The sequence below is a fragment of the Dipodomys spectabilis genome, unplaced genomic scaffold (genome assembly GCF_019054845.1).
Source record: "Dipodomys spectabilis isolate Male_0828 unplaced genomic scaffold, ASM1905484v1 ptg000136l, whole genome shotgun sequence".
NCBI lineage: Eukaryota > Metazoa > Chordata > Mammalia > Rodentia > Heteromyidae > Dipodomys > Dipodomys spectabilis.
In genome coordinates, this window is record NW_024870813.1 from 208,353 (window position 1) to 462,500 (window position 254,148).

General features: G+C 41.7%; 2 protein-coding genes across 2 annotated transcripts; both read left to right on the forward strand.

Moving 5' to 3' along the window:
- The first annotated feature begins 17,995 nt into the window (after positions 1–17,995).
- Frmpd2 (FERM and PDZ domain containing 2) lies at positions 17,996–120,246 on the forward strand. Its single transcript, XM_042690166.1, has 29 exons — positions 17,996–18,098; positions 25,453–25,578; positions 27,305–27,462; positions 29,193–29,258; positions 30,365–30,556; positions 33,619–33,751; positions 35,461–35,548; positions 38,222–38,357; positions 40,391–40,462; positions 51,924–52,098; positions 53,187–53,334; positions 53,976–54,114; positions 63,142–63,297; positions 69,016–69,201; positions 76,575–76,731; positions 85,215–85,425; positions 89,628–89,728; positions 91,948–92,040; positions 92,690–92,797; positions 92,888–93,004; positions 97,864–98,066; positions 99,809–99,913; positions 104,410–104,503; positions 105,462–105,547; positions 107,535–107,682; positions 109,795–110,009; positions 112,895–112,993; positions 114,748–115,091; positions 120,198–120,246. Exons 1-29 carry the CDS (start codon positions 17,996–17,998, stop codon positions 120,244–120,246), a joined length of 4,008 nt encoding a protein of 1,335 aa, XP_042546100.1.
- A 36,632-nt stretch (positions 120,247–156,878) lies between these two features.
- Positions 156,879–217,159, forward strand: Ptpn20 (protein tyrosine phosphatase non-receptor type 20). Its single transcript, XM_042690167.1, has 10 exons — positions 156,879–156,912; positions 158,116–158,210; positions 159,914–160,011; positions 161,959–162,068; positions 180,858–181,009; positions 186,322–186,412; positions 208,702–209,036; positions 210,279–210,494; positions 216,210–216,272; positions 217,094–217,159. The coding sequence occupies exons 1-10, from the start codon at positions 156,879–156,881 to the stop codon at positions 217,157–217,159; spliced, it is 1,260 nt and encodes a 419-aa protein (XP_042546101.1).
- The last annotated feature ends 36,989 nt before the right edge of the window (positions 217,160–254,148 follow it).

The window sequence follows — 254,148 nt, forward strand, 5'->3', positions numbered from 1 at the left end:
TGTCTGGGCACTAGTGGCTCATACTTGTAATCCTAGCTTCTTAAGAGGTTGAGATCAAAGGATTGAGGTGTAAAGCCAGCCTGTGCAGGAAAGTCTGTGTGTTTCTTGTGTCCAGTGAACCAGCAAAGAGCTGGAAGTGGAGATATGGCTTAAGTGGTAGAGCAGCAACCTTGAATGAAAAGCTGAAGGATGGTGCCTTGGCCCTGAATTCAAGCCCCAGTACTGGCACGCACACATGTGCACACCACTGTCTCTCTCTCTCTCTCTTTCTCTCTGTCTGTCTGTCTCTACACACACACACACACACACACACACACACACACACACACACACACACACACGCGAACACTATTTCTACCTCCAATAACATCATACGTAGTGCAAGTCATGGAGCCAACTTTTGGCGATTATCTCTGTTTTGTTCTCATCACCTTCATCCCTCACTTGTTTTCCTGGTCTTCCTAATTCTCTGGCCCTCCGGTCCCTTGAGTGCACCTGTTCCTCACCATCCCTGGGAGTTCTCTCAGCTTGCTTAACACCACAGTTCCCCCTCCAAATTATGTCCATTCTTTGGTCTAGGTTTCATCATATGTGTCAGCAAATGACTTGTACATCTTTAGAAAGACTAAAACCATCTAATAGGTGATTTTCCCTTTGGCACCAGTGTTTATAGTCCCTTTCATCCACCCTTTTACTCTCTCTCTGATCTCAAAAAAAGCAGGATTTATTCACTTCTCCAAGGCTTTCACTAGTTCTTCTAGAAATAAGAATTCAGCTAGCCAACTCAGTGTGTCAGTGTATTTTTTGCTTTTGTTTTTTTTTCTTCTGGTCCTGGGGCTTAAACTCAGGGCCTGGGCACTGACTCTGAGATACTTTGCTCAGGGCTTATGCTCTACTGCTTAAGCCACAGCTCTACTTTCTGCTTTTTGGTAATTAATTGAAGATAAGGGTTTCAGAAACTTTCCTGCCTGGCTTGGCTTCCAGCCTTGATCCTCAGATATCAGCTTCCTGAGTGGCTAGGATTACAGGCGTGAGACTGGCTTCTGGCTTTGGTTAGTTCTTATGGAAGTAGACACTTAATCTGGATACTCAATTTACTTCTGGTACCCAGACTGCCATCCATAGACCTATTGAATGCCTTATCTAACCTCATGGTATTCTATATAGATTGCTTCTGACCAAGAAACTCTCTGCATAGCAAAATCAGTGTGGCAATGGGCCAATAGTTTTGGGATTCAACTCCCAACTCCACCCTATTTTATAACCATTAGATTAATTGACTTCCTGAAGAAGCCTGTTTCCCTAGTCTGCAGAGTGGGGGGTCCTGCTCTTCACATCCCAGTGCATATATGTATGGAATCAGATATTATATGCAAGAGACCAGGCCCTAGTAGGTCACGGTCACAGTAGGTGAATCCTGCTGCTGCTCTGTCATCACTAGCTCTTTCTTTATTCTTGAGTCTGCAGCGTGGGAAATTCTCTGTGGTCAGTTCCCAGCTGGGATTGGCCTTGCCAGTTCAGTGAATTTGGTTGACCTTGGTGAATTCAGTTAAAGTGTCCAAATTAACTTAGATACCTTGATTAATACATTTTAATTCCACAAGATCTAGTCTCTTGGAAAAATAGGAGGAGGAAGACATTGACCTCAGAAGGCTGCACTGAGAGCCAGGCTGGGGCTAGGATGAAGAAATTGCGTCACCACAGCATTTCAGCAATGCATGAGAAGTCCTAGATCCTATTTAGAATTATGTAACATTCAATGTTAAATTTAACATATAATAATTTAATGTTGGACATATTCTTGATATAAAGCATGAAGCAAAGACCTGTGATAGTTAGTTTCATGTGTTAGTTTGGCTGAGCTACTGGATTCCCAGCTGTTCGGCTAGCTTTTACAGAAGCAGATACTAAGTCTGGGTAACTGCCATCCATTGACCTATAGAATGTGATCATGGCCATCATGGTATTTCCACATAGATTATGTCTGACCAAGAAACTCTCTGCATTTTTCAACATAACGTCCTGTACATCTCATTGTTGCAATGGGTCCACCTCCCTATTTAAACAATTTGTTTTTTCCCCTCCCCTCTACAAAGTATATCAACATCAAATACAGTGAAAACAGGGGGGAGGGACATACAAAGCAACAAAGAAATCATAAGAAACAAAGAAATCAATAAAAGTGTTAGAAACAATCACAAGAAAGAAAAAACATTTTGAATCCTTATCTTGGGGTTCATTTCGCCTAACATCAACTTATCTGACCATTTCTGCTTGTCTCAGACATATACTAGTAATTGCAAATAAGGGAAACCACGGGACCTATGTTTCTTTGGGCCTGGCTTACTTTACTTAATATAATTTTTCCAAGTCTCAATGTTGTTTTCCAAGTCTTTCCATTTCCTAACAAATGGGGCAATGTCATTCTTTCTGATGGAGGCATAGAATTCCATTGTGTATATATACCACATTGTCTTGATCCATTCATCTACTGAGGGGCATCTGAGTTGGTTCCATATCTTAGCTATGGTAAATAATGCTGCAATAAACATAGTTGTGCTGGTAGCTTTAGTATGGTCTTGTTTGTGATCATTTGGATAAATGCCCAAAAGTGTGATTGCTGAGTCATAGGGGAGCTCTATGTGGAGTCTTTTGAGGAACCTCCATACTACTTTCCAAAGTGGTTGAACAAGTTTACACTCCCACCAACAATGCAGTAAGGTTCCCTTCTGTCCACATCCCCTCCAGCATCTGTTGTTATTAGAGTTCTTGATTATAGCCATTCTAACTGGAGTGAGGTGGTATCTCAATGTTGTTTTGATTGGCATTTCTTTTATGGCTAGGGAGGTTGAGCATTTCTTCATGTGTCTATTGGCCATCCTTCTTTCCTCTTCAGAGAAGTTTCTCTTTAAGTCTTTAGCCCACCTAGTTATTGAGCAGTTGTTTCTTTGAGAATTTGTTGTTGGGGGATTTAATTTTTTGAGTTCCAGGTATATTTTAGATATGAGACCCTTGTCCATTGTATGGTTAGTGAAGATCTACTCCCAATCTGTGGGCTCTATTGATCTTTCTAGCTATGTCCTTTGTCATGCAGAAGCTCTGCAATTTCATGCAATCTCATTTGTCCAACCTTTCTTTGATGTGTTGTGTTTCTGGATTTCTATTAAGAAAATTTCGGCCTGTGCTGAGGAAACCTAGGGTTTCTCCTATTCCATTCTGTAAAGTTTTCAGAGTGTCTGTCTTAACTGTGAGGTCTTTGATCCATTTGGAGTTGATTCTGGTGCAGGGTGATATATAAGGATCTAGCTTTAGTTTTCTACAAGTGATTAAACAATTTTGCCAGCACCATTTACTGAAGAGGTTGTCATTCTTCTGTTCTATTTTTTTTTAGCTCCCTTATCGAAGATTAGATAGCTATAGGTCTGTAGGTTCATTTCTGGGTTTTCAATCCTATTCCATTAGTTCTGAGGTCTGTTCTTGTGCCAGTACCAAGCTGTTTTGATTACTATAGCTTTGTAGTAGAGTTTGAAATATGGTATTGATATTCTTCCAGCACTGTTCTTTCTGTTAAGGATCGTTTTTGCTTTTTGGGGTCTTTTATTGTTCCATATGAATTTTTGGATTGCCTCTTCTATTTCCTTGAAGAATAAGGTTGGAATATTGATAGGTATTGCATTGAATTTGTAGATAGCTTTGGGAAGTAGTGCCATTTTCACAATGTTGGTCCTTACAATCCAGGAGCATGGGAGGTTTTTCCACTTTCTAAGTTCTGTTTTGATTTCCTTTTTCAGGATTTTAAAGTTTTCATCATAGAGGTCCTTCACTTCTTTGGTTAAGTTAATTCCTAGGTTTTTTATTTTTTTGTGGGGCTATTATGGAGTTGCTTTGCTAATTTCAGCCACACTTTTCTCATTGTTGGCATTCAGAAAAGCCATTGATTTTTGAGGGTTAATTTTATACCCTGCTACTTTGAATCAGCTTGCATAATTTGGGAGTGGAGTCTGTGGGATTCTTTAAATACAAGATCATGTCATCTGCAAAGAGGGAAAGTTTTACTTCATCTTTTCCTATTTGGATCCCTTTTATGTTTGCATCTTATCTTATTGCTGTAGCTAGGCATTCTAATACTAAATTGAAGAGAAGTGGAGAGAGTGGACATCCTTGTCTCATTCCTGAGTTAAGAGGAAATGGCTTTAGTTTTTTCACCATTAAGTATAATGCTGGCTGTAGGTTTGTCATATACAGCCTTTTTTTTTTATTACATTTTCAACCACCTATTTTGTTTCACCACTGCTGTGGGTCACTTAAGAACCTGTATAGCTGGGTAGAGATGGAATTATTTTTATCAAGTTTCAGGTTGAATGTGGTATATAGAGAAATTTGGAAGAGTGGGTGTGGGTAGCTCCTGCCTGTAATGCTAGTTACTCACAGGCTGAGATCCAAGAGTCACAGTTTAAGGCCAGCTTTGGCAGACAAGTCCATGAGACTTTTATCTCCAATTACCAGCAAAAAGCCAGATGGAGGTGTAACTCAAGTGGCAGAGCACCAGTTGTGAGTGAAAAAGCCAAGGCAGAGCTTGAGGCCCTGAGTTCAAGTCCCAGTACTAGTGCACATACACAAATTTGGAAGAAAGAAAATGGTTGGTTCCAAAGATAATAAAGTATTTTGTTAGATAGCAGGAAAGAAACGCACATTTTACTAAAATATACCTTGTATTTTTAAAGCAACACTAAGGTATAAGGGAGTAAAAAAATACCCCCAAAAGGGGATAGTTTCTTATTCTCCAAAGCATTCTAAAAGGCTATTTTTTTTGTGATTCCTTTCAGATAAATATGTGCATATACTTGATTTCTATGATCTATTTAGAATAAAAGAAATCATATCGGGCTATGCTATACATTTTGTTTTTTAAAACACTTTCTTAGCAACTGCCTCCTTTCTTTATTATTATTATTGTTATTATTATGATGATTATTGGTGTTGGGGGCACTAGTGCTGGAGCTTGAACTCAGGAGCAGGTTCTTCTCATTTGGCTTTTTTACTCAAGGATGGCATAATACTACCACTTGAAATACATTTCCAGTGTTGGATTTTGGCTGGTTAATTAGAGATAAAAGTTTCACTAACTTTCTTGCCCCAGCTGCCTTTGAACTGTGATCCTCAGATCTCAGCCTCCTGTGTAGCTAGGATTTCAGGTGTGAGCCCCTAGAGAGAGGCTCTCTTCTTTGCACAGCTGTGTAGCTGGTTTTCCACTGTGTGTGAACCTCAATCTATTTATATGACCACTTGACACTTGGGTGGCTTTTTATTTTTATTTTTGCTATTACAAGAATATACTGCAGTAGTTTCTAGAAATTGGTTAATTTTTGTTTTTTTGATAAGAAGGCTGGGCCCAGTGACTCATACCTTTAATCCCAAATACTTGGGAGGGAGAGATGAGGAAGATCATGGTTTGAAGCCAGCATAAGCAAGACTTGAGTCTTCCTTCTCAACAAAAACAACAACAGCAACTGGATACAGTGGTACATACCTGTCATTCCAGCCATGCAGGAAGTATAAGTAGGAGGGCTGAAATCCAGCCCAGCCCAGACGAAAACTGCAAGTCCCTGCGTGAAAATTAACTAAGCCCCATATCCATGAGGTTATTTCCTAGAAATTGAGTTTGCAAAAGTTGTATGTACTTACAAGTATTGGATGAATATCACCAAATTCCTTGAAGGGAGGTTATACTGTTCTGTATTTTCATTACTGGCTACGAGGACTCATATGTAGGTCATACCCTCACCAGCTCTGGGTTTTGTTAATTTTTTTTTAATTTAGTTTTTTGGTCAAACAAAACCATACTTTTCCTTTTAAAAAGACACATTTTCAGCTGATGGCTGGTGTTTTATGCCTGTCATTCTAGCTACTCAGGGGGCTGAGATCTGAGGATCACAGTTCAAAGCCAGTTGGGTAGATGAATCTAAGAGTCTCTTATTTCTAATTAACCACCAAAAAGCCAGAAGTGGAGCTGTGGCTCAAGTGCTAGAGCACCAGTCTTGAATGAAAAAAGTTAAGAGAAAGTGGCCTGGGTCCTGAGTTCAAGCTCTAGGACTAGTACAAAACGTAAATGATAGAGAGGATGGGGAGCTAATGAAGCAAACCTTGCCTGTCCCTCCATCTCCTGCTACTTGCAGAGGTTTTTCTTTTATTGGGCCAGGAGATAAAGTGACATCAGAGTAAATGCCCTGCTGAGCCGCCCTCCCAGGGACCTCAGGGCCACCTAATCCCTCTGAGCTCTTCTCCCAGGTCACCCACTGGCTTTGAGACCACAGGCTGCTATGTGCCTCTGTTATTAACAGGCCTCAGGACAGAGCCCAGAGTATACGGGCAGCAGGAAAGGGAAAGGGCCTTGTTGACTCACTTGCTGGGCAGCCAGTGCTTAGTGACAGACCGTAAACAAAAGCCACAGCAGCCAGGGTACAGGCTGCTCAGCAGACAGGCTCACAGGAGATCCTCGACTGCCATTGTGAAGTTGTTTCATGCTGACGACCTAGTCCAGGTCACAGAGACTTTGGGATGCAGCCGGTGACAAAGGATACAGGTACCCCTTGGCGTGGCTCTCTTTTCTCCTATAAAGCTCAGTCGAGGAAAGGGCAAATCCCTTACTTGGGCTGGATGTGGACATTAGAATAAAATTGTGTTTTTGTGTGTGTGTCTGTGAAGGGAACAGGCTGGATCCAGGAGAGAAAATATGCACCAAAAAATTAAACTAAAATTTGCATGAATTACTGCTTTGCTATTTAGTATCTGTGCAAGTTCAAACAATGTTTAAGCTTCTCAGACTTGATTTCCTCATTTGTAAAATGGGGACAAAGATGTCCACATTATTGTGTTGAAAGGCACAAGAGTAACTCAGTAAATGATACAGTGAATATTTCTCAGAAATGAGCAATTTTGATTGTTGCTTTAACAATATCAGTGGTTAGCAGTGAGCCAGTATCTTGTGCCTGTAATCCTAGCTGCTCTGGAGGCTAAGATCTGAGGACTAAAGTTTGAGTCTGGCCCAGATGGGAACATCTGTGAGATTATTATCTCCAACTAACCACCAAAAAGCCAGCAGTGGAGATGTGGCTCAGTGGTAGAATGCCAGCACTGATAAAAATAAAAAAAATTAAAAAAAAGCTTAAGGGACAGTGCCCAGGTCCTAAATTCAAGTCCTAGTACCTGGACAAATAAAGAAAAAGAAAAGAAAAGAATACCAATGGTTAAAAGATTTCAGACCATGTCTATCTGACTCCCACAAAATAATTTAAAAGGAAGTCAAAGGATTTGCCTTGTTTTATATGTACACTTAAAGGAAATAATAATAATAAACTTAACTGACATTTTTTACTTTATTATTATTTATTTATTTATTTAAATTTATTCTGACTCAAAGTCTCAGGACACAGACAAAATGTAGTCAGTTGACATTTTCAATAATGGTTTAATGACCCAGGAATCCCACTTTTGAGTATTTATCCAAACAATCACAAACAAGGCTATACTAAAGCTACCAGCACAACTATGTTTATCGCAGCATTATTTACCATAGCTAAGATATGGAGCCAACCCAGATGCCCCTCAGTAGATGAATCAAGAAAATGTAGCACACGCGCGCGCGCGTACACACACACACATACACACATATAATGGAATTGTGTACCTCCATCAGAAAGAATGACACTGTCCCATTTGTTAGGAAATGGAAAGACTTGAAAATTATATTAAGTGAAGTAAGTCAGGTCCAAAGAAACATAGATCCCATGGATTCCCTTATTTGCAATAACCAGTATATGTCTAAGACAAGCAGAAAATGTCAAAAGCTATGTATATATGACCATATACGATGATGTTAAGTGAAATGAACCCCAAGATAGGGACACAAGTGATTTTTTTCTTTCTTTCTATTATTTTAAATGTACTTTTAGTGTACTATGTGATTCTTTTGTTTCTTTTGTATGTTCTTCCCCCAGGGTATAATCCCTGTTTTCACTGTATTTGATTCTGGTGTTCTACATCTTTTTTTTTTTTTTTTTGTAGATTTTTTTTTTTTTTTAAATTTTATTTTATTTTATTTGAGAACATACTGTACAGAGGGGTTACAATTACATGGGCAGGATAATGCATACATTTCTTACCAAGCATTGCAGCCTCCTCCTTTGTTTACCCTTCACCTCCCTTCCCGGCCTCCCCCCTCCCTCCTAACCAATCGTACCCCCCCCTCCCCCCCCCCCACCGACATTGTAAAGCTGGTTTTGACATGACATTTTGTACTTCTCATTGTTGCAACAGGTCCACCTGAATCCTTAAACGACTTGTTTGTCCCCATCTCCTCCACATGTTATACTGACATCAAATATAGTGAAAGCGGGGGTTACACTGTGGGGGAGGGACATACAAAGCAACAAGGAAATAATCTTATAAATGCGTTAGAAACACATGCATGAAAGAAACAAAAACATTAAAATACATATTTGAGGTTTTGTTTTCCTAACATCACATTATCTGACTTTTTCCGCTTGACTCATACCTATACTAGATATTGCAAATAAGGGAAACCATGGGACCTATGTTTCTTTGGGCCTGGCTTACTTCACTTAATATAATTTTTTCCAAGCCTTTCCATTTCCTAACAAATGGGGAAATGTCATTCTTTCTGATGGAGGCATAGAATTCCATTGTGTATATATACCACATCTTCTTGATCCATTCATCTACTGAGGGGCATCTGGGTTGGTTCCATGTCTTAGCTATGGTAAATAATGCTGCAATAAACATAGTTGTGCTGGTAGCTTTAGTGTGGCCTTGTTTGTGATCATTTGGGTAAATGCCCAAAAGTGGGATTGCTGGGTCGTTGGGGAGCTCTATGTGGAGTCTTTTGAGGAATCTCCATACTGCTTTCCAAAGTGGTTGGTGTTCTACATCTTGTATATACATTTTTATAATTTGTGGAGGGGAAGGGATATAACAAAATGCTTAAATAAGGATACAGGTTGACCCATTGTAACAATGAGATGTATAAGACACTATGAGCTTTACAATTTCGGGGGGGGGGTTGGTAGGAGTTGGGGAGGTAGGAGGGAAGGGATGGTAGGGGAAATACAAAGGAGAATGTAACAATGCTCGATAGGAAATTATCCTACTCATGTAACTGTAACCCCTCTGTACAGCATTTTTTACAATAAAAATAGAAATTAAAAACCAATAGTTAAGCCAGGAAGCATAGTGCATACCTATAATTTCAGTACTTATGACACTAAGGTAGGAGAATCACAAGTTTTATGGCCAGACTGGGTTATGCAGTGAAACCCTATCTCAACACACACACACACACACACACACACACACACACACACACACACACACAAAACAACTGGGCATGGTAGTGCACACCTGTAATTCTAGCACTTAGGAGGCTAGAATCACAATTTCAAGGCCAGTCTTGATTACATACGTGAAATCCTGTCTCAAAAAAGAGAGGGAGGGTTGAGTATTGTAATGTATGTACACCTGTAATCCTATCTACTTGGAGGCAGAGACAGGAGGATGAGAAACCAGCTCATGCAAAGTTAGCACTAGGCCTTATCTAAAAAACAAACTAAAAGCAAAAGGAAATTAGGGTCTTGGCTCATGTGGTAGAGTGAGGCAAACTTGAGGCCCTGAGTTCAATCTCCAGGATCCAACTTAGGATGAAACAATTGGTGAGATGAGATATGTATATTTTCCTGACTAAAAACAAAAACAAAAACAAAAAACCATACAATCCCTATGATTAGCTATAGCTGAGACCAATTAATGAATTACTCATTAATTCCACATACACATAGCACTCATGTCCTGGGTACCAAGACAGGTGCTAGGTGCTGGGACTCCCTTATCTGTCAGGTGGATCTTCCAGATGGTGAGAAAGCCAGAAAGAGGGCCTGCATGACAACTTGTGGTAACAGTGAGTCCCAGTGTAGAAGGGAGACGGGCTGCTGGGAGAGCTGATGCTTAAGTGCAATTTGAAGGCTAAATGGGACCCAGCAAGTTGGAGGGCAGGAGAGGGGTGCCTGGGGAAAGGCACTCCATAGAGGCAGAGGAAAGCATGTCCAGATCCTTGGAAATGTAATCATTGGCTCTCACTTGCCGTAGGAGGCTTGTCAATACCTCCTAGGACCCAAGGGTGTTTTAAAGACTTAAGTGCACATAGTGATCAGGAGAGAAGGGACATCAGGGAAGGAACTTGGGATACTTGCTCTCCCCAGGGAATACGATGTCCCTAATGACAATGTTGAACTCTTAAAGGAACACTGTGCAAGATGACTATGGAATTCAGAACCGAGGAGGCTGACGGATTTACAAAGTGTCTGGCCTTCCTCAGACGGCTGTAAACACCACATCCACTCCCATCAGCAAATCTCTAAGGGGTAGAGATGAGGTTCAAGCCCCTTTGAACTCTCCAGGCCTGGTACATCAGTGCTCAAGGAACTTTACTTGAATGAGTTTAGGCCTCTGGTCCAATGAGATTTTTTTCTGGCCTGTTCTGCATAATACTTTCTTCTTTATTACTTGCTCTCCTTTCTTTTTCAAATTCATTTTTAAAGTTAATTATCTTTAAGGAACAGTTGTACAAAGGAGTTTCAATTCAACATGTCAGTTTCTGAGTGCAATGCATCTCCATCAATGTCATCCCTTCCATTGATCTTCCCCATCGCTCCCAACCCCACTCATCCTCTAAATTTACCTGGTTCCATTTTCACATATGTACACTGGATATTATGACTGCATTTTCCCACCGTTCCTCTCTCTTTTCATGGAAGGTACTGGAACTTTCTGTTACAAACCAGTTGCCTATCCAGATTCTTTATTCAGATAGAAATCCTGCAAGGTTGAGAGTTCTTCCAGTTCTTCCAGGCTCTTGTGGATATTTGCAGGGGACGGAAGAGATGACAATAGGCAGACAGTCAGCCTTAGAGTATGGGCCCCAGGTCCCTCTTAGGGCAGTGGCTCAGGGTTCAGTGCAAGCACTTAAGTAATACTCCTCTTTGTACCCTAGATAACCCACCGAAGGAAACATGTACAGTTCATTGCTTTATGATTATGCATTATTACATTGTCTGTACTTCTGGATGCTTCTTTTCCTCTTGTTAACAGCTCAGCAAAAGTGGGCAAGCCCACTGGAGAGAAAGTCTTCATCTGGACTTGATGGTATAACATCAGAGGGACATCAAGGAGGACATCTTTCAGCTGCAAACTGAGCAGCCTGTCTATACAGCCAATATTCGTTAAAATCAGTCAATTGTATTTTATATTAATTTCATGGCCTGCGTTATTTACAGTATATAATTTGCTTTTTAGGTTTTTTGTTTGTTTTGAATTGTGTGTTTCTGTGCTAGTAATGGGGCTTGAACTCACAGCCATTTGCCCTCACTTGGCTTTTTTTCTCAAGGCTGGTACTATGCCACTTAAGCCACACTTTCACTTCCAGCTTTTTGCTGGTTAGTTAGAGATAAGAGTCTCTGCGACATTTGTGTCTGGGTTGTTTTGAACTGTGATTCTTCTATCTCAGCCTCCTACGTAATAACTGGATGCCTGTTAGTTCCAAGGGGCTATTTGTTGATTCTTTCAGATTTTCTGTACGCATATTGATGTCATCTCTGAATGGAGACAATTTTACTTCTTTCCCAATCTATGTACCTTTTATTCTATTACCTAGGACTTCTTTAGAATGATCAATGTGAATGGTTAGAGGGGACACCTTTGTCTTCTTCTGAATCTTGCAAGGATGAATCTTGTTTCTCACCACTAGGTAAGAAACTGGCTGATGGTCTTTTTAGAAAAGTTATATACAGAAATTTCTGTATCCTTGATTGTTCAAAGTTTGTATTTTAATTGTGGAAGGGTATTGGATTTTGCCAAATAGTTTTTTCTGTAGCATTTTTTTGTGCCAGTTCTGGGGCTTGAATTGAGAGGCTGGGCACTGTCCCTGAGCTTCTTTTTGCTCAAGATTAGCACTCTACCACTTGAACCACAGTACCACTTCCGGCTTTTTCTGTTTACACGATACTAAGGAATTGAATCCAGAGCTTCATGCATGCTAGGCAAGTACTCTGCCACTAAGTCACATTCTCAACCATGTACCAATGGTTACAATGGTATGATTTTTTTTTAGTCTGGAAGTGGTGGGCTGAATTAATAGTTTTTTTGAATGTTGAGCCAGCTCTGTATATTTGGATTACATTTCATTTCATCGTGGTATATGATTACATTTTTCATCATTGAATTCAATTTGCTAATATTATATAGGATATTTTTCCTCCTCATTCATGAAAACATTGATCTGTGGTTTTACTTTTGTGGTAGTATCTTCTGGTTGTGGTATTAGGCAATTCTGACTTCAAAGAATAAGTCTGGACGTATTTCCTTTGCTTCTATTTTCGGGAAGAGCGTATGAGGACTGATGTCATCTCTTCCTTAAATGTTTTATATAGGTCATCAGGATGTGGAGCTCTGTCTTTCAGAAGGCCTCTTAATTACAGATTCAATTCATTTTGCTATCTCTCCTAATGGTGCTGATTTCTTTCTTTCTTTTTTTAAACATTTCTGCTTCTTTTTAGTTTTTGGAATTTTCACCTTTCTGCTTATATTACCCATGTATTCATGAACATTTTCTTTCTTTCGTTTTTTTTTTTGGGGGGGTCCAGTAGTGGGGCCTGAACTCTGGGCCTGGGCGCTGTCCCTCAGCTCTTCAGCTCAAGGCTAGCACTCTACCACTTGAGCTACAGCACCACTTCTGGCTTTTTTCTTTTTTGCTTATGTGGTGCTGAGGAATCGAACCCAGGGCCTCAGGCATGCAAGGCAAGCGCTCTACCACTGAGCCACCTTCCCAGCCCCTTCATGAACATTTTCCACTTTCTGCTTAGCCTTAATCATAGCTATTTCAAATATGACTTGAACCATATTTGACTTCGATTATATTAGAATCTGATTCTATGACTTGCTTTCTCTCTTCAGATTATTTTATTTCTCTCTCTCTCTCTCTCTCGGTTTTATATGTGACTTAGAAACTTTCATTGATAGCTGAATGTAATGTACTTGGTAATAGGAACTGAGGTAAGTAACCTTTAATACAGGGCATTTATATTTGTCTAGCTAGAAGTTGTGCTGTTTTTTTTTTCATCTCCTGTTTTCTGTACCTTTCAACTACATAGAGCCATGGAGTACCAAGCTTAAATATCATTTGGGGGTATAAGGTGTTTGCAAGTGAAAACAGCATAGGAATCATATAACAAGGTAAAGCACATGTCCCTCCCCAACAGTGGATGGACATTAGCCAATCCTTAGAGGGTCTGATGTGAAGAAGAAGCAGAGGAAGAGGTACTTGTCCCTCTTTTTTTCTGCCTAACTACATATCATCTCACCTTCTTCTATCCTCTTGGATGTACATGATCTGTTTTTCTGGTTCTTAGACCTTTGAACTTGAACTGAGTTGTACCATTAGGCTTCCTGGACCTACTGTAGGGAGCAGAGTATGAATCCCTCAGCATTCATAATTATGCAATTCCCTATGGTATTATCTTGTACTTTTCCTCTCTCTCCTGATCAACTAATACAATGGACATCTGAGGCTTCAGATTCTTCTATTGTCCTTGTCTTTCTCTTTTCTGTTTGACTTGGGTTTCTTTAAGAACTCTCCTAGAGCTGGGAGCTGGTGGCTCATGCCTGTAATCCTAGCTACTCAGGAGGCTGAGATCTAAGGATTGTGGTTCAAAGCCAGCCTAGAAAGGAAAGTCCAAGAGACTCTTATCTCCAATTAGCCACCAGAAAACTGGAAGTGGCTCTGTGGCTCATGTGGAAGAGTGCTCACCTTGAGCTAAAGAGCACAGGACAGCACCTAGACCAAGAGTTCAAGCCCCATGACTGACAAAAACAAAACCAAAACCAAACATAACTCTCCTAAATAGAATATGAGTTTTACCATTCTACAGAGAACTTTTTTCCATTCATTCCTTCATTCATTTTATTTATTTATTTTTTTAATTTTTATTTTTTTATTGTGAAAATACTGTACAGAGGGGTTACAATTACATGGGCAAGATAGTGAGTACATTTCTTATCAAGCATTGTAGCCTCCTCCTTTGTTTACCCTTCCCATCCCTTCCCAGCCTCCCTCCCCCCCAATCCTCCCCGCCCCAAGTTGTAAAGTTTGTTTTCGACATGACAACTTGTACTTCTCATTGTTGCAACAGGTCCACCTGTATCCTTATTTAAACGACTTGTTTTTCCCCTTCTCCTCCACAAATTATACCGACATCAAATACAGTGAAAGCAGGGGTTATACTGTGGGGGAGGGACATACAAAGCAACAAAGAAATAATCTTATAATTGCGTTAGAAACAAATGCATGAAAGAAAAAAAAACATTTAAAGTACATATCTTAGGGTTCATTTTCCTAACATCACCTTATCTGACCTTTTCTGCTTGACTCATACATATACTAGATATTGCAAATAAGGGAAATCATGGGACCTATCTACAGAGAACTTTAGATAGATACATTATAAATTAGTTGAACAAATACCATGTAAAATGGTTCTTTTACTATATAAATCATTACATGAATGGAGCATGAATCTTAAAACTGAATTGAAAAGCTTAAGACAAAGCCACTTCTAAACATCACATCTTTAATAAATTGAACACTAATGTGAACACTTGGAATGTCAGTTTGATTAGCTCACAGATTAATCTTTTGCTTCTTTTAGAATCCAACCATGCGTCTTGTTACAATCTGAAATTAGTTAAAGTCTAAATTTCTGCTAGGTGGGTGCCAATTGCTCATACTTGTAATCTTAGCTTCTGAGGAGGCTGAGATATGAGGATTCTGGTTTAAAGCCAGCCTGGGCAGGAAAGTCTATGAGACTCAAATCTCCAGTTAATCTCCAAAAAGCTGTAAGTAGAGGTGTGGCTCAAGTGACAGAGTGCCAGCTTTGAGCAAAAAGTAAAAAATAAATAAAACCTAAGGGTGTCTAGTCCCTGAGTTCAAGCCTTAGTACTGGTACAAACAAAACAGAAAAATGAAATTTCCTCATCTGAAAGGAGGGACCTTTTTTATTTTTGCCTTTTGGGTGTCATAGATGTATATGAAGATTCTGTAATCTGTAAAAGACTACTTTCCCTGAACTCATTGCCATAAAGCCGAACTGGTAAGGAATCAGCCAGTCCATGTTGAGAACCAGTTGCATTGAAATGAGTCCCAAAATCTCAGAAAAAAAAAACTGACATGATGATTCCCAAAAGCCAGACAGTCCCACAGAAGGCAAATGTAATCCACAGTACATTCCTAACACTGAATTATGTTTTTTGGCATTTTACTTCCATTTTTTTCACAAGTCACCAAAAAAAGGCTGTTCCGACCATGGATATTTCCTATCTCTAAACGAATCCAGAGGCTCAGAGCCTCTGGGAGGTAATATTATTTGGCAAGAATTCAATAATTTAAAAAATGGTTGTAATTATCTTTTATTTATGTTTAATGCTACTATTTTCTCATTGACTATAATGATATATGGTTCCTTGAAAATAAACCCATTTAAAGAAATAAAAAAGTGCCTTAATAGTAAAGTAAGATAGGAATATAGCCAATATTAGGGCAGTGGTATATAAGAGATTGTAGGTAGCAGAAATGTTGCCCTAAAATGCTCCAAAATGTTTCTTTATACTGCTCTCTGCTCTCTCATCTACAAATGAGGGGATGGATCCACCTTGCAGTGCTGGGGGGAAGGGGCAGCACTGATAGTCTCTTCTTCCTCCTCCTCCTCCTCCTCCTCCTCCTTCCCCTCATCCTCCTCCCCTCCCTACCTCCTCCTTCCTTTACTTCTAGCTTTTTGGTGGTTAATTGGAGATAAGACTCTTGTGGACTTTCTGGCTCAAGCTGGATTCCAACTGTGATCCTTATATCTCAGCCTTTTTTTTTTTTTTTTTGTCGGTCATGGGGCTTGAACTATGGGCCTGGGCGCTGTCTCTCAGCTCTTCAGCTCAAGGCAAGTGCTCTACCACTTGAGCTACAGTGCCACTTCCAGTTTTCTGGTGGTTTATTGGAGATAGGAGTCTCACAGTCTCTCCTGCCCGGGCTGGCTTTGAACCGCGATCCTCAGATCTCAGCCTCCTGAGTAGCTAGGATTACAGGTGTGAGCCACCAGCGCCCGGCCTATCTCAGCCTCTTGAGTGAGCCACAGCACCCAGCTTGGTTGTCTTTCTTGCCTTATCTTGTTTTCACATCCACTGCAAGAGATAGGAAGCCTGGAAGCAATCTCTTCAGGATTTAATTGGCTCTGTGTGTGTGTGTGTGTGTGTGTGTGTGTGTGTGTGTGTGCCATGTGCTAAAGTGGCAGGAAGGATTTAATTGGCTGTGTGTGTGTGTGTATGTGTGCTGAAGTGGCAGAAGGATTTAATTGGCTGTGTGTGTGTGTGTGTGTGTGTGTGTGTGTGTGTGTGTGTGCCATGTGCTGAAGTGGCAGGGAGGATTTAATTGGCTCTGTGTGTGTGTGTGTGTGTGAGTGTGTGTGAGTGTGTGTGTGTGTTGGTGTGGTGTGCTGAAGTGGCAGAGAGAAGCCCAGGTAGAGAAGGCAGGAAGTAATGTGATTTTACACATGTACCTGCTGGAAGTTAGCTTCTAAGGCAGCACTGAGGACAGTTCTGGAATTGGGGACTCTTGATTCCTTTAGACCTTCACACAATGCACACGTCAGGTGGATGAAGTATCTTTTTATTTTTGGGAAAAGATGCAACTTGTCCTGTGGCAAGTTATATTCAGATCTCGATTGGATTGTGGGCAGATGGTTTTCAACGAATGTCCAAAGGGACAAAGAATGGATAGGGACTGAAGAAACAAAGGAAGGAGAGAGGACAGAACCATTTTGAGAGCTTTGATTCTGAGGAAGCCCCACACCACTCTTCCTTGGTTCCTCCCTGGGATGTCTATGTTAGGGACACTGAGATACTTGAGCTATTTTGCTAAGCTTGATGTTTATAGCACCTCTATTCTGGCAGACAGATGGAAACAATTAACACTACTTCTTTTAAAATCATGCGGTTGGAAGCCACTCAGGACTTTCTATGTTTAAAATCCTTCTCTTGGTACTTGCAGTAATGATAGCAAGAGAACGGAAATAAGACATGCTTGGCACTTTTTATACATCCGGTACTTTAACATAATCTCAACAGTTCTATGACATAGCTGCTACTGTTATTTCTATATTGCTCAGGTAATGAAACCGAGGTTCAGAGAAGTTAAGTATGTGCCCAGTGTAAGAGATCACAGAGCTAGTAAATAAAAATAAAAAGATACCCAAATTTTGCTCTATGGAACCCATAAATCTCATCTATAAATGTGGAACCTGTACATGTTACCTATAAATGTGGCAAAAAGACTACAGATTTGATTATATGAAAGGAGCTTGAGATTTTTCCTGGATGATCTAAGTGAACCTTAAGTGTTGCGTGCTCTCTCTCTCTCTCTCTCTCCCTCTCTCTCTGTTTCTCTTTTTCTCTATGCCAGTACTGGGGCTTGAACTCAGGGCCTCATTTGCTCTCTCTGGGGTGTGTGTGTGTGTGTGTGTGTGTGTGTGTGTGTGTGTGTGCCAGTCCTGGGGCTTGAACACTGTCTCTGCCTTGAATGCTGAATTTTTGTGCTTAAGGCTAGCACTTTTCCACTTAAGCCACACCTCTACTTCCATCTTTTTGGTGGTTAATTAGATTCTTACAGTAGCTAGGATTACAGGCTTGAGCCACCAGCACCTAGCTCTTGTTGTTGTGTTTTGCTCAAAACTGGTGCTTTGCCACTTGAGCCATAGCTCCACTTCCTAGTGACAGGTGTTCTCAAAAGAAGGAAGAAGACAAGGCACCAAGATTTCAGAGGCAGAGATGGGAGGGAGGTAGCCCCAGCCAAGGAATGCAGACAGTTCTCAGAAACTTGGAGAGATAAAGAATGAAGTCTCCCAGTGAGTTTATGGAGGCAATATGTTCCTGTCCACACCCCGATTTCAGCTCCATGAAACTGATGTCAGATCTCCAGTCTCTGAAACTGGACAGTAAGTTTGTGGTGATTTGTTACAGGAGCTGCAAGAAATGACTACAGGGCCTGAGATCAAATCCTAAAAGCAACATTTCCAGAAGAGGGGCAGGATGGGAGAAAGGCGAGGGAGAAAGGGGTAGAGTTTGAAATAAAGAATTGTATTGACAGGAGGGATTAATATCTCTTCCATGAGGCTAGGAGTTAAGTATATTGTCCCCACTCTGTTTCCCCTGGCTTCAAATTTATCCCTTTACTTCTTAGGTAATAAGTACCTTGAATCTCAGAGCTAAGAAAGGTCTTAGAGGCCCCAGAGACCCTGTCTCAAGTTTGTTGGTGGAGGCTGGGGGAGAGTAGACACATGAAGGCAGAATCATGGAAGGAGACCAAAGTCCCACAGTTCAAAGCCTCTCTTTCTACAGTTACTCAGCGATTGCTTAGGATCAGTAAAGGTCATTTTGTCTTCAAAGTTAGTACTTAACAAATGCTGTAAAGTACTGTGACAATAGCCAGGAGGCAGGGGCCACATGCCTGTAATCCTAGCTACTCAAGAGGTTGATATCTGAGGATCACAGTTTGAAACCAGCCAGGGCAAGAAAGTCTGTGAGACTCTTATTTCCAATTAACCATCAAAAACCCAGAAGTGAAAGTATGGTTCAAGAGTACCAGCCTTGAGCAACAATGCTAAGGGACAGTGTCCAGGTTCTGAGTTCAAGCCACACTACTATATTTATTATGACAATAAATGCATATGCCTTGCTTTTGGGTAGCTGGCTCAATCCAACAGAGGGAACTCAGTGGTCATCACTCAGCATCTGCCAGGGGACTTAGACACAGGGTTCTTACTAGAGGTGATAAAAACAAATTCAGATTTACAGATAAAATCAGAGTTTCCCTTGTCAGTCAGTATTCAGCCCTAGCATTGAGTCAAAAAGGCTTCTGGCTGGCTTTGCACTGTGTGAATGCCATTTGCTGCACAAGCAAGCACCCTGGCCAAATGTCCTATGTCTCTTAGGCAAGAATGCAATTTTTTTCTCTTGACTAGAGATGACTCATCAGACTGCCATTGCTTAGCTCTGACTCTACCTCCAACCTGCACCCTCTTGCTTACACAGATTTCCTTCTCAATCTCCACATCACAGCTCACGTGTCCCCTCTCCAGGCACCTTGCCTGATGCTCTAGCTGCAGTGTCCCCCCTCCAATGACAAGGTAGTGTGTATCACCAGGTATTGCTTTTCCTTCAGAGCCTACCATTCTATGCAATTATTTGCGTTGCCTACCCTTTCATTGCTCACCTGTTCCCTCTCCATGTGCCCAGGCCTTGTGAAGGAAGGATGTTGTACTGGTTACCATTCCAGTCTCTGCACAGAGCTTGAATTATACTAGATCCTTGATAAGTATTTGTTTAATAAGTAAATGGATGCAGGAGGGCCCGGATAGCTTTGCAGATGAATCTCAGGCCTCTAGCATCATGGCCCAAGTAGATTACTAAAAATTCATGCCCAGAAGATGAGCTGTTGTAAATCAGACCAGACAGAGATCTGTCAGATGCCAAAAACTGGTTTCCTGGCAGTTAAGATACGCTAGAGCCTGGTAACACATCAGAGAGGACTATGAGGAGGCTCCTGGAGGAGCCAGGGACTCCCAGGTAGGCTGTCTCCTCTAGTGGACCACAGAGACCTTCACATCATGGGGTCTTTATAGAGACGTTTGTCCTTGGAGATCAGATCAAAGAAGGTGCATGAGTGATGAGAGATGATGGAGAGGGAGATGTGAGCCTTGTCTAAACAAGTGCTCACTAGTTGGAAACTTTCCCAGAGCATTCTCACTGGCTGGTGGCCTTGGTTTATCTGATGTGGGATCCCTGTATCCTTTTAATAGTTAATGATCCTTTTTTTAGGCCATAGCACAGCAGTACCTCACCCACCAGACCATTTAGAGAAACTTGGAGAGGAGCCCAGAGGCATCGTGGTGTGATGAAAGGCTGATCAGCCTGTTTCCAGCTTTAGACTGCCGGCTCCATAAATTGTGTTGGATCACTACTATAACTAGCAGAATATGGTGGTGAAGGCATTCCTTTGAAAATCCAGAGCCTAAACCTATGGTCCAAGCAATGAGGCATTATACAAATCATATAAGCTCTCTGTCCCTCCGTTTCTACAGAAGTATTAGCCCTGTTTCAAAGCTTGTCATGAGATTGAAATGATTTAACCATGGCAAACATCCAGGACACAAACTTGGCATATGGTTAAGGGCAAAGGAAGTGTTCATTTTCTCTTATAGGAAGATCAATGGACCTTTACAATGTTAGTTGTGACTCCAGGTTGGTTCTTAAGTAGTAGTGTGCTGGAGCGAGGTCCCCAGAGTGTACCCAAATTGGCTACTCTCCATTGAGATTTCTCCAAAGGACAGCTGGTGTAGAAGGCTGTGCCTAGAGCTGCCAGGGAAATAGAGAGCTCCAGATGGTTTCCAGGAATCTGCGCTGTCCCCTGGCAGCTACTCACTCTGGGGTTAGGTCATAATGTTCCACTGCACATCTCTGGGGCCAGTCAGATAGGGAGTGTGTGCAAAAAATAATAATAATTGGATTATTGATTGCTTTCTGCAGAGCAATCATGTTCATTGGAATATGTGTGGCAATGTTTTTATTTTGTTTTGTTGTTTTTAAATGAGAAAGGATGGTGAATTGTTTCTTTCTTACCTCTTGCATTAAGGATGGCATTGGATATGGAAGTTATGATCTGAACAATTCCAGTAAGAAGAGCTATAATTTCAAGCCAGGTACAGGTAGCTCATGCCTATAATCTTAACTATTTAAGAGGCTGAGATCTGAAGATCATACTTTAGTGCTAGCCTGGGAGGACAAATCTGAGAGATTCTTAACTCCAACTAATTAGCAAAAACCTGGAAGTGGTGGTGAAGCTCCCGAGGCAGTGTGTCAGCTGTGAGCAGAAAAGCTGAGTGAGAGTGTGAAGCCTTGAGTTCAAGCTCTAGTATCAGTTCATGCATGCATGTGCGCACAGACACAGAGACATACACACAGACACAGACACACACATACACAGATACACATAGACACACATACATACACACACACATACACACACACATACGCCAAGGACATCTTAGCTTTAGCAACCAGAAGAGATGCTTATTTGGACAACCTGAGAAGTTAACTGTTTTTCTAGATATTGAATGCTCCCTGTTCTTTTAAATCACACAAGAGAAAAAGAGTCCAATCAAAACACATTTGTAGGGGCTGGGAAGTGGCTCACTGGTAGAATGTTTGCCTTGCATGCATGAGGTCCTGGGTTCGATTCCTCAGCACCACATAAGCAAAAAGAAAAAAGCCGGAAGTGGTGCTGTGGCTCAAGTGGTAGAGCGCTAGCCTTGAGCTGAAGAGCTGAGGGACAGTGCCCAGGCCCAGAGTTCAGACCCCACGACTTCACCTCCCTCCCCCCAAAAAACATTTGTATTGTACAAATACCTGAGGTATTTCTTCTTGTGGATCTCACTTATTGTCTAGTGTGTGTTCTTTTAGTCTGACACATTCTCTGTGTTATTTCTTGGAGCATAGCCCTACTAGCAACATGTGGTTAGGTACTCATTTCTCTCTCAATTTCCATTTTGAAGGATGGCTTTATTAGATACAATTCTTGGCAGTTCCCCACTCTCATCTTCTCATATCATTTGGATATGTCATCCAGCTATCTTTTGAGTCCCTTGGTTTTTAATGATGAATCAATTGTCTATATCTTATTGAGATTTCCTTGTTTGTGATGAATTGTGATGAATTCTTGCTACTCGGAATATTTTCTCTCTTTCTTTTCTTTTCTTTTTTCCCACCCGTGGGTCCTGGGGCTTGAACTCAGGGCCTGGGCACTGCCCCTATGCTCTTTTGCTCAAGACTACTGCTCTACCACTTGAGCCACAGTTACACTTTTGGCTTTTGATGGTTAATTGAGATAACAGTCTCATGGACTTTTCTTCCCTAGGTTGATTTGGAACTGTGATCCTCAGATTTCAGCTTCCCAAGTAGTTAGGATTAGAGGAATGAGCCACCAATGCCCAGCTTTCTCTTTTCTTGGACAATTTTGCTTTTAAATTGCTTCATTGTTATTATTTCTTAAAAATATTTATTTATTGAAGAACCAGGTTGTTTAACCTGTAAGGTTTTCCAAGCTGGGATTTTGCAATTGCATTTCTAATGCAGTTCAATAGGTTCCTTTTGTAACTTGGGTTTTTAGACTCCAGGCCCAAAGTCCAGGAGTCTGAAGTTAGGTCCAGTCCCTCATCCCCATATGCCAAATAGACATGTTGAGGAGCAAAGAAAGATTACTTACATGGCAGCCATGGGAAGACAGCACTTCAGTATCTCTTCAGCCATCCTCAGGGGCACAGATATTAACTTGAGGTTAAATAGGGAGAATTAGGAGTAGGGGTAAGAAAGGTATGCAGAGTTAAAACAGTCCTAAGTTGAAGGTATGACCTGGTTAACTATGAGCTCAGTCTTTGTCCTTGGAGAAGTTCCATGGAAATTATCACTTTATTACTGGAACAGAATAGGAACAAGGTGGTCTCTTGAGCTTTGGGCTCTTTGTTTTTAAGATGATAAGAAGTCATATCTGGTATGATGGGCAGTCTGCCTTCCTTGCAAGATGATTATCTGAATCTTCTCCTTCCTCTTGCAGACAAGGTGATAGCAAAGGGACTACAGCAGAGAATAGCTCAGATCAAAGGGTGCAGATAGATAGAAAATTGGAGGATTCTTATTTAATTCACAGGATCCACCAAAATCATCTTTCACATTGCCTCATGTTTTAGCAGCAGTGTGTCTCTTTTGCTGGAGGCACAATGTTCAAATTTTGAAGCTATCTGGAATACCTGAAACCAGATAATCTGAAGGTAAAAATGTTTTGGCTTTAGTTCACTGTTCTGGAGACCCAAGAACATTGTATAGCATCTATTTGGCATCTGGTGAAATCTTTATGGTAAGATACAGAAAGGTATGTAGGTACATGTGGACAGAGAAGCTGACTTGCTTTACAACAATATGTTCTCACAAAACTAACCCATTCCTAGTAGAACTAATCTCAGCTCAAGACTCCACCCCCTAGCACTCAGGCCTTAGCAATCAAATGTCAACATGAATATCGATGAGGTCAAACCTTACCTAAAATCCCTATTTAACCTAAAGTTAATATCTGTGCCCCTAAGGATGGCTGAAGAGATACTGAAATGCTGTCTTCCCATGACTGCCATGTAAGTAATCTTTCTTTACCCCTCAACATGTCTATTTGGCATATGGGGATGAGGGACTGGACCTAACTTCAGTTCTCTAATGCATTCTTAGCGCAGGATGTGTAGGGTTCTTTGCATATTTATGTTTTGAAATTAAAAAAAAATATGGAAATCTCATTCAGCCAATCCTGGGTCTGCTTAGCTGGCAATCAGACAAGAAAAATCTAATATGTGGATTGTTGAAACTGAAGGTCTTAGAATCTTATCTGTAGCTATAATAACCTTAGTAATATTCCAGTATAGTATGTTAATTACTTTGAATGCTGGATTAGTACCCATCATAATTGTAAAAGCCACCACTTAAGTAGTGCTTGTTTTTTGCTAAGGATTATTGTAACCTATTTGGCAAATTACTATATTAAAATACAGATCTTAACTACATCAGCCTAGAAGATTTCAAGATTTTTTGTTTCTAGTCTTAAAGTGACTAGAAAAGCCCCTCACAGTCCATATTTTAGATTGGGATTTAGAGATTTTTCTGTCTGAGAAGCAAAATTCTATCATCTCTCTTTTTTAATCCTTAAAAAGTAGCTATTCACTGAGGTTAAGAGAGTTAGAAAGCATGTCACTGAAATGGAGATGCTTGGCCTATAAATCTAAGTTTGCAAAATAGGAGGAGAAAAGAAGAAGAAAGAAAAGAAAATAAAAGAAGGAAGGGAAGGAAAAAAAGGGAAGGGAAGGGAAGAAGAAAAGAAGGGAGTCAAAGAGAAGAGAAGAGGAAGAAAAGGAAGGGAAGAGGAATAAAAGAAAAGGAGGGGAAGAAAAAGGAAGAGAAGAAAGGAAGAGTCTAGTCTGGAGCTTCTAATTCATCACTTAAAATTCTTAGCTGATACATAGTAATTATATATATGGAGAGCTGTGTGATTTCAATGAATGCAAACAGTGCATTGATCAGATGAGGGTAACTAGTATCTGCCTCCCATTAAATCTTTACCTGTTTGTTTGGACCACTTCCCTGCCTGTAAATGTCAATAGGAGCTGCCTACCACACACTCCTCGTGCTCAATCACAGCTCACAGACCAAGCATCTTAAAGAGGTCTGGCAGTAGCTCTCTCTCCCTGCCCCCTGGTAGAGATGGAAGAGCCAGGTTTTTTCTCTGAATCTGCCTTTCTGAGAGCACTGCACAGCTGGTGATCAGAAAGCTAGGCTTAGCAGCCATGGAGAGGGGGTGGGTGGGGAATGCAGGTTCTATAATACAATACTATATGAATTCCCCACCCCACCCCCAGCACACACACACACACACACACACACACACACACACACACACACACACACACACACACACACACACACCACACACACACACATCCATCCTCCCTGAGCTCTAGCTGCAGAAAAAAAATCTTGGTATATAACCAGATTAGGAAAAGCCTGCCACCTGGCCTCTTCTGCTGCCACTAGCTTCTGGGGCTCTAGAGATTAGTGGGAGGTGGCTTTGTTGGGGACAGACATTGAACTGTCAGCTTTGGTTAAAGGCATGTTCCTTGTTTAGCTTCTGGGAAGGAGGAAGATTACACCCTCCTGGCTGCCTCTTTTTGCTTTTCAACATGTCTACCCTTCTGTGGACCATGAGGTTGGTGCTTCTTTTGGGAGAACCTTACTCACTGTGTGAATGGGTGCTGGCAAAAGATCTATGTTGATCTCTCACACTTGGCATGTAGCAGCCAGAGAAAAAAGACATAAATCATGGGTTGGAGGTACAATTGGTTATTAATCCACTTTCCCAGGTAAAGGAAGAGACGCATCCATGCCTAATTGTTGTCACGGGAACTCTCCCAGAGGAGGTAGTCTGGCCAAGGTTCTACCGTTCATTCATTAATTTATCTAACCTTTCATTGGAGGAGCTGACTTATGAATTTATTTGCTCATGCACTAAGTCTCAACCAGCCGGCACGGGCAACACCTGGGAGCCCCCTTTCTCATCTCCCACAAGCCTAGCACTAGGATGGCGTGGCCCTGGGATGCAGGCAATGGAAGCATAATGGCCCTATTCTGTTCAGTGACCAGGGCAAGACCCAGTGTGGTTCTGGATACTGAATAGGATCTCTCACACATGTTTCTTTGCAGGCATGAGCCTGGCCTCAGTGACGCTGGCCAGTGCACTGCAGGTCAGGGGTGAAGCTCTGTCTGAGGAAGAAATCTGGTCCCTCTTGTCCCTGGCTGCTGAGCAGCTCCTGGAAGACCTTCGCAATGGTAAGAGAGGATTGGGCAATTGAGTTGCAGGAGAGTCGAATGAATGGGAAGCTTTTCAAACATATTTTTGGCTTCTTCTCAACTGGCTGTGAGTCCAAGGTACCTGAATGCGAAGGCAAATGGCACCTACTTAGCAGCTGCATTTGGAGGCTGGACTGTTTTTTAGTCCCATGTTATATGGCAGAATGGAAAGACTTTGCTTGAAAGGCATTGGTCTTGTATGATGCTTAAGGAGAGACAGGCTACCTATGCTTGGTCAGATATGGAAGGCAAGGACAACAATCATACAGGACACTCAAACATTCTACCTGTTAGATGCTGAGCTTCTCTGTATCGTATCAGAAGACGGAACCCAAGTTGGGTATGGTGGGGCATGCCTGTGGTAACAGCTACTTGGGAGGTATAACAGGATGATTGTGGTCCAAGGATGACCCAGGCAAAAGCACAAGACTCTATTTGAAAAATAAACTAAAAGCAAGAGGACTGGGTATGTAATTTAAAAGCACAGGCTTAGCAAGTATGAGGGCCTGAGTTCAAATCCCCAGGGTAGCCAAAGGGAAGAGGAGGAGGAAGAGGAGATCATCATCTTCAACAACAAGACTGAATCCATTCAGTACTCTCAAGGGGAGGTTAGTATAACGAATAATTAACCTGTAATACAGGACTGATGGAAAGATATAAGAATGCTTATATCTAGGGCTGAGGGCAGGTATCCAGTGAGGGACAAACTCACTGGAGGTCAGGGCTTAGACCTGTTAGAGATTTGCTTACAGCTTATGATGATAACATGGCTTTCCCAGCAAAGCTGGCCTGCAATCATAACCCAGTCATGACCTAGGCAATGGCCACCAGTAGTCAGGTGGCCAAGGGGTCTGGACAGGCTCAGATAAGCAGGAAGATGCCCACCTACAATACTTATAACATTGGTGTGGAGAGGGTCTAGAGCAGGTGATCACATGACCAGGCCAGGCCTGGAGGTGGCAGTGGACTCTCTCATCCAGGGCCTATGTGTCCACCTAGATCTCTCACATCCACACTGCCTGGACACAGCAGATCCCTTGCCTCCTGAAATGTCTCTCTAGTACCCCTTCTGGGCAGGCCGGGCATCACACTATCTGTGCACAGAGATGCTGGAAGGAGCAGGGCTGGAAGGAGCAGGTATCGAAGGATAGATCTGAGGTGTCCAGTCAGTAACTGAAGCAAACACAGAACTCATACTCAAATGTTGGCTCAGAAACCTCAAATGGTTGACCAAAGAGGTGTATACAGCAGAGGCTCACATGTGAGGTCATACATGCTCCAGGAAGTGACAGGGCCCATCATGGGCAAGGTGCACCTGTACCGCTTCCTTCTCCCGCTCCCTGAGTGCTCATACCCTCTCCTCTGCTCTTTATGTTCCAATGAGCAGATACAGAGCTCCAGAAGACCAACTGCCTTGGATCCTGGTCTGGCTATCGACAGCTTCAACCTTGCCCTAATTTCCAGCGCTGGCCTCTTGTAACCTTTTAAGACTTTCAGGCCACTGATACACTTGGGTGCTAAATTTTTGGCCAGCCTTAGCAATGCACATCCTTGTATGCCAGGATTGAATTTATTCAGGTCTGTGTCTCCCCTGGGTCTGGCTCACAGCCAGTCCCAAAGGCAGACACCTGCCAGGCGCAATCCCCTGGGTGGCCCTCCAGATGGCAGCCCTTACTTAATTACCCTATCACTGCCTTGGTTTCAGGTTCCTCAGATTATGTGGTCTGTCCCTGGTCAGTCTTGCTGTCTGCAGCTGGAAGTCTTTCTTTCCAAGACCACGTTTCTCATGTAGAGGCTGCACCATTCAAGGCCCCTGAACTCCTACAAGGATCGAGCAGGGATGAGAAGCTGGATGTGTCACAGGTAAGATGTGGGATCTCTTTGCAGCACCTGCCTCCTGCCCCCCAGGAAAGACCTGTCCTCAGAGTGGCACTTCCAGCTCCCAGCCCAGCCCTGAAGAACCTGGCTCTCAACTTGGAGGTGAAGTGGGCTAACGAACACTGATCTCAGCCAGGTACTGGAGGCGCATGCTTGGAATCCTAGCTACTCAGAAGGCTGAGATCAGAAGATCACGGTTCAAAGCCCAGGTAGAACAGTCAGTGAGCCTCTTATCTCCAATTAACCACCAAAAAGATGGAAGTAGAGCTATGGCTCAAGTGGTAGAGCACTAGCTTTGAACACAAAAACTCAGGAACAGCAGGCCCTTACTTCAAAATCCAGTACTAGTGAATGTGTGTGTGTGTGTGTGTGTGTGTGTGTGTGTGTGTGTGTGAGTGTGCATGTGCGCACACACACACAGAAGCATTGCTTTCATGGTTCCTTGCCAGTTACGCATTAGCTCTTTAACAATGACAAGTCAATTTTTTTCTTGTACTGGTCCTGGGGCTTGAACTAAAGGCCTGGGCACTCACTATTCCTGAACTTTTTTTGACTCCAGGCTAGAGCTCTACCATTTGAGTCATGGCACCACTTCTGCCTTTTCTGAGTAGTTTATTGGAGATGAGAGCCTTTCATGGCCTTGCCTGCCTGGGCTTGCTTTGAATCGTGATCCTCAGATCTCAGTCTCTTGAGTAGCTAGGATTACCGGTGTGAGTCACCAGTGCCTGGCTCTGCAAGTCAACTTTGATGAGCCCATTTCTACATTTGTAAACTGGGTTTGACATGACTTAATCTGAAGATCATGAGCATTCAAGAAGTGTGGGACAGGCTGTGGGTAAATGATTTATATTAAACCATATTATATTAAACCATAATATGTCATTTACAGATGGCTTTGGCTCCAAACTCCCAAAAGCCTAAAGTACAATGGCCAGGGTCACAGACAGAGTTATTAGTTACTTAAGTAGGGGGAGATCAGCAGCTCATTGATGTCACTGAAGAGCTATACAGTCTATTTCCATTCTATTCTTTGTATCAGTTGGCATTTTGATCTTATGTTTCCTCATGGTTGAAGATAGCTGTTGTGACCCTATATATGAAATCAGTATTCAAGGCAGAAACAAGAAGAAAAGGATGGAATCAATCTCACACACTACATTCATCAGTAGAGCAAAAGATTGATTTTTTTGTGTGCTGATACTGGAGCTTGAACTCAGGGCCCTTCCCTTAGCTTTTTTGCTCAAGACTGGCGCTCTACCACTTGAGCCACACCTGTGCTCCTAGCTGATGGCTAGTTATTTGTAGATTAGAGTCTAATGGACTTATCTACCCAGGCTGGCTTCAAACCCTGATCCTTAGATCTCAGCCTCCTGAGAAGGATTATAGGCATGAGCCAACAGCTTGCAGATACTTTAGTTTTTCAGAAGTTCCTAAGAGATTTCCTCTCTGTGTGTGTATATATGTATGTATATGCATTTGTGTGTGTATGTATATATGTGTGTGTATAGGTAGGTATGTATCTTAATCTGGGTGTCATAGTTTCTGCTAGAAAGCAGATTTCTGGCTTTCTCACCTGTAGTGTAGGAGGCAGCACAGAGTGAGGGGTGCAGGTCGTGTGGGGTTAGTCAGATGACTCTATGGAATTGACTTTGCTCCCAGGATGACAGAATGCTGGAGATGGCCGACATCTAATTGCATGCTTTTCCCTTGGACAGGTGCATGTCTATTCTTTGGGAATGACTCTCTACTGGTCAGCGGGCTTCCATGTCCCACCAAACCAGGTCTGTAAATGAATGCTCCAAGTTCTGCTTGGCCTGGCTTTGCTTCAAACTGGGATTTGAGCTCGGGGTCTTGTATTTGTTAGGCAGGTGTCCTACAGCTTAAGCCATACTTCCAGCTTTTCAGGCACAGCCTTGGATTAGTTTTGTGGTTTTCCCATAGCAGGGCCACATTTATTGAACATGAGCATCACCATGCAGGCAGGCACAGTTGGGACTTCTCAGGGAAGCAGCAAGCTAGAGGAATTTCCAGATACAGAGGTACTGTTATCTCTCTCTCTCTCTCTCTCTCTCTCTCTCTCTCTCTTTCCCTCTTTCTCTGTGCACTCAAGTGTGTGCATGCCGGTACTGAGGCTTGAACTCAGGGCTTCACACCCTCACTTTACTTTTCATTCAAGGCTGGAGCTCTGTCACTTGAGCCACACCTCCTTTAAGCTTTTTGCTGGTTAATTGTAGAAAAGAATCTCTTGGACTTTTCTGTCTGGGCTGGCTTTGAATTGAGACCCTCAGATCTTAGCCGCATGAGTAGCTAGGATTACAGGTATGAGCCACCAATGCCCAACTTTGTTATGTTTTTCTTTATTGACTAAAAACTCTTTTAAAGCAGCCCTTTCTGAAGTGAGATGCCTCTCATGCAAAGGGATCTGATGTTCTACAAAGGCAGGCAAATGCTTCCTGCTGTGTCCGCCCTCCCTCTGAAGGTTTTTGGGAATAGTACATTACATAGTACAAGAAGGCTTAGTGCATACAAACTTCAGTGTTCTACAGCACAGCATTTTACAGTTTGGGACTGTTGAGTATGTGTGTGCATGTCTTTGTGTAAAATTTCACGTGATACCATTAGAATTTCTTAGAAACTAGTTCTACAAGAGTACAGTCTACCTGCTGGAGATGCCATAGTGAAAGACTGAGGTTGTGTGTGTGTGTGTGTGTGTAGGTTAGTGCTCTGCACCATATAGCCTTGATGATGGATTATATGTGCAGAACATTCCAGAAGGAGCAGGCTCATATTCTGGAAGTGACATCTGCAGGGTGCTCCACCCACAATGCTGACCTCATAGCTCATTCTTGAATGATGCTTGCCCTTCTCACCAACCTGTGTCCTACAGCCCCTGACGCTCAGCGAGCCAGTGCACGCTCTCCTGCTGGCCATGTGTGAAGATCAGCCGCACAGGCGGCGTCCACTGATGTCAGTTCTGGAAGTCTGTCGGGTCCACCAGGAAGAAGTGGCTGTGTACCCCGCCCCTGCCAGCCTCCACATCAGAAGGCTGGTGGGCTTGGTGCTTGGCTCTATCTCTGAGGTAGGTACAGATCTAGACTGAGCAACCTGGTAGCCACCTGCCATGTGTGGTTATTGAAACTGAAATTGGTTAAATGATAACGAATACTAAAATAGAATGGCAATCCAGGCACCAGTAGCACATGCCTGTAATCCTAGCTACTCAAGAGGCTGAGATCTGAGGATCAAGGTTCAAAGCTAGCCTACATAGAAAAAAAACATGAGACTCTTATGTCCAGTTAACCATCAAAAAGCTCGGAGTAGAGTTTTCCTCAAGGGGTAGAGTTCCAGTCTCGATAGAGAAAGCCAAGTAATACTCTTAGGGGAGAAGCACAAAGGCACAATGCCTATGCTCCTCTGATCATATAAAATAGTATTTTTTTGAAATGAACTCTAGGAAATGAAAACAAGAGGGTTTTTCTTTGTTGTTTTGTTTTCTGTCTTATTTGCTCATTTATCTGGAGGGTAGGGTGAGCACAGATAATGGAGGGACAAAGGGTGAACAAAGGCAGCCGTGGTCCTCACTAGACACTATGTTGAAAGTGATCTGTTCAAATTGTGGGTGAGTACAGAAGGGAAAAACTTGGAGCGAATGAGGAAGGGTGACACTGTCCAAAAAGAAATGTATTCATTACTTGACCTCTGAAACTCTAACCCATCTGTACATCACCTCTGTAATAACAATAAAAAAAGAAAAAGAAAAAGACAAGCAAGAGAGTGAGGCTATGAGTTCAAGCTCCAGCATGGTACAAAAAATAGAATAAAATAAAAAATTCAGGGGGCTGCTATGTAGCTCAGTGCTAGAGTGCTTGCCTAACGTGCAAGGCTTTGAGTTCCGTCCCTAGCAGCACAACACACACTTCCAATACCACAGTTACACTTGTCACATTTCAAGTGCACAGTTCCTACAGAGAAAGCTGGTGCCTACCATGCTGGACAGGGCAGATCTAAAATATTCTCATCATTCAAGTTCTGTTGGGTAGTACTGTTGAATTCCCAGGTAGAGCTTGATTTCTAGCATGGGTCAGACTATTAGATCTTTGCAAGTGTTTATATAGAACTGTCACATTTATGACCTGGAATTTAGTTCTATCTTACCTTCTAGGCCTTGCTTGATATTTTATCCTCAGGTCTCTGGCCACCCCCTGCCTTCTGCCTTTGTCTTACCAGTCTGCTTTCTGTCCTTTACATGCCCAGTTCATTGCAGGGGCCTGACAAAGGTTGGGTTTTCTCCATCCCTGTGGCTGGGATTCCTGGGCAAGAGTTATGTATTGGGAAAGCAGTCTGGGAGAGAGTAGTGAGGGAAGGAAATCAGACTGGGGACAAGGTGAAAAGTGGCCTTGGGTGGAGATAGCCTCTTCCTAGCCCATAGGAAGCTCTAGAAGTTGATTCTTGGTATCTCCCCCACCCCATACCAAGGCAGGCTGGAGAAGGATGGGCAAGCAAGGGGCCTATGGCATTCAATGCAAGGAGATTTTTATTTGAGATGATGAGCAGGGAGGCAGAGACAGAGACCAGCCAGGCAGCTATATCTGTTTAGGGATATGTTGATGAGCCCAGGCCAAGATTAACCCAGGCACTATGTGGATGGAGATGAAGGGACAGATGAGTCAACATTGCAAACAGTCCACCAGAAGATGTCCCTCCTAGCTAGGCACTGGTTATTCATGCCTGTAATCCTAGCTATTCAGGAAGCTGAGATCTGAGGATTGTGGTTCAAAGCCAGCCAGGGCAGTAAAGTCCATGAGACTTTTATCTCCAATTAACCACCAGAAAACTGGAAGTGGAGCTGTGGCTTAAAGTGGTAGAGTGCTAGCCTTGAGCAAAAAGCGCTCAGGGACAGCATCTAGGCCCCAAGTTCAAGCCCCAGGACAGAAAGAAAGAAAGAGGAAGAAAAGAAGAAAGAAAGAGGAAGAAAAAAAAGAAAGAAAGAAAGAAAGAAAGAAAGAAAGAAAGAAAGAAAGAAAGAAAGGAAAGAATGTCCTTTCCAGAGCCAGGCATCAGTGGTTCACGCCTGTAATCCTAGCTGCTAGGGAGGCTGAGATCTGAGGATCATAGTTCAAAGCCAGCATTGGGAGGGAAGTCTATGAGATTGTTACTTCCAATTAACCACCAAAAAGCTGGAAGTAGAGCTGTGATACACATGGTAGAGAATTAGCCTTGAGCAAAAAAAAATAAAATCCCAGGGACATCCCAAGGTCTTGAGTTCAAGCCCCAGGATCAGCACCAAAAAAAGAAAATAAGAAAAAGGAAAGAAAAGACAGTGTCCCTCCTACCTAATATTCACTGTAGACCTCAGCTGTCTTAGCAGGTGAAATACAGCTCTTACCACTTTACCACTTTGAGTTATAGCTCCGCTTACAGTTTTCTGGTAGTTAACTGGAGATAAGAGTCTCATGGACTTTCCTGCTCAGGCTGGCTTTGAGCCACGATCCTCAGATCTCAGCTTCCTGTATAGCTAGGATTACAGGCATGAACAACCAGTACCTAACTAGGAGGGACATCTTCTGGTGGACTGTTTGCAATGTTGACTCATCTGTCCCTTCATCTCCATCCATATGGTGCCTGTGTGGGACAAGAGTATATTTATTTGAAAGACGTCATAGCCTACCATCCAGTGGCACGTCACTGTTCTGGTCAGTGTCTATGGGTTCTGTGTTGACACTTAACATTTCCATTTGTGGTGGAAACAAGACAGGGGGCACAGACAGGCAAGGAAGTTTAAGGTAATATATTAAACAGGGACAGATGTGCATGAAGTGGCAGGAAAGGTGACCCCAGGTTTGTGGTGGGAAGGACACAGTGCTGGGTCTTGCTGCACAGAGTGCTGAGAGGCTCCAGCCAGGACAGAAATGCACTAGAATGGCCCTGATGTACCCGACACAGGACTGGAGGAGCGACTTGCTGCTAGAGGGTATGTGGATAAATCCAGAGCATCTTCTAGTCATTGGACAAGGTGACACTGGGCTCTCCCTGGATAGGGTAAACACATTGGTTTAGCTGGACAAGTAGTTTGCTGGTGTCTGCGTAAATACCCGCCTCTGCTAACCTGGGGCAGCAGCTTGTGATACCCTTGATCTTCAGGTGGAGAGGAGAGCTGTGGAAGAAAGCACTTGTGAGCCACAGAGCAGAAGCTATCTGCTCAGGAAGAGGCTGCACCAGGCAAGCAGCAAGAGCCCTGCTACCCAGGCCCTGGATGACCTGCATCCTTGCAGAGGTGGGTGAGGTCCTGAGCTCCCGGTGTAGGCCACTGGTGCCCAGCATGTGCCAGCCATTTTTGCTCCCATGGCAGAGAAAGGCCATGTAAGCTGCACTCTTCCAGAAAGCCCTGGAGTGAAGGGGCTGAGTATAATTCCCCTTCCTGTTCCCAGAGAAGTTTTAACCATTGAGCAGAGACAATGGTAGCAAATGTTAACTACATTTCCAATGAAAATCTAACTGGACAAGATGATGAGAACAATTCAGAAGAAGCGACAGGGCTTCAATGTTGGGGTAGCTCAGTGGCAAAGAGCTTGCTAGCAAGTGCAATGTCCTAGGTTCAATCCTCAGTACCAAAAAAGAAACGACCAAAAATAAAACACCCACAGTTTATCTGTTTATCATCTATCTATCTATCTATGTATCTATCTATGTATCTATCTATGTATCTATCTATGTATCTATCTATGTATCTATCTATGTATCTATGTATCTATGTATCTATGTATCTATCTATCTATCTATCTATCTATCTATCTATCTATCTATCTATCTGTGCTAGTATTGAGGCTTGAACATAGGACCTCCTGCTCTTGCTTGTTTTTTTTCAACCTTACATCTGGTGCTCTTCCACATGAGCCACTTCTCCACTTCTGGCCTTTTGCTGGTTAACTGGAGATAAGAGTTTGTGGGACTTGATTGCCCAGTCTAGCTCTGAATCTCAATCCTTAGGTCTCAGCTACCCAGGTTAGCTAGGATTACAGGTATAGCTACCAGCATCCAGGAAAAAGTTACTTTCTATATGGATTTACAGAAAAAGTATAACTTCTAAAAAATTTGTTTTTCAACTAAAACTGAGCTTGCTGATTTTTTCCTTATTTTATTTGCTCATTTATTTATAGATGGGGTCTCTTTATGTAACCCAAGCTGGCCCCAAACTTTTAATCCTCCTGTCTCCAACTCCTGAGTACTAGGATTACAGGCACACACCATTTCACTTGGTTTTTATGATTTATATATTTATTTCTAATTAAAGTTACTGTTTTTGGTCCTAAAACAAGATATTATTCTATCCTTTGCCATTATGCCTCTCTCTCTCTCTCTCTCTCTCTTTCTTTCTTTCCTTTTTCTCTCCTTTCCTTCCTTCCTTCCTTCCTTCCTTTCTTCCTTCCTTTCTCTCTCTCTCTCTCTTTCTTTCTTTCTTTCCTTCTTTCTTTCTTCCTTCTTTTTTTTATTGTGAAAAATACCATACAGAGGGGTTACAATTACATGGGCAAGAAAATGAGTACATTTCTTATCAAGCATTGTTTCCACCTCCTTTTTTCTTTTTTCTTGCCAATCCTGGGACTTGAATTCAGGGTCTAGGCACTGTCCCTGAGATCTTTTTGCTCAAGGCTACCATTCTGCCACTTGAGCCACAATGCCACATCTGCCTTTTTCTGCTTATGTGGTACTGAGGAATCAAACCCAGGGCTTTGCAGATGCTAGGCAAGCGCTCTACCACTAAGCCACATTCCTAGCCCCTCTTATTCCCCTCTTACAGTGCTCCTACCTCCCACCTGTGACATTTTTCATATGAGAATGAGTCTCTGAATCTCAGAGAAGTTCCATCATTTCACCACGGGCATGCAGCTAATGAGTTGTGATGTTATCTACACTCTGGGCTGCGTGATTCCAGAATGCCAGGCCTCCATTTCCATCCATACCGTCCAGTGTGTGTATGATTAGTTTCAGAGAGAAGCATGGAAACTCAGAGCTCCCTGGATCCCCGCTGGAGCAACACAACACAGAGTCGCTGCAGCCTCTTTGTTAACAGGTGAGTCCGGAGGTTAGCAGGTGCTGGGAACTTGGTGGGAGATGGCTCATTTTCTGCTTTAAAAAGTGATTATTGATGAGAAAGAAACCTCTTGCTTCTCAGAAAATCTTCCACTGGGAAATGGAGAAGCCTGGTGTTGAGGGGCGACTGTCATCAGGCACTGTCTCTTTTGGGAACCACATTCCGGCTCAGGGACAGAACAACGATGTGCTTCAAGCGTTTGTAATCGCTCACTGCCACACAGCACAAAGCCCAGCGGTCAAAGCAAACCTCATTTAGCTGGCACCTTTGCAGGGCACGGAGGTTGTGTTCAGCCTACACTTTCGGAACCTGCTGGGCTCTTAGGAGTTTTTGGCTGCTTTTTTTTCTGAGAGGTTGGACTGTGATTGCTCACCTGACAGAGAGAACAAGAGGAAAGGAAAGAGAGAGAGACAGAGACAGAGAGTCAGAGAGACAGTGACAGTGATAAAGAGACAGAGAGCGGAGGGAAAAGAGAGAACAATGGAGGAAGGGGGAGAGAGAGAAGAAGGGAAAGAGGGAGGGAGAGAAAAGGAAGAGGGAAAGAGAGAAGGGAAGGAAGAAGAGAAGAGGGCGGGAGAGGGAGACAGAGACAGAGAGAATATAAATTCCAGCACTGCCTTTCCCTGACTTCTGCCTCATTTTATTGGCCAAATCAAGCCTTAAGTCCAGCCCAGATTCAAAGGCTTGGGAAATGGCTCCATCTTTCTGTGGGAGGAGGTTGTAAAGTCATGTTTTCATTAGTTTAACATTGGTACTTCAATTGTATCCCTGGATCCATCTCTTCCAGGAGCTGGAACTGTGGGGATTGAGGTTGGAGTATGTATTTCTTTGGTGCTTTGGTGAGGATTGTGATGAAGCTTATTTTTGCATGGCTAAGCCAATGGCTTTGGCCACACTTGTCATATCCATAGGTGCAATTTGACTAGTGGCCACAATATTTACCTTGTGATTTTTCTTGACATTTGAAACTATTTTTTTGCCAATGAAAACAGCTTAGAGATGCCATAAATCATAGAGAGTCATCCATCTCTTAGTAGCAGGGCAGATTCTGAGAAATGTGTTGTTAGGCAATATCATTGTGTGAACATCATAACACATTATTACACAAAACTGTACAGCATAGCCTCCTATATACCTAGGGTCTGTGTGTGTGTGTGTGCAGGTATGTGTGCTTAGGTGCACAATGTCTGTGCACCTGCATGTATATTCGTGTATATGTGCTCATTTGTGTGTGTGTGCACGCATGTGCACGCATGCTCATGTGTACTATAGTAGCTCAGTACTCAGAGCTATGATGGTAAAATAACACAAAATTGGCACCAGAGAAAGCACCACAATCAAGAGACAAAGGAAAGAGATCCACAAGGATGCTGGGGGAATAACATGACCAACTGTTTGCAAGAGAGAGAGGGGGGGAGATAGATAGATAGATAGATAGAGAGAGAGAGAGAGAGAGAGAGAGAGAGAGAGAGAGAGAGAGAGAGAGAGAGAGAGAGAGAGTTTGCTGGTCCTAGGGCTTGAATTCAGGGCTTGGAGCTCTCTTAACTTTTTTTTACTTATGACTAGAACTCTATGCCATGTACTACTGGCTCACACCTGTAATCCTAGCCACTCAAGAGGCTGAGATCTGAGGATTACAGGTGGAAGTCAGCCCAGGTAGGAAAGACCAAGAGATAATTATCTCCAAGTAATCATCAAAAGCCAGAAGTGGAGCTGTGGCTGAAGCAATAGAACGCTAACCTTGAGAAAACAAAACAAAACAAAAAACCCTCCCAAAACCCAACTTAGTGCCCAAGACTTGAGTTCAAGACCCAGGACAGGCACAAAAAAGAAAATTTAAAACAAAAAAGACTAATACTATACCACATGAGATTGGAGAGATGAATCTCACAGACTTTCCTGCCCAAGCTGGCTTTGAACCATCATCCTCCGATCTCAGCCTCTTGAGTGGCTAGGATTTCAGGTCTGAGCCATTGGTTCCCAGACTAAAATACTTTTTTAAACAAAAAAAATTCTCAAGGTTTTTGCTCAAGGAATATTCTTTGGAGTAATGATAAAAGTACACAGTAGCGAATGCTTAGGTGAGTGAGAGTCATTTGTTACCATTATCCAATATGCTGATGGTATTGCTGAGCTGAATAGGACAGCGAGGTAGGTTCCTTATACCAGTTCCTTATTCCAGCCACTGTAACCACATGATGTGTTGTGTTAGCATGTAACAGTGGAATCCACTCAGTCGTGACATCATGGTACTGCTGGTGCATCTGCTATGTGCTGCCATTATGTGGTGCGTGACTGATCTTTATGGTCAAAACATTTTAAACATATAAACATGAAGGAAGGAAGTCAGATCATGGGATCTCATGGCTACCTCAGGGATTACTGGGGACCTGGGATCACATACCCCCAGCACAGAGGGAGAAGTCTTGGGGTGAAGAAATACAGCAAACCATGGTCTTGCACCTCAAACCTCACCCAGCTCCATGGCTCTGCAAACTTGACTTGTGCAAGTGTCAGTTTCCCCATCTGAACATTGGCTATGGGAAGTCCTCATGGGATGGGGACTGGAGACGTGAGGCACGGGTGCACCTGCCCAGATGTCCGGTGTCAGAGCATCATCAACAGCTTCATGACATCTCCCTCCCTGGCCAGCAGTGTTGAAGGTGCTGTTCCCCATGACGTTCAGGAAGACAGGAGGCTCAGTTCCGGGTCTGTGCCCTTGGCAGGAGCAGAAAGATCACGGCCAACAACTCCTTCTCCAAGAAGTTTCCTGCAAAGAAAAGGAAAGGTGAGCAAAAAGTTGGCTGAGAGATAGTCTCCATAGGGGTGGTGACACAAAGCCTCAGTGGGCCAGGTCTGCAATAGACTCTGTGTTATGAATAGGTTGAAGAGACCAAGGCCCACCTCTCAGGAAGTTCACAGCCAATGTTGTGAAGGACAGAAGCAAGAGGGGGCATGTGCTTAGGGAGCTGTCCAGGGCCCATGCACTTGCCAGGGGACTTCTGGGAGCCAGGACTCCTCATAGAGAGGCTACAAGGAGGGTCAGCTGGTCAAGTTTGTGCTGGCTGATTGGATGATGGTTGGGCCCAGGACAATCCTCTGGCCAGAAGGTCTTCTGCCAACAGCCGTGAAGCCAGTCATAGCAATTTTGGTGGGGTTTTTGTTTGTTTCATTCATTCATTTTTGTACCAGCTTGAATTCAGGACTTTGAACTCTCACTTGCCTTTTTTTTTTTTTTTGGCTCCAGGCTGGTTCTCTATCACTTGAGCCACACCTCCACTGCTGGCTTTTGGCTGGTTATTTGGAGATGAAATTCTCACAGATTTTTTCTGTCCAGGTTGGCTTCAAACCACAATCCTTGGATCTTAGCCTCTCTAAGTAGCTAGGCATGAGCCACCAGCTCCCAGCTCACTTTGGTGTTTAGAATAAAGCAGTCCTACTTCAAGACACAAGACACAAGATGCTGCCACAGTGGTCCCGAGGGGACCAGTGCCTGGGGAGCTGCCATAAGCTGCAGGTAGGGTGACAGGCTGTTCATGGAGAAGCTGTGGCCCTGACCTTGTGTCTTATCATTGGGTCCCTTTGGGACCATCAAACCCAGATGGACTCAGAAAGTCTTTGTCACAGGGAAATTTAAGACTAGCAACAAATTAGAGCTGAGCTCTAAATGGCCTCTGGGCATCCCTCCTTTTGTGTGGTCTTGCTTCCTTCCACATGCTACACCTCTACCCACCCCCCATGCTATCCTCCAAGGCCTTCAAGAAGGGGATCCTGAGAGCCTTAATGGGGCAGCCCTACCCCCAGCAAGCTCACAGCCTCTGGTGTTCAGCACATGCTGCCTTATGAGCTTTATTTCCTGATCACCACTAAGGATGAATCTCCTGGACTCTCTCAGGACACAGCCCACCTCCAGTTGTGATCTCCTGAGACCAAGGTCCTGCTGGGTGTCCTTGGGGGCACATTATACATAACCCCTAAGTCTGCAATTTGCTGGCTGTGTGAATAGTAAGCTTTTAGCCTCTTGGAGCCTCCACTTTCTTATCTGAAAAATGAGTTGAGGACAGGCAGCCAGGACATGCTGGCTGGCTCTAAGTAACACAAGGACTAAAACATTCCTTGGATGGTCAGTGATACAAATGAGGAGTTTTGTAAAAACCAAGAATGAGAGTTGATGGTGAACATTCTTGATTCTACTGCCAGAGCTGGAAAACCTTTTCCCTAAGCTAAAACCTGAAATGTTTTATTTTTACAAGTTCTTTTTGTTGAACATAGTGTGTGTGTGTGTGTGTGTCTGTGTGTGTGTGTGTGTGTCTGTGTGTGTCTGTGTGTCTGTGTGTCTGTGTCTGTGTGTGTGTGAACTCAGGGCCTGGGTGCTGTTCCTGAGCTTCTTAACTCAAGACTGGCACTCTACCACTTGAGTCATTGCTCCACTTCTGGCTTTTATCAGATCTCAGCCTCCTAAGTAGCTCAGATTATGGAATGAGCCACCTGCTCCTGGCTAGAATGTGTTTTATAGTTTTGAGACATCCAAAGGATTATGAAATGCTGTGTGAATTGTGAACCCTTAATAATGATGTCCCCATGCTTACTTAAGGGCCAAGACGTGTCAATCTCCTTCATCCACTCATAGTAGCTTTGAGGCCAGCAGAGCTGGTTGGGGGTGGGGGTAGGAACTTCCCCCCACATTAGCTGCATCTTGCTGAAACCTGTTTCCTTTGGAGTCTGGTGAATAAAGAGCTGGGGGAAACTGGGAGAGATGAGCTCCTAGAGGAAGCCCAGACCCTGTTTCTCCCCTATAAGTAGTCTGAATATTTTCTCCAGTTTTCTAGGCCGGAGTTTGTCCTGATGGCTGGAGAGGCCCCAGTGACCCTACATCTGCCTGGAACTGTTGTGGTAACCATGGGGTGGGGCTGGGTGGTAAGGGAGGGAGTCACCTAGACAGGCAAGTCTGGTCTAATGATGTTCTATGTGGAGATGTTCCCATGGACCCTAGCCCCCTCTAGGCTCTGAGCAGAGCAGTGACCACTTCTATTCCTGCCCCACTCCTTCACTATCTCCTTTGCCCCTTTGAAAGAAACTCTCTATAGCTTCTGGCTCCATCTTGCTGGTCTGTCCACCATCAGTCACTTCAGCCTTCCTCTCATTAGTCTGGATGCTTGTGAAGTATCTCCCTCATGATGGGCTTGATTTTAGACTCCAATCTATGCTGTGAATGTCAGGAGTCTAGGGCCACCTACTGCCTCCCAGCATGGCTGCCAGGCTCAGTCCAACACTTTCATTTATTTTATTTTATTTTTTTGTGCCAGACCTAGAGCTTGAACTCTTGGCCTGGACACTGCCCCCTAAGCTTTTTTTTGCTAAGGCTAATACTCTACCATTTGAGCTATATAGCTCTACTTCTGGCATTTTGGTAGTTAATGGGAGATGAGAGTCTCAGAGACTTTTCTGCCTGGGCTGGCTTCCAACTTTGATCCTCAGATCTCAGCCTCCTGAAAAGCTAGGATTATAGATATGAGTCACTAGTACCCGGCTAGTCCAATGGTTTAGGCAAAAAGACTCAGCTAGCAGAAGGCAATTGTAGAGAAGGCATTTATTGTAGGAATTAGCTAAATAGAGCTAGTCTCTGTTGGGGTGCATGTGGTTCTATGTGTTCATGTGTGTACCTCCTTTGCCTGGCTGTCCATCTGTCTATGTGTGTATCTTTTCTCTTTCTCAGGGGTCCAATTAGTGCCAAGTACTGTGGTATGTCAGCTGGCATTTGCATAACCTTTTGGCTATAATCTTTGGAATGTATATGCTTGAACTTTTATGTGCTCCCCTACCATGGAAAGCAGAGTCCTTTCCCTGTGGAAGAGGCACAGATAGATGAATATATGCATGTAAAAGAATACCAGGTGTGATTTGTGCTAAAGAAAATCATACCCAGACAACCAGAAACCAAGAAGACCCCAAGCAAAACCCCCAAAAACAAAGAAGAAAAAAAAACTTATATGGATGGAAGAGGATGGAAGCTGGCAGAGTGAGGAGGAGGGAGAGGACTACTCTTACACAGGAAGTAGCTCTGAGGAAGCAGCAGTGAGCGGAGACAGAGAGAGAGGGCGGAAAGGAGAGAAGGAGGGAAGGAAGTAGGCTTTAGGGCAGAGCAGATCTGGCCAGGAAGCAGGGAGGTTAAAGAATGTCCTTCCCAGGCTAGCAGTCCCTGCCTGAGGCATGCCCCTGCAGAGATCTATCTCATTGGCTTTTGTGCTAGTGTCCTCCGGAGCTTCTTTTTTTTTTTTTTTTTTTTTTATTGTAAAGCTACTATACAGAGGGTCACAGTTACATGAGTGAGGTTATGAGTACACTTCCTCTTGAACATTGTTACCCCCTCCATTGTTTTCCCCCTACCATCCCCTCCCTCCCTCCCTTCCCCGAGGTTCTTTTTTTTTTTTTTTTTTTGATTGTGATTAAATGATTACATAATTTCAAAGTCACAAGTTCATTCTAACTTCCCTGGAGCAAATTGTCTACCACAGTCTGTAATATATAACAGTGTTCACATGTTATATACCATATTTGTGATCAGCAGCATGAGGATATTTAGTAGTGGTTCAACCAGATGAGCGGGAGTTCTTTGTTTCTTAAGTCCTGTTAGTTTTGTCGTATCACCTAACCTTTTGGATTTAGCATCCACTTATGAGGGAGACCATGTACCGTTTGTCTCTTCGTTCTTGGCTTACCTCGCTCAACATGATTCCTTCTAGCTCCATCCATTTCCCTGCAAATGCCATTATTTTGTCATTTCTAATGGCTGCATAATATTCCATTGTGTATAGATACCACAATTTTTGGATCCATTCATCTGTGGTGGGGCACCTAGGTTGTTTCCATATCCTAGCTATTGCGAACAGTGCTGCAATAAACATGGAGGTGCACGTGTCCTTGTATATTGGTTCCTGTTGTTCAGGGTAGATGCCTAGAAGTGGTATGACTGGGTCGTAAGGGAGGTCAATCTTTAGCTTTCTAAGGACCCTCCAGACTGCTTTCCAAAGTGGTTGTATAAGTGTACATTCCCACCAGCAGTGTAATAGGGTTCCTCTTTCTCCACATCCCCTCCAGCATTTGTCGTTGGCTGATTTGTGGATGTGGGACATTCTGACTGGGGTAAGGTGGTATCTCAGGGTTGTCTTTATTTGCATTTCCTTCACCACCAGGGATGATGAACATTTCCTCATGTGTTTCTTTGCCATTTTTATTTCTTCATTTGAGAAGTCCCTCTTTAGTTCCCTTGCCCATTTAGTAATTGGTTTGTTAGGTTTGGGAGGGATTAGTTTCTTGAGTTCCCTGTATATACAGGATGTTAACCCCTTGTCTGATATATTGCTGGTAAATATTTTTTCCCAATTAGTTGGTTGTCTTTCTAGCTTAGTTGCGATAGATTTAGCTGTGCAGAAGCTTTTTATTTTAAGGTAGTCCCATTTGTCGAGTCTCTCTCCAACTTGTTGTGACCCTGGGACTCTGTTCAGGAAGTTCCTTCCTGTGCCTATTAGTTCAAGTGTCTCTCCTACTCCGTCCTGCAGTAGTTTCAGAGATTCAGGTTTAATGTTAAGGTCTTTAATCCATTTTGAGTTGATGTTGGTGCATGGTGATAGGCTGGGGTCCACTTTTAGTTTTCTGCATGTGGCTGCCCAGTTTTCCCAGCACCAGCGGTTGAAGAGGCTGTGTTTCTTCCATTGTATGTCTTTGGCTCCTTTGTCGAATATCAGCTGGCTGTAGGCCTGTGGATTTATATCTGGATCTTCTATTCTGTTCCATTGGTCTTCGGGTCTGTTTTTGTGCCAGTACCATGCTGTCTTTGTGATTATAGCTCTGTAGTAGAGTTTGAAGTTCGGCATGGATAGCCCTCCCATATTGTCTTTATCCCCTAGAATTGTTTTGGCTATTCTAGGTCTTTTGTTGTTCCATATAAATTTTTGGACTGTTTTCTGTATTTCAGTGATGTACGTCATTGGGATTTTAATAGGAATTGCATTGAATTTGTATATTAATTTTGGAAGTATCACCATCTTTACTATATTAAGTCGGCCTATCCAGGAGCATGGGAGGTCTTTCCATTTCCTAGTGTCTTCTGCAATTTCTTTCTTTAACTTTTTATAGTTCTCATTAAATAGTTCTTTTACATCTTTGGTTAGGTTAATTCCTAAATATTTTATTTTTTGGGAGGTTATTGTGAATGGGGTTGCTCCCTTTATTTCCCTCTCTTCCTGTGCGTTATCAGTGTATAGGAAGGCAACTGATTTTTGTGGGTTTATTTTGTATCCTGCTATTTTGCCGAAGTGACTTATGATTTCTAAAAGTTTGGGGATGGAGTTTTTGGGATCGTGGAGGTATAGTATCATGTCGTCTGCAAAAAGGGATAGTTTCACTTCTTCTTTCCCTATGCGGATCCCTTTAATGTCTTTTTCTTGCCTTATTGCCCTGGCTAAGGGTTCTAGGACTATGTTGAAGAGGAGTGGAGACAGTGGACATCCTTGCCTTATTCCTGTTTTTAGGAGGATTGGTTGTAGCTTTTCCCCATTAAGTATAATATTGGCTATTGGTCTGTCATAAATGGCTTTTATTGTTTTTAGAAATGTTCCTTCTATTCCTATTTTCTCCAGAGCTTTTAGCATGAATGAATGTTGAATTTTATCAAAGGCCTTTTCTGCATCTGTGGCGATAATCATGTGATTCTTGACCTTGGCTCTGTTGATATGCTGGATTACATTTATTGACTTACGTATGTTAAACCATCCCTGTGTCTCTGGGATGAAGCCTACCTGATCATAGTGTATTATTTTTTTTATGTGTTTCTGGATTCTGTTAGCTAGAATCTTGTTAAGGATCTTTGCATCTGTGTTCATCAAGGAGATTGGCCTGTAATTCTCCTTTTTGGTTGGGTCTTTGCCTGGTTTGGGGATGAGTGTGATATTGGCTTCGTAGAATGAGTTTGGGATAGCTCCCTCCTTCTCTGTTTCTCTGAAGAGCTTGAGGAGTATGGGTATTAGTTCTTCTTTAAAGGTCTTATAGAATTCTGCTGTGAATCCATCTGGTCCTGGGCTTTTTTTTGTTGGAAGACTTTTGATAGCTTCCTGTATCTCATTATAGGATATTGGCTTATTTAATTGGTTAACTTCTTCTTTGCTCAGTTTGGGTAACTTGTATTTCTCTAAAAATGCATCCATTTCCGCCAGATTTTCTTCCTTTAGAGAGTATAGCTTTTGAAAGTAGTCTGTTAGAATTGTTTGGATATCTTGGGTACGTGTTGTGATGTTTCCCGTGGCATCCCTAATCCTATTAATATGGGTTTCCTCTCTTCTTTTTTTAATTAATCTTGCCAACGGGCCATCAATTTTGTTTATTTTTTCAAAGAACCAGCTTTTTGTTTGGTTTATTTTGGTTATGGTTTTCTGATTTTCTAATTGGTTAATCTCTGCTCTCAATTTGGTTATCTGGCTTCGTCTAGTAGCTTTAGGTCCCATTTTTTCTTGTTTTTCTAGCTGTTTTAGTTGCAACATGAGATTATTTACTTGGTCTGTCTCCATTCTCTTGATGTGGGCACTGAGGGCAATAAATTTGCCCCTCAGGACTGCTTTTGCTGTGTCCCACAAGTTTCTTTGTGAGGTGTTTTCATTTTCATTGAGTTCTAGGAAATGCTTTATTTCTTCTCTGATCTCTTCTGTTACCCAGGCCTTGTTAAGGAGTGTGCTGTTCAATTTCCATGTATTAGAGAAATTTCTGCGGTATGCTTTGTTATTGAGAGCTAGCTTGATTCCACTGTGGTCAGATAGGATACAGGGGATTATGTCGATCCCTTTGTATTTGCTTAAGTTCCTTGAATGAACTATGATATGGTCTATTTTGGAGAAAGTTCCATGAGCTGCTGAGAAGAATGTGTACTGTGTTGTTTTAGGGTGAAATACTCGGTAGATGTCAGTTAATTCCGCTTGAAGTATGGCCTCACTTAATTCGGTAGCTTCTTTGCCAATCCTCTGGTTGGTAGACCTGTCCTTTGGTGAGAGTGGCGTGTTAAAGTCTCCTAGTATTATCGTATTGGGATCTATTTTATTCTGTAAGTTTGAGAGCATTTGTTTAACATATCTGGGTGCACCGATATTTGGGGCATATAAGTTGATGATGGTTATATCCTCCTCTTGGATTGTTCCCTTTATTAATATGTAATGTCCGTCCTTGTCTTTCTGTACTGATTTTAATGAAAAGTTTATTTTGTCAGATATCAGGATAGCTACACCTGCTTTCTTATTGGGGGAATTTGATTGGTAGATCCTTTTCCACCCCTTCACTCTGAGTTTGTTTGTATGTTTGGCTGAGAGGTGGGTCTCCTGAAGGCAACAGATGGATGGGTCTTGTTTTCTGATCCAGTCCTCAGTTCGTTTTCTTTTAATTGGCGAATTCAGCCCATTTATATTAAGAGAAAGTATAGAGAGATGCATTGTTGTCCCTGCCATTCCGTTTTCCTAAGTTTTTCTTCTTTCCTTTCCTCCTGTGCTTGCTCAGTTAGACTTTGAGTAATGCCTGTTTGGGGCAGGTCCCAGTTCCTGGTTGCTTTCTTCAGGTTGTGTCCCCACTCTTAGAATTCTTTGTAATGCTGGCTTAATGTTTATGTATTCATTTAGTTTTTCTTTGCTATTAAAAGTTTTCAGTTCTCCATCGAATGTGAATGCTAGCTTTGCCGGGTATATCAGTCTGGGTTGGCAGTTATTGGCTCTCAGGGCTCGTATGGTGCTTTCCCAGGCTTTTCTTGCATTCATTGTTTGTGTGGAGAGATCTGCAGTGATTCTAATTTTTTTCCCGTTGTAGTATAGCTCCTTCTTCATTTTTGCTGCATGCAGGATTGTTTCCTTATTATTCAGATCCATCATTGTTACTATTATGTGCCTAGAAGTGTTTCTCCTGGGATCTTGCTTGTTGGGTGTTCGATAAGCTTTTGTGATGTAGTTAAGATGGTCGTTTTTGAGGTGGGGAAAATTTTCATTGACTATCTTGTTAAATAGGTGTTGCATTCCCTTGCTCTGGAATTCCTCACCTTCGTCCACTCCGATTATGCGAAGGTTAAATTTTTTAGCATTATCTGCTTGCTCTTGAATTTCCCTTTGGTTTAATTTGAGTGATTTTTCCATATCTGTCACTTTTTGGTCCAGTTGGTGTATTCTGTCTTCTGTATCTGACACTCTACCTTCCATTTCATTCACTCTGTTGACCGTGGCTTCTATTGTGGTTTGCATGATGGAAATGGATCCCTTTATGGATTCAATGTTGGTTCTCAGAGTACTGATCTCACCTCTCAATGAGGTGATATCAGTATGCATTACCTCTAATTTGGCGTTTATCTCACTTCTTACTGAGGTTTGTGCAGCTTCTATTTTTGCATCCAATTTTTGTTTGATATCCTGTATATCTTTTGATAGTTCATCCTTGTGCTCTTTCAATTTCTGATCCATTTCTCGCTTTATTTCTTGAGTCATTGCCTCCAGCAACCCTTGGATGTAGTTTTTGTCTTCCATTCCTGCTTTGCTCCCACTGGGGCTCTCCCCTGCGTGGCTGCTGGCTTTTGAGGTGAGCTTGCTGTCCTGGGTAGTGGTAAACCTTGTGATTTTTCTCTGTGATTTTCGCATGGGGGTTCAGGAGACTGCTCTTCAATCTTGTTTTGGTGTGTCTGTCTTTGCTTGGTTGCTGATTCTCTATTGGTAGAGAGAGTCTGTGTCTGATCTGGATTCTGTTGGGAGCCTATTTCCAGCTGCTATTCACTTAGGATTCTCAGCTCTCTGCTGTAGCAATTCCGCCTTTGGAAGGGTTGAGCAGCCTAGACTGCTTGTGTTTGCTCCTGCGGGTGCTCTTGGGAAGATCAGATGCTCTGGATGCACTCTCCCAAATACTGGAGTCTGCTATGGGCTCCTGATGTGTTTTTGTTTGTTTTGGGCTGGTTGTGGGCTTGAACTCTAGGTTTGGGTGCTGTCCCTCAGCTCTTCAGCTCAGGGCTGGCACCCTACCATTTGAGCCACAGCCCCACTTCTGACCCTTTTTGCTTTGTTCAGGCGCCGGTCCCCTGGCCTGGTTCCGGCCCCAGCCTGGAGCGCGCTCGTTAGGCCTGTGCTAATGTGTATACCACCTTGGTTATGCAGCCTGGAGGACACAGTTCAAATTTCTTCTACTGTTGGTAGTCTTGACCCAGGGGCACTGTTCCTGGCTTGAGCATTTAAGCTCCCTTCCCGGGGCGCTCTTGCTCTGGCCTGGCCAGCAGAGTGTGCTCCACCGGCTGGTGGGGCTCTCGAACAGTTCCCAGTTTTAGTGGGTCCTGTGGTCCGGGTGTTGGGGTAGGGAGTCTAGGTCAGGGTCTGGGGATTCCCTCCAGCTCTGGTCTCCCTTGATGGATTCCCTGTCCCCTGATGGGTACTCACCCTGTAGGTCGTCAGTTGTTGTTGCAGTCCGTCAGTTGTTGTTGCAGTCCGAGTTCAGTTGGGGTGGTTGCGGGCTGGGTTGGGCGGCCCCCCGCCGGGTCGTTGCGATCGCGACAGGTCCCTTTGTGGCGCTGCTGGTGCCGGGCGGCTTTGGCGGGATGGAGCCTCTCCGCTCCGGTGGAGAGTGATGGGTGGGGTGGGATCCTCCTGGAGACTCCCGGCTGGTAGGTTTCTCTGTTCCTGGCGATCCGCTGTTCTGCAATCCGGTACCTGGTGATCTGCAAGCAGCCCCCTGTGTCTCTGGGGCTCCGGCAGCCCCCGCGGGGCCGGCTGGCCGGCGGCTTGGCACACTGCCGCGCGGCCAGTAAAGGTTGGGGGAGGGGTCTTCGCTCTTCTCTGTTCTGAAATTCTTCTTTTCCTCTCTTTCTTTTTTTATTATTTTCCACCTCTGGTTTTTCTCTGAGTGTTCGTCTTTTTGTTGTTGTCGGTCTCTTGGGGAGATTAAAGGTTGGAACTCGAACTCTCTTTTTGGTTGGAGAGAGCTGTGGCGTTTCCCTACTGCCCCGTCGCCATCTTGAGAACTCTCCCGGAGCTTCTTTTAAGGCCCATATTCCCTGCTATTCAGTGCTCAGCCTGGGGACAGGTGATTACCAGCCAATATTGAGATCTGGGTGGCAGGGAGCGGGGATATCTTTCCTATCTCACTCACTCTAAGAGCTGAAGTGCCTATCTAGTCAAGTTCACATGTCTATGCTGCTACACGGCTCTCTGGCCATGTTCAGGCCTGTGGAAGCAGCACTGGCTTGGTGTTCCTCTTCTTTGGGCTTCCCGCACTGTCTCCATGCTGGTCTTTCAATAGCTCAGAGCAATTCAGAAAAGCATCAGGGAGCCTTGCCTCTCTGCACCAGTCTGGGTTAGTCGAATGCTGCTAATAAAAAAATCTCCTTGAATCCTAGCTTGATCCTTGCCCTGTCAAGGAAACATACACTGTGGTTCCCTGACATTGTGCCCCCAGCATCTGAGCTTAGTTCAGACAAACCGGACCTGTGGGCTAGATTCCCCAGCTCTGAGTCTCTCCTAATGGAGTCTGGCCATAAGTGGGACACAAGCATGAAATATACATTGTACACATAAATATGTATACATACATATACGCATATACATACATATATTTGATGAATGTATTCTCCTTATTTGTATTCATATATATGTATATATATAAATATGTAGAGAGAGAGAGAAAGAGAGAGAATTAGGACAGGTAGCAATTTAATGAAAAGCAGGGACTTGAACAGATCTGAGAGATCAGTCAGCAGAGCCACAGATGTGTGCTGAGTCTGCCTTCTTCCCCATGAGCTGCCTTGGACCATTACTGGGGCCTCCTTCCACCACAGCCCTGCCCCAACCACTTCAACCTTAGTGCAGCCTCCCATCCCCAAACTTCAGCTCTTCATAGGACGTGAGATAAATACATGCACATATATGTTCTATATAATACGTAATATTTGTAGCAATTTTATTATAAAATATAATTTTTAATATATAAATATAGAATACAATGTGTAATCTATACCATGTGTAATGTATATATTATATAGAATATATCAAATCTACATTCTCTATTTAGAGTATATGTAGAATATATAGAGAATATAGAGAATATGTAGAGAACATAGATTTTAAAATATTCTATATATCCTATTCTTACATTCTATATAGTCTAGTCTGTAATATATATTAGATATTATAACATATCTGATATATGTGTGTGATGTGTATATGTGTATGTATATATGTGTGTATGCATGTATAATAATATATCATGTATATGAATGCATTTATTATATATTATATACATGTATATATTATGTATATGTATTATATATTATATATGTGTGTGTGTATAATCTAGAAATTTTAACCTCTGGTCACATATATGCTAAGCCCCATGCTTAGCCACAGCCCCAAGTATGGTGGCTTTTATTTGTTATTTTATGTTCCATTCCTATGGGCACCTGGGTTCTCATTCAGTGACTCAAGTTCCCCTCCCACCAGCTGCTAGATCCTTTGAAAGGGCTCACAATCTATGTATGGACATGCACTAAGTGCCTGGATTGGGTTGGTCAGGAAGAAACTCAGAAAGAACTTCTGGTGCTACTAGCCCAGGTGGAGAAGATGCTGCTAGACCCAGTGTGAAGTATTTTGGGGCACATGTGCTTGCCTGAGTCCCTTTCTGTGCAATCCCCAGCAGAGGGGCATATAGGACCAATATGAGCAATTGCAGTCCTGGGCAGCTGAGATGGTATATGGGATCAAGAGGGGGAAGGGAGGCTGAGACAGGTGTGAAGGCCCAGGTAACCCAGTGGTTAGTGGGGAGATAGAACCAGGGGGTGCTGCAGTACCATGTGCAAACCCTAGTGCAATCACAATGTGTGGTGCTTAAGAATGTCAGAGCCTTGTCTGGTGCTGGTGGCTCATACCTGTAACCCATGGTACTTGAGAAGCTGAGACCTGAGGATCACAGTTCAAAGCCAGCCTGGGCAGGAAAATCCAGGAGATTCTTATTTCCAGTTAGCCATCAAAAAAGCTGGAAGTGGAGCTGTGACTTAAGTGGTAGAGTGATAGATTTGAACAAAAAAAACACACACACAAAAAAACCAAACCAAACCAAACCAAAACAAAAACCCCAGAGACAGCACCCTTAGTTCAAGCCCAAGACAGGCACCAAAAAACAACAAAAAAGAATTCAGAGCCTCAGAGCCTGGTACTAGTGGCTTACACCTGTGATCCTACCTACTCAAGAGGCTGACATCTGAAGGTCACAGTTTAAAGCCAACACTGGGCAGGAAAGCCCATGAGATTTCTCCTCAAAAAGAAAGAAAAAGAAAGAAAAGCTACAAGTAGAGGTGTGGCTCATGGCAGAACACCAATATTGAGCCAAAAGGCTAAGCGACCACCATCCTGTAGCAGTTAGCAAGCCACTTGATCCACAGCTCTACTTCCAGCTTTTGGGTGGTGATTGGACTTTCCTGCCCAGGCTGGCTTTGAACCATGATCCTCAGATCCCAGCTTCCTGAGTTGTTAGGATTACAGATGTGAGCCATTGGTGCCTGGCTAGATATCAATGTCAACCCATCTCTGTCCTCTAAGGAAGGACTCCCAAGAGAGGAGCGGCCAGATCCTGTGCTGAGCTTTGGGATGGATGCTGGGGTGGGTATTCAGCAAATGTCCTTAGGGGAGGAGTCTGTGTTAGACACTGAAGACTCATGGAAATCTGCAGTCTGAGGATGAAGAGGAGGCTTACTGGGGTCAAGATGGTGGTGGGTACAAGGCTGCTGCAGGGTATGGACCTGGTATTAATCTGAGGATGTTGTGACAGAAAGCAGACATCATACATCTGTGGTTCTGATGACTGATTTCCCAGATCCCCTTATTCTAGTCCCTTCTTTTCTTTGGATGGATTCCTGCCTCAATGCTCTCAGTTTAGAATTCAAGGAACCTACACTCTGTATGGTTTTGTGAGCTGAGGACTAGCGTCAGGTTGGCTGAAGACCACAGGAGCATCTGATTCATTGATGAATCTGGAAGGCAGGCAGAGCACAAGCAACATTCAGGATGTCTTCAAGGGAAAAGGTGCAGGTCAGACCTGTGCCCTTCTCCAGCCTCCCTGTCCCCCAAGAGCTTGGCAGCACTCAGATTTGAATCCAGGTTCTGCCTCTTAGTAGCTGTGCAACCCTGGACAAGCCTTTAACTCTGTGAACCTCAGTTTTTCATCTGCTAACTAGAAATCGAACACATTCATCTCTTAGGGTTGTTTGATGGTTAAGGGAGATAATATGGTCTAAAGTGCTTAGCACAGTCACTAGCCCAAGTCTCATAGTTACTGTAACAACTTATGCCATCACTGTTGTTTTTAGACCAAAAAAGGGAAATCCTATTTGGCTCTCAGTGACCTCTGTGTGGTCCTGCTGAGTGGGCAGTGTCTGGAAGTGAAGTGTGACGTCAGGTCCACGGTGGGAGCTGTCTTCAATGCTGTCATGTCCTTCACTAATCTCAAAGAGACCACCTACTTTTGTCTGGCTTATGTGAAAGGTGAGTATCTGCTAGGAACACTGCTGGCCTTCTTGAAGCCTCTAGGAACCAGATATGTGGTTAGCTGAGCTCCATTTTCCCTAGGAAAGTTAAGACAAGGATATTGCTCTCTCCATACTTTACCATCAGTTAACATAGTGGTGAGGACTTCAGATGCTTGTGTAAAAAGTGTCAAGTGGCCTGGCACTGGTGGCTCATGCCTGGAATCCCAGCTACTCAGAGGCTGTGATCTGAGGATTGTGCTTCAAAGCCAGCCTGGGCAGGAAAGTCCATGAGACTCTTAATCACAGGAAAAAAACAAAACAAAACAGAAGTGGCACTGTGGCACTGTGGCATAAGAGCGCTAGTCTTGAGTAAAAGTTGCTCAGGGATAGCACCCAGGCCCAGGGTTCAAGACCCAGGACCAGAAAAAAAAAGTTTCAAGTGTTCACAGATTGTCAGAAAACTAGTGAGTGCTGGATGTTGAGGAGGGAGGGGCTGTGATCTGCCAGATTGCTTTGATCAATAGTTAGACTGAAGAGGTTAAAGATGAGTTGATACAGAAGGTCTGGTACATGGTGGAGACTTCATAGGCCTTTGTCATTTATTACCTTTTATTTTTATTTTTTATATCATTTCTGTCTGTCTGGAGTCTGTCTGGAGTCTGTCTGTCTATCTACTTTGCTGGTATTAGGGCTTCAGTTTAGGGTCTGGGTGCTGACCTTTATCTTTTTCTCTCAAGACTGGTGCTCTACCACTTGAACCACAGCTCTCTTTCTGGCTTTTTGGTGATTAATTGGAGATAGGAATCTCACAAACTTTCCCGCCTGGTCTGGCTTTGAACCAGGATCCCCAGAACTCAGCCTCCTGAGTAGCTAGGATTACAGGTGTGAACCATCAGCACCTAGAAATCATTTTGTTACTTTATCTCCATAAGATGACAGCTGAGAAGCCGATGTTAAATGACAGGTACTGAGGGGACTCTCCTGTTTTCTTTGGCACCAACATGGCCCATCTGAGCGTTGGGGTTAGGACTCGGGGCTGTGAGCCTGAGGGGTGGAATGCTGCCTTTTACTTCCCTCTCCATGCTCTCTCTACTTCCATCTCAGGCAAAGAGTTCTTTTTCCTGGACAATGAAACCAAACTGTGCAAAATTGCCCCCGAAGGCTGGAGTGAGCAGCCACTGAAGACCTCGCTGGACACCTTCACACTCTTCCTGCGGATAAAGTTCTTTGTCAGCCATTGTGGGCTGCTCCAGTGAGTGCTGCCACCTGTCCCCAGGCTCCCTGGGGAATTTAGGCCTGTCCTGGGTGACATTACACAGAGTGGTTAGGCAAGTGCTTTGGGAATGGTAAATTCCACATAAATGGCAGTGGTTTCTGTCCATGGGTTTTTGATATAAAGGAACTCTGAGAGAAAAAAAATCAGTTTTCTTTTTCTTTTTCCTTGAGACAAGCTCAGGTTGGAATAAGAACTTGCCCTTGTATTTCAAACAGAGGTCACTCCAGGTCAAAGTTCACTCATTCTTAACCTCAATCTGTACCCCCTTCTCCCTCTACCCACAGTCTAGCAGCCCAGGGATGAAGGTTGGAAGAGGAAGCAATGGATTTGGAGTTGATGCACTATCTCTTTGCTCCTTTGCTTACCAGACTACTACCTAACTGACTATAGATTTCTCACTTGATCTGTGCAATAAACATCTCTGTGGGAGTTTGGGAAGTTCCTAAAGGCAGGGGCATGGGGAGGAGGAGGGAGTACACAGGTCTACCTGGCCTGGTGCTCTGGTTCTTGGGTGATAGTCTGGCTCCTCTCCTTCCCCCATTTCCTGCCCAGGCTGAGAAGCCCCTGGTTTAGGTTCTCCTGGCCTCTCAGCTCTCTTGTTTGTGTTCATTTACCAGGCACAGCCTGACAAGGCATCAGTTTTATCTGCAGCTTCGGAAAGACATCCTGGAAGAGAGGCTGCATTGCAACGATGAGATGCTACTGCAGCTGGGAGCTCTCGCCTTGCAAGCTGAGTTTGGCAACTATCCTAAGGAGGTAGGGGTGGATACCTGGGGCCTTTGGGTGGAGACAAAAGAGAAATTATTATGGGATTGGAAAGATAGTAATATGGAGACTCTACCTTGGAGAAGTGTTGTCATCATGTACTACTGAGATTGAGGTAAAGTCTATCAATTTACCCATCCATCTATCTTTATGACAGTGTTTCCATCTATTCATTCATCCATCCATCCACTCTTCCATCCAACTATGCATCCATCCACCCAATAAGCATTCATTGACTGTTCTTTCTTAGGTTCTGGGGAGGGGTGGTACACAGATGAACAAATCAAATTTATACATGGCAGTATAGTTCTAGTCTAATAGATCCTTCTTGTATTTTTCAGATTTGATACTATGATGGAATACGGGAGACAGTGAACTTATGGAGAGAAAAGACTAATTTAGCTCACTGTTTTGGAAATTCAAAGTCCAAGATTGGGCTTCCTGGTTGATTTGGTCTTGGTGAGGGTGATGGATAGTGACACATCATGGTAGGACTGTGTATGGAAGAGCTTACAATGCCCATCGGGAAGTCAGAGAGAGACTGAGATTCCAGGATGCTTTCCAAGGCCACGCCCCAATGACCTAAGACCCTCCCAATGGGTCCTTCCTCCCAAAGGTCCCATCACCTTTCCATAGCCCTACTCTGAAGACCAGACCTTTAATCACAATGGGCCGTGCAGGACATGCAGACCACACCCAACCAAAGCACTCAAAAAGCAATAATTTACTTATTCATTGAGTTCCCATCATCATCAATAACTAACCTTTATTAAGAAATAATTCTGGCCTGGTACTGGTGGTTCATGCCTATAATTCTAGCTACTCAGGTAGCTAAGATCTGAGGATCATGGTTCAAAGTCAGCCTAGGCAGGGAAGTCCATGAGACTCTTATCTCCAAAGAACCACCAGAAAACCAGAAGTGGAGCTGTGGCTCAGAGTGGTAGAGTGCTAGTCTTGTGCAAAAATTGCTCAGGGACAGAGCCCAGGCCCTGAGTTCAAGCCCCACAACTGACAAAAAAGAAGAAAGAAAAAAAGAAAAGAAAAGAAATAATTCTGTTCCTGCCATTGACACACATTTTCTACTATGTTAACCCTCCCTAACTCATAACATTACAAAACTGATACATTCTCTAGAAAAATAATCTGTTGTTGCTCAAAGTGGCTCAAAGCAATTCCTCTCAAACATGGCTGAAATCTTGTTGGCCATGCCCTTGTCGCAGCAACACAACCATATGTAAGTCTCTTTAATTGAACTTGCCTCCAATGACAGAGTCCTCGGTGAGTTGACAGAGGGCTATTTAAGTTGCAGATGACTCAAACTAGGAAGGAACAATGCTGAGACATTTGTTTATCTAAGTTGGAATTAAAAATGGAGATGCCCTCTCTCTCTGCTTGCAGGCTGCCTATCACAAGGCAGGCAGTCACATATAGCCCATGTTTGTCATGGTATTTTGCCTCCCCTCAGGCCCCAAGCAATGGATCCAGCTGACCATGAATGAAACCCCTGAAACTGTTAGCCCAAACCAATTCCTTTTTTTGCCTCTTGAAGTTGATTTTCTCACGTATTGTGTCATGGCAGTGGAAAGCTGACTGACCCATGGTCTGGTACTTGGTGCCAGTGACGTCAGAAAGACTTGGGCTTCCTGTGTCTGAGCTTTCTCCTCCCCAGTTCTGTCCTCTAAACGGATAATGAATGGACACCTGGCTTCTGCCTTGGGTGATCCTATGATAAGCCACTGGGAGGCAAGCCAGAAACTTGCTTGACAGGAACCAGAAATACCACTGTCATTCCCATCCCTACTCCTCTCGGCCTATGGTGGTCCATGGGGTCTGACTTTGCTTTCTGCCTCTTGTACCACTTTGCCTCAGAGGGAACTCTTCCAGATCTGGCCTGGTTCCTTTCATCTCTAACCTGTTCCCTCAAGCTTTTTTCTTATGATAAGGTCTAGCAATGTAGCTCAGACTGTCCTTGAACTTATGATCTTCCTGCCTCTTTCTCCTATGTACTGAGATTATAGGTGTGCACCATCTTGCCTGGCCTTTTTTTCTGCTCCTTTGACAAACTTTTGGCCTTGTTGCTACCTATCCCGGAGTTTCTTCCCGTCCTTCACCTTAGGACTGGACTACTGCCTTGTGGTATCACCTCCCTTGTGTCTTTCCATTGCTATATTTTGGGGCCTTAGAAAGAGGGTGCTCTTAGCAAGGGGTGCCCGTATAAATCTTTCAGTGTTTTTTTTTTCTGTAGCCTCTAGATCATTCATGTGTGATTAACATGGGTAAGGAAGGTGTCTGCCTGCCTGTCGTCATCACTTTCATCATCTATCATGTCTACCTGTCTACCTACCTACCGACCGACCTACCGACCTACCTACCTACCTACATACATACATACATACTTACATATATATACAATATACACATACATAAACACCACTCATCATCTAGAGATTTAGTATAAGTAACTGACTCCTGTTTATGGAAGCTAAGAAATCTCCCAATCTGCAGTTAACAAGATGGAGACCCAGGAGAGCAGATGGTATGTTTTTAATCTGAGTCCAAGGTCAGAAGACCTGTGTTCTAGTTTAAAGATGGCCAGGCAGAGAGAGATTCCTTCCTATTTACTAGATGTTTGAACATTTGCTTTATTTACTCCTTTAATAAATTTCTTGGAGCCCCACTCTGGTTTGCTTATATTTCCTCCCAAGTTCAGGTGGAAACTAAGTTCCATTGTGGTCCTATTATGAGGTGGAGCTTGTAAATGTGTAATTAAGTCATGAGGACTTTTCCCATTTGAATGGGTTAGAACCTTATACATTGTGGCTGGATTGAGTGAGAAACTTCCCTCTGTGAGGACTGAGCTGGAAGGCACCCTGTTGAGAGCATGGTGCTCAACAGCCCTCTCTGGACACCAGGGCTGCTGCCTGAATCTTTGATTTCTCAGCTTCCAGAACTGTGACAAATACACTTCTGATTTTTAATTACACAATTTGGGGTATTTTGTTATGACAGCCCCAATCAACTAAGTTATTAGATAGGGCAATAAGGCAATCTACTTTATTCATCCTACTAATAAACACGTTAATCTTTTCCAAAACATATTTTTTTCCCTAACAAACATACCCAGAATGTTTGGCCATTTGAACACCCTGTGGCCAAGTTACATTGACATAAAATTAACATTCACAGTGCCCTGTCCTAGGGACTTGTCTGTTTGATTTTTGAATTTCTGACTGATCTCACCTGTTTCTGATTTTCTCTGATTTTGTTTTTTTGCTGGTCCTGAGGCTTGAACTCAGGGCCTGGGTACTATCCCTGAGTTTTTCTGCTCAAGGCTAGAACTTTATCACATGAGTCAAAGCATCACTTCTGGCATTTTGGCAGGTAAGAGATTTATGGTCTTTTCTGCCTGGGCTGACTCTGAATCACAATCCTCTGATCTCAGCCTCCTGAATAGCTAGAATTACAGGTGTAAGCCACCTATGCCTGGCTTGTTTTCCTCTGCGCTTATCCTCCCCTTGTCTCCCCTCTCCCTAATCTTGCCAATACTAACTCTGCTCATACCCTTGGTGTCCAGAGCATTTTTGAGGTGCTTTCTACTGTACCCCAAAGTCAGACCTTTTCTCTTATGTATGAAGGCCATAGGTTACACAAATCCATCCATTATGCGTCCACCAATGGACCTGTTTCATCTTGGCACTATTGAACCCTATCTTAACTGAGAAGTTGTTATGAATCTATTGGTAGTTGAGAAAATTGTGACTCCGATTGCTTGAATATATTCTAGCAATGAAATGCTGGTCAAAGACTCTAAAAGGTATTTAACAAATGTTTTTAATAAGCTCTGTGTGTGTGTGTTTGTGTGTGTGTGTGTGTGTGTGTGTGTGTGTGTGTGTGTGTATGTGTGTGTATGCTATTACTGGGCTTGAACTCAGGGTCTGGCCACTGTCCCTGAGCTTTTTTGCTCTACCAATTGGGCTACACCTCCACTTTCAGCTTTTTGCTGGTTTATTGGTGATAAGAGTCACAAAATTTCTTGCCTGAGCTGGCTTCAAACTGAGATCCTCAGATCTCAGCCTCCTGAGTAGCTAGGATTACAGAATGAGTTACAGGTACCTGGCCATAAGTTCCATTTAAAAGAGCAGCTTTAGAGCAAGAATAGGTAGAAGATGCAGAGGTTTCCTGTACTACTCCCTCCCACCCCCCTCCCACAGTCATAGCCTCTTCCTGGAACTTCTAGGGACATCCTGATCCATCTGTGACAACAGATGAAGTCTACACTGACACAGGAGTGTCAGCCAAAACCCAAAGTGTACTTGCCTGCTTCTCTATGTGTCAGCCACTGTAGTGGGTACCTCAAGTGGCAGTAGGGATATATATGTTAGCTTTCCATTCTTGTGGCAAAATACCTATGAAAATCTACTTCAAGGAGGAAGGATTTATTTTATTCATGTTTTCAGAGGTGTCACTCTATAGATGCTTGGCCCTGTCACTTTGGGTCTGTGGTAGAACAACAACATGGCAGTAGTGCACACTGGAGGAGGTGGTTACCGTGTAACACCTGGAAAACAGAGAGAAAGAGAAAGAGAGAGCGAGGAGAGAGAAAGAGAGGAGAAGAAGAAAGAGGATGAAGAGAAAGGGGGAGGAAGAGGAAGAAGAGAAAGGAGGAGGAGAAGAGGGAGAGGAGGAGGTGAGTCCCAATTATCTTTACGAGAATGTCCCAATGACCTAACTTACTCCCACATGGCTCTACTCTTAACCAGTTCCACCACTTCCTAATAGAGCTATGGGCTGTTGCCAAGCCTTGAACACATGGTCACTGGGAGACATTTAAGATCCCATCCATATATCAGGAAGGTCTCAAAGGGGAGAGGACTTCTGTGGGCTGAGAGACTGGTACACCCAGGGAGGTGAGGTATTTCACTGTGCCCTCAGTCCAGGTGGTCATCATATCTGAGAGGACGTATTGTGCTCCGGTCAGGGCTTTTATTTTGTGTGATAAGTGGTTCTGGTGCTGGAGGCAGGGGAAGATGTGAAAATCACTGTGGTGAAAGATTGGGAGCCCCTATGGAATTTTAAGCAGGGATGTAACATGATTGCATTTGCATTTTAAAAAGGGAGACAAAGACAATTTAGTACCAAAATAAATCTCTGTAATCACATCATCGTAGCAGAACCACATTCCTCAGGGCACATTCTCTTCAAGCCTGATCACATTCAGGGTTTTTTTTTCTCCTATAGTTGTAGACATTGCCACGCTCCATTTGTGTCCTGCTTTTTCATTTCATGGTCTGTGTCCTCCTACTGCCTTCCTGATAGTTGTGTGGAGCAGCAGATGTGACTCCACAGGGCTGGGTCTTCCTTCATTTTTCAGTTCTTTAGGCATTCACCTGACTGTGCCATGCAAGTTGATAATTAACTATAATTATCCCCCGAGCTGCTTTTGATCTTTTTTTTTTTTTGTAAATGGCATAGAAATAAAGGACTTGTGCCTGGAGCATTCTAGGTCTATATTGGCTGCTTCCTTTAAATATCTTCCTAGCAAGAGATTCTGGGTTAAAGATCATAAATGTGTTTTTCTTTTGTTTCTCATGATGTTTTTTTTTTAATGGTTTTTTTTCTTTTGGTCATGGGGTTTGAACTGTAGGCCCAGGCGCTGCCCCTGAGCTCTTCAACACAAGGCTAGTGCTCTACCACTTGAGCCACAGTGCCACTTCTGGCCTTATCTGTTTATGTGGTACTGAGGAACCCAGGGTCTCATGCATGCGAGGCAAGTACTCTACTGCTGAGCCACCTTCCCAGCCCCTCTCCAATGTAGTTTTAATAGACATTAGTTTTTAGAATATGTATTAGTCAGCTTTCCACCACGGTGACAAAATATCTGTGGTAGCCAAAGGAGGACAGATTTTAGTTCATGAATTTAGAGATTTCAGAACAGGGTTTCTTGACCTCATTGCTTTAGGCCTGTGAGAAGATAGGTTATCATGGTGGAAGCATGTGGTGATATAAAGCTATTCACTTCACAAAGACTGGAAAGCCAACAAGAGAAATATAGGAAGGATTGTGGTTCCAATATCCTCTTGGGCCACACCCCCAATGGCCTAACTTCCTTCCTCTAGGTTTTACCTTCTGAACAGAGCCAAGGGCTGATGAGCAAGTCTTTAACATATGGGCCTTGACAAAGCAAGTTTAAGTTCACAGAAAAATTGAGTAGAACTTGAGTAGATCTCCCATTATAACCCCAGCCCCTACACATACACAGCCTCTACCCTAAACAATATAAACACCTTCAGTGTACATCTACATATCCATCATCCAGAGTCCATAGTTGGTGCTGGTATGCAATCTTGGTGTTGTACATATGCTATGATTTTTGACAAAGGTATAAAGTCATATATCTACTATTGTAGTATAATGCAGTATAATTTCATTGTCCTAAAAACCCTCTGTATACCACTTACCCACCACTCTTCCCCATAACCACTGGCAGTCACTGACCTCTTCACTGTCTCCCTAGCAGAATGTCACATCATTGGAGCCATACATTATGGAGCATTTCTACACAATCTTCTTTATTTAGTGCTATACTTATAAAGTTTGTTGGTTTTTTTTCCCCTGTGCCAGTTCTGGGGCTTGAACTCAGAGTCTGGGTATTGTCCTTCAGGTTTTTTTCCTCAAAGGCTAGTGATCTCTCAAAGCTCTACTTTGGGCTTTTGGGTGGTTAATTGGAGATAAGAGCCTCAGATTTTCCTGCCCGGGCTGTCTTTGAACCTCAATCCTCAGATCTCAGCTTTCTGAGTATCTAGGATTACAGGTGTGAGAGACAGTGCCTGGAAGACTCCTCATTCTTTACCATGACTAGAGACCATACTTCCACGGCCTTTAGCATACTTCTCTCTGCCCCAGTCTATTCAGAGAGCCATCAGAGCCATCACCTGGCAGGAAGTGATCCTGACTTTCAGCTTCAGCCCCTTATAGGGCAGACCTAGTGAAGTTTGAGGCCTGTGGTGGGATGCAGGGGTCTCAATATCTTCACATGCATAGCCATTGTCATATACAACTCCTCCTCATCACAGGGGACTGGGAACTGGGAGCACATGACAGCAGAAGTGCCAAGAGTTTTCTGTGGCTTTGGGGAGGTGAAATGACATTATGGATTATGTGGGAGTTTGGAATGAAACATCTTATTCTCTTACAAACAGGTTGAACCTAGCCCTGTGGAATTGAAACTTGGATTTTTAGACTCTAGGTCTCAAAGTCCAAGAGTCCTAACTTATTAGATCAGGTCACTCAGCCCCATATATGAAATAAAGAGACACGGTGAAGCATAGAGAAAGGAGATTTCTTTCATGGCAGCCATGGGAAGACAGCACTTCAGTACATTTCCAGCCATCTTCAGGGGTGCAGACATTGGCTTCAACTTAAATAAAGAGAACTGGGGGCAGATGGTGGGAAAGGTATGCACAGTTAAAATAGTTCCAAGTAGAAGATATGGACTGCTGACCACTAGTTCAGTCTCTGTCTCTGGAAGAGTTCCAAAAATATTATCATTTTATTACCGGAATGGAACAGGAACAAATTGCCTGTCAGGGGACAGGGGTGCCCTGAATTTTCTGTTGCTTGTTTTTTAGATGAGCAGTGGGCATTGGCTATTTGAATTTGCCTTCCATGCAAGATGCTTATCAGTGAATCTCTCTCTCCTGGAGCCTGACTGCAGGAGAGAACAGCTTAGATGAAAGAGAACACATGCAAAAAGTTGAGAGAATTTTGGTTCATTTGCTAAAAAAGCATTTTTTTAGGTTGCCTCTTTTTTTATTGGGAAAATACTGTAAAGAGGGGTTACAATTACATGAGCAAGGTAATGAGTACATTTCTTTTTTTTTTTTTTTTTTTTTTTGTCGGTCGTGGGGCTTGAACTCTGGGCCTGGGCGCTGTCCCTCAGCTCTTCAGCTCAAAGCGAGCGCTCTACCACTTGAGCTACAGCACCACTTCCGGTTTTCTGGTGGTTTACTGGAGATAGGAGTCTCACGGTCTCTCCTGCCCGGGCTGGCTTTGAACCGTGATCCTCAGATCTCAGCCTCCTGAGTAGCTAGGATTACAGGCGTGAGCCACTAGCGCCCGGCATGAGTACATTTCTTATCAAGCATTGTTACCTCCTCCTTTGTTTTTCCTCTACCCTCCCTTCCCTTCCTTCCCCACAACTACACTCCCCCTCCCCTGCCTACATTGTAAAGTTCATTTTTCGACATAGCGTCTTGTACATCTCATTGTTACAATGGGTCCACCTGTATCCCTATGTAAACAATTTGTTTTTTCCCTTCCCATCCCCAAATTATACCAACATCACATACAATGAAAACAGGGGTTATACCGTGGGAAAAGGACATATAAAGCAACAAAGACATCATCTTATAAATATGTTAGAAGCAATTGCAAGAAAGAAAAAAACATTTGAGTTCTTATCTTGGGGTTGATTTCACCTAACATCAACCTATCTGACCATTCTGCTTGTCTCAGACATATACTAGTTATTGCAAATAAGGGAAACCATGAGACCTATGTTTCTTTGAGCCTAGCTTACTTCACTTAATATAATTTTTTCCAAGTCTTTCCATTTCCTAACAAATGAGGCAATGCCATTCTTTCTGATGGAGGCATAGAATTCCATTATGTATATATACCACATTTTCTTGATTCATTCATCTACTGAGGGGGATCCTCTTACAGAATGACTTCCCCTTTTTCTTGGCAAAGGCAATAATACTGCTTCTCTTACAGGATTGTATGGAGGATCAAAAGAGCCTATTGCAGTCTAAGGAGGGACTGAAAAATGGATGGCTGCTTGCTTCTCCTCATTTTGTTCATGTCCTAGCATTTGACCCTACTTTTGATGGGGGGACCTTGAAGGAGCATCCTTTCCTCAAGACTTGATGGGATTGTGTCTATAGACACATTGTGTTCTGTTTGGAATCCTCTAGGAAGTTTGTGTTTGAACTCATTTCCTCTGTGTCTTGTTTCCAGCAGGTGGAAAGTAAGGCCTATTTCCGAGTTGAGGATTACATCCCTGCCAGTCTGCTAGACAGAATGACTGCTCTTCGGGTCCAGGTTGAAGTCTCTGAGATGCACCGGCTCAGTGCTGAGCTGTGGAGAGAGGATGCTGAGCTGGAGTTCTTGAGGGTGAGACCTTCTGGTTCTTCAGAGAAGGGCTGGGATTCAAGAAATGCCACCAGTGATCCTCTCTGAGCTGTCTCTGGGAACCGGAGGGGCTCAGAGTGCAGGGAGGTGCCAACAAAGGCCTCAAACTGCGAAGAAAGGAGCCTCCATCAACCTGAAGATCAGGGAGAGGCTTGTAGAAGCAGGAAATGCTTCCCCCTCCAAAGATGGGTAGGCTTTAGGGGATGAGAGTGGGGCTTTTCTTCAACCTTAGAAGGGCAGCTCAGCACATTTGTCATAGATGACACACAGGGTGACTAAAGCGCACACCGAAAGCCAAAGCAAAGCTGCTGGAAGGCCTCTGTGTACAGACTCCTGGCCGCAGTCCAGCACATTTTCTGCGAGCTCCCTGCACAAGGGAGTCTAAGGCTAGCACTCTATCACTTGAGCGACAACTCTACTTCAAGCTCTCTTGGTGATTAATTGGAGATAAGAATCTCACAGGCTTTCCTACTTGGGCTGGCATTGAACTGTAAAAGTGAAAGTGCTTTTCCAGTCTCTTTACCCCTTGAGTGAAAGCAGTAACATTTCTTTCCCTTCCCACATTTGTGGGCACCCACAATGATGAATACCACTGCTGGTCCCGCCATCTTCCTCCACTGTGGGCAGGTACTGTGGGGATGGAAACATGCACTCCCTGCCCGATGACAGTCATCTGCCCGGGGGCAGAGGCAATGCTGAGATAAACGCTCCACAGAGTCAACAACCATCCCAGCCACTCTAGGAGAGACCAGGGCAGGAGTGGCTATCTTCCTTACAGATACAGCTGGGCATGGGGTGCATGAAAGGGGCCCTCAGATCTTCTGGGACAGGTTATGTGGCTGGACCTTTAGATCTGATGAGCAGGGCTTTTTTTTTTGGCTTGTTTTTTGTTTTGGTGCTGGTATCCGGGGCTTGAAGTCAGGGCACTGGGTTCTGCTTTAACTTTGAATCCTCAAGGGTGGAGCTTTACCACTGGAGCCACACTTCCACTTCTGGCTTTTTGATGGTTTGAAATAAACATCTCAGGGACTTCTCTGTCCTCATTGGCTCTGAATCGTGACCCTCAGATATCAACTTTCTGAGTAGCTAGATTTGTAGGTATGAGCCACTGGTATCTGGCTTTGAACATTTTTATTTTTTATTTTTGTTGTTGTTTTTGTTTGTGCTGGTCCTGGGGCTTGAACTCAGGACCTTGGTGCTGTCCCTGAGATTTCCCCCCCCCCCTCAACATTAGCACTATACTACTTTAGCTCCAGCTTCACTTCAGGCTTTGTTGGTAGCTCATGGAGATAAGAGTCTCACCGACTTTCCTACCTGGGTTGGTTTTGAACTTCATTTCTCAGATCTTAGGTGTGAGCCACTGATGCCTGGCTTTGAATGGACAGTGTTTAAAGGAAGCTCCCAAGTTGGGGAGAAATATTCTGTCCATGTTTTTCTTTCTTTTTTTTTTTTAAATTAATTTAATTTTATTTGTGAACATACTGTACAGAGGAGTTACAGTTACATGGGCAGGATAATGCATACATTTCTTACCAAGCATTGCAGCCTCCTCCTTTGTTTACCCTTCACATCCCTTCCCAGCCTCCCCCCTCCCCCATGTTTTTCTTTCTTTTAATGGAGACAGGCACCTGAAGTCAGAGCCAGCAAAGTGAGGCCTGGCATTGTCTTCATGGCTTGTCCTTTGTCACAGCTGTCCTCACACCTAGCCTGGGGTCAGTCTGCAAAGGTTTCACTGGAGAAGCCATGACTGGAGAGTGCTTCCTGCATCCCATGGTCCAGCCTCTGCACGTTCCCTGACCACAAGATGCAGCACTCATTCCCTTGATAAGAAGCAAGTGTTGACTTTAAAGCCATCTGATGGTAGTGGCCACAGAACTGAAAAACGGAGTCAAGGAACTGAGAACTCCACGCAGCAGGACATTCTTGCAAGACAGATGCTGCTGTGTGTGCCAGGCTCTGCTTAGGCCCCTCCCTCCCCTGGCTTGAATGATGGAAAATAACCGCAAAAGCAGCCACCATCTCAGAAGCAAAAACATACAACCCTCCTCCCCCTTTTTTCCCCCTAGATTTTCATAGATGCACTGAATCAATTTGATTTCATTTGCATACAATCTTTTTTGGTGTCAGGAAATGCGCTAAATTTCATGCTTCCTACTTGGTGGGCTGGATGCAATTACTAATGCTGTAGGCTACCTCCTCCTCTTCTTCTTCCTCCTCCTCCTTCCCCCTTCCTTTCCTGTTTCCTTCTTTTACTGTTTGTGGGGCTTGAACTCAGGACCTGGCTACTGTCTCTGAGCTATTTTGCTCTAGGCTAGCATTCTACCATATGAGCCATAGTTCTATTTCCTGCTTTTTGGGTGGTTAATTGGAGATAAGAATCTCACAGACTTTTTTACTTGGGCAGGCTTTGAACTGTAATCCTCAGATCTCAGCCCCCTGAGTAGCTAGGATTATAGGCATGAGCCACTAGCACCCAGCTCGACTCTTTCTTCTTGGTACAGAGAGCTTAAAGGAGAAAATACTCATCTCCAGAACTCACTGGGACCCTCTGCATTAAGGTGTGAGTTATTATTTTTTAAACAAAGTCTTTTAGGAATGTAAGCACCCTCATCATTTTGCCTTGTGGAATTAGCACACCTATATTTTAGTGGCTTTACCTTCCTCTCTTCGTTCTATTTGTGCATATGCATATATATTTAAAAGTAGACTGACACATATTATACTTATATACATATGCATACACTTTTTTCCCCCGGTACTGGTACTGGGGCTTGAATTCAGAGTCTAGGCATTGTCTTTTAGCTTTTTCACCCACTTTTTCACTCAAGGCTGATGCTCTACCACTCAAACCACAGCTCCACTTCTGGTTTTTTGCTGGTTAATTGGAGATAAAAGAGTCTCACAGACTTACTTGCCTGGGCTGGCTTGAAACCTTGATCCTTATATCTCAGGCTCCTGAGTAGCTAGGATTATAAGCAGCAGCCGTGACACGTGGCTACCACGTACCTTTATATATTTACAATAATCCAATATCCTTAAAATTTGGAAAACCTAGTTTGACAAACTATAGCTTTCTCCTTCTATACTCTATTGTTTGTCACATAAATTGTTTCCAACATGGGGCTATCATAAACAATACAGATTGGCATTTTTCTTTTTTTTCTTTTTATTTATTTTTTATTATGAAAATACTGTACAGAGGGGTTACAATTACATGGGCAAGATAATGAGTACATTTCTTATCAAGCATTGTAGGCTCCTCCTTTGTTTCTCTTTCTTATCCCTTCCCACATGAATCTTTAGCTGAATTTCCACCCAGTTCTTTAGTGGCAGAATCTCACCTTCAGATGGAAGGTGGTGAGCAGTTTTAACTTTTTTGCTGTGTGCTGTGGAGACCACCTGGTTGTCCCAGCCATAGCTCTAATCCATTGCAGTAGGCTGTGAATGCCTGGAGGGCCCTGGAGCCTCCTAACCCACTGCAGAGCCTACTCTGTAAATAGTCACTGGATTATTTAATTATAGCTCCTCTTGGCTCTTTTTTCTTATTAAAACAAGAAAAAAAAGAGGAAAGCATTCCCAGGTGGCTGCCTGCTGCGGCTGACCCAATTCCTGGATGCTGATCCTTCCAATTCATTACTTTCCACTAGAAGCAGGATTGGCAGCAGTCCAGCATGGGTACCACCAAACCCCATCCTCTGTCTGGGAGATGTGCTGCTACAAGAATGTGTTAATCCCACAACAACCTGTTTAAGATTAACTCACTGTTAACCACACTCGTTCAACTATGGAACCATGCTCCCACAAAAGAAGGAGTTGTCATGCGTTAATTACCCTCCCTCCCTCCTTCCTTCACTCCCCTCCCCCCTCCCCGCCCCCCTCCCAGCCTGTTGGAACCATACTGATTATATCTTGTATTTTCTCTCACTTTTCAAAATTCATTCCCTAGATGACTGCAGATGCTTTATAAATATCCTTTGTACAAACTGCCTGATTATTTGTTTAAACCAGTTCTGTCTTCAGGAAATTATTTACCACCTAGGAGCAAATCTCCCCCCCCCCCCTCCCTGTTTCCAGCCTAACCCCGAAAATCTGCTTTGAACAAAACTATGAGGACTTGTCTCCATTATTCAGCCTATTCTCTTAGGATAGATTCTCAGAGGTTAAATTATAAGAGTCAGAGTGTGTGACCTGTTGTGAATTTCTTGGTGAGTATCTGGAAATAACAATCCATTTACTTCCAACAATTTTCAGGACAGCAAGGGTGCAGCTAGATGCTCCTGGTTCTTGTCTTTTTTTTGCTGTCTGCTGTAGGAAGACAGGGGATCCCAGTGGGATGGCCATGGCCCATTTCTCTCTCTCTCTGACAGAAATCCCCATGTAGGATAGAGGAGGAATGGCACCATGGGAGACTCCACAGGAGAGAAGACACAGACAATATTTGTTATTATTATTATTACTAGTAGTAGTAGTAGTAGTAGTGCTGGTCCTGGGGTTGAACTCAGGTCCTAGACACTGTCTCTGAGTTTTTGTGCTCAAGGCTGGTGCTCTCCCACTTGTACCACAGCTCTACTTTCAGCTCTTTGTTGATTCATTGGAGATAAGAGTTTCATAGACTTTCCTGCCTAATCTGACTTTGAACCACGATCCTTAGATCTCAGCCTCCTAGGTAGCTAGGATTATAGGCCTGAGACACTGGCACTTGGCTCATTATTTGATCTTTTACACACTGAAGGTGCCCTTGGTGATGTTATGTCTGTTCACATGTTTCCAATCTTCATGGATACCCTGCGTTTTGCTTATTGACAGTGAAGACTTGGGAGCAAACAGACTCACGTGTCCACATTCCCAAAGTGGAAACTTTGGCACATTACTCAGATCGGTTGGACAATTTATCATATCTTAACTGTGTACTAGAATGGCTGTGGCTATTTCAGCACTGGTGCTTAGTAAGTGTTGTTTGGGGTGAGTTTGTTGATGATGATGATGGTGGTGGTGGTGATGATGATGATGATACTGATGATGACAATAAACAATGTCTCTTTAAAGTTAAAAGGAGGCTCAAGCAGTGAAATCAACACAAGGAAGACAGTTGCTCAGTGAACAGTCCTGCCCTGATGGGGCTCTTTGCAGCTAGAGAATGGGCACCAGTCCCCTCAGAGCCACTGTGGGCTTGCATGGCCATCGCGACTCTCTTAGATAATGATAACATTATGACTTGAAGAGGACTATTTTATTCTAAACACCAAAATGATCTGGGCACTGGTGCCTCAGACCTCTAGTCATAGCTACTCAGGAGCACAAAATCTAAGAATCATGGTTTGAAGCTACCTAGGCAGGAAAGTCTTTGAGACTCATATCTCCAATTAGCTAGAAAAAATAGCTAGAAGTAGAGTTCTGACTCAAGTGGTGAGTGATAAAGCTAAGGGACCATGCCCAGGCCCTGAGTTCAAGCCCCAACACAAGCACAAAAGAAAGAAAAAGAAGAACGTAAGAAGAAAGAAATGAAGAAAGAAATCACGCAAGAAAGCACCGTGTCAGAGTTGGGGGATGTTTTAGAGTAAGAAAATATGCTTAGCTGTTTCTTGACTTATATGATGATGGCAGAAATAAACCAATGCATTGTTCATGAGGTGGTCTGAGGCCCATTATCTTGTACTCATAGATTGGTGTCTCCTAAACTGGCCTTTCTCCTTTCTCCAGGTCACCCAGCAGCTTCCAGAATATGGAGTGTTCATTCACCGAGTTTTCCCAGAGAAGAAAAGACTGGAAGGGGAGATGGCCTTGGGAATCTGTGCCAGAGGTGTCATAGTTTACGAAGTGAAAAACAACAGCAGAATTGCAACCTCATGGTTTCTGTGGAGAGAAACTGGGAAGATCTCGACTTGTGTGAGTGTGGTTTAGTTTGTTGAGTGATGTGTGCTTCATTTTCTTTTTATCTGTGCAACCTTTAAAGGATGGTTATATACTTTTTTGATAAAGTTGCTTACATCCTGGCACTTGTATTCTGGCGCACTGGGGGTACTTCAGTAAAATTTACCAAGGGATTTAGGGAGGTCTGCAAGAGGCCATTTCTTCCCATCATCCTTCATTCACAGCCTCAAGGATTACCATTGTCCTGTGGGAAGTTCCCTTGCACTGGGGAACCCGTCTACGTTGAGAGCAAGTTTGGAGGTAAAGGATGGAGAATAAGGAAGCCATAGGCTGAGTGGGGATTGCAAGGTTTGAATCACTTTCCTCATTTGTCAATTAACCCTGTATACCATGAGCCCAGGCACCTGACCTGGTCTCTCCTGGACAACACACGTGCCATGTGGTTATCCCAGCCCAGGGGCTTGAACACAGGGCCTAGGCATTTTTGTGTTCAAGGCTAGTGCTTTACCACTTGAGCCCCATCTTGCTTTTTGGTAGATAGTAGTCTCATGGACTTTCCTGCCTGAGCTGGCTTTAAACCATGATCCTCAGCTTCCCAAGTAGCTAGGATTACAGGCTTGAGCCACTGGAGCCAGGCCAAAAATGGGGCTTATGAAGTGATAAAATTCAACATCCCAACCTCCAGTAAGTACTTTATAAATTGGCTTAAATTTTGTTGTTGTTGTTGTGGTTGTTGGTTGTGAGGCTTAAACTCTGGGCCTGGCGCTATCCCTGAGCTCTTCAGCTCAAGGCTAGCACTGTACCACTTGAGCCATAGCTCTACTTCTGGTAGTTAATTGGCAATCAGAATCTCACAGACTTTCCTGCCCAGTCTGGCTTTGAACCACAATCCTCAGATAGCTTCCTGAGTAGCTAGGATTACAGGCATGAACACTGGTGCCTGGCCTAGTTGGCTTAAATTTTATTAGTGTTTATTTTTTCCCATATCAGGGACCATTGTTTGAATAAAGCTGGGAAGTTACTGAGTTCACTTCTCAAACTCAGTAACTTAAGAAAAACTACTTAATTCTCATTTCCATTCCCTGATGATCATCTTTCTTGGCACAATTGCTTTATTTTTCTAGGGAAAAAATTATCTCATGAAGTAATGCTCCCAGCTGCTTGCCACCAACTTAGCATTTTTCACAGAAAATGACTGTAGTATTTATGCTCCTGTAAGCACAAAATAGGCAACACTGACAATAATTTGAGAATTAGCTCAGGAAGCTAGTTTCAATTTTGTTTATTAACAGCTAATGTCAAGATGCTTCAGATAATCACAGAGCATTCATCTTACCAGTCTGCAGAGAAGAGGCCAAGGAAAGAGAGATATTCTTTATTTATTTTGGAGTGTGGCATGTTGTTTGAACTCAAGGACTTGAACTTGCTCAACTGATGCTCTACTATTTGATCCACACCTCCAATTCAGTTTGTGCTCATTATTTTGGAGGTGAAGTCTGGGTGAAAATCTGGGTGAAATCCTGGCTAGGCAGGATTTGAACCATGATCCTTTGGCTCTCAGCCTCCTGAATGCCTAGGATTACAGATGTGAGCCACCAGTACCTGGCTAAGATACCATTTGTAAAGAATATTATTCATTGGTATATTGGCATGCATAATTTGATGTTCAATCAAACAAGTGTTCCTTTTAAAATAAGAAGTCTGCCCATTTTGATTACTGTTCTTGCGCATCAGCCCTGAACATAAATGCATGGAGCAGAAGATGTAAGCTGTGTAGGATCCTCTTTAAGGAAAGTTATAAAGTACTCAATGAAAGGGAACAGTGACTTAGAATGAGAACAAAATCACAAAAAACCTTTTTGTGTGTGTGCCAGTCCTAGAGTTTGAGCTCAAGGTCTGAGCACACTCTCTTTGTGATTTTGCTCAAGGCTATGTTTTGGTAGTTTATTGGAGATAAGAGTCTCACAAACTTTGTCTGGACTGTCTTTGAACTGCAATCCTCAGATCTCAGCCTCCTGAGTAACTAGGCCTGGGTTGGCTTCAAATCTCATTCTTCAGATTTCAGCCTCCTGTTATTAGGTGTTTTAAAGAATTTAATTATAGTTTAAAATTTCTAATGAGTACAAAAATATCCTCCATGCCAGATACTAGCTTTGTACAAATCAACCCTCACTTAGATGTGGAGTGTTGCAGGACATGATCAATTGCTTATACTGCTACCCCTGCCGGCTTTGTGTTGAGAGCTGGGTGCGTTGGCCCAGTGGAAAGGGTGTTCTGAGATGCCTGATAATGAAGTAACTAGTGCAAAAAAGACTAAAAGCCACAAGAGTAGAGCCCACTAACTGTAGTCCTATCTAAATACCTAGGAATTCACTTAATCAGTTTCCCCTTAGAGGGATTTCTCCTAGATCACCAGCACTACCTCCTGACATGTGTTAGCTTCCCATGACTGTAACAAAATACTCAAGATGCTTAACTTGTAAATAGAAAATGTTTCATTTTGGCTTATAATTTTGGAGGTTTCAGTCCTGGATTGATTACCTGTGTTGCTTTGGGCCTGTGGTAGGCCAGTATATTATGCCCAAGGAGCAAAGAGAGTGGAGAAGAGAGTAGAGTACTAATATTCTCTTCAAGGATACACCCCCCAATGACTTAACTTCATCCCACTGACCACACCTACTATCCCCCATAGTGCCACTCTGAGGGCCCACCTTTAACCTTAGTGGACATTTAAGACCCTAACTACTGCAGAGCAGAAGCCAGAGAGGTAGGAAACTCAGTAGTTTTAACTGATGGTGGTAGAAACATCGTACACTCCACATTTTACAGGAACAGGTAAACACATTGTCCCAGCCCTTCCAGGAAAGGTCTTCCCAGGTAAGGTGCTGGAGCTTCTGCTTCTAAGGACTTTCCTGCAAATCTGCCTCTGCCTGGAAGAATATTTTAGGTTTGCAAAGATGCATCAAAACAGACAGGTTTTGATTAAGCAATCAGGAAAGCAAATAGCAACCATAAAATTACAGGGAATGAACTGTTTGAAATGGCAAACTGATGCTTTGCAACAAACTCTGGTGGTCGGGGCAGAAGCACCCAGATTATTAGTACTGCAGCCTCAGGTGGAGGGATGTACTGAAAGGTTTTCAGGGTTGTGCAGAGCAGCCTGAGGTTGGATTTACACGGTATCTCATTCAGGGAAATGCATGCACAGGAGGAAGTTTGCTGCAGATGTGAATTTCCCATTACATGATGTTACCAAAGTGGAGACAAATAGAAATAAAAGCCAAACCACTGCCATCAAGACTGTTTATAGCTTTATGGTAAGACATAGATGGCTTTTTTCACTCTCAGTGTTTAATCCCTTAGAACTCCAGCATCCAATAGGACAGTTTTGTTGACAAGTTGTAAACTTAATGTCCCCTTTTCTTCCTCTTTCCTCTCCCTTACTCTCTCCCTTCCTTTCCTCCTCCCTCTCTCCCTTTCTTCCTCTTCCTTCTTTTCTCCCTGTCTCTCTCATTCCTCCTCACTCCCTCTCCATCTCACCCTCTCTATTCTTTTTACTTTCTCTTCTCTTTTTTTCTCCCTCTCTCTTTCTCCCGACTTTCCTATCTACCTTTCTCCTCTCCCTCTTACTCTGTCTCTCCTTTGTGTGAGTGATTTTTCCTTCATAGATTTTTTCCCCCCAAGAATCATTATTAGACCTGAAAAAGTGTCTTAGTTATCCAAACAAAAATTAATTCTTGAGTGAGCTTAATTTAAATTTGTCTGGACTGTATAAAATGATGTCAGCAGGCAGTGACAAATATGTATTCAACTTTGTGAAAGCATGTACAAGATGATCAACTGAATCCTAAGGAAGAATGATTAAGTTCAGGACACTACTAAGAATTCTTGAGAAAAATATGAAATGTAAAGCAATGCTAGGTATAGCATAGTTGAGTTGGATTCAGAATACATGTAAACTGACCCAAGGAGATTTAGAAACTACATTTGTCAGTAACAGTGAAGGGTATTTATGAATGATGAAGTTATCTAAAATTAGTTGAAGTGGGGAATTTCTCAGAGGACAAGCAACAAATACTTGCCTGCTTTTCATTAATATCTGACAGACCAATGGAAATGGAGTTGAGACAGCTCTGCCTTTGGGAAGATAAGAAACTTCAGGGGTGGAAGGATTGTTCCAAGCATTAATTAATTAATTTAGTGTGAGTACTGGCCTTGAGCTCAGGGAATCATACTCTTGCTTAGCTTTTTCCTCTCAAGGCTAGTGCTTTACCAGTTGAGCCACACTTCTACTTCGGGTTTTTTGCTGGTTAGCTGGAGATGTGAGTCTCATGGGTTTGTCTGCCTGGGCAGGTTTCAAACTGTGATCCCTGGACTTAAGCCTCTTGATTAGCCAGGATTACAGGTGTGAGCCTGTAATATCTAGAGTAGAGATTTTATTTGGATGTTATATATAAATTCATATTTAATAATACATTATTACTTTAAGTTAATTAGAATTACATTTTGCAAAAAGTTGTGGTGTCCACAAACTCAATATAAATAGTTCCAAGGGGTAGACCTCACCAGTTTAGCCAGTAAGCAACATAAATATTATCATCTTGCATGTAGGCTTTGAAAATAAAATGTAGAGAAGCATTTCTTGGTGGTGTGGCTTCAATTCCTGCCACATCATGCTCCATTTCCTCATCTGTAGCCCTGAGATAATGACAGACTCTCCCTCATTCTGTTGCTGAGAAGACAAAAAGGCATAATATCCTCAAAGCCTCAGAACAGAACCTGGCGCAGAACCATAACTGTGCCTGCCAGAAAGCTGTCACCAGTTGGGTGGATAGTTTTTCCTTCATCTAGGATAGAAATCAGCCAGAGGTTACTTGCAAAGAAAAAATAAATGGAGGCAGATATAGTAGTTCAAGCCTGTAATCCTAGGTGCTTGGGAGGCAAAGATGGGGGGAAATCAAGATTAAGACCATCCTGGGCAAAAGGAAGTTCATGAGACTCCATCTCAACCAATGGTGCAATGTGGTGGCAGGTGCCTTGTACCCTCACTGCAGGGGAAGCACAATGGGCACAGATACAGGGAAGTACAAGTAGGAGGATCACAATCAAGGTTGGCCTGCGTGCTAAGTGACACTCTACCTTGAAAATAGCCAACATAAAGAAGGATTGAAAGTGTGGATGAAGTGGTAAAGTGCCTGTCTAGTAAACATGTGGCACTGAGTTCGATCTCCAGTACTGGAAGAATAGAGAGAAGGAGAAGGAGAAAAAGAGGAGGAAGAGGAGGAGGAGGAGGAGGAGGAGGAGGAGGAGGAGGAGGAGGAGGAGGAGAAGAGGAAGAAGAAGAGGAAGAAGAAGAAGAAGAAGAAGAAGAGGAAGAAGAAAAGGAGGTGCCGATGACTCATGTCTGAAATCTAAGCTATTCAGATGGCCGAGCTTTGAAGATCATGATTTGAGGATCATGATTTGAAGCCAGCTCAGGCAGGGAAATCCACAAGACTCATCTCCGTTTAACCACCAAAGTCAGAAGTTGAGCTGTGGCTCAAGTGGTAAAGTGCCAGCCTTAGCCTTAAGTGAAAAAGTTAAGGGACAGTGCCTAGGTGCTGAATTCAAGACCAAATAATGGTACCAAGAACCCCACAAAAACAGCAAAGTGAAAACACATTCCAGAAAAGAAACACAACGGGGTACACTGTGGACATAGTAAGCAGAAACAAAGACATGCATTGTGTTTCATGGGAAGGGTTTGAATAGACATGCTTTTCCCAGGAAAAGGGAAAGGGAAAGACATCTAGAGAGCACGCACCATTTTGCATGTAGGTCCAGGGATGCCTTTTGTTGTATGCAACACATTTCTCTGCTCTTGTGTTATTATAAGGCTCAGGGTTGGTGGTCACTGGTCTCTGCCAGTCTGCTCACAGCTCCCTGGTTCTTCTGCTCTGTGATCACTAATCACAGAAGTGCCTGCCTGCCTGCCAGTTTCCCGCCTGGTGCTTCTTTGTCTCATTGCAACAAAAAATATTAGAATGCACAAAGAGGTGTGCTTTTATTTTATTTTCTTGTACCCCATCTACTAGGTGAGATCTCTATAACTTCTTGGAATTTGTAGACTGAAAACAATAAGAATATTCATCGGCCTCTTCATAATGCACATTGAGGATGATGCTGACTCTTTGCTCAGGGTGATGTGTACACCTGATTTCTCTAGACTCTTTTCATCTTGTACACTCCTTAGCAAGTAGCAATTTTCTGCTAAGTATGCATTTGACTTAGGAATGAGGGAAAGATCGAAAGATTTTTTTTTTTTTAGCTCATGAAAAAAAATAATAGGGCTATTGTCAGAAAATGCTTATCTGTATCTGGCTGCTGATATGCTGATAATGGGCATTGGGGCTGAGCATATGTTTATTATTGTCATTTTATTGTCTTTAAGTAGTTGAACAAAAGGATTTCAATTCAGCGTGTCCGTTTGTGAGTCCAATTCATCTTGATCCATGTCACCCTTTGCATCATTCTCTTCCTTCTCTCCCAACCCCACCTATCCCCTCTATTTACCTTGTCCTGTTTTCATATTCACCAGGAATACTATGACTACATCCTCCCATTCTTCCTCTCTCCACTTGTTTGCCCTCCTCCTCAACCTCATGTCCCAACACCTCAGATTCTAGCTTTCTGGTATTCATATGTTAGACTGCAAGTCAGTTGTTCAAAGGAGTTACATTACTGGAATCCTCCCCTCTGTATACCACACTTTAGTTAATATATTTGTACACATATGCATGTGACCCTTATATGTTTATACATATAGTTATACAATAGATTTAGCTTCCACATGTAAGAGAAAACATTTGTCCTTTGTCCCTTACTTTACTTCATGTAATTCTTTCCCAGGCCCATCCATTTCTTTTCAAATGATGCAGTATCATTCTTTTTTTTTTATTGTGAGAATACTGTACAGAGGAGTTACAATTACATGGGCAAGATAACGAGTACATTTCTTATCAAGCATTGTTGCCTCCTCTTTGTTTCCCCTTCCCATCCCTTCCCATACTCCCCCCTCTTCCCACCTGATCCTCCCCCCCCCACCAAAGTTGTAAAGTTCATTTTTTGACATATGCAGTATCATTCTTGAAGGATGAATAAAATTCCAGTGTGTGTGTGTGTGTGTGTGTGTGTGTGTGTGTGTGTGTGTGTGTGTGTGACATTTGCTTGATCCATGAATCCATTGAAAGGCATTTGGGTTGTTTCTATATGCACATGGTTGCAATGGTGGCTTTGCTGCATCCTGACTTGACAAATGAAGCTGAACATTTTATTACACTCTTTACACTTGTACTTCAGTGGATGGATAAGAGAGATAAAACCTTAAAGTCTGCGTTTGCTTCCTTCAGCGAAAAAAGTTCACCATCACCAGCAGTATCACTGGGAAAAAGCATACGTTTGTCACTGATTCGGCCAAGATCTGTAAATATTTACTGAGGCTCTGCTCTGCCCAGCATGCGTTTAATGCACAGATGGACTCTGGGCACACTCACTACCTTTTACCTGGTGAGTAGATGCTACATTCTCTTTCTCTCTCTGTTTCTCATGCCAGTACTAGGGCTTGAACTCAGAGGCTCATGCTTTCTCTTAGCTTTTTTTTTCGCCCAGAGTTGGTGCTCTATCACTTGATACATGCCTCCACTTCTGTTTTTTGTTTTGGTCCGGTTGTGGGGCCACTTCTGGCTTTTTTCTTTTTTTTTCTTATGTGGTGCTGAGGAATCGAACCCAGGGCCTCAGGCATGCAAGGCAAGTGCTCTACCACTGAGCCACCTTCCCAGCCCCCACTTCTGTTTTTTTTTGGCAAGTTAATTAGAAATAAGTCTCTTGGATTTGTCTGCCTGGGCTGGTTTTGAACTGTGAATCTCAGACCTCAGCCTTCTGAGTAGCTAGGATTACAGATGTGACCCACCAGCACCTGGCAGTACATTCTCAACATACACTTTTTTGTTAATTTGTAAGAGAATTTGTATAAACAGATGTTTAATTGATCTAGAGTTCTTTAAAGAGTCTTAAATATATCTGGTAGTGACAGTTATACGGTAAAAATGGAGTGCAATTATTTTCTCAGATTGGCAAGAACAAAAATAAATTGGCCTAAGAAGTTAACTGATAAAGTCTTCCCAGAGTCTCAATGGATATATATCTGAAAATATAATAGAGAATATATATACTGTATATCCTATACATATATTTTCTATATATCAATTATATTATATATTCCCTATATATACGGTATATATGTTACGTATATGTATATAATATAAATGGAACTTTTAATGATATATACATATACATATATGCATATGTGCAATGCATATAACCAGGTACGTGTGCAACACATACATGTACATACACATGACACACATGAATACATGTGTGCACATATGTATACATGCATACATATACATATATGTGTTCTCTGTCCTGCTGGCCCCATATTTTCCTTATAGAAGAATATTTATCTTGAGGCAATAGATATGAACACACATCAAGTGATGCCCATGTTGTTCAGTGGGTTATAACATAGAGCAGGAAACGTTTGGTAGCACCCTAAGTATCCTGAAATAGAAGACTAGTTAAATAATTCACAGCACATCTGTATAGTTTAGACAGTAAAACTAGTTTTTGGAGGAGGACATGTGAAACTGTGTACATGATCTGCGTATATGATTCAAGACTAAGAGAGGAAAAGCAAGAAATGAAGCCACATGCAACACTGTCAGGTGGGACTTAGATTATACAGACATCTCTATATGCAAACATCTCCTGTGTGGCTGTCCCCAATAGCCTATGAACATTTGAAAGGTGACAAGAATGAGTGAGGATTTAAACCTTTTATTCTGTATGAATTTTAGTGATTTGTTGTTTATTTATTCATTTATTTTTGTGCTGGTACTGGGGCTTAAATTCAGGGCCCTTTGCTATCACTTGGCTTTTTCTCTCAAGGCTGGCACTCTACCACTTGAGCCACAGCTTTATCTCTGGAGTTTGTCCTTAACTAATAAGCATCCTTGCCCAGGCTGGCTTCTAACTGAAATCCTTAGATCTCAGCTTCCTGATAGCCAGGATTACAAACATGAGCCACCAGCATTGACTTATATTTAAATAGCCACACATGCAAAATGCACGAATAACACAGGTATAGTCATGTTGTAACTATCAACATGTTGTAAAACAGGAAAAGGAAGAATACAGAAATGCACAACACCAAAATATTACTTGTTATTACTTGTAAATTAGACATGCAAACCTGATTATTTTCCCTTTATGTTTTATTTTTAGTACTTACCACACTTTCAGGAATGAACATCTATAACTGATATAATTAGGAAAGAGACTAATGGTTAAAAAAAAGGCCACAAGTATCAGGAGACTAGTTACAATTCAGGAAAATAGCAATAACAATAGGAAATGCTAGATACCATCTACTATTGTTATTGCTATTTTCCTGATATTATGAGATAATTAGGCATAATGAATTATCTCATTTAGGATGGAAATACACTTTTTGTCACACTGCTATTCTCAAACCACCCTGGGAAGCAGGAATCTGAATTTTTCTTGTGTGGGAGAGCAAACTGGGGCTTGGAGAAGTGATGTGAAGGGACAGCTTGCTTAGTTGATGAGCTGATACTTGAACTTGTGGCTATAGGGCCCAGAGCTTGACTCGTTCAGCCTCTGCACCTAACTTTTCATAATAGCCAGAGTCTGTCCTTTAGGGCCAGTGAACCAGATTCTAGTGCTAACCTTATCACAGTCATCGTTGCTCTCTAAGCATTACTTTTCCTGTTACACCTCACCTGGAGCTCACCTAAGGGTGTAGAATTCCCAGCCCCACCCATATCTACTGAAATAAAATCCGTATCTGAAAAAGAACACAGCTGATTTAAATGTGCCCATGAGTCAGAAAAGCACTGGGTAAAAAAGTGATCTGTGGAATCCATTGACTCAGGGGAATGTTTGCTGGGTGACTTTGGGTAGCTCAGGACCCCTCTCTGATCCACAGTGTGCTCAGCTAAACACACTGGTCATCTCTTAGGTTTGTACTGTGCTCCAGTGGGCTAGTGCTGGATGCCTGGTATCCCGTGTGCATTGTGAATAGCGACAATGGACTCTGCCCATGGGGTTTAGATCAGTACCAGCCAATGGTTGTGGGAGCTGGGTCACTGAGTCCTCAGAGCTGGCCCAGTCCCTGTAATCCTAGCTAAACAGGAAGCTTAGTGCTAAGCATCATGGTTCAAACCCAGCCCAGACAGAAAAATCTGTGAGACTTTTATCAGTTAACCAGCAAAAAGCCAAAATCAAGTGGGACCAAGTGGAAAACAAGATCTTTGAGTTTTCAGACACAGAACCACACACAGGGAGGAAAGGTAACACAATATTTGCAACAGAACAAGCAACCACTGAAACCAGAAGTCATTGGTCCTAGGATACTTCCAAGGAACTAGAGATGATAAATGCAAATTAACTATATCTGATATACCTGCTGTGGCTGAGATTCCATGCATAAGACACCAACAATATTGGTTTAATTGTCTGATTTCAATACTCATACAATATTTATAAAGATTCCCATGAGCTCACTGAGAAATTAGTCTTATGAGGTCTGTTTTGCTCATTGTATACTGTTTCCTCAAACAACATGTTTTCAGGAATTTTCAAGAAGGGAACACTCATTTTTACTTGAAGGTTTCATGCAGGCCATGAACTGTGCCATTTCAGAATTTTCATGTGAGAAGCCCCTGCACACAGCATTTTAATGATGGCCTGTGGTAGTGATCTGGCTGCCTCCAACCTGGCCTCCTCCTTAGGGTATCCAGGAATCAGTCTCTGGTCTTGTTTGAGTAAGACCTCGCTAGAAGGAAGTGGGATCTGCACCCTCTTCCCCATCCTCTGTTTACTACATTATGCTGTCAGATAGGTTTTGTGCTGAAACTCACATCTTCTATTCCTGTCCTTCCCTCTGCCTTTGGAAAGCCCTTTCCAAAGAACCAAACCCATCATGTGCTCTGTGCTGACACTTGTCAGTGGCTCCCTGATGTCTGCAAGGATAGTCCCCATCATTGTAGGATGACACATGGAACTCTTCATGCAATCTGGTCCCAGCCCTGATTTCTTTCATGTCCAGACTCTTCCCTCTGTTCTCCAGCTATCCTGCATTCCATCCTGCTGGCTGTTAACACACCTGCATGTCTTAGGCTCCAGGGTCTTTGAGCTTAACAACCTCCATCTATGATTTTGCACCAAAATCCTTTCTAGGCATAGACCACAGATCAGCCCACTTCTCCATAGTTAAGCATAACTTCTTGTAGGGTTTCCTGATTGGCTGCCCCTAGGTGATTCCTTTCCAGGTGGAATGGACCATGCCCTGTTTTTTTCAGACTTCTGTCCTCTGCCATTTTTACTTGTGCATGTCTATCTCCAGTCTGTGATAGATGGGAAATGGCAGATATAACATTCCATAATCTTCACAGCTCCTTTTTTATGGAATAGAGGTGGGACAAATGGGAAATATTTAATGCATTTTTTTCTGAGTGGGTGTATAGGTGGATAGGTAGGTATGTGGGTGGTGGTGGAGGGATGGATGGGTAGAAAGGTGTAGGGGTATGTGTGTATGGATGGATAGACCAGTGGGTGAATGGATGGTCAAATGAGTGAATGTTAGTGGAAGGATGGATGGGTAGGTGGGTGTAGGTATGTATGTGAATGGATGGATGGGTGGGGAGGAGGATGAAGGGGTGGTGTGTGGGTGGTGGTGGAGGGATGGATGGGTAGGTTGGTGTAGGTATGTATGTATGTATGGGTGGATGGATAGATGAATCTGTGAGTAGCAGTGGAGGGATGGATGGGTATGTGGTATAGGGATGTAAGTTGTGGATGGATAGATGGGCAGGAAGATGAGTGTGTGTATGGGGGGGTGGATGGTGGTAGAGGATGGATGGGTAAACAAAATTTTTTATGTGGAAATACAGATACTTAATAATTCCTCTTTTGATATTTAGTTTGTGTTTTGCAAACAGCAAATGTCAATGGAGGAATATTTTTCTAGATTTTACATCATTTTGTTAAACTGGACATTGAAAGTACAGTTACTGTGTCTGAGAGCTAGGGAACTTTGAAGGACCATGCCTGGCCCCTTGGCATCCAGCCTAGCCATTCTCCTGGGTATCTTTGTTCCTTTGGTAGGTGAAAACAACCCCCTTCTGTTGATTTATTTTGTGCTTCTTTGATGGTTGGGAAGCTGAATATTTTCCAAACATTTCTCAGTGTCTTTCTTCTGTGAATTGTTGCAACAAGCATATTATTGCATAGTTATATTTGGATTTCTGGGGAGAAAGAATAATGACTGAGCGTTTTATTCACATGTGTACAATTTCAGGACTAAATTCGGAAAGCTGCTGAGAGGGCCCCACAGGCTTCCTCATCCTTTCTGATGATTTCCAAGCTGTGTGGTACCCTGTGGATGTGACGGAGCTGTCCATCATTTTGCCTGGTACCCTTTCCCTGCGTCCTTGCTCGTAGGTGTCTCCTGTGGGCTGGAAACACTGTAAATAACTTGGATCTGAACCCTTGATGTCCAGATAGATTCAGATAGTTATCAGCTACTTCACTGATGCCACATTTACTCTGTGAGGTACCCAAAGTCAGGGCACAGGTATTATGTGCTGTCTTTGATGTGCCAGTGGCTTGGGGGACATTCTTGGTAACCCTTCCTTCTGTTCCTGAACATCAGCTCTTGGCTCTCCTTCCTACTGGCAAATCTCCCCTCCCTGGTTGGTCCACCAGTAGAGCCCCACACAGCCAAAGTCTGGTAAGAACACCAGCCCTGTCCCCTCCCCATCCGTGCCTTGCCTCAGGTGGAGTCTGATGCTGAGGGCTTCACACTGTGGTCTTCTCTCCTGACCACACATGTGGCCCCTGTCCTCTGCCCCGACTTCCTCCTCCCTCCCTGACATTGTCTGCTTCCTGATGACCACACCATCCTTCCCCAAGCCCAGGTCACTGGGAATCTTTCTCCTCTGCACCCTTCTACACCCTCCATCCTAGAACCCAAATCTCTCTACAATCTTGCTTCAAACCATTAAACCTTTCTTGGCCAGGACCTGTCTCAATGAAATTCCTCATGGCTATTCATATCTACCATGACTAACTCCAAGGCCACTATGTAGTCAGGCCCTGGAGGTCGGGTGTGATATGGGGCATCAGCTGAACTGTTTTGGTCAATGTCTTTAACATACCCATAGTCTGCCATGGACTGTAGAGTCAGTACACTCCAGTAGAAATCCTGCTCTACCACTTACTGGCCTCAGGACCAGGAATAAAACTTCAGTTCTCCTTTAGTCTCAAGTTTCCTCATCTGTAAAATGAGTACAGTATCTTGGTGGGTAGGTGAGGATGAAGTGAGAAAATGTAGACAATCTGCCTCCTACTGGGCTGTCACATAAGATGTGGTCAGTAACACCAGCTGCTGTTTTTGGTGTGCCTTGTTTCAGAACAGATCTGAATTCTAGTGTAAGGCTCTAGGACCTTTGTGGAAACCTTCAGGTCATATTCAGATAGCTTCCGTTCCTCCATTCTCTTTTTTTTTTTTTTTTGGTCCTGTCATGGGGCCTGAACTCTGGGCCTGGGCGCTGTCCCTCAGCTCTTCAGCTCAAGGCTAGCACTCTACCACTTGAGCCACAGTGCCACTTCCGGCTTTTTTTCTTATGTGGTGCTGAGGAATTGAACCCAGGGCCTCGAGCATGCAAGGCAAGTGCTCTACCACTGAGCCACCTTCCCAGCCCCTCCTCCATTCTCTTTTGCCAACAGTAAGCAAACAATGGTGTCCTCATTTATATCAAATTTTTGAAAAAGGTTTCTTTTCCTTCCCTCCCTCTCTCCCTCCCTTCCTTCCTTCTCTCTTTCTTCCTCCCTTCCTTCCTTCTTTCTCTCTCTGTTTCTCTTTATTTCTTTCTTCTTTTCTATTTTTTTATTTTCTATTTTTCTATTTTTTTCTATTTTCTATTTTTCTATTTTTGTCAGTCATGGGCCTGGGCATTCTCCCTGGGCTTTTTCCACTCAAGGTAACACTCAACCACTTTGAGCCATACTGCCACTTCCTGATTCCTGGTGGTTAATTGGAGATAAGAGTCTCAAGGCCTTTCCTGCCAGGGCTAGCTTCAAACTGCAATCCTCAGATCTCAGCTTCCTGAATAGCTAGGATGAGAGGCTCAAGCCACTGGTGCCTGGCTCTTTTCTTTCTTCTTTTGGTGCTGGTGCTGGGGCTTGAACTCAAGGCTTCCTGCTCTTGTTTGGCTTTTTTGCTTGAGGCGAATGCTCTACTATTCCACAGCTCCACTTCTGGATATTTTGGTGGTTAATTGGAGATAAATTTCAGAGACTTTTGTGCTTGGGTTGACTTCAAACTCTGATCCTCAGATCTCAGCCTCCTGAATAGCCAGGATTACAGGCATGAGCCACTGGCACCCAGCAAAAAAATATTTTTTAAAGGCACAGCCCTAGTTACAAAGCAGATACTGTTGTAGGACACTTCTCCAGGTGTCACCATCTCCCTTCTGTAGAGGCATAGTGTACTATGTGATACGTGGCCACACACACACACATACACACACACTCATATTACACATACCACTGACAGGTCCCCACAGCATGCCACCTCTTGCATACATAGCACACTTCCACATAGACACTATATACACAGACATAGACAACACATACACACATACACACACAACACACACACAAAACAAGCTGATGAGAACCGTGCACTTAGGTCTTTCCTTCCTGGTTTTAAGCAGGGTGCTTACAATATAAAAATTGGCTTTGTGTAATGTCTCTATTAATTTTAGCAATCTATTGATCAAATACCATTTTTGTTTGTTTTTGGACTCAGTCCTGGGTCTTGAACTCAGAGCCTGGGCACTATCCTTCAGCTTTTTTCCTCAAGGCTAGCACTCTATCACTTGAGCCATAGCTCTACTCTAGCTTTTTACAAAATATAGTTAAATGGGGCTGAGAAGGTGACTCAGTGGTAGAGCGCTTGCCTTGCATGCATGAGGCCCTGGGTTTGATTTCTCAGCACCACATAAGCAGAAAAAAAGCCAGAAGTGATGCTATGGCTCAAGTGGTAGCGTGTTAGACTTGAGCTGAAGAGCTGAGGGATAGCGCCCAGGCCCAGAGTTCAGGCCCCACGACTGGACCCCCCCCCCCCAAAATATATATAGTTAATTGGTAGATAAGAGTGTTACAAACTTTCCTGTCCAGGCTGGCTTTGAACCATGAGCCTCAGATCTTAGTCTCTTGAGTAGCTAGGATTACAGGTATGAGCCACCCAGCTGCTCATTTTTTAAAGTGAATACTATAAACAATGAAGTGGTCCTTCACATCTGCGATTTCAAGATCTGACCAGAGTAACTCATTAAATTTTCTGCAGGAAAAACGAGATAGGGGCCTCCCCATCTGATACACACATATAGTTCAGGAAATAGGTTCTTAACTGAGGAAATATAACCAGGACAACTAAGCTGTGTAGAGATAGGAGGCGTGAAGTCCTATTTGTTAGAAGACACATTGTGAGAAAAGAGCTGTAAACTCAGGTGCAGGCCTGCGTAGGAAGCTAATTTTATCTGGTGTCTGCCAGAGCTGGTCTCCAGGAATACTTTGGGCTGTGCAGGGGGAACAGGCTCCTGGCTCTAGGTTTTGTCAAGCTACGAGGAAAGGGAATATCTTGCCTCTTCTTAGGTTTCCGAAGCGTCTTTCATTAGCAAGTGTTAATTGGGATGACTTGCATTCCCAGAGCTAATCACCGAACTCTCCTAGTTGGTATGAGACAAAATAAATGAATAAATAAAAATAAAATAGCATGCCTGGCAGTGCAGAGAAAGCTGGGAGAGGAGAGCCAAGGTTGGAGAATATTGCTTACCCTACGGGGAATTGAACCAGTGTCACCTTGTGTGTGTATGTGTCTGTCACTTCACCTCTCGCTTCAGACCAGGACAAGTTTCTGCAAATGGCCAATCTGAGTCCGGCACACCAGACCCAGGCCAAAGCTCTCACTTGGCTTCAGAGACTGTCACGCTCAGAAAATGAGCTGTTTGCACCCAGGTTGCAGGAGCCCCCAAGAGACCAGCTTAACCCATGGCTGGAAAACTTCAACATGGAAATCAGCAAGGAGACTGGGTCCGCAGGAATCAGAGGCAGGTGGGTTTCATCTTTTTTCTGAGCCCAGACCAGCAGACATTTGGTACACCAGATCCATCTGTACCTGAAGCAGTTGGTTAAGGGATGATTCCTAAGGGAAGTATAGTGTCCTCGAGTCACTACCAACTTTATCCAGAGTTACTGTATGCCAGCCCTAGGCTTGGTCTATCCAGAGTTACTGTATGCCAGCCCTGAGCTTTGTCTATCCAGAGTTACTGTATGCCAGCCCTGAGCTTGGTCTATCCAGAGTTACTGTATGCCAGCCCTGAGCTTGGTCTATCCAGAGTTACTGTATGCCAGCCCTAGGCTTGGTCTATCCAGAGTTACTGTATGCCAGCCCTAGGCTTGGTCTATCCAGAGTTACTGTATGCCAGCCCTAGGCTTGGTCTATCCAGAATTACTGTATACCAGCCCTAGGCTTGGTCTATCCAGAGTTACTGTATGCCAGCCCTGAGCTTGGTCTATCCAGAGTTACTGTATGCCAGCCCTGAGCTTGGTCTATCCAGAGTTACTGTATGCCAGCCCTGAGCTTGGTCTATCCAGAGTTACTGTATGCCAGCCCTGGGCTTGGTCTATCCAGAGTTACTGTATGCCAGCCCTGAGCTTGGTCTAGTCTATAGGGAAAAATTTCTCTTTTTCCTTTGGTGAAAAAATAACCAAGTTTGAAAACAAAACCCCCCAAACAATACAACACAAAACAAAAAGCTAAGTGATAATGGGAATTGCAGAGGACAACATAAAGAAGTTATAATAAGTCTATTTGGAATTATTGGAAGACAGATACTAATCTAGGCACTTGTATACATGAACTGATTTGACCCATCAGACTCTGGGTAGGTTTATATAGTTCTCCCCATTTTGCAGGAAGGAAAAAAATCGAGGCTCTAGGACTCAAACACAAGCAGTTGAACTTTAAAAGACCAGACTCCTAACCTTGATACCACACTAGCTGATGGACTAATTGTCATTCAAATTTGTATATGAAAACAACAAGCTCACAAATGCAACTTTCTATTATAATACACTGTTCCTGACATTTATAAATAGCCTAGAACTTGGATTACACTGACATTGCAAGTTGTATAAATAGAACAGATTTCCAGGCAACAGATGACTGAGGCTTGGTTTTTCTTTTTTTTGGTATGAGTTATACATCTGCTCCAATAAGAGTATATGGATGATTCATTTGAACTAAAATCCATGCATGTATGTACATACCTTAAAGTCATTTGGAGAATATGATTGCCCGAATTCTCTGGACGCAAATGTGGTTTGCTGTGCACTGCCAAGTCAATCAATAGTGGGGAAGCAAAACTGTTCTGAGCAGTTATTGCTGCCAATCAATCATTTTGCTATTTCATTTCAGTTTTCTGGGTTAGAAAGGTAGGTAGAACTTAGTTGGGACATTCTGTTGCTACAATATGGTGTTGACTGGGAGCGTGACAGTACTCTTGACTAGTTTGGAAGGGCCAGGACACCTTTCCATGCGTGCTCAGCTCCTTGGTGTCAGTGGCGGGGATACACAGCATGCGACTAGTCCTCTCTTCCTCACAGTGTAGTCAAGCTTTCTGCATGCTGTGCCTCTAGTGAGGTTCTACATGGCAGCAGAGGGCTCCAGGAGCCCAGCAAGAGTTTCTTTCTCTTCTTTTCTTCTTCTTCCTTCTTTTTCCTTCCCCCTTCCCCTCCTCCTTCTCTTCTTTTGAATTCAGGGCTTGCTCTGTCACTTGAGCCACCACTCCACTTCTGGCTTTTTGGTGGTTAACTGGAGATAAAAATCTCATAAACTTTTCTGCCTGGACTGGCTTTGAGCCATGATCTTCCGATCTCAGCCTCCTGAATAGCTGGGATTACAGGCTTGAGCCTCTGGTGTTGGCTACTTCCATCAGTATTTTGGTTAAATTAGGCTCAGGTTAGCACAGACACAGAGGGAACAGAAATAGACGCCACCTTACACTGTGAATGTCAACAGATTTGTGGCCATCTTTCATCTGTCACCCAAACTAATGGCACTTTACTGTTAAAAGACAGAAACAACCATGAGTGACTCATGGACACTTGTGTTACCTTGCTCTTACTGTGACAAAATAACCAAGATAATCGGCTCAAAAAGAAGAAAGGCTAATTTTGTTTTACTGTTTGTATGTTTTAATTCATGGTCGATTGGCCCTGTTCCTCTGGGGCCTATGGCGAGCACATACATCATGGCAGAGGAAGGTGATGGAGAAAGCCAATTCTTTTGCTGGAAGGTGGGGCAGGAAGAGGAAGGGACTGGGGGTCCAATATCCCCTTTCCTGGGCACAATGACTTCAGGACCTCTGATATGGTTTGGATGTTCCCCTCCCCCAAAGGCTCATGCACTGGAAAGTTTATTCCTTAGCTGGTGGTTCTATTTGAGAAGTTCTGGAAAGTTTAGGAGGAGGGGACTAGTAGAGGAAGCAAAGCACTAAAAGTGTCTCCATGGAAGCTGTGTCTTTTCCCTGATGACGATCCTCTCTTTGCCTGCTCAGTTCTTCCCTCTGAGGAGTTCCTAGCTACATGGTCCCATCACTGACATCACCGTTCCCAGGGCATAAGATGGTCCATGGGAAGCTATCCATGCCAGCATTCCCTGCCACAGCTCACCTGCCTGAGCAGTGGTCTGAGAGGGGGCTCTGATCAGATGACTGATCAGCCTGGAGGTCCAATGCTGGCTTTTCTTTCCAGGGCTCTGAGCATCTGTAGCTTTCTCTCTTCTTGCTTGCTTGCTCTAGACTTGTTCATTTGTGAATATAGCCCATGGGTATGCAAGCTGACCCTTGATTCAACATTTTTTTCTGCCTATAACATTTTTCATTTAGTATTATGCAGCATGTATTAGTCTGTTTTTGTTGCTATAGCTAAATAAGGTTGAATACCTTAACAAGAAAGGTTTAAGCTGGGCACCACAGCTTACACCCACAATCCTAACTACTTAGGAGACTGAGACCTAAGCATTGCGATTTGAAGCCAACTCAGGCAGGAAAGTCTGTGAGACTCTCATTAACCACCCAAAAGCCCAAAGAAACTCAAATGGTTGAGTGCTAACTGTCAGCACAAAAGCTATGGGATAATGCCAAAGCCCTGAATTCAAGTCCTAGTACCAGTACACACACACACACACACACACACACACACACACACACACACACACACACACACACACACACACAAATCTAGCTGGCTCATAGTTTTGAAGGTAGAATGTCCAAAGGCTTAGTGTTGATCTGGTGGGGCCCATGGCGGCTTCAACGCTCGGTAATTGGTATTGTGGTGGAGATGCATGTGACATGTGAAAAGGAGAGCTCTCAGAGGAGGACAAGAACTCTCAAGACAGGGGATAAATCTTGCTTTTTTTTTTTTTTTTTTTTGTTGGCTGTGGGCTTGAACTCTGGGCCCGGGTGCTGTCCCTCAGCTCTTCAGCTCAAGGCGAGCGCTCTACCACTTGAGCTACAGCGCCACTTCCTCTTGCTTTTTTTTAAAAAATAACTTTCTCTCAGAGGACTACTTAATCCTTTGCAAAGGTGGTGTGCCTGTGACTTGACTAGCTCCCATTGGGCTCCACCTCTTAAAGGACCCACTGCCTGATCACTCCACTGTGGATCAAGCATCCAATCCATGAACCCTTGGGGGACAAACCACATCCAGTGCACTATACCTTTAACTATGTGTGCCTACATGAAAGTTTCCTGATCTGTGTGTGTGTGTGTGTGTGTGTGTGTGTGTGTGTGTGTGTTCAAGTGTGCCCAGTGGGGCACAGCATTTGTGGGATGCTAGAGTACCTGCTAAGGACCTTTGGCTAAAAGCAAGGAAGAGCATATAAACATCAAGACTCTACAATCTATGGTCATGGCTTGCTTTGGATGCCATTCCAAACCTGGAATTAGGAAGATTACTTCAATCTCATGGTTGGGGAAATGGAGATCTTCAGCACTTGTATATCCAATCCAAAAGTGGACAGTGAGATAGGTGGATTGTTTTGATGAGGTATGGTGACTGCAATGAGCCCTGGGAGATGGAAAGACCTTCGAGCCATCCCTCCTCATCCGCCTCCCAGTGGGGTGTGTCTGCGGGTCAACAGGATGGCTGGAGCCAGGGTTTCCTCCCCAGGCCATGACACATACAAACTATTACACAAGAGTTTTCCATGAAGAGGCCTTATCTAACCTTGTCACCTTTTCCTGCAGCCCCCACACTGACCAGGAGCAGCCAGACACCATCTGTTTGATCCAGAAGCCAATTACCTGTGGCCATCTCTCTAGGCCACTTGTTCAGAGTGTCTGTACAGGTATGGAATAAACCATGACCAATTTATGGTTAAGTAAACCTTATATAGGATGCTTGCTTTTAATCTTTTTATTTTTATCAGTCGTGGGGCTTGAACACTGGGGCTTAGGCCCTGTCCCTGTGCTCTTCAGCTCAAGGCGAGCACTCTACTGCTTGAGCCACTTCTGGATTTCTAGTGGTTTATTGGAGATAAGAGTCCCACAGACTTTCCTGCCTGGGCTGGCTTTGAACCATGGTCCCCAGATCTCAGCCTCCTGAGTAGCTAGGATTACAACAGGCATGAGCCACTGGCGCCCGGCATGCTTTTAATCTTTTACCACTACTTCAGTTTGCTTTCCAATCCTCATAATTCTTGTAATTTTTGGGGGGCTGGTCTTGAAGCTTGAACTCAGGCCTGGGTGCTGAGTCTCATGACTTTCCTGCCTGGGCTGGCTTTGAGTTCTGATCCTCAGATTTCAGCCTCCTAAGTAGGTAGGATTGCAGGGATGAGACATTGGTACCTGGTTGTTCACAATCTTTTTGCTTTTAAAATTATTCTCAAGCGATATAGGGTTGGAATGAGTGGTCCTAATCAATATTTAGCTCTAGCTGGTATGTGGATCTGAGAGGAATTGGCTTTGGTCAGGTGATTTCCAGTGCTTGGTCATAAGGAAGACCCATGATGGAGCAGTGAATTTAGAAAAATACACCATCTGTTTCCATCAAGCTTTTCCTCACAGGCCCAAAACATCTCTCTCCTGGCGAGTTCTTAGTTGAAAATAAGGACAAATAAGACTCCACAACTAGGCAAAATACATATACTTGACAAGTACCAGATCTGGGGGCTGGTTCTAGAATACCACTATCTTTTGTTACCAATCTGCCAGATGCTCCCATGGTCCTTGTGAGTGTGTGTGTGTGTGTGTATGTGTGTGAATGTGTGTGTGAATGTAACAATTGTGGTAGTGGATCCCCATCCTGCTCACTGGGCACTGTTTTAGGGCTCTGCTTTGAGTTTCCTCTCAAACCCATGCTCAGAAAATGCTCTAGGAAAGCCAGGTTCAGCTGCTGGCCCCTATCACCCTGACAGGTGGATGCATGTGTTAGTCAACCTTCTATTACTGTAACAAAACACCTGTGACAAATCAACCTAAAAAGAGGAAAGAAACTGGGAAAGCATGAGGAAGGGGTGGCATTATCGAAAAAGAAATGGACTCTTCACCTGACTGATGTAACTGTAACCCCTCTGTACATCACCTTTATAATAACAATAAAAATTTTTTTTAAAGAGGGAAGAGTTCTTTTGGCTCATAGTTTTAGAGGTTTAGTATTATGGCCACTTGGTCATGTTGCTTTGGGTCTGGGGTGGCCCAGTACACAATGGTAGGAACACATAGTCAAGGCCTACTCACTTCATGGCAGCTGTTATGCAAGGTGTGAGATTGGAGCTGGAGTCGCAATAGCTCCTTCCAGATGCTCTCAAAAAAAGTCCGAGAGCCTGTAATCCTAACTACACAGGCAGCTGAGATCTGAGGGTTGTGGTTCAAAGCCAGCCTGGGCAGATAAATCCAAGACTCAATGCCAGTTAACCAGCAAAAAGTCAGAAGATGAGGTGTGGGTGTCAGCCTTGAGTGAATCAAGCTCCAGGATCAGTACACACACACACACACACACATACACACACACACACACACACACACACACACACACACACACACACACACACACACCACCATCAGTGGCCTAACTCCTACCCATTAGGCATCAACTCTTAAAATTTCCACCACTTCCCAACAGCACCAGAGGCTGGCCAGCAAGCCTTAAACACATGGTCTTGTGGGGAGCCAAATGAAGAAGATTTTGTCATCTCATCTCTGAATTTAGTTGTACTGCCAGTGAGTACATCCTGCTCATCTTTCATCTTGTCCATCTTGTACCAAGTCCAATATAAGATTAAAATAAAAGGCCTAACTAAAGCACCCTACTCTGGGCAGGCCTCTGCTTTGACAGCTCAAAACTTGACCTACGCCTACCCAGTGAGGATCCTGGAAGTGTGTGCTCAGTGACCCTCACACTGCTGTTGGAAACTTCCCTATGAGCTATGTTTACTTTTAGGTGTGTGTGTGTGTGTGTGTGTGTGTGTGTGTGTGTGTGTGTGTATTATAACGTGCTATTGTTCTCTCCTTTTATATTAATAATCTGGGATGCAAAGAATAATTGTTGCTTTGACTCCACCTCTAGGGCCACAGAATAACAGAAGAAAGACTTCTACAGCAGACCCTGGTCAAGAAATCATTCATGTGGCGCTGAAACGTGATCCACACCGTGGTTTTGGTAAGAGCACCCCCTGCAGGTGAGTCCCATTTCCCCTGATCAGCAGGGGAGGAGGATGCCACTTTTTCCTTTCAGCTTTTCTACTACCCTTTTCTGACCTCTTCTCCCAATTTGTCTTTTTTTTTCACCGATCACTTCTCTCCCTCTTCTCTCTACATTTCTCTCTCTCAATTTCTTTCTCTCTGTCTCTCTGTCTCTGTCTGTCTCTCTGTCTCTGTCTCTCTCTCTCTAAGTGTCCATTAAGAGCAATGAGACTTTGAGACCAAGGGTTCCTTGCAGGCCCCAATGTAGACCCCTAATAGCATGGGAAAACATTTCTTTAGTATATGTAGATTCTCAGTGATAGGAAAGACTAGCCAAACTTTTTCACCTGTTATCTAAAATCACTGAGACAAGATACAAGAAACAAGATGAGATACTTCATTAAAAACAATCTCCTTTCCATCTCTGATTCTGTCCTGGAACAAAATCTAGTTAAAATTGTTGGGTTGCTTTAGTCATGGTTGCTGAAGGGAACAATACTTTTTCCAGTGATCTAATTGCTAAAGGAAACAATCTACCCATATTCAAATGGCAATACCATTTGGTAGCTAACCTCTCTGAATTGCAAAGTCATTAAGCATGATCTTATTATATATCTTGATTTCAGGTTTTGTCATTAATGAGGGAGACGATGAAGGCCAAGTGAATCCTGGTATTTTCATATCCTCTATTATTCCAGGGGGACCAGCAGAAAAAACTAAAAAGATCAAACCAGGTAATCTTAGTAAATTACTAGAGACACTGTTTAAAGGAATCCTTTTCTTGTTTTCTTGCTGGAGTTACTGAGATATCTTATTTTCTCCAGGAGGGCAGATACTGGCTTTGAATCATATCAGCCTGGAGGGCTTCACATTCAACATGGCTGTCAGAATGATTCAAAATTCTCCAGACAACATAGAATTAATAATTTCACAGTCCAAAGGTACTATTCAGCCTGTTTCCAGAAACTCAGCAGTTGTCTGTTTTCAGGGGTGCTTATTACCATGGGGGTACTGAGCTCTATTGAAGGGCTTTTATGTTGCTGGCCTCCTGGTGGTAGTTTACAAAGTGGCAATGTCATTGCACAAATCAATGCCTTGGGCAACTGTGTGGATAGAATAGGCTTTATGACTGTATGCCCTGGTAAAAGGTGGCCATGTATTCTAACTTTTTTTGGAGGGTCCGGCGTGGGGCCTGCACTCTGGGTCTGTGCACTGTCCCTCAGCTCTTCAGCTCAAGGCTAGCACTCTACCACTTGAGCCACAGTGCCACTTCCGGCTTTTTTCTTTTTGCTTATGTGGTGCTGAGGAATGGAACCCAGGGCCTCATGCATGCAAGGCAAGTGCTCTACCACTGAGCCACCTTCCCAGCACTATTTTAGCTTTTTGTTAATGTTAGAAATGCACCAGGATATTGGGGTGTCATGTATGACTAAGGATATCAACATGATAGGGGCTCAGTAAGGCAAAGTTTATTTCTGCAGAAGGGTGTGCCACTAGCCAGTCAGGTGAGCAAGCCAAGGAGCAGCCAGCCTGTTTCCGTCTCTCATGCCATTCCTCTCTACTTGGATTGGCAAAGCTCAGGGTCACACTCTGCTGGCGACTGGCTAGAATCTGATACCAGTGAAGAGGGGAGGGGCTAACATTTACATATTTGTAGGCAAGTTTTATGGGCAAATGGGGTTTAGCAAGAATCCAGAAGAAACTAGAACTGGAACTAGTTTAAGATACCTCTGACAGAAAAGACTGCTATTCTCATATTAACCACTAAGTGTGCTTCAGCTCATTCACTTTGCATGACATTTTTATTGTCACCTGAGCCTTACTGAAAGTCAGAATTCTATGTTTTAGGTGGAGTAGTATGTTGTCCCCCTTAGAAGGAGATAAATGACCTTGAACCTTGAAGCAGAATTAGCACAGAAAAATGTGCTGTTTCTCTCTCTCTCTCTCTCTCTCTCTCTCTCTCTCTCTCTTTCTGTGTGTGTGTGTGTGTGTGTGTGTGTGCATGTGTGCGTGCCTGAGCTTGAACTCAGGTGCTAGGCACTGTCCCTTAGCTTTCTTTTTGCTCAAGGGGAACACTCTACCACTTGAACTACAGATCCACTCACTTCCAGCTTTTTTGGCACTTAATTGGAGATAATAGTCTCATGGATTTTCTTGCCAGGGCTAGTTTGGAACATCGATCCTTAGATTTCAAACCCTTAGTAGCTAGGATTACAGGTATGAGTCACTGGTACCTGGTACTGTTCTTATATAGTTCTAAGTTGGCATGTAGGGTGGGCTATAGATCCCCAGGAATAGAGTTTTTGTTTTGAAAGGCATTTTTCTTTATCCGTTAGCTAAGAAGAGAGCAACCACTGCTAAAAGAATGACATCATTGTGTTGATTTGGGGAAGGTCTGGGCTCTGGATGGAGGAACGAGGGGAGGTTGACATCTTCACTCCTCAGTTATCCAGGATCACCTGTGCATTTTGGCTGGGTGGTCTTGTAAGCTTCAGGGGACTGCCTGCAAACTCGGCCTCAAGTCTGATCATAGCCTATCCACTTGTGATGCCCTGAGGAGAAAAATGCCACCTGCGTAGCCTCACTCATGTGCTTACACACCCCACCCCCAGCTGGCCTTTGCAGGCATTGCAGCTGCCCAGACAGGAATTCATGGGTTGGTGGGAATGGAGAGAAGGTGGGTGGGAGGAGTGGAGAGTACAGGCCCAGTGGCCAGCCCCTGCGCATTCACTGTACTGCCCTCAGGCTCTGTGTTAGATACCAAGGCATTTTCCTTGTGTTGTAAGGAAACATAATATAACTGATCAACTCCCAATGCAGTGAAGTCCAAGAATAGCCTGCTGTGAAGGGGAGGAGGCATTAAAAAAGGTATCCTTCACTACACACTCTGTTGAAAATGAACTACATAACTTGTGTGTGGGAAGGGGGGAGGGGAAGATGTAAAACTGGGAGAGAGCAAAGGAAGGGGTGACACTGTCCAAAAAGAAAGGTATTCTTTACCTGACTTATGTAACTGTAACCACCATGTAAATCATCTTTATAGTAACAATTGAAAAAAAAAAAAGGGAAAAAGAACTTTAAAAAAGTGGTAAGAATTCCAGATAGTGGGTTCCTCACATATCTGGGAATGACAGGGATTCTCAGCAGGAGGTCCTCCTTACTACCTGGGGACACGACCTTTGTCACAATCTAGGTTCCTTTGGAAACTGCCACTGATGGAAGAGGTAAACTCTGCTGGCTGCTCTTGACAGGCTTTATCTATTTAGTCCCTGACCTGCAATCTAGATCGGTCACCTCAATAGGAGTCAAACTAGGTACAGATTCATGGTAGTCAAGTCTGTGCCTGGAAGACCAGCCAGAGTCACCATGGAAACCACTTCTTCCATCAGTGACAGTTTCCAAAGGAACCTGGACTGTAACAAAGGCCGTGCTCCTAAGTAGTGAAGAGGACCTGACTCCCTCAGGGTCAGGGAGGGTAACACTTGATTGGCAGCCATCTGAGATGAAGGGGCAGGTTCAGGCAGGAATGGACAAGGGTTTGGCCTGCTCCTGTCTTCCCCTGGCCCCAAACAGCAGTTCCAAGTCGATTGTGTCTAAAGAGGAAATGTCCCTTTTTATTCAGACAGCAAAGCTGAAAAGTGCCTATGAATTTTAAATGGAGTAGTATGTCCTTCAACCAAAATAGCCTGAGAAACTTGGGGGTAAAGAACCCAGAATTCCATGAGGTCTTGAATTCTTCAAGGTTTTGAGTTGCTCAGGCTCTTGGCAGACCTAGGCTGGCCTAGAGACTTGAAGAGATGAAGCTACGAGGAGGCACAGAATCAGAGGGAAACAGGGGAAAATATACAACAGAAGGGCCCATCAGCTGCACTGGACTTTGATGAAAACAACCTAAGCAATTCAAGAGCAGCAATGGGAGAGAGGGAATGAGAGGGCAAGAGGGAACAGCTAAGCAAAAGGAAAGAAATGTTCATATAACCTGATGTGGAAGAAATAGTTGTATTGTCAAAGCTCATAGAATTCACTAAATTATAGACCATGATAATGACAATTTGCCTCATGGAGATTAAACTGTGTTTGTGACTTTAACTAAGTATCACTATGCCACAATACTATGAAATTGTGAAACTTATGTAATCACTTAATCTCAATTGGGAATTATTAAAAAAAAGAAAAAAGAAAATTCCTCTGCAGTTTGGGCTATAAGGAATGGCACTCTGGGGAGACTGAGGCCCAGCACCACAGACATTTGACAAATAGTCAATGAACATGGACAGAAGGGCTGATGCTCAGGTAGCTCACCTGCTGTTCCCCTCTTGGCTGCTAGATGGACACCATGTGGCCTTCTAGGCTCAGACAACCTTGTCCTTTTCTCTGGAGCTGGTATCCTGTTGAATGTTAGCCTTCCTGCTTCCTAGATTGGAGCTACAAGCTGGCCCTGTAGTCTAGTCAATGAGGAGGCAGATTCAGGAGGCACCCCCTGCCTTCTTATCCATCCTTCCTGGTTTCCTAGGTAACTAGCTCAGTGGCTTCTGCTTCATTGGACAGGAAACAGTTGCACAGCTTGGCCTTTTTAGTTTGATGCTAGGTCCCATGCTGGTCTCTCTTGAATGATGTGGAAGAAAATGAAGAGACATCTAGAACATCACTGGGAGGACAGTGATAGTGGACACTATGAAGAAAATGGCTAGAAATATGGCATTACAGAATGGTTTCCCCAATCCCTACTGAATAGCTTTAGAACTGAATAACCAACTTTGTTAAGTCAAATTCATTCAAATCAAATTCATTCAATACGTGATTTGGCGTACTTCCCAGGGTGCTAATGAGTTTGTATGAAATAGTAAATCTACCTGGACGGTTTGCTACCAGGCCTAAAGATACTCTATTATGTATTCTTCTAACACATACTTGTTCTGCAGCAAATACTGACTTATCAACAGTAAATACACTATTGCTTAATATCTACTAAGCTGTCTATGCATGTGTGTGTGGAAGTGTGTATGTGCACACACATATCTTTATCTCCTTACCTCTATATAAATCCCCTCTCTAGAAATAATCTCTAAACCTCATTAACCCTACAGTATTATTGACATTTGCATCATTTCTATTTTAAGCGTAAGGAAATGGAGATCTAGAAATGTGCGCTACTTTGCCCAAGGTTCTATGAATTTTTTTTCTGTTCTATGCCAAGTCAAGGTTCAGAATTAGGATAGGTGACTTTCACCCACAGGAGTCTACCAACTCCTGTCCAAGGACTCTCACATGGGCCTCTGAATCACATACTGTCTACAGCCATGAACCGCAGGGTTTGGAAATGGAAGTTCAGTGCAGCAGCACATGCTGGACATGAAGCGAGGGGGTGGAGAGTCTTACCCTCTTGACCATTTCCTGTTGTTGGACCTGTTGACGGTTTCCTGTTGTTGGACCTGGATGCTACATTCCTGGTGGCCTGTTGAGAAGGTTGAAAGATCTATGCCTCTCCTTTATGTTTTTCTTTCTCTCTCATCATATGACGAGAGCTACATAAAGGAAGCTGGCATTATTCACTCTCCTTGCTCCCCTTTCCACAATTGAGCCACATGAATGACTTCTATTTAGGTTTCTGAATCATATCCAAAATCTTCCCTTTCTTGATTCTAAATGGAATATCCTCCACGAATTGCTATACTCACATTGTTCTCTGCAACTATGAAGGGCATCTCTTTTACTGAAGGATAACTTTGTGCCCCACTTATGATGCCACTGATATGCCAGCCTCTCAAACTGTTGAGTTTGTCTTATCTTGTTTTCATAGGTATTTGTGGAAACATCACCAGTGAAGAGATGAATAGCCCAGCTAATTCTGGAATCCTCTCTGCAGACATCCTGAGCAACGATCAGCAGGGCAGTTTGTCATTACATACAGAAGACCAAGACAGAAGTCATGGAGGACTGGAAATGGCTCGAGTGCTAAGTCCAGTCCCCAGGCAGAGGCTTGAGCTGTCCCCTCTTCCAAAGGTGACCATACCCTTGATTCAGAGTCTTGAATTTGTTGGAAAATAAAAAGGCTGTGGAGTCCAGCCCAGCTCCTAAGGCCTATGCTCTTGATATGCCATGTCAGGCAGCCTACTTAACTTCACTGGCCTTCAGCTTCTCATTTGTGAAATGGAAATAAGAGCCTGTCCTACATGGGGAAAAGCTAGGGCTCTGGGCCCAGGGTTGGGGCCACATGCCTCACCGTGGGAGCCTCTAATGTCCTTAGTTGCCAAGGACCAGTAATTGCTACTGGCTATGACAAGATGAAGAAAAGGATGGCTGCCAAGGGCAGGGCTGAGGCCACTCAACATCTTCTTAGTTTATGATTGGGCTTCATCTGGGAGCTTAGTTGCTTTGTACAGGACCTTCATCCCATGAAGGCAGAAGATCAAACCCAGCCATGGTGTCCCAAGGACACCACCCTCACTGTCTTCTTGCACACTGGGTGGGAGATCCCATATTCCGGTCCCTTGCAGCTAACATTTACTCATTGTGTCAATTCTCATTCTTTTGGTTGATTCAGCTCTGGCAGGAGCATGCAGTTGGATCACAGGTAGGGTGAATGGTTGGGTATGTCCTCTGGTGGGCATCATTACTATCAAGTGGTCCTTATCCTGGAATGACTCTCGTGGTTCCACACCTACTTGCTCCTCTTGCATAAGGTTCAGTTAATGACAGCTATGTTGTTTCTACCCCAGGTGCTTAGCTCTCCATAGTTTCTGTAGAGGCTGCCAGTACTTCTGAAGGCAGGCCTGCCTTAACCCTCTTCTTTACCCAGGTCCAGTGTGTATACCTTCTCATTGTTTCTAATTAAAACAGGCCAGCTGTTCCACAACCTTTCAAACTCACCTTCCCTTTATACAAGCAGAGACAGTGATTCCTGCTAACTGGGCCGTGCTGTTCCCAGGGTATCTACTTTAGGTCTCTTAGATGGGGCCTTTGTAACTAGATTAACAAGAAGAAAAACATATTTATTGAATGTAAGTTTTATGTGAGCTGTCATAAGGAAATAAATACCTGAAACAATAGTTAAGCTCAAGTATGTGTTATAGTAGGTTTGATAATTAATAGAAAACCCTAGAGAAAGGGGCATGAGTCAGCTAGGAGGCAGTTAGTGAAGGCCTGTTAGTTCAGTTTCTCCTGCGTGTCCCTCAGTCATTGGAGGTAAGGGTACCTTTCATGTGAGGACCTATGGCAAAGGCCCTCCAGGGAAAGGCCAGGCAGGTATCATTAGCTTTTATGACTTGCTTAGAGAAAATAATCTCTTGAATTCATCTGCCTGGACTGGAGTTGAATCTCAGCTCTCAGATCTCAGCCTCCTGAGTAGCTAGGATTTCAGACATTCATTAGGGCCCTACTGTCGGTGCTTTCCTAGGTGGACAGTGATCATTGAACAGCATCTTGTGTAAAAGATTTGGGTGTACAAGGACAGCAAAGAAGAATAAGAATAGCTGGCTTTGAGTGTCTCTGTGTCTCACAGTACTGAACATGTCATCCATGAGATTCATGGGAGAGAGTTACTATTGTGAACGTGTTTCAGAGGTGAGACACTTGAGGCATGGAGAGGAAAAAATGATAATGCCATCGTCTCCCTGGGTTAGTAGAACTGGGGTCGAAAACTAAGCAGCTAGGCTCCTGTGGAAACCTTCCCTGTGCTGTCTACTCCAACTGAGAACTTAGAGAAACCTTATGTTTCTTCCTTTTCTGTTTATTTATCTGGATAGGGTGTCAGTTCTTCTTGTCCTCCATCACCTCCAGAAACCAATGCTGGTGAAATCTACTTTGTGGAGCTGGTGAAGGAAGATGGAACCCTTGGCTTCAGTGTGACTGTAAGAACTGTTAGGGGTTCGTGTGGCGCTTGGTTGGCAATTAATGATGTCCATCTGGATGGCCATTCCACTCTGATCATGTGTTACTGTACAGGGGGCACATGGGAAGTAGGTGAATCAAGAGAGCCGCTGAGTTGCTTTCTGTGGGGAATAGGAACTCAAGGACAAACTGGGAGAGGTGGCAGGGTGAGGCTGAGCCCAGGGTAGGAGCTGAGGAAATGCTGCAGGGTGAAGAGGGTTGTATGGGTGGAACTGTGAGGTGTCTCTGCTCAGATGACACTGGATGGTAAGAAAAGAATAGCAAGGTGGGGTGTCAGGGACACCAGCCAATGGTGAATGGGGTGATCCACTATCATCTCAAACAAGATCCCAGTGGAACATTGTGCTCTACCTTTCTGTGAGATCTCTGCCTAGACTGGCACCCTACATTTGGCTTCTGAATTCTACCTAGTAGACCCCTTGGGAGGGAGATTCCCTGGTAACTGTGATTTCCATGGGATGGAGAATGGGGGAAGAGGTTGGGAAGTACTGTACTTTTCAGCGAGCATTGGAAAAATACCCATTCCTTTGAGACATTGGAAGAGGCCTGGATTTCAGGGATGGCATTGTGGAATTAAGTTGATTGGAAAGAGAAGAGAATCTCGCAACAGGCAAGGAAATGTCAAGGCCAATGGAAACTTCCCAAACAAACCCAAGACATAGGAGAACTGGGGTATGGGTGGTATTTTTTTCAATTGCCAGTCCTAGGGCTTGAACTCAGGGGCTAGGTTGTCCCTGAGCTTTTTTTGCTCAAGGCTAGCACTCTACAACTTGAACCACAGCTCCACTTCTGGCTTTTTTTGGTAGTTAATTGGGTATAAGAGTCTCATTAGGGGCTGGGAAGGTGGCTCAGTGGTAGAGTGCTTGCCTTGCATGCATGAGGCCCTGGGTTCAATTCCCCAGCACCACATAAGCAAAAACAAAAAAAAAGCCTGAAGTGGTGCTGTGGCTCAAGTGGTAGTGTGCTAGCCTTGAGCTGAAGAGCTGAGGGACAGTGCCCAGGCCCAGAGTTCAGGTCCCATGACCGGACCCCCCCCCCCTCAAAAAAAAGAGTCTTATTAGTTTTCTGCCCAGGTTGGCTTTGAACCATGATCTCAGCCTCCAGAGTAGCTAGGATTACAGGTGTAAGCCACTGGCACCTGGCTAATTATTTGCTTTTATATGTAATAATACCATGTGCTGACAAGAGCAGAAGGCCTTATTGTCAAGAGCAGAAGGCACTAGGCAGGCAGGGGGCAAAGAACCCATCAAAGAAGGCAAGACTGGTTCACATCTGCAGCTGATTCATAGTTCACCCTTTCCTAATGGTAGTCACATTGAAGTTTTGCATCAGGATCCCTGATGGCAGGATCATTAGCATTCACTAAACTTAGCTGATGACTTTAAGCATCAAGAAATGAGGCTTATAAAGCTGGGCGCCAGTGGCTCATGCTTATAGTCCTAGCTTCTCAGGAGGCTGAGGTTTGATGGTTGAGGTATCAAACTAGTATAGACAGAAAATTCCAAGAGGCTCATCTCCAATTAACCAGCAAAAGTCAGGAACTGCAGGTGTGGCTCAAGTGGCAGAGTGCCAGCCTTCATTGAAAAAGCCACGTGAGAGTGAGAGGCCCTGAGCTCAATCCTCAGCACTGGCATCAAAATAAAGAAAAAAGGAAAGAAAAATAAGTAAGGCTTGTGAGTACTCAGGGGGTGAACAAGCTAGGAACAAGATGGACAATTCATTTTTGGCTTGGAGTAGCAGCTCTATCAGACACCATAGCTATTTCTCATCTGAAAAACTTGTTATTCATATATATATATATGGTAAGAGGAAATCAGTGACTTTTTGGCTGGCATAAAACTTTGATTCTTTGGAGAAATTTAATTTCAGAAATAATTATTGAAACATCTCATTCAAATATGGATGGTCATCAAATAAATGAAAGACACTCAGATACATAGGAATACAAATTAAATGAAAAGGAAACTAACTATCAGCTTGGCCAAATATAGCGGTGGGAAGCAGAAAAAGGCTACTGTCACACAAAGCTGGGAGAAATGTGAGTAATTAATTATATGCAGATTGCACACTGGGATGCAATCTGGCGAAGTCTGTTATAATGACAAATGCACATAGCCTTGGGCTCCTAGAAACAGAAATAAGAATCCCATTAACCAAGGCTGAATATGGGAAGATGTGTAATGCAGTGTTGCTTATAGTGTTGAATACATGGCAAAAAATGAATACAGACCAGATGAGGAAAAGCTGCCTGTACTGTGGCACAAGTATTTCATAGATATCAAACTGCTGCCATTAGATGAATCATGCTAGCCACTGGTGGTCCATGTCTGTAATTCTATCTACTCAGGAGGCTGCATTCTGAGGATGGAGGTTCCAAGCCAGTCCAGGAAAGTCCATGAGACTCTTATCTCTAATTAACCAGCAAAAAGAACAGAAGTGGAGCTGTGTTTCAAGGAGTAGCTGTCAGCCATGAGTGTAAAAGCTAAGGGACAGCACCCAAAACCTGAGTTAGCCCCAGTTCCAATATAAGAAACCAAAACCAAAACCAAATCAGTGCTAGCTTTTGCTGCCTACAAAGTCAATGAAGAATACATTGAGCAAGAAAGTAAGATGCTGCAAACTGTGCCTATGAGCCCCTATTTTGTGCAACACATGATCTAGTTGAGTACTTATAGTTTTTACTAAGAAACAAAGTCTACCAATAGCTGGGTGCTGGTGCCTTTTAGCTACTTGGAAGGCTGGGATTGTGGATTGAGGCCATTTCAGTCAATAGCTGGATTTGGTATTATATAGCTATCATCCCAGCTATTTGGGAAGCATCAATAGACAGTGTAGTCTGGGTTGGCATACACGTAAGACCTTTTTAAAAAAAGAATCAAGGCAAAAGGGCTCAAGCAGGAGAGTGACAGGCCCTGAGTTAAACACTGAATGCCATTAAAAACAAGAAAAGAAATCAGAGTCACCAAATCATGGTCTGAAATGAAGATTACTGTTTGACTGAATAGGGAGAACCGCATCACGCTTGTACAAGGTCAGTAAGTTTTATAAACAAGAGCAGAAGACAGGCAGGGGTCAAAGGGCCTGAAGCCCATCGGCAAGACACCTGCAGCTGGTTCATAGTTTACCCTTTCTTGATGGTAGTCACATTGAAATTTTGCATTGGCAATGCCTGATGTCTAGTTTCAGAGGAATCTTGGGTTAAAACATTCCATCAGGCCTTTATGGTTTTTGTCAGTCAGCTTTTCATCAGTGTAACAAATACCTGAAATACTCATAAACGAAGATTTATTATGACTCCTTGTTTTAGAGGTTTCGATCTGTGGATTCGGGTCTGAGATGGCACATCTTGATGGGATCACATGGTGGAGCAAAGCTGCCTACGTCACAGTCTTTTCCAAGGGAGGGCGAGGGAGGGCATCACAGTCCCCGTGAGGACAATGACCTGAAAACCTTCCAGGAGGCCCTACCTCTTAAGGGTTTCACCACCTTCCAATAGCACCAAGCTGGGAATCAGGTTTTTCACATACTGGGGGTCATTCAAGCTCCAAATTACAGCAACAAAGGTCATTCAGCTGTCTGGCCTTGAGTGTCCTTTTTGTTGTTGTTCAGTATGAAGTCAGGACTTTGTGTATGTGCTCTACCACTTGAGCTATGCCCCAGACTTCCCTTCTTTTTTGAGAGAGAAAAATCTAGCTACCCAAGCTGGCCTCAAACTTGTGATCCTCTTGATTCTGCCTCCTGAGTAACTGGAGTTACAGGTATGTATTTTCACACACAGGCTTTGGGTGTCCATCTTGAAGCAGAGTCAGATTTCCTTTGAACCATTTCCATATGATTATATGAGCCTGGAGAAAGGTAAAGATAGATAGAGGCAGATAGAGGTAGACAGACAGGTAGGTAGACAGGCATAGATAGACTCCTAGCTATTACCAGTTATCACTGTGCTGCTTACAGTGAGTTTGGGAGATGGAGGCAGAACAACTGTGTAGGAATGATATAATTTCATTGATTAAAAATTTGTCTAAATGTATACATAAGTGAAAAGATAAAACAAGTTAGATCTTGATCTCACCTGATGGATAAGATGTTTAACTGATCCATTGCTAACTTAAGAGAATACTATATAGTTTAATTCTATTTTTGGTATCCACAACCACAGGTAAATCCACTTATGTCAGTTGCTACCGTTTACAAGTTTTGTACATTCTATATGACTAGTTATTGAGTGCCTGCAGTTGGGCCAATGATAGACTGGGGCTAGGTCTCAGCTTCTATTCCTGTGCTCTCTGAAGGATCTAACCTTATTGCTCAATGGAAAGGGTAGTCTACAAAGGTGGATATAGAAGATAGTGCCGAACAGAGATGAGATTGTGGCATGGATGGCAGGCAGGAGGATGGTAGGCTCCCTTCCTCAGAAGGGGTAGATGGGTGATAAATTTTCCTTTGTGTTTTACAGGGCGGCATTAACACAAGTGTGCTATATGGAGGAATCTATGTGAAATCCATCACTCCTGGAGGCCCAGCTGCCAAAGAAGGACAGATCCTACAGGGTGAGGGATGGAAGCTGTTGGGAGCTCTCCCTGCTTTCTGATAGATAGATAGATAGATAGATAGATAGATAGATAGATAGATAGATAGATAGATAGATAGATAGATAGATAGATAGATAGATAGATAGATAGATAGAAAAATAGATAGAAAAATAGATAGAAAAATAGATAGATAGATAGCCATGCCCATTCTGGCCTCCCAAGCCATTGCATCTCCAGAGTAAGGAAGGGATTTCACCTGTCCTACCCACTTGATAGGTCAGAAGAACTGTAAACTTACTAGCAGCAAATTGGGAAGAAGATGACAGAAAAGATTTAAAAGAAACTTGTTGCTAGCTTTCTTGGGAGACAATACAGCTTTCTAGGGTGGGCACAGAGCTGGCACTGGTGATCTCACTTCAGTATAGGGTCTGTGCTATTTGTTGAGATGGGAGCCTTCTCGCTGCCCCTGTAGCATGTCTCACGACTCTGAAGGATGGATTTTTATCCTTCTTTAAAACTGCCAGAACTGAGTCTAAAAAGGCACCTAGAATCTTACTTCCTTGTCCCCTTATATTTAAGTATCCCCAACATCAATCACCACCTTCCTGACCCTTTTGGAAATTAGAAAAAAAAAAACCCTGAAGATATAAATATTAGCCCTGAACAACTTGAAAATACTTTCACAAATAGTTTTACGGGAAAGCAGGAGGAAAGATGAGGTCCAGCAGAGCTGGCTTAGCCATCCTGTGAGCCAATAATAGAAAGGCTTTCATATCATGGATCTCTCATATGTCTTGGAAAGAAGGGCACAAGCGATCAGACCCAGGCAGGCCTCCTGCTGAGTCCAGGCATACCTAGCAGCTTGGCTTCCTGTCCTTTTGTGAAGCTTCTTGGAGGGTCAGACCTAGGGCCTTGCCAGAGAACCTTTCCAGCAATCCCAGAGCCTGAGATACGGTATTATCCCTCTCTTTTCCAGGTGACCGTCTCCTGCAGGTGGATGGAGTTAGTCTGTGTGGCCTCACTCACAGGCAGGCTGTGCAATGTCTCAGGGGTCCTGGGCAGGTGAGGACTCCCTGACAGGGACCTTTCCTTCCTCTTAGGAGATTGTGAAGACAACACCAGAAGCTGCAGTTGCCCCTGGGTGGGAAAGAGGAAACTTAATGCTTTTTTCTTTGTCTATTTTTTCTCTTTTACTTCTTCCTCTTGGTACCTTTTTTTCTTAATACAGGGATGTGACACTCACGAGGTAGCAGAAAGAGGTTTCCAAGCAGAAACTTTCATGCTCTATAAACAGCATTGAAAAGCTTATGGTTGCTTGCCTAGATTTAGGAGTCAGACAGCAGAACAGAGGTGATAGAAGGCAGTGGCTTTTTCATCCTGGCTCTGGCTGTGCGCTCAGGCCTGCATTAACCCTGCTGACCAGCTTATCCATTTGCTGTCAGGTCCTTTCTCCTTCCAGCTCTCATCCACAATGACCTCCACCTCCCAGTGCATGTCACTATCCCACCCCCCCTGTTTATACCCACCAGAAGGCATGGGCTGGGCTGTTTCTGGTAGAAATTAAGGATGTTAAGAGCTAGAGATGTTCATTATGCGTTTTATTCCATGCAGCACTGGGTCTGTGATCATGCTGGGTTTTGTCTTCTGCCTCAGTGTAAGAATTCTGACTGGCTCCAGTGTCCTAAGCCATAAAACTAACATGGCCCTCTCTTGGTAACTGAGGAGCCAGCCAGGAATCAGTTAAGATGCTAAAGACACTTTCAGCAAACTCCCCAGCAGAGTTTTGGTGTTTTTTACACTTCCTTTTTCAAAGCAAGTCTTCTTTTGTCTTAGTGAACTTGATTGACATTTCTTGAGAACAGCTGCAATGTATTAGCATGATCTGTTCATTAGACCTTTATTAATGAAATGGCCAGAAAGGACACTTGGCTGGCATATTGGCATGGTGACACATAGGCATCAACACTGTGGGACTGTGGTGGACAACAATTACAGCAGAGAATAAAGGCAGGGTAAAATCCTCTGAATTTTAGCTTATTATATTTTATTTTTGTTTTCTTGTTCTACTTAGGCTTGAACTCAGGGCCTGGGCCACTATCCCTTAGCATTCTCGTCTTAAAGCTGACACTCTACCACTTGAGCCCTACCTCTACTTGAAGCTTTTTGTTGGTTAACTGGAGATAAGAGTCTCATGGACTTTCTTGCCCAAGCTGGCTTCAAACTTTGATTCCCAGATCTTGGCATCTTGGGTAGCCAGGATCAGAGATGTGAGCCACCAACACCCAGCAGAAACTTATCATTTCTTTTTCTAGTAATGTCAACCACTTGTTTTTTGATTCACTGGGGTAACAAAGATGTATATTTTTATGGGAAAGAAGGCAGAGAAGTCAAACCAGAAAGAAGGGGAGAGGCTGAGGTCCAGAATATGACACTGAGTCATGAGATATAGTAGAAACTTTTAACCCAGAGTGTTCCATGTTCAATTTGCATCTTAGACCAACCCACCAGTAGTCCTAATGGGGGTAGACCAACAGAAATGAACGCAAGGTCCAATAAACCCAGCTAGTGGGAGCTTGCTGCTGTGCAGCCGAGCATGGGCAATGAGTGGACAGGAAATGGAAAGAGCACTGGAGGAGTTGTTTCTAATAGGGGAACCTCACAGGATTACAACCAGTGGGTATTTAGAAGGAGGAAGGTAGAGAGCTAAACCACTCCAAGTATGGCACCTATGGTTTAGTGGATGGGTGGCTCTGTGTCTCAGGGAACAAATGCATATGGATGGATATTTTGGACCACAGAGGAAGAGGGAAAGGAACAGGAGAGGAAGGTGGGGTTGGCACTGAATTTGCTGACACAGAGGAGCACATGTGGCTTCTAAGAGCATTGGATATCTAGGTCTGGATCCTACAGAGGCCAGACTGAAGACTTTCATTTGAGATTCAAAGGAAATAGCTTATAGGGAGCATCATAAAATTAAGAAGCAATTTTCTGAGTGAATGGAGTGGTTGACACATGAAATATAAATTGAGTTTGTCCACCATCCTTCTAGGTCGCCAAACTGGTCTTAGAGAGAAGAGGCCCCAGGATTGCACAGCAATGTTGTTCTGCTAATGAGAGGATGGGTGATGAACATGCGGTGGTTTCCCTGGTAACAGCCCTGCCTGGCAGACCTGCGAGCTGTGTCTCAGTGACAGATGGTGAGAGGAGACAGAATTGAGTGTTACTATTGTCATATCATTGCATGCTGCTTTTGAATTGTCAAATCAAAAGCAAAAGGCAGGAAGGTTGCCTTTAGGTTCTCAAAAAAATGTCAGCAGCATTGCTCATGATCATCAGCCAAGATGATGGAATATGTTTCTGGAAAACAAAGGCATCGTCCCAACATGATTGTCAGGCAAAATTCTGCTCCCTGCCCACCCCCCTCCCAAGCCTTTTTCAGTTTTCACATCAGCTGTCTGAATGTTAATGTTTGTGCACAAGTATTAGGGCTAAAATTGGCACAAAAGGGGCATGTTTTCAGAAATAATTGGTTCTACATTTCAACTAACATATTTGGAAACAAATCATCTGAAGGTTGATTAGGTAGGTTGAAAGATGAAGGTCTATGGGACTATAGCCTCATATTAGCACCATTTAAAAATGAAAATTTATGACCAGTCTAGAAGGTCATAATTACACATATTCTGGTGGATTGTCTCTCTGCATGTCCTTTGTGATTTTGTGTTGTAAATCATGCTTTGGATGTTGGTCATATTCAGTCTCTTCATGGAGATTTTGTGGTCCTGCTACCAGAGGCATGAGACAAAGTGAATGTAAAGTGACCACAGGGTCAGATGATAGGAAAGGTAGAGGGGAGGGTCCCTGGTCCTTAAAAATAAGTCTGTTTCTTCCTCTCATACTCCTCCACCCAACCCAATGGGGGCCTTTGTAAACTTTACTACAAACTGGGCCACAGAGGCTGGTATGGCAATGAGAAAATTAGTCACAGCACAAACCTCATCCAGCCACTTCCATTCTTGCCCCAATGACAGTTTATAAGCCCAAGTTCTGCTATTGACTGCCAGGTGAGGAGGTAAAGGCAGTCCAGGGGAGTCCCAGGGGCATTTCTGAACATAAGACTCTTGAAGTATGTAGGACTGTGCTCATCCTTGATTGCCTGGTCCTATGTACAAGAAAAGATAATGGCAACTAAAATATTGCCCAGAGAGTTGGACATCTTTGTCCTCATGGTCTAATTATGGAAACTTTAGTGCTGAGCATGCTAAAATACATTTAGAGTTCTCAAGTGCACTGTATACATGATGCTAGTTTTATTCAATATTAAGAACATGCTGTGTATGTTTAAAATGGGATCTTATATATTGATTGAATGGGCATTGTCAATAGGGTAGTCACTTATGTTCAGTTGTTCAGCATTTGGGACGTGGCAATGGATAAGATACTTTCTAGCGGTTGACGATTTAGCTCAGAAGAACAATGGTAAGCATCTCATTAATACAATTTTCCTATGATTATATGTCAAAATAAATATTATATATTGACAATTCCTAGCAGAATGGTGAACAATAGTTTTTTAGCTTCACAATGATGTAAAAGCCACATATATTCTATAGAAGTTGTACTATAAACTCTGAGTCTTCATCTTCTACTAGGTTAGTCACATGTGCTAGTCAATTGAGCCTGAGCAGTGACAGTAAGAGGCGCAAACGAGACATAGTGTTTGGTAGGATGGATGGATTAAATGCACTTTTTTTTTCTTGTGCAAGTAGAGGACTTGAACTCAAGGCCTCTTACTCTCACTTGGCTTGCCTGCCCATGCTAGTGCTCTACCACTTGAATCATGGCTCCAGCATGAGTCTCTTGGGCTTTTCAGCCCCAGCTAGCTTCAAACATCAATCTATCCCAAGTCTTAGCTTTCTGAGTAGCTAGGATTACAGGTGTGAGCAAGTGGTGCCCTGTGTTAGTGCACTTTTGATTTACAGCATTTTAAACTTGTGAGTAGTTTATCAGGATTTAATCCTTTTGTAAGTTGAGAATGATCTCTATTGGGTGAAGTAACATGTAGGATTAAAGTTTATTTTGCCACTTTTCTTTTGCTTTTTAAAAATGTTACGTGAAAACTTTGAAAGGACCCTGTAGCAGCTCATATTATTTATCCATGGGACAGCACTGATCTATAATGCAACACGCACATGAAACCTTTAGATTCCGTGCAGAAATAATTCATCTCTGTGGCAATTTGCATGTTGAGGCTGGCTGGTTATAACCTACTGAAAGTTGGTTTTTTTAATCAACATCCCATAATACAGGTCCTAAGTTTGAAGTCAAACTGAAAAAGAATACCAATGGTTTGGGATTCAGTTTCGTGCATGTGGAGAGAGAGAGCTGTGGCCCCTTCAAGCAGGACCTTGTGAGGATCAAGAGGCTTTTTCCAGGGCAGCCAGCAGAGAAGCATGGGGCTATTGCAGCTGGTGACATTATCCTGGCAGTGAACGGAAGACCCACGGAAGGCCTTGTTTTCCAGGTATGGGGCCCACAAAGGCGGGAGCTCTGAGTACAGACTGATGTCATCTCCCCACAGAATATCTCTGGCTCTTAAAATCCACATTTGAGGCCTGGACTTGGGTCCCACAGGAAAAGCAATAGGCAACATGTTCCCATATTTAATTTTCTATCTCATTTTTTAAAAGAAAGTCTGACCTCTGGCGAGCCTTGATTTTCAATAGGTTCATTAGTGAAACTGAGTATGAAATCTGGCTTTTGTGCTGGTGAAGACACACATTTGGGAGGTGGGTGTGAGGCTAGAGGGACTGGAGATGTCCCTTCTGAGCTCTTCTTGATTTCGGTGCTTACTTTAACTTTTGATGCACAAGTGATAGTAATTGTCCTGCCTATGACCAAAAATTTAATTTAAAAAGGAAAGCGAATGGGGCAATGGTGGCTCCTCCTAGCTACTCAGGAGGCTGAGATCTGAGATTATCGTTTGAAGTCAGACCAGGTAGAAAAGTCTATGAGGCTTTTATTTCAAATTAACCACCCAAAAGCTGGAAGTCAAACTGTGGCTCAAGTAGTAGGGCACTAGCCTAAAGAGACAAAGCTAAGGGACCATGTCTAAGCCCAGAGTTCAAGCCCCAGTATTGATACTCTACCACAAAAAAGGAAAGAGACAGAAGTAGATAGAACAAGATAGTGAACATGGCTTTTCTCAATGCTTGAAGTACAGAATCTCAATTAAACAATAGAGTCTTGGCAGAAAATGGAATTTTGAGAAGATTTTAATAAAGGGATGGACAGATTATTGGGAAGTCAGGGGAGACTGTAGTAGCCTGGGGCCGGTCACAATAGGCTGCAGCTCACCACCTTTTCAAGCCCAAAGGAAGATGGAAAGAAGAGTTATCAAACCCCAGACACAGAGAGAGACCCTGAGCTGTAGCATTACCTGAAGGCGAGAGCCATCCTATGGCAACTTCACGAGAAGGAAGCGAGGAACCTACGATGGCTTCCTTCTCCTCCCTGGCTGTGGCCCCTGCTTGTGCTCCAAGGGGTTCTGTGGTGGATGCCAGATGCACAGAGCAGGATGCTGGAAGGTGAAGTGTAGATCTTGGGGATGCTGGGAGAGTGGAGGTCTCTAGAATAGCATGGGCCTGAATGCGAGGCTTTGGCTTTCAAATATCTATCTTCTGGGGACAGGTAGGCACAGATAGAGAAAATAGGAAACAGACAGAGAGACAGAGCTAGAAAGACAGAGATGGAGGCAGAGAAGGAGGGGGAAAGCAAGGGAGAGAGAGAAGAGGAAAGAAGAGAATCCAACAGACCAGGATCTCTATATCCTCCTTCAAGGGCCTGCCCTTAAGAAGGTTCTACCTCCTTAAGTTTCCACATCTCTACAGCATCTTCTGATCCAGGAGCTGCTCTCTGTGCACCATCAGCTGTGGACTTAGCCTTCCACACATGAGCCTTGGGAGATGTACAAACTACAAGTGAAAAGCCATGGAGGTCCTGGGAAGCTGGAGTGGTTGGGACTATGGAACATCTAGACCAGTGGGTCTCAAGAAGGGACGATGCTGTCCTTTGGGCATATAAAATCTAGGGACATTATTATTGTTACAGTTGATGGATGTTGTGTTCATCTGGTGGGCAGAAACTAGAAAGGATGCTAAATGTACTTCAGTGCACAGGCATACATCATGGAATTATTCGGCCTAAAATGTCAATAGTACTGGAAGGTTAAGAAATCCAGGGATTCTGTGGCTCCAGGACTTGGAGCGGTTGCTGAGTCAGACACCTTGTATTAGCTTTTGCAGAAGAGAAATGGAGGAGCCATAGAACCTTAAGGATGAATTTAGGGAGAGCTGAGCTCATGGAAAACTTGGCTGCGCTCTACATGATTTTCCAAGTAGAGGTTGCTATGGTGACAGATTGTGGAGCCTTTATCAAAATCCCAGGATGTGAGAAGCAAGGTCTGGTCCATTGAACTCACATTTCATCCTGTTGACATGTTGATAAGCCCTCTGACATAGCAGCTGTTGGAGACAAAGTGTGGGTGAAGCTTATTGGTCGAGGAGGAGGGGGAGGAGGGGGAGGAGGAGGGGGAAGGGGAGGAAAGAAGGAAGAAGCAGCAGCACAGGAAGCAGCACAAGGAGTGAGCCAAAGACACGTGGGAGTTGGGGGAGAATGAGGATCGAGGAGCTCTGGTTCCTGGAAAGACCCAGTAAGTGAGAAGGTGGCTTCCCACCCCATTGACTTTTCTCCTGGCAGTGGCTTCTTCAGGCCAAAGGCAACTGCTTGAATTGAGTTGTTAAAAAAAAAAAGAAATTCTGGTTCAGATAGGAAATAGGAGCTGCGAAGGAAGCTCATGTCCTGGGCTGTGAGAAAGTTGCTTGGTTGTGTAGGTTCAGCACGGTAGAGCAGGGAGCAGGGGGGAGAGCCACCTGGGTGGGGCCAGGTGGGGGGTGGGGAGGAGAGGGAGAGAGGGGGAGGAGTGGGCCAGCACAGATTCTGAGTGCTATGTAGGCCCAGCTAGGAAGGTGATACATCAGAGAAAAGATCTGGCTGTATCTGCTCTTTGGATCACCAGTGGACAGTGTGGAGGGAGGCAGGAGAGAACCCTGCACATGGCAGGTAGCAGAGAGGAGGCCACTGCATTAGCACAGGAGAGAATTTCCCTGGGGCTATGCTCAGCCTTGGCAGGAAGCTGCAGCGCTTGGTAGGGCTGCTCCCAGCCTGTGTGCTCGTAGCTTATGGGAACTTAGGCCCACAGTGATGTTCTCCAAAGTTCTCTGGGGCTAGGACACACACAGATCAAGGCAGTGGAGAAGGCAGGCCTCAGGGGGACACTGCAGAACACAGAGGAGGTGTTCCCCATGGCCATCAGCCCCAGATCTGACCCTGGCTCTGGGTTTCTTGTAGGAGGTGCTCCATTTGCTGCGAGGGGCAACACCAGAAGTCACACTTCTCCTCTGCCGGCCCCCTCCAGGCTCCCTGCCTGAGATGGAGCAGGGATGGCAGGTAAGATGCACAGGTATCTGTGGGCTCTTCACCCGGCTCCTATCAAGCCCTTGTTTTCCTGCCTGGTGGTCCTGAGAAGCCCTCTGCTGCTCTTGGGGAGGGTTTAACACCACAAGGAAAATCTATTTCTTCCCTGTGCTTCTGCCTATTCAACACTGGGGTTGTTCTGAGGTTTGTATATTTAGACTTTGGTAATGAAAATTATAGGGCCAGGCTCTTGGGTAGCATGAACATTAGAGTAGGGGGAAATTGGGAGCAAGGAGAGTTGACACAAAAACAGAGCCAAGGAATGTCTAGCAGGGGTTTCATGCTAAGGTATAATGGAATACAAGATGTGTGCCCATCCTTCTACAGCACTCAGGAGGTATGTGAAGGCTAGGGAAGTGAGGGCCAGGGCAAAGAGTCACTGGAACTAAAGGAGTTCAAGCTCCTTACGTTGGTACTTATATCAGATCTGGCTCTTCAGAGAAGTAGAACCAATAAAATGTATATGTGTGCTGCGTGTGTATCTCAGTGTGTGCATTGTGTGTGTGTGTGTGTGTGTGTGTGTGTGTGTGTGTGTGTGTGTGTGTGTGTGTGTGTGTTTATATTGCAAGGAGCCCCTTGGGATAACCTCTTCAGAAGGCAGACATAAAGCTTCCTCTGTTACAGGTCAGGGGAGGGCTGAGCTCATCACAGGCTCTATTACATCAGGAATGTGGATTATGGGATGAAATTGCCCACCTAATTTTCAGGAAAAGGTAAAATCATGGCTCTCATATAGTTACAGTGTGAGTTCCACTGTATACGTGTCAAATGTTTCCCTCAGACAAGTAACCAAGGAGATATGAAAACTGCTTCAAAGGGATTTCTTAGAGATTTATAGCTCAAAGACCAGGCCCATAGCTAGAATTAGACAGCCCAGAAAGGTATGCCATCCACAGTGCCAATCTTCCACTGGAATACTGATTGCGTTGCTACGGAAGGTTGAGTGATGGTGCTATGTTACAGCAGATCATCAAAATTAAAACCTCTAAGGCCAACAGGGCTGCTAGCTGTGAAGCAAATCAAGTTGTGTCTGAAGAGGAGAGAAAGAGACCAAGGAAGAGCCTTATGCCAGGAAGGGCAGAGAAATCTGTGACAAACACATAAAGACAAACTTTAAACATTGTTTTACTAGAAAGTGGGATTTTCCCTCCTCCTTCTCTTCCTCCTCCTTCCCTTTCTCTTTCTCATTCTCCTCGGCCTTTTTCATTTAAAAATTTTTTACTTTTGTTTGTATGTGTTCCAGTAGTAGGGCTTGAACTTAGGGCCTGAGTGCTATCCCTTAGCTTTTTCTACTCAAGCCAAAGCTCTACTTCCTGTCTTTTGGTAGTTAATTGGAGATAAGAGTCTCATGTACATTTTTCTGTCTGTGCTGGTTTTGAGCTCATCTTCCTGAGTTACTAGGAATATGGGCCTGACCCATTGGAACCTGGTTGTTTTTAAAATAACTTTTGGATTTTTACTCCTTAAAATTATCTGTAAGTAAATACTTGTACAAAGGGGCTTCAATTCAGCATAAACATTTATGAGTACAGTGCATCCCTTCCTCCCCCTCCCTCCCTCGCCCCTCCATTGCCTAACCACCACCCTTCAAGTGACCTTCAACCCGCCCTTCAAGTGACCTGGTTCCATTTTCACATATGGACATTGAGTATTATTAAAGAAACAATTTTTCTAGCTTTCTCGGTATCCATTGGGGAGCAAGTACTCATTAGCATTTCTTTTACTAGACTCCTGAAGTCTCAGCAGACAAAGGATTTGCCGGGGCAGTGTGTACCGACTTGGAGCAGGGCCCCATCGTGGACCAAGGGGGCCACTGGAGGGAGAGCACCTCTGGAGACACAGGGGAAGGCCTGGAGCTCAAGCCAGAGGCTGTCAGCAAGGTGGGCAGAGAAGCACAAGGGAACCAAGACCGAGACAGACATTGGATGAAGTCCTCAAGGCGTCCTCTAGAATCCCATCCTCACTTATGTAAACTTCACCAAGAAACAGAGACACTCAAGTTGGCGTCCTCTTTGGAAAAGGATATGAGGCAAAATTGCTACTCAGTGTGTGATATCAGCAGACTTGGGAGGTAAGACACAGGATGTTTGCAACAATTGGTAAATGCCATGAATTACTATTAGAATGTTACAATGAAGCAGTGGATAACTTAGCCAGATGATTGTGCCCAGTGCTATTCCAGGCATTTGCGGGTAGAGGTGGGGGAGTCAGAAATAAGAGAAGCAGAAAATCTGGAGATCTACCAAACGCCATTTACAAGCTTTGGGGTTATAAACCCCACCCAGACCTTCAGTTTCCTGGAGGCCACTGCTGTCAAGCCTCAGATTCTCTCCCAGAACACACACCTGTGTCCTGCATCCTTCCCAGCCTCTTACAGCACCATGGGAAGAGGGATGTTCTTGTGTGCATCCTACTTATGATTGTCAATATAATACTTTATTATCACACCATCTTTAGGAATATGCAATGTCTAACACCAGTGGCTCACCCCTATAATCCTAGCTACTCAGCGGGGCTGAGATCTGAGGATCATGGTTTGATGCCTCCCTGGGCAGGAATGTCCATGAGACTCTTATGTCCAAATAACCACCAAAAAGCTGGAAGTGGAGCACAGTGGCTTAAGTGGTAGAGCACCAGCCTTGAACACACAGGTCCGAGTTCAAGCCCTTTAACTGGCACACACACACACACACACACACACACACACACACACACACACACACACACACACACACACACACCATCATCATCTTCATGAATAGGTAGAAACCATTTTAATAACTGTTAAGTGAATAGTCTTATGTATAGTATTCTAGTCCCTTTCTCATGAAAAATATACCTTTCACTGTTTGATAAGTACTTATTACATATTTAGAGCAGAAAGAGAGGGGGGAGGGAGAGAGAGGGAGAGAGAGGAGGAGAGAGAGATAAAAATACTGGGTAGGCTCCAGGTTTGCTAGCTCAATGCATGGACACAAAACAGGCAAATAATGAGGAGCAATGGCTGAGAACAAATAGTTTTATCTGGGTCAGATGTGGTGGTTCATACTTGTAATCTCAGCTACTTGGGGTGGGGGGGGGTGTAGATTGGAAAGATCACAACTGAAGTTCAGCCCAGGCAAAAAGTTAGTGAGACTCCAATTAGCTGAGTGCACCTGTCATCCCAGAATGCACCTGTCATCCCAGAAGCATAGGTAGGAGGATTGCCATCTGAGGCTGGTTCTGGGCAAAACAATGAAAGAAAAAAAGGCTTGGGGAGTGGCTCCAGGGGTAGAGTGCCTGGCCTACCAAGCACAAGACCCCGAGTTTAAACCCCAAGAGAGCAAACAAATAAACAAATAGCTCTGAGCTGGTGGCCATCACTAGGAATGTGACCGGAACAGATTCTAGGGACTGGCAGGTGACATGAAGTACAGTCAGCCTTTTGTATCTATGGAGTATACACATGTGTGCTCAACCAACTCTAAATTGAAAATATCAGAAGTATTAAAATCTGGGGGTCAGTGGCTCATGCCTGTAATCCTAGCTACTCATGAGGCTCAGACCTGAGGATCATGGGTCAAATGCAGCCTGGGCAGGGAAGTCTTTTGAGATTCTTACCTCCAATTTACTAGAAAAAGCTGAAGTGGAGCTATGGCTCAATTGGTAGAGTACCGGCCTTGAGCAAAAAAGCCAAAGAACAATACCTTGGTAACAATACACAAATATTAAAGATATTCAATTTCTTGACATTATTTCAACAATACAGCATTACAACTATTTGCATAGCATTTCCATTGTATTAAATATTATAAGTAACCTAGAAGTGAGACATACACAAGTGTATCACATTTTATATAATGAACACCAGCCTGTGGGGATTTTGATATTCAAGGAGTCCTGGAGCAAGTCCCCCCCAGAACCTAAGGAACCACCATCATTTGAAGCAAAATGACTGTCATATAATTAGATCCTGTGCCAGCTGGACAAACAGAAGCCAGGTTTACATTCCCTGAAATCATCCAGATATATTTAAAAAAATGCTGTGCCAGCCAAACAAAAACAACCAGTTTGCAAAGTAGAAGAGGGTAGGTGAGCACATTCATCAGTGATAATGGATGTGTGAACACAAGTGTATTTATAGTTCCTTACAATTGCATTCTTGGCAGTAATTTAGATAAAATGATAAAGGGGATGGTCTGCAGGGATTTATACAAGAATTGCTAATAGCATGCTCTTGTAGGACATAAAAGAAAATTTGAAGATGGAGGTAGGGCTCAAGTGTAGAGCATCTGCCTTGTAAGCTGGAGGAACCGAGTTCAATCTCTATGTACTTGTTGATTAGGTAGCACTCCTTCTATTAAGATAACACATACCTCTTTTTTGTGGCAGTACTGCAGTTTGAACTCAAGGCTTTCTAGTGAGGAGTTCTACCACTTGAGTCAGGCCTTCAGCTCTTTTTTGTTTGGGCTATTATTTTAAGTACAATCTTTCTTTTTTGCTCTAGTGGGTCTATGATCCTGTATACACTTCTGATGTAGGCAAGCATGCTAAGTGCATGCCACCATTCCCAGCTTTAATAGCAGCCTGGTTGAGAGAGGGTCTCATTAACTTTTATTTGCCCAAAGAAGCCTCAGATTCCATTCCTGATGCCCATCTCCTCTCTTTTTGTCAATCTTTTCTTTTTTTTTCTTTTGCAAGAGACATCGCACTACTCTCTTTTTTCCAAGTAAAATTAGATTTGGCTTGGTGTCCCTACTTGCAAAGGGAACACCAGGTGTCCCAAATCTGTCATTCTTGGAGAGGAGTGCCCTTTTGAGAGTCACACAGGAGTCCTGCCTGCTTGTCCAGAGCAGTCTAGCAGGCCTGGGATTCCTAGTTGCTATGGTGACACACTAAGCTCACTCCCCAGACCCATGTGGCACACACAGCCATGTTCAGAGTCTTACTTCTTCTACTTCTATTCCTGTTACCTTCATGGCCTCCACCTCCCTCTTTTACTGTCTCCTCATGACAGTCTTGGAGATGATAATATTCTCCCTTCTCATGACTCCTGGCTTTACTCTCATTTTATTTTCTCTGTCTACCCAGAACCTTTTCTATCTTTCTGAAAGAATGACTCAAACCATGACAGCTCCTCCTCTAATGGGCACTAGTTTGCATTCAGTATGCACATCGAGACTGCCCCCTGCAGGAAGAAAAGCATAGCATGTGCCCAGCAGTCACTGAAGTCAGGTCCTCAAATCCATGGTAGGGTTAGGGTTAGGGTTAGGAAGTGAGGTTGTGACTCTGCACACCCCCTGAGAAGTATCTGAAGTTCTGAGTTGGCTGTCCCAGACCAACTGCCTCTTTGTTTCTAGCATTTGTGAGTCTAAATCACTTCACAATTTGGAACAAAAAGAGCAGAAGCTTCTAGATCCTATAACTTGATTTCAACCTGACCTAGAAGTTTCTGCCAATGATGTAATAGATGGGTGAGTAAAATTCCATTAAGGTGAGGTGAAAATCACACCCATTCCCATTAGCCTTGAACATTATTTAGATGTGATATTGTATGCTCCCCTAGTATGGGAGCAGATCGCTTTTTCTTTCATCCAGCCCAGGTCAAGAGAAGTCATGTTCTTGCATTTTGGGGCCATGCAGTAAGGAAAATTTGGATCTTTGAATGCTTACTTCCTAGAAACTAAGATCAATGGGCAAGATAGATGGTTCCTTTCTGCTCCTGGTGTCCATTTCAGGATATACACTCACTGAGTAGAAAGTTGGGTTTTCTGTTTTCATCTTGCCTACCACATGTTGTGGAATTCATTTAAGTAAAACACATGCAAATTTAGTGAAGTATGATTTTTGTGAAAGTGATGACATAAATATGCATGATCATTGAAAAATGAAGAATGGAAAATAAGACAGAGATCCTTGAAATGAACCTAAAATGACCTACACTGACTTTTCACCTGAAGGAGGTGCTGTTTCTGGAATAGCAAAGGATGAGGAGGAAGGTGGAAGTTTCATTTGACTATAGCCACTGGCCAGCTGGGAGAGTAGGTTAATGAGGGATGAAGCAGGGTCTGTGAGCAGGATTATCATGTCTGAACTTGATTAGGAATCAGAATAAGTCCATAAAAGGCAGGGCCTTGGTGCTGCTTGAAGCAGTTGAGTTACCTGCTTTTTTTTTTTTTTTATTTCTCATGTTTTAAACTCAAGGCTCTGTGTTTGTGAGACAAATGCTTTATCATTTTTCAGGGAAAGTATGCCAGTTTTGTTTGGGGACAGCCTCAGATATGATACTCCCACTAATGGCCTTCCAAGTAGCTAGGATGACTGGCAAATGCCACCACACCCAGTTTAATCATTAGAGGGGGTCTTGTTAATGCTTTGCCAATCTGACTTTGAATAACAATGTTCTCAACCTCCCGAGTAGCTGGTATTACAGATATGAGCCACCTTACACAGATAGTTTCCCTGCTCTTTTTATTTTTTAAAATTATTATTATCTTTAAGTTGTTGTACAAAGGGTTTCGATTCCACAAGTGAGATTATGATTGTGGTTATGATTACAACGGACCCTGATCAGTATTGCCCCTTTCATTGTTCCCTCCCATCTCATCTCTCCATCTCATCCTTATCTTCAAGTTACATGACTCCATATTCACATGTGTACATGGAATACAGAGATGGGACTCGCCTGTCAGTTTCCCTGCTTTTTACAAAACTTCCCAGGTGTACTTTCCCTATGTTTGTATGAAACTGCAGTTTTTGTACAAGATGGTCAAGTACTTTAAGTTTTTAAAGCAATTTTCCCTTCAGATGCTTGGCAATTTTTCAGTATTTTTTTTCTCTTGAAAAAGCAAATGTTCCTCTTTAGTACTTGCGGCATCCAATTTCTTTTTATACACACGAGCATGCATATATTTATCTGAAATGCACTTTTATATATAAGCTGTAGCTTTCAGTAGTAATAATGGCCTTTTCATAGTAAAAACTCAGGTTGGGACAAATATACTCTGGGTGTTTTTGTGTTTATCACAGAGCTGATTTTAAAAGCAAGACGCACTGCAGAAAGTGGGTGTGGAGGGCATTATTATAGAACAAAGCCAAAAAATCTACTGCTTTGGATCTGGGGAAAGAGGCTGAGAAATGAGGACCTATGTTGTTGGTTAAGAAAAAAAAGAAGCTAAATCTCTGTGTTTCCTTTTAGATATTCCTTCTCATCCTCACTAACCAGACTTGCAACAGATATTTTCTGAGTGCCTTCCCTGCATGTCTGCAGTGCTGTTCAAAATACCCTGCCATCTGCATCATCTGCTCTTCTGCTCTTTCTAATCTAAGACACATGTGGTGATACTGGGACAGCCCCGGGAAGGCTGAGTCTGTCTTGGTTGTATCTACATCACCAGATAATGAGTGTATTACCATTCTCCTGCTTCCTGTGTCCTTCCTGTGAAACAGTGAATAAATGTCACTCCCCAGGCTGCCTCTCTAAATAGCAACTTTTTAAAGGCTCAGTAAAGGACCGGGTATTTTCACAAAGGGCTCTGAAGGTTGCCTACTTGAGTGGCTCCTGGTCTCCTTCTTTGGTTCTTTCCACCTAATCTTGTTACTGAAATAGTAATCATCATTATAGTCATAAGAACAGAATCTCACACTGGCTATAAATGTGCCCTGGGTCAGGAGCCATGAAAGCATGTCTCAGGATTTTTTCACTTAAACGTCCTAAATTTCTCAGTATTCCAGTTTTTCAAGTGAGAAAATTAAGGGACTAGAGAAGTTAATAAAGTTAATGTGTGTTCCTGAGCAGCTCTGCTCATCATGTAATTAGTTGGCCCTAGGACTGAGTCACAGCTCTTGGCTCTGCATGCAACACCAAGCCCTCTGGCCAAGCCCCCTGTAGTCTCCTGGGCTTGCTAAACAGCCTCCCCCATTCCCATAATGCTCTGTGCTGCTTCTACTTACTACTTGCACTATAATATTTGCTTGCTGCTCCTTGGTCTATTAAGTTGGGTCTCCTCTAGGACAGGTGCCATGCCTTATCTACTGTTTGCTTCTGATGCCCTGAGGGACCTCTGACAGGAACGGTTTGAACTCTGGATGGGTCTCATGTGATGTGATCATAGTGAGCCCCCTGAAAGGCAAAAGCAAGTGGGTGAGGAATTTCTGATGGAGGATGGAGGGACACACGGGTCTCTGTTTTCTAGTCCTGGATGGGACTGGGATGACGCATGCTATCCATCAGAACTCCCTTTCCGCAACTCGGGAGATGAAGAGTACCTGATCATCAAGGGTGCATCTGAAGGCCAGCTGCCTTGTGAAGACTGTCTGGAGGCAGATTCAGAGACAATTCCCCTGCCACAGTTCTGTTCTTGGGGTGTCCTGCCAGCAGAGTCTTTGCTTCTGGAAGGGTCCCGGGAGAGCGAGAGTGACTGGGAGGACCTGGACGATGCTGTGGACGTGAACGCTGGCGCCCTCAGGTGGGGGTCACACTCACTGGGTGGGATGAGGCTGAGTTCTTCCCACGGTGCTCTGTTTTCAGTGCTCTGTCTGTGGGCATCGCGGAGTTGGTGGTGGTGGTGGGCAATCACCCTGGCAGCCATTTCTGCCGAATGCTTAACAATGTCCTTGTTCCATAATGATGATCCTACAGGTCAAGGATGGTCATCAGCTCCGTTTCACACAGGATACATTTGGGACTTTCCTAGGGCCCATGCAGTGAGTAAATGATAGAATTCAACCTCTGCCCCTCTAAGAATTCAACCTCTGACCCCTAGGCTCACATGTATGGTGCTCTGCTCTGCTGTCTCCAGTAAGGGCTTGGTACACCAGATATCCTCAAGTTACTGTTTTAGGGGTCAACATGTCAAGGGCCAATTCCTGTTTTTGTTTTTCTTTTGCCAGTCCTGGGACTTGAAATCAGGGCCTGACACTGTCCCTGAGCCTCTTTGTGCTCAAGGCTAGTGTTCTACTACTTGAGCCGCAGTGCCATTTCTGGCTTTATCTGAGTAGTTTATTGGAGATAAGAGTCTCACAGACTTTTTTTGTCCACGTTGGGACTGTGATCCTCAGATCTCAGCTTCCTGAATTGCTAGGATTATAGGTGTGAGCTACCAGCACCCAGCTAAATTCCTGTTTGTGTGTTATGTATGTGCTTTGTATTTTTCTCCCTGGGCTACCTATATATTTCAAGTGAGCCCTGGTGTCATCTGATAAAATGCTATTTATTTATTGTGCTGATACTGGGGCTTGAACTGAAGGCCTCATAGTTTTGATGACCTTTTTTTTCCCCTGCTCACTGCTGGTGTTCTATCACTTAAACCACATCTCCAGTTCTAGCTTTTTAACTGATTAAGGAAACAAGAGTCTCCTGTCTTCCCTGAACCCTGAGCCTTAGACTGAACCTTGATCAGCCTCCTGAATAGCTAAGATTATAGGTGTGAGCCTCTGGGACCTGAATTGCTTCTTGTTAGGCTGTGATGGCTATGTACAGACTACCATTAAGAAAATCCAAACCATTAGTGTGAGGAGCTCCTAGAGGCTGAGGAAGGAGTATGTGCAACCTAAATGGTCAGGGTAGGCCTAGCATAAGTTAAATTCCTTAAATGCCTAAACAACCCAGCATGTTAGCTAAGTACCTATGATGTCTGTAGTTCCAATATTAAAAAAAAGAGTACACAATGTTCAAAAGGTTTTCTCATAAGCATATTCCTACCATAAGTTACTGAGATAACAATTTATATAGATTCAGTTTTGTCCCAGCTACACGTCCCTGGATGTCTAAAAGGAAGTTCGGCCACCACAAGTTGATTGATGTGGATTCAGTGGCAGGCAAGTGATAAGGAGGATGGATATTTGAAATTCAAGTCCAGTGATAAAAGCCAGGCTCTCATCTGAAAATAGAGCTACAGGTTAATGGAGAGGAGGATTCTGATGCTTGGAAGGCAGTTTGCGGGCGTTTGTGGAGAAGTCAGATACTTCTGTAAAGGTTGAGAGGCTCATGAAAGATTCACACAAGTGTGAAGCAAGCAGAGAGTGTGGCTCCCATGTACTGGGTACTATTTTTGGAGGGGCTCCTCAAGGATGGTTGATGAAGGAGGAAGGCTGAACAACTTTTAGGCACTCACAGGATACCACTAAGGACCAGATGCTTCCATCAGCGGAGATGAGGACAATGAGGACAATGAGGAGCAATGAGGACAGGGCACTGTGTTGCGGGGCGGGGAGGGAGGTGGATTCTCCTGGCTGTGTTATTCACTAGCTGAGTGACCTCCAGCAAATGAATTACAAACTAAGATGCAGCCAAGGCCCCATGGTGGTAACCAAGTGCTGCTGTTGTAAGGGTTAGGTGAAACCACTAGGCAAGTGTTAGCACTGAGCACTTTGAAAGAGCTACCTCTTTAACAAAAACATAAGAGACATCACTGAAATCACTTCAGTGATGTGGTGAAACTTTTAGAATGAATTCAATCTATTGGTTTCTTTTCCATGTAGACTAAGTAGCCAGATTTGTGCCCAAACATAAGGGAGAGAGGGAAGAAGTATCTATTTATGGAGAAGGTGCCAGTACCTGGATGGAATGACCATAATTTGATATGTAGTTAAGATGAGTGCTGTTACCTTTTATTACATACAAAAGGAGAGCAAGTGTTACCCTCCCCCTGCTAACAGAGCTTGGGATTTAGGCACTGAGCTCTTAAGGTGTGAGTTCTTGGCCTAGACTCCACAGAGTGGCCCACATACATGTTTCATAGCATGCAGGGACCCCCAGGTCTAGACCTATGTGCTTCTTTCTGAATGGTAGCTTGAATATTCCTTACATTCTCTAAGGGGTCCTAAAACTGCCTAAAGGTCTACTGTATATATTCAGTTCTTTGTCCTGGAGGTGGGGAGATGTCTCAGGGATACAAAGAACACTATGCTATGGATTGAGTAGTACCTCCCTGAAACCTCTATCCCAAATTAGTTACTTGGCCCTTTTAGATATTAAGTACAAAGGAAGGTTCTATAAATGATTTAATATAATCCTCAAATCAATTTTGCTTGGTATTCATATTTTGTTCTATAAACGTGCTGAAGTTTATTTAGTTTGTCCAGGATCATACAGTGAGGAGGAGTAGATTCATACTACAGCTGTCAGATTCTAATTTTGCTGCAGTTTTACATTTCCCATAGCATAGATCTTTCCCTTTGAATCTGTATAATAATACTTTCCATCCAATGACATGGGAACCACTCCTTCCTCACAAAGTATTTCCATGAGATCAAACAAAACAAAATAAGATACACAAAACAACCCAAAGCCCTATCTCCCATTGTCCAGGGAGATTATGAGGAAGGGATTGATCCATTTGATTTAGGAACAAATGCCTATCAATTTCACCCACTAAAAGGCTGCTTGTTGTTTTAGGTGAACATAAGACAGAACCTCGAGGGTTTCTGTATGGACATCCTTTGGATAGGAGAGCCTCAGATGACCCTGGCCCACAGAGCACCTCCACTGGCTCTGCAGGCAGGAAGCAGGAGGCCCGGAGAAGACACCTGGGGAGCCAGTTGTTAAAAGCTAACTTCTAAGAGATCATGCCTGTCACATCCAAGACTTCTAAGAGATCACCTCCAAGACTCACTGTGGGGTTTATGCCAAGAAAAGCCTTGTGTATAGGAGAGTGGGGGTGGGGAGTGGCTTCCTCTTGTGAAAGGATTTGGAAACTACTGGTTCCATTAAGCCAAAACACAGTGGGACAAGGTCTGCTGTCACACTGGTTTGTCTTTTTCAGGACGGATACCACATTCTGCTTGGCACTATTTAGTCTTGGTTGGTGAAAGATCCCTGAAGGGATCTGCTTAGGAGGTTTGGCTCAAAGGTATGGAGGAAATAAGTTTTACTATCTTTCTATATATTTCCTATATACTTACCAATAGTTAGGTATATTCATTTAAAAGGATATTTTTCTCTTTGCACTTACAATCCGATTATAATAAGAATTATACTGAGAAGAGAGGAAAAAGTAGAGCTAGCACGATCAAACATTAATATACAGCCACCGCCATTGTAAAAAATTAAACCAAGGGGCTGGGAAGGTGGCTCAGTGGTAGAGTGCTTGCCTTGCATGCCTGAGGCCCTGGGTTCGATTCCTCAGCTCCACATAAGCAAAAAGAAAAAAGGTGGAAGTGGAGCTGTGGCTCAAGTGGTAGAGCGCTAGCCTTGAGCTGAAGAGCTGAGGGACACCCAGGCCCAGAGTTCAGGCCCCACGACCAGATCCCTGCCCCCCCCCAAAGAAATTAAACCATGAAAATAGACTTGGAGTTCAAGCCATGCAATTCCTAGTCAGGTGGGAATGAGGAGGCAGCCTCATAGATACAATTGAAAGACAGAGAAAAGGAAGGAAAGAGAGAAAAAGGCAGGGAAAGGAGAGAGGGAGGAGGGAGGAAAAGAAGAGGGAGGGAGGGAGGGAAGGAGGGGGAGGGGGAAGAGAGAAGGGGGAGGGAGAGAGAAAGAGGGAGAGAAAGAGGGAGAGAGAGAGAACCAGCCAAAAATAAAGACAAATAAAAACACATAAATGTTAAGGGCCTGGGCTCTAAACTAATTCAGAAACTCTTCCTTGTATGCTTTGTTTCTAACTTTTCTATCTCTTCATGATAGTCTTATAGGTCATGGGTTGCTCTGTGTTAATGAAGGATCTGAACAATCTTTTTACAGATTCTTTCATAGCTTGATGATACAGAGTTTTGTAGGCCTCAAGGTTTGGGAATTAACCAAGTATGCAATGGAGTGAATAAAAAACAGTATTTGCCATTTTGGAACTGCATGCATTCTGATGTATTCTGCTTGCTTCTTTCCTCTCTGAACAAGAAATGGGCAGATAGAAGATTAAACAAAATTAGTTTAGTTGTCATGCTTACAGAAATGATGGTGCCATCCCTGCAGACTCTGTTCCCGTGTTGAGCCATTTCTCATGGAGAACATACTCATTTTCCTTAGGCTGGCCCTTTCTTTCAGGGCAAACATCCAAACACATGATGCAGTCCTAGAACACTCTGCTCCTGACCTGTACATCGCTTCCGCTTGTGGCCTGTATGGTCAATCTCAAAGCCTACCACACTTGAGAATCAACTATAAAAAGTGAACACTAAACAGCCTTGAGCTGAAGACCTCAGGAACAGTGCCCAGGCCCAGAGTTCAAGCCCCACGACTGACCAAAAAAAAAGTGAACACTATGTTCACCCTTACATATTCTGAATGAGTATGGTTGGACTGAAGCCTAGACAATTTTACCAAGCCCAGCATGATTATGTGGCCAGATTTGGGAAACACTGGTCCAGAATTTTCAAGTATTTCCTTGCCTCTCTCACCCTCCCTCTCAGCCATAAATATTCATCAAACTCCTATTATACACCAGCATACAGTTGGTATGAACTTGTCAAAACACAATGCATATTCAGCACTAAGTCATAGTATAAAAAGTAGGCTAATCAACCCAAAGCAGTATAGATGTCAATTTTCTCCTAATTGATTTGGAAGTCTAATGCAATTTCTATCATAATCCCTGAAAATTGTTTTGTAATCAGAAACAACATTATTGTGTAATTTATTTTATAAATTTATTTTACATCCATGCTACAATTTAATTATAGAAAGAAAAATGTAGGCCAGGCATGATGTCTGTTATCTGAAATCTCAGAGATAGGAGGACTGTTGTCTGAGGCTGATCCAGGGCAAAAATGTAAGACCTTATCTGAAAAATAGCTAGAGCAAAAAGCAGCGGAGGCATGGCTCAAGTGGTAGATCAAAGCCTTGAGTACTATCAAAAACAAAAAAAAGAAAAGTGTATTCTGAAATTTATACAAATGGGTAAATGTCATACTCAATTGGCCTTTTTAAAATGCCAGACCTAGGACTTTAACTCAGGGCCTGGATGCTGTCCCTGAGGTTTAACACTAAACTAGCACACTACCACTTGAACCACAGCTCTACTTTTGGCTTTTTTAGTAGTTAATTGGAGGTAAGAGTCACATGAGCATTCTTAACTTTGAACTATTATCCTCAGAGCTCAGCCTCTTAATTAGCTAGGATTACAGGTAGGAGCCATGAGCACCTGTCTGCCTTTTAACAAAAGTTTGAAAGAATTTCAATAGAGAAAGGATAAATTTTTACAAATGGTGCAGGGAATGTTGGAAATCCATAGACAACAAAAACAACAGCAAGAGAAGACTAACCTAACATTTATTACTTGGAAAAAAATGAACTCAAAATGAATCATGAACTTATGAGTAAAACTATCATACTTTTAGGAAAAGAAGGTATTTTTTGAGACCAAAAACATGATCTACAAAAGGACAAAAAGATGAAAAGATATTCAACTTCCTTAGCCACTGGGAAGTTGCAAACTAAAAACTACAGCAAGGTATCATCACACATGCATCGGAATGGTAAAATGAAATCTGGATCACATATCAGTGTTACAATAGCTTGTGAGGATATGGGTAAGTAAAGTGGATTGCTTATTCCTAGCTGGTAAGAATATAAAATAGTAGATCAAATCGGAGAAAAAGTATATCCAATCTTAGAAAAAGCTTCATTGTGTCTTATAAAATAAAATACATAATTACAGTAAGATTCACTTGCCCACTGAGTGAAGAAATTAAAATGATGTTTACACAAGAATTCACAGTGATTTCATAGCCCCAAACCAGAACCAATCCTAAAGTCCTTCAATCTTTAATGGTTAAACCAAGTGTGCTAAGTCATATAACAAAAGGAATATGCTAGTGATACACATAACCACACAGGTGGAAGTCCAGAGAATCATGCTGAGTGAAAAAAATTACCAATCTCAAAAGTTCTGGTTCTATTTACACAACTTTCTTAAGATGGCAAAATTATAGAAATGGAAGACAGATCAGAAGTTAAGAGGTATAGAGAGGAGAGTGGGCAGAATGGGGGAGAGGGAGAGCATGTCATGAAAGGACAACAGGAGCGATCTGTAGATACGGATATGTCTCTATCTTAGCTGGGTACTGGTGGCTCATGCCTGTAATCCTAGATACTCAGTGGATCAAGATCTGAAAATCATGGCTCAAAGCCTGCTGGGCAGCAAAGTCTATAAGACTATCTCCAATTATCTAGCAAAAAGCTATAAGCAGAGCTGTGGCTCAAGTGGCAGATACCAGCTTTGGGCAGAAAAGTTAGGCAAGCCAATGAGGCCCCAAGTCCAAGCCTCAGCACTGGCATGCTCTGTCTCTGTCTCTGTCTGTCTCTGTCTCTGTCTGTCTCTGTCTCTGTCTGTCTCTGTCTCTCTGTCTCTCTGTCTCTGTCTCTGTCTCTGTCTCTCTCCCTCTCTCTCTCTCTCTCACAGCTCTATACCATACCGTGACTATGGTAGTGTAGGGGATGTGAATTTACCCATGGGATAAAATTGTATACAATTTAATACTGGGAGGGAGGTGGGGAGGATTGAGTAAATCTGATCCAGATGAATAGATTATATCAATGTATACATCATGATTATAACAATGTTGCACTATAGTTTTGCAAGGTGCTACCACTGGGGCAAACTGGGTAAAGGTTATAGGACATCATCTATGTTATTTATTCTAATTTCATGCAAATATACAATTATTTCAAAATAAAAAGCTTACTTCAAAAAAGAAGTTGATTTCCCAACTCTTTGACTCTGATTAAAGTCCTGGCTTTAACCAGGCCATGATAGGTTTAAGACCAGGGTGGGTTTCACAGAGACCTGCAGATCTCCTGATCAAAAGACAGAATTTCAGGGTGTTGACTAATTCTGAGTTGCTCATGATTCTCCAACAGTCCATCTACCTAGTCAGTGCGGTACTTGTAGTTTTTTTTCTTTTCACAAATTGAAACAAGTCTAAATCAAGTCCTTCTCTTAGCTACATGCAACCCTAGTGCAGAATATAATCATGCAGAAAAAGCAGTAAGAAGAATATTGGACCAGCGCTAGCTGTGTCTGCTCCATTGCAGCTTGCCACACATGTCCTGAGCACTTACTTTATAGCAATATAACATGCTTCAGGTCCAGGTAACTGATGAGTGTGAATGGGCATTGTCATCTCGGGGATGGCTTCCTGTGGAAGAGGTAAAACACAAACACATGATGTAGTACTCTATAATCAATGTGAGTGGTTCTAGAATGATGGTATGGAAATACAGGCATAAACAATGCAGATGTTTTTTTCCCCAAAAAGGAAATACAGATCCTGCCCAAGAGAAGGGTCTTGAATATGGTACGAGGCATTCTCAGTGAGGAGGGGTGTAAGCTTTGGAAGCTATAGCATATTGGATGTGGTGAGGAGGCAAGCAGCACATAACATAGCAGCTGGGGATGCATGGGGGCTGGGAGGGGGGAAAGGAGCTAAGGGGAAAGGAAGGGATAACCGAAGAGGCTTGGCTCTTCAGCAGGTGTTTGTTCTAGCCAGAACTCACAATGGACGATTAGTCTGGTTTGAGTGGTGGAGAAATGATTAATATCTGAGTTGTAAAAATTAAAATTACATTGGAGACCACTATTGAGTCCTAAGAAGGAGTGGTGTGGTCTCAACCAAAGCCTATGTGTTACAGGCTTGTTTTCCAGCATGGGGCTACAGGAAGGTGGCAGGACCTTTTTTTGTGCCTGTCTTGGGACTTGAACTCAGGGCCTGGGTGCTGTCGCTGAGCCTCTTTGTGCTCAGAGCTAGCACTCTACCACTTGAGCACCACTTTTGTCTTTTTATGAGTAGTTTATTGGAGATAAAGAGTTTCACAGAATTTTCTGTCTAGGCTGGCTTTGAACCAGGATCCTCAGATCTCAGCCTCCTGAGTAGCCTAGGCTGGCTTTGAACCAGGATCCTCAGATCTCAGTCTCCTGAGTAGCCTAGGATTACAGATGTGAGCCACCAGTACTTGGCTTGGCAGAAACTTTAAGAGGTGAATCCTAATATATAATCTTTAGGTTTCTGGTGGTGTGTCTTAAAGGGGATTATGAAACTCTGGTGTCTTCCTCACTCATCTTGCTTCTTGGCCACAGTGAGGGGAATATCTTCCTCTCATATTCTGCGCCCCCCCACCATGAGGTGCTGCCTTACAATAAGAAACAATAAGATCAACTGAATATAGAATGAAATCACCCAAACTGTGAGCTCAAGTCAACCTTTCCTCTCTCTAAGTTGGTAATCGCAGGTATTTTGTTATAGAAAAATCTGACTGTCACAGTGTGACCACTTTGATTTTGTACATCTAGAATTTGAGATCTCTCTGGGCATGGGGCACCCCCAGAAACATGTTTTCACTAAGACAGAGACATATTACATTCCTTTGCAAAGCAAAATTACTGAGGTCTCAAAGAGATGCTGTACCATGGTGTTATCTGCCAGAGATTCTGTAGAAAGGACTCTGAAGATAGCTGTGGGCACTGACATACAAAGGCAGGAGCAGCAGGACAGTTTGAAGGTGAGTTTAAATGGATACAGTCTACCATTGTGGGTGGAGTAAGAGAGGAAGGGAAAGGACACCGTGTGTCCTTTGTTTCTATATTAGACATCATTGGCTGACTGGTCAAATCATCACTCAGTTTGACAAGAAACTATTCAAGACCAGCAGGTTTTAACCCTCTCTCTGCCTAAAACAATGCATGCTTACTATGGTAGATCTGGAGTAGACAGTGAGTTATCTCTTCCTTCCTTCCTTCTTCTTCCGGCCATGGTACGGTTTATTTGTTTTAGGACAGCTCCACTTAGTAGTAACAGAACTAATGATTATACTTAAGCCAGTAAAGCACAGCTGTTTTTTGAGAGACTTTAAGAAAACACTCTCAGAGGTACAGGGAAAGGTTTAGATGCAGTTATTTATTTACTCCCTTGGCTTTGAGAATTGGGATGTGAAAAGAGGACCCAATCTTAAAAGGAAATCAAATGAAATCATCACTGGATTCAAGAGCAGGACGATGGAAAGTGGATGAAGCAACCTGGAGCCCAGCCCTGCAGTTTCCCTGTCTTGGCAAGCACATGGAAATTTTCTTAGATTGCCACTTTTGCCTATTCTTGCTGCTATAACAAACATACCATGGGCTAGGTAATTAATAAACAACAGGAATTTATTTCTCACAGTTCTGGAGGCTGGGAAGTCCAACACAGAGGCACCAGAAGATTTGGTGTCTGGCATGGGTCTACTGCTGGCACTTCCTGTGTGTTCACATGCTGTGAAATATGTCTAACTTCATGTGGCAGAAGAAGAGATGGCTCCCTTATGTCTCATTTGTAAGCCCAGAAATACCATTCACAAGGGGGCTGCCATCATGATTTAATTATCTCCTCAAGGTCCCACCTCAAAATATTAGCACATTAGTGATTACATTTCAACATATGAATTTGGAGGAGGACACATTCAGATTATAATAACAGGCAGGGCACTGCCTGGAGCCAACGTATAATGTGAAAAGGTGACATGGAACCATGCTGGAGAGAGCCAGAGCCTTAGCTTAAAGAATGGTAGGTGCACTGGTAAGAATCACAATAAGGCATCTTCCTGTGGCTGATGGATTACACAAAGGTGTCCTTTTCCAGTTCCGGAACAGTCTTTTTCCAGGCACAGAGACATGCCTACAGTTCAGCCTCCATCTACCCATTTGATGCCTTTATTCATGGTACAAGCTAAATAAACGTATTGATAGCCCTGGAGAGAATCTGGAGAGTTTCATAAGCAGCTGCCCAAAGGTACCATGATCAAGGCAATGGAGCTGTTTATACCTGGAAAGTTCCTCCAGGAGATTTACTGAGAAATCAGAGTGATTTTTTGTTTCATTGTGTTTTTTTCCCCCCTAGGAGAACAGCCAGCTCAAAATACCTGCCCAGAAGTGGTGTTAGATCCTGAGTCTGGCAAGTCATAAATTGATGTGAAGTTGGGTGAGAAAGGAGAAGACTATGGCGTTCTTTCCCCAAGTTGGAGGTAGAGTGAACCTAGCAATTATATAAGCTAGAGGGAGTCTTCCAGAGAAATAGGACTGTTTTGGATGTTTACATTAAGGACTAGCTCAAGATTTCATATGTAACAGCCCAGGAGAAAAAGACGTGTAGACTATGAGTTTGAATTACACTGAAAGGAGATAAAAAAAATTGCCTTCTGCAGCTAGAAAGATACAATAGCTTGGAAGTATCTTTATTCTTGCTATAAAGCACAGGGCTTGGCATAGAGCAAGTAATAATACATTAGGATTGAAAGACATGGCTCCAGCTTCTTGGTTAGGATTTGCCAGTCTTTGCACTTTGGTTTTTGCTACATCATTATTTTATAGTTAGTAAGTGGTGCTGGAAGTGATGGCAAGACATTTATGTGTAACTTTGTAGGAAGCTCTCCTTCCAACCTGGCAGCTCTAAAGAGAACTCTGGCCTAAAGATTCTCCTGCCTTGATATGTAAATGTGCAGCTGGTTGAAGCTGCAAACAGTGAGCAGCCAGCTAATGGATCATTCATTTTAAATTTATTGGGCATCTGCTCTATGCCAAACTCAGGGACAAGGCAGCCAGAAATTTATGATGTAAGTGCAGGTCCTCCTGCTCTTTAAATAAAAATCATTTTCAGTCTCCACTGGGATGTTTATTGGCTTTGGCTTTTGCTCAATTTATTTTTATAGAGTCTTTTATGGGAAGTGTCTCAAAGATGGATAGAGAGAAACATATAGAGAAGCCACACCATTTCTTCTAAGTTCATGGTTCTCAGCGACTCACAGTGCTGTGTGTGAAGAGTTCTATCCAAAATAAACTGGGCAGCCAAGTAGAGGCCTATAGTAGAAGTGGCAGGACAATGCCTCTGAAGTGATATTTATTTTTTGTTGTTTTCTTTTCTGTGTTTTAAAATTCTTCATCATCTGCTCTTCCCTAAGTCTGAATGAAAGAACTCTGAACTTGAGCATAGGCCTTGGGGACTGCTATGAAGCAATTTAGGGTCCAAGCTGTCCACTGGAGTCCTTTTGGACCCATGTTTAGGAAAAACAGGCCTTGACAATCAGTTCTTGCATTTATAAGGTAGAGATGGGCTCCACCTCATCATTTTTATTTTTTTGAGTCCGGTTATGGGGCCTGAACTCTGGGCCTGGGCGCGGTCCCTCAGCTCTTCAGCTTAAGGCTAGCGCTCTACCACTTGAGCCACAGCACCACTTCCGGCTTTTTGCTTATGTGGTGCTGAAGAATCGAACCCAGGGCCTCAGGCATGCAAGGCAAGCGCTCTACCACTAAGCCACCTTCCCAGCCCCGGGCTCCACCTCATCATAAGGATTCTAGGTACCCAGAGCAAGGGCAGGGAGCCAAGGCTGAGATCCTATAACCAGAATTGCCTCTTTGGCTGGTCTCTGTTGCTCCTCTGTATGAGTTTCCCTAAACCTACAAGCTTGAATGTTCCTTCCCTCCAAAACATATTAAAATTGATTACTACCAGTCACAGGTGTCTCATGCCTGTAAACTTAGCTACTCAGGAGACTGAGATCTAAGGATTGCAGTTCCACTGCAGCCTGGGCGGGAAAGCAGGTGAAACTGTTATTTTGCCTTGATTTTGGATTCTCCAGTCTCTAGAACTGTAAGCAAATGGACTTATACTCATTATGAATTACAGCAGTATGCTCTTACTTGTGTTTTTGCTTTTTGCAGTTTTAGTTGTGGTTAACTGTGGACCCCTCCCCCCCCCCCAATTCACTGGGGAATTCCAGAAATAAATAAGTTTAAAATTACTCAAGAGTTCCAAGTCCCATGAAATCTCAAACTACGCCACTCCATGTTGCCTGGCGCATGAACCATCCACAGGTCTAGCCAGTGGATTCATGTGATATAAACTACCTATTCATTAGCCACTTAGAAGCCTTCTTGGTTATTATCAGATTGACTGTCATCGTTATCTCAATGCCTGTGTTCAAGAAATCTTTTTACCCACTAATGGCCTCGAAGTGCAAAAGTAGTGATGCTGGCAATTTTATTACATAGTATTTTATAATTACTCTATTTTTATCATTTCTATGATAAAATAAATTTTAAACTTTAAATTTTAAATGTTAAGCATTATCACAGGTATGTATGTATAGGAAAAAATAGTATATCTAGGGTTTAGTACTATCTGTGGCTTCAAGTATAGGAAATCTTGGAACATATCCCTACAGATGGAAGAGGGAGTACCATTTCGGCTTATGAAGATACCCAGAAATTACTAGGGGGTGTTTAGGGTGTGGCAAGTAGTGGACAACTGCTTGCTCTTCTGCATGGCTTTAAAAGGAATGGAAGAAAAGCAACACAGAGGCCTGGCTGATGGAGCCAGGACTGGGAGCAGGATTGTACTGGGGAGTGGTGGCATAGGAATATGGTAGGCCTGCCTGTAAGGCTGAGCCCTAGGACCTTGAGGAGAGGGAACCTTAGCAACTAGGTCTCTGGCCTCTGCTTATGGGATCAGTGTCTGGTACATGAATGCCTGTGGCCTGATGTATGTCAGGGATCTAGTTCTACCCTCAACAGAACAGGAGGGGAGTTAGTGGTAGGCTCTTTATTCAGAGAGAAGCAGACAGAGTGAATAGGGATGATGAGCACAGACTTCTTGGGATGGTTACTATCCTAGAGAAGCACATGGTACAGGGAAAGGAAAATAGTATTTATTGTCCAGTACAATTAGTAAAGCAGGAGTCCCTGCTTTACTAGGGATTGCTTTAGGTCCATAAAACTCCTTGCACTGGTGATAGTTGTCAGGATGTAAGAGGCTTGAAATAGTCCCTAAGAAATGGTAGTAATCTGTAAGGGAATCTTAAACTTTATGCTTTTTTTTTTTGCATTTATTGCTGAAAAAAAAAAAAACAAACCCAGAAAGCTAGGCTGAGTGTGGTGATGCATACCTGTAATTCCAGCTACTTAGGAAGTTGGAATCAGGAGGATCACAGTTTGAGGGCAGCCCCAGCGAAAAGTTAGTGAGGCGGCCATCTCAATCAGGAGCTGTGTGTGTGGTGCTCTGTGACTGTTATCAAACCTGGGAGATCTTACTGCAGAAATAACTAAAACAGAAAGATCTCAGCTGAAACCGCAGCGTACCTGTCTAGCAAGTTTAATGTCTAGTTGAACCCTAGTGCAGCCCAAACAAAAATAAAACTCCAGGAAGCAAAAAAAAAGTTTTTTGAGTCAGTGGCCTCTGGATCTGTGGTGTAATGCAGCAGAAAACCTAGGAGAGGAGGGATGAGACACCAGTGTCTACTCCCACCCAGTGTTCATTTAGTTTTCATGCAGGAATTTCCTGATTCCTTTCTTTTTTTGTGTCAAATGACCTACCATCCACGTACAGCACACAATCTAGAACATTTCAGTTTGTTGATTCTGCTCAAGTTTGTGGAATGGTGACCATGAGCAGAGTCCTAATATTAGGTCTTACGCATAACAAAGGAACCATTGTATATTGGACCAGGTTTGAGGGGGCGACTCCTATCTTGGAAACAGCATGGTTCTCCTGCAGGGTACCTTGGCTGCTGCAGGAAGAGGCACCTCTGCTGGAGAGAAGCAATCTTTCACCAGGGACTCCAGAATAGGAAGCTGCCTGTTTTTTGCCTGGACAGAGAGTTGGTCATTGCTACTCAGCACCAATTCAGTTCAAGCAGGTGGCTCTCTGCTTAGATCAACATGGAAGGCTGGGGCTAAGTGCGGCCATATTGTCATACCCTCAAGGGAACTGGAGTCCCAAACGTGGCTCCAGACCAAAGAGAGGTGTGCTTGTCTAGAAAAAAAGTCCACACAAGTGTGGGTACTAGGGTTTGAACTCAGGGCCTGGGCACTGTCCCTTAGCTTTGTTTTGCCCAGGGTTGTCTTCTACCACTTGAGCCACATCTCCACTTGCAGTTTCTTGCTGATTAATTGGAGATGAGAGTATTACGGACTTTTCCGTAATACTGGCTTCGAACAGTGATCCTCAGGTCTCAGCCTCCCGAGTAGCTTAGACATGAGCCCATGGTGCCCAGCTTCCAGGCAACTACAACACTTAGAATCTCCTCTACTTTACCCTCCCTAGGTGAAACTGTCTCAACTGGCCTGGCAGTGAATGGCCTCTATCTTCTGGCACAGGCTAGAGACTCTCCCTTCAATAGCCAGGTCTGCCTGTAGCAACGCCTCCCTCCGCCCCCTCCCCGCCCCCTCCCCGCCCCTTCCCCGCCTCTCCCTATACCATCCCCATTCACTCCCTGCCCCCTTCCCCGCCCCTTCCCCGCCCCTTCCCCGCCCCTTCCCCGCCCCTTCCCCGCCCCTTCCCCGCCCCTTCCCCGCCCCTTCCCCGCCCCTTCCCCGCCCCTTCCCCGCCCCTTCCCCGCCCCTTCCTCGCCCCCCGCCCCGCCCCGGGACTCAGTACAAGGTTTAGTTACCCTTGAGGACACAGTTTTAGTGGTTGAGAAGGGAAAACCTCCGAGGGCGGCTGGCATTGTCACCCTGCTGTGCACAGCAGGGAGAGAGGCTTGCGTAGGGCAATAGGCAGGGATCCCCAAGGTACTTGCCCCTGGGGTCTTCAGTGGGCATTGCAGTGCCTCGGAAGAACACCAGGGAAAGGCACTTCATGTTCCGCTGCTCCGCTTAGCTCAGCGGAGGGCTGAGGCACAGGGCGCAGACTGCGCAGGCTCCCAGGCGCTGCTGGGATTGGACCAAGCTCGGCACGAACCCAACTGGTGTGGCGGTTGAGGCCCACCCTTGGCGACAGGCCCAGGTGAGGAAAGGTGGCTGGGGCCCGGCTGGGGGCCGGGGCGGCTGAGGTGCAGGCTTGGGAGGGGAATACTGGAGACCGCTTTTTACTAAGCAGGGGGTGCTGTGGATGACTGGACCCTGGACCCCCGCCATGGCAGGCTACTTAGGGGGCTGAGGTGTGAGGATCAAGGCCTCAAGCCCTCTTGGTCAGAAAAGTCCATGAGACTCTTCAATAAACTAGCAAAAAGGCAGACACTGAGCTGTGGCTCAAGTAGTAGAGCTCCAGCCTTCAGCACAAAAGCTCAGTGGAGCTGGAGGGGAGGGCTGTGTCAATGTGATCGATAGATGGCTGCTTTGTGACTGGGTGTTAAGACCTGAGGTCTGTGGACCAGGGTTGGGGAGGTTTGGGGGCAAGGGACTCCAGCTCTGTCTCAAGGGTATCCACAGAAGTGGAGGGTCCTAGAGACAGATCCTCAGGTCACCAGTGAGTCCTTCAGCAGCTGTGTTTGAACAGCCCTTGCAATGCCAGGCGCAGTTCTAGAAGCTGAGGATTTAGGAAGGAGGTTGGTAAGGTCCTTCACATTTATGGAATTCTATTTCTGGTGAGAGGTACTCAGTCATGGAAAATGGTGGGCTGTGGGTTGGTGTCCTTCTTGGCCGCTATGTACTCAACACTGATGTTTTGAATATTGGGATATGAGATACCCAGTAGGTTTATCTCTCTCGAACTTTAGAGGCTGCCATTGACGGTTAGCTCCACTTTCCCCCACATAATATATTCATCTGTCTGTCCTTTTCTCCATCTGCCAATCACTTGATAGATTTATTTTTGTTGGGGTAAAATACACATAACAAAACCCCTAGTAGATTTTTAAAAGAGATGTCAAATAGGACGCTAAAAATTTGAATCCATTTCCTGAAGGATATTAGGGCTATAATTTTCCTATGCAGTCACCCCCATATTTGATGGTATTCACACAAAGGGACTGAATTAGTTGAGAATATTCACAAAGAATAAGACGAAGAGCCACTGTATGGAGGGGAAAGTGTTGAATGCTATGGTGTAAGATTTTTTCATGATTAGGAGTGTTTTAATCATTTTGATAAAAACAACATTATGGAGTACAGGAGACTTTCAATCAAAAGGATTGTGTGTGTGTGTGTGTGTGTGTGTGTGTGTGTGTGTGTGTGTGTGTGTGTGTGTGTGTGTGTGTACTGGTACTGGGGCTTGAACTTCGTGTTAGGGACTCACACTGTTGCTTAGCTTTTTTCCCTTGCTTAGCTGTTTCCCTTCAAAGATGGTGCTCTACTACTTGAGCTACATCTCCACTTCTGGCTTTTTGCTGGTTAATTGAGAGTTTCTTAGATTGATTTCCCTGGTGGCTTCAAACCTTGATCCTCAGATCTCAGCCTCTGGGTAGCTATGTTTACAGGCACAAGCCACATGTGTCTATCAGTGTTAAGTGATTGAGAGATGTAGTCATGTATTTGTAAGGCCAACTAGTGTATTTGTGTGATTTTCTATGCAAGTGTTCGACCTTGGGAAGTTACTATAAGGGTGGGTAACACATGAAAAAAAACATATAATACAATGCCAGGTCCATGATGAATAACACGTTCTCTTTTTTTTTGCATTTCTGTTTGTACAACTATGACTGAGGAGTGATGACATTTACCTCTTGACATGATCTTCTCCTGTGGCATGCTCTTCAATCAAACCAGAATCAACTGCAGTTTGTAGCTGTTCAGAAGTCTGGTTCTTGGTGTGATTACATTTATATACTTCATATTTCAGGTTGTTTACATGTTAGAGCTATCACCCTGGATTAGATGGGTTGAGAGTTGGTTGTAATGACAGTTAAGAAGTTTTTATGAAAATCTTTTATTACTGCATTTCATTTTTTGGTTCTGATATATTGGTAATTACAAACTCTACAGATCTTGGATCAACAGATACAAATTTCAGGTTATCATTTCTCCCTGACTACTTGGGCTGTATTAGGTTCAAATAATAATAACATCTGATATCAACTAAGTTCCAGCTTCTGATCTTGCTAGACCCTATTTAAAAAACAAAAACAAAAAAACAAAACTGCTAGGCTATCACTGAGTTTGAGTGCTTAAATGTATTAGTTTTCAAATTTCCAAATTTCCTAGGTTTGAAAGGTAGGTTCTGGTGGCTATGTCAGTAATCCTAGCTAATCAGAAGGTTGAGATTGGAGGACTGTGATTTAAAGCCAACCTGGTAGGGAAGTCCATGAGATTCTTATCTCCAAATAACCAGCAAAAAACTGGAAGTGGAGCTGTGGCTTAATGCCAGCCTTGACTATAAAATCTAAGGATAAATGTTCAGGCCTTGAATTTAAACCCCAGTAGCAGCACAACAAACAAACAAAACAACTGCTACTTACCATCTATTGCTCAGGCCCTAAGTTCAAACCCCAGTACTGACACAAAACAAAGCAAAAACTTTCCACTTACTAGCTATGTGCCTTTGGGGAAATAATTTAATTTCTGTTTTTGTTTCTTTTTTCATAAGATGGAAATAATAGTACCTTACTAATAGTGTTATTGTGAGGATACAGGAGCTAATATATTTATATGGTGGCATCTTGGCAGAATATACAATAAGTTGATGAGTTTTGTTAAAATCAGTTTCTAGTTACTGTGTTTAGAGTTTAAATACTATTGTAAATTAATTGTACAAAATGACTTCCTTGTAATTTTTATAGCATACCTATAATGTAATGTAATGTATAATTCACCCAATCTATAACTTTCTAAATATCTCTGTTCCTCCCCCATTCCTGTTTAACAAATTTTGTTTGGTTTATGAAGATATTTTTATAGATATATTTAATGAAATTCTGTACTATTCACTCCTCACTTTCTTCATCCTCTCCTTCACCAATTGGTTCCCTCAACCCTGCTTGCTTAGCTACAGTTATGAGATAACTGTAATGCAGAGCATTGTATTACTTCTCCTACTTCAGGAATCATATTTCTTTCTCTCTGAGAGGCAAACAGATGAATGGTTTGCTTATTGCTATAGTCAACCTAGATTTCATTCAGACTTATCTGTCTGGCCAAGGAGGCTCATTTCATTAGTTCTGGCATTGCCAGTCACGAAGGAAGATAAGGCTTGGGATAATGGCATTTGTTTTGTTGTTCCCAAACTTGCAGCCTAATCAATTGATTTGATTAGAAATACTGACTGATTACATAGCCAGTGCTGGATATGGCATATGATAAATGATGTTGGTTACTAGTCTCACATAAACGATCAGAAAAGATCCCTAAGATCTTTGTGTCATTGTAATGGATTTTGTTAGTTATTGATTAAAAGCAACTGGGCAGACTTGGTGTTTGCTGCCAATGGAAAGTCAAACTAATCTTTGCCAGTACACAATGGGAACAGTAAATAAATGCCTGATAATGAAGTAGTGGTTCCAAGTGAGCTTCTGCCAGAATCACAATAGGGGAATGATGGGCTCCGTTTCACAGATTCAGAGTCAATAAGTTAGTGTAGGTTTGGCATCTATTTTTAAAGAACTCCCCAAGTAACTGAGATATGCAGGTAGCAAGGGGTCTCCTTAGTACAAATCAAGGCTTTTCAGTTGTGACTCTGTTTTAGAATTGTCTTTCAATTCACTTTTCAAAAAATACTGAATCTTTGGCAGCACCCCAGGGCTTTAGATTTAATTGGCTTGGATATGGTCTGGACATTTTTGTTTAACAAAAGAGCTTCTTTAATGATTTTAACGTGCATTTAAGTTTAAGAATTACTGGCACAAAGAAGCAACCAGATTCCCTAGCTTAGTGATTCCTGAATTTAAATAAACATAGCTTCAAGTAGCATCTTTTCATTAGGAAGGTGAAAAAATTAGCATTTCTGAATTCCTCAATGCAAATATTCAGTCTAATACGATAGCAGTGAGAGCTGATTAATAGATTAGCATTTCTCACACTTAACAATGATGATTTGATAAGGCTTATTCTGTGCAAGACAATTAACATTACTGAAGTCTAATGTTCAATTTTTTTTCTTTTGTGGTTTATGTTCTCAGTTTCCTAAGAAATCTTTGCCTAATCCAGTGTCACAAATATTTCCCTCAGATTTTTATCTAGCTTTATAGTATAGGCTTTCCATTTAGTTCTACGATCTATATATAAGTATGGGGTGAAGTTTATAATTTAGCATGTGAGCAGTTTTCCTAACACTAGTTATTGAAAATGCCCACATGGAATATATTGGCATCTTTTCCCTAAATCATTTGATTTTGTGTGCAAATTATTTCTGATCACCATGTTTTTCTGGTGAGGTGTGTATCTGTTCTTTGCAGTAATGCCACATTATCAGGCTGTTGTATTTTACTTTCTGTTCACTTTAAGGAGTTGCTGAATATTAAAAATTAAATATATATATATAGGTTGAAAAGGAAGATGTAAAATTGCTGTTATTTGTAGACAATATGATTATAGAGCTCCCCAGGAAACTGTCTGGGCCTAGAGTTTCTTAATATTGGCTTTTGCTATCAACTCACTATCACTATTCAGGTTATATATACTCGTTCTATTTTTTTTAGCACTTATTTTTTATTTTTCAAATTTTATTTTATTGTAAAGGTAATGTATAGAGGGGTTACCGTTGCGTAAGTAAGGGAATAAGTACATTTCTCTGAAAAGTGTTACCCTTCCTCATTTTCTCCTGCTTTCCCTTCCCCCAACTCCCTCTCCTCCTCTCCCCAAGTTGTAAAGTTCATTTTCAACATAGTGTCTAGTGAGTATCGTTGTTGCACTGGTTCACCCTTTGTTGTTTTTGAGTGAACTTTGGAATTTTGTGTCTTCAAAGAAATCTATAATTTTCATGTCTATTATCAGATTTGGCAAATATTTGCTTATTATTCTTTTAATGACTACCACATTAGGATCTGTAGTGAACTTGTCATTTTAATTTCATTTCTAATTTTGTTTAGTTGTGTCTTCATTGTTTCCTTTCCTACCGCCCACCTTTCTACTTCTTTCCCCCTTTCCCTTCCTTCTTTACCCTTTCCCTTGGCTTCAGTGGTGTCTATAGCCTAGTTGTCCAATACAGTAATTTCTAGCCATTCTGTCTATTTAAACGTAAGTTAACTTAAATGAAATTAAATGCAAAAATTGAGTTCCCCAGTCATAATGGTCATTTTTGGGGGGATGGGGTGGTACTGGGGTTTGAACTCAGGATCTCTGGCTCACTTTGCTTGCATTCTCTACCACTTGAGTCATGTCTCCAGCTCTGTTTTTTGCTTGTTTTGAAATGGAATTTCACAGATTTGTTTTTTTTCTGCCTGGGCTGGCTTTGAACTGTGATCCTCTGGGTCTCAGCCTCCTGAGTAGCTAGGATTACAGATACTATCACTGGCACTCAGCCACACTGGTCACATTTTAGGCAACTAGTAGTCAGTAATTATCATATTGAGGAATAGTTTTCTGTCATGTGACATTCTGTTGGATAGTATTGGTCTACAAGGTAATCATTTTTCATTTTCTCAAATATTTTTGGTTTTATTGTTTTATCTTTATTGCTCCTTATTTTTCCCTTTCATTGATTTCTGCTTCTTTTTTCCCTATTTTTTCATGCTTTGCAATTTATTAAGACATTTGCATTTAATTTCCTAAGATGGGAACTTGAAATTTCTATTGGTTCCTGATACAAACATACTGTAAATGTCCCTGTAAGCATGGTTCCTCTTTATTCATAAATTTTGATATATTTTATTTTTATTTTCATCCAATGAAAAAATTTTGTAATTTCCCTTGTTACTGATTCAAGAGTTACTTAGAAATGTATTTTACAAAATCCAAAAAAATGAGAACTTTTTTAGATTTTTGTATCTTGTATCTTGTTTTTGATTATTTCTTTTTAAGTTTAGAATAGGGCATAGCTTTGTGAACAGTCTATGCTCACTTGACAGTAGATTTTGGGTCACGAATAGTGACTCAGACTTGTAAATTCCAGCTGCTCAGGAGGTGGCGATAAGAGGATCATGGTTCCAGGGCAGCTCAGGCCACAATGTTAGCAAGATTACACACACACACACACACACACACACACACACACACACACAGAATATATGCACACAATATATATAGATACACACACAATACTATATATACATATAGATATGTATCTGTAATTCTGGATACATTGGGGGCATAGATAGGAGTCTGAGGCTCACTTAGGCAAAACTCTGTCTGAAAAATAAAGTGCTGGAGGTATGGCTCCAGGGATAAGGTACTTGACTAACTAGTGCAAGGCCCCAAGTTCAAGCCCCAGTACTTCTGAGAAAAGTATTACTTATATTACTGTTCAGTGCAAAGTGGTTAATGATCTGTTTAAGACATCTATATCCTGTGTGTGTGTGTGTGTGTGTGTGTGTATTGGTAACTGGGGCTTGAACTCAGGGCCTTGTATTCTTGCTGATTTCTAGATAAAATTCACCAAGACATTTCTGCCCAAGCTGACCAGCCTGCTAAGTCACTAAGATTGTAGGCATGAACCACCAGTGCCCAAATGATTTCTATAGCCTTATTATCTGTCTACATGCCTTTAGTCAAGCTGTGAATTCTTGTATTTTTCTTTTAGTCTTTGTTTTGAAGCTATATTGCTGGGTATATCCATATTGAACTGGTTATGTATTTTATTATATAGTTCCCCTATTTATGAAATATTGTTCAGCTATTTTCTTTCTTTTTCTTCTATCCAAGACCAGAACTTGGAACTCTGTTTCTGATGCTTTCACTCCTTGGCTGGTACTCTACCCCTGTGCCATGCCTCCAACTCCTGTCAGTTTTTGAAGTCTATATTGTCTGACATAAATATGGCTATTTATTCTTCCTTTCTACTTTTATCTGGTGGTACTGGGGTTTAATCTTACAGCTTCACACTTGTTAGGCTGGTGTCTACCACTTGGACCATATCTCCAGCCCTGTTTATCACTGGTTATTTTTGTGATAGAGTTTTTCTTTCTACTTAGGCAAACACTTGAGTCAAGATCTAGCTTCCCACCATTGCTGCAACCACAGGTACACACCACTATGTCCAATCTTCTTTCCAGGAAGACAGCATCTTGTGAACTTCTCTATCTGAGCGCCACAGTCCTCCCATTTTCAACCTCTCAAGTAGTTAGGATTACAAGTGTGAACCACCAGTGCTTGTCTGCCCTTCTTTTTTGATTAATGTTTGCATGTGTTATCTTTTTACATTCTTTTATCAGTGCCTTCACATTTGAAGTATGTGTGTGTGTGTGTGTGTGTGTGTGTGTGTTGTGTGTGTGTGCTTTGTATAGATCACTTTTTTCAATCTAGTAAAATCATCCTGCCTTTTGATTTGGATGATTATTAAGTCCATCAACATTTTTTTCAGTCCTGGAGTTTGGACTCAGGTTTGCACTTGCTATAGAAGCAAGTGCTTTGCCACTTGTTCCAGATCCCTAGCCCAAGTATGGTTGAATCTTTTTTTTTTTTTTTTGGTCGTGGGACTTGAACTCTGGGCCTGGGCACTGTCCCTCAGCTCTCCAGCTCAAGGCTAGTGCTGTACCACTTGAACCACAGTGCCATTTCTGATTTTCTGGTGGTTTATTGGAGATAAGAGTCTCATGGACTTTCCTGTCAGGTCTGGCTTTGAACTGCGATCCTCAGATCTCAGCCCCTGAGTAGCTAGGATTACAGGCATGAGCCACCAGTGCCGGGCATGGCTGAATCTTAATTTGATATTGTTTCCAGTTTTCCATTCTTTTCTCTTTACAACTTCTTGGACTTAAATGTCCATTATATCTCTGCTCTAGGTTTTTGCTGCTGCTAAATTTTTTTTCATCTGCTTCTTCCTCTGCTTTTTCATTCTTTTTCTTAGTGATTGCTCTAAATTTGCAATAGCATGTCATAGTCTACCTGCTAATAGTGTAATTAGTGCACAAGTTTGCTTCCATTACTTCTTACATATAATTTGTAGTATACTTGTCATACATCTTATTTATAAAATTAGTTATAGCTTAGTTATTAAATTGACAACATAATAATTATTTTTACATTAGACAAATATCTTTGAAAAGCCCATTCCCTTTGCTTTTGAAAAGTTCTGTTTTATAGAATTTATTTTTAGAAAAGTTTCAGGTTTACAGAAAAATTGAGCATATAGTACAGAGTTCTCATATACACCTTCACTCCCACTACTTTCCCTATTATTAATATCTCACCTTAGTTTTGATACATTTGTGGCAATTAATGCATCTCTGTAAGTTTTTACTAAGTGGAGTCTATACATTAGGTTTACTCTTTGTATTGTACATTTATGTGGCTTGTGACAAATTGTGTAATACCATTTATCTATTATTATAGTATCATACAGAATAGGTTCATTGCTCTAAAAATCCTCTATACTTCATATATTCATTTTTCTGCTTATTTCCCTGAACTGTGGACCACTGATCTTTTTATAGCTTTGCTTTTTCTTTTCTTTTTTTCTTTTTTTATTGTGAAAATACTGTACAGAGGGGTTACAATTACATGGGCAAGATAGTGAGTACATTTCTTATCAAGCATTGTAGCCTCCTCCTTTGTTTACCCTTCCCATCCCTTCCCATCCTCCCTCTCCACCCAATCCTCCCCCTCCCCCCCACAAGTTGTAAAGTTTGTTTTCGACATGACAACTTGTACTTCTCATTGTTGCAACAGGTCCACCTGTATCCTTATTTTTTTTTTTAATTTAATTTTATTTTATTTGAGAACATACTGTACAGAGGGGTTACAATTACATGGGCAGGATAATGCATACATTTCTTACCAAGCATTGCAGCCTCCTCCTTTGTTTACCCTTCACCTCCCTTCCCAGCCTCCCCCCTCCCCCCCACCCAATCATACCCCCCCCCCCCCCCCCCCCCCCCCCCGCTCTGACATTGTAAAGCTGGTTTTGACATGACATTTTGTACTTCTCATTGTTGCAACAGGTCCACCTGAATCCTTAAACGACTTGTTTGTCCCCGTCTCCTCCACATGTTATACTGACATCAAATATAGTGAAAGCGGGGGTTACACTGTGGGGGAGGGACATACAAAGCAACAAAGAAATAATCTTATAAATGCGTTAGAAACACATGCATGAAAGAAACAAAAACATTAAAATACATATTTGAGGGTTCGTTTTCCTAACATCACATTATCTGACTTTTTCCGCTTGACTCATACCTATACTAGATATTGCAAATAAGGGAAACCATGGGACCTATGTTTCTTTGGGCCTGGCTTACTTCACTTAATATAATTTTTTCCAAGCCTTTCCATTTCCTAACAAATGGGGAAATGTCATTCTTTCTGACGGAGGCATAGAATTCCATTGTGTATATATACCACATTTTCTTGATCCATTCATCTACTGAGGGGCATCTGGGTTGGTTCCATATCTTAGCTATGGTAAATAATGCTGCAATAAACATAGTTGTGCTGGTAGCTTTAGTGTGGTCTTGTTTGTAAACATTTGGGTAAATGCCCAAAAGTGGGATTGCTGGGTCATAGGGGAGTTCTATGTGAAGTCTTTTGAGGAACCTCCATACTGCTTTCCAAAGTGGTTGAACAAGTTTACATTCCCAACAACAATGAAGTAAGGTTCCTTTCTGTCCACATCCCCTCCAGCATCTGTTGTTGTTAGAGTTCTTGATTTTTGCTGTTCTAATTGGAGTGAGGTGATATCTCAATGTTGTTTTGATTTGCATTTCTTTTATGGCTAGGGATGTTGAACATTTCTTCATGTGTCTATTGGCCATCCTTCTTTCTTCTTCAGAGAAGCTTCTCTTTAAGTCTTTCGCCCACTTACTTATTGGGCAGTTGTTTCTTTGAGGATTTGTTGTTGGGGGATTTAATTTTTTGAGTTCCAAGTATATTTTAGATATGAGACCCTTGTCCGTTGTATGGCTAGTAAAGATCTTCTCCCAATCCGTGGGCTTTCTATTGATCTTGCTAGCTATGTCATTTGCCCTGCAGAAGCTCTGCAACCTTATGCAATCCCATTTGTCCAACCTTTCTTTGATTTGTTGTGTTTCCGGGTCTCTATTCAGAAAATTTCGGCCTGAGCCAAGGAGACCCAGGGTTTCTCCTATTCCATCCTGTAATGTTTTCAGAGTGTCTGCTTTGAGTTCAAGGTCTTTGATCCATTTGGAGTTGATTCTGGTGCAGGGTGATATATAAGGATCTAGCTTTAGTTTTCTACATGTAGTTAACCGGTTTTGCCAGCACCATTTACTGAAGAGGCTGTCTGTCTTCCATTCTATTGTTTTAGCTCCCTTATCGAAGATTAGATGGCTATAGGTCTGTAGGTTCATTTCTGGGTTTTCAATTCTATTCCATTGGTCCTGAGGTCTGTTCTTATGCCAATACCAAGCTGTTTTGATTACTATGGCTTTATAGTAGAGTTTGAAATTTGGTATTGATATTCCTCCAGCAGTGTTCTTTCCGTTGAGGAGCGTTTTTGCTATTCGGGGTCTTTTATTGTTCCATATGAATTTTTGGATTGCCTCTTCTATTTCCTTGAAGAATGAGGGTGGAATTTTGATAGTTATTGCGTTGACTTTGTAGATAGCCTTGGGAAGTATTGCCATTTTCACGATGTTAATCTTTCCAATCCAGGAGCATGGGAGGTTTTGCCATTTTTTAAGTTCTGTGTTGATTTCCTTTTTCAAGATTTTAAAGTTTTCATCATAGAGGTCCTTCACTTCTTTAGTTAAGTTAATTCCTAGGTATTTTATTTTTTGTGGGGCTATTACAAATGGAGTTGCTTTCCTAATTTCAGCCACACTTTTCTCATTGTTGGCATACAGAAAAGCCATTGATTTTGGGGGGTTAATTTTATAACCTACTACTTTGCCAAAGTTTTGAATCAGCTTGAGTAATTTGGGAGTGGAGTCTATGGGATTCTTTAAATACAAGATCATGTCATCTGCAAAGAGGGAGAGTTTTATTACCTGTATCCTTATTTAAACAACTTGTTTTTCCCCTTCCCCTCCACAAATTATAGTGACATCAAATACAGTGAAAGCAGGGGTTATACTGTGGGGGAGGGACATACAAAGCAACAAAGAAATAATCTTATAATTGCGTTAGAAACACATGCATGAAAGAAAAAAAACATTTAAAATACATATCTTAGGATTCATTTTCCTAACATCACTTTATCTGACCTTTTCTGCTTGACTCAGACATATACTAGATATTGCAAATAAGGGAAATCATGGGACCTATGTTTCTTTGGGCTTGGCTTACTTCACTTAATATAATTTTTTCCAAGTCTTTCCATTTCCTAACAAATGGGGCAATGTCATTCTTTCTGATGGAGGCATAGAATTAGCTTTGCTTTTTCTATGATGTTATCTAATTAGCATTGTTTTTCTTTGCCTTCGTAACATTTATTTAAGGTTAGTCGATATCTTATTATGGCTTGATGGCCCATTTCTGTTTATCATTTAATAACATTCCTTATATAGACACATCATAGTTTATCGAAATACTGAAGTATCTCTTAGTCCTTCTGGCTTCTAGTAGCTAAGAACAAAGCAACTATAAACATTTGTCTGCACATTTTTGTGTGGACATGTTTTCAGTTTAATTGGGTAAATGCCTAGGTGAACAAGTGTGGAATCATATGGCAATGGTATGTTTAGCTTCCTAGCAATCTGCTGAACTGTCTTCCAGAGTGGTTAAATTATTTTACATTTCTCCAAGCAATGAATGAGTAAGCCTGTGCTACATATCCTCACCAGCAATGGGTGTGGTCAGTTTGGCTTAATGGTGTCTAGTTGTTTTAATTTGCAGTTCTCTAATGACACAGAATGTTTAGCATCTTTCATGTGCTTATTTCTCATCTAAATATTCCTTTGGTGAGGTGTCATTTTAGATTTTTCTTTTTTTCCCATTGTTGTTATCATATATTATTTATACAAAGGAGTTTCATTGTGATGTTTTCATATGGATATATCTATATATCGCATTTTCTTTTGTGCTGCTCCTGGGGCTTGAACTCAGGGCTTGGGTATTGTCCCTGAGCATCTTTGTTCAAGGATAGTGCTGTACCACTTGAGTCACAGCTCCACAGACTTTCTTGCCTAGACTTTGGATCATGATCCTCAGATGTCAGCTTTCTTGAGTAGCTAGGAATTTCAGGCCTAACTCACCAGCACCTGGTTATATCACATTTGTTGATTCCATAGGTTAATTCTATGTTTGGCTATTGTGAATGATGCTTGTCATGACTGTATGTTTACTTACATTCTTTCAGATAAATGCTCAGGGGTTATATAGCTGGATCCCACAATTGCTCTATCTTTAGTTTTTTAAAGAACCTTTGTACATACTAATTTCTATAATAGATACATTAATTTCATTTCTACCAACAATGTATAAGGATCTCTTTCTTGCCTGCATTTTCACCAGTATTTTATTTCCATTTATTTCCCTCCCTCCCTCCCTCCCTTCTTCCCTCCCTTCCTCCCTCCCGCATCCCCCCTCTCTCTCTTTCTCTCTCTCTCTTCATTTTTTGGGTTTAAGCACAAGGTCTTTTATTCTCACTCATCTCAGATGCTTACAGTTGGTGCTCTACCACTTGAGCTGTCTCCAACCTTGCTTTTTGGTAATTAATTGGAGATAGAATCTCACACAGACTTTTCTGCCTGGGTTGTCTTTTGAATTTCAATCCTCCAATCTCAGCCTTCTGAGAAGCTAGGATTACAGATGTGAGCCATGGGCACCTGGTAATTCTGGATTGAACTCAGGACCACCAGCTTACTAGGCAGGTATTCTACCATTTGAACTACACTTCCTGTTCTTGTTTTTTTTTTTTGGGGGGGGGTCCAGTCATGGGGCCTGAACTCTAGGCTTGGGCACTGTCCCTCAGCTCTTCAGCTCAAGACTAGCGCTCTACCACTTGAGCCACAGCGCCACTTCCGGCTTTTTTCTTTTTTCTTATGTGGTGCTGGGGGATCGAGCCCAGGGCCTCGAGCATGCAAGGCAAGCGTTCTACCACTGAGCCACCTTCTCAGCCCATTGTTTTTGTTTTTCTTTATGTTAGCCATTCTGACTGGAATGAAAAAGAATCTCAATGATTGTTTAAATTTTCATTTTCTTTATAGCTCAGCATGCTGAACATTTCTTCATGTGTTTATTAGCCATTTGTACTTCTTTTGAAAACTTTTATTTATCCACTTACTAATTGGATTATCCTTTTGCTATCATTCTTTGAGCTCTTCTTAAATACCGTTTTATTAGCATAGATTACTTGTACAGAGGAGGAATTTCATTGTGACATTTCTATACATACATTGTGATATTTCCATAAATCGTATATCTTGATCAGATTTACCTCCTCCATCTCTCCTCTCCTTCTTAAAACAATTACAACAGTTTTATTCTGTTTGCATACATGCATACAAAGCATTTTGATTGAGTTTATTCTAATTTATCATTTTGATTGGCCCACTCCTTTCTCACTGATTTCTATCCCTAACATAGCTCCAATTTTCTTATGATTCTTTTTTCCTCACTCATTTTTTAGTGTATATTACTTGTTCTAAGATATTTTATCATGATAATTCATATCGTATATATTGTGATTCAGTCAGGTCAGCCTCATCTATTTCTCTTTCCCTGTACCTTCTGACTCCTAATAGCTAACTTTCAGTGAGTTTCCTTATTCTTAACATCAGACATAGATACTATGTATTTTGATATTAATCATCTTCCATCATTCTCTTTCCCTCTTTCTTCTTTCTCTTATCCTGGCCTGAAATAAGTTCCCCAGTTAAATTCATTGTGTGTGTGTGTGTATGTCTAGATCCTGCAAATGCATTTTGGAAATCAATCCTTTATCCAGTAAATTAAGTGACAAAAATTTTTCACCCATTTGATAGTTTTTCTTTTGCTTCTGGGAATTGTTTTATTGCTATGCAAAAACCTTTTAATTTCATGCAGCCACATTTTTCAGTTCTTGTTCTTGCTTTCTAAGCATTTAGGGTTCTTTTGAGAAAAGAGCTACTTATGCCTACATCTTCAATGTTATTTCCTGTTTTCCTCTAGCAGTTTGCAAGTTTTAAGCCTTATATTAAGATTTTTGATCCATAGGTTTCTGTATGTGGTGAGTGATAGGGTTCTAGCGTCAGCCATATGACATGTAGTTTTCCAAGCACCATTTATTGAAGTGGCTGTCTTTTCACCATCATAGGTTTTGGTGGGTTTTTTTTTGCCACTCCTGGAGCTTGAACTCAGGGCCTGGGCACTGTCTCTGAGCTTCTTTTGCTCAAGGCTAGCACTCTACCACTTGAGCCACACCACCACTTCTGGATTTTTCTGTTTATGTGGTACTGAGGAATTGAACCCAGGGCTTCAAGGCAAGCGCTCTACCACTAAGTCACATTCCCAGCATAATGAAGACTGAAAAAGAAATCAGGAAAACAATCCCATTCACAGTAGCCTAAAAGGGTTAAACATCTAGGAATAATCCAAAGGCAGTGAAAGACCTATATAAAGAAAACTATAAACCTTGAAGAAAGAAATGTATGAAGACAGTAGAAAATATCAATATCTTCCATGTTTATAATATTTGCAGACTTAGTATTGTGAAAATAGGTATGATACTGAAAGCAATCTACAGATTCAATTCAATCTCCATAAAAAAATTCAATGTCATTCTTCACAGAAAAGAAAAATCAATCCTAAAATTCCCTTTGAAGTACAGGTGACTTTGTATACCCAGAGTAAACCTGAACACAAAGAGTAATGCTGGAACTGTCAAAATACCTGCCCTCAAATTATACTACAGAATCCTAGAAACAACAATGACAGGCATGCCACCTGCACAAGACCAAATAGAATAGAATAGAATACAATAGTAGAGCCAGAAATAAGCTTCACAGCGATCACCATCTGATCTCTTTGTTTTTATTCATATTTTGGGTTACAAATTACTTATTAGATACATGTTTTATAAATTTTTTCTTCAAGCCTGTGGCTTATTATTTTTATAAAATACCTTTTGCAGAACAGAACTTTTCAATTTGTTTTTCATGGGTCATCCTTTCAATGTTATGTATGAAAATTCAATGTCAAGCTTAAGGTCATATAGATTTTCTCTTAAGTTATTATTGTCTTTTGTTCTTCCAAAAAGGTACTTTAAAGTGCTAACCCTGGGTTCTTGAGACTGTAACGTTATTTGGAGATAGTATCTTTGCAGAAGTGAATAAGTGAAAATTAAGTCTGAACTAACTGGTGTGATGTCCTTGTAAGACAAGAAATAGCACCGAAGCTCAGAGGAGAAATGCACATGACAACAGAGAAAGAAACTGGAGTGATGTGTGCACATGACAAGGATTATTAAAGATTGCTGGCAACCATAGACATTAGGAAGAGAGAAGGATCGTTTCCTAGAACTTTCAGAGAGGGAGTACATGGATGGTCTTTGTTTCTACCACACCAACAATACATTTTTGTGTCTTAGCTATCTGGTTGGTAGTATAATACTATACTATAACCCTAGGAGATCAATAAATATTTTAGTGACAGGAAATACAGCTTTGCTATAAGAAATACCTTGAAAATAGAGAAGTAGCTTAGGAACTGAGAAATGGGTAGAGATTGGAAAGAGTTTTCAGGTGCATGATATAAAAAGCCTTAATTGTGGGTAAAAGTATAAAGATTAGAAGTGATTCTGATGAAGACTCAGAAAAGAGAGGAATTGTGAAAAATATATCTATCTTCTTAGAGAAAAATATAATAAACAGAATTGTCCTTGAAAATCTTCAAAGGTGCTTGTCACCAGCAGGAAATAATGAATATAGTAACTGATTTTGGTCAGGATGGTCACAGTAACCCTTACTGAGCTTGCTGCTAACACATGAAGGGTGATGATTTGCCTTTATACCTATGAATGGTATGTGACAATTACTTTTTTGTGTAAGTGCTGGTATTAGGGCTTGAGCTTGGGGCCTGGGCACTGTCCCTTGGCTTTTCCACTCAAGGTTGGTTTTCTACCACTTGAGTCAAAGCCCCAATTCTGGCTTTTTGGTGCCTAATCAGAGATAAGAGTCATATGGAGGACTTCCTTCTCAGGCTGGCTTTGAATTGCGATCCTCAGACCTGAACTTCCTGAGTAGCTAGGATTACAGGTCTGAGTTACTGGCACCTGGCTTGACAACTACTTTATAATGCTTATATTTATGTTTTTATAAATTATTTCTATGCATTTAAAATTTATTGAAGTAAATGGTTATCTTATTGCATTTAAAACAAATTTTAACAAGCTATAATTATGCACAAACATCTTAACCCCCAAAATAAAAATGGCTTTCTAACTTTCTTCTGAATCTGAGTACCTTTGTGTGTTTGTTACTGTCTCCCCCTGCAAATCCCCCATCCTTCCCCGCATTGCATAGGTCAGAACTCTCAGTGGCTCTGGAAGTAGCACCTCAGTCCTTCACTTCCCCTGCTTCTTGGCAATCCATAGCCCTCATATACCTGTTCAATAGTGGTTAATAAACCCTGAATGAAAGCTACTTATGGTAGCTTTATATTCACTGTTAATATTGGTCATTTGAGTAAACAACACTTATTCTTAAAAAAATACAACTAAGCTAAAAACAATTCTTAAAAGGCATGGAAACATGCTAAATGATTAATGCAATCTGAGAAGCTTGTACTGAGAATTTGGTCATGGGAAATACAGATTTCCCAAAAAGGAATTTACCTGTGGTGGTAGGACTGCAGGTAGAGCAGCCACAGACTCTAAATATTGAGCATTTGGGGTTTCCTCCAGCTGTTTCTCTCCTGGCTGATAGTAGTCTTTGAGAGTAAGACAGCAGCCTCAGCCATGGAGGTAAGGATTGCTCAGACAAGGTGCTGAGTGTGTAGTTTAAAAATAGGTACTTGGCATCTTCACCCAAACTAAAGTCTACCATGAAGATTTGGTCTTTATTAGCAGCTGCTTCACTTTTGAGAGGGTAAGAGAGAGTAAAAATAGCACTCCAAATGAGAACCCGAGACTGTGTATAATATTTACTAGCTCTTCTTTTATGTCACCCTGGTGCAGGAAAAAAAGTGTCTTGCTTTTGTTGCCTATGTAAATAAAATACTTGTGAGATTTTTCTTCTTCTGATCAGATAGGGTCACTTCATGCCATACTGGAGTTTTTTCCCTCCCCTCTAAACCCAGTACTATCTCCTAGAAGAAGTAATATATTTTTTAGGCATCTCCATTCTCAGGGTTAAATCTCTGCTTTTCATATACTCCAACACCTTCCCTTGGAGTTGGAGGAAAATTTATATCTTAGAGACCTGACAATAACTTCCCCAGTACCATTCACAATCTTGCTTTCAGGGACCAAATTCATAGCATAGAAATAAGATCTTGGTAGTCTCCTAGAGTTCTGTAATTAACTAATTAACAAATCTATTAATTAGCTAATCCATCAAACATTTCTTGAGGGTCTTCAATGTGTTAATTGCTGAAGACATGGAAGTGAAAGGCTCAGAGTTTCTGTACTTAAGATGTAATGGGTCCCTTCATGGCCTTGAGTCAAGAAATCTTATAAAATAATGGAGATTGCAGAGGGAGCACATATAACACACATACTTAGCCAAGTTGGGGGAGACATAGTAGATAGCCTTCACCACACTTCCTGAAAACCCTTCTTGTGTTTCATAATGAATGAAGATTCTGGTTTTTATAATTCAGTTTCATGGACCTTATAGACTGACTGCTTAGGCTTGCAATATACATATACTAATAGAGAATTGTATGTCCTTATATTATTACTGTTTACTATGGTAATTGCAGTTCAGAAATGAAATTAATATTTATTTGTGTCTATTCTAAGATATACTCTAACATTTTAAGGAAGGGAAACTCATCCAGTTTGATTCTTATGTTCCTTTAGGACTATTTCTGATTCACTGCATTTATGTTAGTGAAAATCCCAGAAATGGACATGCCTTTCTGATCAAAGCTATTTGCCTTGGAAGAATTGCTGTGACTTTTGTAGAAGATTTGAAACTGGTGACTCTTAATATGGATTGGTAAGGATTTTATTCTACTACTCTGTTTTCTAGAGAGATCTTTCATCTGTGTGTGTGTGTGTGTATATATGTGTGTGTTGTGTACATGCACACACATATGTATGTGTGTTAATAAGGAGAATAAGTTATCAAAGTTGAGGATTAATCACATATTCAGATATCATATTAAAACTTCAGTATTGGGCTGGGAAGGTGGCTCAGTGGTAGAGCGCTTGCCTTGCATGCATGAGGCCCTGGGTTTGATTCCTCAGCACCACATAAGCAAAAAGAAAAAAGCCAGAAGTGGTGCTGTGGCTCAAGTGGTAGAGCACTAGCCTTGAGCTGAAGAGCTGAGGGACAGCGCCCAGGCCCAGAGTTCAGGCCCCACGACTGGACCCAAAAAAAAAAAAAACCCAAAAAACAAAACAAAACAAAACTTTAGTATTTAAGTCACTAAGTGTACCTCCATTTGTTAAGGAGTTTCTTAAAATTTTATTTGACAAAACTTCAAATTGTTAACATGAACCATCTCTAATTAAAATTGTATTCTTTTGAGTATTTTTGCTCTATACTTTTGAGGCTGAAGCTTAGATGCCATTTTAGACAGTCAGTAATGAGATATTCAACATCTCAATTCTACCTGCAGAATAGGCTAGTCTCGGAAGGTTACTATCATATTCCTTTCAAAATAGAGATATTTTTTCCCTGCTCAAATAAAATTTTTAAGAAATTAAAATGTGAATTATAAATTTAAAATGAAACCTTGTTGAAGATTTTGTTGAATTTATTTATTTGGCAGTACTGGGGTTTGTAATTAGAGCCTCGTACTTGGCTAGACTGGCATGATACCTCTGAGATGTCCAGCTCTATTTTTCACTGGTTAGTTTTAGGACAGGGTCTTCTTTCCCATCCAGACCCTGCACCTGAGCTGCAGTCCTCCTACTCTCATCATGTCTGGAATTGTAAGCAGGCGACACCAGGCTTCTCTCTGTGGAAGCAGATTCTGGTAGAAGTTTTGCCTAGGGCTGACTTTGAACCATTATTCTTCCAGTCTCAGCCTTCCATTTAGATCAAGATGGTAGACATGTGCCACGTGGTCCAGTTAGAGGTTAAGAAGGGATCTGGACAACTTTTCTGCCTAGGCTATGACTTTCCCATTCTCAGCCTCCCAAGTAGGATTATAGGTGTGAGCTTGGTGCCTGGCTTGAACTTCTCAATTATTAATGAATCAGGAAAGATGGCAAGGGTAGTTATGAGAACATTTTGAAGATCTAGATTTTCATTGCATTTGAGCAAAAATTCTAGGTTAGATTTAAAACCTGATTAGTGCCTGACAAGGTAATAAATAAAATTTTTGATGTTGTCTTTTTCTATATGATAGACATTATTTGTATTAATACTAAAATGTGTATGAGTTGCCATGTAATTTCATTAAGTCTTGTTTTGATGAATTAAATAAACTACAGTTCTCTTGCATAAATAATTTTTGGAATACCCTGTCTTCATCACATAACACTAAATAGAAATGTCACCTTATCTATTTATCTTCTACAATCAAAGTAATTTTTCTTAATATCCTCTTTCTCAAAGTTTTAAAAACATCTATTTCAAGGTTTTAAATTCAGATTTCTAAATCTGTAAGGAAACTTCAGAATTAAACAACAATATAAAAATCAATTCAGCTTAGAGTAATCCCACTTCATTTTCGGGTAGCTAAGGAGAAAAACTTCCAGACAAAAATACTTCAGGTTTTAACCAATAGGATAACATAACGTGATCTCAAAGGCCAATTGTGGCAAAGATTAGAAAATTAAAAAGTGCTTGTCTCATGTAAAAACTTCTCATAGGTTTGATGAACATGAATTCCTTGAAGACAGGCTTATTTAGTGTTGAATCCCCTGTACTTAATTTAGTATAATGTGGTATTTAAAGAACTGAGTGCTCATTAAATGACACTGACTAAAGAAATGTCACAAAGCTGAGACGGTTCTAGATGTCTAATAGAAAATCCTTTGTTTTGCATGTTTGACCAGGTGACCAACAATTGTGTGCTGTTCTTGGGTTCTAATTAGACCTTCTGTCTGACTGTCAGGACTCTCAGGCTCAGTATCTGCTGAAACCTTCCACCTACCTTATTTGGGCTATGGGGACATGTCTTCACCCAGGAAGGTTAGAGGAAAATCTGGTAGGTCCTAATGTATCGTTCATGTTGGGGGATGTGGGAATAGGAGGTGCTAGAGTTGCCTCTAAGACTGTAGTCATGTATAGGGACCCACCTGTTGCTTTGTTAACATGTGGAGTCTGACCCCTTGAGTCTAGGGAGCACAAGAGTCTTTTTTTTTGGGTCCGGTCGTGGGGCCTGAACTCTGGGCCTGGGCGCTGTCCCTCAGCTCTTCAGCTCAAGGCTAGTGCTCTACCACTTGAGCCACAGCACCATTTCTGGCTTTTTTCTTTTTTGCTTATGTGGTGCTGAGGAATCGAACCCAGGGCCTTGAGCATGAAAGGCAAGCACTCTACCACTGAGCCACCTTCCCAGCCCAAGAGTTTTTTTTTTGCCCTTTCCTTTCTCTCTCTCTCTTTCTTTCCTGCCTTCCTTCCTTCCTTCCTTCCTTCCTTCCTTCCTTCCTTCCTTCTTCTTTCTTTCTTTCTTTCTTTCTTTCTTTCTTTCTTTCTTTCTTTCTTTCTTTCTTTCTTTCTTTCTTTCTTTCTTTCTTTCTTTCTTTCTTTCTTTCTTTTCTCCTTTCCGTTCATCCTTCCCTCCTACCTTCCGTGCGTCCCTCCCCCCTCCCTCCCTTTCTCCTTCCCTCCTTCCTTCCCTCCCTCCTGCCCCTCTCTCCTCCTTCTCTCCCTCCCTCCCTTCTTCCCTCCCCTTCTCTCTCCTTTCTCTTCCTCCCTCCCTCCCTCTCCCTTCCCCCCCTTTCCCCTTCTTTCCTCCCTCCCTTCCTCCCTTCATTCCTTTCTCCCTCCCTCCCCTCCCTTACTTCTTCCCTTTCTCTCCCTTTCCCCCTCCCTCCCCCCTCTCTTCTTTATTTCCCAGTCCTAGGCCTTGAATTTAGGGCCTAGACACTGTGCCTGAGTTATTTTTGCTCAAGGCTAGCCCTCTATCACTTGAACCACAGCTCCACTTTCCACTTTTTGGTGATTAATTGGAGATAAGAAATAAAGAACTACTTAAAAATCAATCTCCTGAGAATAATCCTAAGCAGCGTCCTCTTTGCTATTCTTTTTTCAATGCAGGGGAAAGAGATGAATGTAGGAGTTAAAAATGAGATAATTTGACAACAGGAAAAGTAGGTGAAAATGCCTTTTGCATAGCCTGACTTTTCTCATTAAAATATCAACTTCTGTGCGGTGCTTTCCATTTATCAGTTTTTTTCTCTTTGTTCAGGAAAAGATAGTGAAAGAGATGAGTCTAATTTAGAAGACCGGAATTTCCAGAAGCCTGTGCCTTCACAAAGTAACAAAAAGGAATCTCTAAAAAAGGTGAAAACAAGAAGAGAGCTCCTCAGACAATATTTAGATCATTGATTAGCTCTTTATGGACTATGCATTTTTTCTCTTACCATACTCTCAAGTGTTGATCATGTGATGTGAAAAATGACCCAAATAGGGGTCAAAAATGAACTTTTTTACAACTCTAAAAAAAATTTTAGAAAAAAGATAGTATTACTCTGGAGATTTTACTTTTGACATTTGTTTTGTTTGTGTTGCTAATGGACATAGAATTTAAATTTACATGTAACATGAAGCACCTTTCCAGGTTTGACTTCCTTCTTTTCCTCCCTCTTCCTCCCTTCCCCCTCTCTCACTCCCTACTTTTCTCTTTCACAGAGGCCAGACCAGGGATGACTGAAAAGAATTGGTGCTTATATCTTTTTGTTCAGTCTTTTCCTTCCCTCCTTCTTCCACAGTGCTTTTTTTGTTATAAAGAAAAAAAAATGCTTCCCTGTCTCTATACTCCCTTTCTCCCTTGTATCCCTCTGTTAGGAAACTTCACCCTGCCAATGAAGCACTATCTGCCCTTGTAGAAGTGGGGGAATAGAAATAAAGGTACCCATAGTCTGGGAATGCAGTGTCCTGTCCATGGCCCTTTGGTGCATAGGGCTTCTTTCACTTCTTGTCATGGATTTCTGTGACGAGTGTCTTTATGTTTATTGCAAAAGTGAAAGTTTTGAGACTCAGAATAATCCACTCACACACATCTTCCCTCTCCTCCCCTCTCTTCCATCTTACTCTTTCTTCTTTTCCTCCTTCCATCTTTACTTCCTCCTTCTTTTCTTAACCTTGAACTTTGGACTCTCCTGCCTCAGTCTCTCTAGTACCAAAATTATAGATGTGTATCACCAAGCTTAGTTCTTTTCCACCATTTAGTACTGTAGTTACTGTAGTTAGCACTGTAGTTACTCATCACTGTATTTCGTGACTACATGCATATGTTATTAGCAATAGTTTTATGCTTTCTTGCTCATGATTTGTTTCCTCACGAGAATATATACACGCCAGAAGAAAGAACACGTGCTTCACTTACTCACTGTTTTATCCCTAGTACCTAAGACAATATCTACACATACCAGATCCCCAGAAAAGAATTACCAACTTAAGAGTTAAGTAGTTTAAACAGAATTGAGAACTAAAACAGTACTTACTGGCATCCTTACTTTAGTGGCTTTTAGTCCGTGTAATAAAATTTGACATTACCCACCATTGAACCAGGTACATATGTATCAAAAGGAACTGAAATTTTCCTACTGGGTAGTATATGATTTCACAGCAAGGATATAAGTAGAATTACTGTATCAGATGGTACAAACACCAAAGTAGAAAGCAATATATAATACTAAGAAGTTTATATTCACAGTAAATTAAGAACTTATTATTATTTAGGAAAATAACTTGAGTGGTCCAGTATGACTCATTTATATTTACATAATGCTCTACATTCTGTTTGGATGAATTAGAAAATATTTACTATGTTGAGGTACATTTCAAGTGATTTCCTAGAAGTATAAATAACACTGTGTGATTATGGTTTTATTATTTATTTGTTTTTGATTCTGGGTTTAATTCCGCTATATATGAATTCCATTATTGAAGACCTTATTGTTTTTCTTAAGTTGTACAAACCATATTTCAATACATTTTTCTAAAATCATAGCTATAATTTATTTCTTTTTTTATGTCTATAGGTTTTTGAAAAGAAAATTAATTCAGAGAATGTAAAACCCCCTCAGCAGAATTTTCCACAAAAAGATTATGTGTATCTTTTACACAAAGCTCCAGGAAGGTATAACTAATATGCTTATTTAGTAAGTTTTCTATCTATTCTATTCATATTCATAGCTAGCCCTCAATGGAGATGAAGAATAATGGTGCTTAAATGTTAAATTAAATTTTCAAGATTCAGTTCTTTGTAAACCTGATTTAGCTTTCTCAGAAATACATTGTATTTATGATCTCATACATATGATATTAACAAAAGAAAAGATATTCTCAAAGGACTCCATTTCTCTTATTATCTCAGTAGTAAGGCCTCAAAGCCTGTGTGTGTGTGTGTGTGTGTGTGTGTGTGTGTGTATGTGTGTATGTATATATGTTCTCTTGGGCTCCTGAAGGTAGTAAAAAGCTTAGTACACCTTTACATTTTACTAGCAGTTCCATCAGTTTTTAGAAAGAGAATTATGTGCCAGAAAAAAAGGGCTGTTAGTATTATGAGTTCTTGGTACTAGATATGAAAAAAGCAAAGAGCAGTACATTTCTACTAAAAAAATTCTAAGTACAGAAATATTTTATTAGAGATTTATTCTCTGAAATAGTATATAATTATATGCATGTTGTTTATATTATGCTTGTGCATTTATATACATGTATATCTATAAAACTTGTATACTTATGAAAAATAATGATTTTAATTCCATTATTAAAGATATAGTACTGCCCATTTTAAGAAGCAGTTCAAACCCTATTTCAGTTAACTATATTTCCCTCTAGAATTTGTTTCCTTTATTATGCCAATAGGATTTTGAAAAAGAAAATTAATTTAGAGAAGATAAAACCCTCTCATCTGAATTTCCCACAGAACAGATTAATTGAACAAACAAATAATAGTGACCTTAAGGCATTTTGAGATCCTATTATATGCAAAATATCACATACAAGTACAAAACATTGCATAGTTACTACTGTTAAGATAACAGTTAAGTTATAGAAACAGATTTGTTAAAGTCAAATTTAAGTAAAATGGTAGTAAATATTAGAAGTCCAAATGTAAAGATTGTGGGTACAGAAGACATAACTATTTATTGAGGAAGTTTCTGACAAGCTTCTTTAAAGACAAGATGTTTTGGTTGGGTTTAAAATTTTAGATAGTGAAACCTAGCAGATGAAAAGGGAGGAAAGAAAATTTCCACAAAGGGTAAGGACTTCTAAAAATATATTAATGGTGAGAAATTGTGTTGGAAGTTGAAGAGTGTGTATGAGTTGGTGGCCAGGAATATGTAGAAGAGGAAAGATAGAAACAAAAATATAGTGTGGGCAGAGTGAGAAGGAACTCAGTGTATATGAAGCAGATAGCTCTTTTTGCAATCTATAGAAATGAATTTAAACATAAGAAGAGTCTTGTTTTATTCAAATATCTTATTTCCAGAAGCAGGATAACTTGGAATGGCAGAAAGTAGATTATTAGTAATGTTTGTTGTATTACCTGGACAATGACAAGAAAGAGTAAGAAATCAAAAGAAAGAGCTTGTGCAGGAAAGTATGTGAGATTTTTATCTCCAGTTAACTACCACAAAAAGCCAGATATGGCTCAAGTGGCTCAAGCATTTTTTGATCAGGGACAGTGCTCAGGCCCTGAGTTCAAACACACAGATAACACACACACAATCACCAAAGAAATAAAGAAGAAGCTATTTATTTTGCAAAGGTTGAAGCTTAAAGTCCCTGAAGAAAATTAGTAGAAATAATCATTCAGAGTAGGTTAGGGGCTAGGTTGTATGCATCCTAAATTTATGTGCCCAACAAAGCGTGAGAAAAAAGTGAGAGGAGGTGGAGTTTGTGACCAGATCTTGGGGGTGTGGAATTATCTGGAAAGTGGGTCAGCTCAGGTGATGACTGTGGGGGTGAGTGGCTGAATGGAAATGGAGGTCGATGTCTTTAGAATCGATTACTTGAGACTATTTTCTACATGTATATATTATATATTCTCAAAACCGTATGTATATTTGTCTTCTAGTGACAGTGATGACAACACATGGCTTGATGAGTTCTTCGAAATGGAAAGAGACAGTAGTGAGACCACAGAGCCTGCAGGACCATCAAAGACACCTTCTCCAGTGCTTCCTGGTATGACATCATACTATTTGTACTAGTAAGTTCTGGGAGGGGATCTATTTCAGATTTATACACAAAGATATTTCTAATGCAAATGAAGAAAGGTCTATTAAAAAACTAAAAGTGGCAAATTATAGTTTTATAGCATTTTCTCCTAAAACTTAAAAATTATTTATACTCCACATTCATAAAATGAATTTCTGCCCTTTCAAGAAGCATTTTAATAAACATATCAACTTAAATGATCCATTTGTATTTTGCTCAACTAGGGATTATATGTTTGTATAGACTTGAAGATATGGACTGATTCCTTATACCTTAATTTAAATTTGTTGTACAATTTATACCTTATAAGAACAAGAATAACTTTTTGGAATCATCAACAATACATTTATAGTGGGAAAACTATTTACTGTACAATAGAATCATAATTCTAAAGAATAATTCCCATTTTTTGTGTATGTGTTTACATACTATGTGTGTGTTTACATTGCTTAATGATGTAGATATGGTCTGAGAAATGTGCTGTTAGGTTATTTCATTGTTGTATACACATCATAGAATAGTCCTACATAAACCAAGACTATGATATCAACAGGTGGTCTTAAAAGACTATGTATAGCTGGGCACTAATCTTAGCTACTCAGGAAGCTGAGATCTGAGGATTGCAGTGTGAAGCCAGCCTGGGCTGGAAAGTCTGTGAGACTCTTACCTCCAATTAACCACCAGAAAACTAGAAAGGGCACTGTGCCTCAAGTGCGTAGAGCACTAGCCTTGAGCTGAAGAGCTGAGGTTAAGTACCCAGACCCAGAGTTCAAGCCCAATGACAGACAAAAAAAAGACTATGTTTATGCAGTCTGTCATTTGTGACACATGACTATACCATAAATGTAATTATAGCTGTGAATATATATTTTGGTACAGATTGATGTATTTAACTATATAAATATACATATATATTCTATAATATTTTTGTCTGTGAAGTTAGAGAAACACATGCACACTTCAAAAACCTTGTAGTTGGAGAATATCTTTTCAGCCTCCTGTCAAATCACCTTCTGCAATGACTTACTTGTATTTAAATACCACATCTAATTAAAACAGCGCCATGTTATATAATTATTAAAATGCAGAACTCATAAATTAGTTTATAAGAACTTGCTTTCATTGGAAGTAATTTACTTACAGTACAATTCATCCTTATAACATCCAGTTCTAGAAGAGTTTGGACAAGGCAGTACCATCAGGATGTAGCCCTCTTATTTCTCTTGTATTCTTTTGTAGTCGGCCCTTTACTTACCATCAGCACCTGACAACTGGCAATCTGTTTTCATTGTCATTCTTAGTCTCTTTGCTTTTGTCTTGAAAGTGTCAGGTAAATGAAATCATATATTTATAGCCTTCTGAATAAAACTTCTTTAATTAGCATAATATTTCCAGTATTCATCTGTATCACTGAATTTACAGTATTGGTATTTAATTTTTTTTTGTTGATTAGTATTCCATTGTATGGCTAAACCAGCTTATCATTCATCAACTGAAGGACATTGGGTTGTTTCCAGACTTTGGAAATTATGGATAAAGGTACCATAACTATTCATATAGCAGTTTAGTGTACATGCTAAGTTTCAATTTCTTAAATGCAAATATTCAGTCTAGTGATTTCTGATCATAAGTATACAAAGACAAATGTGTTGTAAAGAAGCTATACCGATATTGCTGGATGCTTTTCACTGGCTTTTGCTCCTATTCTTTCTCTTTTGTTTTTCACTAAAGACAATTTCTGCCAACCTAGCTTCAAATTTAGTGGTTCTTTTCAAGACTGTGTTGAATTTACTAATGAACCCATTACAGTGTTTTCTATTTTTAACATTTCCATTTGACAAGTGGGTTCTATCTCTTTGTTCATATTAATATCCATCCATATTATTTTCTCACCTTACCTATGAGACCTTGCATGTGTGTGTGTGTGTGAATCATAATTATTTTAAATTACTCCTCTGGTAATTCTTTTCTCTCAACTGGTCCTAGGGCTTGATTTCAGGGGTCTGGGCATTGTCCTTACCTTTTGTGTTAAAGGATAGTGCTCTACCACTTGAGACACAGCTCTACTTTTGGCTTTTTTCTTTTGTAGTTAACTAGAGATAAGTGTCTCACAGACTTTCCTGCCCAAGCTGGCTTTGAATCTCAATCCTCAGATCTAAGCCTCTGAGTAGCTAGGATTATAGGTATGAACCACCAACCCTTGGCTCCTTGCTGATAATTTTAACAGGTCATTTCTAGTTTTCTCGATTGATTTTTTTTCTTCTTTGCCTTCCCTTTTCTTCCATTGCTACTCTTCGTTTTCCTTCCCTTCCCTTCTCCTGTTCCCTTTCCTTTCTTCCCTCTTTTTCTTGGGTTCACATGATCATACTTTCTTAGACTCCTGAGTATCTGAGACTATGGATCCATGCCACCACACTTGGGTTTTATTGTTATTTCTGCTGCCTCATAGTTTGGGGTTGAGTTTTAATATTGGCTATAGAAAAGCAGAGATTGAATTATGTAAAAACTATGCCTAGAAGTTAGGACATGACCTAGATTTTGAATCTGTATTTCTCCCATTACGCTCAGCAAACCATTGGCTTACAAATTTTCAAGCTCATCTTGTGATTGTGGTGACAGCCAAATTTTGTGTGTGTGTGTGTGTATGTGTGTGTGTGTGTTTAAAACTGTTCTCAGGCTTAGGCCTTCCCTGTATGCCTCTGCTGCAGAAGGCTACTCTTCCTTTCCCTTCCTTCCACTGAGAAGTGAACTTGGGCTTTCTAGCCTGGATGGGAGGACCAACCCGTTCCTTGTCATAGTTGTAAGCACATCCTCTGCCCATGCTCTCAATGGTGGGCTGGTGATATTGGCCCTTCACTTCATGACATGCACTCTGCGGCATGTCTTTGGCAGGTGTACTTATAGGAGAGGGTTGCCCACCCTCACTTAGTGGTAGGAAATGTATAATTATAGTGATAGAACCATAGGCTCAGGTCTACTTTCCCATCCTGAAAAAAGTACAGAATTCTGTTTGCTACTCTTTTTCTTTTTTCCTTTTATTTCTTTTCTTTTTTAATATATTTATTTTAAAGATGATGAACAGAGGGTTACAGTTACATAAGTAAGGTAATGAGTACATTTCTTTTTAAATACTGTTACCCCCTCCCTCATTCTATTCTTTTTCTGAGTACAATGTCTTCACTTCTTTATAATAGCTTTGTTTTAATTCCTTCTGCAGTTTAAGACTTGTTCTGTAGGGGAGCAGGATACAGGTAGAGCATTATGTTTTTTTGTTTGTTTGCTGCAGTGATAGCAGCTCTTTCTTCCAAGCCTATAGCATTCAGGATGATATATATATATATATATATATATATTTTTCTTTTTCTTTATCCATTCTTAACCTGATAGACACTTAGGATAAGTTCATATTTGGGCTATTGTGAATAGAGTGATATTGCTAACTTGGGTATATAGATCATAATGAAACAATCAAGGAAACAGCAACAAAAACCAACCAATACTGAGAAGCAGATGGAGAAAAGGGAGTCTTTATACACTTTGGGGGAAGTAAATTAGTGCTGCCACTATGGAAATAAAAGAGGAGCTTCCTTAAAAACTAAAATTAGAATTATCATAGTTTAGGCTATATCACTTTTGGGCATGTATTTGTAGGAATGTAAGAGTAACTATTTTCTTCTTCCACAACTTATAGCTTCAGTTTTTCTATGAAGTTTCTATGAGTGTATTTGTATTTTTTTTTGGGGTCCGGTCATGGGGCCTAAACTCTGGGCCTGGGCGCTGTCCCTCAGCTCTTCAGCTCAAGGCTAGCGCTCTACCACTTGAGCCACAGCGCCACTTCCGGCTTTTTTCTTTTTTCTTATGTGGTGCTGGGGAATCGAACCCAGGGCCTCAGGCATGCAATGCAAGCGCTCTACCACTGAGTTCCCTTGGAGTGAGTGGTCTTTGATTTCTTCTCCAAAGTAAACATATTGCTTTACAGATGATTTGACATTCATGGAATTGGCAACTGTGGCACTGAGAAAAGATTAGGTGTGAAGGTCAGATTTGGTAGTATTAGCTGTCATTTACTACGTGATATGGTCAGGTCACCTCCATCTCCTTGAATGTGAGTTTTTACCAGTGAAGAGTTGTGTCATTCCTGTCATAGCCCCATTGTCAAGAAGTATATTTCTGATCTTAGAGCATTTGGTTGTTTTTGCAAATATTTTCTCTTTCTTTTTAGTTTTCTTTTTTGCCCGGGGGCTTGAACTCAGGACCTGGGCACTGTCCCTGAGCTCTTTTGCTCAAGGCTATTAGTGCTCTACCACTTTGAACCATAGCTTCACTTCTGGTTTTAGAGTGGTTCATTGGAGAGAGTCTTGTGGAGACTTTTCTGCCCAGGCTGGCTTCCAACCAAAATCCTCAAATCTCAGCCTCCTGAGTAGCTAGGATTACAAGCATGAGCCACTAGTGCCTGGCTTTCTCATTCTTTATGTTGCCTCTTTATTATGTTAATTCCTTTGCTATGTAGGAGGAGGCAACAATGCTTGATAAGAAATGTACTCATTACCTTGCTGATGTAACTGTAACCCTTCTGTACAGTATTTTCACAATAAAAAAATTATAAGAAAAGATTCTCAGTCTCTATTTTGTTAGGGTATATTTAGTATTATTTGCTTTCCCACATATCAACACAAATCAGTGCACACACATGCACACATGCGTGTGTGCACACATACACATACTTCTTTCAGGATTTGATTGAAATTACATATTGCATAATACCTATAATCTCATTTAGGAACAATCAACATCTTTAAAATATTAAGCCTTCCAAATGTAAATTCTTCTTTTCTCATTACTTAAGTTTTCTGTAATAGCACTTACCTAAGTTTCATAACATTTTCCATAAAAATTGTACACAACTATTCTAAGATTTTGTTGTTGTTGTTGTTGGTCGTGGGGCTTAAACTCTGGGCTTGGGCGCTGTCCCTGCACTCTTCAGCTCAAGGCTAGTGCTCTTAAAGCTTGAGCCACAGCGCCACTTCCGGTTTTTTAGTGGTTTATTGAAGAAAAGAGTCTTACAAACTTTCCTGACCGGGGTGGCTTTGAACCGTGATCCTCAGATCTCAGCCTCCTAAGTAGCTAGGATTATAGGTGTGAGCCACTGGCGCCCAGCAAGATATTCTAAGATTATTTTCCAGAGACATTTCATATTTTTCTAAGGTTAAAAATGTGTTCTCCAAAGACCACTGAAGTCACAATGATAGACACAAAAATTAAGAATTGTCTCAGTAAGGAAAAATTTACTTCTACAGAGCAGTGTACTATCAGCCAGAAATCTGGCAAGCAAGCCATGTAGGAGTCTTTTAGTTTGATATAATCTTGTTTCTCAATTTTGCTTCTTTTGCTAGGCTCTTTTGAGGTACAGCTATACCCTGTACCAATGTCTTGAAGTATTTCACATATGCTTTTCTTGAAGGAGTTTTATAGTTTCAAGGCCGTTCAAGTCTGATTCATTTTAAGCTGATATTTGGATATGGTGAGAGATATGGCTCTAGTTTTATTTTTCAATATATGCATATTCAGTTTTCACAGCATTTATTTTGGAAACTGTTCTTTCTCCAGTGCAATGTTTTGGCAACTTTGGTAAAAATTATGAGGCTTTCAATGACATAGATTTGTTGTTTCTGGGAGATCTATTCTGTTCCATTGTGTGTGTGTGTGTGTGTGTGTGTGTGTGTGTGTGTGTGTGTGTGTGTGTGTGTGTGTTTAAAATATCAGTCCCATGCTTTGGTTACTGTCACCCTGGTGTAAGTCTTAAGGTGGGTATCTTGATGCCTCTGGCTTTGTTTTTACTCAAGATTTCTTGGGTATTAGCCATGATTTTTGGGGCTAATTTTTGGGGGTGATTTTTCTATGCCTATGAAGAATTCCATTGATATTTTGATGGGGATTTCAGTGAATCTGTAAGCTACTTTATCTTAAATGGATATTTTAACAGTATTAGTTCTTCTAATCTATGAACATGGGAGGTCTTTCTAACATTTTTGTTGTTTGTATACTTTTCTTTATCTGTGCTTCATAATTTTTATTCAGTTTCCTTAATTTATTCCTAAGTAAAAACTTACTCCTAGGTATTTTATTATACTTTTATAGCATCCAAGAAAGAAATTATTTTATTGATTGTTGTAGTTGTATAAAATGCTACAGATTTTTAACTGTTGATTTTAGACCATTCAACTTTAATAAATCTATGTATACATTCTAATAAAGTATTTTTGAGAAGTCATTAGATTTCTCTACAAATAAAATCATGTCATTTGCAATGTAACCATTTCTAAGTTTTTCAATTTGTTGGCATGTAGATATTCACTAATGAGCCTTAGAATATCTCTGCTATTACTTGTAATGTCTCAATCTTGATCTCTAAATATGTTTCTTTGCATCTTCTCTTTCCTTAATTAATTGAAGTAGTATTTGATTTTGTTTGTATTTTCCAAAACCTACCTATTTGTTCCATTGATCTTTTATATTTTTAGTCTCTATATGTTTCTACTGTGAGACTGGAAGTTTTTTGTTTAATCTCTGTATGTCTTGTTAATGCTTTTTTAGTTACTTGAATTTTTTTCTTGTATTATTTGAAATATTTCTTTTAAAATATAGACACCTATTACCATAAACTTCCCTCTTACTGTGGTTTTTCATGCTACAGATTTTGGTATGGCTTGTCTCCATTTTCATTTGCTTCAAGAAAAATTTTATAACCCATTTGATTTCTTAGCCCATTGGTTGTTCAAGAGCATGTTATTAAATTTTCATGTATTTATACAATTTGATATATTTGTGTTGTTTTCTAAGTTTAACCAGATTAGAGAAGATATATGATTTGATTTTGAATTTTTGAGACTTATTTTATGACCTTTTTTTGTTGTTTTTCATCTTTTTGGTTTGGTGGTTGTTTTTATTAACAAGGTTTGATTCTTTTCAATTTGTAGCTGTCCTACATAATAAATTTTAGACTTTTGGATGGTTTTATTAACATTGTCTCTTTGCTGCTATGTAGGACTCCTTTAGTCATTTATCATGAAATAGGTGAGTACTAGTAATGATTTACCTAAAATTCCATACCTTGGAAAGTCTATTTTTCATTTCCAAAGATTACTGACTGGGTGTAATGTTCTTGGTTGGCAGTTTTTTTTTCAAGTTCTTCAATATTTCATCCATTCTATTAAGGTTTATAAGGTTTCTATTGGGAAATTTTCTGTTAGTTTAGTGGAGAGTCCCTTATAAATCACTTGTAACTTTTCTCTTGATAGGTTCAGAAATATCCTTTTACCTTGGATTTTGGACAGTTTGAATATAATATTCCATGGAGAGGACCAGATTTTTTGGTAAAGTTGTTGAGATTATTTTTTTGTGCTTCCTGGGCCTAGCTGTCCATATATTTCCCTTGATTTATAAAGTTTTCAGCTCCTGTTTCATTGAATAGGTTTTTATTACCATTTTCCTCATAATTAAGTTCAAGTTCATAATATCAAGGTATAAGGATTTCAAGTTCAGTATGATCAGCTGCTCAGTGATACAATCAAGAACACAGATTCTTTATGTTTTTCATATTTTCAGTACTTAGCTTATTCCTTTCTTTTAAATAAGTTTTTTTTATTGTGAAAGTACTGTACAGAGGGGTTACAGTTACATGAACAAGGTAATGAGTACATTTCTTATCAAGCATTGTTGACTCCTCCTTTGTTTTTCCCCTACCATTCTGTAACTCCCACCAACTGAAGTACAATCTCCCCACCCCATCACCCCCACCCCTCCCTGCCTAAATTGTAAAGTTCATTTTTCAACAGCATCTTGTACATCTTGTTGCAATGGGTCAATCTGTATCCCTATTTAAACATTTTGTTTTTTCCCTTTCCCTCCCTAAATTATACCAACAACAATTACAGTAAAAACAGGGGTTATAGTATGGGGGAGGGACATACAAAGCAACAAAAAAATCACATGGTATATTATAAATACATTAGAAACAATAGCAAGGAAGAAAAAAACCACTTGTGTCCCTATCTTGGAGTTCATTTCGCAAACCATCATCTTATCTGAGCTTTTCAGCTTGTCCCAGACACATACAAGTAATTGCAAATAAGGGAAACCATGGGACCTATGTTTCTTTGGGCCTGGCTTACTTCACTTAATACAATTTTCTCCAAGTCTATCTATTTCCTAACAAATGGGGCGATGTCATTCTTTTGTATGGAAGTATAGAATTCCATTGTGTATATATACCACATTTATTTGATCCATTCATCTACTGAGGGACAGCTGGGTTGGTTCCATATCTTAGCTATGGTAAATAATTCTGCAATAAACATAGTTGTGCTGGTAGCCTTAGTATGGTCTTGTTTGTGATCATTTGGGTAAATGCCCAAAAGTGGGATTGCTGGGTCGTAGGGGAGCTCTATATGGAGGCTTTTGAGGAACCTCCATGCTACTTTCCAAAGTGGTTGAACAAATTTATACTCCCACCAACAATGCAGTAGGGTTCTCTTCTTGACACATCCCCTCCAGCATCTGTTGTTATTAGAGTTTTTGATTATAGCCATTCTAACTGGGGTGAAGTAGAATCTTAATGTTGTTTATGGCTAGAGCAGTTGAGCATTTCTTCATGTGTCTATTGGCCATTCTTATTTCCTCTTCAGAGAAATTTCTCTTTAAGTCTTTAGCCCACATATTTATTGGGCAGTTGTTTCTTTGAGGATTTGTTGTTGGGGGATTTAATATTTTGAGTTCTAGGTATATTTTAGATATGAGACCCATATCCATTGTATGGCTAGTGAAGATCTTCTCCCAATCCATGGGCTTTCTATTGATCTTGCTAGCTATGTCCTTGGCCATGCAGAAGCTCTGCAATTTCATGCAATCCCATTTGTTTCTTTGATTTGTTGTGTTTCTGGGTCTCTATTCAGAAAATTTCGGCCTGTGCCAAGGAGACCGAGGGTTTCTCCTATTCAATCCTGTAATGTTTTCAGAGTGTCTGCTTTGACTCCCAGGTCTTTGATCCATTTGGAATTGATTCTGGTGCAGGGTGATATATAAGGATCTAGATTTAGTTTTCTTCAAGTGATTAACCAATTTTGCCAGCAGCATTTACTGAAGAGGCTGCCTTTCTTCCATTCTATTTTTTTAGCTCCCTTATCAAATATTAGATGGTTATAGGTCTGTGAGTTCATTTCTGGGTTTTCTGTTCTATTCCATTGGTCCTGAGGTCTGTTCTTGTGCCAGTACCAAGCTGTTTTGATTGCTATGGCTTTGTAGTAGAGTTTGAAATTTGGTATTAATATTCCTCCAGCATTGTTCTTTCTGTTATGGACCATTTTTTGTTTGTCAGGGTCTTTTATTGTTCCATATGAATTTTTGGATTGCCTGTTCTATTTCCTTGAAGAATGAAGTTGGAATATTGATAGGCATCCCATTGAATATTTAGGTAGCCTTGCCATTTTCACCATGTTGATCCTTCTAATCCAGAAACATGGGAGGTTTTTCCACTTCCTAAGTTCTGTTTTGATTTCCTTTTTCAGGTTTGTAAAGTTTTCATCATAGAGGTCTTTCACGTTTTTGGTTAAGTTAATTCCTAGGTATTTTATTTTTTGTGGGGCTATTATGAATGGAGTTGCTTTTGTGATTTCAGCTGCGCTCTTCTCATTGTTGGTATACAGAAAGCCATTGATTTTTGAGGGTTAATTTTATACCCTGCTACTTTGCCAAAGTTTCAAATCAGCTCAGGTAACTTGGGAGTGGAGTCCATGGGATTCTTTAAATACAAGATCATGTCATCTGCAAAGACAGAGGGTTTTACTTCAGCTTTCTCTATTTATTTGGATTCCCTTTATGTTTTTATCTTGTCTTATTGCTGTAGCTAGGCATTCTAATACTAAATTGAAGAGAAGTGGAGAGAGTAGACATTCTTGTCTCATTCTTGAGTTTAGAGGAAATGGTTTTAGTTTTTCACCATTAAGTATAATGCTGGCTGTAGGTTTATCATGTACAGCCTTTATTATATTGAGGAATGTTTCATGGATTCCTAATTTTTCCAGAGCCTTCATCATAAAGGGGTGTTGGATCTTGTCAAGTGCTTTTTCTGCATCTATTAAGATAACCATGTGGTTCTTATCCTTGCTCTTGATGTGATGAATTATATTAATTGATTTACCTTTAGTGAACCAGCTCTGTATCCCTGAAATGAATCCTGTTTGATCGTGGCATATGACTTTTTGGATGAATTGTTGAAGTCGATTGGCAAAAATTTTGTTGGGAAGCTTTGCATCAATGTTCATCAAAGAAATGGGTCTATAGTTCTCTTTCTTTGATGAGTCCTTGCCTGGTTTTAGGGTGAGGGTTATGATGGCTTCATAGAATGAGTTCAGTAGTGAACTTTCTCTTTTAATTTTATTGAAGAGTTGGAGGAGTATTGATGTGAGTTTTGCTTTGAAGGCCTTGTAGAGTTCCACTGTAAATCCATCTGGTCCTGAGATTTTCTTAGATGGGAGGTCTTTTATTGCTGTTTCTATTTCAATGCTTGATATGGGCCTGTTAGTTGGTTTAAGTTTTGGCACAACGATATTTGCTAGGAAAAGGTCCATTTCTTCCAGAATCTCAAACTTACTAGCATAAAGTTTTGAGAAGTATGCCCTTATAATGTTCTGAATATTGGTTGTTTCTGTGGTGATGTTTCCATTCTCATCTCTGAGTTTATTTGGGTGTGTTCTCTTCTTTTTTCTGATAAGATTTGCTAAGGGTCTGTCAATTTTGTTATTTTTTTTCAAAGAATCAACTCTTTGTTATATTGATTCTTTCTATGTTTTCTTGGATTCTAATTCATTTAATTCTGATTTAATTTAAATTATTTCTTTCCATCTACTAGATTGGGGTTTATCTTGCTGCTCTTTTTTAAGGAGGCTCAGACATCTCATTAAATTGTTGGTTTCAGATCTCTCCAATTTGTTGATGTAGGAACTCAGAGCTACAAACTTGCCTCTGAGTACTGCCTCTGCTGTGTCCCAGAGGAGCTGGTAATTTGTATATTCATTTTTGTTGAATATCATGAACATTTGAATTTCCTTTCTAATCTCTTCCATGACCCACTGGTGATTCAAGAGTGTGTTGCTCAGTCTCCATGTGTTACAGGACTTTCTTTAGTGGCTTTTGGTGAGTTCTAATTTTATTCCCTTGTGGTCTGAGAGAATGCACAGCATAACTTCGATATTTCTGAAGTTGGACAAGTTTGCTTTGTGACCTAAAATGTGGTGTATTTTGGAAAATGTTCTTTGTGCTGCTGAGGAAAACGTGTATTCTGATGCTGCTGGGTGAAATATTCAGTGGATGTCTGTTAAATCTAGTTGATCTATGCAGTTTAGATCTGTGGATTCTCTGTGGAGTTTTTGCTGAGTTGATCTATCTAGTGGGGATAGTGATGTGTTAAAGTCCCCAACAATTAATGTCTTTGGATATATGTGAGATTTGAGGTAAAGTAGTGTTTCTTGGATAAATTTGGGTGCTCCATTGTTTGGTGAATAGATATTTGGAATTGTAATATTCTCCTGAAGGAGAGATCCCTTAATTAGTATGTAGCAACCTTTTTTTTTTAATCTCTTCTCACTAATTTTAATTTGAAGTTTATTTTATATGATATTAGGATTGCAACTCCTGCTTGTTTTGGTGGGCCACTTGCTTGGTAGATTTTATTCCAGCCTTTCACTTTCAAAATATGTTTGTTTTAATGGGCAAGGTATGACTCTTGAAGGCAGCAGATAGAAGGATCTTGCTTTTTAATCCAACTAGACAATCGATGTCACTTAATTGTAGAGTTAAGTCTATTAATGTTGATAGTTAGGACTGAGGGGTGTTTGGTAGTTCCTGCCATGTTATTCTCCTTCTTGGGGGCTGCAACAACTGGGTTCTTCCTGTAGTTCTTGGATTTTCAGTTTGGGTGGGTTTCTTGGCCTTTATTGTGCTCTTGTTGGTTTTCTATGTGTAGGACATCTCTAAGTATCTTTTGTAGGGCTGGTTTGGTGGAGATATATTGTTTCAGTTTTTCTTTGCTATGGAAGGTTTTTATTTGACCTTCAGTTATGAAAGATTGTTGAGCTGGGTACAGTATTCTTGGTCGATAGTGTTTGCCTTTAGGGCATGACATACATCATTCCAGGCTCTTCTTGCTTTAATTGTCTCTGCTGAGAAATCTGAGGTGATTCTAATTGGTTTTCCTTTATAGGTGATTGATCTTTTCTCCTTGATAGCTTTAAGGATCCTTTCCTGTGCAGAGTATAATGTGACAGTGGGATGTCCTATTCTGGTCTGGTCTATTTGGGGTTCTACAAGTTTCTTGTATTTGAATAGGTCTATCTTTTTGCATGGTTGGAAAGTTCTCTGATAGGATCCTGTTAAATAAATTTCCTAGACCATTAACTTCTGTCTCTAGGTGCTCCTCTACACCCATTATCCTCAGATTAGGCCTTCTGATGGTGTCTTCCAAATGTTGAATAGATCTATCATATTTCTTGGATTTGTCTTGGATAGTTGTATGTTCTTTCTCTATATTATCTAGGCTGTCTTCAATCCCTGAGATTCAGTCTTCTGCATGGTTTAACCTACTGTCAAAGCTTTCTACTTTGTTTTTTTTTTTTTTTATTTCCTTCTAATTGGTCGGCCTTGATGGCTTCAAATTCTTTTTTGGAGCTTTGTTTTAGATCTTGTATGAACTTCTTTACTTCCTTAATTTGGTGTCCAGTGTTTATTCTCAAATCCCTTAGTTGATTGGTTATGGTTTTCTTGGACTCCCTTTCCTTCTGACGGGCTCCATTCAGCATTCCCTTTGTGGTCTCCCTGGATTCCTTCAGCTGTCTGTTTATGGATTCCAAGAATGCCTTTATTGATCTTTGTCTATTCTCATCCTGCTCACGCAATTCCTGTATTGCTCTTTGATTAGCTTCCTCATGCTCACGCAATTCCTGTAGTTCTCTTTGACTGTTCTCAGACTGCTCACACAATTCCTGCGTTTCTTTTTGACTGTTCTCAGCCTGCTCATGCAATTCCTGTATTACTCTTTGATTAGCTTCTTCATGCTCACACAATTCCTGTATTTCTCTTTAACTATTCTCAGCCTGCTCATGCAATTCCTGTATTAATCTTTGAGTAGCTTCCTCAAGCTCATGTCAATCCTGTAGTAATCTGTTGTTTGCCTACTCTAGTTTCCTATCATGCTCACACTGAGTCCTTTGCAGGTTTTCAATCTTTTCATTCACCATGTTTACAAGTAGTGTTTGTAGAGCTTTTTGGGAACTCTCCTCTGTATTATTCATTAACTGTTCTGTCAACTGATTATCATGAGTGGGAGTTGAGATACCTGGGCTTGCAATTTTTCTTGTGTCTTTCCAGCTTGTTCTTCCCATTTGGTATGAAAGTAACACCAATTTTGTACTAGAACACTGTTTTAAGGCAAGCATCAACCAGAGTCCTGTAGATGCACATTCAATATGGCTGCAGATACAATCTAGTTCAACAGATACAATCTATTCAACATCAAGCAACTATGGATTAATGGGCTAAGAACATCAAAGAGGGATCAGCAAACAAGAAATTATTAGGTTTATGGAGAATTGTGGGGAAAAATAGGATTAGAGAGATGTGGGGAGATAAAAGGAGAGTAAATTTAAACAAGTCTTAATATCAGAGAGGGAAATGGATTGGAAAGAATGATAGGAGAGAAATTTAAAAAAAACAATAAAATATGGAAAAATAAAATTTAAATTTAAAAAATGAAACACTTAAAAATTATTTTAGTATAAAGAAATGATGAAAGGAGGGCAGAGATAAAAAGGAAACATGACAAATTAAAAATAAAAATTCTTAAAATTGGAATACTTGAAAATTATATAGGTATAAAGGGATAATACTACTATTAAAGAAGTTAAGCCTAAGAGGTTGTGAATTGAGTAATAAATTTCTGGATTAAGTATGTTCACAATGGGGGATAAGGTCTAAAAATCGACTATGGTATGTATCTGGGAATGAGCAGAACAGCAGTTAAGTCATGCACAAAAGAAAGGAAGAGAGAAAAAAAAGGACCAAAAGGTCAAAAGATTTTTTTTAAAGTACACACACACACAGACACACACACACACAGACACACACACAGACACACACACCCCTAAAATAAATATTATGAGAGAAAAAATAATAGAAAACGATTTTGTAAATAAAAATTTTTAAAAAGGTAGAAAAAAGAGTTCTTTGATTTTTTTTTTTTGGGGGGGGGTGCAGATCTTGTATCTGCCCTGTGTCCATAACCAGTCTCTTGGTGGAGTCTCTGGTCTGCTTGTGGTGTTTGGTTTTCCTGTGGCTTGATTGGTTTCTTAAGTCAGTTTGTTTGAGCAGGCAGAAAAATGCTCTGCCTTTTGTGATCCTCCTCCCAGACTAGTTCAGTGGGAAGGAGATGGCTGTTTGCTCTAGCTTGGAGTTGTTGTGATGAGGCTAGATTCTGGGTAGAGTTGAGACCTATCAGCAATCAGTAGCTTTTCTCTGAGGGACTAGCTCCTGAGATACTCACAGAGCCCAGCCTGGAGCCATTCTCAGGGTTTATATTTACTGATTTTCAATTGTTTGTCTAGGCTGCAGTGCGGAGGTGCAGCCTCTAGCTCTGTTTACCCAGTGAAGAAAGCCACTCCTTTGTGGGCGGAGCTTTCTCTGCCTGGGCAGGGTGACTTTCCCCTGGGTGGAGCTGAGACTGGCAGGTCAGGTCAGGTTCTTGTGATCTGCTAAATGGCTCCAAGGCCTGAGTTGGAGCTAGCTGCTTTGGCAGGACCTTTGTCAGTATCAAAGATGGAGATCTCCAGTGGGGGAGGAGTGGCCTTCCCAATGCTGCTCTGTGAGAAGGAGTGAGGATTCAGGGTTCTACCCACACCAGACTCTTGGTTCTTGGGCCGTCCCTGGTAGTCAATCTGCAGGATGAAGATTTCTGCTCCTTGTCAGTTCTTGCTGGTGGTGAGTAGAATCTGCTCACATGCCCTATCTGGCACCTTTGTCCTGTCCTGTTCTCTAGCCTAGAACTGTTCACTGGAACACTAAAACTGCTTTCTATGCAAGAGCTTGTTTATCCTCCAGCTTCTCCTCTGCCATCTTCCTCCGGTCTTCTGTTCGTGTATTTTGACTTTGAAATGTCACATGAGATGTAGAATTTTGCATTTGCAAGATTATGTCAATTGCTCAAAAACATTCTGATTTTTGGATCATTTCGATTTGTGGTGTTGCCATTTTAAATTGTATTGGAATTTTAAATATAGAAGAAATGAAGCTTCCAAAGGCATGAATCTCCTTCTGTGGAACACCATGCTCTTCCACCAGAACTTCCTCTACTTCCAGTCCCTGTTTGGGTGCCAGTTGTTGCTGTTTCCACAACGGGATCTGGGAACCTGATGTCTGGTATAGGCAGGAAGGGATACACCATGCAAGTATAGACCAGCTTATTCCTTTTATGATTATAAGAGGGCTTATGAAAATTGCATACTTACATTTCTTTATGCTTTGTTGGAGAGATAGGGTAGGAGAAAAGCTTGCTTCTTTTTTTTATTAGCCCTGAATAAAGTTCTTGCCACTCATTGACCCAAATCACTATATGTCTAGTTCTGAATTATTGGAGAGCTAACAACTAACAGTCTTCCTGCCTTCCTCAGTGCATTACTTCCAGGTCTCTCCCACCCCCACCTCCAGCAAAGTTAACATACAACCTCTAAGTATTTGGTTATGGCTTATATCTTGTGGGACTTTTTTTTATCTACCCTTTAAGACTGCTTAAGACTTCCTTTCATACTATAGTATAGAAATTTGAATGTAATTTAGGATTTCTGTGACTATATCAACCAACAACAGCTCATTTCTATCTGGATACAGTGGGCTTCGAAGACAAGTTGACCAGGGCTATGCAGGTTCTTAGAAACTTGTATCTCTTCTGCTGTTTAGTTGGTTCTTTTTACTTTGCTGGTCCTAATTTAATTTTAGTTCACATTAGATTAATCTGGAAAGAGATTTTGGGAACTGCTTTCATTTGAACACTTTTTGTCAAAATTCTAAAAGTTTAAAAATACTCTTTGTTCTATATTAACTTGTGGTTTTAGTACATTTGAGTCAGTGGACAAGATGAATAAAGTTTCAGATATTTGGAACCTAAACTGACAATATGACTAAAGGATCATCATAAAAATATTTCATGTGTATTCTGTAATAGAATGTGTTGTATTTTGATTGACTGTTTATATAAACCTATTATTCAGTATAGATCCTGTTAGATCCTACCGGAACTTCGGTGTAGGGTTTGTGATTTATATTTGATCTGTTTTAGTGTAAAGCAAGGTAAGTAGTGGATCATCCACATCCTCCTATGCCAGACTTTGAAGGACTTCTAAACACTATTCTTTTTTTTTTTTAGATTTTTTTTTATTGTGAAAATACCATACAGAGGAATTACAATTACATGGGCAAGAAAATGAGTACATTTCTTATCAAGCATTGTTGCCTCCTCCTTTTGTTTCCCCTTCCTATCCCTTCCATTCTCTCCCCCCCACATCCCCCCCCCCCCAGATCAAAGTTGTAAAGTTTGTTTTTCGACATAATGCCTTGTACATCTCGTTGTTGCAATGGGTCCACCTGTATCCCTATTTAAACGATTTGTTTTTTCCCTTTCCCTCCATAAATTATACCAACATCAAATACAGTGAAAGCAGGGGTTATATGGTGGGATAGGGACATACAAAGCAGCAAAGAAATAATCGTATAAATATGTTAGAAACAATTGCATGGAAGAAAAAAACATTTGAATACTTATCTTGGAGTTCATTTTACATCAACTTATCAGACCGTTTCTGCTTGTCTCAGACATATACTAGTTATTGCAAATAAGGGAAACCATGGGACCTATGTTTCTTTGGGCCTCGCTTAATTCACTTAATATAATTTTTTCCAAGTCTTTCCATTTCCTAACAAATGGGGCAATGTCATTCTTTCTGATGGAGTCATAGAATTCCATTGTGTATATATACCACATTTTCTTGATCCATTCATCAACTGAGGGGCATCTGGGTTGGTTCCATATCTTAGCTATAGTAAATAATGCTGCAATAAACATAGTTGTGCTGGAAGCTTTAGTATGTGATCATTTGGGTAAATGCCCGAAAGTGGGATTGCTGGGTCATAGGGGAGCTCTATGTGGAGTCTTTTGAGGAACCTCCATACTGCTTTCCAAAGTGGTTGGAAAAGTTTACACTCCCACCAACAATGCAGTAAGGTTCCCTTCTGTCCACATCTCCTCCAGCATCTGTTGTTATTAGAGTTTTTGATTCTAGCCATTCTAACTGGAATGAGGTGGTATCTCAATGTTGTTTTGATTTGCATTTCTTTTATAGCTAGGGAGGTTGAGCACTTCTTCATGTGTCTATTGGCCATCCTTCTTTCTTCTTCAGAGAAGTTTCTCTTTAAGTCTTTAGTCCACTTATTTATTGGGCAGTTGTTTCTTTGAGGATTTGTTGTTGGGGGATTTAATGTTTTGAGTTCCAGGTATATTTTAGATATGAGACCCTTATCCATTGTATGGCTAGTGAAGATCTTCTCCCAATCTGTGGGCTTTCTAATGATCTTTCTAGCTATGTCCTTGGCCATGCAGAAGCTTTGCAATTTCATGCAATCCCATTTGTCCAACCTTTCTTTCATTTGTTGTGTTTCTGGGTCTCTATTAAGAAAATTTCGGCCTGTGCCGAGGAGACCTAGCGTTTATCCTATTCAATCCTGTAATGTTTTCAGAGTGTCTGTCTTAACTGTGAGGTCTTTGATCCATTTGGAGTTGATTCTGGTGCAGGGTGATATATAAGGATCTAGCTTTAGTTTTCTACAAGTAGTTAACCAATTTTGCCAGCACCATTTACTGAAGAGGCTGTCTTTCTTCCATTCTATTCTTTTCAGCTCCCTTATCAAAGATTAGGTGGCTATAGGTCTGTAGGTTCATTTCTGGGTTTTCAATTCTATTCCATTGGTCCTGAGATCTGTTCTTGTGCCAGTACCAAGCTGTTTTGATTACTATGGCTTTATAGTAGAGTTTTAAATTTGGTATTGATATTCCTCCAGCATTGTTCTTTCTGTTATGGACCATTTTTGTTTGTCAGGGTCTTTTATTGTTCCATATGCATTTTCGGATTGCCTCTTATATTTCCTTGCTGGCTATAGGTTTGTCATATACAGCCTTTATTATATTGAGGAATGTTCCATGGAATACTAATTTTTCCAGAACTTACATCATAAAGCAGTATTGGATCTTATCAAATGCTTTTTCTGCATCTATTGAGGTAACCATGTGGTTCTTATTCTTGCTCCAAACACTATTCTTATAGAAAGCCCAAAGTTTTGCCTTTTCTCTTGTACTTTCATGCCTTGGCATAATTGTCAATCTGTGTCTCCAATCCACATTATAAAAGAAAACAACTCTCAATCTGTTATATTTATAGCACTGAGTGATTTTTTTCCAGGAAGTATGGATTTTGTGTAATTTCAATGCACATAACCTGACTTTCCAAATCACAGATATTTTCTCTCAAAATAATAGACTTTAGAAAAATAAACTTCTATTGACCTGTCCATAACTCTGCTGTAAATGATGATAAAAAAGAAATGTGAAATCTCCCTCCTTATACATACAATTAAGTAATATATGTGAATTTCTCTTCTTCTTAGGTGAGAAAAAAATTGTTTCTGAAGTGGAACTAGATCAATTGAGTCAGATTCGACCATTAATATTCAATTTGAATGAGCAGGCATCCATCTCGGATTGTTTGAAAATGCTTAAGAAAAAAGTAGCAGATTTTGATTTCATCCAAGAGTTTAGGGTAAATATTTTGGTCTCAAAATTCTGTATCTGATTTCTTTTTCTGTATTACAACCAGAGGTTTTCTTTGCATTTAACTTTCCTTTTTTATTGATTACATAGCTTTTATTTTTAAATACTATATTTCTAGTGTAATACATGTCCATAGTAAAAAATCAAATAGTCATTTGAATAGTCAAATATAGAATAGTCAAATAGTCAATAGTCAAATGGTCAAATAGAATAGTCAAATAGAAATTTTCCCTCCCCACTTTTGTTTATTCTCTTCTCCTTTCCCCACTTTTCTTTGTTCTATCTCAGGCACCTTTTCATTATGAAGCTTGTTAAAAAAAATTCTGAAAAATTGTCACCATGTACTTTACATAGGAGTCTACCTTTTAGAGAAATTTTAATGAGATAACAATATCGAAACATATCATCAGTATATAGAGCTGTATCTTTAAGTATTGTATGGTAACTAATTATAGATAAGTATCCTAATTTCTTTAGATAGTTCCATATGTTGGACCTTTAGATTGTTTTGGTATTTGCAGTTGTGAACATCAATCAGTCTTTGCTCTTCATATACTTGTGTGCTATTTTTCAAACAATGTCCAGTAGGACACTCAATATTTTGTGCTGACAAAGTTGTTGATTTACTCATCTCTTAAATGACCATTTATTCCTGGATGATAATCTAAATTATATTTCTTTATTTTGGAACAAAGAAATATATTTACATACATTTTAACATGTGTATTTTCTGTGAAGTGCAAACTATAATTCTTAGTTAAATTTTCTATTCTTTTTTTGTATTAATAACCCCATATAATGAGCAAACTTTTTTTTGATCGGTTGTGGGTCTTAAACTCTGGGCCTGGGTACTGTCCCTGAACTCTTCAGCTCAAGGTGAGCACTCTACCACTTGAGCGACAGCACCACTTCTGGTTTTCTGGTGGTAATAGGAGATAAGAGTCTCATGGATGTTCCTGCTTGGGCTGGCTTTGAACCTTGATCCTCAGAACTCAGCTAGAATTACATGAGTAGCTAGAATTACAGGCGTGAGCCAATTTTTCCTTTTTGCACTTTGAGGCAAATGTTAAGAACAATTTTACTTTTAAACTTTATATCCAGAAATCCATTCCTAATTTTTTTTAAAGCCTCTTATTACTCTCTGTTTTAATATTTTATACTTTAGTTTTTAGTTGCATTAAAATATCCCTTGAAATCTTGAGGCTAATTGTCACTAATTGCCTCTTGGCTTCTTGTTTTAAACAGATACACATTAAAAACTTTTGAACTCAAATGACAATTTTTTCCTTAATGCAGGAATTACAATCACCACTACTGTACCAAGAAGGTAGACTTAATACCTTTATGCCTTTTAAAAAACATATCCAATTGTAGAATATCATTGAGAGCAAACCACATTATATAGATGAACTTTTTAACTCTCTTTTTAAGGCCTTTTTTATTTTAATACATTCAAGGGGGAGTTTTAGCAATATCAATCAGGTTATCACATCACTCATTTTTACCATCATATTTCCAGTGTCTATCTGTAAGGAAAAGGGACAGGACAAAGATGGGCCACTCAGCCCCTCTTACGGAATGGGCACACACCCAATCCAACTCTTTAGGGTTAGATGAACTGCCTTTGTGCCAGCTGGCCATCTTCCACCATGTGTGGACTCCCCCCAGGGCCTATCTCACTATGCATGACCGGCTGAGCTGCACTTCTGCCTGTTCACCCCTCACCTCTAAAGATAGGTCTTCTGTTGGCTTCTAAGTTTTTCCCTTTCTTATCTCTTGGTTCTTGAATGAAATACACAGTTTTAGACAGAAGAAGTAAAGTTTTTGAGTGTTAAACAAACCTTTACATTTAAATTTCTAATATTTATCCCCAAATTTTAGCCAAGGGAATTATTCCCAAACAGAAAATGCCTTTTTGTTAAGCCAGATAACTTCATTACAGTGTAAACAGCCTTATACACTCTAAAATACCAGATTTTAAAATACCAGATTTTCTAATTTTGAAGTTAAAGAATCCTTAAAAAGCTTTTTAAAATCAATGTGAAAATTCTTTTAAAATGTTTGGTAATGTCCAACCCTCATAACCTTTTGAATTTTAAACTTAAACTTACCCAGTGGTTACAGCATGCTGACAATTTTTATCTTGAACATGTTCACACACATATAAAACACATACTCAGATCTTAAAGCATGCAAAAATGAAAATCAGTTGTATGTACATTTTCTAAAAATTTTAAACAAAGATTTAAGACAAGATTTCCTTTCTCCCTCCCTTCCTTCCTTCCTTCCTCTCTCTCTTCTTTCTTTCTTTCTTTTCTTTCCTTTCTTTCCTTTCTTTCTTTCTTTCTTTCTTTCTTTCTTTCTTTCTTTCTTTCTTTCTTTCTTTCTTTCTTTCTTTCTTTCTTTCTTTCTTTCTTTCTTTCTTTCTTTCTTTCTTTCTTTCTTTCTTTCCTTTCTTTCTTTTCTTTCTTTACCTTTGTTGAGCTTCATTTTCCCAGGGCTTGCTTGTTTAGCAAGGCATTTCACCAGTTGGTCTTTTGAGTACCTTCAGTTGGAGGAAGGCTGGGTCGGGGGGGCTCCTGAAACTGGCCCAATATTTTTACCCAATTTTAGACAAGAGTACTTTACAAAATGTTACATTGTCAGGTGCAGCTGAAAAGTCCAAACCAGGCACACAGCCTTCTACACCCTCCCCTCTGGCAGTCTCCACAAGGAGAAAATGCAGCCTGAGACTTGAAGAGGACCAAACTAGTCCAGCAGCCTCCCATGCCCCACAGGGAGGGGGACATAGCAGTTCTGTGAGCAGGTCCAGCCAGAGGCTGAAACTTTTATTACCCCAGAGATGGTCAAATAAATAATAAAAACACAAATATACACAAAAACCAAGGATCCACATATAAAACTGGTACCAATTCTAAAACAGAACAAGCCTCTCTCATTGTAAAGTGGTCGGGAAGCCTGGCATGGTTATGGGTGGAGGGGGAGTAGCGGCCCACAAGGGAAGTATGACAGTCAAATTTGTGGGCCCCTGAGAGGCAGGGGGAACAGCCCTGTTTGCCCTCCCCTGAGTTCCTGCTGCTGGTCCTTCTACAGCTGCCACTGCCCCTCCCTCATCAGGCAGTGACATTTCCTGGTACTGTTGGTGGCTGATAAGTGGGAGGAAAAACCAGTTGTTCCTTGGCATCGCCCTGTAGAACAGGGGGGTAGAGAGGCGCCCAGGGTTTGGTTTCAGTGTGCCCCGGTTTAGGGGGTTGGTCTTGAACTGAAAGAATTTTCTTTAGCCGATGTTCCTGTGGAGGCAAAATGTGTGTTAGCCAGGAAGGGGGTTTTTTCCACTAAGTCTTACCAACCAGGATGTATGGGATCTGGTCCAGGTGGTCATGTGGTTCTGGAAGGAAATTTTTTTTTAAATTATAATTTATAAGTCAAAAGTTCCTTCAGCTGGCCATCCCATCCCAAAGGGGGGCCATTCTGAACTGCAAAAAGTGATTAGCTTTTCTTTTTTAAAAATTTTAACACTCAGATTGTAGGGTCTTTCTTTAACATCTTTAAAAATTGTCAGTCAGAAGGGAAAGGGGTGTGGTTTGAGTCTGTCCCATATCATCTGTCACACAAAAATAAAAAGCAACTGACATACACAGAAGCAAAGCCAACACACAAAAAGACAAACAGAAAATTCTGCCTGTCAACCGGAGGCAAAACTGAAAGTAGGACGTCGGCCTTATCCCATTCCAGCCTGACAGGATTGAGGGGATTCCACCTTCCTCCAGAACTGAGGAGATTCCTTGTACCTACAGAAGGGTGTGGAATGTCTTCCAAGGCCCCTGGGTGGACAACCCTCCAGGAGGGCATCCTCTTAGGCCTTATGCCATCCCTACTTACTTTTGGGCCCCAGAACAAATATAAGCAGACAAAAGCACAAAAAAGCAGACAATAAGACTCACTAATCAGGGTCCGACTCTGGTTCACGGGTCCTGGGGTCTGGGGGATCCCGGACGAGCCCCCAAGATGTTGGGCCCAAATAAGTATCCTTAAACACCACCAAGGAGCCGATTCTGATGCAAGCACACAAGAGTTGTTTATTGCAAGCTCAAATCTGGACTCACAACTGTCATTGATGCAGCCATCAGAGTTGAGAGCCCCGACTTCCAGTTTAGCAGGGTTTTTATTGTGGTTACAGCAAGGGTAGGGGGTTTCCAATTTAGCGATTACATGATTGGTTAACATTTAGTAAGTAAGTCTTGTAACAATCTTATTGGCTAAAGTGCATGGGCTAAGCAGCTAAGCACCAAAATATGTTAACTATGCTATCTTACATATCTGGAGCTTTACTTTCCTGCTAGTTACTGATTGACTGTTGCTAGGGAGTTACTGGTCAGAGCGATTTGGTCATGTGGTTTTTCCAGGAACCTGGGCTCATATGTCAGTAAAAGCTGTGTCCTGAAACTATTAGCTGGGCACTGGTGGCTCATGCCTGTAATCCTAGCTACTCAGGAGGCTGAGATCTGAGGATCTCGGTTCAAAGCCAGCCCGGGCAGGAAAGACCGTGAGACTCCTATCTCCAATAAACCACCAGAAAACCGGAAGTGGCACTGTAGCTCAAGTGGTAGAGTGCTTGCCTTGAGCTGAAGAGCTGAGGGACAACACTCAAGCCCAGAGTTCAAGCCCCACGACCGACAAAAAACAAAAAACAAAAACAAAAAAACAAAATGGCCTTAATATCCAATATGGTTGCACTTTGGCCAGGCCAGGCTTCTCAATCTCAGCCTCTGAGTAGCTAGCATTATAGGTGTGAGCCACTGGTGCCTGGCACAATAAAATTTTTTTTGAGAAGATGAATTCTTGGACTGGTGTTGAAGTAAAAATTTCACTAAAGACTAAATGATAAGACCATTTATGTTTTTTGTTTATATATTTTTATTGCAGTTTTGTTTTTATTTATATACTGATATATTTATGATTAGATCCCAATACCTACATATTCTGTAATTCATTTTATGTGAAAAAGGAAAAATAGTGATGTTCAGGAGAAAACATACCTTCAGCGAGATTAATATTTTCTTACCAAGAAAGTCCCTGGTTGCCATATCTAACTTGAGATGTTTTACATAGTTTTAAAATCAGATTTGGACTTCTCAGCTTTATTATATAACACATTTAATAGTCACGTCATGTAGGCATTAAAGGATCAAAAATGCTAAACAGACAGGTTTTCCTCTTTTTGATTATAGTAAATACATGATTTATGTATTTATATATGTATGTATATATGCATGTATTTATTTATTTTACCTTTTAAAGGATTTAGAACATGTACTTTTGCCTGGTGAGTTCACTTCTGGGATTGATCCACATAACAAAGAAAAAAACAGATATCGAGATATTCTTCCATGTAAGTTGAAAATGTTTTTAATCATTTTTCCTGTTTACATTTTGGAAAATGTAGAAGGAGGGATGATAGTTTTTTGTATGTGATATTTGACATGTGATCGTGATAAAGTGTGCTAGCAGCTGGCAGTTGATGGCCTGTACACATTCTAGGATATATGCTGCTACTCTATTCCTGGTACCTCTTTCAGCCACTGTCACAGTGTTATTTAAAATATCCTTTAGCCCTCTTTATAATTATAATGATAATGGTAATAGTAATTATTATTGTTTTGTGTGTGTGTGTGTGTGTGTGTGTGTGTGTGTGTGTGCTGGTCCTGGGGCTTGAACTCAGTATCTGGGTACTGTCCCTGAACTTCTTTTGCTCAAGGCTAGTGCTTTACCACTTGAGACACAGCTGCGCTTCCAATTTTTTTTGTTTGACATTTTTTGAGTAGTTTATTGAAGATCAGAGTCTCACATATTTCTCTGATAGGGATGGCTTCAACTTTTGGGCCTCAGATCTCTGAAGAGCTGAGTAGCTAATATTATAGGCATGAACCTTTGGCTCTTGGGTTCCACCATGTTCCTATGCATTGCTATGACTCTGAGTTAGCCATCAACACTGAAGTGTAACAGTTTGAGAGATCTGCCATCTTTGGTATCCTGAACCTGACTTCCATCCCTGGCTGTTGGGATTAAATACATAACTGTACTGGTGCTATTTATATTCTTTGGCTTAGACATTAAAGTTCTCCATCAGTCTGTCCTTTTATAGTGGGTCACTATCTCCAAAGACCCTACTGGTTGCTTCCTTGTGTTGGGTGGATAGTATTGCTATTTCCTGTTCCTCCCTACCTGCTCATTTATTCATAAGAAGTATCACGTCAGTCATCCAAAGAACAAGACCCCAGCTATAATGATTCAGTTTTAATTGTCATCAAGAAATTTCATTCCATGACTTATATCCCTTTGAAAGTGTAAATTTCTCTCTTTTTTTTGAAAAGGTGATGAGCAGGTGGGTTACAGTTACTTAAGTAAGATAATGAGTACATATATTTTTAATCATTGTTACCTTGTCCCTCATTATCTCCCACTTACCCCGCATTCCCCTCTCCCACAAGGTATAAATGTTTCTAAACTAAAATTTCCATCTTCTCCCTCTTAACTTGACCTCCCCATACATGTTATAGTCTATCTTATTTAATGTAAATCATTCACTTATTCACGACAGAATTTCTGAGTCACCTGCAATTTCTATAAAAGTAGTTTCAAATCGTTTGGATTGTATCTCCTTAAAGCTTCTAGAGTCTTCCATCTGATTCACCTTGTTGCCAACTTAAAAATAAAAGGCAGTTGTCTTTTACCCTAAGCTTCCTTTCTTGTCTCCATTTCCCATCTATTCACAGCAATTACTGAAATAATCTCCCTAAAATATAAATCAGAATATACTATTCTCCTAAAGTTCTTCCTTGGCTATATCTTACTGCTATGATAAAGTTCTGAATTTTACTTTTGATTGCCTATCTAGCCCCAGCTCTTCCAAAAAATTCATTCTCTTTTTCTTTTTTCCATGCTATTAAATCTATCGTTTATGTAAGAACCATCATTGTTTCTTCTTTACTACATAATTCTTGTTATCTTTCTTAGCTAGCTCAGCCTTCTTTGTCTTCCTCAGAGCTAGGTTTCATCTTTTATCTAAATTTTAATTATATTTAGTTTATAATTTGAGGTAGTTAACCATTAAAATCAGTCATTAGAGCTCAGTGACTATTACCAAGTAAATACTATCATGTTTAGTTAATTTGTTGAGATTTACAAAATGTTTACAAAAGCAATGAATACCTGTCCAAGATTATTAAATCAATTTACTTTACTGTCTCCTGTGTATGGGGAGTATGGAAAAGTGCATTGTAAGTATTTCTGAAATCAGTTAATGAGACATTTTACTAGATAGTGCTTATAATTTGTTGCTACTCCAAGAAGTCTAAGGTCTCCCTTACATAAGTTCTCTTCCTATACATTCAACTAGACTTCAGTGAAACAAGGTAAATAGGCCTTTAAAATGATCCTTTCAGAATTGTAAAAAGTTCATTTTAGGATGCAACATATGAATAATATTTGATCCAATTGAACCATACTCTGAGCACAAAAAAGAATGTCAACCAAGGCAATGCATAGATGCAAAGAAGCAAAGTTAAATGACTAAAACAAAGGTAAATCATTTGAAATGTACTTTTCTTAAACTATCTTATGTTCCACTGATTTGTGTGCGTGTGTGTGTGTGTGTGTGTGTGTGTGTGTGTGTGTGTGTGTGTGTGTGTATGCCAGCAGTGAGACTTGAACTCAGGGCCCTGTGTTCTGCTTGACTTTTCCATTAATGGCTGACAATCTCCTACTTGAGCCATACCTCCCCTTGCTTTGACCACATGATTTGTCTAGTTCATAGTATAGTATAATCTTAATCTGAAAATCATCTACATAGATGGCAATTATGCAAATTTTTTAAATTACTTACCACGCATTTGTTGAATTTTATAGAAGAGGTTCCTGAAAACTAACACCAAGGAATCCAGAGAAATAATGTGTTTGCTCACAGTATACTGAGGCATTCTTCACTTTTCATGGCCCTATATGGACAAATATTAATTTCTGTGTTAATTAAATGACAGCAGTCTTGTAATAACCTGACTCAAAATTCATATCATGTTATATGTGAGTAGTTGTGTAAAATAACAATTATGATCACTAGCTCCTCAGTTCATAAATTACAGATGATCATCTCACTTCTTCCAAAGTCTGTTGGCATCTGTTACTCAGTGATGCAGACATCAAAGCTTGCAAGTGTTTTAACCTCCATGTTTCTCAAGGATAACCCACTTGACATTGTACAAAACTAGGTCATCGAAACAGAATTGCTGACAAATGATGAAACCTCAGATTTGAAAAAAGATACTGCAGGTAATAAATTTGATTTGATCACAAATAGAGTTATAAAAGAAATAAATAGCTGGCTGGAATCACATGATGCTGCCACCACATAAGAGATTCTAAAGCAGCAGCTGTAGGAACTTCTTTTTTATTATTTTTTTAAAATTATCTTTAAGTAGTTGTACAAAGAAGTTCCCATTCTACAAAACAGTATATGAATACAAGGTGTCTGACAACACTGTCACTCATCTCTCTTAACCTATCCCCTTCTCTCTTTTTTTCTTTAATTGAGATTAGGTGATTACATAAATTTCACATATTTCACGTAGTGTGGAATAGTGATATCTAGAGTCACAAACACATTTTCATTTTCACAAGGCAAATTGTCATGATCATGGTCTATAAAGTTTGTGCATTCTATGAGCTTTGACATTACAAGTTATTTTTTCCACATTAGGTGATGTTTACATTTCTTTCCTTTTGCTTAGTGTGGGCTATTCCCACTTATGCTGTTCCTCTTCCTGTCTTCCCTCTGTTGTATGCATATATCTACCATATATATGGTCCAGAATATGGAATCATTTAGCAATGATATGACAAAATGGATGGCTGTCCTTTGTTTCTTGAGTCCTGTTTGCCATATCTTCCTGTATTTTGGCTTTAGCATCCACATATCAGGGAGACCATGTACTATTTGTCTCTTTGTTCTTGGCTTACTTTGCTCAAGATAATCTGCTCTAGTTCCATCCATTTCCCTGCAAATGCCATTATTTTGTCCTTTCTAATGGCTGCATAATATTCCATTGTATATAGGTACAACAATTTTTGGATCCACTCATCAGTAGTGGGGCATCTGGGTTGTTTCCAAATTTGGCTCTTGTGAATAGTGCTGCAATAAACATGGAGGTGCATGTGTCTTTGTATACTTGTTCCTGTTGCTCAGGGTAGATGCCTAGGAGTGGTATGGCTGGGTGATAGGGGAGGTCTATATTTAGCTTTCTTAGGTATCTCCAGACTGCTTTCCAAAATGGTTGTATTAGTATACATTCCCACCAGCAATGCAGTAGGGTTCCTCTTTCTCCACATCCCCTCCAGCATTTGTTGTTGGCTGACTTTAGGATGTGAGCCATTCTGACTGGGGTAAGGTGGTATCTCAGTGTTGTTTTCATTTGCATTTCCTTTACAGCCAGGGATGATGAACATTTCCTCATGTGTTTCTTTGCCATTTTTTATCTCTTCTTCTGAGAAGGCTCTCTTTAGTTCCTTTGGCCATTTCATGATTTGTTTGTTAGATTTTTGAGGGGTTAGTTTCTAGAGTTCCCTGTATATAATGGATATTAGACTCTTGTCTGATATTTTGCTGGTAAATATTTTTTCCCAATTATTAGTTGGTTGTCTTTCTAGTTTGGTTGCTATTTCTTTGTCTGTGCAGAAACTTTTTATTTTAAGGTAGTCCCATTTGTCAAGTCTCTCTCCAATTTGTTGTGATCCTGGGACTCTGTTCAGGAAGTTCCTGTCTGTGCCTTTAAGTTCAAGTGTCTCTCCTACTCTGTCCTGCAGTAGTTTCAGAATATCAGGTTTGATATTAAGGTCTTTAATCCATTTTGAGTTGATGTTCATGGTGATAGGCTAGGGTCCACTTTCATTTTTCTGCATGTGGCCACCCAGTTTTCCCAGCACCAATAGTTGAAGAGGTTATGATTCTTCCACTATGTCTTTGGCTCCCTTGTCAAATATCAACTGACTGTACATATGCGGATTTATTTCTGGGTCCTCTAGTCTGTTCCATTCGTCTTTGGATCTATTTTTGTACCAGTACCAAGCTGTCTTTGTTATTATGGCTCTATAGTAGAGCTTGAAATCCAGTATTGTGATCCCTCCTGCGTTGTTTCTTTTGCCTAGAATTCTAGGTCTTTTGTTCTTCCATATGAACTTTTGGACTGTTTTCTCTATTTCAGTAAAGCATGTCATTGGGATTTCAATGGGAATTGCATTGAATGTGTATGTCAATTTTGGCACTATTGCCATTTTCACTATGTTAATTCTGCCCGTCCAGGAACATGGGAGATCTTTCATTTCCTGGTATCCTCTATGATTCTTTTTTTTAGGCTTTTATAGTTTTCATGAAATAGATCCTTTATATCTTTGGCAAAGTTAATTCCTAGATACTTTATTTTTTTGAGGGGTTATTTCCTTGATTTCCCTTTCTGCTTATACATTGTTGGTGTACAGAAAGGCGACTGATTTTTGTGAGTTAATTTTTTTTTTCGGGTCCAGTCATGGGGCCTGAACTCTGAGCCTGGGTGCTGTTCATCAGCTCTTCAGCTCAAGGCTGGCACTCTACCACTTGAGCCACAGCGCCATTTCCGGCTTTTTGCTTTTTGCTTATGTGGTGCTGAGGAATCGAACCCAGGGCCTCATGCATGCAAGGCAAGCGCTCTACCACTGAGCCACCTTCCCAGCCCCATGTGGATTAATTCTGTATCCTGCTACTTTGCCTAAGTGGTTTATAAGCTCTAAGAGTTTGGGGCTGGAGCCTTTGGGATCATTAAGGTATAAAATCATGTCATCTGCAAAAAGAGATCCCTTTAATGCCTTATTGCTCTGGCTAAGGATTCCAGAACTATATTGAATAGGAGGCGGGGAGTGGGCATCCTTGCCTTGTTCCAGTTTTTAGGGGAACTGGTTGTAGTTTTTCCCCATTAAGTATGATATTGGGCATTGGTCTATCATATAAGGCTTTTATTGTTTTAAGGAATGTTCCTTCTATTCCAATTTTTTCCAGAGCTTTTAACCTGAATGAATGTTGTATTTTATCAAAAGCCTTTTCTGCATCAATGGAGATAATCATGTGGTTCTTGACCTTGTATCTGTTGATGTGATGGATTACATTTATTGACTTACTTATGTTAAACCATCCCTGCATCTCTGGGATGAAGCCTATTTGATCATAATACATGATTTTTTTGATATGTTTCTGGATTCTGTTCGCTAGAATTTTATTGAGGAGCTTTAAATCTGTGTTCATCAAAGAGATTGGTCTGTAGTTCTCTTTTTTTGTTGAGTCTTTGCTTGGTTTGGGAATGAGTGTGTTATTGGCTTCATAGAATGAGTTTAGGATACTCCGTCTGCTTCTATTTCTCTGAAGAGCTTGAGGAATACGGGTATTAGTTCCTCTTTAAAGGAATTCCGTAGTGAATCTATCTGGTCCTAGGCTTTTCTTTGTTGGAAGGTTTCTGATTGCTTTCTCTATCACATTGTAGGTTATTGGTGCATTTAACTGATTTATTTCTTCTTGGTTCAGTTTGGGCAATTTGTATTTCTCTAGGAATTCATCCATTTCTGCTAGGTTTTCCTTCCTTTGTGAGTCCAGTCTGGAAACATTTCTTTATAATTGTTTGGATGTTTGTTGTAATTTTTCCTGTGGCATCTTTGATCTTATTGATTTGTGTCTCCTCTCTTCCTTTTTTAGTAAATCTTGCCAGTGGTCCATCAATTTTATTGTTTTTTATTTAAACAAAAACAGCTTTTTGTTTTATTAATTTTATTTATAGTTTTCTTAGTCTCCATTTCATTAATTTCAGCTCTTATTTTGGTTATCTTGCTATGTCTAGCAACTTTAGGTTCAACTTTTTCTTGTGTCTCTAGTAGTTTTAGTTGCATCATGAGATTGTTTATTTGGTCTGTCTCTGTTTTCTTGATGTGCACACTGAGAGCAATAAACTTGCCCTTCAGGAATGCTTTCACTGTGTCCCATAGGTTTCTTTGTGGTGTGTCTTCATTTTCATTGAATATTGTAGGAACTTTTTAATTTCTTCTTTAATTTCTTCTGTGACCCATGTGCTGCTCAGCAGCGTGCTGTTTAATTTCCATGTGTTTGAGTTTTTTTCAACTCTATGCCTTATTATTGAGAACTAGTTTGATTCCACTATGGTCAGATAAAATACAGGGAATTATGTTGATCTTCTTGTATTTGCTTGAATTGTTTGTATGACCTTCTTTACCTCTTCTCATTAATTTTAATTTGAAGGCTATTTTATCTGATATTAAGATCGCAACTCCTGCCTGTTTATGGGGCCATTTCCTTGGTAGATTTTATTCCAGCCTTTCACTTTCAAAATGTGTTTGTTTTTATGGGCAAGGTATGACTCTTGAAGGCAGCAGATAGAAGGATCTTGCTTTTTAATCCAACTAGACAGTCTATGTAGCTTAATTGGAGAGTTAAGCCCATTAATATTGAGAGTTAGGGTGTTGGGAAGGTGGGTCAGTGGTAGAGTGCTTGCCTGTTATGCGTGAGGCCCTAGGTTCGATTCCTCAGCACCACATAAGCAGAAAAAGCCCCAAGTGGTACTATGGCCCAAGCGGTTGAGCACTAGCCTTGAGCTAAAGAGCTGAAGGACAGTGCCCAGACCCAGAGTTCAGCCCCCATGACCAACAGAAAAAAAATACTGAGCGTTAGGACTGAGACGTGTTTGGTATTTCTTGCCATGTTATCCACCTTCTTAGGGGCTGTGACATCTGAGTTCTTCCTATGGTTCTTGATTCTCAGTTTGGGTGGGGTTTCTTGGCCTTTATTGTGCTCTTGTTGGTTTTCTATGTGTAGGACATCTTTAAGCATCTTTTGTAGGGCTGGTTTGGTAGAGATATATTGCTTAAGTTTTTTTTTTTTTTTTGCTATGGAAGGTTTTTATTTGGCCTTCCATTATGAAGGAGAGTTTAGCTGGGTATTCTTGGTTGATAATTGTTTGTCTTTAGGGAGTGACATACATCATTCCAGGCTCTTCTTGCTTTAATTGTCTCTGCTGAGAAATCTGAGGTAATTCTAATTGGTTTTCCTTTATAGGTGATTGATCTTTTCTCCTTGACAGCTTTAAGGATCCTTTCCTTGGTGTGAATTGATCCTGTGCAGAGTATAATGTTATGGTGAGATGTCCTATTCTGGTCTGGTTTATTTGGGGTACTAAAAGCTTCTTGTATTTGAATAGCTCTATCTTTTTGCATGGTTGGGAAGTTCTCTGCTAGGATCCTGTTGAATAAATTTCCTAGACCATTAACTTCTGTCTCTAGGTACTCTTCTACACCCATTATCCTCAGATTAGGCCTTGTGACGGTATCTTCCAAATGTTGAATAGATCTATCATATTTCTTGGATTTGTCTTGGATAGTTGTATGTTCTTTAGAATATCTAGGCTCTCTTCAATTCCAGAGATTCGATCTTCTGTCAAGACTTTCTACTTTGTTTTTTTTATTTCCTTTCCTTCTAATTGGTTGGCTTTGATGGCTTCAAATTCTTTGTTGGAGCTTTGTTTTAGATCTTGTATGGACTTCTTTACTTCCTTAATTTGGTGTTCAATGTTTAGTCTCAAATCCCTTAGTTGATTGGTTATGGTTTCCTTGGACTCTCTTTCCTTCTGACGGGCTCCATTCAGCATTCCCTTTGTGGTCTCCTTGGATTTCTTCAGCTGTCTGTTTATGGATTCCATAAATGCCTCTATTGATCTTTATGTATTCTCATCCTGAATTTTTGTATTACTATTTGATTTGCTTCCTCATGCTCATGCATGTATTTCTCTTTGACTGTTCTCAGCCTACTCATGCAATTCCCGTATTAATCTTTGAGTCTCATGAGAATCTTGTATTAATTTTTGGTTAGCCTCATCATGCTCGCAAAGTTCCTGTATTAATCTTTGGTTAGCCTCATCTTGCTCCCTGTCATGCCAGGCTTTCAATCTTTTCATTCACAATGTTTACCAGTAGTTTTTGTAGAGGTTTTGGGAACTCTCCTCTGGATTATTCATTAACTGTTCTGTTACCTGATTATCATAAAAATTACAAAAGAAAAAATAGAAAAAACATCTTAATTAAAACATTAGGTAGAAAAATGAGTTATTTAATTATTTGGGGGGGGGGAGGAATCTTGTATCTCCTCTGTGTCCATAAGCAGTCTTGTGGTGTAGTCTCTGGTTTGCTTGTGGTGTTTGGTTTTCCTGTGGCTTGATTGGTTTCTTAAGTCAGTTTGTTTGAGCAGGCAGATAAATGCTCTGCCTTACCCAGAACTTTGTGATCCTCCTCCAGGCTAGTTCAGTGGGAGGAGATCTGCTTTGAGTACCACAAAAGAGGGAGATGGCTGTTTGCTCTAGCTTGGAGTTGCTATGATGAGGCTAGGTTCTGGGTAGGGTTGAGGTGTATCAGCAATGAGAAACTTTTCCCTGAAGGGCTAGCTCCTCAGATACTCACAGAGCCCAGCATGGAGCCATTCTTAGGGTTTGTGTTTACTGAATTTCAATTGTCTTTTATCCCTCCTGCTGTCTAGTCTGCAGTGGGGAGGGGCAGCCTCTGGCTTTGTACTCAGTGAAGAAAGGCACTTCTCTGGGGGTGAAGCTCCTCTGCCTGGGAAGGGTCACTTTCCCCTGTGTGGAGTTGAGCCTGGCAGGTCAGGTCAGGTTCCTGTGACTTGGTGAATGGCTCCTATTGTTTTCTTCCAAGAGTTGGAGCTAGCTGCTTGGCTTGGCCTTGGTCAATATCAAAGATGGAGTTCTTCTTCGGTGGTGAGGGAGTGGCTACCTTCCCACTGCTGCTCTGTGAGAAGGAGTGAAGATGTTTTGGGATTACTCACAGTAGCCTCCTGGTTTCTGGGCTATCCCTGGTCTGCGATCAGCAGGATGAAGATTTCTGCTCCTTGTCAGTTCTTGCTGGCAGTGAGTAGAATCCACTTGCACACTGCATTTGGCACCTCTGTTGATATGGTGGCTGTGGCAGCAGCACCTGCCATTGCCGCCGTTGCTGCCACCGCCACAGTGAACACACACAAGTGCTCAGATCTGTCTCCTTGACCAAGCAGCCTGGATTTTTCCTTTCTGTCCAAACTCTCTGTACTGTGATGGCACACTTGGTCTGATTCTCTAGCCTAAGACTGTTCACTATAACACTAAATCTGCTTTCTATGGGAGAGCTTGTTTAGCCTCCAGCCTCTCCTCTGCCATTTTCCTCTGGCCTCCAAGAATTCTTAAATCCAGAAAAAAATACCTAAGTCTAAATCAAAGGTCAAATAATGTAAAAATAAACGAACATATTATTTAAGCAGCCACTTCACTAAGGGAAGTACGTGGATGGCAAATAAATACATGAAAAGAAGCTGGACATTAATCATTAAGAACATGCAAATTAAAAGCTTAGTGAGATAACATTTCCCACTCAATTAATAGTTTTCCTGCCACGTAACTTAGCAGTTTCACACCTAATATTATGAAAGCATATTCAGAGGAATAAGACTTATATGCAAATATTTATGGTAGCTTTATTTACATTAGTCCCAAACAGAAAACAATCCAAATATCCATCAACAGGAAAGAAGATTAAACAAACTATAGTATGTCCTCAATGGAATATGTCTCAGCAATGAAAAAAAAACCCTGGTAGTACATTCTATAGCATGGGTGAATCAAAAAATAGTTCTACACAATGGAAGAAGCCAGTCAAAAGAGTATAAACTGGGATGGGAAGGTGGCTCAGTGGTAGAGTCCTTGCCTGTCATGCATGAGGCCCTGGGTTTGATTCCTCAGCACCACATAAGCAGAAAAAGCCACAAGTGGTGCTATGGCTCAAGCAGTTGAGCGCTAGCCTTGAGCTGAAGAGCTGAGGGACAGCGCCCAGACCCAGAGTTCAGGCCCCACGACTGACAAAAAAAAGAAAGAAAAAAGAGAGTCTAAACTGAGCTTGAGTATGATGGCGCACACATATGATCCCAGTATTTGGGAGGTGGAAGCAGAAAGATATCAAATTCAAGCCTACCTCAGCTATACAATGCAACATTGTCTAAAAAACAAAATATATATGGTATGTTATGGACAAAATTATGTTCTTCCAAAATTGACATGTTGAAATCCTATCCCCCAGAGCATCAGATTGTGATTGTATTTGGTAATAGGAACTCTGATGTGATAATTAAGGAAAAATGAAACCATTAGGTTCTTCCCTAACCCAGTGCTTCTGTCTAGTGTCCCTATAAGAAGAGAAAATCAGAACATACAAGAGATATTAAGAATTTGGAAACACAAAAGGAAAAAAGAATGTGAGCACATAGGAAAAAGGTGGGAATCCACAAGCCAACGAAGAGAAGCTTCTAGATACACTGTTGTCATCTTGATCTTTTACTTCCTAAGAACTCTGAAAATAAATGTACATTGTTTATGCTATTCAGTCAATGGTATTTTTTATGGAAACCCTTAGCAAATTAATAACATTAAATGCTTTAATCTATGTAAAATTCTAGAAAAAGCAAACTAATCTATTGACATAAAGTATATCAGTGATTGTCTTCAGGAAGAATTGGAGCAAGAAGGCTATATTGGAAATGTGCATGAGAACTTTTTTCAGTACCTTTACTGCTGTGATGATGTTATTGGTATACATGTATGAATGATACTTCAACAAACTTATGAAGGTGGTTTGTGAGTGATGTGACAATATATAACATTTTACCATTATAGATAGCTGTGAAAACAGTACATTGTTTTTGAGACAATGTCTTGCTATGTAGCTCAGGCTCATGATCCTCTTGACTTAGCCTCCTAAGTATTAGGATTACAGGAGAGTACTACAATGTCCTCGAAGACAGTCAACAAACATCTATACTTTAATGTGGTCACTGTATGTTTTTTTATTACTATGTTTCTATTATTAGCACTGATAGTAATAATAGCAATACTGTTCTCTTTCATTTTCTTTCTGTCTTATGATGTCTGTGTTATGATTCATTAGTGGCTTGGTTAGAGACAGGTTTAAGCAGTTGCTGTCTTAAACTTTGCCTATCTGTAACTTTAATCTTCTTTTGTATCATAACAAATGAATGATGATTGATTTGAATTCTTAGATTTCAGCCCTTTTCTCTTAGTTTTCTGAGTGTTAGTTCACTGTTCTGTAGCATTGTGGGTATTAGATGAAAACTACAATGGTCATATAACTCTTTTTCTTCATACATATTTTCTATTATCCTGAAATCTTTAACTTTTTCCCTGAATTAGGGAATATGGCCAGGTAGATTTTGTTTCCATTAATCTTAACTAGACTTACATAATCTTTTAAGTAGCTCTTCCTGAAACTGTAAGAAGCTTTCCTTGTTGTTGACTTTTTTTCTCAATATATTCTCTTTTTCTGGCACTCCAATGATCCAAAGACAAATCCAAGGATTTGTCTTGTGGTTCTCTTAGGAAAATGGAGGAGAATGGAAAAGGAATAGGCTGGACTCGATCATCAACAGGCAAAGACTGTTTATTGAGGAACAGCAAGGGGCACAGACCTTCCTGTGGGTTTGGAAGTTGTGCTGAAGAGTTGGGACAGGAGCTGGGTTTTTAGATAAGGTCTGAGCAAGGAGGCAGAGGTTAATGAAAAAGCCACTATGTCAAGGGAGGTGGGGCCTTTTCAGTTGGACCCGCAATGGTATGTTTATACCTGGGCTTAGGTGGATTGCCCTGTCTGCACTTCAAATAAGTTCACACATACCTGGGATTTTACCTGGCATCTGTATGGGCCTGGGATAATAGGATGGGGGTCAGTCCTTCAGGTTCTATCTTATAAGTTTTATATTTTTTCCTCTTGATTTTTTTTGCTTCATCTTCCCTGTAGTTTTATACTTATTTTCTACATCTCATTTTAGTTTTACTTTTTTTCTTTCCCTTAGTCTTAAAGGGAGGTAATGTAAGTTTCAAGACAGGGTTTCATTTTCCACAATATCAACTAACATTTTTAGCACTGTGATGATTAATCTTATGTGTCAATTTGGCTATTCCATGATACAAATATTTAGTCTAATACTAATGTGCATGTTGCTATGAAGATAATTTTTAGATGCAATTAACATTTAAATCAGCAGATTTTGAGTAAAACAGAAACAAAGTAGCCTCTATGATATGGGTGGACCTTTTCCAACTAGCTGGACATGTTCAGAATAAAAGTTTCAAGTCTTCCAACTAAAAAGGAATTCTGCTTCCAGACAGCCTTTTGACTTAAGACTAAGTCTTAAGTCTCTAGGTCTCTAGCTTGCTGGCTTGCCCTGTAGATTTCAGACTGCAATCTATTGATTCAGTTTCCCAGGAGAACCCTTTAAAAAAACAGATTTTGGTGCTGAGAATGGTTCTAGAGGAACAGAATGTTACAATTAGTTTCTGGTCTGATAAGCTTTTAAGGTACTATGGACTTTCTTGTAAATAACACAGATGATCTATGATGATGTGGTAATGCAGAGAGATATGAAAAATATGGTCATTGGGTAATTAGCAGTGGTTAATCTTGATTGCTAGCTTGATGGGATTGAGAAGCACCTAAGAAATTACTAAAAACACTGCAGTATGTGTCTGTGAGAGTGATTCTAGACAGGATTAATGAAGAGGGTAAGACTCCCACCCTCTCTAAATATGGTTGTCACTATAGTATAATCTAGGGCCTGGATAGAACAGAGGGAAAAAGGAGAAATCCATATAAGGCCAGCATGCTTTCTGTTTCCTGGCCACCCTGAGGTGTGCTGCCCTGCTTCAATATGCTCTCTTGCCATGAAAGAACAGGAGAAAACTCTGAAACAAATAAGCTAAAGTAAATGTTACCTTCACCTAAGTTGTTCTATCAGGTGTTTGGTCAGAACTATAGGAAAGTAATTAGCTCAGAAAAGTGGGGTTGTTGCTGTGACTCTTCTAAGACAATGTGGTTCAAAAGGCTTTGGAACTCAACTGCTGCAGAAATTTTGAAAAGTTTGAAGATACAGGGTAAAGAATCTTTAGGATGCTGTAAGCAGGCAGAAGATGAGAATGCTGTTAGAAATGCAACACAAAAGACTGCACATGAGTTTTCAGATGAGAACAAGAACAGCATTGACAGTTGTACTTGAGACCGATCTTCCAAAGAACTTGTCTACATTTGTTTCTGCCCTAGACTTTATGGGAGATTAAATTTAAAGGTGACAGAACAATTAATTGGACTGAGGAAATTCCAAAGCAGCCCAGCATTTGTGACATGATTAGTGCTGTTAGCCAGATTTCCAGTAAGACTTGCAGTTGCAAAAGCATGGCAGAAGGACTTGAAAGCCTTGCATTTTGATCAGAAAAGCCTATGTGAAATTGGTGCATAGAAAGGTATGGTTTCCGAAGACATTAGTATCATTAAGAATAAGCCAAGTTCTTTGCATCAGAAAATTAGAAAAGTTGCCTTGGTAACATCTTTAGGGTTGGTTCTTCACACACTCAAGGGTGTGAAAGAGTGAACTCATTGTAAAGACTTTCTCCTGAGAAGATGCCTCAGGGGCACCCTGCTCACACAAGGCCACCCAGCAAAGATCTTCTTTGGGCTATTCCTCAAGATAGTCAAAATCTGCTACCAATGTGGTCAAGGACACCAAAACTGAGCTTTTTTCAGATAATGCTGGTGGTTCAGGCATTCATGATAGAAGAAGTATGAGGTTGTGGAAGCTTCCACCCAGGTTTCAAAGAAAGCCCAGGAAGACAATATGTGAAAGGTTAGAAACTCTAAGAGACTAATTCATGAAACTGAGTGAAGCTGAAGATGCAGTGGAGATCCCAGGATATCAGAGATAACTAGAGCAAGGAACATGAAAAGCTGCAGGCAGCGAGCAAAGCCAGTTCAAGAGAGAAGTGATATGGGCTGCAGATAGCAGGGCCACCTTTATAAAGTCTTATGGCAAGTCACCCTGTGTCCAGGATACCAGAAATGGAATTGTAAGATTTAATGTGTGGACTTCCTTTTTCCTTTTGTCTCATCTCTCTTTTTTTGCCCTTATTCCTCCCTTTAAGAATGTGAACGTTTATTTTGTGCCATTGTATATTGGAAACTTCTAAGTTGTTTTTCATTCTTCAGAGGCTCACAGCTAAGAATTGGCCTTGAGTTCCAGAAAAGACTTTGAATTTGGACTTTTGAACAATATTGGATCTGTTTATGAAGATTCTTAGAGATATATTGAATGCATTTTGTATTGTGAGGTACACATGAGCTTTCTGGGGGCCAGAGATGAAGTGTTATCACTTAAGCAGGAATGTTTGGATATTAAGTTGACAAGGGGATGGTTAGGTTAGTCTTGATTGTTAACTTGATTGGATTAGTTGATTAGCAAAGCATCCCTTAGGGTGTGTCAGTGAATGGAATAAAAAGAGGAAAAAAAGAAAGCAGGTTCGTGCAGGCATTCCCTTTCTCTGCTTGCTTCCTAGCTGTCATGAGATAAACTGCTCTGCTCCACTCATCTTACCATGATAGACTTGAACCTTGAGCCAAATAAATGTTCCCTCATTTAAGTTGTACTCCGATGTTTTGGTTACATCTATGGAAAGCTAACTAGTACATTGCTTCTACTCAAATACTTAAGGAAGCAAGGATCTCTGTGATTATTATTTGGTATGTCAGGACATTTTTTTCTGTCCTATTTGACCAAACTCCTCATTCTACTGGTCAAAACAGAGAAGGAAAGGACAATTTCAGGGACTCAATTTCCCTGCTCAAGAACCACATAAATAACCTGAAAGTTTCTCTTTGGGTTGTTAAAGAAAGCCTCATATTCTGTAACCACAAACGAGGTTGCTGAAAGCCAAACCCACTGTGTCATCCTGCAAATTATCGACTTACAACGCAGATTGAATTTCCAGGCTTGCACTCTCTCTGTCATTAAAGTGAGGGCATTGATTTAGCAGGAATGGGACCCATAAAATTGTATTAGGACATGAAAATAGGTTGGTGAAGCTGTGAACCTTGAATTTTTTAAATTTGAAGAGTGTTCCTAGCAACTAGAAGCAGCCACTTCACTGCCATCTGAGATTAAGCCTTATTTTGCCCGAGGAAATTTTTATTACTTTCCTAGGGTTTGTTGCCTTGCAAGGTAATGCTGATTGTTCTGTACTTAGAACCACCTACTTTGTTGCTTATAAATCTATAACTAACTCAAGTCACTGGAGGCCTTAAAGGTAAAGTACAAAATGTGACTCAGAAGGAGGTTTGCTACAGTCGACTTCATTTCATTGAATGTTAAATGTGAGATTTGGCTCAAGCAGGCCCTATACACACAAATAAATTACACAAAGAAGCATTCCAAATGCCTATGGTCTCCACTCCAGCTATCCTGCCTTCTCCCTCCCATCCTGTACTTACAGCCTCAAGGGGAGTTCCCTGTGATCAATCGACAGAAGACAGTTCCATAAAATATATGTTCACCTACTGAAGTGGTGAACTTTAGTACCACAGCTTCTTTTCTCAGACATCCTTAAAGGATAGTGGTGAAAGGAAATATTTCCAGTGAGAAGACTTTTTGTCAGTGTCCTTGGTTATTTGATTTGCTAATCGAAATTACCAGAAGTACAAGACTATACTTATTCATAGGATGTGGCCAGTGCCACAGCTGGGTCATCACAGACTCGGAAGAACATGACTGGGCATTGAGGACGAGGTCTAGGGGAAAAGTGTGTGGACAGACACCTATGAATAGGCAGATAACACAAAGATAATCATGTCCCATTGGAGTGCTCAACAAAGGAAGACTGTCATGGTGAAGTTAGGATAACCTGTTTCGTGGATAGCATTAGATTGTCTCTCCGGCCACTCTGACATTGTGGGTTCAGCAATATGTACTTCCACTTATCAAAGCCAACGTGGCTCTAGCCAGTGCTGAGTGCCCAGGCTGCTGGCAGCAGACAGACTCAGACAGGCCACCATTCCTAGGGTGAACTAGTGGCAGACTGAGTGTTTATATCCCGTCATGGAGGGAATAAGGTTTTTTATCTTACCAAAATAGAAAACATCTCTGGACATGGATGTATCTTTCCTGCACATGTTTCTGCCAAATTTGCCATCTATAGATGTACCTACCATTATGATATTCTACACAGCCTTGCTTCTGATCACAGAACTCACTTTGTGGCAAATGGTTTGAAGCACTGGATACATTCTCTTGAAATTCATCTTGTGTTTCCCACCATCATGAGTAGCTAATTTGATACAGTGGTTGAGTAACCTTGTTGAGCTGGATCTGCATTCTCCAGGAGGTTTTATATACCTGAGATTGGAGTCTAATACTTGATAACTGTGCTGCAGCCAGGATTCAGGGATCAAGTGGTGTGCACAAGAATGGTACCACTCATCATTACTTCCTCTGACTAGCAAAATTTTTGCTTCCTGTCCATCCCTGTGACCTTACACTCCACTGATTTAGAGGTCTTACCCTCCTTAAATAATGTTGCCTGACTCTCAGTGAGAACTTTCTGCAAACATGATTCTTCCTTGAAAGTCAGCAAAGCATGTAATTCTTTGGTTGTGTAATCTATGATTGCTGCATAATATGGTATAAGTAGTTGACACAGGTTTCATATCTGAATTATCATCCAGGCTGCGTCTCCTCCAAGGACTGGAGTTGAGGATGAGGTGCATGCAGGGTGCCCTGCTGCTCAAGCCTGGCGGGCATGTTTGTACCCTGTTCTGTTACTCTTCTTCTGTTCAGGGAGCTTTTCTATCATACTGAGCTCTTTTCCCCTGGGCTTTTGTAGTTCGCTTCTGAAATTTGTTTTATATATTTCCTTTATATGCTCTCTATCCTTTAACATTTTAATCATGCTCACTCTCATCACTTTCTCTGAGCTCTAAGAAAATTCTGTAAGGCTGTTTTCTAAATCTGTCTATTCAGTTTCTACTTTAGGGATTCAATTGAGTAATTGAAGTTTTGATCTGAAAAATAGGCTTTTATTATTTTAGGTTGTTCGATCTTCACACATTTAATCTCCCTTTCAAAATTAAAAAATCCATTATTACTATAAAGTCATACAAACTCACTATTTAGGATGATAAAATAGCCACTCCTAACATTTTGATGAGTGTACATTAGAATTATTACATTATATATTACATTATGTAACACATACACACATGATGAAAGACCCCATATAAGGCTGTTACCTCCTTTGGAGTTTAATAATGCAACATATTTGTCAGTAAACATGGGTACACACTAGCCTTTTTTTGCTTTTTTTTTGAAGAAAAAAACCTCTTGTTTAATTTCTTGGAGCCCATTTTTATAAATACTATTATCAAAATTATTATTATATGACTAGAGGCATTGCACCTTTGTGTTCTTTCCCTAAGAGTATCCTCCATTGGTCTCACTATATGTGAATGTCTAGAGTCCTATGTGATTTATCATGTCCCAGTGTATTTTAGATCCAGCTTCTGCATATGAGAGAAAACATGCACAAGTTTTCTGAGCTTACAATAGCTCTTTAAATAATAAAATAATGTTCTCTTGAAAAATGTGGCGGAAATTAGGAAAGCAACTCCATTTGTAATAGCCCCACAAAAAAATAAAATACCTGGGAATTAACTTAACCAAAGAAGTGAAGGATCTCTATGATGAAAACTTAAAAACCTTGAAAAAGGAGATCAAAACAGAACTTAGAAAGTGGCAAAAACTCCCACGATCCTGGATTGGAAAGATCAACATCGTGAAAACGGCAATACTTCCCAAGGCTATCTACAAATTCAATGCAATACCTATCAAAATTCCAACCTCATTCTTCAAGGAAATAGAAGAGGCAATCCAAAAATTCATATGGAACAATAAAAGACCCCGAATAGCAAAAATGATCCTCAACAGAAAGAACAGTGCTGGAGGAATATCAATACCAAATTTCAAACTCTACTACAAAGCCATAGTAATCAAAACAGCTTGGTACTGGCACAAGAATAGACCTCAGGACCAATGGAATAGAATTGAACCTACAGACCTATAGCCATCTAATCTTCGATAAGGGAGCTAAAAAAATAGAATGGAAGAAAGACAGCCTCTTCAGTAAATGGTGCTGGCAAAATTGGTTAACTACTTGTAGAAAAACTAAAGCTAGATTCTTATATATCACCCTGCACCAGAATCAACTCCAAATGGATCAAAGACCTCGGAGTCAAAGCAGACACTCTGAAAACATTACAGGATGGAATAGGAGAAACCCTAGGTCTCCTCAGCACAGGCCAAAATTTTCTTAATAGAGACCTAGAAACACAACAAATCAAAGAAAGGTTGGACAAATGGGATTGCATGAAATTGCAGAGCTTCTGCATGGCAGAGGACATAGCTAGAAAGATCAATAGAAAGCCCACGGATTGGGAGAAGAGCTTCACTAGCCATACAACAGACAAGGGTCTAAAATATACCTTGAACTCAAAAAATTAAATCCCCCAACAACAAATCTTCAAAGAAACAACTGCCCAATAAACAAGTGGGCTAAAGACTTAAAGAGAAACTTCTCTGAAGAGGAAAGAAGGATGGCCAATAGACACATGAAGAAATGCTCATCCTCCCTAGCCATAAAAGAAATGCAAATCAAAACAACATTGAGATTCCACCTCACCCCAGTTAGAATGGCTAAAATCAAGAACTCTAATAACAACAGATGCTGGAGGGGATGTGGACAGAAGGGAACTTTACTGCATTGTTGGTGGGAGTGTAAACTTGTTCAACCACTTTGGAAAGCAGTATGGAGGTTCCTCAAAAGACTCCACATAGAGCTCCCTATGACCCAGCAATCCCACTTTTGGGCATTTACCCAAATGTTTACAAACAAGACCACATTAAAGCTACCAGCACGACTATGTTTATTGCAGCATTATTTACTATAGCTAAGATATGGAACCAACCCAGATGCCCCTCAGTGGATGAATGGATCAAGAAAATGTGGTATATATACACAATGGAATTCTATGCCTCCATTAGAAAGAACGACATTGCCCCATTTGTTAGGAAATGGAAAGGCTTGGAAAAAATTATATTAAGTGAATTAAGCGAGGCCCAAAGAAACATAGGTCCCATGCTTTCCCTTATTTGCAATAACTAGTATATGTCTGAGTCAAGCAGAAATGGTCAGATAAGGTGATGTTAGGGAAATGAACCCTAAGATATGTATTCAAATGTTTTTTTTCTTTCATGCGATTGTTTCTAACACATTTATAAGATTATTTCTTTGTTGCTTTGTATGTCCCTCCCCCACAGTATAACCCCTGCTTTCACTGCATTTGATGTCGGTATAATTTGTGGAGGGGAAGGGGAAAAAACAAATTGTTTAAATAGGGATACAGGTGGACCCATTGCAACAATGAGATGTACAAGTCGTTATGTCTAAAACGAACTTTACAACTTTGGTGTGGGGGCGGGTGGGCGCGCGGGGAGGATTGGGCTGGGGCATGGGGGAAGGATGGGAAGGAATGGGAAGGGGAAACAAAGGAGGAGGCTATAATGCTTGATAAGAAATGTACTCACTATCTTGCTCATGTAATTGTAACCCCTCTGTACAGTATTTTCACAATAAAAAAAATGTTCTCTTGAAACTCATTTAAAAAATAAATGGAAGTTTTAAAAACATTCTTGTCTCTCATTGAAAGGAAGTCACTTGTTTGAAGTCTCATACTGACCTTTTTTTTTGAAATGTTGCTTATCTTTTTCTTTTTTTTTTGTTGGTCATGGGTCCTGAACTCTGGGCCTGGGCACTGTCCCTCCACTCTTCAGCTCAAGGCTAGTGCTCTACCACTTGAGTTACCGCACCACTTCCGGTTTTCTGGTGGTTCATTGGAGATAAGAGTTTCATGGACTTTCCTGCCTGGGCTGGCTTTGAACTGCAATCCTTAGATCTCAGACTCCTGAGTAGTTAGGATTGCAGGTGTGAGCCACTGGTGCCCGGCTGTTGGTTATCTTTCTATAGCTAGCCATTGTTTATCCTGCTCATTTGTAAGAGAAGCATTCTGTACACTGTGTTGGAAGTTAACAAGGGCTATACCAGAATCCATGCTAAGTCCCTGTTCAGTGATTGCTGTTCATGGCATATTTACTACCTAAGTGTTATGTGTCATCATGAGGAGTAGAAGGTGGTGGCTGGTGAGGGCACTGCATGGCAGGGAATGGTCCCTGGGTACACTTCTGCTCTCTATGTTGGAGCAATGGCAACACCACAAGTTCAGATGTCTAGGTCAAATAAAGAAGCTCCTGGAAGCCAGGTGCAGATGGCTCATGCCTGTAATCTTAGCTACTCAGGAGACTGAGATCTGAGGATCATGGTTGAAAGCCAGCCCGAGAAGAAAAGTCTGTGAGACTCTTATCTCCAATTGACTGCCAAAATAAGCTGGAAAAAGAGCTGTGGTTCAAGAGGTAGAGGACAAGCCTTGAGCACAAAAACTTAGAGACAACACAAAGGCATTGAGTTCAAATCCCAGGACCAGCATACAGAAAGAAGGAAAGAAATGAAGGAAGGAAGGAAGGAAGGGAGGGAGGGAGGGAGGGAGGGAGGGAGAAAGAGAGAAAGAAAGAAAGGAAGGAAGGAAGGAAGGAAGGAAGGAAGGAAGGAAGGAAGGAAGGAAGGAAGGAAGGAAGGAAGGGAGGGAGGGAGGGAGGGAGGCAAAAGAAAGATAGAAAGAAAGACAGAAAAAAAGAAAAGGAATGAATAAAAGAAAAGAAAGGAAGAAAGCTCCTACTTCAGTGGAGCAGTTAGGTTTTCCTTTTCATTCATGCTCTATCCATGTTATGTGAGTTCAGTGTTAATTAGAACAAATGCACATGAAAGCATCCTTTTACCATAACACCTTGGCTTTGACTGGCATGCCAGAGCCAGGTGAAAGCTGAGGAGGGGCATAAAAGTCAACTGCCTTGTGTGCAGGGCACTAGTGGAATTACATTTATCATAGGATCTATCTATAAACAGTTCTGTTTTTTTTTTTTACCTTCACCCCTTCTGCTCTAGGCTTTTAGGTTTCCCAGAGCTGTGGGAGAATGTTATTCATTTACTGCTTCATGGCAGCTTCTTTTCTCCATTCAGTTGCAAACAGATACTTTACTTGCTCTAATCCTACCTATACCATATTTAACAGGACCCCCAAAGTATTGGGATGTTGGTGGCATTCTTCTTTGTTTTCTAAGGATGAAACTCCCCTAATTCTGTATTTTGTTTGCTTTTTTGTGTGTGGGTCCTGGGGCTTGAATTCAGGGCAAAGACATAGTCTTTGAACTTTTTTGTTCAAGGGTAGTGCTCTACCACTGGAGCCACAACTCCATTTTTCTGGCATTTTTGGTGGTTAATTGGAGATAAGAGTTTCATGGACTTTCCTTCATGGGCTGGCTTTGAACTGGGATCCTTAGGTCTCAGCCTCCTGAATAGCTAGGATTATAGGTGTGAGCCACCATGGCTGACTGTGTGTTTCTTATGTTATGCCAATAGGTTTTGTAAGGGAAAAATTACACTCATAGACTCAGATCTTTTTAAAAGAACCTCTTATACATGTATCTACCTGTGTGGAATGCTTTTGTGATGTGTGGGTATATTTCTTCTCCTGCGTTCTCTTTATCCACCAATGTATCTGTTTCTGTAATAGATGATTCCACACGTGTTGCTCTTGGAAAAAACAAAGACTACATCAATGCTAGTTACATTCGAATAGTCAATTTTGAAGAAGAGTATTTTTATATTGCCACCCAAGGACCACTGCCAAACACCATAGATGACTTTTGGCTAATGGTTTTGGAAAATAATTGTAATGTTATTGCCATGATAACCAGAGAGATAGAAGGTGGAAATGTCAAATGTCACCATTATTGGCCATACTCTCTGAAGGAACCTTTGGAGTTGAAACATGTCCGGATCTTCCTGGAGAACCACCAGATACTTAAATATTTCATCATTCGAATGTTGCAGATTGTGAAGAAGTCCGTAAGTTCAAAAAAGGAAAAGTCAGTACTAAACATATGTTTTATTTCACAAGCAGATGTGTTAAGACTAGAACTTAGACTGAAGAAGGCTCTTTTCTTAAGTAATATTTTTACTTCTCTCTGGAAGCAGAAACTAAGCCGCCACTATTCCTACTATCTCAAACTTTGGAGAGAAAAGATCATTGAAAAGGAGAGGTGGAGTGGGGAGAGTGTATATTCGAAGTTGGTTCTAGCTCCTCTACCAAGTGTGGCGATAAATAGGTCCTTCAAGTGTGCTAATCACTTATATAAGGAGGATGAATGATGAACTGAAAACAAAAAAAGTGAGCAGCACTGAGTATTGTGAATGCTTCTTTCTTGGGGATGAAACACTAACAATTTAGTGGGGAAGGAAGCTAATAAAGCCAGTTGTAGATGGTGTGTGTGTTTAGGGGATACAGGAGGCACAGAGGAATGAGAGGCTTGCAATGATTTGTCTACAAATGCTGTGGCTGACCTGTTGAGCCTTGGCCAGGGGGTCTAGAAGAGGAGTATTTGGGCTGAGGCCCACAGGGGGTTCCCAGGTGGAAAGTCTGCATTAGGATTCTGTCTTTATGGCACAAGATCAAGAACTGGTGAGGCCAGCCTTCACTGAGAGGTCATTAGTGATCAGACAGATATATTCCCCCTGAAATATGTGATTCAATGACAACAACCCTCAGCTTACTGCCTTTCAAATATTGTGGCTATTATTCAATGTCATATACCAACCTTGAGAGATCCCTAATCCTAATCTGAACAGTAATGAAAACACCTGCTTTACAGGGCTGATGATAGAGATTAAATGAGATAATTTATATAAAGCCTCTTCTAACATAAAACCTGATATATATATATGTATATATATATATATACACACACACACACATAATGTATGTATTCATGTGTGTATATCATATATAGTATATATAAATAGTGTATATATATTTTTGAACTGCTTGATTCATGTCACTTGTTAATATTCTTATTTCATTATTGCTGTTATACTCTCTTTTGTGAAATATAGAAAAACTCCAAACCTACCAACCTCCAGGATTCTTACAAACATCAGAATTTGATTTGAGTATGCTTTGAAAGCCCTCTATAATGCCAGTATAATGACTACTTCCACTGTCAGCATCACCATTACTATTATTGGTGTAGCAGAAGTTGAAATGAGCTATTTAATACAAGCAAATCATTGAATCTTTTCTGTCTCTCACAGACAGGAGCTGCTCATTTTGTAAAACACTTGCAGTTCACCAGCTGGCCAGACCATGGCACTCCTGCCTCAGCAGATTATTTCATAAAATATGTCCGTTATGTGAGGAAGAGCCATGTGACAGGCCCTGTGGTGGTTCACTGCAGTGCTGGTGTCGGCCGAACTGGGGTATTCATATGTGCAGATGTCGTGTTCTGTGCCATCGAAAAGAACTATTCAGTAAGTGTGAGTCAAGCAAATAAACTCATGTTGTTTACAAACACACCACTTCTAACAGTGTGATAACACTGGAAGACCAATAGCCAGCCAGCCTTAAGGAGCAAGGTAGTATGTGGAAAGCACTTGTGTGTGTAGACTCTTGTTCTGCCTTATTCTGCTGCAGTTTCCTGGGGTGGTGGTGCGGGTTAAAGTTTATTATGTAAACAGATGGCTTAGGATGGTATCTGGAATAACTTCTCTTCACCCCTCCACATGGTTTTGATATCTTGCTTAGAGAATGTCCAGAAGTATTTTACTTTTCCGATTGAATGTTAAAGTTCCTTTTTCAAACTAATCACTGAGGGATGTGCTGGTCCATTTAGGCCAGTCATGTCTGCTATAGCCTGTATGGTTAAAAATGGAAAGATAGGCCTTTCCAAAGCAAATTTGGAGTATTATTACACAGAATAAATATAAACCCAGTGATCAAAATAGAGTAAATGTCCTCCAACATGTTGACATTTTTTTATAGGATGAGTCTGGTTTAAATTTATTTCCATAAATAATGTTGTTTTATCCTTTTAGCAGAAAATGCAATAGCATAATGTCTGTAGCTTACATATTCATCAAAATTTCTTCAGTGATTTCTCTATAATTATCTGCATTTTGTATGCCTTATAGCAAATGTAAAAGCTGCCTTGATTGAGCACTTTACCCCCACATCATAGCTGTCTTAAACTTAAAAAGTATAATCAATATTCTGTAAGTTTATTTGGCAATGTTTTTCTTTTTTAGTGGTATATAACATAATGGTGCATCTTCCAATTAAGAATACTTAGAGTTGATGAAATACAGTGGTACAAAAATAGGAAATATACTCATGGTTTCTTTATTAACTTTCCACACAGTTCTGGAACTGTCACTAACTTAAATACTTTTAATGATAACTCTCTTCATCTCCTTAGAATTGCTTTTTAAAAATACCAGAGCATGTTTATTATCTTCAGCAAGTAAAACATACAGAATTTGAGAGTAATCACTTATAAACTTTAAAATCAGTTCCATATATTGGTATTTCATCCAAGAATGTATTCAGTGGGTTGAGCTTTGTTTTAGTTCACTTCAATCAGTATAATAAGACTGGGCAGTCTGGGAAAGAGAAGTTGAATATACAAAGGTTAATTTGGTCTCATAATCTAGAGGGCTGTGAAGGTCAAGATCAGGGTAGTACATCTGGTGAGGGCCTTGTGCTGCTTAAGCTTATGGAGGAAGAGAGGAGGAGAGCATGTGAGAGGCAGACTGCTTTACATCAGCCTCATCCAATACAAGTCTAGTGAAAGTGAGAACTCACTGAGAAAGGCATGAGTCCGTTCTTGAGGACTTCCCATCCATGACCCAAGTACTTTCTACTAGGCCTCCATACACTGCTATATTGAGAAAATAGGGTTTTATTATTTGTTTGTTTGTTTGTTTATTTTTTGGCTGGTCCTGGGGCTTGAACTCAGCTTGGGCACTGTCCCTGAACTTCTTTAGCTCAAGGCTAGTTCTCTACCACTTGAGCCACAGTACCAATTATGGCTTTTTCTGAGTAGTTTATTGGAATTAAGAGTCTCATGGACTTTCTTGCCTGGGCTGTCTTTGAACTGTGATCCTTAGATCTCAGCCTCCTGAGTAGCTAGGATTACAGGCATGAGCCACCAGGGACCTGCTAAAAATTAAGCTTCCAACACATGAACTTTGGGGGATAGACTCAAACCATAAAGCCTTGTGGAATGGGCTTCAGGCTAGTTTTTGTGTTGTGGGACTCATGTGGGAAATCTTACGAAGTGTAAGTTACCTGCCAGTGGTATATGCTAGACTAGCTATAACCTGTGTCTTTAAGATTAGTTTATCGGGCTGGAAAGTTGACTCAGTGGTAGAATGCTTGCCTCGCATGCATAAGGCTCTGGATTTGATTCCTCAGCACCACATAAGCAGAAAAAAAAGTGGAAGTGGTGCTGTGGCTCAAGTGGTAGAGCACTAGTCTTGAGCTGAAGAGTGCCCAGGCCCAGAGTTCAGCCCCCATGACTGACCAAAAAAAAGATTAGTTTATCAATTATAATTCTAAAGATATGAGAATATGTAATATGTTCATGAGACTATGAGAATCTAGACTATTTCCTCTCTGAAGTCATCTTCAGTGTACAGTAACAAATGTTCATTATCAGCGAATATGATGCAGAGAAATGTCATGCAATGAGGGGAAAAGTTCAAATTTGAACATATTGCCCTTTACATAATCAAAATTCTGTTACTCATACACTAAACACATTGTATAGTTCATCTGACAATTGCTGGTGTGTGTGTGTGTGTATGTGCGTGTGTGCGTGCGTGTGTGTGTGTGTGTGTGTGTGTGTGTGTGTGTGTGTGTGTGTTGGGTAGTGAAGTAGCATGCTGATTCATCTGACATATTTTTTTGACCTGTGTAACTACATTATACTGTTTTCTCAGATGCTTCAACTTTGCTGTTAGAACATCATGTTATAGAAACATAAGCTTTAATTCACCTTTGTGATAAGGTGTTTTACATTTAATTTTTAATTTATCTTTTCCATTTTTGTTGTTTAGAGCCAGGTGTATTTGTCAGTAATCAAACTGAACTGTGAAGAATTCTTCCTTATCACATGTTTATCTCAAACATGTACTGAGCCACTGATAGTAATATCTATGAATTATCTATGAATTTATCAAATAGCAATGGTAAATAGTTTTCCACTTTTAGTTGTTGTAACTTCGTACCACTTGCAAACGTTAGCTGGCCACCAGTTTTATGAAGCTGTTGTATCATGAGAAAATAAGTATCTTTTTCTTACCATGTATTCACAATTTCCAGGCAAACATTATTAGAACAGTTTTTCACCATTTTGTTGATTGTGTATAACTTGTAGTCATAGCATTTGAAAGCACTGTTTTACAAGAAGTTTGTAGAGCATTATTGTTATGTGTGAAACTTTGAGTAATCACTTCTCTTTTTTTAAGCCTAATATTCTATAAGACAAGTCTTTACCTTTGAATTAATTCCTGTTTTTGGTAAGTGATAAGTTAATAGCTCCTTTGATTAGTTAACTAGAACATCTCTGCAAATAACATAAGTATGGTTTTAGCACTTCACAAACAAAACTCAATACGAGGAATCATAATTTAGAATATAATTAGTATGAACCCTTTTGGATCTAGCCTAACTCCTGAAGAACTTTTCCTGTTGTTTTTCCAAAATTCTAGAGTTTCATATTTTAGGTATAAGTCTATGGTCCACTGAGTTCACAGTTGTATGCAGTATGAGGTTTAGATGAAGATTCACTTTATTTATTATTTACTTATTTATTTTTTCCTTAAAGATATCCAGTTATTCTAGCACCATATATTGAAAATGTATCTATAATTTATTCTTTAAAAGACCCAAAGGAGAAGATGAAAAGAGATGCTACAATTTGGGAGAAACTATTTGCAAACCATATAATCCAGGAGAGATTTTGCCGCTAGAATGTATAAAGAAGTCTAAAAGATCAACAGTTAATGAAATTCAAACAAGCCACCTAGAAATGGTTAAGAGACTTTTTGACAGAAGAGAATATACACATGTTAAGCACATGAAAGATGTGCTGCTTCATTAGTCTTTGGGGAAATGCAACCTAGAACCATGATTAATTTAGCACTACACAGCTCTCAGAATGGCTAATGTAAAAATTGTGAAAAGAAAATGCTGGTGATGATACAGAGAAATACTGGTAAGAGTGAGAGCACCTGGACTAGTCTAGATTACCCTTTTTATACATTGAAAGTTTAAAATGATACAGCTACTAGGGAAGATGGTTTTGCAGCTTCTAAACTAGTCTAAAACTACCATATAATACAGAATTTAAACTCTTGGGCATGTATTTCTCCTAGAAGTGAAGACTTATATTCATGTGAAAACCTGTACACAAGTGTTCCTGGCAATGTATATTCATAATAGCTCCATCCTGGAAACAAACCAGATGTCCTTTAACAAGCTTACATAAACCTGTATACATCCATGCTATTGAGTTCTGCTTAGCAATAAAAAGGAATAGACTATTGATATACATAATGGGCTGGATGAGCTCAAAGTATTTATGCTAAGTGAAATGAAAGTTGATTTCAAATGGCTAGATTCTGTATGATTCCATTCATAACTGTTCTGAAATAACAAAACCATAGAGATAGAGAACTGGTTGTCAAAGGCTAGTGATTGAGATGGATGGCTGTGGCTGTAAAGACACAGTATGGAGAGTTCTGATTGACTGTGGTTGCAGTTGCATGGATTCTTCACATATGATTAAACTGCATAACATAGAACTTCACACAACATGATACACAAGATTGCATGCACACACATGCATACACAAGATTACATATAAAAGAGGAGACATCAGATTTTTTGTTAGCCCAGTAGTTTTTTTTTTTAGTTTTAATGTTATACTGTGGTTTTGGTTCAGCATGGTCTCATTATGGGAAGATGGCAGGATGATATCATTAGGAGAAGTGAGGAAAAGGATATACAGGACCTTCTGTAGGATTTCCAGTTCATATTACAAAACCAAAGTTTTTGAAAGGTTTCATTAAAAGTGTAAATTATTATAAAAATGAAAACTTATTAAAGGAATACCTACCTGTTAAGAAATTCTTTTTTTTTTTTTATTGTGAAAATACTGTACAGAGGGGTTACAATTACACGGGCAAGATAATGAGTACATTTCTTATCAAGCAGTGTAGCCTCCTCCTTTGTTTCCCCTTCCCATCCCTTCCCATACTCTTCTCCCCCCAACCCCCCCACCTAATCCTTCCCCCACCCCCCACCCCCGCACCAAAGTTGTAAAGTTCGTTTTCAACATAACGACTTGTACATCTCGTTGTTGCAATGGGTCCACCTGTATCCCTATTTAAATGATTTGTTTTTCCCCTTCCCCTCCACAAATTATACCGACATCAAATACAGTGAAAGCAGGGGTTATACCGTGGGTAAGAGATTATTTCTTTGTTGCTTTGTATGTCCCTGTTAAGAAATTTTATATATGCTTTCGGTTATAGTTAACAAACCCTAAAATACGTGTCAGCATACCCTGCAGCTCATGATTATGCTTATACTATCTGTGATTCTTCCAACATGTTCATCAGTGTTGAGCTGGTCTGTACCTATTCAGCTAAGCACATTCCTCTGTGCTCTATTGTCATAACAGTTTCTAAACCCTTCGAGTTTCTGGACCCATCTTACTGTACACTAACAGCAGAACTTGACCCGAACCTACTTAGTTACCAGCCCTAGTCTTGCTGGTCTCCCTATTGTAGGGGAAGAATCTGTCATGTGCAAGTTGACAGGGTTCTTTACATAAGAAACAGCTATGCTATTCTGTTTTTCCAGAATTACAGTGCTGCCTTCAGTTCTCTTTTTGGATAATACAAAGTAATATGCAATGGTAAATTTATTGTCATTTATTTTGGAGAGGATTTTTTTAAACTGTAGAAATATTTCTTATTAAAAATAATGCTTCTGCTTTCTCTTGAAAATGTACTAAAACAAGTCTTCTTCATTTGGATTGCTTTTTAAAATTACATTTTCTTGTGACTGGTTATATCTCTTTTACTGTAAAAGGGATAGAGTATTCATTTGACAATCCATAGGTTTGTGTTTTTTTCTCCCTACATAAATAGCACAAAATTACTCTCATCTTGTTACAGTTCAACATCTTGAATATAGTAACTCAAATGAGAGAACAACGTTATGGCATGATTCAAACAAAGGTAAGCTTTTCACAAATAAATTCTAAGAATGGTAAGTAGAAAGATTAGCATTGTGTAGCAGTTTACAATTTATGAAGCTCATTTACCGCTTGATATCGTTGAATTCTTACTTTGCTGTGATGTTGTATACATTCAGACCAATGAGGTCTGCAACTCAGAGTCACTTGGACAGCAAGGGTGAGAGTAGCACTGAACTCCATAATACTTAAGAAACGCAATTTGAGGTATCCATTTGCTACTAGAATATCAAGGTTATTGGCATGTTACAAAAAGATGTTGTTATGTCACAGATTAGTAATGAATAACCAGAAGAAGAGATTAAAGAATATTTATGAAACTATCCATATATATAATATGTAATATAATATGTTATATTATAGACAATATTAGTATCTAAATATAGTATATAACCATGTATATATAATATGACACATAATATTCATATATATCATAATATATAATATAACATACACTATACACATTTATATATAATATATATAATATGTATCATATATAATACACATGTGAAATGAGATTAATGTGAGACATTTTAGAATTAGATTTATATTTGCCAGAGAAGATACAGTGAAGTTGATATCAACTTTCCCCTTAACTTACTTCATAACTACCTTGTGATCATTTATCTTCCTCATATTTTATAAGATATATTTACATAAACATGTCCTCCTGTATTCATAGTTAAGTGTTGGTTTTTTGTGGAGCTTTTTTATGTGCTTGAAAAATTAAAATGTGTTCTCCAAAAGTGAGCATTGGTGTTCACCCCCTTATCTCTATGTTGGTTTTTGTGTATGTGTACATAGGAGCAGTACCAGTTTTGTTATACAATTGTGCTTGAAGTGCTTCAGAAACTTCAGACTTTGGAATAAGACTTTTGTTGCCCCTCAGAAATTACCAAGTGGCTTGGAGTCTGACCTGCTGTGAAGAGTTTTGCTGTGCCTATAATGTGCTTTCTTGGTTTATCAACTGATTTTTTTCTAAAATCTCCATGAAGGTAGCATCATTTGGTGTGGACAGTGTTTACTCATTTACCTTTCTGGACGATATCAAAATAACCTCTCACACTGTCCAGTAAACTTAAGTTACATAAAATACCTTCATCTTGCCTAATTGGTTCAAGGAATTACAGATCCCCATAAAAGACTTCAACTAGCTATATTCATTAAGATTTTATTTTTGAAGCTGGCCAAAGGAAGTCAAGGATTTCCAAGACTTTATCAACTCTTATTCTGGAAGAACATAAGATCAATAAACTACAGGTTTACATATTGACTTCTGGCAGGAATTTTCAAGATGTATTTATCCATTTCTTAATTTTTACTTTCAGCTAGTATTTGAATAACTCTGTTTAGAAAGAGTCCAAATAGAATGGGTTATGTTTTGAGATAAATTGGCTCCAATTTCCTACACTTCATGCTCTGAGGAGCAACTGCCCTCCTAGAGCATCCTGACAGACTTCGCTACTTTGAGAAGTGTCTCATATGTAGGCAGTCCCTCCTTTTCATCATATGACATTTGGTGAGCAGTCTAAAAATACAATAAAATAGATGTTTACCTAGAACATCCTAGAGGAAATGTTTGCCAGTCCTGACTTATTTCCTATTCCACCCTCACACTTAACCTAGTACTCAGTCTGCTTTGTTAAAAGCAAATATTGTATTTTACTTGCCTCTTATTCTTTAGCTAACCAATAAATTTTGATATAAATATTGTTATGTAATTCTGAGTTATTCATGGTGTTTTTTTACACCAGACATGTTTTTGAAGCTTTGATCTATGATAGCTTTTTCTCCAGTTCCACTGAGTCATTGCTTTGCATTGCTGTTCCACCTTTGCTGAGAGAAAGAGGTGTTGGATCTGGAAACAAGATCTTGAAAAAATAAAATTCAAAGTTATGGAAATGAAAACTTCCATAGAATAGTTTTGAAAAGGTTCTGGCTTATTACATCCATCATATTATAGGACTTGCCTCAAACACTTATAATGATATTTTGGTCAAGGAGTTATGGTGATCAGTTATGCTTAATTATAACCTACAAAGCAGTTCATGAGGGACTTTGTACAGTGATGTCAGTGGGGATCATAATTGTCTGGGTAATATGCTGAGAAAAAAATTAATACTAATTTATAAATCCTAGGTTTTTTTTTATGAGGCTTATTTTAATCCTTTGGCTGAACAAATACTTGAATGGGTCAATTAGAATTGATCATTCTCATTTGAAAAATGATATGCCAGAAGTGTATATGATATTAAATCAAATTGATTCTAGCTGTTTGTATTGCTTTTATAAATAATAGTCTGTGTGAACAATAATTTTATTTTGATGATTGGCCTTTAATATTTGCACCTGTAATTTTATTTTTATTGTTACTGTAAAATAATAGGTATAATGCATAACGATGTTCCTGATGAGGATTTTATGCTGTTATTTAAATGAAAATGTTTACTATGTGTTCCCTGAACTATTTTTTATTTATCTGGGCTTTATGATTTCTTGTAAAGAACAATTCCTGTGTCTTGATGTTAAACATGTCCCTTCTTTAGTGTGTTTAATGTATGTCTCATATTTTTACACCTGGGCTATTTTTAGTTTTCCAGGGAAATTAAATAATTATGGAAATACTGATTGCCTGTGTTTTCATTTTATTCTTAGAAGGTGAATTTCATTTAAATTTAAAACTTTTCATTAATTGAAATACTAACTTTTACACCAATAATGTCATTTTCTGCCTAGGATATTAACATGAAACTCCCATTGACACCTTTGTGACTACGTGAAAGCTATTTTAAAAGAATTTTAAAGTATTTAAATATAACCATGGATATATTTGTTAACTTGCAATTTTAGTGCATAGTTTAAATGCTGCTTAGGTATTGAAACAAGCTTTTCAGAAATAAACATTTCAGGTTTGGTTGTTGTCAGTCATGGGGCTTGAACTCTGGACCTGGGCACTGTCCCTCTTCAGTTCAAGGCTAGCCCTCTTCTACTTGAGCTACAGTGCCACTTCTAGTTTCCTGGTGGTTAATTGGTAAGGGAAAAACAACAGCGGGGTAACAATGCTCGATAGGAAATATATTCATTACCTTACTTAAGTAACTGTTAATCTCTCTGTACAGAATCTTTACTCTCTCTCTCTCTCTCTCTCTCTCTATATATATATATATATTTGTTGTTGTTGTTGTTGGACATTGGGCATGATCTCTGGACTTGGGCCCTGTCCCTCACAATTCAGCTCAACGCGAGCGCTATACCACTTGAGCCACAGCACCACTTCCAGTATTCTGGTGGTTTATTGGAGAGAAGTTTCATGGACTTTTCCTGCCCAGGCTGGCTTTGAACCATGATCCTCAGATCTCAGCCTCCTGAGTAGCTAGGATTACAAGTGTGAGCCACCTGCACCTGGCTCAGGTTCTGTTCTTATATTTGTTTAGTAATTTGTTTTCCTTTGGCACATTCACTCCTAATCTCCCTAGAATATTGTTGAATTTTCAATGAAGTTTACATTTACAACTCAAACTCATTCAATGACTTCTTATGGAAAAACCTCAAAGGAAAACTTGAAAAACTCTAAAACAACAACAACAACAAACCCTTTCATTTCCTACTTAATCTTTTCTAATCCCTAGGTAGACTTAGTTTTCTTCTCAATTGTCTCGATGTTTGAGTAATTGCTAGAAAATTTAGGAAATTTCCACTAGGTAGAAATAGCTCTGTGGAATTCACTGTGGCTGATGGATTGCTCATTGGGCCACTCAAGTTATTCTGCAACTAAACTAGAAAAACAGTAGTCTTGACCCCATCAGGAGATGATTTGAATTAGAAGTGCTGGCTGGGTGACTTATTCTGGTAATCCTAGCTACTCAGGAGGCTGAGTCTTGAGCCTTGTGGTTTGAAGCCAGTCCTAGGAAAATTCAGGAGACTGTATCTCCAATGAATCACAAAGAAAGCCAGAAGTGGAGCTGTGGCTCAAGTGGTAGAACACTAACCTTGAGCAGAAGAGCTCAGTGACAGTGCCCAGGCCTTGAGTTCAATTCCCAGGACTGGCACCAAGAAAAGGTACTTTAGATAACCATCATTTTGAAGCTTGGACCTGGTAACTATATTTCTAGTGCTGGATATTGTACCTGCCACCATCCACAAGCTAGCCAACATGCTAGCACTTGAACTGTGCCTCTAGCCCTTCCTTCCTTCCTTCCTTCCTTCCTTCCTTCTTTCCTTCCTTCCTTCCTTCCTCCCTTCCTTCCTCCCTCCCTCCCTCCCTCCCTCCCTCTCTCTCTCTCTCTCTCTCTCTCTCTCTCTCTCTCTCTTTCTTTCTTTCTTTCTCTTCTGAGACTGGGTCAATGATACAGTACACACCACCATTCCTGTCAATAGCATTCTTTAGAGAACAATGGCTGCAGCATGTTTGAGAGTGGAGAAATAGAGCTTTCGTGCTAATGAGACATTTACCTCCCTTCTGCACTAACCCTCAGTTGCTGAGGAGTGCCCCAGAGTGCTGAGGCCAGTGCAGCAAGAATACAAGAGAGGGATAATTCATATTAGTATTGGAAAATCGGAACACACTGATCTTTTGCTTGTTTATTTGCCCACAGGAACAACAGACTCTACTGAAAGTAATGAATAGAAAAATCACAGTGACATCAGGATACAAAAACTGTGTTTAAAAACTTAACTGTCTCTGGATCTATTGATCGCTACTTTTACCTCTTGTCAGCACAATAGGTGTATAGGCCAGGTCTGAGCTACTGGTTTTTCTTTTGTAGTTCTGTACCTATTAGCTTCCGTATTGTCTAAGGTTCTTTGTATGCTACAATGACAACAGTTGAGTTAATGATGTTATCAGAGATCTGGCTCATAAAGCCTAAGATGGTTTACTACCTGGCCCACCAAAGAGAAAAGTTGCCAGCCCTTTGATCTCTATCTTTGGTTAAAAAATATCCCCAAGAAACAGGGATATATGAAATGTAAAACATATGCTGTACAAGGTACCTTATATAAGGTACTATATATGGCTTGAACTTGAACAATAATTGACCACACGATGTTCATATTCTAGATGAACAGTAAAGACACAAAAAGATCTTGGAATATAAATTGAACAAAACAGGAGAATAGAAAACAAAATACAAATACTTGAGTTGGAGACCACAGCCAGAAAATCACAGAAAGCCAGTTCAACAAATTTACAAGAGCTGTCTGAAAGCCACCTAACAATTCCAGAAAATTATATACTTATATAAAAATAACACTAAAAAGGTATAATAAATCCCATATGAGTTGGCATGAGGAAAAACCAAGGCCAAGGAACTGAATAACATTCTTACAATGAAGGCATACAAAGATACACACCAAAAATAGAAAAAAGTTCAAAATGAGCTTTAAAGACATCGGGAAAAGCCAGATACCAGTGGCTCACACCTGTAATCTTAGCTACTCAGGAGGCTGAGATCTGAGGATTGTGGTTCAAAGCCAGCCTGGGCAGGAAACTCCATGAGAGTCTTATCTCCAATAAACTACTCAAAAAAGTTGAAAGTGGTGCTGTGGCTCAAATGGTAGGGTATTCACCTTGAGCAAAAGAAGCTCAGGGACAGCTCCCAGGCCCAGATTGTAAGCCCCAGAACCACAACAAAAAAGGAAGAAGGAAGAGGAGGAGGAGGAAGAGGAGGAGGAGCAGGAGGAGGAACAAGAGGAAGAGGAGGAGAAGCAGGCGGAGGAGGAGGAGGAGGAGGAGGAGAAAAATCACAAGACAGCAACAGAAATCAGAAACATCAAAATTCAAAATGTGTTGACAAATCTAAGAATTAGGACAAAAAAAGTTAGAAAATAAAACTACAAACTACAAAAGCAAAGCTAGTAATCCAAATTTTATAAGAAATCAAAGCTTTAAGAGGAAGAAATTTTGGAAGTGGAAATATGGCTCAAGTGGTAGAGTGCCAATCTGTTTTTTGTTTTTGTTTTTGTTTTTTTGTTTTTGTTTTTTTTTTGCTGGTTGTGGGGCCTGAACTCTGGGCCTGGGCACTGTCCCTCAGCTCTTCAGCTCAAGGCTAGCACTCTACCACTTGAGCCACAGCACCACTTCCAGCTTTTTCTACTTATGTGGTGCTGAGGAATCGAACCCAGGGCCTCATGCATGCAAGGCAAGCTCTCTACCACTGAGCCACCTTCCCAGCCCTGAGTGCCAATCTTGAGTGGAGAAAACTAAGTGAGAGCACAAGGCCCTGACTTCAAGACTCAGTATCAGCACCAAAAAGAGAAAAAAGTAGAAAAGCAGAAATCCAGAAGGTTAGGGTCATATGAAGTATCAAGGATAGGCATTATAATTAAAAGAGTTTTTAGCATATATTAATTGTACAAAGGGATCTCATTGGATAATATACTTTTTAGACACCAAAGGAAAGGTTCAGAACAAACAATTTTGAATAAATGATTTACTAATTTAATGACAATAAATTTAATAATAAAATGATTTAAAATGCATATTGATCCCTGAGTTATCAAAAGAGTTTGACCAATACCAAGGAATTTTCTAGTCAGGTTGCAGAAATTGGAAGAAAAAGAGAAAAAGTCCTTTGAGCATATTCCTGTGTGAGCCTGCTGTTTGTCTGCCAGCAGCAAGGCTGTCTACATGGCTTGCCGGGCCTTGCTGCAGGAAGTGGGTATAAAAGCTTTTTTGGGGGGTAGGGGTGGGCAGAGAAGGCTTGTTTTCACTGTCCCCAACTCAGGGGGGCCTAGAACCTTGGTATCCTCCAAGATGAGGGGAGCATGCAGTTTAGCTCTAGGAGGGTAGAAAATGTGCCACTATAGAAGACGGGGAAGTCAGACAAGTCTCTGTTGGGACATTCTGGTACTCCTAAATGACCTTGCTACCATAGCCCTATATGTGCACACATGCACACAGCAGCAGGCATTGCACATGTCCTGGGAAGCCTATCTCTGAGGACGTGGCTCTGCTCAAGAGTCAGGCATGGCTTCCACAGATGGGGTTCACATACAGGCCAGGCCTGCAAAGATCTCTTTGCTAGCACAGCTTTAGGAAATGAGGGACCACCTCACTTCCTAAGTGGTCTGGGGTTGAGGTAGATAGCAAGCAGAGGCTCAATAGGGGTCTTTGGTTGCCCTCCAGATCCAATACCTCCTCGACTTGGCTGTAGCCCTGAAAAAGGGCAGGATGGGTCTTCAGGTCACCAGCAGAAAGGACTTGGTAAGAAGCCAGTTGCTCACAAGGGAGACACCTCCACTGGGGGTTCTCTGGCTCTGGCCTCTGAGAGATGAGGTGCAGCTCCCTGGCAGCCCCCTCTCAGGCCCTCTGGTGGAGCCAAGCTGTTGGCACTCAGCACATCATAAATCACCCACCCTGGAATGCCTTCATCTAGGCAGACTCCACAGCTGGAAGAATTTTCTCTCCACCCCCTCCCTCCCTGCAAACTTCACACATCATAAAACATAGCTGTTTGGTGAATGAGAACAACTGGGAGGTGTTTTCACCCCTGAAGCTCTGTTTGGGGAAGCTGAAAGGGTGAGAGGTTTGGATTTTGTTACAACCTCACACCTTGGTCAACCTCATCAATAAATACCAGACATGGCTATTGCCCCATGTCCCCAGGGTATTCCCAGACTGACTGGCCAGCTGCTGTGGCCCAGTACCAACCAAGACCTAACACCCAAGGGCACATGGATTCCTCTCCAGGGCCACTTTGACCTTGTGAGGTTTGAGCTTCCTACAAGCAAAGTTTGTTTGGAAATTCAATGCTGAATCCTTTCTTTCTCTTTTTTCTTTTCTTTTTCTCTTTCTCCTTCATTCTTTCCTTCATTCATTTGTTCTTTTGTTCCTTTGCTCATTGCTTCCTTCATTTCTTTCTTTTTCCTTTTTTTTATACCAGCACTGGGTCTAGAACTCAGGGTTTCACACTCTCTTTTGACTTCTACTCAAAGCTGTTTTTTTTTTTTAACCAGTTGAGGCACACCTCCGCTTCTGCCTTTTGGCTGGTTAATTCAAAATAAATCTCACAGTTTTGTCTGCCCAGGCTGACTTTGAATGAGGAAACTTAGATCTCAATCTCTTGGGTGGCTAGGATTACAGGCATGCGCACTAATAACTAGCTCTTGACTCCTTTCCATTTATCTAGTATCGACACTAATGTCCAGCACTAGTGACACACTTCTTGTATGTGTGACGCAGACATACGGTACCTGCAGAACACCTACTAGGAGCTACTATCTCAATGTGGAGCCTCCACATTCAGGATGAGCTATAGATGGTCCCTGTAGAAACCTGTTCTCAACACTTGACAGTGCTCTTCTTTCAAAAGGTGGAATGTTTTTTGCCACTTAAATAGGAACCAGATCTCTGGTATGCTCTGTTCAATAAATTGTGAATAACGTGATAATTCTAAACTAGTCTTAGGCCTGGCCCTCAGGAAGACAGATAACTTCTACTTCCCTGAAGAAGCTCCTGACAAATTGTAAAAAAACTCAAGGCTAGACTAGTCTATGATAAGATTCCACAGGGTGGGAGAGAAGCCAGTTGGACAGCCACCATCTGTGAAACAAAAAGCTGGTCAGGATGGGATGAATGCACAAGGACAGAGGGCTCAGCAGAGAGCCAGGTGCAAAGCAGCAGTTACACCAGCTATCAGTCTCACCATTCTATATTCCCTTGCCCACCTCACCTAGGAAACACAGACCAAAGCTGTGTGCACATTCACAACCTGTCTGAGAGAAATTCTTCTTGGCATTTGTTAAGAAAAGTAGCAGGATGGGTTCTAATCAAATGGTTGCAGTAGGGGAGAGATTCTATTATAGAACAAAGCTCAACTGTGCAGAGAACTCATATGCCATATGTCTGTGGATGGAAAAATCAATCACTCAGAGGAGCTTGCCATCAAGGATGGGGGATGGATCCATAGCTGAGCTTAGCAGGCCAAGGCCAAGGCTCCTGGAAAAGAGCTTGAAGTCAACAAATTTGGACAAGGAAGAGTTCTAAGTCAAGCCATATTTTTTTGCTATCAACACATGATTCTTCAGTCAGGTATTACTGATTTATATCCATCATCTGTCCATCAATCACATCTGTCCATCCATCCATTCACCTGTCTGTCCATCCATCCATCCGTCCATTCATCTGTCCATCTATCTATTCATCACTATCCATCTCATCCATCCATCCATCCATCCATCCATCCATCCATCCATCCATCCATCCAACCAATCATCCCTTTATTCTCTCATTCATTTTTTCTTTCTTCACCTTAGTGGAATGCTTCATGACATTCAGTTTCAGGCAGAAGTATATATGATGCCATTGACATGGTGTATCCATGCTCAGCAGGAAGAGTCACACACATGTGTCTTCAACATCTGCTAATTGATATTGGAAAGGAGATCAGAGGTTAAAGAAGAGGGCAGTGTGAGGCAAGCACAAAGAGGAGAAGCAGCTGATGCATTCAGACCCATAAGCTGAAGGTGTGATTGGAGTGAGGAAAGGGGTAGGCCTGGCTCACTTTATATGCTAGGTGACCAAAGAGAAAGAGCAGATGAGATATATTTGCTTCATCAAGCAAATATCACCTTAATTGGAGGGTTGGGTTAACTGAATATCAGCAAGATAAATTGTATTCTCGAAGGATGTTGGAGGTCTCACGTGCTTAAACATGGCCCACAGCCTTCTGAAAGCATCTCTTTGAGACTGAAGTCCCCTGAGTCTCAGGAAAGTAGGGGGGATTTAAGTAAAAAATAATAATAAAAAGGTTCAAGCTCTCCTTTTTTGCTGAAGGGACAATTTACTAAAAGCTTTTTTGTCTAATTTCAGTGAGACATTTCCTGCTCTCATTGGCAATTATTTATTGGATTGCCATAAAAGTCACAGGCAACAAGACCTAAGATAGGCAAGAGAGACTAAATCAAATGGAAAGGTTTCAATCCAGAAAACAAAAACAGCCAACACAATGAAAAAAAAACATCCTATGGCACAGGAGAAAATACTTGGTGTTAGCCCAATGAGCTCCCTTCCCAAAGCTTAGCATGCTCCTTTCCTTTTCCACAGCTTAGCATGCTCCTTTCTTAGGCAATACTAGGCCCATGTAGTAAATACAATAAATAATCAGGCAGTCAATAACTTCCAGCCCCCTTTACCTTGGGATAGCACTTCTCTGGGGCAGCTACCACCATATAAGGCAACAAGAGCCCCTTAGAGTGACCTTCAGGTAGGCAGCTGCAGGGCCCTCTACTATTTGGTCAGCAGCCACAAATCCTAGTCCGCCATAATGAAGCCCCTGGCCTTCACATCCACACCAGGGTTTTTGCCTCCTTGCCCCTTCTAGCCACTTCTAGACCTCCTAGGTTATAAGAGTCACCTCAGACAACAGCCGGTGCTTCTTCTCACTTCTCCCTTATAAGAAGGGGTCTTGTCAGCCCCTTTCCTGCCAGTAAACCTTTCTTTGTTCTTTGTATCTGGATGTCTGCATGGTTTTCTGGCAAAGTCTACAATACTCTAACACTTGGAAACTATGAATTTTATAAAAAGGCCAATTTCCAAAATACATATGTATCTCCTACAACTCAACATTTAAAAAATCAAATAGCCAGGTGCTGGTATCTCATACCTGTAATTGTTGCTGCTTAAGAGGCTGATTGCTGAAGATTGTGGTTCAAAGCTAGCTCGGGCTTGACAAGCTTTGAGACTCATTTACAATTAACTGCCCAAATCTGGAAGTGGCACTATCGCTCAAGTGGTAGCCTTGAGCACAAAAAAAAAACAAAAAACCACCCAAAACTCAGGGACAGCAATCAGCTTCCATGTTCAAGCTTCAGGACTGGAACAAAAATTTAAATTTTAAAAAATTGGAAAAAAGTTACAAGACAAAAAAAAAAATCAAGGAGGAAGAGGGAATCAAGAAGGCAAGGAACATAGAGTCCAGTGGGGAGAGTTTGTCTTCTAGAATGTGGATATTTTCTCAGACAAAGACACACTGGGGAGAGATGGAGACATTCTGATGAGAAAGGGAGAGGAGGTGAGAATGTCACAGTTGGATAAAGTGCTCAATAAATTACAAAGTGAGTTCTCATCTGCTGTGAATCCAGGAAATGGGGGGTAAACTTGAGGACTGGGGAAGAAGGGGAAGATTAGGACCAGCTGCTGGGGTACTTCTGGGAAGCCAGCAAGGGATGGAGATGTGGGCTTGACAGGGAGCCAAGGCACACGATCGCACAGCAGCACAGGCCAGCGGGGAGAGAGGCAGGTGGTGGCTGATTCAGGCTTGAGGCTTGACAAGGTGGATGGAGAAAAATTGTCCAGGGGATTGGGGGAATTGGGGCTGGGTTTGAGGGCTGAGTTGCAAATGGTTTCAGAAAGGATTGGGGAGGTCTGCATGGGATTGAACATCAGATGTTCAGGGACTGGGGAGAGATGGAAGGAAAGACAGGTTGAAGCCAACAAAGCAACATCGTGGAGCATGGGATTGCAGCTGGGGCATCTCTAGTGGAATAAAAGACCCACCAGATGTGTGTGTCAGTATGTGGCTGGAAAGGATGGATCCAGTGGCCACCAGAGGGTCGAAGAAGCAGAGTTCCCCAGGACTGGCCAGCATAAAGGTTGATATCTTAGACTCATACTGTGCTGGAGTTTAAGGGCTGGGATTGAGGGATGAGAGGGGCAGAGGAAGAATTGTACCAGGACTCCATGAAAGCAATAATATTCATTATCACCAGAGTTTCAGACAGAGAAGACAGAAACATGGGGCTGAACAACAATTCCAAAGAATAACGGTTAAAAATTTCACAGATATGTTAAGAAAGACACAAAGAGAAGTTAATAAGATATTGTGCCTGGGGACCAAATTCAGCCTGTGACTTTGTTTTCTATGATTCATAAACTAATTTTCAAGAGAATTTAGTTGGGGGGGGAACTAATAGGTGTTATTTGTATACATATGCAAATATTATTTATTTTATGTAGAATTGGCAAGAAGTCTCATTTCCTGTCTTCTACAAGCCAGAGGCATAATTAAGTGTGTGCTGATCTTGGGGCCTTGAACTCAAGCCCTAAGCTTTTTTGCTCAAGACTAGCACTCTATAACTTCAGCCACAGCTCTACTTCTGGATTTTTGCTGGTTCATTGGAGATAAGAATTTCATGAACTTTCCTGTTTGGCTGGCTTTGAACTATGATCCTCAGATCTCAGCCTCCTGAGTAGCTAGGATTATAGGCATGAGTCACTGGTGCTCAGCTCAAGGGCACAACTATAATTTATCTAAGGGAGAAAGAAGTAGAGTGGTTGCTGATATAAATCATAGCCCATGTTTAGAGAAAGTGATGTTTCAAGCAGAAGAGAGAAGAGTTTTCACTCCATTTTCTCTGTTCTTTTCAGACCATCAGTGGATTGAATGGTCCCACCTACCCGGGTGAATGCAGAGAAAATCCCTTACTAAATCTTTAGTGAAGTTTGTGATACAAATTGAGCTCAAGGCTTTGTGATTGCAAGGCCACAGACTCTGTCATTCAAACTATGCCCCAGCCTGGTTTTCCTAAGCTTTTGCAAGTTTTTGTTTGTTTGTATACTGGTGCTGGGGCCTGAACTCAGGGCTTCATGCTCTTGACTTTTCTGCATAAGGGTTGGCTCTCTACCATTTGAGCCATATATCCATTTCTGGCATTTTGCTGGTTAATTGGAAATAAGAGTCTCTGATTTGTCTGTGCAGATTAGCTTCAAACCAATATTTGCAGATCTTAGCCTCTTGAGTAGCTAAGATTACAGGTGTGAACCACTAGCACTTTGGTATGAGGTTCTTAACTTAAAGAGTAAAGGATAGAACTTGGTGGGGAGACTCATATAAGTGGGGGACATTAAGAAAGAGGCAGAGGACTACATGTGAGATATGGTCTGGGTGTTAAAAGAGTTAGTAGTGGTTTTCCTGGGAGAGAACTAGAAATGGAGATGAGGATCCAGAGAAGGCTTGGGAGAAAAACATTCAATTTGTGTGTGTGTGTGTGTGTGTGTGTGTGCATGCGTGTGCTAGTATTGGGCTTGAACTTAGGGTCTGAGTTTTTTTTTCTGTTTTCAAGGTTAGCACTGTAACACTTGTGCCACAGCTCTACTTCTGGCTTTTTTGGTGGTTAATTGGAGTTTCACAGACTTTCCTGCCTGGGCTGCCTTCTAACTGTGATTCTCAGATTGTGAGCCACCCGCAGCCAGCTAAGTATGGTTTTGTTTGTGCTGAGTGAAGTAAGTATTAACCTGAAAAAATGCAGGAGAGAAAGGGGAGTGTTCTGCCTCCTGGACAGCTTTGGCTTCTAAGCACAGGAGCATATAGAAGGATATCCAGAGTTAAATGGTGATAAGTGACTATAGGTAACTCCCAGATTTGCATTTGGGGGACAGTCTGTATTAAAAGAAAGAAAACTCCAGGAGAAAGAAGATAGTAAGAAAGAACTAGACAGCAACGTTTTAAGCTTCTTTTGATGCTCACATAGCTGGGTTCTTCCAAGTCACTGGTGGCTTATTCCCGTAATCCTAGTCAGGAGGCTGAGATTTGAGGATTGTTATTTGAAACCAGCCTGGACAGGAAAGTCTGTGAGAATTTTATCTCCAATTAACCATAAAAAGCTAGAAGTAGATGTGTCGCTCAGCTGGTAGAGTGTCAGCCTTGAGTGAAAAGCTGAAGAACAGTGCCCAGGCACTGAGTTCAAGCACCTGTAAATGCAGTAAATAAATGAAATAAAATCATCCTTTGTTGGGATAAGTTTCATCATCCTGTCTTTCATGTTCTGAACAAATTGCAAGGACTACTTTTCCTTTGAGATAATAATCCTCACTGGTCTCTTTATCTTCTTCTCCTCTTCTTATTCCTCCTCCTCTCCTTCCTCCACCTTCTCCTCCACTCTTCAGCAATGTTACATCTTTGCAGGATTGGGCCTGGTGCCAACTGCTGATGGCACCTCTCAGTGAGAATCAGAAGAAGAAGCTGCAGGTGTACTTGTTGGCAGAGCACCCAAGGACAGGGGCAGGTCAGCCAGTCATCTCCACACTTCAGTGTGGGTTTTGGGTTTCCAGCAGTTGGCCTTATTCAGTGAGCTAAGTGATACTGAAATATGATTTTAAAAATTGTGAAAAACCAGTTATACCAATGGCCCATGTCTGTAATCCTAGCTACTCAGGAAGCTGAGATCTGAGGCTCTCAGTTTGAAGCCAGCTCTGGCAGGAAAGACCTTGAGATTCTTATCTCTAACAAAAAACTAGTAGTGGAGCTGTGACTCAAGTGGTAGAGTATTAACTTTGAGCAAACAAAGGTTAGGGACAGTGTACAGGCCATGATAAATGCCCCACTACCTCCATGTGCAAAAACAAATTGTGAGAGACCAGCCATTCATGATAATGAGGAGTTGTCATTACTTGGAGATCATTCTTTATTCATTATTGTTATTTTTTCTTTGTGGGTTTCAGGCAAGACTGTAGCAGCTATATAGCCTGGCTGTTCTCAAACTCTACTTTCTAGTTCAGACTGAGCTCATTTGAAAAATGTCAGTGAGAGAACAAAACAGAATTTCAGTAAGAATCAATATCTGTGTGGCCACTTCCTCTAGGGGAAGCTCCCAAACCACCTCCCTGGTTTCCAGGTGGCCCTAGTGAGACCCACAAGAAGGCACTTTGCAGATCCAGGTGACCAGACAAAGCATGAGATGAAATCCTGAAATGAATGGCAAGAGATAATGAACTAAGCCAACCTGATAATCCCTTTGATAACAGGTGGATTGAGAAACGTGGAGAATACAAGATATTCTTCTTAGGCCATGTTACTTCTACAAGAAGAGGCTGGGGAAGTCGTGAGGAACCATGTGTGATGCTGGCTAGTGGGGTACAGAAAGTGCAGTGGAGACACAGTGAAGTGGAAATGCCAGAGAGATAAGAATGTGAAAAAGCTTACTTAATAGCTCAACAAATAAGGAGCCTCACTGGACCAAGCTGAAACTCCCCAACACATGGAAAGAGAAGTGGGATTAACTCAGTTCTTATTGATGCAATGTACCTGCTAAGTATCTCATGGATTTCTTCATTTACATCAAAACTACACTTAATATGTACTTTTTAGTACCTGCCAGTACCGCAATGACACCTACACTTAGAAGGAAAATGAATGGAATACTTATCCCTGGCCCACATGGTAGGCACTAGTAAGGCACATGTGCTTAGTAAGCACTGAAAATGTGGGTAGTATCAGGTATACTGGGAAAGACCTTGAGGAGAGATGAGATGGGTGGGTTGTCATTGGGATCTGAGAGTGAAACAAGAATCCAGGAACACTCACTGGATCTCACAAGGCCCTGGAGCTTGGGTTCATTTCTGGTTCAGTCCAGAAAGCAATCTCAGGAGAATGGCTGATTGGATTCACAGGATGCAGGAGAAGCAGTAATGGGGAAGACAAGACAAGGGATAGATGGAATGGATGGTGTTGGGAAAAGAAGGGCGGATTCTCTACCGGAATCAGAGACCCTGGAGTAGAGGGAGGGGAAGAGATGGAGAGAAGGGACTATCTGATGGATTGGATGTGAAAATTCCCTGGAGGCAATTGCTAAAATGTCAAAGTGTGGGTGCTGAGATGTGGATTTATAAAAGGGACTTTAAAGGGATACCCTAAGACTGGGAAGGTGGCTCAGTGGTAGAGTGCTTGCCTTGCATGCATGAAGCCTTGGGTTCGATTCCTCAGTACCACATACACAGAAAAAGATGGAAGTGGCACAGTAGCTCAAGTGGTAGAGCACTAGCTTTGAGCAAAAAGCAGCTCAGAGACAGTACCCAGGCCCAGGGATGGCAAAAAAAGGGAAAAAAAAGTGATACAGTGATACATAGGCCTGCCTAATTTGCTTCCTGAGCTCCAGGTTATTACATACCCAACTCTGACCATGGGGACAGCAGCACAGGGAACTCCAGGAGAACAGCCGGGAAGAGGCCCTATAGTTTCACCAAGTAGACTGCATTATTGACATGGAAGCCATGACAGTTCACCTATAACCCTAGGCTTACTCCCCTCCCTCACCCTGAAAGAGGATAGGGCAAGTGCCTCGAGGAAAAAACCATCAGGTTACTTCATTGTAACCCCTAGATACTCCTCATGACTTGGGGGTTGGGACCGGGAAGGCTGGCCACACCCTTGCTTTTGCTTCTTTTGAACTGACCAATGACAGGGGAGCATTCAGGCCACTCCCACATTCTAGTTGCTTGGAAGCCCCTTGGGTTCCACTCTTTAGACTCATTCCTCTACTGGTAGTCTAGGAGGTCATGGTATTGAGCGGTGATCGCTGGAATAGAGGTGACTGAGGTAAACATTTGAGGTCCTGGATATGGGCCCCCCACACGGGCTCCATCCCAGCCTCAATATGACAGAAGAAATGAGAGGGAGGATGTTGGGCAGAGCCAAGAAGAAACTCCAGGAATACCAACAGAAGAACTGCCCTGCGGGTATTCAAGGAGCTAAAGCAAAGAAAAATCCAACTGTCCGAAATCCCAAGACCAGCCCTGGGGATCCCAAATCACAGGAGCAGGTGCCCAAAGACCATGTTGACCCTGAGCGGCCTCCTGTTTTGCCGGCTGGCACATCTACCAGTGTCCCTTCTGCTGACACTAGAATCAAGAAGATGCCATTGATTCAAAAGCATCTGACTGACTATGGCATGAATCTCACCACTGTGGCCATGACTTTGTCATCCACCAAGAGCCAGGATCAGCTGCCTCCAGGGCTCCAGGCCCTTCAGGCTGAGTCTACATCACGTGAAATGGTGAAGGACCTCGCATCTGCTGGTCACCCTGAGGATCTGGACAAACCCTACAAAGACCTGGCCACTGCCCTGGATGCCTGCTCTATTCAAAACCAGCAACTCAGGAGTGAGATGGAAAACCTGAAGCACCAAAAGGAAGAGCTGCAGGATCAACTGCAGACACAGATTAAACTACACCAGAAGATGGTCTCTATGCAGGAAACCCTGGAAAACGACCTGAAGTGTTGCAAGCAGAGCATGCAGAATCTGCTTTCAGAAAACTCTGATTTGCACTCTGCCCTGGCCCACATGCAGCAGGTGGCCAAGGAGAGAGAACTGGAGCACCAGGTTCTTGTCAGCCGCCTGCAGGCTTCAGAACAACTCATCAAAGAGCTGGAGATCACTGTGGTACATCTGAGGGGGACCAGCCAGCCTGCTCAGGACCAGAGAGAGGAGGAGGAAGACCCACAGGACCTGATGTTGTCCCATGTATCTGAGGCCCCAAAGTGCCAGGATAAGAAGCTGGCAGCAGCTGAGCGCCCAGTGACAGAGCCCAGCTTAGATCTAGCACAGCCTGTGGTCATTGACATCCAGGAGGAGCTGGGAGAAGGAAGATGGTGTCCTCACTATGTGGAGGCCATCCTACAGCCTTGGGGAGATTTGATCCTGGACACCCTGAGTGCACGGGAGATCCTGAAGGTGCTTCCTGAGGTGGTACAGCACCAGCGGCCAGCCTTGAACTGCTGCTTCTCCTCCCAGATTGAGGCCTATGAACTCTTGGAAGTAGTCATTGTTGTCTAAAGATCCACAGACATACACTTGGGAAGGTGAGGCTGGGGATCTGGCCTATCTGTGTGGTGTAACCTACTTTAGTCCTGGTTCCTCTGTCCCTGCCCCCCCTCCCCGCCTTGCCTTCCTGACCCTGCCTCTGCAGTCCTGACAGGTTATCTCTGCCACCCTGTTGCCTGCCACTCCTGCCCTTGCTGCCCTATCCCTGACCTTCTGTGCCTGCTAAGCCAATCATTGACACCTGGCTCCTGCTGCTCTGTCCCTGCACCCCAGTCCCCAGCCAGTAGACAGCAGAGTAGTGGACACAAATGTGCTAGGGCTTCTGTCCTCTTACAGGCATGTTAGGACACAATGGCTAGATGGCATTCTCCTAGGCCTTGTTGGAACTCAGGGCTGGGTGTGGTGTTAACAGATATGTTAAAAGCACAGGTTCCTAGGAGGTAACTTGTTCTATATGAACATCAGCTGACCAATTGTTGCCATGGAAGGAATGGGCCCAAGTGAGTGTTACTGCACATAATCTCTATGCAATATTATTTGAGGGAGGAGCAGGAGAAAGAGTTTTAAATTAGTGTGTTATTTTGGTTATCTTAATTATTTTATGGTATAGGGTTTGTGTTTTATTGTATGGAATCGATTTACATGTTAACTTACATATTCATTTATGGAATAGTTTTGTATGGATATATTAATGATAATATTTCCTACCCTATTACAGTATACTCATCTTCTTCATTGAAATGCAATAGTAAGCATGACTGTATTTTCGAAAACCTCAGTGGGGGCTATGGAGTTGAGCAGCTGAATAAAACCTGAAAGAGGAAGAAATGACTAATGATGCAAGATTGAAGAGAAGATCCAGGCCTAGAAGAAAAAAGTTCTTCTTGGATGCTTTAATTACCTCATGGAATAATTTTGCATTATTTGTAATACACATTGTTTTTGCTATGTTCTAGTTTATTCATAAATGCACATTCTTCAAAATATTCAACTCTATGCCTAGCAATAATGAGTTTTATATGTTTTTATGTTCGAATGCCATAATCCTGTTGAGGAGAGAAATCACAATACAGTTTAATGTTACAGAAAATATTATATCAACTGAAAAATGGGGAAAGTATGGATATTCCAAATGGAGTGTGCTGAAACTGGAAATATACATCAAATATAAAACATCACGGAACACAAAAATGACATTATACAGACAGAACATGTATAGTGTCTAAAATTTCTCTAGGGCCTTTTATCAAAACATGTCGAGGAGATAAATCTAAGGTGTTTTTGCTTGAATAAAATATATTAAATCTCATTGCTTTTCGTTCTGTGTATTTTACTGGGGGAAGCTATTTGAAAATTAGAGATTCCCTATGTAACCTGTCTTTCATGACATCCAGTGTCTGTGAGGGTTCCCGGCCTAATACTTAGTGACCTGAGTGACAGCATCCCTTGATGAGGTCATTCTCACCACCAGGACCCTCCATACACTCTGCCTCATGGCTCTGGTCATCTGCATTATGGGCTGCCATCATCCGTCTTGCCATGAGCAGCCCCATTGCTCATGGTTCCCAGCACCTCCCTAGTCTCTCATTGTAGAAGAAACTGTGGCCTCATGATAAGAACTTTGAGTTCTCCTTTTTCCAAATACAGCTCCTACCAAATGAAACCAGAGCTAGCTCAACTTTTCACTCTGTTCATGCCAGGGTGTCGCCTGGATGTAGGAAAGTTGCTTCTTGTGGTTCTCAAGATGGCCACCTGGAAAGTAGCAGGTCGTGGGCATTTCCCCCTGGAAGGTTAGGCCAGATAGATGCTGACTCTTACTCAAATCCTCTGTTTCCTTCTCTCAGCAGAGCACAGCAGTTTGAGCCAAGAAGAAGGAAAGATTCCTCCCTCAACTCCCTGGCCCTCCTTTCTGTATTTGAGCTGCAGGAGACCCCTCCTGATTTAAGGGCAGTGCCTACGACTGAAGGTCTGGGGACACATGATGGCTGAGGGAATATAGTAAGGTAACGGAAGTGCTCAACAGTACAAGGAGAATACTTACCATTTGTCTGAAATTCAGGAGGATGCTGGGTGTGTGGCTCAGGCCTCCATACCCAGCTACTAGGGAGGCAAAGATGAAGAGAATTCTGCTTTGAGTTCACTCAGGCTGTCTACTAGAGAAACTTTCTTGCTCAACCAGTGGGGTTGCTGGTGTGGTCTTGTCATCTCAGCTACCCAGGAAACTGAGATGGGAAGGATTACATTTCTGGGCCAATCCAGGCGCAAAAATCTGCAAGATGTCACCCAGTAGAAGAAGCCTTGTATGGTGGGCTACATCTAACCTCCTAATTAAGATGAGAAGGAAACACTAGGAGAATCATGGTTTAGTCATGTAACTCAGGCAGGAAAAGATATACTACTGCAACCACAAGTACAAATAATTCTGGCAAACTGGTCAACGTAGTGATCATCTGCCCAGCATGTCCCATGCACTGAGTTTAAAGCCAATATCCAATCATGCAGTTCTTAAGAAATGCTCTTGGCCCACATGCTTGTCAAGACAGATTGGTGTAATTACTTCCATTGTCCGTAGCTCCATAAATCAGTTTTTGTTTGGTGCCAAGAATTGAACCCAAGGCCTCATACATGCTATTCCTTAATCTATACTCCAGCCCCAGGTGAGACATTTTTTTAACATAATGGTTTGTTATGTGACCTTGTTGCATTAGAATCAGTGTGGAATGCTCATCTAAATGCAGATTCATTCTCAGACCTAAGGAGCAAAATCCCATGAAATGTGGAGCAGCACCTGCTGTTTTATAAGCTCCCCAGAGAAGTCTGGTGCACATTACTTAGAGAAGAGTGAGGGATTCTGCATTTATAGCATATCCTACTGCCCTATCCCCTAGACTTCAGGAGAACTCTTAAGTCCACCTACCTGAATTTTCCTACAACTTTCCAGAGGGTCACTGATCTACCCATATGTGACTCTAGAGACAAAAAATAGATTAGAAGATAAGACCACCATCCTGACCCAAACACCTGGTTTCAAGTAGGGAGAACAAGCTTTTGCCCTGACTTTACATTTCCTATGGGATGACAAAGGTATTTACCTGGTAGCTCTTATGTAATGAATCAGCCAGACCTCCAGGTACCATCTTGGATAGAGACTCTTCTCTCTGTCTGGCTGAGTCACAGTTCAGTGGCATAAACCCAAAGGCCTAATTAGAAATCGATGCTTACAGTACTGTGTCCTGCGGAGTGACAGTAGACCAGTGTTTGCTTTAGAACTAGTGACTCTGAGCCAAGGCACAGGATACCAAAGAGGCAGGCTTTTCTGGGTAAAGGGGAATCTAGGCCCCTTTCTACCTCATCCTCTACCCAGAAAGTATTCTCCTTTTATTTCTCACCTACTCTTGTGTTCTTTCACTCTTTTTCACTCTTTTTGTTACTTTCTCTCTCTCTCCCTCCCATCCTTCCTCCTTTTATTCTCTTCTTTCTGTTTTTCTCTTTTTCCCTCCTTCCCTTCTTCCCTCGCTCCCTTCTTCCTTCCCTCCCTCCCTCCTTCCCTTTCTTCCTCCCTTCATTTCTCTCTTTTTTTTATTTTTTTCTTTCTCTCTTGTCTGCATGTAAGTATAAATGGCTACAGATTGCTTTTATGGATATCAATTTGATCCATGAACTGAGATACTACTGGCTCAACTTTTCAAAGATGTTAGGATAAGAGGTGCTTACAAAACAGCTGTTTCTTCTAGGAAACATAGATCCCTGTATTGGAATTAATCAGGAGCAGGATAAAAGCAAGGCATCCCTGCCTCCTCCATGTGTGTGTGTGTGTGTGTGTGTGTGTGTGTGTGTACTAAAGCTTGAACCGAGGGCCCGGCTGCTGTCCCTTAGCTTTTCCATTTAAGGCTGGAACTCTACCACTGAGTCACAACTCTACTTCCAGCTTTTGTTGGTTAATTGGAGATAACTGTCTCTTGCATATTTGTACCTGAGCTGGCTTCAAACTATGATCCTCAGATCTCAGCCTCCTGAGTAGCTAGGATTAGAGGCTTGAGCTATTGTTGCTTGCCTGTCTCCTTTATTTCCTATCTGTGTCCTCTGAGTCATTCTCCCCTGTAGTCACTTTGTAGCCATCTTGGAATTCAGGAAGGACTGGACCACCTATCAGGTGTCAGTGACTCTCATTCTAACAGGGCCCTAGGACAATGGGCTTTCACATCACCCATGGTCTCCTCTGATCCTATCTAAGGTTTGGGACTGTTTGAGTTATATTTACTCTCTCACCTTTGCCCTCAATTCTTCCTAGTTAACCAGAGGCAAATGACTGTATTCTGGAAAGTGTCTGAGATGATCAGAAGTTCTCTCACTCCAGGGCACTCTGCCATGGACTCTTTCTCTGCACCATTGTTTGCATTCAACCCTGCTAAGTACAAGAAATCATACTTCATCCCTAACTTTCCAGCCAACATTCCCAGGACACACGGGGAATTTAAGGGAGCTAAGATAACCTCCATCCTCATGTCTGACAGTAGGACTCATTACTCCAAGGGAGCCATCAGGAGTGTTTCAATCTATATTCCTCTTTCTTTCTTGTTTCAACATTTTCCTTCATTCCTTCTTTATTTGTTCTTTTTTTCATTATTTCCTTCTCTCCTCTCTTTCCTTCCCTCTTTCTTTTTTTAAAAATTGAGATCGGATCTTACTGTGTAGTCCAGCCTAGATTTGAATTTGCAGTCTTCCTATATCAAGCCTATGTGGTATGTGATTACATGTGTGTATCCTCATGCCAGAATAATCTCATTTTTATTCCCCCCTCTCTCACAACCAATTCTTTGCCTCCTTTTTTGAAATTATATTTCTATTATTTTTAAAGTACTTGTACAAAGGAGTTACAGTTCAACCAATCAGTTTATGAGCAAAATGTACCTTAATGATTGTCATGTCTTTCATCATTCTTCCCCAACCCTCCCTAAGCCATCCTTCCCCTCCATTTGCTTAATTTCAATGACTATTATGACTGTCTTCATTCATTTATTCTGTCTTTCTTGATCTATCTCCTCCCCACAACCTCAGATACCAGTTTCCTAGTATACATTTTGTTGGATTATTAGTTCTTCTAAGGAATTATATCATTTGAATTATTTCAAGTAAATACCAGAATGGTTCTGAACCAAGATTCTCAGCCTCTTAAGCAGTTAGGCTTACAGGTGTGAGCCAACAGCACTTGTCTCAAAGGTCTCATTATAAGAGCATCAATGAATCATACCTGGGATCCTAGCTACTCAGGAGGCTCAGATCTGAGGATTATGATTTGAAGCCAGCCCAGCCAGGAAAGTCCATAAGACTCTTATATCCAATTAACCACTGAAAAGCAACAAGGTGTGCTGTTGTTAAAGGGCTAGACTTGAGTAAAAAAGCTCAGGGACAGTGCCCAGGCATTGAGGCCAAGCCCTGAGACCAGCATGCACAAAACTACAAACAAAATATATTGTTATTTTAATTCCTTCATTTTGGAAAAAGAAACTGGACACTCTTCCCAGTCATTTTCGATTCTTCTGCACTAACTGTAGCTTGCCTGGTTGTGTGACAGAGCAGCTTTGCCTTCCATGTGGCTCTGCTGTGGCTCTCCACATCCCCTTTGGGATTAGGTTGAACTATTTGGGATCTTCTCACCTGTGTGTCAGGGAAATGGGGAGCCCTTGTTCAGAGGTGTTACTGAGGATTTGGGTTCCTTTGAAAACTTTATGCTATCAGTGATCAGGGAAAGGATGTAGGGTCCACAGAGAAACATGGGAGATGTGTGTTAGAGATTTCTGTTGCCATTTGCTGAACGGTAAAAGGGTCTAAGACTGTCTTGTCCCATGGGGAGAATTCTGGGAGACTAGAGAGGAGAAAGTGGAAAAAAAATCAAGAAAAAAAAGCATGGTTAGTGCAAGAGGGTACAGTGAATTAACATAATTTTTGGTGTCACTTCCTCTCAGGCTGTGGCTGGCCACTTTGGCAGTGCTACAAAGTCCTAGACGACCTTGCTCAAAGTATGTGGCAATTAGCAGCACCTCCACATGACCCAGCCCACTCTGTCTGCATCTGGTGGTCTAGCCGAGGCTTCTGTAGGACCTGACCACTGGCATCTCAGGGCAGGAGGAGAAGCTGCCACGTTGGGAAGTTGTGTGCAGAGGGGCAGAGCATCACTCCATCACTTTCACCTGACCACAGCAGGCTACAGGTGCAGCCCAGACTCCAGGGAAGGAAGAATGGCCCCAGCTCCTGGTAGCAAGAAGGGTGTTGGCAGCCTGTGATGCAGATCACCAGAGTCTGCAGGCAGAGCTTGTCACAGCTCCTCGCCACGGGGAGATGCCTGGTGTGAGGATGACCTCATCAAAAGCAGCAGGACTCTCCATCCTCTCAGGCGTCTCTAGGTTTTATCGTTGGGAATTCTAATAGACATTGGCAGTCACAAACAACAGGTTACATAGAGAATTTCTAATAGCTTCTGCCAGCAAAATAGACAGACCCAGAAGCAATGAATTTTAATATAACTTATTCAAGCAAAAATATCCACTATATATCTCCTTGACATGTTTTAATAAAAGGCCTTAGAGACCTTTTATACACTGTAGCTAGGCTAACACTCTTTGTTATTTTTGTATTCCATGAAGTTCTATATTTGATGTGTATTTTTCAGTTTCGGCACACTCCATTTGGACTATCCACATTTTCCCACACTTTTCACTTCATGTCACATTTTCAACTGTCGTTAAACTTTATTCTGATGTCTCTCCTCAATTGTGGCCTTTGAACATAAAATCATATAAAATTCACTATTGCTAGGTATATAGTTGAACACATTTTGGAAAATGTACCTTTAGCAATAAACAATTATATAGCATAACGGGGGCTGTGAAGGTGGCTCAGTGGTAGAGCACTTGCCTTGCATGCATGAGGCCCTGGGTTCGATTCCTCAGCACCCACCTAAGCAAAAGGAAAAAGCTGGAAGTGGTGCTGTGGCTCAAGTGGTAGAGCGCTAGCCTTGAGCTGAAGAGCTGAGGGACAGTGCCCAGGCCCAGAGTTCAGGTCCCACAACCGGACCCCCCCCCCCAAAATAATATAGCATAACGAATGAACATGTTATTTAAAACAAATTGACAAAGTTATAAATGCATGCAATAATATATTTCCATTCTACCAGATTTCATTCTGAAGGACTTTTTTCTTCTAGGCCTTACACTGGATCTTCTCTTCAAACTTGCATCCTTAGTCATTTTTTCCTCTTTCAGATTTTATTCAGCTGCTTGCTTTCATAGCCCCACTGAGGTTTTTGAACATATAGTCATGCTTACTATTGCATTTGAATGCAGTTTCTGCAATGAAGATGTAGGAATATATTGTAATAGGGTAGGAAATATGGAATATAATTAACAAAGCCATACACAACTATTCCATAAGTTAATATGTAAGTTAGCATATGTCTATTCCATAAAATAAAACACAAAACAAAAACCATGACATGACGTATTTCAGATAACCAAAATAACATACTAATTTAAAACTCTTTCCCCTGCTCCTCCCTCAAATAATATTGCATAGAGATTATGTGCAGTAACACTCACTTGGGCCCATTCCTTCCATGGCAACAATTGGTCAGCTGATGTTCACATAGAACAAGTTACCTCCTAGGAGCCTGTGCTTTTAACATATCTGTTAACACCACACCCAGCCCTGAGTTCCAACAAGGCCTAGGAGAATGCCATCTAGCCATTGTGTCCTAACATGCCTGTAAGAGGACAGAAGCCCTAGCACAATTGTGTCCACTACTCTGCTGTCTACTGGCTGGGAAATGGGATGCAGGGACAGAGCAGCAGGAGCCAGGTGTCAATGATTGGCTTAGCAGGCACAGAAGGTCAGGGATAGGGCAGCAAAGGCAGGAGTGGCAGGCAACAGGGTGGCAGAGATAACCTGTCAGGACTGCAGAGGCAGGGTCAGGAAGGCAAGGCGGGGAGGGGGGGCAGGGACAGAGGAACCAGGACTAAAGTAGCAGGAAGAGAGGTTACACCACACAGGTAGGCCAGATCCCCAGCCTCACCTTCCCAAGTGTATGTCTGTGGATCTTTAGACAACAATGACTACTTCCAAGAGTTCATAGGCCTCATTCTGGGAGGTGAAGCAGCAGTTCAAGGCTGGCTGCTGGTGCTGTACCACCTCAGGAAGCACCTTCAGGATCTCCCGTGCACTCAGGGTGTCCAGGATCAAATCTCCCCAAGGCTGTAGGATGGCCTCCACATAGTGAGGACACCGTCTCCCTTCTCCCAGCTCCTCCTGGATGTCAATGGCCACAGGCTGTGCTAGATCTAAGCTGGGCTCTGTCACTGGGCGCTCAGCTGCTGCCAGCTTTTTATCCTGGCACTTTGGGGCCTCAGATACATGGGACAACATCAGGTCCTGTGAGTCTTCCTCCTCCTCTCTCTGGTCCTGAGCAGGCTGGCTGGTCTCCCTCAGATGTACCACAGTGATCTCCAGCTCTTTGATGAGTTGTTCTGAAGCCTGCAGGTGGCTGACAAGAACCTGGTGTTCCAGTTCTCTCTCCTTGGCCACCTGCTGCATGTGGGCCAGGGCAGAGTGCAAATCAGAGTTTTCTGAAAGCAGATTCTGCATGCTCTGCTTGCAACACTTCAGGTCGTTTTCCAGGGTTTCCTGCATAGAGACCATCTTCTGGTGTTGTTTATTCTGTGTCTGCAGTTGATCCTGCAGCTCTTCCTTTTGGTGCTTCAGGTTTTCCATCTCACTCCTGAGTTGCTGGTTTTGAATAGAGCAGGCATCCAGGGCAGTGGCCAGGTCTTTGTAGGGTTTGTCCAGATCCTCAGGGTGACCAGCAGATGCGAGGTCCTTCACCATTTCACGTGATGTAGACTCAGCCTGAAGGGCCTGGAGCCCTGGAGGCAGCTGATCCTGGCTCTTGGTGGATGACAAAGTCATGGCCACAGTGGTGAGATTCATGCCGTAGTTAGTCAGATGCTTTTGAATCAATGGCATCTTCTTGATTCTAGTGTCAGCAGAAGGGACACTGGTAGATGTGCCAGCCGGCAAAACAGGAGGCCGCTCAGGGTCAACATGGTCTTTGGGCACCTGCTCCTGTGATTTGGGATCCCCAGGGCTGGTCTTGGGATTTCGGACAGTTGGATTTTTCTTTGCTTTAGCTCCTTGAATACCCGCAGGGCAGTTCTTCTGTTGGTATTCCTGGAGTTTCTTCTTGGCTCTGCCCAACATCCTCCCTCTCATTTCTTCTGTCATGTTGAGGCTGGGATGGAGCCTGTGTGGGGGGCCCATATCCAGGACCTCAAATGTTTACCTCAGTCACCTCTATTCCAGCGATCACGGCTCAGTACCATGACCTCCTAGACTACCAGTAGAGGAATGAGTCTAAAGAGTGGAACCCAAGGGGCTTCCAAGCAACTAGAATGTGGGCGTGGCCTGAATTCTTCCCTCCGATTGGTCAATTTGAAAGAAGCCAAAAGGAGAGGGGCGTGGCCAATCTCCACACTAACCCCTATGTTAGGTAGAATGTGGGTGGAGGGCTTCACTCTAGAACCACCTGACAATTGCTTCCCCATGGTAGTAGTCCTTTCCCCTAATAATGTTCTAGTAGTGTGCAAACCTGGCTTTATCAGTGACTTGTCATGGCCTGCATGTCACTACTGCAGTCACCTTGTAAACCCAGAGTCCTCTTTCTGGCTGTTGTCCTAGACTTCCCTGTGCTGCGGGCCTCACGGTCAGGTCTGGGGTTCACAGCCCTCATCTCAGGGACTGGATGTTTAAAGTAGCTATAGGGGAGACTGCTGAAAATTCCCTTTCCTGACTCTGTGCCTCAGCACCTGCACTTAATGACATTATTTTAGACTGCACTCTTACACTCTTACACTAAGCATCCCTTTGCCTTATTATTATTTTTCTCTTTCTCATACAAGCTGAGAGCTCTCCTCTCTTTAGAAAATTGCAACAGAATTCTCCAACACAAATACTCTAGTTTCCTTTCCTGATCATTGCCAGTGCACATTTTTCAAAGAAATCCAAATTCTCAGAAATGCTTTGGAAATAAAGGATCCCAGTTTCCTGGCACACAGGTGACAAAAGTCCAGGTAGGTCAACTGAGCCCCACTAGGACTGGAGAGATTCCAGGCCCAAGAGAGCAAAGCTACTTGTCACAACCAGAGCTGAAGTGAGTTCAAAAGGATCAAAAATGGCTGAGAAATGCATGCATACGCTTTCTTCATCTAAAGTGATGGCATTAAAACAATAATGTATTTTGTTATTCTTTCTTTAAATAAAACCTATGAGGTAGAACTCTGCTTCCACCTATAATCTGAGCTACTTACGAGACTGAGATCTGAGGATTTGGTTCACAATTATCCTTGGTACACAAATATGAGAGATTCTTGATCTACCATTAGCCACCAAAAAGCTGAAATTGCAGGTGTGACTCAAGTGATAGAAGGCGTGCTGAGGGGGAAAGCTAAGCATGAGGTCTTCAGTTCAAGCCCCAGTAATGGCAATCCTAAGCAAACCAAACCAAAACAGCATGACAGAATATTCAGCTGAATGACCAAAGCATTGAGTGCTTATTTTTTGTGATTAGTGCCCCCTCGTGGCCATTGAGAGAGTAAAAAGATGAGGGATGTCACCAAGCCCAGGTGGAAAGCAGCACTGCAGAGCTACTTTCTTGTCTTCCCCCCTTTTGTGACAACATTGGGACTTGAACTCAGGGCCTGGATGTTGTTCCTTTGCTTTTTTCTCTCAAGGCTGGTGCTCTACTACTTGAGCCACAGCTCCACTTCTTGCTTTCTAGTAGTTAATTGGAGATATGAGTCTCACCGGCTTTCCTATTTCAGATGGCTTTGAATTGCTGTCCTCAGATCTCAGCCTCCTAAGGATTCAGTTCTCTATTGGCTCAGTGAGTCACAGTTCACCGTAAATATATGAAATTGTTCTATTTCAAGAAATGCTGTCTGATATAGTCTCAAGCTCCTAGACACACACAGCCCTGGAATTCTGCATCCATGGGGATGTCTAGTCTTTAAGGGTAGCATTAAAATGGGAAGGGATGGCATTTCTATAACCTACAATGTTACAAGGCTCCCTTGCTTGTTGTGGAGACTCTGGTTGGAATGCGTGGTACTGTTTTGCATATCTCATGAACTGGTTCTACAGTGGCATGTAGGGAATTTTCTACCCTTGGAAAAAATCAGTCTAAGCTGGGAGCCAATGGCTCTGCCTTAATCTTAGCTACTCAGGAAGCTGAGATCTGGGGATCACAGTTTGAAGCCAGCCCAGGCAGACAAACTATAAAGAGATTCTTATCTCCAATTAACCATCAAAAAGCCAAACCAGAGGTGTGGCTCAATCATAGAGTACCAGCTTTGAGACAATAAAGTTAAAGAATTTCAGATCTACTTATAACACAATACACACACACACACACACACACACACACTACAGCTCAGTACATACATATATATATATATATCACATTCAAAGGCACATACTATATATATATCTCCTCTCACACACACATATATATCTCCTCTCACAACACGTACAATGCATCGCATATACAACATTCACACCACAGCTCAGATGACACACACCATGTACGACACTCACATACACTCCCTTCACCTCTCTCTCTCTCTCTCTCTCTCTCTCTCTCACACACACACACACACACACACACACACACACACACACACACACCCCACCTTAGACACAGACCACACAACACACATCAAATGTACCATGGCGTTTCACATTGTAGATACAACACACAACACGTTGACACACATCTAAATGCTACACTCACACCCTCATTTACAGGAGTGTGCACACCACACACACACATACACACACACACACACACACACACACTCCTCCATTCCTGGGAGGAGGAGGAGGCGGAGGAGGCTTGGGGGCAAGTTTCACCATGGCTACTGGGAATGAAGGTTCTTGCATCAATTAGAAAATCCTCTTAGGGTCACCAATAGAATGATGGGCCGAATTTTCCATTTCAAATAAAATCCCAGTTCCAAAAGGAAGTGAAGGTATGCAGGCGGCCATTTTCACGGATGGGCTTGCTTGAGGGCTCAGAGAGACCCTACAGGCAGGTATGCTGCTAAACTGGAGCCGCTGGCAGGCCGGGTGGGCCTTGTTGTAGAACAGTAACACCCATCTCATGGCCGGAAGCATGGCATGATGTAGCATAGCCTTCACCAGGGGAATCTTGGCCTTTTTCTATTTTAATCTGGCTCTCAACTCAATTACCAAATAAGCCAGTGTAAGGAGAGAGAAACAAGGCTTCATGGCTGCTGATACCAATTCCTGGTGGGGCTCCACCCCAGGGGAAAGGAGGCTGAGGAATGACTGTGGGCGCATGCAAGCCTGGGGGAATCTGGTGTGTGGCCACCAAAGCATGTTGGTGTATTTCTGTGTGTTTCTGCAAGTTGGGGTTCATGATGCTGAGGACTGCCACTAGGTGGCGCTGCTTGCCTGTGCAGCCACCGCATGCCTCCAGAGGTGGTGGCAATCAGAGGCTCCCTGACCAGCCAGAGCACCCTGAGCTCCTGAGCTGTGTGGGTGTCCCCTGTTCTGTTTTCACAAGTTGGTGGCCAGATAATGAAGCCAGCTGGAAACTATGTTTACTGGACATGAAACTTATCTGAACATAAACTTCCTATCACATAGACTTTGCCTTCCTGGGGGGCAACATTCATCTCAGAGAGAAAAGAGAGCCTTCATTTGCTCCATGCAATGCAATGTTATTGCTTTGGGTTCCCCAACCACAGGTCAAATCTAGAAACTGAGGCTCAGAGAGTTTAAATGACTGCACAGGATCATGCAGCCAGGAGGTGGAAGGTGTTAAACCTGACATCAGAGCCTACTCTTTTTCATGCCTGACCCCAGTGGGAGCCTGGGAATTTCAGAGGAGGAGACAAGACAGACAACTTAAGGGTGTTCCAGGAACAGAGAGAAGACTGAGGCCTAGTGGTAGGGACCTTCTTCCCTCAACCCAACTGCTGGGGCTGGGGTGATGGAGGAGCTCTGCAAACCTGGAATGGTTGAGTTGGGGTTGAGCAATGGTCAGACTGTGTCCATACAGCAAGGGGCGATAAGGGGGGTCAGAGGTCACATTGTGGCTTCTCTCCTTGGGGAAACTCGGTTCTTTACAGATCTGGCCTGGCCCTCACCAGGGCTCTGGGCACTTCTGAACTGGGTAAATTCCTAAAACTGGTCAGGGGAGAGAAGATCCAGGCTGGATGGAGGTGCCTCAGCTTCCTGAGAAGGGGTATGGAGTTCTACCTGACACTCTGCCTGCTGAGCTGGGCTCCTGTTGGTACCCCTGCATGCACAAAGAAGCTTTGGTTGTAGAAGGCAATGAGGGAGCAGAGGCATCCCCCGATCCACAGGTCAGCTGTCACTGATACTCAAGGCCATCCTGCCCATCATCACACCTGTCTGGTCCCATCACTCTGTGTGTGTGTGGGGGGGGGTGACATTACTGGGGCTTGAACTCAGAGCCTGGATATTCTCTCTTAGCTTGTTCCACTCAAGGCTAGTGCTCTACCACTTGAGCCACACCTCTACTACCAACTTTTTGGTGCATAACTGGAGATAAAAAGTCTCACAGACTTTCCTACCCAGGATAGCTTTGAACCATGTCCTTCAGCTGTCAGCCTGCTGAGATTACAGCCACTGGCTCCTGGTTATCCTGTGTTTCTAGAAGGCTGCAAAGCTCCTACTCAGGAGCCCACAGCACCCACAAGCCATGGAACCCAGTGATTCCCTTCCATCTTCAAGGTCCAATAGGACAGTGATAACCAGTGTTGGGGTGAGGCAGAGGGGAGAAGAAGAAATGACACCCACAGAACATCTGCCTGGTGGGGGCATTGCCTTGGTAATACATCTTCACCTCCATAATGACATGACATCAGAGAAGATACTACTGGCTTCTACTGCCAATGCCAAATGGGACTCCAATCCTTCTTGCTCTTTTTTTCTAAGTCATACGCAGTGTAGAGGGAACTCATGGGAAGAGGCACCCAGGGTTTCATGGGATGCTTATTGAGAGCCTGGAACTTTCTCTCCAGCAGCCACTGCAAGGCTGACCTAAGTAGAAACTTCTGGCCTTGGCCACTGCCTTCCACATTCACGTGCCGTTGTGTTTCATGGCTCCGTCTCCTCAGTCTCTCATCCTTCGTTTGTCTACAAACTCCCCTGACCGCTTTCCTACCCTCCTGTAGTCTCAAGACTGTTCAGGAAGCCTACAGCTCTCTCTTCCATCTGTCCCAGACAGTAGGTCAACAAGTTGTATTTTATTTTAGGCTCAAATATATGGGGGTCTCTTTCTTCTGTACCTCACTTTTCTGCATTCTGCTCCACTTCCTGCCCCCTGTATCCCAGCACCAAGCAATCATTGCAGTCTGCTTTGTGTCAGGAGTATCCTCTGCAGGGAGAGCAAAAGCGGGGAGCTATAAGAGTGGGTGTCTTTCCCATCACTGGGGAGGCCCGGCAGAGAGGCAAGATGCTACAGGCTGAATGCTTGCACCTGTAATCCCAGCTGCCCAGGAGACTGAAATCTGAGGATTTGAAACCAGCCCAGGCAAGAAAGTCCATAAGACTCTTATCTCCAGTAAACTACCAAACAACCAGATGTGGAGGTGGAGCTGTGGCTCAAGTGATAGAGAACTAACTAGCCTTGAGCAAAAGGAAGTGCAGGAACAGTGCCCGGGGCCTGAGTTCAAGCTCCAGGACTGGCACACACACACACACACACACACACACACACACACACACACACACACACACACACACACACACACACACACACACACACACAAATTTAAAAACTCCTGCTTTCATTGTATTTGATGTTGGTATAATTTGTGGAGGGGAAGGGAAAAACAAATCGCTTAAATAGGGATACAGGTGGACCCATTGTAACAATGACATGTACAAGTCGTTATGCCAAAAAAGAACTTTACAACTTTGGCTGGGGAGGGGGGGGATGGGAAGAGATGGGAAGGGGAAACAAAGGAGGAGGCAACAATGCTTGATAAGAAATGTACTCATTACCTTGCCCAAGTAATTGTAACCCCTCTGTATGGTATTTTCACAATAAAAAAAATTAAAATTTCCTATGTTGAATCCTACCCCCAAGGATGCTGGCAGTTGGGAGGTGAGACCTTTGAAGGTGATTTAGGTCACTCATAGGGGAGGGCTTGCCCATGGGGTTTGTGCCCTTATGGATCGCTCTTGCCCTCTTCCAACCATTGGAAGACAGAGGAGGTGACATTGTAAGCCAGACACCATGGTCTCTCACAGACACCAAATCTGCAGGCACCTTGGTCCCAGCTTTCCAGCCCTAGAATTCTGAGCAATCCATTAGTTGTTTATAAGTCACTAGGAGATGGAACCTCATTAGCACCGCCTGAGTTGATCAAGACAGGCATCCTTGAGAAAGATTGAACTTCACCTCTAGTCATCTCTGACTTAGACTGGTGATAGAGTTCTATGGCTTGGCCAGTGGTCTAGTCAAGCATGCCTACATCATGAAACCCCAAAGAAATCCTAGATACCAGAAGTCCCAGCAGTCCCTTGGATGTCGGGGGGGGGGTGCCTCACCCTAGATTGGAGTTCCTTACCATGTATGTCTTTTTTTGTTGGTGGTGGTTGTGGGGCTTGAACTCAGGGCTTGGGCACTGTCCCTGAGCCTCTTTGTGCTCAAGGCAAGTGTTCTACCACTTGAGCCACAGTGCTACTTCCAGTTTTTGAGTGGTCTATTGGAGACAAGAGTCTCAGGAGGACCTTTCTACCCGGGCTGGCTTTGAACCACAATCCTCAGATCTTAGCCTCTTGAGTAGCTAGGATTACAAGAGTGAGCCACCGGTGCCTGGCCTACCATGAATATCTTTACTTGGCTTCTTACTCTTTTTTGTGTGTGCTAGTCCTGGGGCTTGAACTCAGAGTTTAGATCTTTCTCTGAGCTTTTTTTCTCCCCTCAAAACTAACATTCTATCACTTGAGTTATAGTTCCATTTCTAGATAGTTTTGGTGATGGTTAATTAGAGATAAAGTCTCATAGATTTTCCTGCCCAGATTGGCTTTGTGAACTCTGATCTTCAGATCTTAGCCTCCTGAGTAGCTAGAATTACAGACATCAGCCTGGCACCCAGTAAGTTCTTTACTTTTATCCATCATGCTAAAGAATAATAATAACAGGCTGTAGATAGTTCTAGAAAACCAACTGAGGTTAGTGATTGGTAGAAACACTAGACTGTGTGGTTGGCCAGGCAGAAGTGTGGTAGTGGTTAGCATTTGAAGTAAGAGAAGTTTTGTTTTTGTGCTGGTCTTGGGGCTTGAACTTAGTATCTGGGCACTGTCCCTGAGCTTTTGTGCTCAAGGCTAATACTCTACCACTTGAGCCATAGCTTCACTTCTGGCTTTTTTGGTGGTTAATTGGAGATAAGCATCTCACAGATATTCCTGCTAGGCTGGCTTTGAACCACAATCCTCTGATCTCAGCCTCCTCAGTAGTTAGGATTATAGGAGTGAGCCTCTGGCGCAAGGCCTAAGTAGAGAAGCTTTGTAGGGCAGATCCCTAGCTTGTGGGGTGTAATTCCAGACAGGTAGTGTCAAAATTTGATTGCACTTGTGGATACCCAGTTGGCGCAGGAGGATTAGAATTCAGCCCTGTTCTCTAACCCCAACCTTCCTTCTCTCCTGGAGGGCAGTTCTAAGCTTCACTGGTCTGTGGTCCTGGCTGAGGCCCGATGATCTCCATTGCCCTGTGGGAGAAGCAAAGGGCCAGCAGCTTTTCCCTGGAAAGAATCCCTGTGGTAGACCATGGCGGGTTCTTTGGCCTGTGCTCTGGCCTAAAGAAATACTCTCATAGCAATCGCTCTCCGGGGCTCAAGAGCACCAGAGCTGGGAGGTATAGCCCATCTCCCATATAGCCCATCCTCCATGTAGCCAGGGTACCTGGGGATACATCCCAGATACTACCATCTAAGACTGGCTTGGTAAATAATAAAAATGCCATCAAATCCACCAGGCTTGATTCCAGGTTGATACTGAGCACATCTGCTTGTCTAGAAGCCCAGGGGTGGAGTGTGGGGACTCAGGGCTGGGCCGAGCGATAGATTTCCTTCTGAGATGGCTGGAGGGGCTGCAGCTACGGTGCGTCCCAGGGTAAAAATGGTACTTCTTGTTATTGTCAGAGGCTTTATAGACAGTCCTGGCTCTCTTATCCAGAGCTGTGAGTATATGCTTATGGGTGTATGTACATGCATGTGTTGATCCTGGGGCTTGAACTCAGGGCCTTGGCACTGTCTCTGAGCTTTGTTAATCCAAGCTAGTGATCTACACTCAGGCCACATATCCATTTCCAGCTTTTTGCTCATTAATTGTAGATAAGAGTCTCATAGACCTACCTTCCCCGAACTCTCTTCAAACTGTGATCCTCAGATTTCAGCATCCTGAGTAGCTAGGATTGCAGCCATGAGCCACCAGTACCCAGTGTCCAGGGATGTTTATAAGGCACATGTAGCTTGTTTTGTTTTGTTTTGTGTTTTGCCCTGAAGACAGGGCAGCAGCACCAGGTCTCCCAGTCATCAGTGCAGTGTTCTGAGGCTGCCATAGTAAATACCTGTGAGCTGGATGGATTAACTACACACGCTTATTTTCATACAGCTCTATGGGCTGGAAGTCTGTTATTGTCAACTGAGTTGGGGTCTCCTGAGGCATCATAATTCAGCTTACAAATGCTGTGGCTTCACATGGTCTGTCCCTCTGCGTGTGTGTCTGGGTCCTGATCCCCTGGGCTTATAAAGATGCTAGTCATCTTAAATTAGGGGCCACAGTGACAACCTCATTTACCTCCATAAAGACCTTTTTCCAGGAAGTAGAAGTATGGCTCACGTGGTGGGAGCATCGGCCTTGAGTGCAAAAGCCACATGAGAGAAAGCCAAGTGAGAGGGTATAGGTCCTGAGTTCAAGTCCCAGTACACACACACACACACACACACACACACACACACACACACACACACACACCTCTCATTCTTACTCTGTCTCACACACACATTTTCTTCTGTCTCTCTCTTTCACTTTCTCTCTCTGACTGTCTCTTTCTGTTTCTGTCTCTGTCTCTCTCTGTGTCTCTGTCTGTCTGTCATCTGCCTGCCTGCCTCCCTGTCTGTCTGCCTGCCTGCCTCCCTGTCTGTATGTCTGTCTGTCTCTGTCTCTGTCTCTCTGTCTCTTTCTGTCTCTCTGTCTCTCTCTCTCTCACACACACACACACATACACCTTTCTTGCAAATCAGTCACATTCCGACCTACCTGGATTTGGAATCTCAACATTTGAATTTGGAAAGTGACATATTCAATATCACAGGAGAAGCTTAGATTTCAAAGATTGGTGGAGAATTTTTCAATAAGAGATAGCTGACATCCTTCCTATCAGCCTGATAGAGTCCAAGAGAGACTATCAGCTCTGCCCTAGATCTCCACAGGGGTAGGGTGAGCCCCGCAGGGGTGAGGTGAAGAGGGCAGGTATAGTAGGCAATGCGGTGATGGCTGGGACTCTGGTTAATTCTCTGTCCAGCGATCAGAGTGGACTGACAGGGAGCTCAGGTCTACGGTGGCTGTGGCAGGGTAGCGGTGGGCCAGCCTGGCTGCATCAGGCACTGGGGTCTTCTGTCTGTCGACCTCTCAGGTATGACATGGAGTCTCCACAGTGACTACTTGGCTGAGATGGCCTAGGCATGTTCTGCCTCCTCTCTTCAGCCTCCTGGAGTTGGCATTTTCTGGAACTTTCACACCCTGTTTCTCATTTTGTTAAGCCTCCCCCTCGAGAAGGGACATGCTGCATGCATTTAAGAGCGCAGATGCGTGCTGGCAAGTGTTGGCCATGCGTGGTGGTGGCCTGGGAACAGGGCATGGTAGCAAAAATCAGGGCAGTTGGAAAATCAGAAAAACATGTGTTTTGATGATGTTGTAAACTCTCTAGTCTATAAAGAAATCCAAATGATGTAATGACGAGGCCCCAGAAATGACTAGGCCCAGGCCCTCCAATTCCCACCTCTGTGCCTGGGAAAGAGAGAGAGCTATCAAGATTCACAGTGGAGCCTCAGCCATGAAGAAGGAGTTGATGGGTCCTGGGGATTATTGTCAGGCAGGTTGTTGCCGGGTCTCCTTTAAGTTGGTCAGAAATTCCATCCAATATTGCTCACATCTATGAAATCCTATCAACAGTCCTGTGTGTATGTGTGTGTGTGTGTGTATACTAGGGCTTGACTGACATTTTACCATTTGAGCCACAGCTCTACTTCTATCTTTGTGGTAATTAGAAATAAGAGGTTCTGCCTGGGCTGGCTTTGAGCCACAATCCTCAGTTCTTAGCCTCCTAAATATTCCAGGCCTCTAAGACTACAGGTATAAACCACTGGTGTTTCCAGTTACCAGTCTTAGAAGACTGGCTGCAGTTAAATGTTTTGCCTCTTTGTCATTCATTCATCTGATGTTTGCTGAATCTTTTCTGAGTGTTTGTTAGACTCTTGTGGCAGTAGATTTCAAAGTACGGCTGCATCAGAATCATTAAGAACCTGACAATGAATTCCATGCTGTTGGTTCATGCCTGTAATCCTTGCTCCTTAGGAAGTTGAGATCTCAGGATCAAAGCCAGCCACAGCAGATAAGTCAGACTCTTATCTCCAATTAACAAACAAACAAAGAGCTGGAAATGAGGTGTAGCTGAAGTGGTAGAGGGCCAGCCTTGAGTAAAAAAGCTAAGGGAGCGTGCAAAGCCCTGAGTTCAAGCTCCAATACTGGTGCATATATGTGGGTTCCTCCCACACACACCCTATACCTGACAATGGAAATGTAGATCTCAGGCACCAGCCCAGTTCACTGATGAGCTAAGAGGTTTCAGCTCTCTGCTTTTGCCACCTCTGGCAGCTTGAGTCTGATGAGTATTTGAGATTGGGAGTTAACTTCCCTACCATCTGCTCTGAGCAAGGAGGATCATATATGTCCATAGAAGAATTATGGAGAGGTAAAGAGGAATGTCGAGTCCACAGGAGGGGCAGAGGACTCAATAGGGCAGCAGACATGAGCTGGATGGTGAAGTTATCAAATACTCTAGCATACTCAGACTTGCAAGGATCTCTGATCCACTTGGGACGGGCATGGTGCAGTGATGTCGCACCTCTGGGAAGATCATCTTGGAACTGGTGTTGTGGGTAGATTGGAAGGGATCCCACTTCAGAAACACAAAGTCCCGTTAGGAGGTTGGT

What these genes read in the sequence shown, in the direction of transcription:
- Frmpd2 (XM_042690166.1), top strand. Translation starts at nt 17,996, where the DNA reads ATGAAGTCTCCCAGTGAGTTTATGGAGGCAATATGTTCCTGTCCACAC. An exon ending in AGCTGTCCCCTCTTCCAAAG is followed by an intron (nt 98,067 to 99,808) that starts GTGACCATACCC and finishes TTATCTGGATAG; the next exon opens with GGTGTCAGTTCTTCTTGTCC. An exon ending in AGATGGAGCAGGGATGGCAG is followed by an intron (nt 112,994 to 114,747) that starts GTAAGATGCACA and finishes TTCTTTTACTAG; the next exon opens with ACTCCTGAAGTCTCAGCAGA.
- Ptpn20 (XM_042690167.1), top strand. Translation starts at nt 156,879, where the DNA reads ATGTCTTCACCCAGGAAGGTTAGAGGAAAATCTG. An exon ending in TTACACAAAGCTCCAGGAAG is followed by an intron (nt 160,012 to 161,958) that starts GTATAACTAATA and finishes TTTGTCTTCTAG; the next exon opens with TGACAGTGATGACAACACAT. An exon ending in ATTTCATCCAAGAGTTTAGG is followed by an intron (nt 181,010 to 186,321) that starts GTAAATATTTTG and finishes TACCTTTTAAAG; the next exon opens with GATTTAGAACATGTACTTTT.